We start from the raw sequence: 288,358 nt of genomic DNA, 5'->3' as shown, positions 1-288,358 counted from the left end.
GGTAACCTGCCGGAAGTATCGGGCCACTAGGGGCATCATGAATACAGGACACACTAATACCAGGGTGTGTGTGTGAAGCTAAGATGATGACATTGGGAAATACAACATGACCCTCATATCAAAATCCTCCTTAAGTCCTTACGGCTGTAGGATGCCTAAAGTATAAATCCAGAAGTTCTCTCTGGCAGAGTTTACGGTCGTTTTCTTCCCTTTTATTAATAGGGTTAATAAAATATAATTAATTGAAATTTGTGCTCAGAGCTTCTTTTTGTTTTCACATAGGCCTATGACACGTAATCGATATGTCCCTTTTTATGACGTATTTGTTCTTATTTTTCCAGCAAATGCTGAGCTATGACCCAAACAAGAGGATATCTGCCAAAAATGCCCTCGTCCATCGTTTTTTCCGTGATGTCACCATGCCAATGCCACACCTACGACTGTGACATGCAGACTGACAGGAACAATACATTGCCCAGGGTCTTTCCATGAGAGATCCCTGAGCAGGAGGACTGCCCCAGCTCTTATCCACACCTGAATACTACAGTCCAGGAGATGGGAGAGATCACAGTGAAATATGGATGCCTTTCCAAAAGTCATTCTAGCAGCCAAAAACCAGCATTTGTATAAATTGATGTCCTGTGAGTTTTTTCTCTACAGCTATGAGTGCCTGTTATGTCATAGAGAATGAACTCTAGAGTTGTTTCAGCATTTTATGTGTATTGAAAGGGTTAACTTGGTTTGTGTACATTTTAGTCATTTAGCAGATGCAAGCTCTTTATTTGTTCATTGCATAATTTATGATAAAAAGTTGATTAAATTAGTTTGAGCTTTATTGTGTGAAACTATTTGAATATTACTAATTTGGCTTGTGTTATAACCTCACTGGCAGTAAATATTTAGCAGATTTTTTTATCTAGCCTTGACATAGGAAATCTGAATAATTCTGCATTCATAACCAAGTGGGAATTTACCACATACGACTGGTAAAAATCCACAAGACGAGCCCTCCAACTAGTAATTATGCTGCATTCGTAACCAAGTGGGAGGTGGGAATTTACTAGTTGTAAAGTCGTAAATACCAGTTGGATGCATTCACATGCTTTGAACTCATTGAGAAACATCAATATGGCTAACAAGCTGCCTAAACCATCAACTAAAAGTACAGCTATCATGCGTGTTTAAAAAAAACATTCAGAAATTGGATCTGGGGACCCATGCCAAATCTTTTCAGTCTCCTGAGGGAGAAACGGTGTCATGCCCTCTTCACGACTGTCTTGGTGTGTTTGAACAATGATAGTTTATTGGTGATGTGGACACCAAGGAACTTGAAACTCTCGACCCGCTCCACTACTGACCCATCGATGTTAATGGGGGTGTGTTTGGCCCGCCTTTTCCTGTAGTCCATGATCAGCTCCTTTGTCTTGCTCACATTGAGGCAGAGGTTGTTGTACTGGCACCACACTGCCAGGTCTCATCCTATAGGGAGGAGGTCAGTCTCATCATTGTCGGGGATCAGGCCTACCACTGTTGTGGCGTCAGCAAAGTTAATGATTGTGTTGGAGTCGTGTTTGGCCACACAGTCATGGGTGAACAGAGTACAGGGTGGGAATAAGCACGCACCCTTGAGGGGCCCCAGTGTTGAGGATCAGTGTGGCAGATGTGTTGTTGTCTACCCATATCACCTGGGGGCAGCCCGTCAGGAAGTCCAGGATCCAGTTGCAGAGGGAGGTGTTTAGTTCCAGAATCCTTAGTTTAGTGATGAGCTTTATGGGCACTATGGTGTTGAACGCTAAGCTGTAGTCAATGAACAGCATTCTCAGGATTTTTTTTATAAGCGCCCGGATTAGCGTCCTGTAGCGTAGCATGGTTTAGATGCAGCTACACAACAGCTCTTAAAGGGGAAATGGCTTAACAGGGCAATGACATACTTTGTAATAGAAACAAACATTATGTATTTTATTATTAATAATCAGGATGTTGTGTCCAATGGGGTAAATGCAGATGGACAAACTGCATGCTTCAGCTTAGGTAAATTTTTATTGGCACTATGCTTCATCAGTTGTCCTACAGGTCATAATGCCTATTGCTAAAAGCACATCTGATAATATAGACTATGCACAGGCTATATGCATGGTACAATGTGTTATTCGGCCCATTTCTGGAGGTGGAATTTATGTTTTAGATGCTGTCAACATGTTTATTATCATTCATTTTGAAGTAGAATGTCCTTTTAAAAAGTCTCCAGACCTGAGCTTATCAGTCCTGCATAAAAATGATCTCTGGGAGGATCCCAGACCCCCTAAGCAAGGGGACTTGAGTTGGTCAAATTCGCTGTTTAATACATGTGCAAAATGATCCTCTTACCCTAAAGGCATGATGGTCATGGCTTTTATTAGATGAAAGGGGAGGTCAACTTAGCGATCTGAGATCGACTTAAGTTTCAGTCATGGGATTTTTGTGTTGTAACCCCTGTGATTGCATCCAACTGGTATTTACAACTTCACAACTGACAAATTCCCACTTTCCACTTGGTTATGAGAGGTTATGTGAGAGGATTTGATTGATTTATAAGCAATATGGCTTAACTTCCATGTAGCCTATCAGAAGGCGAGATTATGATTATCATATTGCTTTCATATATTGAATCCACTCAGATCTCCACAAATGCATAGGGTGAGATTGGGCCTAAATTAGGTTTTGGGCTCGATCAAATATGTTCTATTATATTGAGAAGACAGTCGAGTGACGCTCTAACAATGGAAACGCGTGTCCTCAAATATGGAAGGCAGGTGGGAGGAAGCAATATCAGGTGGGACCATAGAGTACCACAGAATGAGTCATTAATACCCATAAAACCTAGCGGTCAAACAGGGAAACTGTTCCAATTGTTTTTACACCTTTTTTTTCTATAGGGAGTTTTAGAATAAATAAATAAATGCATCAACCATAAACAAAGTTTATGGTTTATGGTTGACGCAGCTGGTAGGCCATTAGCTAACCTAACGTAGCAGGTGTAAAAGAAACACCTGAAACATTGTTGTGGGGACTTGCTTCCATTCAGCCACAAGCGCATGAGTGAGGTCGGCACTGATATTGGGCATATTAGGCCAGACTCGCAGTCGGCGTTCCAATTCATCCCAAAGGTGTTCAACGGGGTTGAAGTCAGGGCTCTGTGCAGGCCAGTCAAGTTCTTCCACACTGATCTCAACAAACCATTTCTGTATGGACCTTGCTTTGTGCACAGGGCCATTGTCATGTTGTAAGAGGAAAGGGCCTTCCCCAAACTGTTGCCACAAAGTTGGAAGCACAGAATCGTCTAGAATGTCATTGTATGCTGTAGCGTTAAGATTTCCCTTCACTGGATCCAAGGGGCCTAGCCCGATTCATGAAAAACAGCCCTAGACCATTATTCTTCCTCCACCAAACTTTACAGTTGGCACTGTGCATTGGGGCAGGTAGCGTTCTCCTGCAATCCGCCAAACCCAGATTCGTCCGTCAGACTGCCATATGGTGAAGTATGATTCATCACTCCAGAGAATGCATTTCAACTGCTCCAGTGTCTAATGGCGGAGAACTTTACACTACCCCAGCTGACGCTTGGCATTGCGCATGGTGATCTTAGGCTTGTGTGCGACTGCTCGGCTATGGAAACCCATTTCATGAAGCTCCTGACTAACCGTTATTGTGCTGATGTTGCTTCCAGAGGCAGTTTGGAACTACATAGTGAGTGTTGCAACCGGGGACCACTTCCCGGCTGAGCCATTGTTGCTTCTAGATGTTTCCACTTCACAATAACAGCACATACAGTTGACTGGGGCAGCTCTAGCAGGGCAGAAATTTGATGAACTGACTTGATGGAAAGGTCACATCCTATGACGGTGCCACATTGAAAGCCATTCTACTGCCAATGTTTGTCTATGGAGATTGCATGGCTGTGTGCTCAATTGTATACACCTGTCAGCAACTGGTGTACCTTAAATAGCCAAATCCACTAATTTGAAGGGATGTCCACATACTTTTGTATATATAGTGACCATAATTCTATCTTCCTTATTCCTGCTTACAAGCAAAAACTAAAGCCAGTAGTACCAGTGACTCCCTCAATACAGAAGTGGTCAGATGATGCGGATGCTACGCTACAGGACTGTTTTGCTAGCACATAGTGGATTATGTTCCATTATTCATCCAATGGCATTGAGGAGTATATATACCACCTCAGTCACCGGCTTCATCAATAAGTGCATCAATGACGTCGTCCCCACAGTGACCGTACATACATATCTCAACCAGAAGCCATGGATTACAGGCAACATCTGCAACGAGCTAGAAGCTAGAGCTGCTGCTTTCAAGGAGCTGGACTCTAATCTAGACACATATAAGAAATCCCGCTATGCCCTCAGATGAACCATCAAACAGGTAAAGCATCAATACAGGACTAAGATTGAATCCTACTACACCGGCTCTGACGCTCGTCGGATGTGGCAGGGCTGGCAAACTATTACAAACTACAAAGGGAAACCCAGCCGCGAGCCTACCAGACAGGCTAAATACCTTTTATGCTTGCTTGGAGGCAAGCAACACTGAAACATGCATGAGTGCACCAGCTGTTCCGGAAGACTGTGTGATCACGCTAGCCATAGCTGATGTGAGCAAGACCTTTAAACATGTCAACATTCACAAGGCTGCGGGGCCAGATGGATTACCAGAACATGTACTTCGATTATCCGCGGACCAACTGGCAAGTGTCTTCACTGACGTTGTCAACCTCTCCCTGAGCGAGTCTGTAATACCTACATGTTTCAAGCAGACCAGTCCCTGTGCCCAAGAAAGCGAAGGTAACCTGCCTAAATTATTACCACCCCGTAGCACTCACATTGGTACCCATTAAGTGCGTTGAAAGGCTGGTCATGGCTCACATCAACACCATCATCCCAGAAACCCTATGCCCACTCTAATTCGCATTACTGCCCCAACAGATCCCCAGATTACACAATCTCAATTGCACTCCACACCGCCCTTTCCCACCTAGACAAAAGGAACACCTATGTGAGAATGCTGTGCAGCAAGCAGCTCAGTGTTCGACACCATAGTTCCCACAAAGCTCATCACTAAGCTTAGTGCCCTGGGACTCAGCAACTGGATCCTGGACTTCCTGACGGGCCACTCCCAGGTGGTAAAGGTAGGCAACAACACATCGGACACACTGATCCTCAACATGGGGGCCCCTCAGGGGTGTGTGCTTAGTCCCACCCTGTACTGCCTGTTCACCCAAGACTGTGTGACCAAGCACAACTCCAACACCATCATTAAGTTTGCTGACGACACAATGGTGGTAGGCCTGATCACCGACAACGATGAGACGGCCTATAGGGAGGAAGTCGGAGTCCTGGCAGTGTGGTGCCAGGATAGCAACCTCTCCCTCAATGTGAGCAAGACTAAGTAGATTATCGTGGACTACATGAAAAGGAGGGCCGAACACGCCCCGATTCACATTGAGTGGGTCAAGAGTTACGTTTCTTGGTGTTTACGTCACCAACACACTATCATGGTCCAAACACACCAAGACAGTTGTGAAGATGGCACAACAACATATTTTTCCCCTCGGGACACTGAAAAGATATGTCATGGGTCCCCAGATCCTCAAAAAGTTCTAAAGCTGCACAATTGAGAGCATCTTGACCGGTTGTTAACGGCTCGACATCCGACCGTAAAGCGCTACAGACGGTAGTGCATATGACCCAGGACATCACTGGGGCCAAGATTCCTGCCATTTAGGACCTATATACTAGGCGTGTCAGAGGAAGGCCCTAAAAATTGCCAAAGACTCCAGTCACCCAAGTCATAGACTGTTCTCTCTGCTACCGCACGGCAAGCGGTACCAGAGTTCAAAGTCTTAGTCCAAAAGGCTCCTTGACAGATTCCACCCCCAAGCCATAACACTGCTGAACAATTAATCAAATGGCCAACCGGACTATTTGCATTGACACCCCCCCCCTTTTGTTTTTACACTGCTGCTACTCACTGTTTATTATATATGCATAGTCACTTTACCCCTACCTACATATACAAATGGCCTTGACTAACGTGTACGGGCGGCAGGGTAGCCTAGTGGTTAGAGTGCTGGACCAGTAACCTGAAGGTTCAAACCCCCGAACTGACAAGGTACAAATCTGTCGTTCTGCCCCTGAACAGGCAGTTAACCCACTGTTCCTAGGCCGTCAAATAATAATTTGTTCTTAACTGACTTGCCCAGTTAAATAAAGATAAAATTGACTCAGTACCGTACCCCCTGTATATAGTGTCATTATTGTTGTTTTATTTTTATTCTTAAGAAAATAGTTAACTACATTGTTGGTTAAGAGCTTTAAGTAAGGATTTCAAGGTGTTGCTGTATGTTAGCTGCATGTGACATAAGCTTTGATTTAGTGTAGCTATAAATCACTTAGCTGTGTTTACACAGGGAGCCCAATTCTGATGTTTTGCCCAATTATTGACAAAAGATCTGATCTGTTTGGTGAAAAGACCAATACTTTGGCAAAGGATACGATATGGGCTGCCAGTGTAAATGCAAACGTAGTTGCTGTGGGAATGACGAAAAAAATTAAGTAAAACATCTTCACACAAAGTTTCGGCAGATGGCAGCACCACTGAACCTTGCTACCATTTCACGAGTATAAGCGGCGTATAGCCAATCATCGGTCGTTTTATTACGCATTTCACTAAAACGCATTACCATTGGATAATTTTCTTCCGCGCTTTCCCTATACAAACAAGATGGCTGGGGTTGTTGAACTCCAGAAATTGAAGGTGAGAACTATTTAAAAATGAATAAAATCCAATACATACGTAATTCCTTATAGTCTGGCATCGTGTAAAATGTATGTAATTTACGTATTGTACGGTTTACTATTCCACTCACTAGATAATGTAGTTGTGCGGTAGTAAATACTCCGTGTGATTTGCCTGCAAATGGAAGCTAGCTACCTTACACAGCTGTCTGCTAGTGTTAGCTAGCTAACATGCGCACGTTCGTTACTGTAAAACATGAAATAACCGAGAGCGTCGTTATTTGACCAGCTAGTTGCACGAATTAATTTAGCTAATAAATACATTTTACCTAGCAAAGTTATTGTATTCTTAGCTAGTTCTGGTAGCTACCTAGTTTGATTAATCAGGCTGTAATACACAATTGGTATATACAGCTTTATAGCCGATTTATGCTTGATCTGAAAATGCGAGCGGAAGCTCCGTACAGATGGCGACGCGATTGCGACGCCTCGGGTGGCTTGTGGAGGCCAAATCGAGCTTCACACGGCGATGCTTCCTCTTCCTCTGAGGTTTAACGGCGGTTGGCATCCAATAAAATGTTGGATTTACCGCCACCTACTAGACTGAAATATAGATCCCTTTAATGTTGCTTGGAAAAAAAACGTAAATACCATACCATCTAATACTACACACACACAGAACAAAAACATACTCCACTATTTAAACATATTTATTCCTACTTTAGGCCAACAGTCTGAAAGTATGGAACACCACCACTTAACAGTCTCCTGAGTGGTGAAGCGGTCTAAGACACTGCATCCAGGCGGTATCACATCCGGCTGTGATAGGGAGGCGCACAATTGGCCCAGCGTCGTCCGGGTTAGGATTTGGTTGGGATAGGCCATCATTGTAAATAATATTTTTTTCTAAACTGACTTGCCTGGTTAAATAATAAAATGAACACCTTGTAACTCTGTCAAGTCTCTGCAGCTGCCACCAGAACCTCTTTTCTGCAACTTAAATTCCATCCCTGCAGTACAGTTGATATAAATGCCAAAAATGCAATCTTAGTGAAACATATCACTTGTTAGTTTATCCACCTGTACTGGTACAGAATTACTAGTCACACCACTCCTCAGGATCCCTCCCACTTGACCCATCTTCCTCAACTTTCTTCACTGCCTCAGCATATGACAACTTCTGCATGACTCTAACCCTGGAAAACTCAACCTGCTTCTCTTGCACGGGACATTTCTGATCCCCAGCCCCATGGGCAGCCCTACAATTAACACATACCAGTACTATCCCCAATGCTACACAATCCTTTGTCTCACGCCCTTCTGGACACTTCTCACACCTAGGAACCTTCCTCCTACACACTGCTGCCACATGCCCATAAGGTTGACACCTGTAACAATGTAATGTATTTGGGACAAAAGCTTGTACAGGATAACTTATATATCCTAACATCACTTTGTCGGCCAAAGACTCAACATCAAAACTCAAAAGAACAGACTGACCCTTCTGTTTCACCACTCACACCACCCTGTCTGTGTCTCACCAAACAACGAGCATCACAAACACTGGAATCTTCCCCTCAGTTGGTCAGTTTTCACATTTAGCGCCACCCCAGTAATCATTCCTTTCAATGGCAGCCTTTTCTTGAGAGCAAAACAAATCACATCTCTTGCCTCCATTCGTTTAACATGGAGCGCCTGCTACCTCTGACCAGCAGAAACACAATTATCACAAGACCACTTCTGGTTACCTTTACCGATTCCACAGCACCCAACTCTGATTTCACCCACCCTGAAACCACAAATAGATCAGCCAAATGGCAAGGGTCCATTTTTCCCCAAAACTTCACTCCTACTGTCAAAGACCCTTGGTGCAAGCCTCAGCCTCTGAGAACTTCACCACACCTACCATTTCTCCTCCTGTCTTCAACTCACTCTGCTTACACTTCCTACCATTCTTCTTTAACAAACCATCTCCCCTTTTCTGACATTTTTTACCGACTCAAGTTCACCCTCTTCCTCCCTCTCTCTTGTAGATCTCCTCTGCCTCTTTTTCCCTCCATTCCTCCTCCGTATTCCAAGTATACATCTTATGATAATACTGCACTTCTCCTGACATGCATCTTGTTCTTGCCTTGTCAAGGGATGCCATTTAACCGGCTGCCACCATCTCTTTACAATCAGCACAAAACCCTCTGGATGTAGCATTCAACAGTGCATCCCACTTGTAAAGCAGCTTCTTCGTCTTGATGCTCTTATTTATCAATAGCGACAGAAGCCCATTTCAATTTCAAACAAGCGTGCTCTCTTTCTCCCGGATTCCTTGATTTGCTTGCTCAGACTCCGTGCCACCCGGTCATGCTCCTTCCCGGAAATCCCGTACGGCGATGACTTGTCTCCCACATTTTGTAGCAATGTGGAGGGCTCCGTATAGCTCCACATTGACATGATTGTTTGACGGTAGGTGAGCTCGGGAGGGCCTGAATGAACACAAACTCACTTTCTTGACAACAGCTCTGCCCTGTTACCCAAAGCGCAAGAAGTATGAATTCTCTGGCCAGTGGTGTAAAGTACTTAAGTGTCAATACTTTAAAGTACAACTTAATTCGTTTTTTGGAGTACTTTACTATGTATATTTTTGACAACTTTTACTTCACTACATTCTTAAAGAATATAATGCACTTTTTACTCTATGCATTTTCCCTGACACCCAAAAGTACTCATTACATTTTTAATACTTAGTAGGACATGAAACTTGTCCAATTTACGCAATTATCAAGAGGTCATCCCTGCAGCCTCTGTTTTGGTGGACTCAATAAACACATGCTTCGTTTGTAAATTGTGTATGAGTGTTGAAGTGTGCTCTTGGCCATCTGTAAACAAACAAAAAATGAAATTTGTGCTGTCTGGTATGCTTAATATAATTCATTTGAAACGATTTATACTTTTACTTTTAATACTTAAGTGTATATTAGCAATAACATGTACTTTTGATACTTAAGTATATTTAAACCAAATACTTTTAGACTTTTACTGGGTGACTTACTTGAGTCATAATCTATTACGGTATCTTTACTTTTACTCAAGTATGACAATTGAGTATTTTTTCCACAACTGACCCTATCGCCATAAATGCTGTATGGCCAATGCAGAAAACGGATGAACCGTACAGAGCCTTTAACACCTCATGTCCACCAGATGGACATGCAGCGGAAGCATTCATCGTCAATGGTATAGTCCACAATGATACGTTGGGAATGCCGCACTAGGCTGCAATGTGTTCTGTGTACCGCATACGTTCAATTTTTTCAAATAGTGGTTGCTTTACTGTGCGGTTTTACAAATGAAGGTACACACAGACCTTTAGCTAGTTGAAAAGTGAAGAACGTGTGTCAAGTATGGAAAATGCGGGCTTGACATCCAGCAAAACAAAACTCATATGCACCTGGTGGACATCGTGTGTTAGCTCTTGAAAACTGCCTTCTCCCTTGCCTGGAAACCCAATTGCACAGAAGGTCTGTTGCCAATGGCTGCATTATTGTGCCAAAACTCTTTACTTATGTGGTAGCCATGTTATTATGACAGATTTAGTTAATTTTTTTGTAGTTGACCTTTTTATATAAATGCAATCATTGTCAATTGTATTATATGCATATGCTCTTCACTAAAAGTCTTCTACATTTGTCGACCCTACCTTCTTCAGTTGGCTGAGCTCAAACAGGAGTGTGCTGTGAGGGGATTGGCTGTGAAAGGAAACAAAGGTGACCTTATTGGCCGGTTGCAGGCGTACCTTGAGGAGCATGGTATGATGGACTTGTCTTTCTTCCATTAACACTTACTCTTTTCTTACCAGCACTGATTGTAAAATGTAGCCTAAATTAGTAATTAAAAAAAAGAAGTACGAAGGCATAATGTTCCCCTGCCCTGTGAATGATGTGATAGTTCCCTTCAGTTCCAATTATTAGCATAATGTATTGTCATGTTTGTGGTTTTTTATTTTTGCTCAGTAACAAACACTTTCCCTAATATCGAAATTTTCTCTTGATTTGTTTCTGAACTCAGCTTAACAAAACCACTGCAATATAAACCTTACTCTTTCTTGGATGTTATCATGAAATGTCTTGATTTCTCCAATAACTGAACCTTGGTTGGGTAGATGTATGTAGCATTATTCTCTCCAACAGATGGGGTATACATTCTCTTCTGTACTATGCTCGGTTAAATATTCTTGTTTTTATAGCCAACTTGTCTTGAAAATGTGAGAAACATTTTGTATTTGACCTTTTATGTTCCAAAAGATGAGGTGAACGAAGAGGAGGTTTTGGGAGAGTTGGAGGTAAGCATGTGAAACATATTTAATAAAAATATTATTGTTTAAAGCTGACTTATTTTTTCAGAATATTTTACTCTTATAATATTTCTGAATTTTTTACATTGTGCTGATTACATGCTTGGTGTATATTTACAGGACAATCCTAAAGAGGAGGAAATCAGTGAAACACCTGCAGAAGTGGCAGTAGAAAAGGCAGCTGTACCTGAAAAGTCAGTACTCTATTTGTTACTCAAACCTACCTATGGGATGTTTCATGTCCTAATGACTGATGGTTATTATGTGATTGAAGTGGGCCTAGCCTAATCATTGTTATCGAGATTCTCATGGCAAATTCAGCAGTTTTTCAACATGTTAAGATAAAGTTTGATGTTGGCATCTTCCTTTTTTACTCTTTGAATGTCAGTCATGATCAATTTATGTTGTTATACGGTATGTACAAGATGTCTTTGGGGGATTATTTCACTGGACATGCAGTGGATTGTTTTTAACCAATAGAGGGCAGGCTAGGTTTACAAAGTGTTCCACTAGATACTTTATTCAACTTTACATTTTGTCTTGCTTTAGGGATGCTGAGAAGAAAGTTGTAAAAATCACTGCCCCATCAGTTGCGGATGAGGTATGTAGTACAGTATTCTAATTGTGTGCATGATGCACACAATAACTGCATTAAATAGCTAGATTTAAAATCTTGTTTTCCACAATGTTCTACTCATCAGCTCTGGGTCATTCCATTTAATTTCAATCAGTTTTGACTCAACCCATTTGATCTGACTGAAACTTTCTATATATATTTGCCCATGGTCGAAGTGGTCAGAAAGTGACTTTTTGGAACTGAAAGCCAAAACATTTAGGTGATGGAGGTGCTAAAGTCACCCATTTTGCATACCCCACCCTACCATGAGACATCCATGTCTTCATCAGTGGAAAAGATAAACAGTTGAGTTTTATATCATTTAAAAGCTTACAAACAGGGTTGTCAAAAAATTCAATTTATAGATAAATTTAAAAAACATTGTCATTTTGTTTCTCCTTTTAACATCAATTATCTAAAAACACCTAAAGTCAGATGTTTTTCATTTCCCCATATTTTGTAGATTAGATAGACCCTATTTTATGAAATCTCAGGGGTTGGTGTTGTGCCTGCCTTCGGTTGAGACACAGCATACTCTTGAATACAGGGTGGGTGAAATTTAAATAATAGAAATAGAATTCATAGAATGGACATATCCCTTTAGACTAGATTAATCGCAATGGCCGATTAATTAAGGCCGATTTCAAGTTTTCATAACAATCGGAAATCTGTATTTTTGGGCGCCGATTTATTAAAAAAAACTTTTTCGCATTTTTTTTTTTTATATATACCTTTATTTAACTTGGCAAGTCAGTTAATTAAGAACACATTCTTATTTTCAATGACGGTCTAGGAACGGTGGGTTAACTGCCTCGTTCAGGGGCAGAATGGCAGATGTTCTTTCTCCCCTCTCTCTCCAGATGAAATCTCGCGTCTTGTGACGGCCGGCCGCCCAACAACCTGCCCGCTCGACCCTATCCCCTCCTCTCTTCTCCAGACCATTTCCGGAGACCTTCTCCCTTACCTCACCTCGCTCATCAACTTATCCCTGACCGCTGGCTACGTCCCTTCCGTCTTCAAGAGAGCGAGAGTTGCACCCCTTCTGAAAAAACCTACACTCGATCCCTCCGATGTCAACAACTACAGACCAGTATCCCTTCTTTCTTTTCTCTCCAAAACTCTTGAACGTGCCGTCCTTGGTCAGCTCTCCCGCTATCTCTCTCAGAATGACCTTCTTGATCCAAATCAGTCAGGTTTCAAGACTAGTCATTCAACTGAGACTGCTCTTCTCTGTATCACGGAGGCGCTCCGCACCGCTAAAGCTAACTCTCTCTCCTCTGCTCTCATCCTTCTAGACCTATCGGCTGCCTTCGATACTGTGAACCATCAGATCCTCCTCTCCACCCTCTCCGAGTTGGGCATCTCCGGCGCGGCCCACGCTTGGATTGCGTCCTACCTGACAGGTCGCTCCTACCAGGTGGCGTGGCGAGAATCTGTCTCCTCACCACGCGCTCTCACCACTGGTGTCCCCCAGGGCTCTGTTCTAGGCCCTCTCCTATTCTCGCTATACACCAAGTCACTTGGCTCTGTCATAACCTCACATGGTCTCTCCTATCATTGCTATGCAGACGACACACAATTAATCTTCTCCTTTCCCCCTTCTGATGACCAGGTGGCGAATCGCATCTCTGCATGTCTGGCAGACATATCAGTGTGGATGACGGATCACCACCTCAAGCTGAACTTCGGCAAGACGGAGCTGCTCTTCCTCCCGGGGAAGGACTGCCCGTTCCATGATCTCGCCATCACGGTTGACAACTCCATTGTGTCCTCCTCCCAGAGCGCTAAGAACCTTGGCGTGATCCTGGACAACAAACTGTCGTTCTCAACTAACATCAAGGCGGTGGCCCGTTCCTGTAGGTTCATGCTCTACAACATCCGCAGAGTACGACCCTGCCTCACACAGGAAGCGGCGCAGGTCCTAATCCAGGCACTTGTCATCTCCCGTCTGGATTACTGCAACTCGCTGTTGGCTGGGCTCCCTGCCTGTGCCATTAAACCCCTACAACTCATCCAGAACGCCGCAGCCCGTCTAGTGTTCAACCTTCCCAAGTTCTCTCACGTCACCCCGCTCCTCCGCTCTCTCCACTGGCTTCCAGTTGAAGCTCGCATCCGCTACAAGACCATGGTGCTTGCCTACGGAGCTGTGAGGGGAACGGCACCTCAGTACCTCCAGGCTCTGATCAGGCCCTACACCCAAATAAGGGCACTGCGTTCATCCACCTCTGGCCTGCTCGCCTCCCTACCACTGAGGAAGTACAGTTCCCGCTCAGCTCAGTCAAAACTGTTCGCTGCTCTGGCTCCCCAATGGTGGAACAAACTCCCTCATGACGCCAGGACAGCGGAGTCAATCACCACCTTCCGGAGACACCTGAAACCCCACCTCTTTAAGGAATACCTAGGATAGGATAAAGTAATCCTTCTCACCCCCCCTCCCCCCCTTAAAATATTTAGATGCACTATTGTAAAGTGGTTGTTCCACTGGATGTCATAAGGTGAATGCACCAATTTGTAAGTCGCTCTGGATAAGAGCGTCTGCTAAATGACTTAAATGTAAATGTAAATGTTCACCTTGTCAGCTCGGGGGATCCAATCTTGCAAACTTACAGTTAACTAGTCCAACGCAATAACGACCTGCCTCTCTCTCGTTGCACTCCACAAGGAGACTGCCTGTTACGCGAATGCAGTAAGCCAAGGTAAGTTGCTAGCTAGCATTAAACTTATCTTATAAAAAACAATCAATCATAATCACTAGTTAACTACACATGGTTGAGGATATTACTAGATATTATCTAGCGTGTCCTGTGTTGCATATAATCTGACTGAGCATACAAGTATCTAAGTATCTGACTGAGCGGTGGTAGGCAGAAGCAGGTGCATAAACATGAATTCAAACAGCACTTTCATGCGTTTTGCCAGCAGTTCTTCGTTGTGCGTCAAGTATTGCGCTGTTTATGACTTCAAGCCTATCAACTCCCGAGATGAGGCTGGTGTAACTGAAGTGAAATGGCTAGCTAGTTAGCGTGCGCTAATAGTGTTTCAAACGTCACTCGCTCTGAGCCTTCTAGTAGTTTTTCCACTTGCTCTGCATGGGTAACGCTGCTTCGAGGGTGGCTGTTGTCGTTGTGTTGCTGGTTCGAGCCCAGTAAGGAACGAGGAGAGGGACGGAAGCTATACTGTTACACTGGCAATACTAAAGTGCCTATAAGAACATCCAATAGTCAAAGGTTAATGAAATACAAATGGTATAGAGGGAAATAGTCCTATAATTCCTATAATAACTACAACCTAAAACTTCTTACCTGGGAATATTGAAGACTCATGTTAAAAGGAACCACCAGCTTTCATAGGTTCTCATGTCCTGAGCAAGGAACTAAAACGTTAGCTTTCTTACATGGCACATATTGCACTTTACTTTCTTCTCCAACACTTTGTTTTTGCATTATTTAAACCAAATTGAACATGTTTCATTATTTATTTGAGGCTAAATGGATTTTATTGATGTATTATATTAAGTTAAAATAAGTGTTCATTCAGTATTGTTGTAATTGTCATTATTACAAATACATAAAAAAAAAAAAATTGGCCGATGAATCGGTATTGTCTCCTTTGGTCCTCCAATAATCGGTATCGGCGTTGAAAAATCATAATCGGTCAACCTCTGCTTTCGACTAAGGGCAGTCATGACATTTTCTTCAGCCGGTTATTGTCATTCAAGAGACTGCTGGTCTCATGGTAATTGACAGTTAATGAACAAAAACGCATTTAGTAGCTCTATGCATATAAGCCACTGATATGCACCTTTGGAACCTCTAGATTATTATTATTTTTTTGATGATTTTAATATACACCATCACAAAAAAAACATTATTTTAGACCGGTCTAAAGAAACATTATGATACAAAGAAAATGTATTTCAGAAGTAAATAATGAGTTGGCCTCCTGTGCGTTATCTGGCTATGTGACATTCCATAGGCTGTATGCTTGTTCGTTTAGCAGACAAGATATGCTTATATGTCCCGTGCCATTATTTAGTATTATATGATTTTGTAGTAGGAATAATATCATTTAACTTAGCAGAATAAAATAGAAAATATATTTTTCCCATTCCATAGTGCACATATGAAGTGGCTATGTTGAGCGTAAAAGTGATAATTTGAAACAGGTCCTATATGCTAGATTTAGAGTTATTTGGCCACTTCAGTTGTGAATGATACGAACTTTAGAATGTCTTAGAAATCAGAACATTCCATGATATGGGCTGCATGGCGCAACTATAGGCTATTGATGAAGTCCCCCAAAAAGTTTGCACTTTGTTCTTTGCCTCAAGTTGCATACGCTGTTCTCTCATAAAGTGATCATATACTGAACAAAAATAAGAACGCAACAAGCAAAACAATTATGATTTTGTTGAGTTTCAGTTCCTATAAGGAAATCAGTCAATTGAAATAAATATATTAGGCCATAATCTATGGATTTCACATGACTGGGCAGGGGGCGCAGCCATGAGTGTGCCTGGGAGGGCATAGGCCCACCCACTTGGGAGCTAGGCCCAACCAATCAGAATGAGTTTATCCCCACAAAAGGGATTTATTACAGACAGAATTACTCTTCAGTTTCATATATATATATATATAATATATATATATATAATATATATATATATATAATATATGCCATTTAGCAGACGCTTTTATCCAAAGCGACTTACAGTCATGTGTGCATACATTCTACGTATGGGTGGTCCCGGGGATCGAACCCACTACCCTGGCGTTACAAGCGCCATGCTCTACCAACTGAGCTACAGAAGGACCACTTCATCAGCTGTCCGGGTGGCTGGTCAATCCCGCAGGTGAAGAAGCTGAATATGGAGGAGTTGGGCTGATGTGGTCTATGGTTGTGAGGCCGGTTGGACGTACTGCCAAATTCTCCAAAATGACTTATGATAGAAAATTTAACATGAAATGATCTGGCAACAGCTCTGGTACACATTCCTGCAGTCATTATGCCAATTGTACGCTCCCTCAGAACTTGATACACCTGTGGCATTGTGATGTGTAACAAAACTGCACATTTTAGAGTGACCTTTTATTGTCCCAGGCACAAGGTGCACATGTTTAATGATCATGCTGTTTAATCAGCTTCTTGATATGCCACACCTGTCAGGTGGATAAATTATCTTGGCAAAGGAGAAATGCTCACTAACTGAGATGTAAACAAATATGTGCACAAAATTTGAGCGAGTGCGTATGGAACATTTATGGGATCTTTTATTTCAACTCATGAAACATGGGACCAACACTTTTACATGTTGTTTTATATTTTTGTTCAGTATATTTTCACCCACCAGACTAGTCTCAATTTAATCTTGTCTTTACTAATATGTTAAATTAATTTAGATTTAAAATGGTCAATTATCAAAGGGGCAGAGTAAAAAAAATACATGTCATCAGTATGCACACGAATAGCGAATGGAGACTGCTTAGTTCTTTTCAATTTGGGTAGCGTACTCTGGTTATTTCACTCCATGCATCATCCACTGTTTGAGGATGCAGCCTCTTGCTCAGCAATGTTATATTCCTCCCAAACGCTGAATGCCATGGGTTCTCCAAACCTGTTCCTGCAACTACCCAGTGCTTAATTGGGAAATTGAGTGAAATCTATTCAGGGACATCGATAGTAACATGTTTTCCCAACAAAACATATTTCACCAAACTGTTGACAGCCCCTCTGTGTGCTCGAGAAGGAAATGAAGGCGAGATAAATGGAAATGCACTGTGGTGAGATATTCTGTACCTAAAGGTAATGTCAGCCTATTCATTATATATTCAAAAACAAATTGACTATAATTGTAGGCTAACCCTGTAAGCCGACCTGCAAAATCAATAAACTAACAGCATCGCCTAGTCCTAGGCCTACATGTTCTCTCCCAGACTCATGAATAGAATGTTTGGAGGATAGCATAAGGTAGCCAACCAGTCTATCAAATATGCATAATTATACAGTCCACACTCAAAGAAGATTACTGGAATTTGTTTTATTTTGGAGTATAGGCTAGACCAATTATGTAAAGATATCTTAGATCCGTTTAAAAAAAATATATGCGGTAGGCTATGTATTGTAAAACTTATTTCAGGCTTGAGCTCATGTATAGGCCTATGGGTATACATAAGCTCTAATATGCCTTTTGGGTGTTTTTAATTCATCATCACCTTTAGAATGCACTGCCCATTTCGTTGTGTTATGCTTTGAAACAACATCCACAACGACCATGTTTTCCACTCAGTTGTAACCTATTGATCAATATGAAGAAAAAGTACAATCACACTGAGGTGAGTTTTAAAAGCAAGGAACTGTTTTGATGATGTGTTTGTGATTTATGATTTCATTTACACTGTCAGAGTGGTTAGAGGGACAATAGAGCCCTTAGTACCAGGCCATTAGCGACCTGATGGTCATTAGAGAGTTGGGTACTACAAATGTATGTCATGTGGAATTTTACTGCGGTCATAACTCATGACCGCAGGTGTGACGGTAATATGGTCACCGCAACAGCCCTACTGCAATTTAGTTCGTACATCATTAACATTTTAATTGAGTACACATTTTTACCTCTAATTACTACCACAATGATGGCCACCGGTCCACCCACAGTCGAATGTCAACTTAAATGGTAATGTATAGTCTGTTATCTGTATAGTGTATTCGGAAAGTATTCAGACCTCTTCATTATTTTCTTATGTTACAGCCTTTATTCTAAAATGTTTTTTCCCTCATCAATTTAATCCAATCTACACACACAACCCCATAATGACAAAGCAAAAACGTTTTTTTAGAAATGTTTGCAATCAACTGAAATATAACATTTACATAAGTACTTTGTTGAAGCACCTTCGGCAGAGATTACTCTCAAGCTCTGTCAGGTTGGATGGGGAGCCTTGATGCACAGCTTTTTTCAGGTCTCTCCATAGATGTTTGATCGGGTTCAAGTCCGGCCTCTGGCTGGGCCACTCAAGGACATTCAGAAACTTGTCCCGAAGCCACTCCTGTGTTGTCTTGGCTGTGTGCTTAGGGTTGTTGTCCTGTTGGATGGTGAACCTTTGTGCCTGTCTGAGGTCCTTAGTATTCTGGAGCAGGTTTTCATCAAGGATCTCTCTGTACTTTTGCTCCGTTTATTTGTCCCTGGATCCTGACTAGTCTCCCAGTCCCTGCCGCTGAAAAACATCCCCACAGCATGATTCTGCCACCACCATGCTTCTCCGTGGGGATGGTTCCAGATTTCCTCTAGACATGATGCTTGGCATTCAGGTCGAAGAGTTCAATCTTGGTTTCATCAGACCAGAGAATCTTGAGTCCTTTAGGGATCTTTTAGCAAACTCCAAGCGGGCTATCAAATCCAATTCGATTTTATTTTTAGGTAATGAAAGGCTTTCTTACAAGCTCTTAACCAACAATACTTTAATAAGTTAAGAAAGCAAAGTGTTAAATAGAAAATAAAAGTAACAAATAATTCAACAATCGGAGGTAAAATAGCAAATAAGGCTACATACAGGGGTACCGGTACAGAGTCAATGTTGCGGGGGGCACCGGTTAGTTGAGGTAATTAAGGTAATATGTACATGTAAGTATAGTTAAAGTGACTGTGCATAGATTATAAACAGAGAGTAGCGGCAGCGTAAAAGAGGGGTTTGGGTAGCCCTTTGACTAGCTTTTCAGTAGTCTTATGGCTTGGGGGTAGAAGCTGTTAAGAAGCCTTTTGGACCTAGACTTGGCGCTCCGGTACCGCTTGCTGTGCGGTAGCAGAGGGAACAGTCTATGACTAGGGTGGCTGGAGTCTTTCAATCTGGCCACTCTACCATAAAGGCCTGATTGGTGGAGTGCTGCAGAGATGGTGGTCCTTCTGGAGGGTTCTTCCATCTCGACAGAGGAACTCTGGACCTCTCTGAGTGACTATTCTTGGTCACCTCCCTGACCAAGGCCCTTCTCCTCTGATTGCTCATTTTGGCTGGGCGGCCAATTCTAGGAAGGGTCTTGGTGGTTCTAAACTTATTCCATTTAAGAATGATGGAGGCTAATGTGTTCCTGGGGACCTTCAATGCTGCAGAAATGTTTTGGTACCCTTCTCCAGATCTGTGCCTCGACACAATCCTGTCTGAGCTCTACAATTCCTTCTATCTCATGGCTTGGTTTTTGCTCAGGACCTTTATGTAGACAGGTGTGTGCCATTTCAAATCAATTTAATTCACCACAGGTTTACTCCAATAAAGTTGTAGAAGCCTCTCAAGGATGGTCAATTGAAACAGGATGTACATGAGCTCAATTTCGAGTTTCATAGCAAAGGGGCTGAATACTTATGTAAATAAGGTATTTCTGCTTATTTTTTACGAATTTGCAAAAATGTCAACCTGTTTTTGCTTTGTCATTATGGGGTATTGTGTGTAGAATGATTGGATTGAGGAAATCAAACAATTTTATTAATTTTAGAGTAATAAGGCTGTAACGTAACAAAATGTGGGAAAGTGAAGGGGTCTGAATACTTTCTGAATGCATTGTATTTCTATTTCAATAGTTTTCCTATAGAGGATTGACAGTATCATTTTTAATAAATGATATTCCCATTCAAGTCAACGTTCTCTGATGTGTGGACCTCCAACCGTCTTTGTGCTACCAATTAAAAGTTGACAGCTCAAATTTTTTTTCTCCCATTAACCAAAATGTGACTCCTACCTTGTATTCAAGAGCATGCTGTGTCTCAACCAATGGCATGCACAACACAAAACACCAGATGATGTAAAATAGGGTCTAACCTACAACATATGCGTAAATGAAAACATATGCTTTTTTCCCCCCTAAGATAATTCCAAGTTAAAGGTAAACAAAAAAAAAAAAAACTTTTATTAAACCATTTTTTTTCAAGAAATTATCAAATAGTTTGACAACCCTGTTTTGTAAGCTTTTAAATTATATCAAACTCAACTGTTTATTTTTTCCAGTGATGAAGACATGCACATGCATGTGGTGTGGGGTATGCAAAATGGGTCAACTTTGACCAACTATTTCTGGTAAATGTTTTGGCATTCAGGTCCAAAAACTACTTCTACCATTGGCAAATATGCATAGAATCTTTCATTCAAATCCAAAGGGGTTCGGTCAAAAAAGTTATTGAAATCAAATGGAATGACCCCTCTTGTAATTCACACTGTTGGAATGTGAAACTGATCTATTGTAGGTCAACTGTTCGATTGTTTGGTCGTTAGGTTGTCGGTCGACAATCTTGGTCGACCGACAGCCTAACGACCAAACAATCGACCAGTCGACTAATATATACGTTACAAGTTTGGACACATCTACTCATTACATGTATAACTATTGTAAAGACATCAAAACTATGTAGTAACTTGGAATGCTTTTCCAATAGTCTTGAAGGAGTTCCCACATATGTTAACCGGTTGTTAGCTGCTTTTCCTTCACTCTGCGGTTCAACTCATCCCAAACCATCTCAATTGGGTTAAGGTCGGGTGATTGTGGAGGCCAGGTCATCGGATGCAGCACTCCATCACTCTCCTTATTGGTCAAATAGCCCTTACACAGCCTGGATGTGTGTTGGGTCATTGTCCTGTTGAACAAAAAATCATAGTCCCACTAAGCGCAATCCTGATGGGATGGTGTATCGCTGCAGAATGCTGTGGTAGACATGCTGGTTAAGTGTGTCTTGAATTCTAAATAAATCCCTGGCAGTGTCACCAGCAATGGACCCCCCCCCCCACTATCACACCACCTCCATGCTTCACAGTGGGAACCACACATGCAGAGATTTTCCGTCTTACAAAGATGCGTGGCTGGAACCAAAAATCTCACATTTGGACTCGTCAGACAAAAGAACAGAAGAAAATGTCAATTTCAAAAGAAAATAATAGCATTCTCTGTTGTCCTGAGGTGGCTATGCCAAATGGCTGTGGGCTACTCTAGTTCATTTAGCAGACAAGATTGTCTTATAATTCAGTGGCATTATTTATATTTTATAGTATGAAGAATATAATTGAACAAAGCTGAATAAAATATAATTATTTTCTCAAAGATTTCAGGGAGTGCGCACATGTGACTATTCTGTGTTGAGCGGTTAACAAAGAAATATGTACTCCTATATGCTTAATTTTGAGTTATTAATTTCACTTTAGTTCTTCAAACTTGGGCTATATGTTTTTATTTTAAAACATTGATTGTAAGGCTATATGATGAGAGTAATGATGACTTGAAAAAAGTCACTTGAAAGGTATGAGCACTGATTTTTTTTTTTTTTGCGCAGGCTGTACACACGCCATCTCATTCACAATTTGACAAGCACTTTATAACACTTTGAATTTCACGGCGGCATCCCCTTTGTGGCCTTAATGCACCCTAAAAAAATCTATGCCTATTTACGAAACACTAAAATAACACATCCTAGATCTGAATTAATGAAATATTCATATTAAATACTTTTTTCTTTACATAGTTGAATGTGCTGACAACAAAATCACACAAAAATGATCAATGGAAATCAAATTTATCAACCCATGGAGGTCTGAATTTGGAGTCACACTCAAAATTAAAGTGGAAAACCACACTACAGGCTGATCCAACTTTGATGTAATGACCTTAAAACAAGTCAAAATTAGGCACAGTAGTGTATGTGGCCTCCATGTGCCTGTATGACCTCCCTACAACACCTGGGCATGCTCCTGATGAGGTGGCGGATGGTCTCCTGAGGGGTCTCCTCCCGGACCTGGACTAAAGCATCCGCCAACTCCTGGACAGTCTGGTGGATGGAGCAAGACATGATATCCCAGATGTGCTCAATTGGATTCAGGTCTGGGGAACAATCAATGCCTTCCTCTTGCAGGAACTGCTGACACACTCCAGCCACATGAGGTCTAGCATTGTCTTGCATTAGGAAGAACCCAGGAGGAACCCAGGGCCAACCGCACCAGCATATGGTCTCACAAGGGGTCTGAGGATCTCATCTCTGTACCTAATGGCAGTCAGGCTACCTCTGGCGAGCACATGGAGGGCTGTGCGGCCCCTCCAAAGAAATGCCACCCCACACCATGACTCACCCACCTCCAAACCTGTCATGCTGGAGGATGTTGCAGGCAGCAGAACGTTCTCCACGGCATCTCCAGACTCTGTCACGTCTGTCACGTGCTCAGTGTGAACTTGCTTTCATCTGTGAAGAGCACATGGCGCCAGTGGCGAATTTGCCAATCTTGGTGTTCTCTGGCAAATGCCAAACGTCCTGCACGGTGTTGGGCTGTAAGCACAACCCCCACCTGTGGACGTCGGGCCCTCATACCACCCTCATGGGGTCTGTTTCTGACCGTTTGAGCAGACACATGCACATTTGTGGCCTGCTGTAGGTCATTTTGCAGGGCTCTGGCAGTGCTCCTCCTGCTCCTCCTTGCACAAAGGCGGAGGTAGCGGTCCTGCTGGTTTATTTTCATGCCAGCATGAAATAAATACAGTAGGCGTAGCCTATAGAAAGCTGATGGGATCCTCATAGTTTTATTAGCGGCCATCACTCTGTTTTCTCTAGCAATTACATAGCCTATAGAAATGAGCTCATGGGCTCTCATGAAGTGTTTGATTAGATTTTCAAATACATTAGCATTGATGTCAGAGTGATTAGAGACACAATAGAGTGCTAAGTACCAGGCAGTTGGCAAGTTTGGTAGGTTACTAATAACGAGCAGCATCAGAGCTTGGAAAACACCTAATCACGTGACTAAAAGGTCATGTGGAATTTGACTTCCTTCATGATTCTGCTCTTCCTCCCGGGGAAGGACTGCCCGTTCCATGATCTCGCCATCACGGTTGACAACTCCATTGTGTCCTCCTCCCAGAGCGCCAAGAACCTTGGCGTGATCCTGGACAACACCCTGTCGTTCTCAACCAACATCAAGGCGGTGGCCCGTTCCTGTAGGTTCATGCTCTACAACATCCGCAGAGTACGACCCTGCCTCACACAGGAAGCGGCGCAGGTCCTAATCCAGGCACTTGTCATCTCCCGTCTGGATTACTGCAACTCGCTGTTGGCTGGGCTCCCTGCCTGTGCCATTAAACCCCTTCAACTCATCCAGAACGCCGCAGCCCGTCTGGTGTTCAACCTTCCCAAGTTCTCTCACGTCACCCCGCTCCTCCGTTCTCTCCACTGGCTTCCAGTTGAAGCTCGCATCCGCTACAAGACCATGGTGCTTGCCTACGGAGCTGTGAGGGGAACGGCACCTCAGTACCTCCAGGCTCTGATCAGGCCCTACACCCAAACAAGGGCACTGCGTTCATCCACCTCTGGCCTGCTCGCCTCCCTACCACTGAGGAAGTACAGCTCCCGCTCAGCCCAGTCAAAACTGTTCGCTGCTCTGGCCCCCCAATGGTGGAACAAACTCCCTCACGACGCCAGGACAGCGGAGTCAATCACCACCTTCCGGAGACACCTGAAACCCCACCTCTTTAAGGAATACCTAGGATAGGATAAGTAATCCCTCTCACCCCCCCCCCTTAAGATTTAGATGCACTATTGTAAAGTGACTGTTCCACTGGATGTCATAAGGTGAATGCACCAATTTGTAAGTCGCTCTGGATAAGAGCGTCTGCTAAATGACTTAAATGTAAATGTAAATGTAATGATTCGTGACTCCAGGTGTGGCGGTAATACGGTCACTGCAACAGCCATATTCCTTTTCTGTGGCGGTCCTCATGACAGCCATTTTCATCATAGGGTTTAATGGTTTTTACAACTGCACTTGAAACTTTCAAAGTTCTTGAAATGCTCTGCATTGACTGACCTTCATGTCTTAAAGTAATGATTGACTGTTTCTCTTTGCTTATTTGAGCTGTTCTTTCCATAATATGGACTTGGTCTGTTACCAAATAGGCCCGTCTTCTGTATACCACCCCTACCTTGTCACAACACAACTGATTGGCTCAAACGCATTAAGAAGTAAAGAAATTCCACAATGAACTTTTAACAAGGCACACCTGTTGTAGTTCATTACAGGTGACTACCTCCTGACGCTGGTTGAGAGAATGCCAAGAGTGTGCAAAGCTGTCATCAAGGCAAAGGGTGGCTACTTTGAAGAATCTGAAATATATATATTTTGATCAGTTTAACACTTTTTTTGGTTACTATATGATTCCATTTGTTATTTCATAGTTTTAATGTCTTCACTATTATTCTACAATGTAGACAATAGTAAAAAAAATAAAGAAAAATATTGAATGAGTAGGAGTGTCCAAACTTTTGACTGACTGGTACTGTATATACATATATTTATATTTGCGTTCAACTTGGTGAACTAGTGCATTGAGGAGGCCTAGACTAAATGCCAGTTTATGCTTGATTGGAAAATGTGGTCGGTGGCTTCATATGGAGGGTGTGACGCAATTGCGGAACCTCCAGAGCCATGCAGTTGCCAAAGTGCCTCCCAAATGTTGTAACAATGCAGAGAGCTCTGTATAGCGCCGCATTGACATGATTGGTTGATGGTAGGTGGGGGCGGTACGTCATGTAGGAAACACAAACTCACAACAGCTCTGCAATGCTCCGCGAAGCGCAGGAAGTATGAATGGCCTGACTCCTGCTGAGTCCGTATCACCGTAATTGCTGCATGGCCAGTGCAGACGTCGATTGATCATGCGCCCAGATGCACAATGCGCTTCTCTCTTCAGAATGCGCTCTCTCCTGCCAATTTGTGCACATTCATTGTTTCTTAACTTCATTGTGTGAATTATTTGTGTTTTAATTGTTAGTGTATATCAATTCCTCATTACATATATTACCAGCAATACATTTACCGTTAATTCCTACCATTTCTAATCTACAATGTTTGTTACTTTGGTTACGGTAATTTATGTTATCAATATTATTATTCCTGTCACATTATCACCCCTGTCACATTGTTTGCAGTGTGCACAACCTATGCTGCACTTGTGTTTTGTCAATTTAGTCATTGTTTTTTTGTTTTGAGCGCTCCTGTAAATGTTGAGTAAGGATGCGCACTCATGGAAGTAGGCCTATAGGCTACCTGGCCTGCGCAAATGTAGACATGATGTGTAGGGTCTGATTAGTATTTCTGATTGGCTTAATGCACCACTACTAATAACCTGTGGAGCTTCTCAAAGTAATGTTTTCTTCACAGCAAACAGTCTTATTTTTACATCCATTGAGAATTACAGTAGTTCCTTAATGTATTTAGGAAGATTTTTTATCTCTCTCCCTTTCGATAAGAACTCGTCATAAAATTGTCCTACCTGATTACTTCTTATCAGTGCTTGAGTTGGACTGAAATAGGTTTCCGGTACTCATTTTGGGGGCAGTGACTATTTTAGGTGCAGGAGCTCGACAATATTCTTTGAGGAACAGGTTTGAGGTTCCAGTACTCAGCTTCGGTGAGCTCCTGCCCAAGTCAAGCACTGCTTCTTATCCCTTGCGCAAATAGCCTACAGCTGTGTCTGTGCGTGGGAAACTCGTAGGGCCCAGAATATTTTATACAATGTTACAAGTTCGCTAGTAGCATGAATATTTAACTTGTATCTATTTGTGTCCATCACAGAGGCTGCAGAAGAGGGCAGAGCGTTTCAACCTGCCTGCTACTGCTGATAGTAAGAAAGAGGCCCGCGCTGCCAGGTGAGCCCCTGGACCGAATGACACATTATAATGGATCATATGTTGATTTTGGATAAAACTAGGGTTATACATATTTTGGTTAAAACAAATGGGTTGTACTACAACCCTGGTTTTACGAAGGACAAACAAGTTCTTACTCTGCTATAAGCTGTCTCCAGACAGCACCACTGAATAATAATTTATTAAATTTTTTTGTGTTTTATCTCCCCTTTTCTCACAAATTTCATCATATCAACTTATGATCTTGTCTCATCGCTTCAACTCCACAACGGGCTCAGGAGACCTGAAGGTCGAGTAATGCATCTTCCAAAACATGACCCGCCAAACCGCGCTCAGTAACATCCGCCTGCTTAATGTGGACCAATGTGTCGGTGAAAACACAGTTCAACTGACGGCAGGCGCCCGGCCCGCCACAAGGAGTTGCTAGAGCACGATGAGCCAAGTAAAGCCCCCCCCCCCCGGCCAAACCCTCTCCTGACCCGGACGATGCTGGGCCAATTGTGCGCTGCCCTATGGGACTCCCGGGTTGTTGTTCAGAATGGAATACCAAAGAGGGCTGTGTTGCACTTTGAGATGCGAACAGATCTACGTGTCTCCTCTGAACTGGCACCAAAACGCCTCTATCACCTGTGGGTGGATACGCCACTCTGCAGACTCAGGCTTGCCCCTCGACAATAGGTTCGCACCTGGATTCAATATACCTGGAATGTGCGTTGCTGACAGTGAGTGTAGGTGTGTGTGTGTGTGTGTGTATGCCCACAGCATGTATTCGTGATGCCACCTGGTGCATGGCCATTGAGCGGCCTCCGCCCTGGCGATTGATGTATGAGGTCGAGCCCGAGGCCTGCAGAGCATGATAGCCTTGAAGGCTGCAGATCCTTCCTGTTGCTGCTCAAATTTGTGTGTGATGGTCTCCACGAAAGGACTGAAGAGCCCAGATATTGTGACAGGAGCATTCAGCAGCATGTTCTTTTCTCGTTATTAAATTAAATGAAGCTTTATTTCAGACATAGAATGCAACGCAATGTGCTTTACAGGAAAAAAACGAATAAAAAACAATAAAAATAAAAGCTGCATTACGCTACATATCCAAAAGTGCTCCTCGAACATCTCATTCCAAAATCATGGGCATTAATATGGAGTTGGTCCCCCCTTACTGCTATAATAGCCTCCACTCTTCTGGAAAGACTTTCCACTAGATGTTGGAACATTGCTGCCGGGACTTGTTTCCATTCAGCCACGAGCATTATTGAGGTTGAGCCCTAATTGTTGGGCGATTAGGCCTGGCTGGCAGTCGGCATTCTAATTCATCCCAAAGGTGTTCGATTGGGTTGAGGTCAGGGCTCTGTGCAGGCCAGTCAAGTTCTTCAACACCAATCTCAACAAACCATTTCTGTATGGACCTCGCTTTGTGCACGAGGGCATTGTCATGCTGAAATAGGAAAGGGCCTTCCCCAAACTGTTGCCACAAAGTTGGAGGCACAGAATCGTCTAGAATGTCTAGAACAAAGGGGCCTAGCCGAACCATGAAAAACAGCCCCAGACCATTATTCCTCATCCACCAAACTTTACAGTTGGTGCTATGCATTCGGGCTGGTAGCGTTCTCCTGCCATCCACCAAACCAGATTGGTCTGTCGGACTGCCAGACGTTGAAGGGTGATTCATCACTCCAGAGTACGCGTTTCCACTGCTCCAGAGTCCAATGCCGCAAACTTTGTTTCCAGGGGCAGTTTGAAACTCAGTAGTGAGTGTTGCAACCAAGGACAGGCGATTTTTGCGCGCTGCACTATTCATCACTCGGAGGTACCTATCTGTGAGCTTTTATGGCCTACCACTTCGCGGCTGAGCTGTTGTTGCTCCTAGACGTTGCTATTTCATAATAACAGCACTTACAGTTGACCAGGGCAGACATCTGATGAAATGACTTGTTGGAAAGGTGGCAATAGAAGAATCTTAAAATGTATTCTAAAACCCACAGGCAGCCAGTGCAGAAACCTTAAAATTAGTGTAGTGTGTGTTCTCCGTCTGTTCTTGGTCAGTGCCCGTTCTGCAGCATTCTTTTTTTCTGACATTTGAATGAGGTTGAGCCACAAGTGGCGGTGTGTCCCTACCGAGAATCCCATGATTCTGCCCACATCCTAGGCAGCACACCTCATGTGTAGTGTGCCTTCCTGAGCTCGACGTACACCTCTGGAGTAGCCTGCCCTTCCATGTCCAGGAGGGCCTGGTAGGCCTGGAGGAGGACCATGATGTTCAGCATGGCTGCTGACTGGGCGGCTAGGATAAAAATATTTTTTTAAACAGAAAAACCTGAATGAATCTGTCTGGTACCCACACTCAAAGCTTATGAACACTGTTTGAGCGTGATTGGGAAAGCGATTTATAAAATATTTACCTCAGAATCCTTGGTCTCCTCAAGTGCGACACGTTAGCTAGCTATATAGCTAGATGGACCATTAGCAAAGAGTGGGTAGCAAGCTAGCTGACTCAGGCTGCAAAATGGACCAACGCCGAAGGAATCTAAATCAAATCTAAAATATCTTCGCTGCTCGCTCGAATGTGTTGGCCGTCTGAAATTGAGAAGTTTAGACGGAAAAGATGAATTTACAGGTGATAAATGGTGGCTTTGATAAACAGTGGTGGCTGAATAAAGCACGAGTGGCTGGGCAGTGCACATTGTACCCTCAGGGTATAATGAGTCAAGGCCCGACGGGGCCAATCACTTCCAAGATGGGACTTGGGTGGTTTCAAAGTTGGAAATTATTCAGTGGTGCTGTCAGGAGACAGCTTATAGCATAGTAATAACTCAAGTTCGAAATGAAGTAAAAGCAGTCATGTACTGTTAATCTTGAATGTAGGCAACAGCAATGTTTCACACTTTTATGACCCCTTGATATCCTCAAATGTATGAAATATTGTGGTTGACAATCAAGTTTTGATCATTACTCAGTGAACAGTGTCAGGTAGTTATGTAAAAATAATATTTAATATACATATTTTATGTGGCAATAATCTATTCCAGGGTCAACTCATATTGGGCTGTCGAAAGGATAGTAAAATGGATGTTAAAAAGATGTAGGCTGTGAGAGTGAATATTAATTTAATTGATCTGATGTTTGTCAGGTTTGGTTTACCGGCTCTATCACCGGCTTTCAAACCAGGTGAGTTGGATTTTCATAGGTTTTTCAGCATGACCAGTCAAAATTGTATGTTGTAATTCATGTATATTTTTTCTCTTTGTCTATTAGGTGCATCAGTTGCAAATAGTAAACTAACTGTGAGTATCAATGGGGTTCATATAATATATTTATTTTTCTTATTTTGACAATGCCTGCACATAAAATGGCACTTCACATAATCGGCACATTTACTGTAGGTTGCTGTGACAATGTTGGTGTTTTCCCTGTATTAGTTTGGCAAAATAATATGGAACAGGAAAAAATATAGAAAGGCTTTCCCAAAAACCTTCTCAATTAAAGGACCCCCCAGAGGAAGTTGCCCCTACTATTTTGAAGCAATTTTTTGTCCGAAAGAGGGAATGCACTTTTAGGTTCCACCTCCAAAGAATCACGAAGGCTACACATACATATTCACGAATTGGGTGTGGGAATTTCCATGTGGAGTTGATAAACATCAACAACAAGGCCACTGACAGCTGTCAGAGTATGTAGTTAACATGCTAATCTTATCTAGCTAGCTATCATGCTAATTTTATATAGCTAGCTAATGTTATCTGTTGTTGTTGCTGGGTTTTACTACACCGTATTCAAAAGACTAACCAGCTGGCTCTATTGCTGGTTCTGTAGATGGATTTATCATAATAATTTATTTAGGGAAACTTTGCCACAGATGGAAACCACTGGACTTCGCCATCTATTGTTTTTTCCAAAGTTTGGCATCTTCCATTTTTTATTTCTCCAAATAGGATAGCAGCCTACACCAGAAATAACTAATATTGATAACCATCTAGATGATACATAGCCTACATACAGTCTACTACTCAATGGGGAGGGCATGAACGGCAACACCGGGACACAGTGCCATTCGCTCCCGCTTGACAAGCACTACTGTCCGGCAATGGTGTGGGAAGTAGCTACCTAGTAGCCATTAGCCAATATCAGGTTGACTGTTACAGTAAGCACACGCATACAACGAATGAAGTAACAGTACACCCATCATAAAATACTTTTAATAAAAAATAAACAATCGTCAGTTTTATAACTGAAAATGGACAATTATTTGTGTAAAAGTAATAGTGAAATATGACTGACTCATCCATCCAGTCCACTCTTACGGTATGGTAGCTCAATGTATGGTAGTTACGTAATAAGAAATGGAAGAAGAAAAAATCAGCTCAGTCAAAACCATCTAACCTATAGCAGAGAGCTTTTGACACACCCACTCCATTCCACACGCCCACTACTTTCCTTTCGACACAGCCATTCGTCCATGCTCCGGTCGCCATATTGGGATGCAGCTAGCCCCTTCTCTGTAGTGAAGCGAAACTTTACTGGTCAAACCATTAATCTTGGGGTGATGGGGAGCGAGTTTGCAAATGGCTAATATCACACAATTATAACATTTTATAAAATGGTATATATACACTGCTCAAAAAAATAAAGGGAACACAAAAATAACACATCCTAGATCTGAATGAATGAAATATTCTTATTGAATACTTTTTTCATTACATAGTTGAATGTGCTGACAACAAAATCACACAAAAATTATCAATGGAAATCAAATTTATCAACCCATGGAGGTCTGGATTTGGAGTCACACTCAAAATTAAAGTGGAAAACCACACTACAGGCTGATCCAACTTTGATGTAATGTCCTTAAAACAAGTCAAAATGAGGCTCAGTAGTGTGTGTGGCCTCCACGTGCCTGTATGACCTCCCTACAACGCCTGGGCATGCTCCTGAGGAGGTGGCGGATGGTCTCCTGAGGGATCTCCTCCCAGACTTGAACTAAAGCATCCACCAACTCCTGGACAGTCTGTGGTGCAACGTGCCATTGGTGGATGGAGCGAGACATGATGTCCCAGATGTGCTCAATTGGATTCAGGTCTGGGGAACGGGCGGGCCAGTCCATAGCATCAATGCCTTCCTCTTGCAGGAACTGCTGACACACTCTAGCCACATGAGGTCTAGCATTGTCTTGCATTAGGAGGAACCCAGGGCCAACCGCACCAGCATATGGTCTCACAAGGGGTCTGAGGATCTCATCGCGGTACCTAATGGCCGTCAGGCTACCTCTGGCGAGCACATGGAGGGCTGTGCGGCCCCCCAAAGAAATGCCACCCCACACCATGACTGACCGCCAAACCGGTCATGCTGGAGGATGTTGCAGGCAGCAGAACGTTCTCCACGGCATCTCCGGACTCTGTCATGTCTGTCACGTGCTCATTGTGAACCTGCTTTCATCTGTGAAGAGCACAGGGCACCAGTGGCGAAATTGCCAATCTTGGTGTTCTCTGGCAAATGCCAAACGTCCTGCACGGTGTTGGGCTGTAAGCACAACCCCCACCTGTGGACGTCGTGCCCTCATACCACCCTCATTGAGACCGTTTGAACAGACACGTGCACATTTGTGGCCTGCTGGAGGTCATTTTGCAGGGCTCTGGCAGTGCTCCTCCTTGCACAAAGGCAGAGGTAGCGGTCCTGCTGCTGGGTTGTTTCCCTCCTACGGCCTCCTCCACGTCTCCTGATGTACTGGCCTGTCTCTTGGTAGCGCCTCCATGCTCTGGACACTACGCTGACAGACACAGCAAACCTTCTTGCCACAGCTCGCATTGATGTACCATCCTGAATGAGCTGCACTACCTGATCCACTTGTGTGGGTTGTAGACTCCGTCTCATGCTACCACTCGAGTGAAAGCACCGCCAGCATTCAACAGTGACCAAACATCAGCCAGGAAGCATAGGAACTGAGAAGTGGTATGTGGTCCCCACCTGCAGAACCACTCCTTTATTGGGGGTGTCTTGCTAAATGCCTATAATTTCCGCCTGTTGTCTATTCCATTTGCACAACAGCATGTGAAATTTATTGTCAATCAGTGTTGCATCCTAAGTGGACAGTTTGATTTCACAGGAGTGTGATTGGCTTGGAGTTACATTGTGTTGTTTAAGTGTTCCCTTTATTTTTTTGAGCAGTGTATATAGATATATACTGCTCAAAAAAATAAAGGGATGTGCAAAAACATAAGTTTGCACACCCTATTTTAATTTGATCCATGGCTGTAGTGGCCAAGTGGACACGTGGCTGTTTGACTCAACAATGTCATGCTGGTGGGTAGTAACATTTTAAATCAAACGAAACGTAGGCTGAAAATGTCTATGTCAAATCATAGGAAAATACAAAACAAAGTGGGCAGTTCAAATTTGTCACTTCAAGCCCAAATATATCATACTTTGACTAAATCGTTGTGCAACAAATCAAATTTTATTGGTGACATACACATGATTAGCAGATGTTAATGTGAGTGTAGCGAAATGCTTGTGCTTCTAGTTCCCAAACTCTAACAAGTAATCTAACACATTCACAACAAATACCTTATACACACAAATGTAAAGGGATGAATAGAATATGTACATATAAATACATGGATGAGCGATGGCGTGCGACATAGGCAAGATGCAGTAGATGGTATAGAATACAGTATATGAATATGAGATGAGTAATGTAGGATATGTAAGCATTATTAAAGTGGTGTTATTTAAAGTGACTACTGATACCTTTTTATTAAGTCAATTTATTTAAGTGGCAAGAGATTTTAGTCTGTATGTTGGCAGCAGCCTCTCTATGTTAGCGATGGCTGTTAAACAGTCTGATGGCCTTGAGATAGAAGCTATTTTTCAGTCTCTCAGTTCCAGCTTTGATGAACCCCTTTCCACAGCAGCCCAGCTGTTTCATCCTGCTCCCCCTCCCTCTGCTGTTTCCTGTAGTACACAAACATCTCCTTAGTTTTGTTGAAGTTGAGTGAGAGGTTATTTTCCTGACACCACACTCTTTGAGGGCCCTCACCTCCTCCCTATAGGCCGTCTCGTAATTGGTGGTAATCAGGCCTACCACTGTAGTGTCGTCTGCAAACTTGATGATTGAGTTGGAAGCGGGCATGGCCAGCAGTCATGGGTGAACAGGGAGTACAGGAGAGGGCTGAGGACGCACCCTCGTGGGGACCCATTGTTGAGGATCAGCGGGGTAGATATGTTGTTTCCTACCTGCCCGTCAAAGTCCAGGACCTAGTTGCACAGGGCGGGGTTGAGACCCAGGGTCTCGAGCTTAATGACGAGTTTGGAGGGTACTATGGTGTTAAATGCTGAGCTGTAGTCAATGAACAGCATTCTTACATAGCTATTCCTCTTGTCCAGATGGGATAGGGCAGTGTGGTGGTGATTGCATTGTCAGTGGATCTATTGGGGCGGTAAGCAAATTGGAGTGGGTCTAGGGTGTCCAGTAGGGTGGAGGTGATATGATCCTTGACTAGTCTTTCAAAGCACTTCATGATGACAGAAGTGAGGGCAACGGGGCGATAGTCATTTAGTTCAGTTACCTTAGCTTTCTTGGGAACAGGAACAATGGTGGCCATCTTGAAGCATGTAGGGACAGAAGCGGCTAGGGATGCCCTTTGGGCCGGCAGCACTGCGAGGTTTAACACGTTTAAATGTTTTACTCACGTTGGCCACGGAGCAGGAGACCCCGCAGGCTTTGGTAGCAGGCCGTGTCAGTGGCACTGTATTGTCCTCAAAGCGAGCAAAGCAAACAACATGGTTAAGGTCTGGCCATTATCTTTCAGCTCAGAAAGTGGATTTCTACTGGTGTGGGCGTTTTAAATGTTAACTACCTGTAGCTACAAAGTAGCTTACTTGACAGAATGAGATTGTGATTATTTGCATCAATCCAGTATACGCTACGGAACACTGCTAACCAAAAAAACTGTGCTTGGTGCATGCAAACTTGAATTAAAGGGTAACTACATTAAAAATGTCTAAATGTTTCCCAGACCTCAAAAGTGGTCTGGTGTGGTTTTAGCATTGTTGTGTTCTTAGAACATCCATTTTTTTTTTGTTTTTCTATAAGAAATGTGTGATTGAATGATCTAAACCCTGATGAAAGGGTGAGGGAATCCGAAACCTGAACACTCCCCACCACCCTCCGACCGCCTTGCAGGCATGCAAACTTGTCATTTTTCGGTGATAATCATTGCTTTTATTTTAAAACAGTCATCCACATGAACCGTGTAGAGCTGTAAAAAATTGTGGGGGTTCTGATGAAAAGTGGGCAGACGCAGTGTGTATCTCCCATTGAGCTATATAAAAATGCGCAAAAATATCTTCTCCATGTGTGATCAGAGCCGCCTCATCACACATTCCATGCAAAAACTTTGTTCCTGTCTGGGAAATTTTTAATGCAACTCGAGGTAAGTAACCTGTGTTTGAAATAATGCTGCGATTATCCCTGATGAAAAGCTAATTATAGCTTGTATGTTTCAATAGCACAAATTATTACACACGAAGTTAACATTAGCTAGCTGATGTTAGCCAGCTAGCTACGTTAGCATCTACATTGGCAAGCTAACATTACCACCTGCATGCCTCCATTAACTATGTGTTGCCTCAGCTTACTTCACATGTCTGTCTAATAATCCACGGAACACTTATATGCATTGGAGGAGGCGAGGGAGTAACTTTATAAACTTGGTTACTTTATTACTAAACCTAGCATGGTAGCGCACACACAACGGTGTATACTGGGGTCATAATGTTCCAATACTCTAACAATGATACCAATGAATAAGGACCCGCTGGTGCCGTGTTTGAGTACTGACCTTAGGCAAACCCACATTATCACATTGTGGGTAGTCTAGTTATTATGTAGGAAATTAGAAAATCAAATGTACATATTATTATACTGTGTTCTTGGCATCAAAAGCGTCTGCTAAATGGCATATATTATTATTATTATTATAAATAGTGTAATTTATGCTATGCTTTTGTTTTCAGAATGAGAGTTTTAGGAGAGGGAGTCACTGTCTAAGCTTGAGTCAGGTTTGAGGGTCAAGTGGAGCTGGGCCTGGCTGAAGTTAGATGCAAAGACTGATATCAAGGGATTGCAGCACACCCCTCCCACGTTTAAAAATAAATGTAAAGATAGACAAGCCAGGTCATGCAATTTACAGCCTGTTACTGTTTATTATTTTGAGCATTAAAATAATTTTTGTAAAAATAATGGGGGGTATGAGACGTGTGTGTGTGTGTGTGTGTGACAGGTCAGATTATATTAAAATGAGAGAGTTGTTTTAATGTTGGCTGAAAATAATTTTGTTATTTAGCAGATAGCCTAGGCCTTCACCTTACAGTTCTTCATTAAACCCACTGGAAAATACATGTCCTCAACAAGAAAATATGAAAATCCTAACTCTGTCTGGGGAGACTGAGATGATCATGTCATGATTAACCTTAAACCCAGGCCAAAGAGCCCAACTCCCCAATACCGCACGACACAATTTTCTCTGTCTATTGTGGTTTGGAAAGTTAGGAGTATTGAGATTGTTCAAATAGGTACTTGTTATTCTCTGACAATATGTAAGTAATATGTAAATTGTCACCGTTTTGGACCCTCACCTGTTTGCATCCCAGTTTATTGGAGAAGAACAGGCCTGTGGTTTTCTGTTTGTAAGAGGATGACAGGATCTGGTTTTCCTCACCTTTTCACTGTAATGTTATGAATAGGAGTTTGTGAACACCTGACTTGTCTTTATGGAGCACATAAATAACACCTCTCCTCCCTCTGTGGCATTAGGTCAGCGTTGAGGTCCTGAAGAAGCGGGCAGAGCGCTTTGGCATGAATGTGTCCTCTGTCGCCAAAACGGTGAGCTCATGAATTCACTTCCTAACCAAAAGTATGTGAACACCTGCTCGTCTTCTCTCGATCGTTCTCTTCTCTCTATCACTCCCTCTATCCTGTATCGTGTATGTATTAATACTGACCAGACATGTCACCCATTGAGCATGTTTGGGATGCTCTGGATCGATATGTAGGACAGCGTGTTCCAACTTCGCACAGCCATTGAAGAGGAGTGGGTAAACATTCAACAGGCCGCAAAATCAAGAGCTTGATCAACTCTACGCAAAGGAGATGTATCTCGCTGCATGAGGCAAATGGTGATCACACCAGATACTGACTGGTTTTCTGATCCACGCCCTTACCATTTTTTAAAGGTATCTGTGACCAGCAGAGACATACCTTTATTCCCAGTCATGTGAAACCCATAGATTAGAGCCTAATTTAATTATTTAAATTGATTTGATTGCCTTATATGAACGATCAATATACTTTACTCAAACCAGTGAATATCACTTATTATGAATGAGATTATTAACTGTCAGCTCTTTGAATATCCAGGGCCTATACTGTTCGTATTTTTGTTCTAAAAGAGCAGAGCAAATCCAGAATTTCTTTAATACGTCAAGGGACAGGACATCATAATTCTTCTCGAAACATGGTGTTGTGGAGGCATTGATACTCCGTGTCCCTAAAGCTACAGAGAAGGTTTACTACCATCAATCAAACATAAAAAACATTAAACAGGGTCGGGACTCCGGTGTAATCATAATTTGGCATAAACAGGATTTAGCACTGAATGAAATTAAAAAAGGTACTAACCACATTTGGCTGATACTTAATAAGGTACAATTGATTTTGACAATGATGTATACATACAGTGCTGTGGAAAAGTATTTCTCCCCCTTTCTGATTTTCTCTATTTTTGCATATTAATTAAATAAATGAATATATTTTTAAAAGTAGACCCAGGAAGCTAGGCATATGTCACGCGTCACTACATTTGAACGTAAACTTTATTTTATTTTATCAAAATGCATTTTTTTTGTAGAAATGCCTTCTGGAACATATGAACTTTCATGTGCCTTAATAACAAACTTGTATTTGTATTTACAGACGTCATTCAATTGTTAAATTATGAGCCTAGTTTTTTTATCCATGGAAAAAGTCAGCAACCTTCCCGCTAGCCATGATTGGCTGATATAATGATGGGCTGGACATGCCGAGAGATGAGTTAGGATTGGTCTGCCGTATAGCACACTTCTGTATATAATATGATCTGGTCAGTATGTGTAGGTAATCCTTTCTAAAGCGGCTTTTAAAAAATATTTCACGTAGTAAAACTGCTTAAGTGTTGCTCTCCACTTTCTGGAGGCCCGGGTTTTGAAATCAATGGAATTAAAGTCTGATAGCTAAGGAGATGGAGAAAATTATTGCATTCGTCTTCATATTTGCAATCAGAGTCTAAAAGAGAACCCACAAAATGCTGTTGTATAAAACACCTGTCTCTGGATTACATCTTCAAACTAAGACCAACCATGGCATCCGTGACAGAGAGGGGTGAAGCGTCAATCCATGTATATGGGTAAGAGAGCTAGCTACATTTTCAGATATATAACAAGTTTCTAATTTTGTCAAAGTCGTTTTCATTTCAAGTTAGTGTACTGTTAGCTAGCTAGGTAACGTTAGCTGCCTAGCCCGCTAGCTAACGTTACATGTATGATCTGTGTAATAATATTATTTGTATCTCAGAGCCATTGCTAGTTATAGCTTAATATTAGCTAGCTAACATTGAGCCTGGTTGCTTGGCTACCTGTAGAGTCATGCAGGGTAGTAACGTTATGAGTTGGGATTATGGTTCATTGTTTAGCTAGCTTGCTAGGTGTTTATCCCCCTGAGCTGTATGGAACCAAAAGTCAGGCTTTGAGTAGTACACATACAACCTGGCTGACAGAACCTTCTCTCCCAGAGTTATAGCTACTGCAGTCCCTGTACTGGGTGAAGTAAGCCAAGCACTAAATTCCTAGAATTACTAGTTAGCCCTGTCTCGGACCTACGGGTCCTCAACAGCTATCTGATAAAAGTTAATGTTCCGTATGCTTACGCACAATGTGCTGTCTCGCTCCATTCGTCAAGGCGATTCTTTCACTTCTGTCGATCTGCAGGACGCTTATTTTCACAAACCTTCTGCCAGCACATAGGATGTTTCTAAAGTTTGCCTTTCAGAGCATGGCCTATAAGTATCTCACTGGTCCATTTGGACTATTACTAGCCCCTCAGATTTTCAACAATGTGTGGTGGCGGCATTGAACCCACTGAGGTGCAGGGGTCTCAGAATCTCTGTGTACTCTATATAGACGACTACCTGCTCTGTACCTGCAAACAGGAGCAAGCAGTAAGAGACACGACTATCCTTACAATCTACCTCACAGAGATTGGTCTCAGGATCAATCCGATAAAGAGCTGTTTGTTGCCCACACAGAACAGAATATCAGAATAAATAATATTTATTTCCGGGCCACCCAATCAGAGAGGCGAGTCACGTCATTCCGCCTATGCCTCTTCGTGTTCAGTCTGGGGCATACGGTCACACAGAAAGGCATAATGAATACAGAAGCGGATTTGTTGTCCAGGGGGAATCCCTTGTACGGGTAGTGGGAACCTCACCTCTTTTGTAGTGGCCCAAATATGGGAGAAATACGAACAGGCGTCCGAAAGATATTTTGGCATTGTGCTTAAACGCACACTGCTCACTGTTCTTTACACTGGCAAGCGACGATGCGCCACTATGGGTGGACGTGATGGCACACCCATTACCATGGGTGCGTCTTTACGCCAAGCCCCCCCCCCCCCCCCCCTCTGTCTGATTCTTCCCACACTCTCCAGAGTGAGGGAACGACCAGCCCTGGCAGTTACCGTTATGCAGGGATCTGTTGACCCAAGGAAACAGAGATTTTCCGTCCTCGTCTGTACATGCTGGCTCTTTGTGCCTGGCCTGTGAGAGGGTGAATCTTGAAGGGCAGCTCAGCCATTTTTCAACCTTATATTCAACCTTATATTCAAGTGTTTACATTAATGAACACCGTGTTTATATGATCTGTAGTTAAAAAGACAAGAAAGGTCTTAAGAAAATGCTTCTCTGTGAAATCACAGGTTTGGATTAAAATGGAAAAAAACTTGCATTGAGTTCTAGACCAAGGGAGGGTATTTGCTTTCTCCCCACGTTACCCCGGATCTGTGTTTTGAAAATCACTATTTCCCTTTTTACATTTAAAAAAAATGTTATCAACTTTTTATATATTTTTTTTCTTCTACAAAATGTGACATTTTCACACATGTTGACCTGATATTGTGCTGGAGATAATGAAAATGATGTTAAAAAGTGATGAAGTTGCCCTTTACTGTGACAGGCCTACCGCTCTGTGTTGTGGAGACTATTCAGAGCGTAGGGTCCTTCTACACACTAATTTTATGACAACGAGTGGCGTGTGTTTGAGAGATGATGCGAGCGGAAACAGATTACTCCCTTTCTGTACTCATTTTCAGAGGTACATTGCTTTCTGTGGGACCATCTCTGCCTGCTATATGAACTTAAATTACGGTACAGAGGCGAGACACCCCCTTATCTGACATTTTATGAAGGGTGGCGTCGCTTTCACCCGCTATCCAAGAAGCTAGTCCCATCCTGGGACCTATCTATTGTGCTTTGAGACCATTTCACAGCCGCCGCTGGAAAGCGGGGAAGTGAGACTTATCTCATTTAAAACTGCTTTACTTTTAGCCATTACATCCGCATAGCGAGTGGGAGAGCTGCACGCACTGTCTGTCCACCACTCATGCCTGCACTTTGCCCCTGGGTTGTCCAATGTTACCCGACAACCTAACCCCGCTTTTGTGCCTAAAGTAAGTAGTACTTACAATAGACTCACTTTGGAGCTGTCAGCCTTTCACCCACCGCCTTTTTCCTTTTTGGTGGAATGGCGTCTCCACCGCTTGTGGAGCATCTACATGGACAGGACAAGAGCCCTTAGAAAGAGCGACCAGCTCTTTGTCTCTTCGGCACCTCCCCACGCAGGGAGGCCCATTTCTCACCGGCTCTTATCCCATTGGATAGTGGATGCTATTATAGTGGCCTATAATAGCAATGATTTACCACCTTCAGAGGGCCTGAGAGCTCATTCCACTGGAGGTTTGGCTGCGTCATGAGCATTGTTTAACTGTATCTCTGTTCGAGATCTGTAATGCTCCAGGTTGGGGAACCCCCTCGTTAGAGCATACGGTGCTTAGTGTCGGGACTTCTGGTGGTTGATTCTGTCTAGACAACCTGGCTTCGGAGAGTATATGAGCATTACGGGAGTTGGCTATATCCCCATCGTAAAAGAGATCGAACAAGTATTTTGAAATAAACCTTTGGGTTACTTGACGTAACCCCGTTCTATGAGAATGAGTGACGTCTTTCACCACGTTTACCTTCACGCTTTGCGCAAGGAAGAAAACATATACTTGGAAAGTGAAGCTAGTAGGGGATGACTGAGCCTTATAAAAGATTGGGGGCTTCCAACTTCGCCGTCGCTCGTGTCTGTCTACAACAGATGTGTGATTGGAGCTTCCTTGAATCACTTACCCATAGTGAGAGACCTCACTCACATGATCATAGAACCGGTGTTACGTCAAGCAACCAAATGTTTCTTTCTTTAACCGGTGATCCATAATCAAACAACGGGAGAACATCGCTAACTACACATACAGTGTATTCGTAAAGTATTCAGACCCCTTGACTTTTTTTAACAACAAAAATACTTGACAGCTTTATTCTAAAATGGATTAAATTGATTTTTTAAACCTCATCAATCTACACACAATACACCATAATGACAAAGCAAGAATGTTTTATTTTTGCAAATGTATTAAAAATCAAATTAAATATTACATTGTGTAAGTATTCAGACCCTTTACTCAATACTTTGTTGAAGCACCTTTGGCAGCGATTACAGCCTCGTGTCATCTTGGGTATGACACTATCCGCTTGGTACCCCAAGTTTCTCCGAATCTACTCTGCGGATCCTCTCAAGCTCTGTCACGTTGGATGGTGAGCATCACTGCACAGCTATTTTCAGGTCCCCCCAGAGATGTTAGATTGGGTTCAAGTCCGGCCTCTGGCTTGGCCTCTCAAGGACATTCAGAGACTTGTCCCAAAGTCCAAGTCTGAGGTCCTTAGCATTCTGGAGCAGGTTTTCGTCAAGGATCTCTCTTTGCTCCGTTCCTTTCCCTCAATTCTGACTAGTCTCTCAGTCCCTGCCGCTGAAAAACATCCACACAGCATGATGCTGCCACCACCATACTTCACCGTAGGGATGGTGCCATATTTCTTCCAGATTTGACGCCTGGCATTCAGGCCAAAGAGTTCAGTCTTGGTTTCATCAGACCAGATAATCTTGTTTCTCATGGTCTGACTCCTTTAGATGCCTCTTGGCAAAATCCAAGTGGGCTGTCATGTGCCTTTTACTAAGGAGTGGCTTCCGTCTGGCCACTCTACTGTAAAAGCCTGATTTGGTGGAGTGCTGCAGAGATTGTTGTCCTTTTGGAAGATTCTCCCATCTCAACATAGGAACTCTGGAGCTCTGTCAGAGTGACCATCGGGTTCTTGGTCACCTTCCTGACCAAGGCCCTTCTCCCCCCGATTGCTCAGTTTGGCCAGGTGGCCAGCTCTAGGAAGAGTCTTGGTGGTTCTAAACTTCTTCCATTTGCAAAAATGTCTAAATAACTGTTTTTACTTTGTCATTATGGGGTATTGTGTGTAGATTGCTATATTTTTTTTTTATTCAACCCATTTTAGAATAAGGCATTAAAATGTTCAAAAAGTCAAGGGGTCTGAATACTTTCCGAATGCACTGTACATACAATAAGTGTTTTTCTCATAATAAATAATTTGCTTAATCAACGTCTAGTTATTCATGTCTAGTTATGTCTGGTTATTCAAGGCAAGTCTTTAGATTAAGTGACAGGGCATAGGACAACCGTCACACAGGTAACATATATTTATTAGTTAAAAGATAAGTGAAAAGTTCAAAATGTCGAGTTGAGGCGTTTTCTGTTTTGGTACACAACTTTTTCTGTAATGAACTTTATTCTTAAGTTGCACACATACAGTAGCTTTTATCGGGTGGTCTTTATCGCCTTATGGGAGATGGTGGTATATCTGTCAATTGATCTGTTCAGGGATTGTAACTTACATGTTATGTGTTGTGAAGATATGGCTGTCGTTAGTAGAATGTAGTCATGCTATTGAGAACACTGTCACCGTTGGACAGTCGATCTGTCAATTTGCAAATATTTTTTTACATTTTTTTTTTAACCTTGACTGGAGGTAATCAGTGAACCTGACTTAACCCTTACCTCACCCCTCTGACACATTTGACTCCTTCCTTTGTCTTTTGTGTTGTCGTCCCTCCTGCTATGAGGCTTGCGCTGTGAGGGGAGGGGTGTACATCAGATTTTGGTCAATGCCCCCCCCACTCGAATCCACTATCCTGTTTGATTGTCCTTGAGAGGCTCTCGCTGGTCAGGGATAATGACTAGTGACAGGATGGAGAAAGGCCCTGGCAGCCACGGTGATTGTTACAGAGAAGGGGTCTGTCACTGCGACCGGCCAGCCACCTGGAGAGAAGAGCTTGCTCATCCACCTCAGAGCAGTCCAGGCTGGGAAGAGAAGGCGACAACAGTAACACATGGGAGTAGGCTCTAGGGGCAGCAGAGCACAGCATTGTTCTGTCAGGACTGAGGTTCAGTTAACAGAGCAGGGAGAATGAACTTCTCCCCTTCAGGGCTCTGTGCTCTATTCTACAGGACCTTTTGTGTACTCTTTTGCTTTGTTGAAACAGCTTTGCTCTGTAACGTCAAGGTGATGTGCTCCTATGCTATCCATTCTCATCTGCTCAGATAAGATTTTGATGCAATCACCCTCTTGATGTGATTGACGTTGTTCCCTCAGTCAGTTGAACTCTTTTCTTTTTAAATAATTAAATTATTGCTGCTACAGCCTTACTGTTCTCTCAATGGAATGCTACATTTCTTTCCTTCGAATAAGTGCTTTCTCACTCCAATTGAGCTGGTTAAATGTGAAAGCCAGTGAATGGAGCAACCTCAATAGGCGAAAATAAACAATTGCATTGGTCCAGGAATACAGCGGGGGAGAGCCGGAGGGAGAAAGGCCCCCCTAACAAGCTAAGATTCCCATGGAGACTTACACACTTAGGCCTCTCTCTGTTTAAAGCAGGCTCTCGTAAAGTACTTCAGCAGTAGATGATTTCTTTTAACACACACACACACACACACACACACACACACACACACACACACACACACACACACACACACACACACACACACACACACACACACACACACACACACACACACACACACACACACACACACACACACACACACACACACACACACACACACACACACATAATTTGCTCCTCACTTGTCCAGCACTAGCCCTCAGAAAAGCAGTCCATTGTTTGCAAGTGAAAGGCTCTTGTTTCAGCTGTGTAACTAAATCAAGAGCTCCTTCCACACAGAGGCCTGCACAGCCTCACTCCTCCAGATTGTGTCCATTCGAGTGGCCGGGGTATTAACTGTGTTCCCCCATTGTTAGGAGAGCACCCCCACAACCTTAAACCACTTGCCCCACGCCCAATTTCTCTCGTGGTCCAAGTTTATGGCCTCTCCTTTCCTCAAGGTTTCCATTTCAACCCTTTTAGAAAGACAGCAGTGAAGGAGGTTGGTCAGTGATCCTATTTGAAGTGTGTATTCCATTTAGAAAAGGAGGCCATGTATGGTTCTAATTTTAAATAAATGGATGAAAATGATCAATTCCAATCTTTCTAAATTCGAGTTGTCAAGCTACTACTTACTTGTATGGTCATATTAGAGCCATAGGCTATATATTTTATGTGTCAGTAAGCTTATATCAAGACCTCCCACTGACAAATAATTTATTTGTATTTATAAAAAATAAAACAATTAATGGGATAAGGCCAAGCCTGAACACTGTGAGAAGTGCACATGGGATTTACAAGGTTGGGAGAGAGTACGCATGGTTTCCTAAATTTAGGAACTGACCCTCGGGTCAGGTCATTGGTTCCTCTTCCCAGTGCACCCTCTTTGTATGATGTCATTGTGGCAGGCCTCTGCCAGCTAACCCACTTTGCAGCTACACAAGGACATGAGAGGAGCTTTTTTTAAACAGGGTTTGTTTATTCTTGTTTTAATTGGTTAACCATTTAAAGGCCCAATGCAGCCATTTCTATCTCAATATCGAAATATCAAATCCTTTTATGGGTAACAATTAAGTATGTTACTGTGATTGTTTTCAGACAAAATGTTCAAAAAGAAACCAATCACTTCTTAGGAAGAGCAATTTCTCAAGGAATTTTTCTAGGATTGTCTGGACGTGGTCTGAGTGGGGAGGGGGAAAACTGAACACTAGCTGTTTGGAACTTTCTTATTGGTCTATAAAGTCAGACTCAGTAAGTCTCATTTACGTCATTTACGATTATGAAATATCAAACTGTTGGGGCGACAAAATAAACTCAGGCGAGACATCATAACATGAGTTCTCATAGCGGCCGCTGGGCCAACCACCCTTCGATCAGTCAGTATCAGACACCTGTGTTCTGGTTTGCTTGTAGCCTAAAACGAGCATGTAGGTTACTCTACTGTATAAAAATTACAATTTACATGTGGAGTCAGCTATGAAATGTTACAGCAGTAAAATTGTATTTTAATTTAGTAGACAAGTTCAACGATATAGGCCACCTACTGCAGTGCAACAGTAGCACCATTATCTGCTTGATTTCTTGCAGTGTAAACACTTGCCTGGAAAAGTCCACCCTCAGCAAATATAGGGTTGAATAAATTCACCATCAAAAGGTTACAATAGTAAACTCTACATCCAAGAGGAAAACAATTAGCCAGCTATCAACTCCAGCAAAGTTTGCAAGTGCATGAGTTTATTTGGCTGTTGGCTTAATCACCCACCGGTAGGCCTTGCACATTTGCAAGCAATGCGCGTCGATCGAGCTGTTTCTAGCTAGTTTTCTTCAAATCAAATTTATTTATATAGCCCTTCGTACATCAGCTGATATCTCAAAGTGCTGTACAGAAACCCAGCCTAAAACCCCAAACAGCAAGCAATGCAGGTGTAGAAGCACGGTGGCTAGGAAAAACTCCCTAGAAAGGCCAGAACCTAGGAAGAAACCTAGAGAGGAACCAGGCTATGTGGGGTGGCCAGTCCTCTTCTGGCTGTGCCGGGTGGAGATTATAACAGAACATGGCCAAGATGTTAAAATGTTCATAAATGACCAGCATGGTCGAATAATAATAAGGCAGAACAGTTGAAACTGGAGCAGCAGCACGGCCAGGTGGACTGGGGACAGCAAGGAGTTATCATGTCAGGTAGTCCTGGGGCATGGTCCTAGGGCTCAGGTCCTCCAAGAGAGAGAAAGAAAGAGAGAAGGAGAGAATTAGAGAATGCACACTTGCATACCAGTAGATAGAGCTGGCTTTGTGATTATTATCCATAGTGTCTAGCATGCTGCTGGCACTGGCCATGCTAAGAAGTCGGAAATGTGGTCGAACTAGCAAGTGTTTGACTAGGAAAATATTCTCAATCCCTTGCTGAATGAAAATCACCCACAATTCCAGTTTTCATTTAGAAGCTCAAGCTAGCAACATCAAAGCAACTTTGTAATGACAGACCCACCAATCTGTGCTCCTGCGTATCGTCACCTGTCGCACAGACAGGTAGACAGACTGACAGCCAGGAGCCAATAATATTAAATTTTAACCCCCTTTTCTCCCCAATTTCGTGGTATCCAATTGTTTTAGTAGCTACTATCTTGTCTCATCGCTACAACACCCGTACGGGCTCAGGAGAGACGAAGGTTGAAAGTCATGCGTGCTCCGATACACAACCCAACCAAGCCGCACTGCTTCTTAACACAGCACGCATCCAACCCGGAAGCCAGCCGCACCAATGTGTCGGAGGAAACACCGTGCAACTGGCAACCTTGGTTATCGCGCATTGCGCCTGGCCCGCCACAGGAGTCGCTGGTGCCCGATGAGACAAGGACATCCCTACTGGCCAAGCCCTCCCTAACCCGGACGACGCTAGGCCAATTGTGCGTCGCCCCACAGACCTCCCGGTCGCTTAAGCGTTTTTTAACCATTACGACATGCATTTGAGAAATCAATTTGTAAACAAAGCTGCTGTACTTATAATAAGTAAAACCTTTATTGGTATCACTTTGAAGTAATCCAAATGGCAAATTCATCTTTCATTTATACATTTAGAGATGTATATTAAGCCAGAAAAAAAGTGAAATTGTATTTAGGACTGAGTCTGGCTTTAAAGATGCACTATGCGGAAATCGCAATGCCATTTCCTGGTTGCTAAAAATCAAATAGTTTGCATAAATTCAGTTTGTGACAGAGTAAACAAGTATAGTGTACCCTCTAAACTGCTTTGAAATATATTTTCAAAAGAATTTGTATTTTCAATTGTTTGAAGCTGGTGTACAAAACGGAAAGAGAACAAAAAATCAAAACGGGACAGATAGAAATATCGCACATTGAACAGCTCTCTAGTGTTTCTTAGACGTTCAATAAGTGACAGATCTATAACTCACATTTCTATGCTTTAACTAATTTACTACCTGGTGATGACCAACTCTATCCCACCAAAACAGGCTGAAATTTCCGGTGGTCTTTTATAACAGTTCTTACACTAAAATGGCATTATGAATTTCACAGTATTTTTCTAACCTCATAGTGTGGGAATATGTCAAACACAGGAAAATCATGTTTTTGATTGCACTGGGTCCTTAAGTTTTCTTGTTTGGTAAGACCTTCATACACGATTACTCAATTGTTTGCATGAACATTTAATCTGTTGCTATTGAATCATCTATTAAATTATCTCTGCCAGCACCCTCATTTTCTTTGCTGTCATTTACTGTCATATTACATCACATTCACTAATGTTTTACATTTGTAAAACAACCAATTTGAAAGTTAGTATTGTCTTTTTAAGCGAAGTAAAAGGTTAATGATAGCCTTCTGGTAATTATGTTACTGTGATTTAGTAGTAACTGGTGGTGATGAATTTCCTCATACAGATCTATAATTTCAGTCAGTTTCAGCCTTTATAATCCCTGTTCCTGAATGAATTATCAACCCAAAACTGCCCTTCTTTCCCTCTCCCCTGCTCGCACGCCATGGTACAGCAGGATGTTCTCCAGCATTATGTAATTGTCCAAAGAAGCCATGTCCCTGAGGTATGCGTGGTTAGGGCTAGGAGAGCTTTAGTTACCAGTGATACCTCACCCCCACTGCCTTTTCATTATCCGAATCTCATTTCCTTGCGGACTTGGTTATGACCGAAGCCTCATTACTCCACCTCGGCCCCATGCGGAGCGTTCCAGTTCGACCTGGAAAGGAGGGGTGGTGTCTCTAATGAGGGGTCCCCGGGGATCGGGGGCAGTGACCCGCCTGTGGACCTGGCTGTGTTTGGGGAGGCGTGCATGGACTAACGTGATTGTTTAAACGACTAATTAAGAAAGTATTATTGGTGCTGGCAGCTGGTGTTAGGGAGAGAAGTGAGAAGGTAGAGGTGGTTTAGCTGGAGAGAGAAAGATAACAATTTATAAGGTAAAGAGGCTTGAAGAAACAATCGATTACAGTGGCTTACGTTGAGATTTTGTTTTTGTCATTACCAAGCAACTGGAATTTGAATGATTTTATTTTGCTATCTGACCGTGTGTTCTTTTAATTGGATCTCTGGCCTAAATGTAAATATTCTTTTAATAAAAATATTGGTTCTCCACTCTTGTGTTCAGACCACTCTTGTTGTGACGTGTCTTGTAAGAGCGCTCTAATTTACTTCTGCTAATGCTAATACAGGGCTCCAAGCTAATGATGGCTAGCTCCCAAGTAGTCACTGCTGAGTACACTGCAGGGATTTTTCTGCCATTGAAATCCTTGGGTGGGCTGCCTAAGTGTATTTTTGGGTCACCTAAGTCCAAACAGTGTTAAAAAAAAATGTATGTATGAGAAAAACAACCTGCACTCACTAATTGTATAGTTGAGCAGCAAGATGGTTAAATGCCAAGTTGATTAGTTGGTCAATATTTTCAACTACAGTGCCTTCAGAAAGGCACTGTAGTTTACTTTTTCCACTTGAGTGTTTCCACATTTTGTTGTGTTAGTCTGAATTTAAAATGTATTAAATTTAGATTTTGTGTCACTGATCTACACATATTTTGACTTGACACAATGGGGTATTATGTTTTTACACATTTAATTAAAAATTAAAAGCTGAAATGTCTTGAGTCAATAAGTATTCAACCCTTTTGTTATGGAAAGCCTAAATAAGTTCAGGAGTAAAAATGTGCTTAACCTCTATGGGATATGCTAGTGTACCACCTGGCCAACAGCCAGTGAAAATGCAGAGCGCCAAATTCAAATAAATTACTATAAAAATCCAACTTTCATGAAATCACACTTGTCAGATACCAAATTAAAGCTACACGTGTTGTGAATCCAGCCAACATGTCAGATTTCAAAAAGGCTTTTCGGTGAAAGCAAACGATGCTATTATCTGAGGGTAGCACCTCCGTAAACAAAGAGAGAGAACATATTTCAACCCTGCAGACGCGACACAAAACGCAGAAATGAAAATATAAATCATGCCTTACCTTTGACGAGCTTCTTTTGTTGGCACTCCAATATGTCCCATAAACATCACAAATGGTCCTTTTGTTCGATTAATTCCGTCGATATATATCCAAAATGTAAATTTATTTGGCGCGTTTGATCCAGAAAAACACCGGTTCCAACTTGCGCAACGTGATTACAAAATATCTCAAATGTTACCTGTAAACTTTGCCAAAACATTTCAAACTACTTTTTTAATACAACTTTAAGTGTTTAAAAAAAAGTTAATAATCAATAAAATTGAAGACGGGATGATCTGTGTTCAATACAGGAAGAAAACAAACTGACGTTACCTTTCTGGTCACGCGCCTCTATCTAACAGTACACTTGAAGTGACCCTCGTTTTGAACAGGGCTACTTCTTCAATACACAAAGGAAAAACCTCAACCAATTTCTAAAGATTGGTGACATCCAGTGGAAGCGGTAGGAACTGCAATAAGGTCCCTTAGAAATCTGGATTCCCAATGAAAATCCATTGAAAAGAGAGCGACCACAAAAAAAAAATCTGAATGGTTTTTCCTCTGCGTTTCGCCTGCTACATAAGTTATGTAATACTCACAAACATGATTCAAATAGTTTTAGTAACTTCAGAGTGTTTTCTATCCAAATATACTAATAATATGCATATCTTATCTTCTGGGGATGAGTTGCAGGCAGTTGAATTTGGGCATGCATTTCATCCGGACATGAAAATACTGCCCCGTCACCAAGAAGTTAAGTCACGTAATAAGTTGCATGGACTCACTCTGTCTGCAATAATATTTTTATTTTTAAGTGACTACCGCATCTATGTACACCCCACATACAATTATCTGTAAGGTCCCTCAGTCGGGCAGTGAATATCAAACCAGATTCGACCACAAAGACCAGGGAGGTTTTCCTATGGTTTGCAAAGAAGGAAACCTATAGGTAGATGGGTTTTAAAAAAGCCCTTTGAGCATGGTGTAATTATCCATTTTACATTTTGGATGGTGTATCAATATACCCAGTCACTACAAAGATACAGGCGCCCTTCCTGAATCAATTGCCGAAGAGGAAGGTAACCACTTGGTGATTTCACCATGAGGCCAATGGTGATTTTTAAATGGTTACAAAGTTTAATGGCTGTGATAGGAGAAAACTGAGGATGGATCAACAACATTGTAGTTACTCCACAATACTAACATAAATGGCAGAGTAAAAAGGAAGCCTGTACAGAATAAAAATATTCTAAAGAATGCATCCTGTTTGCACTAACGCATTAAAGTAATAGTGCAAATTAAATGTTTTTCCTGAATACACAGTGTTATGTTTGGGGCAAATGGTGGTGGCTTGCATCATGTTATGGGTATTCTTGTCATCGGCAAGGACTAGGGAGTTTTTTAGGATAAAGATAAACGGAATAGAGCTAAGCACAGGCAAAATCCTAGAGGAAAACCTGGTTCAGTCTGCTTACCAACAGACACTGGGAGACAAATTCACCTTTCAGCAGGACAATAACATAAAACACAAGGCCAAATCTACACTGGAGTTGTTAACCAAGAAGACATAGACCCATTTCTGTGTTTACAAACATTGCCGCACGATGACGATGCGCGCAAGTTGGTGGCAGAACAAGGGGGAGTTCTTATAGAACGGCAGCAAGAGCCTGTTTTTGAATGTTGCTTATGAATTCATTTCACACTACTTTTGGATTGTAATAGGATTTTAAGGCTAAGTTGAGCTTGTAGAGAGGCCTTGCATGTTTTGGGAATGCGGGTGGGATGGCCAGAACACATTTTCACGTCTTCATTTTTTATTGCTCTCCCCCTGAATGATTTGTGGATACTATTTTTTTCTGTGATGTCCAACTTACATAGGCAATATGGGATCATGCTTTTTTATATACAATGTCATTTTTTGTGTTAAACTTACAGCAGTTAGTGCTTCTCACAAAGTTTAGGTTAGTTAGACTGAACTAAATTTCCATGAAATTATATTAGGTTTATAGAACCTGTATATTATGCAGCCTAATCTATCTATTAGTGATCTTACATTGATTGAAGGATAGCAGTATATTGTGAGTAGTGCCAATTATAAAAAATAAAGAGTAAAGAAGCTTAAAATATGTATATTTTCAATTCTAGCTAAATAGCTATTATTATTATTCTGTCTTTTTTTAAAGTCAGGCTTTCCACACCTGTATTGTGCAAAATGTGCCCATTAAATAATGTTAAGCAGTATTACTGCACACAGAGGGAGTCCATGCAGCATATTAATTATGTGATTTGTTAGGCAAATGTTTACTCCTGATTTTATTTAGACTTGCCATAACAAAGGGGGCGAATACTTACTTATTGACTCAAGAAATGTAGTCTTCATTTGTTTGATTAATTTGTAAAAATAAAAAATACAAAAACATTCCACTTTGACATTATTGGGTATTATGTGTAGGCCAGTGACCCCAAAAAATCTATATTTAATACATTTTAAAATCAGGCTGTAACACACCAAATTGTGGAAAAAGTCAAGGGATGTGAACACTTCCTGAAGGATCTGTAAATGGCTCCTGAGTGGCGCAGCAGTCTAAGGCACTGAATCTCATTGAGAAGTCACATCTGTTAATTGAAATGCATTCCAGGTGACTACCTCATGAAACTGGTGGAGAGAATGCCAACAGTGTGCAAAGCTGTCATCAAGGCAAAGGGTGGCTATTTGAAGAATCTGAAATATAAAATAAATGTTGATTTTGTTTAACTTTTTTGGTTACTACATGATTCCATATGTGTTATTTCATGGTTTTGATGTCTTCACTATTATTCTACAATGCAGAAAATAGTTTTTTTAAATAAAGAAAAACCCTTGAATGAGTAGGTGTTCTATAACTTGACCGGTACTATATGTGAAATAGTATGCAATTTTTGTGTACCGTGCGTACTACGGTCCCTACGTACTACCGTGCGTACTACTTTCAGAACTACTGCATAAGAAGTATGCAAAAGTACAGGAGAAACTCTAATAGCCTAGTAAAGGCATGGAATTCAATAGTTCTAACATTTGAACCATGTCCTTTGTGTACAACATTACATTTTTATTTAAGCTACACCCAGACAAGGGCGTCATCGCCAATCAAAGCGGCAGGGGAACCTAGTGGTTAGAGCTAGTAACCAGAAGGTTGCAAGTTCATACCCCCGAGCTGACAAGGTACAAATCTGTCGTTCTGTCCCTAAACAGGCAGTTAACCCACTGTTCCTAGGCCGTCATTGAAAATAAGAATTTGTTCTTAACTGACTTGTCTGGTTAAATAAAGGTAAAATAAATAACTGAGCATGCTACTATGTAGTTAGCGGAGTGGGAAGCAGCTACATAAAAATCTATATTTTTATCCATGGCAAGTCGGGTTTCCAGAAAATCCAAAACCACTACACTACGTATTTTTGTCTTGAACACATGTAACCTTTATTTAACTAGGCAAGTCAGTTAAGAACAAATTCTTATTTACAATGACGGCCTATTGCGCGCCGCCCTATTGGACTCCCAATCACGGCTGGTTGTGATACAGCCTGGATTTGAACCAGGGTGTCTGTAGTAGTGACACCTCTAGCACTGAGATGCAGTGCCTTAGAATGCTGCGCCACCCATCCATCTGTCTAAATCGTTACGACAAAGTGTATATTTTGTTCAAATGTTAATATCCTTTCTTCCTTCAACTACCATTGCGCAAAGCAGTTTTCTCCTCTTGTCTTCAATCTTGCAGGCTCGCAGGGCCCTTGCGCGTTGCCATAACAACTTGGCTCACACAGCTTTGAGCTAGAAACCCAATCTCTACCAGGTTGAACATAGTCAGATAATGCCATATGTTTCAGGAATTTTACAGCTAGCTAAATACTTCACATGCTGATATTGACATTTGTATTATTGTGTGTTACGTTCTCTAGCTAGCTACCTTGCTACCCAGCCAGTCTTTCTAGGGGGGGCATTGCATTGTGGGTTTTGTAGTCAACTTGAGCACCGCAGATTTCCACAATTTTCACATGTTGCTTCCTAACTTATTATAGCGCTGAAATTGCCCAAAAAAGGGGGATTTGTGGTTTTGAGTGGATTATTCCTTTAAGTCATACAAACCATATCTACCCGTATTTAGAAGCAAATATGTTTGACTAACTGTTTACATTATATACGCAATTTAAAAATCTCTGTTCTTTTAACTTAAAATCGTGAGTGAGCATAAAATCACCAGCCTGATTAATCAACAACTCACCAATTAGAATGCATGGTGGGTGGCTGTTATAGAAATTGTTTAAACAAGCCTAGAGTTCAAAACTGTATCCCCCACACCCCCCTTATCCTCTGCTCTCCATTTCTCTTCTGTGTACCCATTTACTGAGGTTGCATATTCTAAGAGTGTGTGCATGCATTGAGTTGAGCTTGTTTTTGCTGATTTCATGGGGCGACAGATGAAAAACAATCCGTTTCCTTTCCATTTGGGACTTATTGTACTGGTCAACACATTTGCATAGAAGAAGCATCTCAAGACCTAATGACGTCATTCCCACAGGCAGTGATGGAGACAGGAGAGACGTATCATTTTTGGCAATGACTATGGTTTTGGTGTATGGTTTTTCAGCTTGACATCAACATATTTTGCATTATAGTTTGCGTAAAATAAGTAATTTATCGCGAACAAAGTACTAGGGTAGTGACTTGATGATAGCTTCAGGTGTAAGCTAGCAACGAAAGTTAGCCTACAAAGCTATCTTCTTGCATTGTAAAGTGTCCTGGCCTGTAATGGGCATTGTTTTGCAAAAAAGTAATTAACAGCTGCATCATTTCTACATGCCGTGTTGCATTATTCAAGTGTGTTCATTTCTGTGCAGTGGGGAGCTAACATGATGCATCCCAGACTCCCAGTGAGTGCAGTTGTTCCCCAGGACAGGCTAGAGCTAGCAATGAGTAAGTGGAGCAAGCACGGTGCACTCACGCTATAAGGGGACATAGACTGCACTGATTTCATAATCTCTCAATCTAGTACTGAACCGTTTTTCATGTTATAGTATTGAAAAAGTACAGAAGTATCAGGATACAGTGGAACACTAGTGCCTATTACACAGCAAAGCCAGCCACTCACTGTCACTTCTATGCTGTCAAAGGCTCCCACCAGCACCTAAATCATTGCTGAAATCTTTTTATATCTGCAACGGTTTGAATTTGAGTGGGGTGACACTGATGACTTCCCCCATATGTGATAGCCGGCAATCACTACGCTGTGCCCCCCTCTTCCTACCCTGCATTCCACAAAAGACAATTGAGGAGCCGTTTTCTGCATTACCACATCATGCATACTTTAATTTGAATTGAAGAAAAGCAATGAGCCAAATTTAATTTATCGGTCCTAAGAATGAATGAGTGAATAACTGAATCCCCAGCTTTGGTCATTTATCATTCTCTACACATAGACCAGGCATTTGTCTACTCATTTGAAGGACCATCATTTACATGTGTGATTTTTAAGGAGGAGGCTTGGCTGGACTTTCAGCTCTATCTGCATTTGAATCTGGAATTATAATAGCAATGGGCCCTTTACCCCCCCACAAAGTGTATGGAACCACACTCAAATGTACGCACACACTTTTGAATAGAAGTATAGAGGGCCATCTGTCCAATCTGGCCATACATATCTGGGAAAATAAAGAAGGCTTCTTGACATGTCACATAATGTAATGTCCCTCAGAATAGGGGCACAGACGTCAGTTCAACATCTAGTTTTGATTTACATTTGGTTGAGTTCAAATCAAAGTTTATTAGCCGCTTACACAGTTTAGCAGATGTTATAGCGGGTGCAGCAAAATGCTTATGTTACTAGCTCCTAATAATGCAGTAAAATGCTTATGTTACTAGCTCCTAATAATGCAGTAAAATGATTGTGTTACTAGCTCCTAATAATGCAGTAAAATGATTATGTTACTAGCTCCTAATAATGCAGTAAAATGATTATGTTACTAGCTCCTAATAATGCAGTAAAATGCTTATGTTACTAGCTCCTAATAATGCAGTAAAATGCTTATGTTACTAGCTCCTAATAATGCAGTAAAATGATTATGTTACTAGCTCCTAATAATGTAGTAAAATGATTATGTTACTAGCTCCTAATAATGCAGTAAAATGATTATGTTACTAGCTCCTAATAATGCAGTAAAATGATTATGTTACTAGCTCCTAATAATGCAGTAAAATGATTATGTTACTAGCTCCTAATAATGCAGTAAAATGCTTATGTTACTAGCTCCTAATAATGCAGCAAAATGCTTATGTTACTAGCTCCTAATAATGCAGTAAAATGATTATGTTACTAGCTCCTAATAATGCAGTAAAATGATTATGTTACTAGCTCCTAATAATGCAGTAAAATGCTTATGTTACTAGCTCCTAATAATGCAGTAAAATGATTATGTTACTAGCTCCTAATAATGCAGTAAAATGCTTATGTTACTAGCTCCTAATAATGCAGTAAAATGCTTATGTTACTAGCTCCTAATACTGCAGTAAAATGTCAAACAGGTGTACAGAAATAATCAACTTAAACTAAGAACAAGAAATAAAGAAATGTCGAAACGAATCCAATTAACAACCCAAATAGCACTGTAACAGTAATCCAAATGCAATCTATATGCATCTACACCAAATTAATTCACACAAGATATACTAGGATTGATATATATGTGTATATATACAGCAGGAAATAATATTAGTAGTGCTATTGTAAACCTCAGTCTTAAGCTGTTGGTGGGAAACTAAGCTAACATATGGAATTGTTTAAGATGGTCATACCATGGATCATTTAGCTTTTTGATTTTTATGACCCCTTAGGTATAAAAAATATATATATATTTGAAACAATATTTAATTTGGCCTTTACTACTATTGCCCATTGAAACGCATTGAATAACACATTCATAAATTGGTGGAAAATACAGTAAAAAATGAACCCAACTGAATAGGTTTTGAAGTGTCCTATATCTAGGAGATATAAGAAAGCTCAGGAAATGTATATATTTTTTGACACATTTAACCCCTTATTTTTGTTGGTGCAAAACTACCTCCATACTTCCATTAGTTTGTATGGGTTACCTTCAGACGAGTCCTCTATCTATAGAGTGATCATATTGGTTTGTAAGCCAAAGCATTTGGACGCTACCGATTTTCAGAAGGCCAACATTGGTTGGATGCGGTTGATTGAGACGCAGCCCATGCAAAAAATACATATCTCAATCTTAAACTGAGGGATTTGAATGGGGATTTGCACTATTGAGAGGGATAGAGAGCAGTTGCTTCGTGAAGGTATCTCTTCCTGAAAATACATGATCTAATTGAACAATAGTTGGCATTCAGCAGTCATAAAAATATGCCTTATTTATTTTAAAGAACTACTAAAATAGTGATTTTGTCAGACAGTATAAGGCAGCAGCTCTATAGAGATGAGGTGATGACTTGGAATTAAATAATAGTAGTCAAATAAAACAAAGATACACAACTGAAATTTGATTAAAGTAATGTGAATAAATGATGGTTAATAAGTGATAAGAGGTAATGGTCACTGCCATCATGGGACCTTTATTCATTGTTGTATTCTGTGTTAAAGCATTCAACTCACATAATGCATAGTGTATTTCATTAAAAAAATTATAATAATCGAAACCGAACCGACCTCAAAAACCACTAATTGCTCAGCAAATATATATTACAGTGAGCTATGTCAAGAATCCAGTATATAAATAAATATGCAGTGTGTATAAACGGTAACTAAAATGCTATGTAGAGTAGTAGAACTATTAGTAATATTAGAGTTTTCAACTATAGTGAATTCAATGTGAAATCAAAAAACATAATTGGATTTTTTTAAATTTTATTTTTAAAAGTAAACTTACTTTTTATTTACTTTTTACAAATCCAAATACATTTTCCACGTTGATTCAACGTCATCACATTGATTTTGGGGGGTTGAAATTATGTGGAAACAACATTGATTCAACCAGTTTTTGCCCAGTGGGTGATGTCAAGGTACAGAGATGTTCAAGAGTTCTTGTCGGTTTCTATTAATCAAAAATAGCAATGTCTGAAAGCTTTCGTATTTGAGTGTTTCTGTGGGCAATTTTGTGATTTGTGGAAAAAGTGACATCATACGAAAAGTGTTAGACTCGTCATCTCAGCTCTGACTGGTTCATTTTCCCCTCGTCTTTGCATTTAGTTAAGAATGATAGATTTATGAATGCACTTAGCTACATGCCATGGTCCACTATTGTAGCCTCTGATTTTTTACTCATTAGTCTGAATAATAACTGTCACTAATTCAAGCTGTTCTAGAATGGCTTTGTGAATAGAGAAAGAAAGAGAGCGAGGAAGAGGGAGAGCAAGAGAGGGAGGATAGAGAGGCCTGAGAGATTAACTCCAGTGAGCTCACTCCGTGAGGCCCAGGAATGGCTGAATATTGTTCTAGGGGTGGGGGGGATGAACTTGATGATCTCGGGTGGTGGAGGGGGGATTGCTGTTCCCTGCTCCTGACAATCAAAATTAGATTGGCCAGCACTGTGTCAACACTGGCCTCTGCTTAAGGCATCACAGGGGCAGGGGGGACAACCGGTTTTTGAGAGTTTGCCATGTGAACTATGGAGAACCCACAGAGCCTTTCACTGACTGTGCCGGCCTTAAAGAAATGCACAACTCTTTTCATAGGCCAACACTGAAACAACCCTTCCCTCAACTCAATCTTTTGTGACAAACATATCCTCTCGGTATATGATTATGTTATTCTGTTCATCAATATCTTGATGTATTGTGTGGAAATAGTATCAAGTAATTGGAAATGAAAAGATTCTCCACCTCTTCTCATTCCTTCTGCACATCTTCACTGTGAAGGGGCCAAAACAATCCATTCCTGTTGAATATAAGGGTGGTTGGTGTAGGCAGAGCCAGGAAGAAGGTACACTACATGACCAAAAGTATGTGGGCACCTGCTTGTCGAACAACTAATTCCAAAATCATGGGCATTAATATGGATTTAGTTCCCCCTTTGCTGCTATAACAGCCTCCTCTCTTCTGGAAAGGCTTTCCACTAGATGTTGGAACATTACTGCAGGGACTTATTTCCATTCAGCCATGAGCATTACTGATGTTGGGTGATTAGGCCTGGCTCGCAGTCGGCGTTCCAATTCATCCCAAAGGTGTTCAATGGGGTTGAGGTCAGGGCTCTTTGCAGGGCAGTCAAGTTCTTCCACACTGTTTAAAAAAAAAACATGTATGTACCTTTCTTTGTGCACGGCGGCATTGTCATGCTGAAACAACAAAGGGCCTTCCCCAAACTGTTGCCATAAAGTTGGAAGCACAGAATCATCTAGAATGTCACTATGCTGTAGCGTTAAGATTTCTCTTCACTGAAACTAAGGGGCCTATCCCAAACCATGAAAAACAGCCCCAGAACATTATTCTTCCTCCACCAAACTTTACAGTTGACACTATGTATTCGGGTAGGTAGCATTCTCCTGGCATCCACCAATCCCAGATTCGTCCGTCTGACTGCCAGATGGTTAAGCGTGATAAACCACTCCAGAGTACGCGTTTCCATTGTTCCAGAGTCAAATGGCGGCACGCTTTACAGCACTTCAGATCTTAGGCTTGTATGCATCTGCTCAGCCATGGCAACCCAATTCATGAAGCTGCTGACAGACAGTTATTGTGCTGAAGTTGCTTCCAGAAGCAGTTTGGAGCTCTGTAGTGAGTGTTGCAACCGAGGACAGACTATTTTTTACGTGCTATGCGCTTCAACACTCGGCGGTTCCGCTCTGTGAGTTTGTGTGGCCTACTACTTCGCTCCTGAGCCGTTGTTGCTCTTAGACATTTCCACTCCACAATAGCAGCTCCAGCAGGGCAGAAATTTGACGACTGATTTTTTTTGAAAGGTGGCATCCTATGACGGTGCCACGTTGAAAGTCACTGAGCTCTTCAGTAAGGCCATTCTACTGCCAATGTTTGTCTACAGAGATTACATGGCTGTGTGCTCGATTTTATACACCTGTCAGCACCTGGTGTGGCTGAAGTAGCTGAATCCACTAATCTGAAGGGGTATATAGTGTAGGTCAGACACTTTAGGCACATGGGGTTTGGCTTTCCATTCTCTGCATTTGAATGTTGTTCAGACTCACAGCTTTGACGTCCCTTCAAAAACAGAAATGACTGTGGATGTCAGCACGAGGATGGAGAAGCTTTCAGTTGACACTGGCCCAATGTGCCAATGGCAAATTTATCTGAATGTCAAGCCCTGCAAGGGAATTCAAATTTAAAAGATGGCTAGTCATTTTTAGCCTGATTCTGTATGGAATGCAGGTACATTATCTTAATTTTCTTCTTAATTCAGCAATTATGGTGTTAGCGCAATCAAAAGCTCATATTTGCCTTTGTTGGTCTTTAAGGTAGTAATGCTGTATGTGGCGTCCCACTCTCAGCCCATCCCGCTCCTCACGTTGGTTCTGGGATGTGGACGGGGATGGAACTGACCTCAAGGGTTGTGTTTTGGAGGTTTGACCAGTGACCTGGAATCTGTCAGTTTGTTCTTGTTGGCAATCTCTTGCCAGAACACAGTGTGTGAGGGAAAAGCTTGCTGTGTCCTCGCATAACCTTAACATTATTTGCCAGGCCACCAGATTTTCAGCCTTTTAATTTACACCCAGAATTTGGGGGTATTTTTCTTCCCCCTTACTCAATGTACTTTGGCATTTCTGTCAGCGGAATGTCATTTATTTATTGCTTTTCCAAAAGACTAAGTCTTCTCATCCATTTCTGATGTTGTGTTGCAGGTTGAAGTCGACGAGAAGCTGAAAAAGAGGAAGGAGAGGTTTGGGATTCTCACTGCTGCTGCTGTAGTTGGGGCCGAAGATAGCGAGGTACAAAAGGTTTTGTTTTCATGTTCTTGTTGTTGCCAAAAGAGAGCTGGTGGGACAGATTTGTAAGTGATCAAACACTGTTGTGAGAAACATTCAAAATAAGCGACTGAAATGTTCACATAGTTGTGTGTTGGGAAGGAGGGTATAAGAATGTTTTGTAAGTTGCTATTAGAATGTTTTAGAACAGAAAAAGAATGAAGAATAGCAAAGTTCTGAAAGAAGAAGAATTGGGCATTGCCTCAATATTTAGGCAAAATCAAACATTTTAGTTGATGTTATGAACCTATTTTGAGTCAATAGATGTGTCAAATCTGTTGGGTAAATATAATGTGAGTCATCTTTAACAAGTGTAAATGATTGCTTAATTTCCACATTCCACAATTCATATTCTTGGTAATTGTTTCCAAAGTTCATAGGGGTATACAGGCATAGAGTCTAACTTTACAGTTCTCAAAGTTTCTACCTTGAGTTTTTTGAAAACGTCTTGAATGATTGATGTTCCCTTGAACATACACAAAGGAATTCCAGATGGTATCGGAGCATGTCGATGACCTATATAGTCATCCAGCAACGACAAGCAGTTAGTCTTTTGTGCATTGCTTAGTTCTGCTGTTACATACAATGTGGTTATTAATGATTTTGCTTAAATAAGTAATCAAATTACTAAAACATATATGTAAGGATGATGCTTGCAGTTTAATGTTGCAGGTATCAGGCCTGCTTGTTTTGATACTAACTTAAAACTCTGATGTGATGTTTCTGCTTCCTCACCACCACCCCGTCATTTAAATGACAATTCAGCAATTCAGCAATTCTAATCTTACTTGATAAGAAAGCTCTATTATTGTTGCACATGCATATTCCACAAATATAAATCCTGAGTCACAATTTACAATTAATTCTGTATATGCTCTTCTGTATACATTTGAAACACATGACATTTATGTAGAATGTTCCTTACATGTTCATCCCCCCCATTTCAGGTAAAGAAGAGGAAACGAGCAGACCGATTTGGAAACAATTGATTCAATTTTATATTTGTACTTTTTTAATGATTTAATTTTGTATTTTTTTAAAACTCGTTACTCTTGTTTTACAGTGGTAAAATACCAACCTGTGCTGTTCAGTAAGAAATAATCTTTACCTTATGTAAAAGTTGGAAATTAAAGATCTTATCCAATTTCCCACAAGTGTCCTAACAACCCTTGAGTAAACTTGTCCTATTGCTGTTGGGAAATAAGTCTGTGTACCCCTTCAGGTGTTAAAGGAACTCCTCCAGGGGAGGGATGGTCCTGCTGTATCTGCTCTGCTCTCGAGGGGAGAAAGGGCTGATGTTCCCTGGCAGGGATTTTAATAACTAAACAACATATAGCTAAACCTGTCAATAGTTTCCTGCAATCCAGGTGTTGTGGTACCACTACACCAGGTTTGTGACATGTCACTCAGTGGACATGCTGTAACAAGTGTGGAGGCACTAAGCTACTTTTCAGTTGGGAATTCATTGTTATATCAGATACGCACTTCAATAGTTTGCCCGTTTGGATTCCTGGCTGCACACTTATGCTAACTTCATAATGATAAATGCATCATCTTACAGTAATTTAATAGTGCTACAAAATACATTTCAGACACTTTGGGATGATTTAGGCATAGCATTTCAAACATGAAGTATTGACTTGGCATTGATTTTTGAACATAAACGCTAGTTGGCATTTGGGGTTGTGAGCCAGGGTAAACAAAAGCATGGATTGTTGTGGTCTCTGCTTTTCCAAAGACTCCTTTCATATTGTTTTAATTACACTGTGATTTTTAATTTGGATGAACTATCCCTATAACACGTTTGCTAAGTGGGTTTGTAAACAGTTAATAATGAATAGATCATTTCTAGATCTGTAATAAAACATGACTGTTATTGGACTTCTGACATTGTTCTTACTACATTTCACAATATCATTTAAATCAAACTCCAGCTAAAAGTCTCCTTAAGCATATGCTATAGCACCAGCAATACCTACTAACACCACCAATACTGTTTTTTTTTCTCTTCATATTTAAACAATTTAACCAAAACACTTGAATTTTCCCTGAGACAGTAATTTGGGATGGAGGCCATTATCACTTGGAAGTTGAAGCGTCCCTGAAATGGGCAGAATTGGACTCTTTCATCCTTCACACAAGTGAACAAGTGTGATTTTTCTTGAACAACCTCCCTCTCTGAACACTGGTCTGTTATTGAGCAGGACACAAAGGTGTTACTGATTACTGTGTTCAGCAATCAATCCTATTGAGTGCTGCCCCCAATTTACCTTCAATGAACTTTTCTTCACTTTATGGCTATTGCTGCAATCATAAACCTCCCAACCCTCTTTCTTGGGAGTTTTGTAAGATTTTAATATTTTTCCTGTTTTCCCCTCAAGTGCATTTAAACAGGTATATTTTATGATTTGTAGCTGTTGTCAGTGGTATAATGTTTTATGTGTTAAAGTATAGTGACAAATTTCGCTGTAATGTTTGTGATAATGTAAATGACTAATGATGATAAGGAGTAGTTGTGGAAGTTGGACAAAGCTAAATAATTGCCACTTTAGCACTTTAACCAGTGCCTGTCACTTCTAGCTTACCTGAGGGGATCTGATTGTCCTTTGGCAGCATGACGTTGAGGTCTCTCCCACCCGCCCTCAAATGATCTGTACGCTACTAGTTTGACTGTTTTTCATTGAAGACGACATTGACTGAGAACAGGTACCCTGTGGCTTTTAGTGGTCCATATAGGCCAGAAATTAGTTGTAAATATCTAGCTATGTGTGCGCATAGGTGAGTTTGATTTTCAGTGTGTGTGATTATGGGCAGATGAGGGTGTGAATGTTTTGTTTGGAAACGTTTTTGTGTGAGCATGTTGTAAGGTTTATGTCATTGCTGGCGTCAATGTTCTCTTCTCTGGGGTGGGTGGTCTGTGTGCATTTGCATCAGTAAAGAGCTCCGTGTTCAGTCTCATTTGTCCCCATTGATTCGCTAAATTAGGTTGATGAGAGGCCGTCCTATCAGGTGACATATTAATTGGGTCATGCTAGATCCCGTACGAAATCTAAACAATGGCCTCCCAACACTAAACCTTTCTCTTCGGCCTGTTTCTCTCCTCCTCTCTCTCTTCTACCAATTAGCCTCAGAATTCATGTCAGAGTTTCCTGTTACCCTCACCCATCCCAAGAGTCAGGATGCCACCAGGCAGTACCTGACCTCTTAAATGCATTTTGTGTGACCCATGACAGGTGTGTTTATAAGTTAGGAGCTGTAAATGCCACAAGTAAGGTGTGGCAGTGGGCTAGGGTAGGGATAGCCGTAGAAACACAGGGAAAGGTCAATCAATCAGCCGTGAATTTCGTAAGCTAAATAAATGATTTATTGTACAAAATAAGACAGAAAACAAATAACAAAAAAACAATGGAACAATTATTAATATGCACAACCATTAAACTACAATGTTGGGGTGAATTTTATCTATACAACATGATGAACAAATGAAAGCAAAAGAAAGTTGGCAAAAACAGAAGCGGAGAACCTGTCCAAAACATAAAATGTCAACATTTGGGTATTTATTTACATAGAGATTTCCTCTCATAGTTTTATATATATGAAAACACTTTCTTACACATACCAGTATACAGACACAAAAATTCAAAATGCAACTTTATCCACAGCATTAACCAGAGTTCAGCCATGGTCCTGGGCACAGCCATTTTCTTCTTCTTTTGTCAGTATACATTACCTTTAGCTATTTGCTTCAGTCACTCTTTTGAACTCAGCTGTCAATTACTCAATCTTGACTTGAGACCAAGGTGACCCTGTGGCTTTAGTCTACTTTTTTGGGTTTACTATCCAGGTTACAAGTTTGCACAGATTAACTCATAACAAAACTTAACTGTCAAATTTATAACAGAATGCTGAAGTGAGGTAGACATACTTTGAAATTCATTGATTTGATCTTAATAAATACAGAGACACTTGACCAGTTGAATTGTTTCCAACCGCTGCCCATACCACGTTTTTTTCTTCCTTTGAAATTGTTTAGCATATATATTCCTGCAGTTACAAAAGTTACAGCACACATATCATCCTCTACTTTGGCTAACGATCCCTGGATACTTTTTCCCATTCTAATATGGGCACTTTCACTCAAAACACGCAAAGGCAAAACATGTCTGTGGTTAGACTGTCAACACAAGTCGCTCAAATTCAAAAGGACAAAAGTCTCTCAGAGTTGATGACAGATTGATTGAAGTTGACGGAGGGGCATTTCCAGTTTAAAGCGTTCTATGTTCATCGGTCCAGACACTTGTAACACACGACTTATCACCCCGGGAGGCCGAGGAGGCCTTTTGGCCGCTGGTCAGTCCAGGTTTCTGAGATGAGTGTAAGAGGAGCGTGAGAATATGGACAGGCCTCCGCTTCAGACGAAAAGGAAGTCAGGAAAGTGTGATGGTAACAAAAGAAGTGAAAGGCTCACTAGTTTATCCACATGGTGTATCGCCAGACGCTTGGACCGTTCTTTTTTCAATTGTAAAAGCTCTTGTGCTCGATAAGGTAAAATACAAACAACACGACTCCTCACGCCATGAACGTCCCATAGTGCAAAATTTATTGTTGGTAAGGTAGTGCCCAGAAAGTATTTTTTGTACCCCTTTTTATTATATACATATATTATTTATATATAATGTCAGAAGGCTCTTCCTTTATCCAACAGCATAGTGCTTTCGTTTTTAACAAAGGGATATCTTCGCTTTGACATCCAGGAGACAAGACAGATTTTCTAATCTACACTCTGTTCAAGCACTTCCAATATTTACTGCATGTTACAGATGCAGTTGAGGTGGGGGGTGGGGGCATTGAGATATTCAATCAAAATATATGTTCTCTCTAAACTAGAAATGGCATTTCAGCTGTATTCTTGTCCGTATCAATGTTCCTTATTTTCTATATGACTCACAATCTAGCTCTTCTTCCCTTTACTTACTAGTATGAAGGCCTATGTCAATCAGGCATTTGATTTTCTTTCCAACACAAGGTTGTGTTATTTGCCACAACCATCTTAACATTCCCACCATAGCAACTTGTCAGAATAAATTTGGTCCTCTGATCATTAGGTTTGTTTGTGTAAATGGGAATGGTAAATGCACAGTGTGCAGAGTGAAAACGACAGAAGTATATAAGGCTGCGTTTACACAGGTAGCCCAAGTCTGATCTTTTTTTCACTAATCTCTCTTCTGATCAATCAGGTCCACTCACTGAAAAAGATCTGTGAGTGGTTAAAAGACCAATTAGTGGGAAAAAGATCAGAATTTGCTTGCCTGTGTAAACACCGCCTAAGTAGGCTATAGTCATGTGGACCAGGTTAGTCAATGTACTTGTGGGGTTCCCTTTCACTGTGAATTTACTCCATACAAAATAATCTGACAATTACAGTAGTGTAAACTGGCACCCTTGCATGATTCCCATATTCTTGATTTAGTTGATATGTAATAGATATCCAAAGATGGGCTATACAAAAATCTAACAAGCCAAATCTTGAATTCTAAAATTGCGTGCCCTAGACCAACCAGAAGGTTTTATGGGTGTAGCTTTGACATGTTTGTCTTAGTTCATCTAAACATTGTGTGCAGGTTGATATTGAGGTCACCTGAGCTGTTATGAGCTTCTGCAGTAAAACAGAATGTGTATTACAACCCTTTCCTGTTCACTTTTAAAGGTCCATTGCAGGTGTTTTTATCTCAATTTCAAATATTTTCTTGGTATCAATTAAGTACCTTACTGTGATTGTTTTCAATTCAAATATTCAAAATAAACAAAAAGGTCTGAGTGAGGAGCCTAATTGGAGGAGGCTAATGGGAAGGACATGTAACCTGAAAGCTTGCTGTTATTGGGCAAGTTCGTTTGGCCTGGCCCGGTGCCCCGGGTGGCTGGAGATTTCACATAAGGACCAATGGAATGGTCTAAAATGTACAAACTCCACCTACACGGGGCACCGGGCCATGCAAAATGAACTTGCCCATTGTCAGAGAGGAGGGCAAACTCTCTGTTATTGGTTTATTAACTCATACCGCCTGGCGACATCACCAGGTGTCGCCAGGCGGCCTTTTCAAACAGCTCTTACACTAAAAGGGTATTATCATAGTTTTCACAATATTATTCCAACCTCAGTGTGGTAATAATATAAAACATAGGGAAATCACGTGTTTGACTGCACTGCCCCTTTAAAGGTAGTGAAATAACTCATTTATTTTCTTATTTTTCTCAAAATAACTGTGAATGGGTTCAAAGGGCACAGTGTTTGGCTTTGGATCTCAACACTTTAAACCTTTAGAACATTAGTTTCATAAAATGTTGGATTAATTTCATAAACTTTTAAGTCTAAAAGTAGACAAGTAAGGGAGATTTGTTTTGTAATGACAAAGATGCTAAAAATGAAGCATTGCACAATAGCACTGGTAATTAGTAGACAAAGTCCCCCTCTATTGGCACTGTCTATAAATGTCTTGGTTGTGAAACAAATCCCATTGATAGGAGTATAATATGTGAATAAAGCATTTTTTACACAGATAAAACAGTTTGGCCCCTCACCTCAGAACTGAATTTGCTTGGAAGTAAAGATGTGGGGAAATTATAATATACTGTAACTGCTTAGGAATGTCTCCCTCCATCAGCCTGGATCCACTATCCAGGACATTTCAACAAAGACACCATCTTTTCAAAAAAACCTGATAGACATTTTCTTTCAAACTTTTTTTTGAAGAAAACCAACCACAAAACGAACAAACACCTAAAACATAGTTTTGTCTTATTTACCATAAGTTTCTCAAGCTGCTCCACAGACACATCCCCTTTATAATATTCAATATATATTTCTACCACTCAGCCTCAGTCCTATCTTCATTTCATATTTCATTTTTACGTTTGACTAAAATGAATAACTAAGAGAATGGAGGTCCCATGGGATTTTTTTTGTGGCGGAGTGAGAAGGGGGATAAAGTCTGGTGCCAGAGGAGCGCTTAGTCAGGGTTTTGGGTGGAAATGATGTGGAGTTAGGCGTGCACGATTATGCATGACTTCCGTTGAGTCTAAGAGCAGCCACACCTGTCCACCACCATGCCAGGGATCTTGCCGTGGATGATCTGCTGCTTGTCGTTAAAGTAGAGCATGTTGATGGGCGACATCTTAGTGGGGGTACAGCAGGGCCCTGCTGAGCCTCTGGGGTTGGCGTGTTGTACCAGGTGGGTGTGTGGATACTTCTGCATGAACATGTATTCGCACTGGCCCGAACAGTAGTTGGCCTTGTAGCGCTTGGGAGCGATGATCCAGTCCCAGCCGAAAGCCTCAAAGTCCACTGTTAGCGGGTAGCGGCAGCAGCGGGATTCAGTGGAGTGCTCGTCGCAGTCCAGTCCCAGGTTACGTCGGGAACGTTTGGTCGTCTCGAGAACCTTAACCTCCAGGAACGGCTGCTGGAGTCAGGGGAGGAGGGGGAGGGGAAAGGAGCGGGGACAGGAGGAGAAAGGAGGTGATTAAGATAGAACTCAACAGTGAGGCGAGTAATGCTTCTAGGAAAAAACCTGGAGTACTGGCACGATTAACATCACTGGAGAAAAAAATCAAACAGATGCACTTCTCTTACTACCTATGGTTTTAACAGGGTTGGAGAGTAACCAATTACATGTCATCAGTTACATGTAATCTGATTACCAAAAAACTGTTACTAATCAGTTACGTTACCAGGAAAAAATATTGTAATCAGATTACAGATACTTTTTGAAAAACTTGGTTACTTATTGGGATTACTTTTAAATTCAGAAAGGATGTTTGTGAAAAAATGCATTTACACCTTTCTGTTTTCTCAATGACATTCAATCAGCATTGAAAATAGGCACAAATGGAAGTTTGTTCCACCAGAGACCATTGTGATGATACATCAAATACATTTGATGGATATTTTTTGCGTTCTTCTAATGCCTCTTAAAGGGGAAAGAAATCCAAAAGTAACCGAGTAATCCCCAAAAAATTGAATCAAATTGTATTGGTCGCATTCACATATTTTGCAGATGTTATCGCGGGTGTAGTGAAATTATTATGTTCCTAGCTCCAACAGTGTAGTAATACCTAACAATACACACAAATTCCAAAAATATGAAGAAAGGAATTAAGAAATATATAAATATTAGAACGAGCAATGTCAGAGTCCGGAATATAAATATACTGATGGTGTGGAGACATTGTGGACAGTATATGAATAGAAAAGGTGTTTACAGCAGTAGTTATATAGGATGAGCCTGGACTAGAATACAGTATATACTGTACATCATGAAGTGGTTAAAACAGTATGTAAACATTATTCAAGTGACCAGTGTTCAATGACTATGTACATAGGGCAGCAAGGTGCAGGGTTGAGTACCAGGTGGTAGCTGACTAGTAACAGTCACTAAAGTTCAGGCAGGGTACAAGTCGGGCCGGCTAGTTGTGACTATTTAACAGGCTGATGGCCCGGAGATAGAAGCTGTTTTTCAGCCTCTCGGTCCCAGCTTTGATGCACCTGTACTGTCTCCGACCTCTAGATGGTAGCGGGATGAACAGGCCTTGGCTCGGGTGGCTGAGGGCCTTGATGATCTTCTTGGCCTTCCTGTGACCCTGGGTGTGCTGTATATGTCCTGGAGGACAGGCAGTGTGCACCCGGTGATGCGCTGGGCAGACCGCACCACCCTCTGGAGAGCCCCGCTGTTGCCAGGCGGTTATACAGCCTAACAGGATGCTCTCAATGCCGCATCTGTAGAAGTTCACTAGGGTCTTTGGGGCCAAGCCAAATTTTTTCAGCCTCCTGAGGTTGAAGAGGCACTGTTGCGCTGCCTTCACCACACTATCTGTGTGGATGGACCATTTCAGGTTGTCAGTGATGTGCATGCAGAGGAACTTGAAGCTTTTCACCCTCTCCACTTTGGTTCCGTCGATATGGATGGAGGCGTTCCCCCTCTGCTGTCTCCTGAAGTTCATGATCAGCTCCTTGGTTTTGTTGTCTTTGAGGGATAGGTTATTTTCCTGGCACCACTCCACCAGGGCCCTCACCTCCTACCTGTAGGCTGTCCCGTCATTATTGGTGATCAGGCATACCACTGTTGTGTCATCTGCAGACTTGATGATTGAGTCGGAGATGTGAGTGGCCACGCAGTCATGGGTGAACAGGGAGTACAGGAGGGCGCTGAGCATGCAACCTTGTGGGGCCCCCATGTTGGGGATCAGCGTAGCAGAGATGTTGTTGCTTACCCTCACCTGAGGTCGGCCCGTCCAGAAGTCCAGGACTCAGTTGCACAGTGCGGGGTTCAGACCCAGGGCCCCGAGCTTAGTGATGATTTTGAAGGGCAATGTGGTGTTGAAGTTTGAGCTGTAGTCGATGAACAGCATTCTTAAATACATATTCCTCTTGTCCAGATGGGATAGGGCAGTGTGCACTGCGATGGCGATTTTCATCCATGAATCTGTTGGGGCGGTATGCAAATTGTAGTGGGTGGCGGGTAAGGTGAAGGTGATATGATGGGGACAGGTAGACAAATCCCTGAGCCAACTAGGTGAAAATCTGTCTATGTGCCCTTGAGCAAAGCACTTAACCCTAATTGCTCCTGTAAGTCGCTCTGGATAAAAGCGTCTGCTAAATGACAAAACATTTTATATAACTAGCCTCTCAAAGCACTTCATGATGACAGAAGTGAGGGCTACGGGGAGATAGTCATTTAGTTCAGTTACAGTCGTCATTGTAAATAAGAATTTGTTCTTAACTGACTTTCCTAGTTAAATAAAGGCTAAATAAAAAATAAAAACAGTGCCTTCAGAAAGTATTCAGACTCGTTGACTTTTACATCATTTTGTTGCATTACAACCTTATTCTAAAATGTATTAAATAGTTTTTGTTCCCTCTTCATTCTACACACAACATCCCATAATGACAAAGCAAAAACAGTTTTTAGAAATGTATCACAAATAAAAAATGGAAATATCACATTTACATAAGTATTCAGACCATTTACTCAGTAATATGTTGAAGCACATTTGGCAGCAATTACAGCATTGATTCTTCTTGGGTATGACGTTACAAGCTTGGCACACCTGTATTTGGGGAGTTTCTCCCATTCTTCTCTGCAGATCTTCTCCAGCTCTGTCAGTGTCACGCCTGCCTCCCCCTCCTTGGCACTCGAAGGTGCCAGGCTTCCATCATTACACACACCTGCCTTCCCCACGTCACGAGTCAGTGATTATTGGACTCACCTGGACTCAATCACCTGTTTATTACCTCCCCTATATTTGTCATTTCCCCATCTCCGGCGTCCCACCTAGGCGTGCCTGACGGGCCTGCCGAGGCACGGGCGCTGGACAAACCGGCTGGGCGTAAACTCCCGACGAACCGACAGGCATGGGAGTCTGGCGAGCCGGCTGAGGCATAGGAGCCCGACGATCCGGCTGGGATGTGAAAGCCTGTCGATCCCGCTGAGGCGTGGGAGCTCGATGATCCGGCGGAGGCGTAGCAGCCTGACAAGCCGGCTGGGTGTAAAAAACAGACGATCCTGCTGAGGCCCGACGTGGGATGGGCGCCTTCTGAGCAACCGGGCAAGAACCTCTCGAGCCAGCTAGGGCGTGACAGCCAGAAGAGCTGGCTTAGGCACCCCAGGTTCCATCAATAGCGGCCCCCGGACCCGACGTCACCACCAACCGGAACGCCAGCTCTCCCCGATGCTTCGTATGATGTGTGCTGCATTCTGTAATGACCGACGCTGGAGTCGAGAAACTTAATTTCGAGTCTCAATGCAAAGGGGCTGAATGCTTATGTAAATAAGGTATTTCAGTTTTTTATTTGTAATAAATTTGCAAACATTTCTAAAACACCTTTTTTACTTTGTCATTATGTGGTATTGTGTGAAGATTGCGGAGGATTTTTGTATTAATTGAATCCATTTTAGAATAAGGCTGTAATGTAACAAAATGTGGAAAAAGTCAAGGGGTCTGAATACTTTCCGAAGGCTCTGTACCTTTGCTTTTTGGGGTACAGGAACAATGGTGGACATCTTGAACCAAGTGGGGACAACAGACTGGGATAGGGAGAGATTAAGTATGTCCGTAAACATTTCACCCAGCTGGTCTGCACATGCTCTGAAGATGCGGGATGTCATCATAAATGTCTTACTCACGTCGGCCACAGAGAACATAATCTGATTACGTTACTGAGTTTGGGTAATCCGAAAGTTAGGTTACTGAGTATGATTTTGGACATGTAACTAGTAAATGTAACGGATTACATTTAAAAAGTGGCCTACCCAACCCTGGGTTTAAAGACACATAATACTGAGGGGAGGATGTCAGTCGTATCAGTTGATGCAAAGCTGACCTCTGTTAACATAAATTGAATGGCCAACATTCTATACGCTTAGCTTGATCTATGATCTCTGGAGTCATCCACAGGTTACCATAACCTTGACCCTCGGGCATGCGAGAGCAGCGAATATTTTACTCCAGCATGTTTATTTTACAAAGCCCTCATATCTCCACAGAAATCCCAATTTAGACTTGAGTAGTTTTTTGTGATGCTTTCCACAGAATAAATAAGCTGAGTCCAGAAGGGTCAACCCACATCAGCTTGCGCTTTAGGGCTTTTGTTGCTATGGGGGAAAGCAAAAAAATATAGGTTCAGAGGGGAGTTTGCCTCTTTCTTTACTTTTTGTGTTTTGTTTTATTTTTGTACACAGGCCTCTGTCTTTCTTCTTCTCCTTAAGAAAAACAGAGCTTGCTGCTGTGCAAGGATTCATTGGCTGAGAGGCCAGAGTCAACCCCTGGGCCATGCTTTGAAGAGCTGAACCAAATTAAATTACTAGTGGGTTACCATTTCGTGATGCTTAATGGGGAAGAAACTTGACTTACTGTATGTAGTAATTTGGGTTTGAGATTGGCTAGCTGGGGCCCAACCAAATCTCGCTTAGGGCCCCCAAAAAGGCTAGAGCCGGCCCTGCCAATGGCTCTCAAGTGATCTTTCGTTGATTCTTCTTCTTCCTATCTCGCTGCCTATTTCTCAAACTTATTGGAGGAGAAGTTCCAAGGTCCCTCCCTTTAGACCTTCTTTTCCAATGCATTTTGAGAAAGAGGCATGAGGAGAGGATGCCAGGGATCGAGGAGAGATTCCTTTACATTGGGTGTTTCTCATTTTTTGGGAAAAAGACCATCCTCTCCTCCGAAACCCGGAAACAAATAAGTGGTCCAGTAGTCGAGGAGTGTCAATTCATTAGTAGGCAAACGGAAGAGTCCTCCCCTCCTCGATAACCACCTTTCATCGATGATACTCATGTGTATCCTACCATGGAAGAGTTTTGAAATCTGCCACACCCCCTTGATAAAGGTTTATAACATCAGCCCTTGTTTTGTCAGAGGAGAAAAACATGCACGTTTAAAAACAATATGCTGCGTATTGTTGTATCTATAAAATGTCTTGCACAACTGAATTTGTTTTTAACACTTTACACATTTATCTGGGGATCCACCCCGAAAAACATAATTAGTCTAATGACGCGTGAGTGGAGAAGGACGTCTCAATTCAAGTAAGCGCATTGACATTCACGTTCACTCTCCTCGCCGACCCACCTCGATTAACTTTGACCTTGTTCAAAAGGAGGCTAGAGAGGATGCAGGAGGTGAGCAAATCTCATTTATAAAAGGCCAAAGTGTCATTGTGTCAGTGGGTAAGGCTGCGACAGGTCTGAGGGTCCTTACCAGCCCTTCCTCCCCGGTCTTAGCGAGGTCACTGCTAGGTCGTTGCCGCTCTCATCGAAGGCGTTGATGTCGATCCCCCAGTTGGTGTGCGGCTGCTTGAACCAGTTCTGCAGCACGTTTTTGAAGTCGATGCTCTGCCAGTGGCCCACGCGGGAGTTGAGCTCGATCTTCAGCGAGCGGATCCGGATGTGGCGGCTGCCCTGCTCCGTGACGGGCTTCAGCCTGAGGATCTGCAGGTAGATGGTGGAGGTCTGCTGTAGCGGCCGTAGGTACACCCACAGCTGAGCCTTCAGAACCTTGGTGAACATGAGCTTGGGGCTGAACTTGAAGAAGCAGCAGCTAGGCTTGCCATCCACCTGCACCAAGGGCTCCGCTGTGGGACAGAGACAGAGAGGGTTTCCACATGAATACAGGTTTAATATCTGTAAATACAAGTAACTGCCAAAATAAGGGGAACACTTGAGTAAATAAGGGATACAAAGTATATTGAAAGCAGGTGCTTCCACACAGGTTTGGTTCCTGAGTTAATTAAGCAATTTACATTCCACCATGCTTAGTTAAATAAAGGTTAAATAAAAAAATTAATAGGGTCATGTATAAAAATGCTGGGTAGGCCATTATTTTGGCTATCATGGCTACAATCCCATAGGATGGCAATGCCCCCATCCACAGGGCACGAGTGGTCACTGAATGGTTTGATGAGCATGGAAACTATGTAAACCATATACCATGGCCTTCTCTGTCACCAGATCTCAACCCAATTGAACACTTATGGGAGATTATGGAGCATCACCCGAGACAGTGTTTTCCACCACCATCAAAAAAACACCAAATGATGGAATTTCTTGTGGAAGAATGGTGTCACATCCCTCCCATAGAGTTTCAGACACTACGGCATCTATGAAGCCGCTCTGGCTTGTGGTGGCCCAACTCCCTATTAATAAGACACTTTTGTTGGTGTTTCCTTTATTTTGGCAGTTACCTGTACATAGATATGCAGTTGAAGTCAAAAATGTACATACACTTAGGCTGGAGTCATTAAAACTAATTTTTCAACCACTCCACAAATTTCTTGTTAACAAACTATAGTTTTGGCAAGTCGGTTAGGACATCTACTTTGTGCATGACACAGGTAATCTTTTCAACAATTGTTTACAGACAGATTGTTTCACTTAGAATTCACTGTATCACAATTCCAGTGGGTCAGAAGTTTACATACACCTAAGTTGACTGTGCCTTTAAACAGCTTGGAAAATTCCCCAAAATGATGTCGTGGCTTTAGAGGCTTCTGATAGGCTAATTGACATAATTTGACTAAATTGGAGGTGTACCTGTGGATGTATTTCAAGGCCTACCTTCAAACACAGTGCCTCTTTGCTTGACACCATGGGAAAATGAAAAGAAATCAGCCAAGACCTCAGAAACAAATTTGTAGACCTCCACAAGTCTAGTTCATCCTTGGGAGCAATTTCCAAACGCCTAAAGATACCACGTTCATCTGTACAAACAATAGTACGCAAGTATAAACACCATGGGACCACGCAGCCTTCATACCGCTCAGGAAGGAGACGCGTTCTGTCTCCTAGAGATGAACGGACTTTGGTGCGAAAAGTGCAAATCAATCCCAACAGCAAAGGACCTTGTGATGATCCTGGAGGAAACAGGTACAAAAGTATCTATATCCACAGTAAAACAAGTCTTATATCGACATAACCTGAAAGGCCGCTCAGCAAGGAAGAAGCCACTGCTCCAAAACAGCCATAAAAAAAGCCAGACTACAGTTTGCAACTGTACATGGAGACAAAGATCGTACTTTTTGGAGAAATGTCCTCTGGTCTGATGAAACAAAAATAGAACTGTTTGGCCATAATGACCATTGTTATGTTTCGAGGAAAAAAGGAGGCGGCTTACAAGCCGAAGAACACCATCCCAACCATGAAGCACAGGGGTGGCAGCATCATGTTGTGGGGGTGCTTTGCTGCAGGAGGGACTGGTGTACTTCACAAAATAGATGGCATCATGAGGGGGAAATTATGTGCATATATTGAAACAACATCTCAAGACATCAGTCAGGAAGTTAAAGCTTGGTCGCAAATGGGACTTCTAAATGGACATTGACCCCAAAGAATACTTCCAAAGTTGAGGAAAAATGGCTTTAAAAAAAACAAGTTATTGGAGTGGCCATCACAATGCCCTGACCTCAATCCTATAGAAAATTTGTGGGCAGAACTGAAAAAAGCGTGTGTGAGCAAGGAGGCCTACAAACCTGACTCAGTTACACCAGCTCTGTCAGGAGGAATGGGCCAAAATTCACCCAACTTATTGTGGGAAGCTTGTGGAAGGCTACCCAAAACATTTGACCCAAGTTAAACAATTTAAAAGCAATGCTACCAAATACTAATTGAGTGTATGTAAGCTTCTGACCCACTGGGAATGTGATGAAATAAATAAAAGCTGAAATAAATAGTTCTCTCTACTATTATTCTGACATTTCACATTCTTAAAATAAAGTGGTGATCATAACTGACCTAAAACAGGGAATTTTTACTTTGATTAAATGTCAGGAATTGTGAAAAACTGAGTTTAAATGTATTTGGCTAAAGTGTATATAAACTTCCGACTTCAAGTGTACATACAAGTTCACAAACAAGGTGTCAGCATATAAATGAAGATCAATGACACTGGACTGGAGCATGGCTTTACAAATATCAGTTTAGCGTTGCATGTTGTCAATATCTTCTTTCATACTTTAAGATGGTTAAAAAGGTATTGTCTTTGAAAAAAATACTTCATAATGAAGATTTCAGATATCATGGTGGAGCACTGGAGCTATTATAATATTGCTTTATACTGGTACAATCCTTTCAGTTCTACACCGTGCCTGGGGGGAAGGGGTTTGGGTCGATTTGGAATTGAGCAACTGACTTATGTCACCCAATGCGAGCTTGCCGCTCTCCAAATCCAAGAGCAGCCATTGGTTTTCACCACTAAATAACTGACACAGCATGGAGATCCCGTCTAATGTGGGGATCAGGGGTCAAAACCAATCTCCACACAGCTGCCACCAAAATCACAGGCAGGAGGAGGGATGGGGAGTTAGATGGGTGTCTGAAGAGCCAGGAAAACAGCTAAGCAAGACTAGTCATCAAATGGTTAATAGATCCCTTGAGCAAGCTCATGATCGAACTGTCAGTTAAACCATCAAAATGATTTGCCGTTTTGGATCCATTTCTAGTCTAGATCCAGTTAACTAACATTAGTGGAGATTTGAATGGGCTCTGTAGAGCTAAACCGTATGTTATAGTCATTTGAGGAGAGTACATATTCTCTGTAACACCCAAATTAAAAGTTATGGTTACTGTTGCAGTCTCTGAAGTAAAAAAAAAAAATGCTGTCAAGATTTATTACCAGATAATCTAAATGACACCATACCAGGTAAAGTATTTTAAATAGAAGCACGCTGTTTTTAAAGGAGGCATGCTTATTTAAAAAATGCATGTATTTGGTTGATGCATTTATTACAATGCATTGAGGGGCCCCTTGCTAAATCCAGTACCAACATTTTATGGAAGAAATTATATACATACAATGCACCAAATATTATAAATGAGTTACATTCAACATTGACAGCAACCTAGTTTGGTCTTGAAGCAGACAGCCGAGAGTGTTAATGATCTAGAGACTCAGCTGAATAAAGGCTTGTGTTCCCTCTCATTGTTCTCTGCTGAGAAGTGTGTTGCTGCCTCATTTTAACATAAAGTGCAGGAACCTGTCAATCATTTCTAAATCTGAGGTTGCTCAGGCAACCTGCCAAGGCTTCCTGGGTCAAAAGGTCACTTTGGCACCTCGGCCTAGTTAAGAAATGGGGTCAGGGGTCAAAACCGTCAGCCTTTTACATCCTCTGGGTGCTGGGGAGTTGCAGTCCTTATAGCCAAATTGAGTTTGAAGGTCAAGGTCGAACCTATGGCGATGGTAATATATTTTTCGTCACAACAGTCCTTTCACCTATTCACACAGAGAGACCATTTAATATTTCAAAGGTATACAACTTATTCATCCACAATTCTTGTTGTGTTTTGGGCGGGGTTTAAGCAGCCAATGGTGAATTGTTTACTAGACTTCGACTGACTAGAAGAGAACACAGAACAATACCTTTTTTTTTTTTTTTACACTGAACAAATGTTGTAATTGATTTAGCAAGCATGCATAGAGGAATATGAATCCAATGTGGTAAAGACAGAATCATATCCATTAGAAGAGTTCAGAGGAACATTGAATAAGTGCCAAGCGAGAGACAGACGTGGTCCTTCAGCCTGTATTACAAGGGCCAGTCATTAGTGAGTGTAAATTATACAGTGTCTCACGGTGGACAAACAATATGTCAATGTTCCTTTTGGTGGGTTGCTTGGGTCGCAGCAATTAACGTGTTGTGTTGTTGTTGTTGTTGTTGTTGTTGTTGTGTTTGCTCATCATCACCAAACCGGGAATGAATGATTCTGCAGTTTTCTCCGGGTTTACTTGAGATTACTATTTGTTGTTGTTATTCTGATGCATAGTGAACGGTGAAACTTTACCTTTCCACACTGTACCTTTATCCAAACGAACAACTAACCAACAGCTGAAAGAAAAGACTCCCTTGAAGCAACCGGTTTGAGTTGCTTTGGCAATTCACTTTCTTCTATATGTCTTCTGCAATAAGCTGAGACAGCTAAAGTAGAGTTTTCTACGTAATCTGAGATGCAGGTTTTTCTTGGTCATGCTACATTTAGTGCCATATAATAGTAAGTTATTAAACACACATGCACAACATATGAGTTACATCATGCTAAACAATGAGAGCATTGATTGGTCAAATCAATTTGTGCCTTTATTGAGCTTGAATGGGAAAAAAATTAGGGAAGCTGCATACCTGCAGCCTAATTATGTCATATACCTTGGCAGAACTTTCCACCCATATTAAATGAGGGAGGCTTGTAAAGATCACTCAAAACCAATGAGATTTTAAGCCCCGGCTTGAAATAGCTTGATCCCTTTTGCCAGGAAATATTACTGATGAATAGAGTTAAGTATTTTTCTGCCAGTGGGGTCTAGTAACATTTATGTGTCTTCATTTCCTGTACCCATTTCTTTATAATGGAAAATCCCTCCCCAATCCCCCAGTCCACTTACCTCTTCATCCAAACCTGGTGCACAAGCTCAGGTTTTGCATACAGCACCACCTACCTGTGCAATGACAACCCCTCTCTCATCAGAGTCCCTGCTGCCTACCTCCTCTAAGAAACATAGCTGCTGGAAGATGTTTGGGAGTAGGGCTGCTGCGATTTGTCGCACTACAGACGGCTTTATCAGTCTGCTAATACAGGACTAGTAAAGGCCCAATGCAATGACAAGCCCTCTACTTTTGTGAATTGATCATTTTATTTTTATATTCAGATTTTTCAGGAGGTGCTGCAGCACCCTCAGCACCCCTATTTCCCGCGGCTATGCTCAGAAACACAATTCAACTGTTGACTGAGATATCAACCTTCACCTACTTCTGGCTTTTCTTACAAAGACAACCAAGAAGGACTCATACATGTGAGCAGTGTTTAAAATCAAATATTATTTGTCACATGCTTCGTAAACAACAGGTGTAGACTAACAGGAAATGCTTACAGGCCCTTCCCTTCAACGCAGAGAGAAAAATATAGAAATAAAAACAATAACAAAAGGAATAAATGCACAATGTGAAAAGATAACTGGGCTAAATACACGAGGTACCAGTACTGAGTCGATGTGCAGGAGTACGAGATAATGTTCAGTACCTTCAGAAGGTATTCATACCCCTTGACTTATTCTACATTTTGTTGTGTTACAGCCTGAATTCAAAATTGATTAAATATGTTTTTTTTCTCACCCATCTACACACAATTCCCCATAATGGCAGAGTGAAAACATGTTTGTAGATTTTTTTAACATTGATTGAAAATGAAATAAAGAAATATCTCATTTCAGAAGTATTCATAAGTAAGTATTCACACCCGAGTCAATACTTTGTAGGAGCACCTTTGGCAGTGATTACAGCTGTGAATATTTCTGGGTAAGTCGAGCTTTCCACACTTGGATTGTCCAACATTTGCACATTGTTCTTTTCAAAATGGGTTGCTGATCATTGCTAGATAACCATTTTCAGGTCATGCCATAGATTTTCAAGTAGATTTAAGTCAAAACTATAACTTGGCCACTCAGGAACATTCACTTTCTTCTTGGTAAGCCACTCCAGTATAGATTTGGTGTTTTAGGTTATTGTCCTGCTGAAAAGTGAATTAATCTCCCGGTGTCTGGTGGAAAGGTTTTCCACTAGGATTTTGCATGTGCTTAGCCTCATGCTGACGTTGAGGGAGAGGTTGTTGTCCTGGCACCACGCTGCCAGGACACTGACCTTCTCTCTATAGGTGGTCTCATCGTCGTCGGTGATACCACCATTGTGTCATCATGAAACTTAATGATGATGTTGGAGTTGTGCACAGCCACGCAGTCGTTGGTGAACAGGGAGTACAGGAGAGGACTAAGCACGCACCCCTGAGGGGCCCCCGTGTTGAGAGTTAATGTGGTGGATGTGTTGTTGTCTACCTTCATCACCTGGGGCGGCCCGTCAGAAAGTCCGGGATCCAGTTGCAGAGGGAGGTGTTCAGTCTCAGGGTCCTGAGCTTAGTGATGAGCTTAGAGGGCACTATGGTGTTGAACACTGAGCTGTAGTCAAGGAACAGCATTCTCACATATGTGGATCTGTTGGTGTAGTATGCGAATTGGAGGGGGTCCAGGGTGTCTGGGATGATGGTGTTGATGTGAGCCATGACCAGCCTTTCAAAGCATTTCATGGCTACAGATGTGAGCACTACGAGGTGATAGTCATTTAGACAGGTTACTTTGTCGTCCTAGGGCACAGGGACTGTGGTGGTCTGCTTGAAACATGTAGGTATTACAGAATGAGTCAGGGAGAGGGTGAAAATGTCAGTGAAGACACCCGCCAGCTGGTCAGCGCATGCTCTGAGTATGCGTCCTGTTAATCTGTTTGGCCCTCCGGTTAACTTGTTTAAAAGGTCCTACTCAAACATTGGCTACGGAGAATGATATCACACAGTTGCCTGAACTGCTGGTGCTCTCATGCATAGTTCAGTGTTGCTTGCCACGAAGCGAACATAGAAGACATTTAGCTTGTCTGGTAGGCTTGCGTCACTTGGCAGGTCGCATCTGGGTTTCCCTCTGTAATCCGTGATAGTTTGCAAGCCTTACCACATCCAACAAGTGTTAGAACTGGTATAGTAGGATTTTATTTTAGTCCTGTATTGACGCTTTGCCTGTTGGATGGCTCATCAGAGGTCGTAGTGGGATTCCTTAAAAGCGGCAGGTCTAGCATTAAGTTCAGTGCAGATGTTGCCTGTAATCCATGGCTTTTGGTTGGGATATGTACTGTACTTATGGTCACTGTGGGGACGATGTCGTCAATACTCTTTAATGAAGCCAGTGACTTATGTGGTAAACTCCTCAGTGTTATCGGATGAATCCCGGAAGACATTCCAGTCTGTGTTAGCGAATCAGTCATGTACCTTAGCATCTGCTTCAATGGACCAGTTCCATATTGAGCACTTCACTGGTACTTCCTTTTTGAGTTTTTCCTTGTAAGCAGGGATCAGGAGGATAGGAAGGAATATGCATTTCTGTGTGTGGAGTAAAGGTGATCTAGCGTTTTGTTGTCTCTAGTTGCACAGTTGACATGCTGGTAAACCAGAAGTGCATTTTGGAAGTGCATTTTCTTGTTTGCTTATGGCCCTATACAGCTCGTTGAGTGCAGTCATAGTGACAGCATCAGTTTGTTGTGGTAAATATATAGCTACGAAAAATATAGACGAAAACTCTCTTAGTAAATAGTATGGTCTGCAGCTTATCATGAGATATTCTAATTCAGGCGAGCAAAAACTTCCCTAACATTAGAGATTGCGCACCAGCTGCTGTTAACAAAGAGACACCCCTCCCTCTCTCAGCTTAGCCAAAACTGCCATTGGTCTTGACGATGCATGGAAAAGCCCGTAAGGTGTATATTATCCATGTTCTTGTTCAGCCACACTCTGAGAAACAGAGTATATTATAGTTCATCAGGTCCCGTTGATAGGATAGTCCTGAACGGAGCTCGTCCAGTATGTTCTCTAGTGATTGTACTTTTGCCAACAAAACAGAGAGCAATGGCGGTCTACATGCTCGCCAATGTAGTCTCATCATGACGCCACCTCGCTTGCCTCTCTTTTCCCACCGCTTCCTCTTTAGAGTCCCAGTGATCAGGGCCAGGTCCAGGGTAAGCATAACATCCAGAGCTTCCGACGAAATCTTCATCCAAATCGAGGTTAGTAACCGCTGTTAAGATGTCCAGAAGCTGTTTTCGGTCATAGGATCAGTGTACAAAATAGCAGATTTGGTCAGGAGCCCACAACACGGCGGCTATCCAATGCAGCGCCGTCATAGGACACATTCCTGTTTTGTTCTTCTCTCCTGTTTCCACTACGGCGGTGTAGAGTGCTGCTCTGCTTCATTACTGTAGCCGCTTATTTCCCTACGGTGTGATGGGAGCATATGTAGCACATGAATTTTAACTGCCAAGGCACAGCAGGTCTGCAGGTGGGACTACTGAACATCTGGCCCTCTCCCTGGGTACCTGTTTTCCAATGCTAGCTCGGGGCACTCTATGTGTTAATGTAAGGGGAGACTTATAAAGTATAAGGGTTTATTCACCAATTTCATCTGTCCATTCAAATACCTCCAAGGCCATTTCAAAGCATGCTATGTTTTAATGGTTGGCAGTAATACTACCAGGTGGTGCTGCATGGACGTGGCAAGAGATGAACGAATGTGAATGTGATGCAAAATACATTTTACACACAGAGAGAAGAGTGTAGGCTACATTACTCACACCATATGCTATGTTGCTATGTTGCACAACACATCAACACATTGCCGCATGAGCTGACCTCAGAGAGTGGCTTATGTCGTTTCCAAATCTCAAATTAAAATGATGGTGTCCCCAAACCAGACACAAAAAACTAGCCTGACATTAGATTGAAAGGTGGCAAACAGACAATCCCATTGCCTCGTTATGCAGACAGTTCACAATGGAGCCTTCTGCTTGGTCTGATAGGAGGCACATAGAGAATGTAGATTAAGTTGATGGAATATTTGATGGAGACACCACATCCAACCTGTCCAGTCCTATTTGTAGGAAGGCAATCTGGGCTGACAGACAGACAGGGTGGTTTGTGTACCCTGCTGTCTGTCAAAAGGCTAATCCTTAGAGGAAACCCTGTATAACTTCACCCAATCAACCCATGCAAACCATTCACTGGTTATAAGGGAAAAGTGCCAATAAGATCGGGTCAGAGACAAGCAAACAATTGTGGTTGCCATGGTTGTACATTCACTGAGAATCGATATGTTTATGATACATCTATTAGTAAACAATATAGTTGTTCCATGTTGCACTAAGACAGCAAGTTCAATTCAGTGCGCTTCCTGTTTCTTGGATTCCTAAAAATGTAATGATCATGGTTTGAACTTGCATTCAAACAACATTGGTGGTTTTGAAGTCCCCACGTGTGTGTGTGTGTGTGTGTGTGTGTGTGTGTGTGTGTGTGTGTGTGTGTGTGTGTGTGTGTGTGTGTGTGTGTGTGTGTGTGTGTGTGTGTGCATCCACACGTGCAGTAAAAAGGGAACATCGTGCCAATCAGGCTCAATAGATAGACTGCCAAAAAAAAAAGAGCGAAAAAATTCAGAAAACGGTAATCTATTGTGAATGTCCAAAACGATAGTGCATAATGGCATAAATCAAGATGGGGATTGCATTTGCATATATATCTGTATTTTCTTTTCTTAATGGGAAATGCAAATGTGCCATTTTGTGGCGAGTGCACATTTGGGAGCCCTGGCGTTAGATAAATGTGACTCTGGGGTATCCCCGCACACCTCGGCAAATTAATCATTGTGACACGTTCACGACCCTTCTAATAAGACAGAGGCCACAGTGCACCCCCTCAACCATCCCACCCCCACTCCCTCTTTGTCTCTCGTGCTGCCCCAAAGGGGAGGAGAAGAGAGTGGGGGAGGCAGGGGTAGAGGTGTGGAAGGGGGGGATGTGAAGTTAGACCCGTCATTCAGACCCCCTCCCCTGGGACAACGGCAGGCACAAGACTCCTATTAGGACTGAGCACAGGAGCCCCCCAGGAGCAACAAAAGACACCTCCTAATACTCCCTGTTCCAACCCAGCGAGCGCACACACATACACACACACATACACAGGGGCCCCAAACAGACTCTCTCCCCAAGACAGGGATAGGGGTCTCTTACAATAATAATAAAACCCTTCCACAGAAAAGAACTGAACCACAGAAATGCATGCAGAACTGTGGGAGAGGGAAATGGAGAAAGGGAGGGAGGGAGAAAGAGAGAGAGCGCAGTGAGCTGAAATAAGCCGGACAGCTGGACAGCAGGAAACGAGAAGGGTTTGGGGTGTGTTGTGCGTGTCCGTGCATGCATGCCTGTGTGTGTGCGTGCATGTGTGTGTTCTGATGGATTCTGACCGAGAAGCGATTCTGGAAAGCAACAGATTCTGCAAAGAATTTAAAGAAAATATTGCCAAATCATATAAACAACACAATGTCCATTCATTTCAACTAAAGTGCCTTCAGAAAGTATTCATAGCCCTTGACTTATTCCACATTTTGTGGCCTGAATTCAAAATGGATTAAATCTATTTTTTTCTCACCCATGTACACATAATACCCCCATATTTTTCCATATTTTTTCAATCCCCTAAATCGTTACATATTAGAATCACCTTTGGTAGCGATTACAGCTGCTAGTCTTTCTGCATAAGTTGCTAAGAGCTTTGCCCACCTGGATTGTACAGTATTTGCACATTATTCTTAAAAACATTATTCAAGCTCTGATTGTTGATCACCGCTAGACAGCCATTTTCAAGGGGGGTGGGGGTTCAACTAAGCTATATGAAATTGTTTTAGGAAGTTCATACAAAGGATCATTTTGCTATTTGATTTAGAATTTTAAGACCCTTTGAAGTATCAAAAGTATCAAAAAAATATTGTCCTTCGTGCTATTAGCCCATACAAACGCATTTAATAACAGATTCACGACATGGAACAACACATAGTACCTCCAAAGAATCTAAAGAAAGTTTGTCCTGAAGTGCCTGTCATATATCTGAGATAAACACTTGTTAAATATATATATATATATATATATTTTTAACATGAATTTAACCCCTTTGTTACTTAACAGTTTCCATATACTGTAAACTTTCATAACTTTTTTCAACTGGTACTGGTGGACCTTCAGGCGAATCCTGTGGGGACCGTGGGCATCCTAGAGTAAACAACCAACATGTACGTGTTCCTGTGAGTCTCACCTCTCCAAACTGTACATGTTCCTGTGAGTCTCACCTCTCCAAACCGTACGTGTTCCTGTGAGTCTCAACTCTCCAAACTGTACGTGTTCCTGTGAGTCTCAACTCTCCAAACCGTACGTGTTCCTGTGAGTCTCAACTCTCCAAACTGTACGTGTTCCTGTGAGTCTCAACTCTCCAAACCGTACGTGTTCCTGTGAGTCTCACCTTTCCAAACCGTACGTGTTCCTGTGAGTCTCACCTCTCCAAACTGTACGTGTTCCTGTGAGTCTCAACTCTCCAAACTGTACGTGTTCCTGTGAGTCTCAACTCTCCAAACTGTACGTATTCCTGTGAGTCTCACCTCTCCAAACTGTACATGTTCCTGTGAGTCTCACCTCTCCAAACTGTACATGTTCCTGTGAGTCTCAACTCTCCAAACTGTACGTGTTCCTGTGAGTCTCACCTCTCCAAACTGTACATGTTCCTGTGAGTCTCAACTCTCCAAACTGTACGTGTTCCTGTGAGTCTCAACTCTCCAAACTGTACGTGTTCCTGTGAGTCTCACCTCTCCAAACTGTATGTGTTCCTGTGAGTCTCACCTCTCCAAACTGTACATGTTCCTGTGAGTCTCACCTCTCCAAACTGTACATGTTCCTGTGAGTCTCACCTCTTTAAACTGTACGTGTTCCTGTGAGTCTCACCTCTCCAAACTGTACGTGTTCCTGTGAGTCTCACCTCTTTAAACTGTACGTGTTCCTGTGAGTCTCACCTCTCCAAACTGTACGTGTTCCTGTGAGTCTCACCTCTTTAAACTGTACGTGTTCCTGTGAGTCTCACCTCTCCAAACTGTACGTGTTCTTGTGAGTCTCACCTCTTTAAACTGTACGTGTTCCTGTGAGTCTCAACTCTCCAAACTGTACGTGTTCCTGTGAGTCTCACCTCTCCAAACTGTACGTGTTCCTGTGAGTCTCACCTCTCCAAACTGTACATGTTCCTGTGAGTCTCACCTCTTTAAACTGTACGTGTTCCTGTGAGTCTCACCTCTCCAAACTGTACGTGTTCTTGTGAGTCTCACCTCTTTAAACTGTACGTGTTCCTGTGAGTCTCACCTCTCCAAACTGTACGTGTTCCTGTGAGTCTCACCTCTTTAAACTGTACGTGTTCCTGTGAGTCTCACCTCTCCAAACTGTACGTGTTCCTGTGAGTCTCACCTCTCCAAACTGTACGTGTTCCTGTGAGTCTCACCTCTCCAAACTGTACGTGTTCCTGTGAGTCTCACCTCTTTAAACTATACGTGTTCCTGTGAGTCTCACCTCTCCAAACCGTACGTGTTCCTGTGAGTCTCACCTCTCCAAACCGTACGTGTTCCTGTGAGTCTCACCTCTCCAAACTGTACGTGTTCCTGTGAGTCTCACCTCTCCAAACTGTACGTGTTCCTGTGAGTCTCACCTCTCCAAACTGTACGTGTTCCTGTGAGTCTCACCTCTCCAAACTGTACGTGTTCCTGTGAGTCTCACCTCTTTAAACTGTACGTGTTCCTGTGAGTCTCACCTCTCCAAACTGTACATGTTCCTGTGGGTCTCACCTCTTTAAACTGTACGTGTTCCTATGAGTCTCACCTCTCCAAACTGTACGTGTTCTTGTGAGTCTCACCTCTTTAAACTGTACGTGTTCCTGTGAGTCTCACCTCTCCAAACTTTACGTGTTCCTGTGAGTCTCACCTCTTTAAACTGTACGTGTTCCTGTGAGTCTCACCTCTCCAAACTGTACGTGTTCCTGTGAGTCTCACCTCTCCAAACTGTACCTGTTCCTGTGAGTCTCACCTCTCCAAACTGTACGTGTTCCTGTGAGTCTCACCTCTTTAAACTGTACGTGTTCCTGTGAGTCTCACCTCTCCAAACTGTACGTGTTCCTGTGAGTCTCACCTCTCCACGAACACGCGTTCCTGTGAGTCTCACCTCTCCAAACTGTACGTGTTCCTGTGAGTCTCACCTCTCCAAACTGTACGTGTTCCTGTGAGTCTCACCTCTCCAAACTGTATGTGTTCCTGTGAGTCTCACCTCTCCAAACTGTATGTGTTCCTGTGAGTCTCACCTCTCCAAACTGTACGCGTTCTTGTGAGTCTCACCTCTCCAAACTGTTCAGACACGACAGACAGAATTTGGCAGATCAGTTGTACCGTCTTCAGATGAGTCCCAAGACACTTGTGGGGTCATAGAGCTAAACAGAGAACATTGTCGTGTTCGTGACAGTCTCATACAGTTGAAGTCGGAAGTTTACATACACTTAGGTTGTCATTAAAACTAGTTTTTCAACCACTCCACAAATTTCTTGTTTAACAAACTATAGTTTTGGCAGGTTGGTTAGGACAATTACTTTGTGCATGACACAAGTAACTTTTCCAAAAATTGTTTACAGACAGATTATTTCACTTAGAATTCACTGTATCACAATTCCAGTGGGTCAGAAGTTTACATATACTAAGTTGACTGTGCCTTTAAACAGCTTGGAAAATTCCCCAAAATTATGTAATGGCTTTAGAAGCTTCTGATAGGCTAATTGACATCATTTGAGTAAATTGGAGGTGTATCTGTGGATGTATTTCAAGGTCTACCTTCAAACTCAGTGCCTCTTTGCTTGACACCATGGGAAAATCAAAAGAAATCAGCCAAGACCTCAGAAGAACAATTGTAGACCTCCACAGGTCTGGTTCATCCTTGGGAGCAATTGCCAAACGCCTGAAGGTACCACGTTCATCTGTACAAACAATAGTAGGCAAGTATAAACACCATGGGAACACGTGGTCATACCGCTCAGGAAGGAGATGCGTTCTGTCTCCTAGAGATGAACGGACTTTGGTGCGAAAAGTGCAAATCAATCCCAGAACAACAGCAAAGGACCTTGTGAAGATGCTGGAGGAAACGGGTACAAAAGTATCTCTATCCACAGTAAAACGAGTCCCATATCGACATAACCTGAAAGGCCGCTCAGCAAGGAAGAAGCCACTGCTCCAAAACCGCCATAAAAAAAGCCAGACTACGGTTTGCAACTGCACATGGAGACAATGATCATACTTTTTGGAGAAATGTCCTCTGGTCTGATGAAACAAAAATAGAACTGTTTGGCCATAATGACCATTGCTATGTTCTGTATACTTCCGGTCCTTCTTTGGACACTGTGTTAACAACCCTCCAGGCAAGCTTCAATGCCATACAACTCTCCTTCCGTGGCCTCCAATTGCTCTTAAATACAAGTAAAACTAAATGCATGCTCTTCAACCGATCGCTACCTGCACCTACCCGCCTGTCCAACATCACTACTCTGGACGGCTCTGACTTAGAATACGTGGACAACTACAAATACTTAGGTGTCTGGTTAGACTGTAAACTCTCCTTCCAGACCCATATCAAACATCTCCAATCCAAAGTTAAATCTAGAATTGGCTTCCTATTTCGCAACAAAGCATCCTTCACTCATGCTGCCAAACATACCCTTGTAAAACTGACCATCCTACCAATCCTCGACTTTGGCGATGTCATTTACAAAATAGTCTCCAATACCCTACTCAACAAATTGGATGCAGTCTATCACAGTGCAATCCGTTTTATCACCAAAGCCCCATATACTACCCACCATTGCGACCTGTACGCTCTCGTTGGCTGGCCCTCGCTTCATACTCGTCGCCAAACCCACTGGCTCCATGTCATCTACAAGAACCTGCTAGGTAAAGTCCCCCCTTATCTCAGCTCGCTGGTCACCATAGCATCTCTCACCTGTAGCACACGCTCCAGCAGGTATACCTCTCTGGTCACCCCCAAAACCAATTCTTTCTTTGGCCGCCTCTCCTTCCAGTTCTCTGCTGCCAGTGACTGGAACGAACTGCAAAAATCTCTGAAACTGGAAACACTTATCTCCCTCACTAGCTTTAAGCACCAACTGTCAGAGCATCTTACAGATTACTGCACCTGTACATAGCCCACCTATAATTTAGCCCAAACAACTACCTCTTTCCCAACTGTATTTAATTTATTTATTTATTTTGCTCCTTTGCACCCCATTATTTTTATTTCTACTTTGCACATTCTTCCATTGCAAAACTACCATTCCAGTGTTTTACTTGCTATATTGTATTTACTTTGCCACCATGGCCTTTTTTGCCTTTACCTCCCTTCTCACCTGATTTGCTCACATTGTATATAGACTTGTTTATACTGTATTATTGACTGTATGCTTGTTTTACTCCATGTGTAACACTGTGTCGTTGTATCTGTCGAACTGCTTTGCTTTATCTTGGCCAGGTCGCAATTGTAAATGAGAACTTGTTCTCAACTTGCTTACCTGGTTAAATAAAGGTGAAATAAAAAATAAAAATGTTTGGAGGAAAAAGGGGGAGGCTTACAAGCCGAAGAACACCATCCCAACCGTGAAGCACGGGGATGGCAGCATCATGTTGTGGGGGTGCTTTGCTGCAGGAGGGACTGGTGCACTTCACAAAATAGATGGCATCATGAGGGGGAATATTATGTGGATATATTGAAGCAACATCTCAAGACATCAGTCAGGAAATTAAAGCTTGGTCGCAAATGGGTCTTCCAAATGGACAATGAACCCAAGGATACTTCCAAAGTTGTGGCAAAATAACTTAAGGACAACAAAGTCAAGGTATTGGAGTGGCCATCACAATGCCTTGACCTCAATCCTATAGAAAATTTGTGGGCCGAACTGATAAAGTGTGTGCGAGCAAGGAGGCCTACAAACCTGACCAAGTTACACCAATTCTGTCAGGAGGAATGGGCCAAAATTCACCCAACTTATTGTGGGAAGCTTGTGGAAACGTTTGACCCAAGTTAAATCATTTAAAGGCAATGCTACCAAATACTAATTGAGTGTATGTAAATGTTTGACCCACTGGGAATCTGATGATAGAAATAAAAACTGAAATAAATATTTCTCTCTACTGTTATTCTGACATTTCACATTCTTACAATAAAGTGGTGATCCTAACTGACATAAGACAGGGATTTTTTTACTGGAATTAAATGTCAGGAATTGTGAAAAACTGAGTTCAAATGTATTTGGCTAAGGTGTATGTAAACTTCTGATTTTAACTGTATTTCCATGGAGGGGTTAGGAGGCCAAACCGTTCAGACGCCACGGACAATTTGTCATGGACGCTATGTCACCATTCACCGCAGATGTGAAAGTGCAACGTACGCGGATGCGGTGAATTGAGATGCATCCAATGCAAGAAAACAGACATCTCTGGCTTAAACAAACACATTTGTATGGTGATTTTTTTATTATGCTAATTATATTTCCGCTGGGTTTGGCCTTGTGTTTTAGGTTATTGTCCTGCTGGAAGGTGATTTTGTCTACCAGTGTTTGTTGGAAAGCAGACTGAACCCGGATTTCCTCTAGGATTTTACCATTGCTAAGCTCTATTCTGTTTCTTTTTATCATAAAAAACTTCACAGTCCTTGCCGATGACAAACATACCCATAACATGATGCATCCACCACCACAAATATGAAGAGTGGTACTCAGTGATGTGTTGTGTTTGAATTGCGGCAAACATAAGACATTGTATTCAGGACATAAAGTTAATTTCTTTGCCACATTTTGCAGAATTACTTTAGTTTCTTATTGCAAACAGGATGCATGTTCTGTACAGGCTTCCTTCTTTTCACTCTGTCATTTAGGTTAGTATTGTGGATTAACTACAATGTTGTTGATCCATCCTTAGTTTTCTCCTATGAGAGCCATTAAACTCTCTAGTTGTTTTAAAGTTACCATTGGCCTCAATTCCCGAGTGGTTTCCTTCCACTCCAACAACTAGTGATGAGCAATTAGTGCTTTTTGAGGTCAGTTCGGTTTTGGTTTGATGATTAAAAAGGAATCACGGTTTTGATTTTAGTTTTGATTATTATTTGGACATTAAATGCACGATGCATTATGTGGGTTGAATGATGTGACAACACTGAATAAAGCAATTAATAAAAGTCCCATGATGGTTGTGCTTGCCATTTCTGCTTATCACTTACAGTGAGGGAAAAAAGCATTTGATCCCCTGCTGGTTTTGTACGTTTTCCCACTGACAAAGAAATGATCAGTCTATAATTGTAATGGTAGGTTTATTTGAACAGTGAGACAGAATAACAACAAAAAAATACAGAAAAACACATGTCAAAAATGTTATAAATTGATTTGCATTTTAATGAGGGAAATAAGTATTTGACCCCCTCTCAATCAGAAAGATTTCTGGCTCCCAGGTGTCTTTTATACAGGTAACGAGCTGAGAATAGGAGCACACACTTAAAGGGAGTGCCCCTAATCTCAGTTTGTTACCTGTATAAAATACACCTGTCCACAGAAGCAATCAGTCAATCAGATTCCAAACTCTCCACCATGGCCAAGACCAAAGAGCTCTCCAAGGATGTCAGGGACAAGACTGTAGACCTACACAAGGCTGGAATGAGCTACAAGACCATCGCCAAGCAGCTTGGTGAGAAGGTGACAACAGTTGAGGTGATTATTCGCAAATGGAAGAAACACAAATTAACTGTCAATCTCCATCGGCCTGGGGCTCCATGCAAGATCTCACCTCATGGAGTTGCAATGATCATGAGAACGGTGAGGAATCAGCCCAGAACTACATGGGAGGTTCTTGTCAATGATCTCAATGCAGCTGGGACCATAGTCACCAAGAAAACAATTGGTAACACACTATGCCGTGAAGGACTGAAATCCTGCAGCGCCCGCAAGGTCCCTCTGCTCAAGAAAGCACATATACATGCCTGTCTAAAGTTTGCCAATGAACATCTGAACGATTACGAAGACAACTGGGTGAAAGTGTTGTGGTCAGATGAGACCAAAATGGAGCTTCTTGGCATCATCTCAACTCGCCGTGTTTGGAGGAGGAGGAATGCTGCCTATGACCCCAAGAACACCATCTCCACCGTCAAGCATGGAGGTGGAAACATTATGCTTTGGGCGTGTTTTTCTGCTAAGGGGACAGGACAACTTCACCGCATCGAAGGGACAATGGACAGGGCCATGTACCATCAAATCTTGGGTGAGAACCTTCCCTCAGCCAGGGCATTGAAAATGGGTCGTGGATGGGTATTCCAGCATGACAGTGACCCAAAACACACGGCCAAGGCAACAAAGGAGTGGCTCAAGAAGAAGCACATTAAGGTCCTGGAGTGGCCTAGCCAGTCTCCAGACCGTAATCCCATAGAAAATCTGTGGAGGGAGCTGAAGGTTCGAGTTGCCAAACGTCAGCCTCAAAACCTTAATGACTTGGAGAAGATCTGCAAAGAGGAGTGGGACAAAATCCCTCCTGAGATGTGTGCAAACCTGGTGGCCAACTACAAGAAACGTCTGACCTCTGTGATTGCCATCAAGGGTTTTGCCACCAAGTACTAAGTCATGTTTTGCAGAGGGGTCAAATACTTATTTCCCTCATTAAATTGCAAATCAATTTATGAAATGTTTGACATGCGTTTTTCTGGATATTTTTGTTGTTATTCTGTCTCTCACTGTTCAAATAAACCTACCATTAAAATTATAGACTGATCATTTCTTTGTCAGTGGGAAAACATACAAAATCAGCAAGGGATCAAATACTTTTTTCCCTCACTGTATTCACCATAATTTATTTACATTATTTTAATAAAATATTTGTTTTATTTTACGACTTTATTATTTAATTCTAAGTCATTATCTCATCTCTATGGGCGGAGACGGCGCAGAGGTCAGAGGTCAGAGGGACCCACAAAGGGAAAGATGTTTTGATAGGCTGTTTTGGTAGGCCGTCATCATTCTTAACTGACTTGTCACTTGTTCTTAACTGACTTGCCTAGTTAAATAAAGGTTCATATATTAAAAATAATAATAATAATTTAAATGATGCACTCCCTCCATTCCCCTGTCTTTGGGTGATGATGTGAGGTTGGGCTCTCTGTTTTCCCTCACTGTGCTATTGAGGCAGCCCTGAAGCACATTCAAAGCCCAAGGCTCAAAGCCCAGGGCTCAAAGCTCAAGGTTCAAAGCCCAAGGATAAAAGTTCAAGGATAAACGTTCAAGGCTCAAAGCCTTGGCCAAGGATTTTCACTGTGGACAAAATCACTGTGACCAGGCCTTGTCAGCCAGAGCGTGTTCCCCATTCTCCTGTCCTTTAGAACTGAGTCCCTGTCCTTTAGAACCGTTTTCTGTCAATACTATTCACTTGACAATGTCCATACAATGTGGAAGTATCTGTTATCCCATTCCGAATCAGTCACAGCTCTTTTTCTTCCACCAGCACTGTACATTAAAATAATCCAACTTGGCTCCGGGCCTAAATAACATTTGGACGTTTGGACAATGTGCTGCTTCCATATAATTAACTTCCGAGGTTGATCTCGGCTCTCGGCATGCTGAATCGGAAATGCATGCAGCCATAGGCGATGGATGAATACAGTAAGGAGCCACTCTCAGGGCCACTTAGAAGGGCTAAAATAAAATGTTCATGCAGATAGTCATCAGCTGTGGCAGTGGCGATCCACTCAATCCGCACCATCCAAACCTCTTTCAGGCACCTCAAAATCCTGGTGTGATCCGGCATTGTATCCATGCTGCATTTCCTCTGATCAGAGATGCCTTCATTTAGGATTAATGGGCTCCGCCATAAACGTCTCCGCAGCACCGCCTCCACAGCCCGACTCACCCGTCAGTAATAATGCCCTCAATGATCTCCATTTTATATTTTCTCTCCTCTCCTCCTCTGCCCTCCTCTCCTTTCTTCCGGTCTGTTCCTCCTCTACACAGTGCTTAATTACTGGTGGGAAGTAATTATTTCCTTTTTTAGTGAGACGTAACATCTGTTTCAGGTCTTTTTAAGTGTACCTATAAAAGCCCCTCTATGATTTTGTCCCTTAAGGATAGGACTGGGCTGCTTGTTGCTCCCTGTGGAACCCCCTCCCCAACACTCCCCCATGCAACCTTCCACCACTCTGCATGCCCACGCACTATGGGCCACATACAGCGCAGCAATCTGGATGCTACAGTAGTGCCCTGAATCCCCTTAACAGGCACTGAGCAGCATACCAGCTTACTAGTGGGTACACACACACACCACAGGAGGAAGTGATGCAGTTACTGGTCTGATGATGGTCATCGTAATGTCTTAATTCTCCCAAGTTTTCCACAGTTTTCCACACCGGGACTGGTTGATGTGGTGGGTACATGGGGAGAGCGTGGGAATACGGAACGAAAGGTGGAAGGTGTGAGATTCCTGAAAACGCTGGTGAAATTTTCGCCCCCAGTATTAATAGGTTTTGGTCCTTGGAAATTCTATTAGCCATAAAATGTACAGTGTGTTCTTCTATTTCAACAATAGAACAGTAATGACCCAGGGTCCAAACAAGTCATCACCAAAGTTGATCTTTCCCTTCAGAGGCTTTCTCAGTGGACGGGAGTGACTGAAAAGGGACAGGAACAGGTGTCACCATTAAACATAGCCTTCCATGGAATGAATAAATATATAAAAACCTCACATAGTCATTGACTTCCCACACACACTGGCCAGTGAGCTGAAGACAGTCCGGCTTCTGCTGGCCTGTCCTTTTAGCGCTCTCCCTCTTAATGTTTATGGTTCCTGCACCTTCAGGAAATGACCCTTTTATAGGGTCAACACTATAAAAGACTTGTGGTTTTTTGGTGGGAGTGGTGTGTGTGTGTGTGTGTGTGTGTGTGTGTGTGTGTGTGTGTGTGTGTGTGTGTGTGTGTGTGTGTGTGTGTGTGTGTGTGTGTGTGTGTGTGTGTGTGTGTGTGTGTGTGTGTGTGTGTGTGTGTGTGTGTGTGTGTGTGTGTGTTTGCGTGTGTGTGCGTGCGTGTGTGCGTGCGTGTATGTGTTTGCGTGCGTGCGTGCGTGCGTGCGTTCGCATGCGTGCATGCTTGTATGGGAGTGGGGGTAATGCTGTGTAAGCTGGTTCTCCTTTGCTGCCGAAGAAAGAGACCCAATGAGGTTAATTGGCTCCTCATCCAATATATCACATAGCTGTGAACTCTGTGACCCTTTTTGTCAACAGGGAGACTTTTGTCCACTGTGTGTGTGTGTGTGTGTGTGTGTGTGTGTGTGTGTGTGTGTGTGTGTGTGTGTGTGTGTGTGTGTGTGTGTGTGTGTGTGTGTGTGTGTGTGTGTGTGTGTGTGTGTGTGTGTGTGTGTGTGTGTGTGTGTGTGTGTGTGTGTGTGTGAGTGTGTGTGTATTTTCTTATGTTTCTCAATTGTTAATTGACAAAAATCGAAAAATAACAAAACTAATATGGTAATCCAAGTGTCAAATCATTGCAATGCTGCAGCTATATTTGCAAAGATTCCCTGTCAATACGCTCTGATGAAACTGTTGTGTCTTGGTACCGAGGATGACTGATAAAGCAAAATAACTCAATTTAGACATTTGATGCACAGATGAGAATGGAAAGAATGAAGATGATACTTCATACACTGACTCCTATGTGCATTTTTATTTCTCGTGTGTATTTTATCTGAATTAGTATTTATTCTGTGCTCTCTTAAAAATCTATTCAGGATTCAACTAAAATCCTCTATCTAGGCTATAGATGGGTTGGTTGTTTAGCAACAAAATCTATGCGTGCACAACTATGGGGCAAAACAGACATGGTTGGCTTAGATTGTTGACAACATGTAAACTATATTTTGTGTCCAAATATTTATTGAAAACAAAAATACATTTGCACAAATACATTGTTACAGTGGTTGGTTAGATAGCTAGCGAATTTGAGCCATATTAGCATAGACATGGCATCAAATCAAATGAAGTTGTATTAGTCACATTCGCTGAATACAACAGGTGTAGTAGACCTTACAGTGAAATGCTTACTTACGAGCCCCTAACCAACAATGCAGTTTTAAAAAATACGGATAAGAATAAGAGATAAAAGTAACAAGTAATTAAAGAGCAGCAGTAAAATAACAATAGCGAGACTATATACAAGGGGGTACCGGTACAGAGTCAATGTGCAGGGGCACTGGTTAGTTGAGGTAATATGTACATGTAGGTAGAGTTAGTAAGGCGACGATGCATAGATGATAACAACAGAGAGTAGCAGCGGTGTAAAAGAGGGGAGGGGGCAATGCAAATAGTCTGGGTAGCCATTTGACGAGATGTTCAGGAGTCTGATGGCTTGGGGGTAGAAGCTGTTTAGACATGGTATCAATTACAAGATACAACGAGCTGAAACGAGCCACCTATGATTCCCCACACGGCAGCTTCTTCACATTGTTGCTATCTGACCGTTCAGAATCATAACACACAGCCTTCTGCCTCATCGTTTCTGTGACCTTGCCAGCCAACCTGTCATTAATGACCATAGAGTAAATACACCTCCCACCTCAGACCTTTAGGATTAGGCTGGGGGGTATAGCGTGGTTAAGTATGGGACAGGCGGAGTGTCATGCACTCCGGGATTAGGAAAGTGATGAAAGTGCAAGATTCTGGGAGGGGGTGATAGGGCTTTCGTCAGGATAGGGGGAGACTTTTTGGGAGAGGGACAATGGAGGACAGTTAGATACATTGTAAATCTGATATAAAGTGTCTAGCAGCTTGATCCTCATGGTATTTTATGTTAGTAATTTTGCAGGCATGAATTATGGTAAGTATACATGGTAAGTATACCTAAAACTTGTATCTCATTATGGTAAGTGGTGAAATAAATATAGCTAGTTATAAATATAAATATAATTATAATCTGTAATAGCAGATAATAAGAAATGATGATAAATCTTTACCTGGCTAAAAGAGATGTAATATTTATTTAACTAGGCAAGTCAGTTAAGAACAAATTCTTATTTACAATGACAGTCTAGAAATAGTGGGTTAACTGCCTTGTTTAGGGGCAGAGCGACAAATGTTTTCCTTGTCAATTTGGGGATTTAATCTAGCAACCTTTCGGTTACTGACCCAACGCTCTAACCACTTGGCTACCTGCCGCCCCAAATATAATGTATTTGTTGACAGGAAACTCACTCTACATCTACTCTACAGATGAAGTTGTGGGGGAAAAGGACTGGGGTGGGGCAAAATGTACTGTCATGTGCAAAGGGGTGATAGTATTATTAGTTAATAATCATTTTGATCAGAGTGTGAAACTATCCAAACAGATCTGCAAGGAAGGTGGATCCTTTCGAATATGCTAGTGGATGATAAACAGATTTGACTTATTCATCTATATGGTCCATCCAAAAATGATGATCCACACTTAGAAAAATATTTCTAACACTCTATTGAACTCACAAGCAACGATCCTATTATTATGGTGGGAGACTACAAGACGGTTTTAAGTACTTAAATGTACTTAAATGGACCGTAAAGGAAATCACACTACAAATGATCACCTTCAAGAACTTAAGGAGATCACGAATATCATGGACACATTAGAACTAGTGGAAACAGTGCCTTCAGAAAGTATTCACACCCCTTTACCTTTTCAAAACGGTGTTATGTTACAAAGTGGGATTAACATTTATTTAATTGTCTTTTTTTCCCCAACGATCTATACAAAAAAAATGGAACATTTGAAAAAAATAAAAACCACTAATATATTACATGACCAAAAGTATGTGGAAACCTGCTCGTCCAACATCTCATTCCAAAATCATGGGAAAACCATTTTCAGGTCTTGCTATATATTTTCAAGCAGATTTATGTCAACACTGTAACACAGCAACTCAAGAACATTAGCATTCAATGTCTACTTGGTAAGCAACTCCAGTGTAGATCTGGCCTTGTGTTTTAGGTTATTGTCCGGCTGAAAGGTGAATTAATCTCCCAGTGTCTGGTGAAAAGCAGACTGAACCAGGTTTTCCTCTAGGATTTGCCTGTGCTTAGCTCTGTTCCGTATCTTTTTTCTTGAAAAACTCCCCAGTTCTTAATGATTACAAGCATACCCATAACATGATGCAGCCACCACAATGCTTGAACATATGGAGGGTGGTAATGTTTTGTATTGGATTTACCCCAAACATAACACTTTGTATTCAGGACAAAAAGTTAATTGCTTTGCCACATTTTTGCAGTATTACTTTAGAGCCTTGTTGAAGAAAACTGCATGTTTTGGATTATATTTATTCTGTACAGGCTTCCTTCTTTTCACTCTGTCAATTAGGTTAGTATTGTGGAGTAACTGTTCTTGATCCATCCTCAGTTTTCTCCTATCACAGCCATTAAACTTTGTAACTGTTTTAAAGTCACCATTTCCCTCATGGTGAAATCCTTGAGCGGTTTCCTTCCTTTCCGGCAACTGAGTTAGGAAGGACGCCTGTATCTTTGTAGTGACTGGGTGTATTGATACATCATCATCATCATCATCATCATCATCAAAGTGTAATTAATAACTCCACCATGCTCAGAGGGATATTCAATGCCTGCTTTTTCTATTTTTACTCATCTACCTATAGAGGCATTTGAAAAACTCCATGGACTTTGTGGTTGAATCTGTGTTTGCAATTCATTACTTGACTGAGGAACCTTACAGATAATTGTATATGTTGGGTACAGAGATGAGGTAGTCATTCAAAAATCACATTAAAGACTATTATTGCACACAGAGTCCATACAACGTACAGTGGGGCAAAAAGGTATTTCGTCAGCCACCAATTGTGCAAGTTCTCCCACTTAAAAAGATGAGAGGCCTGTAATTTTCATCGTAGGTACACTTCAACTATGACAGACAAAATGAGAAAAGAAATCCAGAAAATCACATTGTAGGATTTTTAATGAATTTATTTGAATATTATGGTGGAAAATAACTATTTGGTCACCTACAAACACGCACGATTTCTGGCTTTTACAGACCTGTAACTTCTTCTTTAAGAGGCTCCTCTGTCCTCCACTTGTTACCTGTATTAATGGCACCTGTTTGAACTTGTTATGTAAAAAGACACCTATAGAAAAGACACCTGTCCACAACCTCAAACAGTCACACTCCAAACTCCACTATGGCCAAGACCAAAGAGCTGTCAAAAGACACCAGAAAAAAATTGTAGACCTGCACCAGGCTGGGAAGACTGAATCTGCAATAGGTAAGCAGCTTGGTTTGAAGAAATCAACTGTGGGAGCAATTATTAGGAAATGGAAGACATACAAGACCACTGATAATCTCCCTCGATCTGGGGCTCCACGCAAGATCTCACCCCGTGGGGTCAAAATGATCACAAGAACGGTGAGCAAAAATCCCAGAACCACACGGGGGGACCTAGTGAATGACCTGCAGAGAGCTGGGACCAAAGTAACAAAGCCTACCATCAGTAACACACTACGCCGCCAGGGACTCAAATCCTGCAGTGCCAGAAGTGTCCCCCTGCTTAAGCCAGTACATGTCCAGGCCCGTCTGAAGTTTGCTAGAGAGCATTTGGATGATCCAGAAGAAGATTGGGACAATGTCATATGGTCAGATGAAACCAAAATATAACTTTTTGGTAAAAACTCAACTTGTCGTGTTTGGAGGACAAAGAATGCTGAGTTGCATCCAAAGAACACCATACCTACTGTGAAGCATGTGTAACAGTATAACTTTAGACCGTCCCCTCGCCCATACCCGGGCGCGAACCAGGGACCCTCTGCACACATCAACAACAGTCACCCAAGAAGCATCATTACCCATCGCTCCACAAAAGCCACGGCCCTTGCAGAGCAAGGGGAACCACTACTTCAAGGCCTCAGAGCAAGTGACGTCACCGATTGAAACGCTATTTAGCGCGCACCGCTAACTGAGCATGCCGTTTCACATCCGTTACACATGGGGGTGGAAACATCATGCTTTGGGGATGTTTTTCTGCAAAGGGACCAGGACGATTGATCCGTGTGAAGGAAAGAATGAATGGGGCCATGAAAACCTCCTTCCATCAGCAAGGGCATTGAAGAGATTTTGATGACAATGATCCCAAAACACTGCCCTGGCCTTCCATCAGCAACAGTCTCCAAAACATCACTGCTCATCACTGCTCTAGAGGAGATCTGCATGGAGGAATGGGTCAAAATACCAGCAACAGTGTGTGAAAACCTTGTGAAGACTTACAGAAAATGTTTGACCTCTGTCATTGCCAACAAAGGGTATATAACAAAGCATTGAGATAAACTTTTGTTATTGACCAAATACTTATTTTCCACCATAATTTGCAAATTAATTAATTAAAAATCCTACAATGTGATTTTCTGGAATTTTTTTTCATTTTGTCTGTCATAGTTGATGTGTACCTTATATTATTATTATATTACCGATGATGAAAATTACAGGCCTCTCTCGTCTTTTTAAGTGGGAGAACTTGCACAATTGGTGGCTGACTAAATACTTTGTATTATGTGACTTGTTAAGCACATTCCTACTCCTGAACTGATTTAGGCTCGTCATAACAAAGGGGTTGAATACTTACTGACTCAAGACATATCAATTTAAATTTTAATTCAATTGTCAAAATAAAAAAATAAAAAACATATTTCCACTTTGATGTTATGGGGTATTGTGTGTAGGCCAATGACACAAATCTCTATCTAATCCATTTTAAATGCATGCTGTAAGACAACTACATTTTGAAAAAGTCAAGTGGTGTGAATACTTTCTGAAGCACTATATGAAGGCTAAAAAAACCTGACCTAATGAGGCTTAATCAAGCCATCCGTCTTGACTACTTTCTTGTGTCATCCTTGCTGGAACCAAAAGTATAAAAAGTGTTGATTGGAGACAGAATGCAATCGGACCACCATGGCTATCAGTCCAAACCCATACACTGCTGTAAAGCTTAGCGCCTGAGCTCGGATGTAATTTATAGCATGTTACTGTACAGCCACTGCCTTCCAATTTAGGTGCTTATCAGGGGACAAATCTGCCATTTTCTTTTTTACATATTATTTTACAATGGAAAACAAAGACAAAGATACAAACATTGACATTCCTTGTAGTGTTGAATGGGATGGCAAATTTAGAGGGCAAAACAAAACTTAACTATTTACAAATTTAAGATACAATTCCTATTAGGTGCTACCTATTAGAAGAATACAGCATATAGTCATTAAAAGCAGTGTAGATAAACTAAAAATAAATATTGAGTGGAGTACGGCACAGAGTAGCAGCAGATCATCAACCCAGTTATGAAGGGGGAATAGTGTGAGGACAGATGCTGGGAGACGAGAAGCAAGTACAGGGAGTGAATATTTAATAAGTAACAGACATGAAACAAAACACGGACAGTGTCTGGACAACGGAAACATAACAACATTAATGCTGACACAGGTATCAAACTGAGGAATAGACAGATATAGAAGAGGCAATCAGTAAAGTGATGGAGTCCAGGTGAGTCCAATGAAGCGCTGATGGGCGTAACGACGGTGACAGGTGTGCTTAATGATGGACAGCCTGGTGCCCTCGAGCACCAGGGAGGGGGAGCGGGGGCAGGCGTGACTGTACCCCCCCTTTAGGGGTGCCACCCGGCATCCCACCTGGGCGAGCCTGACGGGCCGATTGAGGCGTGGGAGTCTGACGAGCCATCTGAGGCGTGGGAGCCTGACAAGCCAGCTGAGGCGTGGGAGCCTGACAAGCCAGCTGAGGCGTGGGAGCCTGACGAGCCGGCTGAGGCATGGGAGCTTGACGAGCCAGCTGAGGCGTGGGAGCCTGACAAGCCAGCTGAGGCGTGGGAGCCTGACGAGCCGGCTGAGGCATGGGAGCTTGACGAGCCAGCTGAGGCGTGGGAGCCTGACAAGCCGGCTCAGGCGTGGGAGCCTGACAAGCCATCTGAGGCGTGGGAGCCTGTCGAGCTGGCCGAGGCGTGGGAGCCTGACGAGCCAGCTGAGGCATTGGGAGCCTGACGAACCAGCTGAGGTGTGACGTGGGATGGGAGCCTGTCAAGCCAACCGAGGCAAGAAAACCTCTCAAGCCAGCTAAGGCATGGAAGCCTGACGAGCCAGCTGAGGAATCCCCAGTTCCTTTGGCAGCGGCACCTGGACACGACGTCACCAACCAAAAAACAACAACAACAAAAAAAAAACTCCCTGATGCTTCCAATATTGGTGTCAGGATTCTGTGAGGACAGACGCTGGGAGACGAGAAGCAAGTACAGGGATTGAATATTTAATAAGTAACAGACATGAAACAAAACACGGACAATGTCTGGACAATGGAAACATAACGACATTAATGTTGACACAGGTATCAAACTAAGGAATAGACAGATATAGAAGAGGCAATCAATAAAGTGATGGAGTCCAGGTGAGTCCAATGAAGCGCTGATGGGCGTAAGATGGTGACAGGTTTGGGTAATGATGGGCGCCCTCGAGCGCAAGAGAGGGGGAGCAGAAGCAGGCGTGACAGAATAGACCATTTATCCAGTATTGCCTGCCAAATTTGGTAAAACATTGGACTTCTATAAGCGGTATTGTATTGAATATGTTCTATATGCATTACATTCCCTAAATCCTGTAACCACATTGCAAAGGTAGGTACAGTCTCCAATTTCCAAAATTGCAAAATGAGCCTTTTGGCTAATAGAGTACGAAGAGAGACAGCCTTCCCTTCCTGGTTATTCCCATCAACTGTACCGAACAGAGCAATGAATGGGTCTGTGAAATCTGCCATTTTCAACCTGTATATGGGTACAAGAGACGAAAAATGTATAACTGACTTTCTCCTGCACAATCATAGGTACAGAATACCCCCTTATTGTATAGGACACTTTCAGATGCCACTCAATTTCAGAGGCCATTCAATTCAATACTCATCTTTAAAACAAAAGCAGTTTCAGTCAAAATAGATTAGACAAACAAAGGAACAGTGGTGTCGTAAAAATACTTGAAAGTACTACTTAAGTAGTTTATTTTGGGGCATTTTCTGTACTTTACTTTGCTATTTATATTTTTGACAACTTTTACTTTTACTTCACTACATTCCTAAAGAAAATGATGTACTTTTTACTCCATATTTTTTCTCTGTTGCCCAAAAGTACTCGTTACATTTTAAATGCTTAGCAGGACAGGTAAATGGTCTAATTCACACATTTATCAAGAGAACATCCCTGGTCATCCTTACTGCCTCTGATCTGGCAGACTCACTAAACACATGCTTTGTTTGTAAGTTATGTCTTAGTGTTGTAGCGTGCCCCTGGCTATCCGTAAATTAAGAAAATAAGAAAATGGTGACATTTGGTTTGCTTAATATAAGGAATTTGAAATCATTTATACTTGTACGTTTACTTTTGATGCTTAAGTATCTTTTAGCAATAACATTTACTTTTGATACTTAAGTATATTTAAAACCAAATACTTTTAGAATTTTACTCAAGTAGGATTTTACTGGGTGACTTTCCCTTTTACTTGAGTCATTTTCTATTAAGGTATCTTTACTTTTACTCAAGTACGACAATTGGGTACTTTTTCCACCACTGCAAAGGAAATAGAGGAACTAACAGCACAGGTAGATAGCAATAAAACAATTTACTATAATGGAATAGAATAAGTTAGGGTGAAAACAAAAACAACTGGAGGAACTTATTCAAGAACAATAAAGTGTAGTTTATTACAAAAATAAAGCGAAGTGGAAAATTTAAAAAAAATGCAATACATTTCGCTTGAATCTTCAACATAAAAATGCTACCAAAAAATAATTGACAGAAGCTCGTTAAAAATGACAGTCATCCATGATTCACCAAATTATATTTTAAAAGAGGAAACAAAATATTTTAAGCATGTTTTCTTGTCAGTCTCCTCCATCTCCCCTAAATGGTGTTAACGGTAAGGATTATTTTCCTAATAATGATCAGGTTAAATTAACAAAATGTTAAGAAATATCTGTGTGAAGCCCAACTTACAGAAAAGGAAATTAAATCATTTCAGTCTGGAAAAAACCCAGGGTTTGATGGCATACCAGTAGAGGTATATCAATCTTTTTTGATGTGCTCAAAGATCTATTATTTGCAAGTTTTAACTACTCCTTTAAAATGGTAGACTATCAGGTACTCATCAAGAAGGTCTGATTTCACTATTACTGAAACAGGACTCATGTGGTAAGTATAAAGATTCAGTCAATTCAAACTGGAGGCATCTTACACTTCAAATGTTGTGATGCAAAAATCCTGGCTAAATTAATAGCGCATATAATTAAAAAGGTTTTACCAGATATTGTTCATTCTGATCAGACAAGTTTTTTACATGGAAGGAACACTGGAGATAATATACGACATTTACTTGAAACAATAGAATAATATATAACATTAAAGAAACCAGGACTGGTCTTCATAGCAGATTTTGAAAAGCCTTTTGATAAAGTATGACTACAATTTATATATAAATGTAATTTTGGTGAATCTCTTATACAATGGGTTAAAGTTATCTATAGCAACCCCAGGTGTAAAATAGTCAATAATGGTTACTTCTCAGAAAGTATTGAAGTGTCAAGAGGAGTAAAACAAGGCTGTCCCCTGTCTCCATATCTATTTGTTATGGCAATCGAAATGCTAGCAATTAAAATCTGATCCAAAAAGAACATCAAGTGTTTCGAATTCCAGAGCTTAAAAACCAATATTTTCAATGTATACCGATGACTCAAGTGCAATCTGGATCCCTGCACGGTCTCATTGAAGATCTAGATAACTTATCTAGCCTTTCTGGACTAAAACCCAATTATGATCAGTGTACAATATTGCATATTACATATTGGATTGTTAAAAGACAACTTTTACATTACTCTGTAGTTTACCAATAAAACTGGCTGATGGTGAAGTAGACATACAGTACCAGTCAAAAGTTTGGGCCACCTACTCATTCAAGGGTTTTTCTTTATTTTTACTATTTTCTACATTGTAGAATAATAGCGAAGACATAAACACTATGAAATAACACACATGGAATCATGTAGTAACCAAAAAGTGTTAAACAAATCCAAATATATTTTAGATTTTACATTCTTCAGAGTTGCCACTCTTTGCCTTGATGAGAGCTTTGCACACTCTTGGCATTCTCTCAACCAGCTTCACCTGGAATGCTTTTCCAACAGTCTTGAAGGAGTTCCAACATATGCTGAGCACCTGTGTAAATCAGGTACATCAGGTCTTCGTGGTCGAATTGCCGCAAAGAAAACACTATTAAAGGACACCAGGAAGAAGAAGATACTTGCGTGGGCCAGGAAACACAAGCAATGCACATTAGACCGGTGGAAATTGGTCCTTTTGTCTGGAGTTCCAATTGGAGATTTTGGTTCAAACCGCCATGTCTTTGTGAGATGCGGTGTTGGAGAACAGATGATCTCTGCATGTGTATTTCCCACTGTAAAGCATGGAGGAGGAGGTGATATGGTGTGGGGTTGCTTTTCTGGCGAAACTGTTTGTAATGTATTTAGAATTCAAGGCACACTTAACCAGCATGGCTACCACAGCATTCTGTAGCAATACGCCATCCCTTCTGGTTCGGGCTTAGTGGGACTATTATTTGTTTTTCAACAGGACAATGACCCAACACACATCCAGGCTGTGTAAGGGCTATTTTACCAAGAAGGAGAGTGATGGATTGCTGCATCAGATGACCTGGCCTCCACAATCACCCAACGACAACCAAATTGAGATGGCTTGGGATGAGTCGGACTGCATAGGGAAGGAAAAGCAGCCAACAAGTGCTCAGCATAAGTGGGGACTCCTTCAAGAAAGTTGGAAAAGCATTCCAGGTGAGCTGGTTGAGAGAATGCCAAGAGTGTGCAAAGCTGTCATCAAGGCGAATGGTGGCTATTTGAAGAATCTCAAATATAAAATATATTTTGATTTGTTTAATTACATGATTCCCTATGTGTTATTTCATAGTTTTGATGTCTTTACTATTATTCTACAATGTAGAAAATTTGAAAAAATAAAGATAAACACTAAAATGAGTAGGTGTTCTAAAACGTATGACCGGTAGTGTATTTGTAACTAAAAAGCTGTAAAAGCAAAATTATAAAACAAAGTTACTTTTATAACAAATGATCAACAAACGTTTGACAAACAAACGTTTTCCAAATGTACGCAGTTGTGTGCTGGGAGAGAGAGACAGAGAGAGACAGAGAGAGACAGAGAGAGAGAGAGCCTTGATGGGAGAGGAAGGTCTGGTCTCAAAGCCATGGACAGGTGACAAATGAGGGCCTATTGGGGTCAAAACCTCACCCCTCATTAGCCCAGCATCCACCAGCACACAGACACACACATACAACCTTTTTGTGCAGGGCTCAGCTCAAGTATAAAATCAGACAGCTTTCTGTGTAACTAGCATATACACACACAGTTTCAAATTATTTTATATGTGGTATGTTGTGACACAAATGAACCACATAGGACCAGAGCAGTTCCTATGTGTGGAGCTTCACTCCATGTACATGGGTAGGGCACTGCATCCATATCCTTGCAACACACCGTATGGGGAGGGAATGCTACAGTACGTTACAGTGCCGCACTGTGATATAAATAGCTTTTCCATGAAATGTTATAGTAATTAGCGACCAGGAAGCATGGACCCTCTCAACCCTTACTGCGGCACCCATGTACCTTGAGCGAATACTAAGAAGCAACTCTGGCATACTAAGAAGTGACGCTGGCACCGGTCCAGTTCAGCGTGTACCGTGTGAACCCGCACGGCCCATCAAAGGCAGTGCACACGCCCATGAGAGGGTGAATGGGTTCGAGGTGCGCAGGGAATAGTGTTTGAAGTACTCTCTGGCTCTATCCGAGAGACGGAAAAGGCGCTTTTCATCTTGCGGGATTGCTGAGGTGCCACAGGCGAGAGGAGATTCAGTCCTTCTCTTCTCAACGTGAAACTGTTCCATGAACACCAGAGGAGAGTGATAACGGAGAGAGAGAGAGCTCAGAGGGAGAGGAGCAAAGGGGAGAACAGAGAGAGGGGTAGAGAGATGAGGAGTAAAGGGAGAAGAGAGGAAGAAAGAGAAGTGAGATATGAGAAATGAGAAAGGATCAAACATAGAGTGGGCGGAAGAGGAGAAAACAGAGAAGAAAAAAAGAGAGAGGGAAAGATGCTAATGCAGCCCCATGGCATCCTGCTAACAGAGCAGAGCAGCACAGTACATGTTTCTTGCACCAGTGTCAGTGAGTGCACTCCCATTCATTCAAAACAAAGCAGCAGCTCCCACGCCTGACATTTTAATAGAGATATCTTATGGACCCATCAATAACCAAGGCCCACAACTGTCTAATAAACAAGCCATTAAAGAAACAGAAACATGGGGTTTCCATCCCTCCCATTCAAAGCCCATTCCCCTGCAAAACAAAAGCCTCTCTTCTAAATGCAAGAGTCACTCCTCTTCCAGTTCCATCATATCATATCTGTGCTGCTGATTCAGATGCTGCTTGAGGCCAAACACTTCTCCTCTAATGGACAGGAGCATCTGTGTCATGTCATGTCCGGCCCGAGGAAGAGTGTTGAGACAGGTTTAACACATCCATGGGGCAACAGAGTACAACACTGGACGGGGCCTACTGGAATGGAGGCACCACGTCCATATAACCCTCAAACACAAGATACACTGTCACGCAGGCTCTGTCATCAGAAGAGGGGCAAACTCTTTTGCAGTATGTCCCACTAACAACACGCAGAGGGAGAGGGCGAGAATGAAGGGAGGAGAGGGAGAGAGATGGAGACTGCTATGTTGTCAACTGGTGGAGAACGCTGGACATACTAAGGCCGGAGGATAGCCGACATTGACCATTCTACGGGCAAATTCGTTGACCTCAACAACTTGGACGATGAGAATCACATCAAATAATCACATCAAAGTCATATAAGGTCAGATTGATAAGCACTTGTATCGTACAGCTTTGTGATGCTCCACATGAGTCTCATTCTATGTAAACGGGTTCAAAATGTACAAAAGCTCGACAATTGCTCCTGCTTTCACCACCTCTCCATTCTCTAACAGACCATAGGCAATACTTGTTCAAAAAACGATTCATAGGAATAATTTTCCACAATGGTGAGCGAGCTGTAAGCCTGCAACAGCAGTCAAGATCTCATGCCTGGCAAGAACAATGATGCATCCCTCAGAGGACCAAAGGCTGAACTTGCTTTGAGGGTTGTCAATAGCAACTGACACTGTGATTTTCATTACCATGGGCCACAGTTGTTTTGGTAGCAGATATTCAAGAATAGGTAATTCATCACAAAGTAGGCCTATGTGCAGAACGAGGATCATTCATGAAAGTTCAGCTACAAAGAAGTTTGATGAGTAAAATGGACTATTAAGTAACGGAAGGGACAATCTATTAGCCCTATGGACAATTGAAAGTCATTTCTTGACGTTTTGACAACTCCTTATTTGAAGAACAAACAAATAAACATCATGTGAACGGCACAGGCACTTATTTATCTCTGACAATAATAAGCAACTGTAAAATTAATCTCACATGTGTTTGGCGCTCACAAAATGGCAGTTAAAGTGGTTAAGTTTATTATGCCACAAAAAGAGAGGGCACAATGTGAGGCTGTATGACCATTACATTTCTTTGAAATTTAGGTTTTAAAGTTAATTTCTATACATTTTGCCATCGGACAGAGAGAACATTTAGCAATGTTATAATACATTTCATGCAATTCTAAATTTTTTGCCATGGGGCTGGGAGACATTTTTGCAGTTTTAAGCAAGTCTTTTGCAGTTCTACATGTGTTGCCATGGGGCGCAGAGAGCCATACGCGACCTCTTATGTTGCTTATGCCTGGAGATACCCTGATGATATGTTACCAATTACAATTAGTATGATACAGTTCCTTAAAATGGATTTTACTGTCTTAATTGTCTACAATCTACACAAAATACTCTGTAATGTCAAAGTAGAAGACAAAAATTCTAACATTTGTAAAAAAAAATCATGAAAAATAAAGGAATATGTCAAATCAAACTTTATTTGACACGTGCTGAACATCTGTAGACCTTATCGTGAAATGCTTTACAAGCAAGAAAATATTTACCAAATAAACTAAAGTAAAAAATAAAATAACAATAACGAGGCTGGGCTACTGGGGTGTGTCAATGTAAATAATCCGGTGGCCATGTCTTGATTAAATAAGTATTCAACCCCCTTATTCAATATATGTTAGAATCACCTTTGGCAGCGATTACAGCTGTGAGTCTTCCTGGGTAAGTGGCTCGAACTGAATGAATGGAATCACATCAATTGATACCATTCCACTTATTCTGATCCAGCCAGTACCACGATCCCATCCTTCCCAATTATGGTGCCACCAACCTCCTGTGGAGTCAATACACATTAGAATCACATTTGGCAGCGATTACAGCTGTGAATATTTCTGGGTAAGTCTCTTAAGAGCTTTCCACACCTGAATTGTGCAACATTTGCCCATTATTCTTTTTTTTAAATTCTTCAAGCTCTGCTAATTTGGTTGTTGATTATTGCTTGACAACCATTTTCAGGTCTTGCCATACATTTTCAAGCAGATTTATGTCAAAACTGTAACTCTGCCACTCAGGAACATTCGCTGTCTTCTTGGTAAGCAACTCCATTGTAGATTTGGCCTTGTGTTTTAGGTTATTCTCCTGTTGAAAAGTGAATGAATCTCCCAGTGTCTGGTGAAAAGCAGACTGAACCAGGTTTCCTCTAGGATTTGCCTGTGCTTAGCTCCATTCCGTTTCTTTCTTATCCTGAAAAACTCCCCAGTCCTTAACCTTTTCACTGGCGAGTTCCAAATATCTCTAACGGTCGCCCCAGCATGAGTGGTTTTATGCACGTGATGTCAGAATGCACTCACTGTTCCAAAATGTGATTGTTACGTAACAGGACAGTTAACACGCGCTGCCTGCTAATTATCTATAGGCTATGTTTCAACTTGTCAATTTCAAATGATTTTCTAACTAATTGTATTTTCCAACAACAGTTTGAATTGAAGTGTGTTCCGCCTCCTCATTAATTCACATAGAAATAGCCCATTTCAGTGTTGGGGATTATTTATGTTTGAGGCTTTATTGAGCCGGTCAAACTTTCCTCTTCGAGGAGAGCCCTTCCCCATTTTTTCCGCACTTCAAGTATGCAGACATTTGCACAGTCTTGCTGGCATATTTTCCGGCTAGCGCTCTCATTGCCTCCATTGTTTTCCTTACAAATAATAACTTAGGACATGTGTGCCTTATTTTCTATATATTATGTTGTCGTTTCTACTGAAGCATACAGTATGTATGTATGAATGTATGGAGCATAATGTATTTACAGTTGTATTCACGTTTTCAAGTATTGGTGACAAATATTGCATTCCGATTATTGCATAGATTGTAATGGACACCTATGATGTGTGTAAAATACTTGTTTGGTATTTTATTGTACTGATTATAATGAGTTAATGCTAAGCTATTTGCCAGCTATGTGTGGCGTCCTGTTTGTTGATATTATGCAATGCATTCTGGGTGTCACGTAAATGTCGGTCAGATCAAAGAAGTTATAATGAGGTGATGTAATGGTTCACTTGTCTTTCGAGTAGTGAAACATCCGGAAGTGAATGAATGGAAGTAGACAACACACCCCTTTCAACATGCATACTGCAAACAGACCAAATTCATCTTGTTCTCCTCTTAATATCTTTGGTTGACACAAAAAAAACATGGCGGCGAGCACAAACTACCCATCGTCGGATTACTTTTGATTTCTATAAAGTGTTTTACTCAATTATTTTGATCAATGTTAAGTTCACCCGTGATGTGATGAATTATAAATAGTAATTGCTATTAGCTCATTCATATTGGGGTTTCTGTCAGCAGAGTTCTCATATGACCGCTTGTGTTACGTCAATCTTTCCTCAGTTAGCGCTAGGACTAATGTAGCCTGCATTTTCCAGTTTGGATGATTGTGTATGCTGTCGCTACTTCTGTGAAGGTCTGAATATTGCATCCCAAATAAACTGGTCACATTCAGGACATAACTTTGTAAGGACTGTAAGGTCATTTCACTGTAAGGTTGTATTCGGCGCATGTGGAAAAATAACATTTTATTGGATTTGTTTGTGCAACATGTTTCTGTGAAAAAAACAGTGTGACTAGCTCAAGTGCTGACTGTTGTGTAAAGCGAAACTGGGCGTTCTAAATAAGCACTCTAATCACACCGGTTTGAGCTTACGCTGCAGGGACCAGTGTAAAATGATCCCACCTGTTTGTTGGTACATGTGTAAAGGTTAACGATTAAAAGCATACCCATAACATGATGCAGCCACCACTATGCTTGAAAATATGGAGAGTGGTACTCAGTTATGTGTTTTATTGGATTTTCCCCAAACATAACACTTTGTATTCAGAAAAACATATTTATTGCTTTGCCACAATTTTTGCCGTTTTACTTTAGTGCCTTGTTGCAAACAGGATACATGTTTTGAAATATGTGTATTCTGTACAGGCTTCCTTCTTTTCACTCTGTCAATTAGATAACTACAATGTTGTTGATTCAGCCCCAGTTTTCTCCTATCACAGTTTTCTCCTATCATCAACCCAATCTTCGAGCTACCCAAGAGGAAACGCCAGGGTTACAGAGGAAAGAGAGGGGGGAACCTGGTGAAATTAAGGCGAAAGGAAAACCGGCCATCTCTTCCCTCCATTCTACTGCGAATGTACAGTCACTTGATAATAAGATGGATGACCTCAATTGCGGATTTGCTACCAGCGGTCCTCTCGGAATTGCAATATACTTTGCTTTTCAGAAACATGGCTCTGTGACAAGATACACCCCATGGCTATCCAACTTGATGGATTCTCCATTCACAGGATGGACAGGACAGTGGAGTCGGGGAAATCGAGGGGGGGATGGGGTTTACCTCTTCATCAACTCCAACTGGTGTGCTAATCTAATTCCAGCGTGGTGGAAGTGTTGACCCACTGTTCACCCATCTTGAAATACCTTATTGCCAAATGTCAACCCACCTGGCCTCCCGAGTGGCGCACTACAGCCTGGGGTTTGATCACAGGCTGTGTCATTGCTGGCCGTGACCGGGAGTCCCATAAGGAGGCGCAAAATTGGCCCAGTGTCGTCTGGGTTAGTGGAGGGTTTATCCGGGGGGCTTTACTTGGCTCATCGCCCTCTAGCGACTCCTTGTGGTGGGCCGGGTGCCTGCAGGCTGACTTCTGTTGTCAGTTGAACAGTATTTCCTCCGACACATTGGTGCAGCTTGCTTCCGAGTTCAGCAGGCAAGTGTTAGGGAGCACGATTTGGCGGGTCATGTTTCGGAGGACGCATGACTCGACCTTCGCCTCTCCCAAGCCCGTTGGGGAGTTGCAGCGATGATACAAGATTGTAATTAGATCGCAATTGGATATCACAAAATTGGGGAGAAAAGAAAATACAAAAAAAGAAAAATAATTAAAGGCTGACCCTTCTACCTCTGAAGGGAGTTTACAGCTGTTATCGGTGACTGCTGTATACATTCCACCTCAGGACAAGAAAAATAACAAGCTGGTGCATAATGAACTAGGCTACAAAAAAGAAGGAAACCCTACACCCAGAGGCTGCCTTTCTGGTTGCCTGCTATTTTAATTTGGCTTCACTAAGACATGTGATGCACAACTTCCATCAACACGTCTCCAACACCACTAGGGCCAATAAAGTCCTAGACCACTACAATTCTATCCACAAGCAAACATACAAGGCCCTCACTCGTCTGCCATTCGGCAAATCAGATGATGACTCCGTACTCTTGCTTCCTGTTTACAAGCAGAAGCTGAAACAGGAAGTACCCACAATTAGTTCCGTTGAGAAATGGTCACCAGAATCAGAGGGTATGCTTCAGTACTGCTTTGCTAGCGCTGATCGGAATATGTTTTGAGACTCCACCGATAACCACTTCCGTCACCGGCTTCAATCGAAAATGCATCGGCGACATTGTAGGGTTCACTTTTCCAATCAAATGCCCTGGATTTACACCGAGGTTGGCGCTAAAACTAAAGAGTGGGGCTACTGCACACAGAGCTATCATAAACAACCCTGATGTTACGGCCGAAGACAGGAATAAGTTCAAGAAGGCCCACTATGACCTCCCCAGTATCATCAAACAAAGAAAAGGACAATATAGGAATAATGTGGAATCATATTACACAGGCTCTGACACCTGCCTCATGTGGCAGGGGCTCCAGTCTATTACAGATGACAAAGAAAGACCCAACTGTGATCTATCTGCCCAACGATGCCTCTCTACCAGACGAATTCAAAGCATTTTATGCACGCTTGGACAGCAACAACATTGAGCCGGGTGTGAGGGCCGTCACCGACCCAGAGGACTGGGTGATCTTGCCCTCCGAGGGTGACGTACGAAGGGTCTTTAATCAGGTCAACACCTGCAAGGCCGATATTCCAGGACGCGTTCTCAGAGCATGCGCAGAACAGCTGGCAGGCATATTCACAGTCCTTGTCAACCTCTCCTTGTCGCAGTCTGTATTCCCCACATGTTTTAAGATGACCACAATCATGCCTGTTCCTAAGAAATCTAAGGCTTCATGCCACAATGATTACTGCCCTGTAACACTCACTTCTGTAATCATGAAGTGTTTTGAGAAGCTGGTTATGGCACACATTAACTCCACCATCCCAGCCACCCTGGACCCACTCCAATTTGCCCACCGTCCCAACAAATCCATTGATGACTCAATCTCAATTGCTCTCCACACTGCCCTCGCCCACCTAAATAAGAGGAATACCTATGTGAGAATGCTGTACATTGACTACAGCTCAGCATTCAACACCATTATCCCCTCCAAGCTTGTCACCAAGCTTAGGACTCTGGGTCTGAACACCTCCCTCTGCAACTGGATCCTGGACTTGAGGGGCCAACCCCAGGTAGTGAGTGTGGGCAACATCACCTCCACCACGCTGGCCCTTAACACTGGGATGTGTGCTTAGTCCCCTCCTGTTCACCCACGACTCCAACACCATTATCAAGTTCACTGACGACACAACGGTGGTAGGCCTGATTACCGGAAACTAAGAGTCACCCTACAGGGAGCAACAACCTCTCACTCAACGTCAGCAAGACCAAGGAGCTGATCGTGGACTACAGGAAATGGGGGGGGGGAGCACGCCCCCATCCACATCGATGGGGAGGCAGTGGAACAGTCTGAAAATGGTCCAAACACACACACAATAGTGCCTCTTCCCCCTCAGGAGGTTGAAACAGTTTGGCATGGGCCCTGAAATCCTGAAAAGGTTCTACAGCTGTACCATTGAGAGCATATTAACTAGCTGCATCACTGCTTGGTATGGTAATAGCACCACCTCGATCGCTACAGAGGGTTGTGCGGACAGCCCAGTACATCACTGGGGCCGAGCTCCCTGCCATTCAGGACCCCTATATTTTCTCTGCTGCCGCACGGCAAGAGTTACCTGTGCAAGTCTGACACCAACAGGCTCTTGAACAGCTTCTATCTCCAAGCAATATGACTGATAAACAGCTAACAAAATAGCTACATGGAGCGAGTTTTCCTTGTATCTTTATCAACCTTTTATTTCAGTATTTCAGTCTCTATGCACACGCACAGGGCCCAATACACATGCAAACACTAACTCACATAATTTTCTCACTCACACATAATATGCGCATACATTTATACTGACTCTACACACCCGCACACCCACTCACATGTAACCTGCTGCTACTCTGTTTATCTTATATCCTGTTGCCTAGTCAACTTACCCCTATACATATCTACCTCCATCACTCCAGTATCCCTGCATGTAAATATGGTATTGGAACTGACTTTTTAAATATCTTCCTGTATATAGTATGCTTACTTATTTACTTTATTGTGTATTCCATATTTCTTCAACTTATTTATTGTGTGCTTTTTTTCTAGTAATACATTGTTATTGATTATTGCATTGTTTGGTTTTGAGTGTGCAAGAAGGGCATTTCACTGTACATTTTTGAATTTGAAACATTCTATTGCGCACAGAGTGAGTCCATGCAACTTACGCAACAAGTCACATATTTAGGCTTGCCATAACAAAGGGGTTGAATACTTATCGACTCAAGAAATTTCAGCTTTACATTTTGTATTCATTTGTAAAAATCACAAAAAACATAATTCCGCTTTGACACTATTGGATATTGTGTGTAGGCCAGTGACTAAAAATGTCAATTTAATCAATTTTAATTTCAGGCTGTAACACAACAAAATGTGAAAGAAGTCAAGGGGTCAGAATGCTTTCTGCAGGCACTGTATGCTATGAATTGCAATTCATACAATATGTTATGAATTTGGTAAATGTATGATATGTTACGAATTCCAATTTGTTGTGGCTAACGTTAGCTAAGCTAGGGGTTAGGGTTAAGGTTAAGGTTAGGGTTCGCTTTTTGTGCTAAGCAGTTACAAAGTAGCTCAAAAGTAATAAGTAGTTGCTAATAAGCTAAAGTTGTCCATGATGAGATTTGAACACATTCACATTACTGTTTTATGTAACCATACCAAACCTAACCTATCATAATAATTTGGACATCTCGGATTTACATTTACTATGTTACGTCTAGTCTATGAGACCAGGCTGGTATGACAATCGAAGAAGAAGTTAAGGGAACACAAACCTATCTTTGTTCCCTCTTGGGAAAAAAACGGATTATTTGCATAGCTTTTCGTTTCCTTGTGCGGAATATATTATGTGTGTAAATGTTGTTGAACCACGGCGATTCGCCGCGAAAAGGTCACACACTCCCCTCGACCCCAACTGTTTCTCTGGCTTTGTGTCCTCACAGGGAAAAAACGAGCTGTGCCTATAAACTTCGCATTTAAAAGACAAGTGCGGTCGAGGGGGACTGCTGCATGGGGGAAACAATAGCAGCTTTTCTGGACACACTTTTTCTGACTGCGATGAACAGCAGGGAATCCGGTAGAGCCCTCTTATAAAGAACCACAGAGCACAGCTGCTGGGCTCTATAATTTTAGGGAATGTTGGTGTTTTTTTCTCAGCAATAATACGCAAAAACCTTCCTGTCCACATTTGAACATGTTATTTTATACTTGTTTATAGGCCATATTAGGCCTAAACTGTCCCTCTGCTATTTAAAGCATATCATATTGTAGGCTATATTTTGGGCATACAACTGCAAGATATGCAAAATAATGGATAATGTGCAAAGGTTCGGCGCAATACATCTGCCTGCCAAATGCTACATTATCATTACTGATTTATGCACTCCAAACAGACATTGGCATAGCATTCAAAAGTCTGTCATGCGGCTAATGAAAGTCAAATCACAAAACATGACAGAACAACCGGAAATTGCAAATGATCAGTGACCTAATTTGCCAAAAACCGAAACAACGGGTTCAAAACGGCTATGTATAGGAACATGATACAGAGTTATTTAAAAGTATGTTACATGAAGTCTGTCCCTGAAATGATTTAAAACTAAGAAAATATGCTATAATTTGGGGTAGACTATAGACTTCCCGGGCACAACCCCATAGATGACCTAGGCTAAATCCGCGCACGAGCTGTCAGTACTGGCACTCTAGCCTATAGCACAGCTGTAGGCTAGAAGTCCATCATCCAAAAAATCCATTCTCTTCATGTAGGCCTACATAGAAAGACTGAACAAAATAGTTACATTTATGCGTCATATGAATAATAAAAATAATATGAATAATATTAGCCTAATAATAATCATAATAATATTGGCTTGACCAACTCAAAGTTAATTACTCTGGTGACCTGTCATAGAGTGATGAGGCTCTTTATTGATTTATTGATTTTTCAAGTTCACACTTAATCCATACAGATATTTTGACAGCCGTAGCAAACAGCTGACCCTGCATCATCGGGGCGGCAGGTAGCATGGTGGTTAGAGCGTTTGGCCAGTAACTAAAAGGTTGCTAGATCGAATCCCGGATCTGACCAGGTAAAAATATGTCGTTCTGCCCCTAAGGCGTCATTGTACATACGATGCTCTTAACTGACTTGACTAGTTAAATGAAATAATTTGTCCTATTTAAAAGGTTATTTATTTTACTTGATTAAATAGATGATCACAAAATCATTCGAAGTAGGCCTATTGATGTTCAAATGCCTAGTATCCTCTGTCCAAGCATGCCAATAATAATCACAATCACAACACATTTGACAACGACTTGCTGCTCACCCCTAGCATTGGTTTACAAAGTAATTAATCATTTTCAACAGCTATGGGACAAAGTTGCATTACTCACGCTCGGAGGCCATAGTGATGACGGACTCCGTCGTGGCGTGATATTCGTCCTCCTCCATAAACTCATCCTGAAAGGACGCGTCTCCCTGGAAATCGTGATGGTCCAGAAGCTGCTGGAGTGGGGGTGCCTTGGGGAGCAGCTGGTTCACTACCTCCCTACTAATGTTAGGAGCCTGCTTGAGCCGCAGCTTGCTCAGGATCTGAGACTTGATGGTCTCCAGCCTCAGGACTTTACTTTGCTCTCGCCAAACGCATGCGGAACATCCATGAGCGCCCGCTTCTTCATCGAGGAGCGAAAGCCCGTCGTCCGTGGGAGTCTCGCTCGTTGGTGGCAAAAAAAGATTAGGCTCGTCACTCCCAGACAGTCCCAGACAAATATAAACCATCAAACACAGTAAAAAGTTATACCTCGGCATGATGATGACTTGTCAGGCTATATAACTTTCTGCTCGCGGTATCCCCTTCTCTACCCTCTGAAATGTTGCTTGTCACAACCTGTTTCCTTACCTTGCAAAGGTACCAATGATATGCAACTACTCCAATAGAGTCGCCTCTTAAAACGATTTTATTGTAGGACAGCAATAAACCGAGGAAGGTGCGTCCTAGTGGGTTTTCTCTGTACTTAAGCCTATCTATCGATTTGACGCATAACCCGTTTTCATGCTATAGTTGTTTTGGTTGCCTTATCTGATAACAATTAAGTCCATAGGTGCGAATGTTAAGATGTGTCATTGAAAAGTGTGCAAGTACCTCCTAAAAGGGCTCGTTATATATCTCCGCTCCTCCGTGTCGTAATCCGTCTCCATTGGCTAAGATTCCAACAAAAGGCTTTTAGGTCTGTCACCAAGTCAAGAAAAAGAGGGAGCTAGAGGGAGGGAGCAAGGGAGAATGGATTGGAGAGTAGTTTGTCCAGTTTGCATTTTATTACTGTATTGAGATAAGGTTTCAAGTCATTACATGTCATTAGTGGTATGATTTCTTTTCTTCATGTTAAGAAACTAGTGATGGTAAGCAGTGAATATAAATTTCAACCACGACTTATCCTCCCCCTTCTCTTCTCTCACGTGTAATATGTCCCTGTTATATATATTGAACAAAAATATAAACACATGTTTCATTAGCTGAAATACAATATTCCAGAAATGTTTCTTAATCACAAAATTCTTATTTCTCGGAAATGCGGTGCCGATTTGTGTTTACATCCCTGTTAGTGAGCATTCCTCCTTTGCCAAGATAGTCCATCCACCTGACAGGTGTGGCATATCAACAAGTCGATTAAACTGCATGATTATTGCAGAGGTGCACCTTGTGTTGGGGACAATAAAAGGCCACTCTAAAATGTGCAGTTTTGTCACACAACACAATGCCACATATGTCTCAAGTTTTGAGGGAGCGTGCAATTGGCATGCTGACTGCAGGAATGTCCACCAGAGCTGTTGCAAGAGAATTGAATGTTCATTTCTCTACATAAGCCACCTCCAACTTTGTTTTAGAGAATTTGGCAGTATGTCCAACCGGCCTCACAACCGTAGACCATGTGTAACCATGCCAGCCCAGGACCTCCACATGCGGTTTCTTCACCTGCCCAATCTCCTGAGACCAGCCATCCGGTAAGCTGAGGAAACTGAGGAGTATTTCTGTCTGTAATAAAAGCCCTTTTGTGGGAAAAAAGTTATTGATTGGCTGGACCTGGCTCCCCAATGGGTGGGCCTCCCCAATGGGTGGGCCACACATGGCTGTGCCCCTGCCAAGTCATGTGAAATCCATAGATTAGGTCATTTATTTCAATTGACTGATCTCCTTGTATGAACTGTAACTCAGTAAAATTGTTGAAATTGTTGCATGTTGCGTTTATATTTTTGTTCAGTAATATTATTTGTAAAATGAGTCAAATGTATGCATAAAATGATACGTTGAACCTGGCCTGCCCCCATAGAATTGTGAAACTTTCAAACTTGACTCATGAGTGACAGGTTGTGCTAAATGGCAGTGGGATAGCATCTTTGTAATTTAAGAGGTATTATGTTGACAATAGTGACAATCATTTTGTGTTAGACTACCTCAAGACTTTTAATACAATGATTTTACATCGAGATGTGCAAATGCAGCATACATTCTAATATAGACTGTCAAACATCTAGGCCCTGATGATAAAAACAGGAATTCCATAAAAGAGTGGGATATGCCAACAAAAGAAAACAATGGAGCAAATGCATCCCATGACATTTTCAATTGCACCTAACACTTGATTTAAATATATCTATATATCCATAGCACTCAAGGATTTACATTCCGTGAGGGCAACACAACTTTTTCTAAACATGATTTGAAGCTTTAAATAATCTGTTATCAAAGTATTCTATTACATAAAGGCATAAGGGAGTTATATGCTCTTAGTTTCAATTATGAAGATTTGCTCTCATACCATATTTGTTCAATATGACAGTCTATGATTGTTTCAACCATTATATGCATGGTCAGTGCATTAGTAACAACTGTTAGATTTCAATACAGTAGCTCAATTTGAGTGACAAATGCCTGTTGGTAATGTTTTGTCTTTCTAAACAATATTCCAAACTAGCAATGAAGCCATTAACCAATAAACTAACCACATCGATCAATTAGTCAACCAATCGAACAATCAATCCATATACTCTAGCCATCATTATTTTAAATGAATCCCTTTGATTATTTCTAAAGTCCTCATCTCCTCAATGAACATTAAAGTTATATTGTTACTCAATCCTGGAATACACAATTGATTATTAATACTTTATTGAGGCCTCTACGTATGTAAAGCCAACTACAATGCACTTGTATATGAAGTTCATTACCTCTGCCTGCCATAAATACTTCCAGCTATTACATGCTAAATATTCTGAATCAATGTGATTACTTATTTTGAGATTATCTCTGGCTAATTACTAATGGTAAGTATTGTTCCAATTATAGTATTGACTGTCCATCAGTTGAGTAGCCTACCATGTAGTGTACTGCAGAACTAGCTTACTACTGTCATCTACTGGCTGAATATACAGTTACAATTTCAGTTAAACAAGGTAGATTCAGAAGTTAGTAATATTCCATGTGCACATGTATCCTTGGTAGAGCACATCTACCAGTAGTCTCCATTAGAATTGAGGATTTCTGACACTTTAAAGAAGTCTACACAATAGCTACTTGGTATGTAATGGTGCCTAGTGGAGCTTGCTTTAATGAATCCTAAAGATATCAACACGTAATTGATAGGTTAATACTGTGTAATTACCATTTTACCATGTACCTTCTTAGTAAATACAAGGTCATTTCTTTATCTTGCAGCCCATTTTTTTTCTCAAAATGGTATTTGGTAATGTCAAAATGTGTTTATTGGTTTGCATGTGAAAGTAATAAAGGAGTCTGCGGGCCACTGTAGTATGTACTTTATGTCACACTTTGAAACCACAGACCCTTTCCTTGTTTCTAGATGCCAATTCAGCACGAATGTGCATGTGCCAATTGAATTTAGGGTAGTCCCATTTTAGAGCAACTGAAATTAGGAAACGGTCGATGGCTGTATTTAATGAAAGTTTTATTATAAAGTATGGATTTCAGCAAACAAAGACAGGCCCGACTTTACACAGGACAAACATTGGTACACGGTAAGGGTTTAAGATTTTACAATTTGACAAGTATCGAATGACAGCGAATCGGAGCTCCAGTCCGCCCATATTTTTCGCCACTCAATTCCCTTGTGCTTGTACGTGGAGAGTTGAGTAACTTGGCCACAAGAGGTATGGATGGACCATAACAGTTTAACAGATGCACTCTCCCTGCAACCACAGTAGGCCTAGGCCTAAACCCTGTTTTGTCTGTTCCCCCTTAATAATCACTAGGCTACGCCAGTGTCAATGAGAGATGCAACAGCTGCAATGTGTTTAGCCTTTGCCGAACATGTCCATGGCAGAGCATAGGCAATAAACGAATTACGACTGAATCTTATTTTAGTGCTTTCGAAAGGTGTCGGGACTGTGAGCACATTCATAGAAAATATGAAGCTGTAGGCTTTACTGAGAGTAGGCAGAACTGATGGGATGTAGGATGGAATGACCTATGTCTGTGTGTGTTCCTTTAGTTGTCTTGTGACCCTATGAAGTCTTATGCTATTTGTTTTACACCCTAGCCTCAGCTTTTCTACGCCATCGATCACCAAACATTTATGTCGATATGCCAACGATAAAGGCATAAAGGCTCCGTGTTGCGCTGTTGGCGGTAGGTACACTTGAAGAAACCCTGCGCACTGGGTAGGCAAAGTGTTCCCATTTTGAAACATATAATTTGTCTGGAGAACAAAATTTCCACCTACCTGATGGACCGGGAGATCTGTGGCTAAATTGAGTGTGCCATCTTGCACTACCACGGCCCAGCAAAGTTTAATACTAGCCTACTTGAGATTTCATAATTTAAAAAAAACCATGACCAGAGAGAGGCTGTCAAATAATACAGCAAAGAGCTGCTTTTCTTATGAGTGACTTCATGGCAAAGATTTATTCAGCACTGTCAACACTTTTTATTCAACACTATTACAAAACATAAAATGCGCTTCTCTCTAATTCCACTGGCGCTGTAACGGCAATGCATGAGTAGCCAAGTGTATCAATAGTATTAGCAGCTCGTCGTGTCTATTTTAATTTCGAGGAGTATTTCACTTTTTCTGGTCATAGGAACAACATTAATTTGTGCCCGAGGTAGATGCTGTGCGAGTTTAGCCATCGGGTGGAGACTGTGTCCCCTCTCTCTGGTCAGAGCAAGGACCGTGAGGCGGACCCTCTGCTATTCTTCCTCCCTCTGCTGAGACTAATGCGGTGTTCAAACAACTTGGAAATCGGAAATCTCCGACTACTGATTTCGGTGCGTTCAAGACAACTGCGAACTCTGAAAAAAAACGAGATCCTACTGGGAATAATATTTTTGAACTATACTCGGGAACTCGGACATATTTCCAGAGCCCCGACTTTCCGACCTGAAGTTCACTGACGTCATGATTTGACCCCCTTCCCAGTTGTCTTGAAAGCACCATGACCATCAGTCCAGCATGATGCAAGTACCATCAGTCCAGTAAATTCAACATTTTAAAAAGTTAATTATTTATATTTATGCTCAGCTGTGCCTCACAATTGTTACATCAACTGGTCTATTTTGTTATCTATTTTGTTAAGCTTGAGTATTGACATAGGAACACCTACGTGAGAATGCTTTTCATTGATTACAGCTCAGTGTTCAACACCATAGTGCCCACGAAGCTCATCACTAAACACCTCCCTCTGCAACTGGATCCTGGACTTCCTGTCGGGCTGCCCCCAGGTGGTAAGGGTAGGCTACAACACGTCTGCCACACTGATCCTCAACACTGGGGCCCATCAAGGGTGTGTACTTAGTCCCCTCCTGTACTCTCTGTTCACCCACGACTTCATGGCCAAACACGACTCCAATACCATCATTAAGTTTGCTGACGACACAACAGTGGTAGGCCTGATCACCGACAACGATGAGACAGCCTATAGGGAGGAGGTCAGAGACCTGGCAGTGTGGTGCCAAGACAACAACCTCTCCCTCAATGTGAGCAAGACAAAGGAGCTTGTAGTGGACTACAGGAAAAGGCGGGCCGAACAGGCCCCCATTAACATCGACGGGGCTGTAGTGGAGCGGGTCGAGAGTTTCAAGTTCCTTGGTGTCCACATCATAATACCCCATATGTCTCAAGTTGAGGGACCGTGCAATTGGCATGCTGACTGCAGGAATGTCAACCAGAGCTGTTGCAAGATAATTTAATGTTAATTTCTCTACATAAGCCACCTCCAACTTTGTTTTAGAGAATTTGGCAGTATGTCCAACCGGCCTCACAACCGCAGACCATGTGTAACCACGCCAGCCTAGTACCTCCACATGCAGCTTCTTCACCTGCCCAATCTCCTGAGACCAGCCATCCGGTAAACTGATGAAACTGAGGAGTATTTCTGTCTGTAATAAAGCCCTTTTGTGGGGGAAAAAAAGTTATTCGGATTGGCTGGGTCTGGCTCCCCAATGGGTGGGCCTGGCTCCCAAGCGGGTGGGCCTATGCCCTCCCAGGCCCATACATGGCTGTGCCCCTGCCCAGTCATGTGAAATCCCAGATTATGGCCTAATGAATTTATTTCAATTGACTGATTTACTATTATGTTGAAAATAGTGACACTCATTTTGTGTTATCATGGTCCAAACACACCAAGACAGTTGTTAAGAGGACACAACAACACCTTTTCCCCCTCAGAAGACTGAAAAGACTTGGCATGGGTCCCCAGATCCTCAAAAAGTTCTACAGCTGCACCATCGAGAGCATCCTGAACAGTTGCATCACTGCCTGTACCCTCACACATTGACTCGGGAACCGGTACCCCCTGTATACAGCTTCATTATTGTTATTTGATTGTGTTAGTTTGTATTGTTTTTTACTTTACTTTATAAATATTTTATTAACTCTTTCTTGAACCGCACTGTTGGTTAATGGCTTGTAAGTAAGCATTTCACGGTAAGGTCTACACTTGTTGTATTCGGCGCATGTGACAAATAAAGTTTGATTTTATAAGATGGTCTGAGGAGAAGAATATTGGCAAGCTAGGCATATAGCCAATATGCTGTGATAATGTATTAGGCCTACTGCACAAACCTAATTCCTACAGAACGGTTTTGATTAGGTTACTGTTACATGTTCATGTTTGAGCGGTAGATATCGGCTTGCTTTTTGACTGCGAAAGTTATCTTGACTCAGAAAACGTTCAACCCTAAAGGCAACACAGAGACAAACAGGTTCCGCCCACGTTACAGTTTTGTTAACCTTCGCCCACAATCAGGGAGCCAGTTCATTCTGTCGCGATATCTTCATCCACACCACACAAAACATTACTCGGGTGTGTTGACTGCTCTCATTTAATCTAGTTGTTTTAAGAACAGTATTAATATTTTTTTGCGTATCGTAGGCTACTAGAAAAATGCATTCCGGGGCATTGGAAAGAGCTGGGTCACCGAGGAAAAGGACGCTTTCTCGGGGAGTGAGCGAGGATGAGTCACTTCGCAACATTATCAAGGAGGTGAGCGTCGAGAAATCACGTCGTCTTTGTTTAATACGACATTTACATGAGGCATATAGTCTATTTTCTCAATGATCTATTTTTATTGAGTAATTTGAGATTGTAGCATATCCTACTAGCATTTAAATTTAGCCAATTGAAGCTTAGCCTTGGCAACATTACTAGTGGTTTACAGTCGAGAAGATTCATCCTCTTACAGTAAGCCACTGCCTGTTTATATTTCTAGGCGTTTGTTTACTTTGTGGTTTTTAACCCTACTGTGTACCCTACTGCTCATTTTCATTTCGACTCTCATCCCAGTGTTACTGTAGCATATGGTGTTAAATCGAATACGGCTACGTGCACACGTAATGTGATTATTGTGGATTGTCCGTTACATATAATAGTTCAATTAAAACGTTTATAAACGATAAATATGGTTTGCAAGAATAATAATATTCCTCATAATCCTGTTTAGTCTACATGGACTCATCTGAAATCATGCTACTTTATGGCACATTGATAAATGCAGACTAGGTCGGTGTACCGGGGCTCGAAATGCGGTAGTCCGGCCCTGATTGTAACCAAACTATGGCCATCTGAATAGTCTTATGTTTAGTTTGTTACTTAAACGCCAGAGAAAATGGTTTATTCTCATAATCTCTGTCTAGTGTCTACCCCATTAGGGCACAAGTAAAAAACAAGTATGGCTGCTTTCTTACAGCGTGCCTAGAATAGGGACGACACATTGCATGACTAATGTAGTTAGAATTCAGTCATCAGTAGTTCATCATACGTTTCTTTAATTATTTTCTGATTGGTATACCTGCGGTCCATAAGAACTGGACCTAGAGGTTTGCCTAAAATCCATGTTTCTATCCATATGCTGTATGAATATAAATTATGTGTTGACATGTAGCCTAGGCTATTAAACAGTAGCAATAGCCCACTCATTTGATAGAGCATCATTCATGAATCCATCTGTAAAACAATCCTCCCGCATCATCATCTAGCCTTAACCCTAAATATATGTAACTATGTGATAACATGTAGGCTAATTTTCAATAGCAGGACTCTTATTCGATTGAACATCACTGGAGACCTCATACCTATCTGTAAAATAAGCATCCGGCATCATATAGCCTGCTCTTCACTTTGTTTAAAAGGCTTGGGGATGGTATAGATTTTATTGATGGACCTGCTAAATCATCTTAACATATACCAGCTGACTATTGGATGTAAACAGTTATTCCTACACGCTTTTGTAAACATATACAATCCCGAAATCAGCTGTAACTGTCAATATTGAAACGATTTGAGTGAACCCTGAGAAAGAAACAAATGTATGGTGAAATTGCGTCCAGACTCGGTAGACTCCTCTATAATATCGATTCATATTCCTCAAATATGATTAATTCGTTTGTCTCTAGCTCCTGATATCAGTGCATAAAGTCTCCTAAATTAGCCTAGTGTACTAGGGCGGAGCTCGTTTTCCCTGGCTAAACAAGCTGGCTAGCTGAACTATGCTAGTTTGTCCTTCTTTCCAAACTTCATAAATACTGCAGCCTCAACGTCTAAACAACTTTGCTAGTTATACAATCATGTTACTAAGAAACGTGAAAATTATATATCATGTTATTTTGTTGAATATTTATCATTGGTTCGAGATATTTGGCATATGGCGACGGTGGCGAAGGATATCTGCTAGTTAACGCGGATCGAAGTTCAGTTTTGAGATCAATTAGTGTAAATTACCGGACGTTTCTGACTGGTCTTGGAACAGTGACAACGGGCATCATCTCCCCGCTTGGCTCGATTGGATATCTAGTGATTTTGCCAACACAGCCAGATATGTACAGTTTTGTACCCTTAACCTTTTTAAACTGACTACCGTATTTGGTGATTAATTCAGACATTGTTAGTATAATGAGCAATGCAGGAATGTCACAATTTAACTGTCACGAGAAAATAGCAACTCTACAGAGCGCCAATGGCTACAATGATGGACTATTTTACTTCCTGGCACGAAGGAACGTCGGAGCTTCTCCTCGCCACTCTATTATGGCTCTGCCTGAGATGTATTTTTGTTCCTTTGTCAGACGGAGAGTTCGACCAGGCGTCTGACGCACAGTGACAACAGAGGGGGGACCCTCAAGAGGAGAAGTGGGAGTCAGGTATAATAAGTGTAATGAATGAAGGGCAATTCCATGCTAACAGAATGATGCAGAGACTCAAGTTTTCACATTTAGATGTATGCCAAACAAAAACCATTGATTGCAAAGTTAAACAAACCGTACAAATCTATACACAAGGAGTACACTGAACATAAATATAAACTCAACATGTCAAGTGTTGGATTCATGAGCTGAAATAAAAGATCCCAGAAATATTCCATGTGCACAAAACGCTTATTTCTCAGAAATTGTGTGCACAAATTTGATTTACATCCCTGTTAGTGAGCATTTCTCATTTGCAAAGATAATCCATCCACCAGACAGGTGTGGCATATCAATAAGCTGATTTAACAGCATGATCATTACACATGTGCACCTTGTGCTGGGAACAATAGAAGGCCGCTCTAAAATGTGCAGTTTTGTCACACAACACAATGCCACAGATGTCTCAAGTTTTGAGGGAGCTTGCAATTGGCATACTGACTGAAGTTGTTGATCAACTTTGCTAGATAATTGAATGTTCATTTCTCAACCATAAGCCCCCTCCAACGTTGTTTTAGACATCTTGTCAGTACGTTCAGCCAGCCTCACAACCGCAGACCACGTGTATAGCGTTGTGTGGGTGAGTGGTGTCAATGATGTCAATGTTGAACAGAGTGCCCCATGGTAAAGTTGTGGTTATGGTATAGGCAGGCATAAGCTACCGACAACAAACACAATTGTATTTTATCGATTGTAATTTATTTTTTTAAATTTAAATTTTACCTTTATTTAACCAGGCAAGTCGGTTAAGAACATATTCTTATTTTCAATGACGGCCTGGGAACAGTGGGTTAACTGCCTGTTCAGGGGCAGAATGACAGATTTGTACCTTGTCAGCTCGGGGGTTTGAACTCGCAACCTTCCGGTTACTAGTCCAACGCTCTAACCACTAGGCTACGCTGCCGCCTAATACTGTGACGAGATCCTGAGGTCCATTGTCATGCCATTCATCCCCCATCATTTCATCATGATCATGCACAGCCCCATTTCACTGTATTCCTGTTGTATTCGGAGCACATGACTAAACAACTTTGATTTGATGTCGCAAGGATCTGTACATGTCCCAGTTCTTCCGTGGCCTGCATACTCACCAGACATGTCACCCATTGAGCATGTTTGGGATGCTCTGGATCGACATGTACAATAGCGTGGACCAGTTCCCACAAATATCCGGCAACTTCGCACAGACCTTGAAGAGGAGCGGGACAACATTCCACAGGCCACAATCACCAGCCTGATGAACTCTATGCAAAGGAGATGTGTTGCGCTGCATGAGGCAAATAGTGGTCACACCAGATACTGAGGGGTTTTCTGATCCATGCCCCTACCTTTTAAAGCTATCTGTGACCAATTGATGCATATCTGTATTCTCAGTCATGTGAAATCCATTACATTAGGGTCTAATTTATTTATTTTAAATTGACTGATTTGGCATGGGTTCTCAGCTCCTAAAACAGCTCTACAGCTGCACCATCAAGAGCATCATAACTGGTTGCATCACTGCCTGGTATGGCAACTGCTCGGCCTCAGATCGCATAGGCACTACAGAGGGTAGTGGGTACGGCCCAGTACATCAATGGGGCCAAGCTTCCTGCCATCCAGGACCTCTATACCAGTTAGTGTCAGAGGAATGCCCTAAAAATTGTCAAAGACTCCAGCCACCCTAGTCATAGACTGTTCTCTCTGTTACTGCATGGCAAGTGGTACCGGAGCCAAGTCTAGGTCCAAGAGGCTTCTTAACATTTTCTTCCCCCAAGCCATAAGACTAATTTCAACTACTTCTCAACGTCCATGGGCCGGTGTCGGTCGGTGCTCATTGGGTGAGTTCACTGGTTACAGTAACTGGAAAGAGAGGGGCCTCATGGGTAGGTGTCAGTGAGAGGTGACATTAACAGGAGAGTAGTGGTGCCTGGAGAATTTAATTAACATTTTGTAAATGTAACCTTTTATTTAACTAGGCAAGTCAGTTAAGAACAAATTCTTATTTACAATGGCGGCCTACCCCGGCCAAACCTGGACGATGCTTGGCCAATTGTGCGCCGTCCTATGGGACTCCCAATCACGGCCGGATGTGATACAGCCTGGAACCGAACCAGTGAATGTAGTGACGTCTCTTGCGCCGAGATACAGTGCCTTAGAACACTGGGTAGCTGTCATTTGACACTAAATTTGATGTGCTCCTATGAATTTCACATGTTGGTGCTCATGGATCCTTTTACATGGAAATGGCCTGAAGTTACTGGCATAATTAGGTTTGTGGCCCAAATGCCACCCTATTCCCCATAGGGCTCTAGTCAAAAGTAGTGCACTATATAGGGAATAGGGTGCCATTTCGGACACTGGCCTACTATGGTCTGTCATTTAAACATGATTACTTCTGATTCTATCACTGTTATTAAATGTACGGAGTATACTCAAACTTCTCATATATTACTTGTTGATGAGTCTTGTTTACCTTTGTCTTGGTCATTTCAGCAGTCTGTGGAAGATCAGGAACTGATGGAACTCCCTGAGATGGTGATTATCCACACAAGTTGTTTTAATTATGTTTTGCAGGATAACTTTTTCATATTTTAGCAGTATAACCAGTTCTACTGGATGTCAAATTAGACATTCTCACAGCCTGTGCTGCATATTCAAAGGGTGCACACTCTTTATGAAACTAACACCAAATAGCCCAGAAATATATTAGAAATAACTTTGCTCCAGTTCGATTATGTGTTGTCATGCCAGTAACTCTGTCATATAAAGAAGACAACCCTGGTATGATGCAGATAAGGACGACCATGGGCCAGAAATAGCTATCAGAGCAATGACATCATTATCCAACAGCTGATGAGCAAATCACATGTTAATTAAACCACCGTTGTTGCTAGTGTGATTAGATGAAGCTGCACACTGTCATGCCTAATGTATATTGTTTGTCTGAGATCCAAATGGTACCCTATTCACTTTTGTCAAAAGTAGTACACTGTAAAGGGAATAGGATAATTTTTCTCTTAGCCATATGAAGCTGATATGCCTGTGTATACATCAATCAAGCTGCCCACTGATGACTAATGAATACATCTCTCATGCAGAACGACCTGCAGGCAAGCTACGACGATGTGTTGCAGGAGCTGCGTGGGCTGGAGCTGCAGCGGGAGACTCTGTTGTTCCAGGTGGACGTTCTGCAGGACGCCCTGGAGGGGGCCGAGGAGATGCTGGCTGAGGCCCAGAGAGAGGCCAGCCACGCCACCATGGTACACCTAGTCATACACACTAGATGATCCCCAAATGGCACCCTGTTCCCTACATAGTTTACTACTTTTGACCAGCGCCTATAGTGAGAGTGCACTATATAGTGAATAGGATGCCATTTAGGACGCACTCACTCCTTTCTAGCCATGAATCCGCTAAAGCCACATTCCGAGAGGCTTAAGGGTGGGGTCATCGCTCTAAAAATAGCTGATAGACAAGTTTTTTGAGGAATGTTTTTCCTTGCAGTAACTGTGATATGTGGTTGTCTTACCAACCTTTAGCAGAATGTATTGACTATGTTTCTCTGGATAAATTGCCAAAATGGAATGTACATGTAATATACAGTGCCTTCGGAAAGTATTCAGACCCCTTGTATTTTTCCACATTTTGTTACGTTACAACCTTATTCAAATATTTATCAAATAGTTTTTTTACTTCATCAATTCAATCTACGCACAATACTCCATAATGACAAGGAAAAAGTGTTTGTTTTTTTCAATACATTTTTGCTCATTTTATAAAAAACAAAATTATGAAATCACATTTACGTACACTACCATTCACAAGTTTGGGTTCCCATAGAAATGTCCTTGTTTTTTAAAGAAAAGCTAAAGAGATCTTCAGTTTCCTGGCAATTTGTCGCATGGAATAGACTTAATTACTCAGGACAAGAATAGACTGACGAGTTTCAGAAGAAAGTTCTTTCTTTCTGACCATTTTGACTCTGTAATTGAACCCACAAATGCTGATGCTCCAGATACTCAACTAGTCTAAAGAAGGCCAGTTTTATTGCTTCTTTAATCAGACCAACAGTTTTCAGCTGGTTTTTCTAATGATCAATTAGCCTTTTAAAATGACTTGGATTAGCTAACACAACGTGCCATTGGAACACAGGAGTGATGGTTGCTGATAATGGGCCTCCAAATGTCTATGTAGATATTCTGTTAAAAATCAGCCATTTCCAGCTACAGTGGTAATTTCTAACATTAACAATGTCGACACTGTATTTCTGATGAATTTCTTGTTATTTTAATGAACAAAAAATGTGCTTTTCCTTAAAAAACAAGGTATTTCTAAGTGACCCCAAACTTTTTAACGGTAGTTCAAGTATTCAGGCCCTTTACTCAGTACTTTGTTGAAGCACCATTTTGCGGCCATGATAGGCTAAAGTCTTCTTGGGTATGATGTCACAAGCTTGGCACACCTGTATTTGAGGAGTTTCTCCCATTCTTCTCTGCAGATCCTCATAAGCTCTGCCAGGTTGGATGAGGAGTGTTGCTGCACAGCTATTTTTAGGTCTCTACAAGATGTTCGATCGGGTTCAAGTCCGGGGTCTGGCTGGGCCACTCAAGGACATTCAGAGACTTGTCCCAAAGCCACTCCTGTGTTATCCTGGCTAGGTGCTCAGGGTCGTTGTCCTGTTGGAATGTGAACCTTTGCCCCAGTCTGAGGTCCTGAACCAGGTTTTCATCTAGGATCTCTCTGTACTTTTGCCCCGTTCACCTTTCCCTCGATCCTGACTAGTCTCCCAGTCCCTGCCGCTGAAAAATATCCCCACAGCATGATGCTGCCACCTCCATGCTTCACCGTATGGATGGTGCCAGGTTTCTTCCAGACGTGACGCTTGGCATTCAGGCCATAGAGTTCAATCTTGGTTTCATCAGACCAGAGAATCTTGTTTCTCATTGTCTGAGAGTCTTTAGATGCCTTTGTTAAACTCCAAGCAGGCTGTCATGTGCCTTTTACTGAAGAGTGGCTTCCATCTGGCCACTCTACCATAACCACTGTCAACTGTGGGACCTTATATATAGATAGGTGTGTGCCTTTCCAAATCATGTCCAATCAATTTAATTTACCACAGGTGGACTCCAATCAAGTTGTAGAAACATCTCAAGAATGATCAATGGAAACAGGATGCACCTCGCCTCAATTTCGAGTCTCATAGCAAAGGGTCTGAATACTTATGTAAATAAGGTATTTCTGTTTTTTATTTGTAATTCAATTTAAGAAATTTGAAGAAAAACCTGTTTTTTCTTTGTCATTATGGGGTATTGTGTGTAGATTGCCTAGGGTTTGTGTTTATATAATACATTTTAGAATAAGTCTGTAACAACAAAGTGAGGAAAAAGTCAAGCGGTCTGAATACTTTCCGAAGGCACTGTACATGTAAAAAGGTCCTCGTGGAGCAACTCAATGCTCCAGTAGGAATGTCCAATTTCCTGTGACCCAACTGTGGGTCCCAACCCACCGTTTTAAGAACCACTGCTCTAAAACACTTCACTACCCTCTGCTGAATTGATCTAAAGGGTCATAAATGGACTGACGCTGCTAATGTGTCTCTCTGCACTTGTAGGAGGTGGAGCGAGAAAGAGAGGCGAAGAGGAAGTTGGAGGACATTGTCAGTTCTCTGATGCAGGAGGTGGAGAGGCTAAAAGAGGTAATGGGGGATGAGGAGGATGGGCTTACATAATCATAGAAAGAGAGACACAAGTACAGCAGGCTTCCTGGTTTTGGGCATAAAGAGTGACTAATGGCTTGTTGCTGCATGCCAGCTCTGGTTAGTTGCGTAACTCTTTCGTTTGTCAGGGGAGTGTTCTCTTGTTCTTTCAGCTCAACTGTGCTTTGCTGAACTTGACAGAATGAAGTGTTTCAGCTGCTGGGAAATTCCAGCCTGGGCGACAACCTCCCACCATACCTGTTATTCTCACTCTGTGTGTGTGTGTGTGTGTGTGTGTGTGTGTGTGTGTGTGTGTGTGTGTGTGTGTGTGTGTGTGTGTGTGTGTGTGTGTGTGTGTGTGTGTGTGTGTGTGTGTGTGTGTGTGTGTGTGTGTGTGTGTGTGTGTGTGTGTGTGCATGCACATTATCATTCCTAAAGTAGGGCAATTTTAAATGATTGACAGATATTTGTTCTGGCCCAAAGCCTATAAAATTAGATGTTTGATAAAGTTATACTTGCTACGTGTTGACTAGAGTCCCGTGTAGTACATTTTGTACTCTAATCTAAAGAGAACAGCACAATATAAGATGGACAAATTTCCCTCCGGGTTCAGCCTGCATCCTTATCACAGTCCATTTATCTGCTACTGAGGCTTGAGGCAGATTAGAAGGGAGTTGCCTGTTTGCAATTTAAAGCCCGAAGAAGAGCTCAACAATATATCCTAGCTGCCTCTATATTCTATATCCTCCTCACTTTAAGAAACCTCAGATTTCCAAACAAAAACATTTTTGCATTGACTGAGAGACCTTGGTTGTAATAATTTGGTCATCTGATCATCAGCATGGACTTGTGGTTGGGTAATTCATTTTACATTACATTTAAGTCATTTAGCAGACGCTCTTATCCAGAGCGACTTACAAATTGGTGCATTCACTTTATGACATCCAGTGGAACAGTCACTTTACAATAGTGCATCTAAATCTTAAAGGCGGGGGGGGTGAGAAGGATTACTTATCCTATCCTAGGTATTCCTTAAAGAGGTGGGGTTTCAGGTGTCTCCGGAAGGTGGTGATTGACTCCGCTGTCCTGGCGTCGTGAGGGAGTTTGTTCCACCATTGGGGGGCCAGAGCAGCGAACAGTTTTGACTGGGCTGAGCGGGAACTGTACTTCCTCAGTGGTAGGGAGGCGAGCAGGCCAGAGTGTAATTCCAGTGTGACCGAAGGTTGTGTGTCCCCCATCAAATGGCCTTGTACCCAGTGCTTGCTCTGCTCTGCAGTAGGATGCCCCGTCCCCTGTCCAATTACTGACAGACATGCAGATGCTGCCTGTTTCCTATTGCAATCAGGAAACGGTAACGTGACAATTGGCCTGGCTAATTTCCCAGCCAATGCCTCAAGCCATGTAAATCAAGCTATGAATATATAGATACAGTGTAGCACAAGATGTACCAGAGATGAGGCTATACAATTAATTTGACAGAGATTTGGACTCATATTTGTAATAGTTGCAGCATTATATGACTGTACTTGTTGAATCTGGTTTTCATATCACCCACCTCTAGCCTTGACATTTTATATCTGGTTGTACAGTATGAAAATCAAAATGTAAATGTTCTTCCTGTTTCCCTGCTGTACTTAGGTCTGTACAGGTGTGTGCCCCAAATGGCACCCTATTCCCTATATAGTGCACTACTTTTGACGAGAGCCAGGTCAAAGGTAGTACACCATATATGGAATAGGGTGCCATTTGGGACACAACTCTGATGTGAACATTATTAATATAGCTGTTGTATCATACTGTTCCACAGGAGAGGAACACCATATCAGCAGTCCCAGTGTACACACTTGTCAAGGAGCAGGAGAGGGAAGATGAGATGGCTAGACAACAAACCCCAGAGATGAAAATCGAAAAGGGAGCACAGGAACAAATCAGGGATGCACCAAGGGATGAGGACAGTTCTCGCCAAGATGCACCTCTCTCTATTATCCGACTGGACAGTGAGGGCCCCGGGCCCAACAACGGGCTATCATCTGAGACCAGCACTGGGGGGCTGCTCGCTTCCTTCTTCAAAAAGGGAGGGGGAGCAGCCTTCTGACAGTCTGACCCGGCCCTCTCCTCTCCACGTTGCCCGGCTGGTGTCCTCTGAGGACGTAGCAGATGGGGCACAGGACAGCTTCACCAAGTTCACAAAGATGGTCAACAAGACCTTTGGGCCGTTGGCACTCGGTAGCCAGACCCCCGGGAGCAATCAGGAGGAGAACGGGCGTGACCTCTCCCCCGACAGGAACAATGACACAGACAGCATCAGCGCCTACGAAGATGCCTGCGCTGATATGCCCGAGCTGGAAGAGGGTGACGGGCCAAGGCTGCCCCATGATGAAGGCTCCCCAGTAGATGACGAGGGAGATCTGTGGAATGGCAACGACCCCAAAAGCATCAAAAACCCCAATGAATCTTGCATTCTGTCGTAAGAGCTGCAGAACTGTTGTGCTACGAAGGATCAAATCTTCTCTGAGATCACTGCTCTCGCTCTGTCCGCCTCCTGATAATATATGCCATTTAGCAGACGCTTTTATCCGAAGAGACTTACGTGCATCCATTTTTTAAAATTACGTCTTATGTTCTTGGACCTGTACTCTCCATTTACACATATAGAAGGGTAGAGTCAATCTTGTGAGTTGTCTTAATGCTACCAGGCAGCGTGGAATTCCAGTCATGTCTACAGACTACTCTAAAGCCAATCTCTCTCCCTCCGCATGTTTGGCACGACTTGCAAGGTTGTGTGTTTTTTTTGTTCGCCCCCTGCTGTTCGGCACAAAAGGCAAATGACCTCTCTCTGTTTCTTAGTGACTGATAATCACACAAGACTGTTTGCGTACACTGAACGATCAGATATGTCAGACCTCTTGCATTCTAAACAGGCAAACTATGTGATTCGTAGATTAAGACGATTATAGTCGTTTTTATGCTCTTAAGTTTAGACGCTGGCAAGATTGTAATCACAATAGCAGGCAGCCAAGGAGCTAGCTACTATATATTTGAATAATTCCATTTATGGGTATAAAACCATAATGTTTTCACTGTCTCACTGGCCTTCACAGGGACATTTCATTTGATCTTCAAGAAGGATTTGGTGCCTTTCCTGGCTCACCTTAATGCATTTTATGAATATGGAAGATTAACTTGAAAGATGTAATACATTTACTGAATTTAATCTAGCTTTAGTACAATACTAGCACGATTGAAAAAGTAACGACATTCCATTTAATAGTAAAACTTTAAGGATACCTGATAATGTATATGTACAGTAACAGTACTGCATGCTACTTGTCAGGTCATGTTTGCACAGTCGCAGTGAATCTACTGAATTGGTAGACCTTACATGTTATTTTGTATCTGGCATTGCTGGACAATGTACCCTTTGTTTTTCTTCTCTCTACCCATAACCATTAACATAAAATCTGAGGATAATCTTTTGACTTGGAAAGAGTTACATAAACATTGCTACCTATTAATCTTTTTAGGAGATTTTTGCATAGTCCCAAAGGCACATTATTCCCTTTTTAGTGCATTACTTTTGACCAGGGCAATATAAAGGGAATAGGGTGTAATTTGGGACGCATTCTTTATCAACATTCCTGTCCGTTTGACACTAGCGAGGTCAAATGGAATTGATCTGTTTTCCAATCCTTACCTTGTTGAACATTTTCGACAGATACTGCGTTTTGTAATGAACTTGGGGGCAAATCTTACAATGCCTTCAACACTAGGTTTTGTGTGTTAGACTTTGTATCTCAAGTCAGAATGCAGCTCTTGGTAGTAGGGGTTAAATGGACGTCAAGTTCGAAAGCACACTGAAACACACTGAAATAATTCCTAACTTTGATACTTGTGATGTGTTTTCTATTCTGTTTCTATTGCCTGAATTTCTGTTTTCTGCGGGAGATAGTCTTCAGAAAGTATTCACACACCTTGACCATTTCCACATTTGTTGTTACAAAGTGGAATGGATTTAATTGTCATTTATGTTAACGATCTATACAAAATACTCTGTCAAAGTGGGAAAAAAATCAAATAACATTGTATTACTGGAAAATAAAACACTAAAATATCTAATTTGCATAAGTATTCAACCCCCTGAGTCAATACATGTTAGAATCACCTTTTGGCAGCAATTACAGCTGTGAGTTTCTGGGTAAGCCTCTAAGAGATTTGCACACCTGGATTGTACAATACTTGCACATTATTCTTTTTAAAAATTCTTCAAACTCGGTCAAGTTGGTTATTGATCATTGCTGTACAGCCATTTGAGTCTTGCCATAGACTTTCAAGATGATTTAAGTCAAAACTGTAACAAAGCCACTCAGGAACATTCAATGTTGTTTTGGTAAGCAATTCCCATGTATATTTGGCCTTGTGTTTTAGGTAATTGTCCTGCTGAAAGGTGAATTTGCCTCCCAGTGTCTGTTGGAAAGCAGACTGAACCAAGTTTTCCTGGAGGATTTTGCCTGTGCTTAGCTCTATTCCTAGTTTATTCTGTACAGGCTACCTTCTTTCCACTTTGTCATTTATGTTAGTATTGTGGAGTAACTACAATGTTGTTGATCCATCCTCAGTTATCTCTATTCACAGCCATTAAACTCTGTCACTGTTTTAAAATCACCTTTGGCCTCATGGTGAAATCCCTGAGCAGGTTCCTTACTATCCTTAAAGAAGGGCGACTGTACTTGTAGTGACTGGGTTTGTTGATACACCATCCAAAGTGTAATAACTGCAACATAATCAAAGGGATATTCAATGTCTGCTTTTTTACCCATCTTCCAATAGGTGCCCTTTGCGAACCATTGGAAAACCTCCCTGGTCTTTGTGGTTGAATCTGTGCTTCAAATTAATTACTTGACTGAGCAACCTTACAATTATCTGTGTGTGTGGGGTACAGAAATCAAATCAAAGTTTATTTGTCATGTGCGCTGAATACAACAGGTGTAGACCTTACAGTGAAATGCTTACTTACAGGCTCTAACCAATAGTGCAAAAAAGGTATTAGGTGAACAATAGGTAGGTTAAGAAATAAAACAACAGTAAAAAGACAGACTATATAGAGTAGCGAGGCTACATACAGGCACTGGTTAGTCAGGCTAATTGAGGTAGAATGTACATGTACATATGGTTAAGGTAGCTCTCGGAGATGGGGTAGTCATTTTAAAAATCATGTTGAACACTATTGCAAGTCCATGCAACTTATTATCTGACTTGTTAAGCACATTTTTACTACTGAACCCTATTTAGGCCATAACAAAAGGGTTGAATACTTATTGGCTCGACATTTCAGCTTTTCATTTTCTAATAATTTGTATAAATGTATTAAAACATAACATCAATTTGGAATTATGGGGTATTGTGTGTAGATCTGTGACACAATCTCAATTTAATCCATTTTAAATTCAGGCTGTAACTCAACAAAATGTGGAAAAAAATTTGAGGCGTATGAATACTTTCTGAAGGCACAATATGTACTTTACTCGGGAGGTTTCTAAATGTGCAATACTACCTGTTATGTTGGTGAATGGTTATGTGTCTTATCTAATGCTCCTTGATGTCACAATTTATCTTGAACATTTAGGTATGTTTTTCCTGAAAGCAACTGTTTGATATAAAAGTTGTTTTTCAGCAGAGTCTTGGCACAAAGTGTGTGTTATTTCAGCATGCCTCTGCTAATGTACATTTGCACTAGTTTTGTGATTTGCACTTCCAAACAGGGTTTGCTGCATCATATTATGTTCTAAAATGGCAACAAAAAAATATGGGAAAAACATATTCCTGAGTGGTAATGCTTATGCTTTATCATATTTTCACCAAATAGTTAAAGTATGTATTTTTTGAATGAATTCTATTCTTTTAAAGAATAAATATTTTGTACAGTGCCATGTGTTTTTATTTCAGCTTACATTGTTTTCTGTTATGTTAAATAATGATTTATTATCAAACTGCACATGAACAGAAAATACAAAACAAGTAAAGGATTCAATAAGAAAGTAGCTTAATTCGTAAACATACAAGACATTTGGACTGCAGTACAGGATATTATTTATGGGCCAATGGACATTGTGATAAAAAGCTTGATAAAACAAGACTTGAAATGAAATCCAGTGGGCATATAGTGCTTTTTATAATTGTATATTGGAACACCATTAGACAATTATACAGGCTACTTTGTGTTTATAAAACATAATACACAGAAACAGCGGATTATATGAAACTTTACAACCGTAATATTTGCAGGGAGCCATGTGTCTGTGGTAAAACATGCCTTGTCATGGATGGAAGCATAACAAGCAGTTGGCAAATTGGATAAAGGACGTTGATTTCGTCAAACCACAAGAAATGAGCTTTTCATTGTCTTAGTTCCTCTGTTTTACCACCCCACGATTTTGTTCAACCATCACCCATGAACAGTCTGTAGCCTTGCAGTTAACTGTGCATGGTTCTATACATTCTATTTCTAAATGCAACATAAAACTTTAATTCCCTGTAGTATAGGCCAACTATGAACACCTTAGTATTGCACATTTAGTAAAGGAGATGTGGTCAAAACAATATCCTTGACATGTTATGTCACATCCTCTTAGGGACTACATAATATTGTTGAGAGACTCGGAAACTAAACCAGAGCTGATAAAAGAATACATTTCCCACTAAGATAAAAGAGGCATATAAGCTTAAAGATCTGGTAAAATCTCATTAATAGGCAGCCATAGGAGGGACTGCTGGGAGTTTTGACCAAGTGTTCTCGGAGAAACGATCGGTGTGCTTAGTGCAAACACAAATTTGGCCTCTGCCTCTTTCTCAATCCCTTTGTCCCAGTGTGACCACAACGCTTGAAAGACCGATGTGATGTCACTTCCTTTTTGAGTGTCCTCAGATTGACAGCATTTGCCAAGAACTTCATAACCCCACACTATGACATGTGTTCCATTGGCCTTCTATTTGTAGCCTACTGGGAGAACTGCTGAGTGTAAAAATATTTTTTGAAGGTCCTCATTTGTCTGTCTTTGAGCATGGAGTGGCTGGTCACCCCTTCTTTTCCGACCCGTACAAGGTCACTTCCACCCTTCCCACAGCTGCACGTGTACCCGTTCACTTACTTCACCCCCAACAGTCAAAGCGTTATGACACTGCACCAAACCATTCCCTGGTATAAATAGCTCACACTAGCCAGGTTTCCATCCAACCTTGTTCTGAGAGTAAAAAATGTCATCCAGGCCTCTATATTGATATAATAACCATCATATCGAAGTAAACTTGAAGTCACACAATGATGTGTGTTCCTTCCGCTACGACTAATCGGGAAAGGATGCAATTTATTAGGCTACGAATGAAGTTATGATGAACTTCACAGGGTGGTGAAAGTTCAAGGTGATGAACTTGATGCTCCATTCCAATAAATATCAAGAGTCTTATTCTGATGACATGATCATTGACATATGGCTGCAATTTGACAAAGTTGACAAAAAATCATATTGTTATTTTTCCTGTAATATCATGTAGTCTAGTGTTTCCCAACCAGGGGTACTTGGCCTATCCACAAGGGGGTACATGGGAAGACTCATGAGACCATAGGCCTACTGGTAAAATGCACATAAGAGGTACACTATATATACAAAAGTATGTGGACACCCCTTCAAATTAGTGGATTCTGCTATTTCAGCTACACCCATTGCTGACATGCGTATAAAATCAATTCAAACTCTATAGACAAACATTGGTAGTAGAATGGCCTTAGTGAAGAGCTCAGTGACTTTCAATGTAGTACCGTCATAGGATGCCACCTTTCCAACAAGTTAGTTGTTCAAGTGTTTGCCCTGCTAGAGCTGCTCTGTCAACTGTAAGGGATGTTATTGTGAACTGGAAACGTCTAGTCGCAACAACGACTCAGCCGCAAAGTGGTAGGCCACACAAGCTCATAGAACTGGACCGGCGAGTGCTGAATCGTGTAACAAATCGTCTGTCCTCGGTTGCAACACTCACTACCGGGTTCCAAGCTACCACTGGAAGCAATGTCAGCACAAGAACTGTTCGTTGGGAGCTTCATGAAATAGGTTTCCATGACCGAGCAGCCACACTCAGCGCGAGTGGTGTAAAGCTCGCCGCCAGTGGAAACATGTTCTCTGGAGTGATGAATTACCCTTCACCATCTGGCAGTCCAACTGACGAATCTGGGTTTGGCGGATGCCAGGAGAACGCTACCTTCCCGAATGCATAGTGCCAACTGTAAAGTGTGGTGGAGGAGGAATAATGGTCTGGGACTGTTTTTTATGGTTCAGGCCTCAGGTCCAGTGAAGGGAAATCTTAACGCTACAGCATACAGTGACAATCTAGACAATTCTGTGCTTCCAAGTTTGGGGAAGGCCCTTTCCTGTTTCAGCATGACATTGCCCCCATGCACAAAGCAAGGTCCATACAGAAATGGTTTGTCGAGATCGGTGTGGGATAACTTGGCTGGGCTGCACAGAGCCCTGACCTCAACCCCATCGAACACCTTTGGAACACTGACTGCGAGACAGGCCTATCGCCCAACTTCAGTTTCCGACTAATAATGCCCATTAATTCTTGCTTTCTTTCACTGTAATCTCCTTCCATTCTTACGAAATCTTAAGACTTTCACGAATTATTATCATAATACCAAATAAACCCATGAAAATGTGGAAAGGTTACAGGAGTGTTATAATAATGCGTAAGACTAAAAAGCGTAAGGATCACTTCCAGATCATTAGTGTATTTATCAGTGGCTGTCCAGTAGTGTTGACAAAGTTCATCTTAATCTAGTGTTTGTTTTCCTCCCATAGCTCTATATATTTGTCCCTTATAATTCCTTTAACTCCCTCTTTCATTTGCATGCTGCACTTCTATCACTCTCTCACTCTCCCTTTTTTTCCTGGAAAATCTCTTTAGCCTTCCCTGCTCCCTCAGTTATGAGCTTGCTGTGAAACACTTTCATTTGGTACCCTTGTACACTCCGTTTGCTTCTCCTCTTCTCTCCTCTGTTTCCACAGCACTGGGCTGGAGTTGTCTGGGTAGGCTGCCTGAGATCTACTGGCGGTTCTCCTCGAACCTGAGCACTACCTGCTACTCCACCCAGTGGCTCACTCTTGGGCAGTTTCTTGTCTAGAAAAAAGACATATCAACATAGAGGACCCCATAGAACAATTATAGTATGTGTTGCTTATAGTTGAGATGGCAACGGTATAAACAAGGTGATTGATAGCTGCTCATATTATGTGTACCATGAGGTTTTATCACCCTCTTGTGGATATATAGGGACACCTTAGCAGTGTCATGATGAGGAGTAAAATTATCCATGGCAAAAACAAATACTCTCTCAAAGGAATTATGATTTGTTTTGGTTGATTTGTTTTGATGAGTTTTGTCTCCTAACATTGAGTATTTAACATAGAATATTGAAGTCCTCGAGAAATAAGGCCACAGTATCATCTCCAGCCAATTTCAACCATATGAATTTGAAGAGTGTTGTCAGCAGCTTAGCCCTGAACATCCTCGAAAAACCATGCAGCAATGTAGACCTGCTACACACACATCACTGCACAAGCCTTTGGCCATTATCTCGCTAACTTGGGTGTGAGGTATACACACAGGAGCCTACCGTATACTCCACCACTCTGTTAGCAGACTGATCGGACTTGTTGCCAGTGGTGTAAAGTACTTTAGTAAAAAATACTTTAAAGTACTACGTAAGTCGTTTTTTGGGGTATCTGTACTTTGCTGTTTATATTTTTGACTACTACTTTTACTTCACTACATTCCTTAAGAAAATATTGTACTTTTTACTCCCTACATTTTCCTTGAAACACAAAAGTACTCGTTACATTTTGAATGCTTAGCAGGACAGGAAAATAGTCAAATTCACGCACATATCAACCAAACATCCCTGGTCATCCCTACTGCCTCTGATCTGGCTGACTCACTAAACACACATGCTTTGTTTGTAAATGACGTCTGAGTGTTGGAGTGTCCCTGGCTTTCTGTAAATAAAGAAAACAGAAAAGAAAATGGTGCCATCTGGTTTCTTAATATAAGGATTTTAAAAAATTATTTATACTTTTACTTTTGATACTATATTTTAATGTTTTTTTAACCCCTTTTTCTCCCCAATTTCGTGGTATCCAATTGTTAGTAGCTACTATCTTGTCTCATCGCTACAACTCCCGTACGGGCTCGGGAGAGACGAAGGTTGAAACTCTTGCGTCCTCCGATACACAACCCAACCAAGCCGCACTGCTTCTTAACACAGTCCGCATCCAACCAGGAAGCCAGGCGCACCTGGCAACCTTGGTTAGCGTGCACTGCGCCTGGCCCACCACAGGAGTCGCTGGTGCGCGATGAGACAAGGATATCCCTACCGGCCAAGCCCTCCCTCACCCGGACGATGCTAGGCCAATTGTACGTCGCCCCACGGACCTCCCAGTCATGGCCGGTTACGACAGAGCCTAGGCGCGAACCCAGAGTATCTGGTGGCACAGCTAAGTATATTTTAAACCAAATACTTTTAGACTTTTACTCAAGTAGAATTTTACTGGGTGACTTTTACTTTTACTTAAGTCATTTTCAAGTATGACAGTTGGGTACTTTTTCCACTTTGTTGCACCCACACGTTTCTGGAGCTCGCACAGCCAGGTTCTGGCTCATACTATCCAGAATAGAAAATAAAGACGAGATATGAGCAGAAGGAACAGGGAAGATGTACTGCTAGACAGGTATGAATGTCCTTCTCAAACATCTGTCTCAAACCTCTGCACAGTGGTATAGTGTAAATGCGGGATATATGCAACATTTGTGGTGAAAATTATTAACAGACGCTTAGCATTGTTGGAGAATTACTTGACTACAAATGAGTGGAAAAAGTGAGAGGAAAGGTGGGGAGATTAACAGGGAAAAGATGGGAGTCATTATGCAGGAAGGAGAAGGGCTGGAGAGGAGGATTGTGGGGGAGACAGAGCATTTGAAAGGGAGGGGGAGATGTTATCATCTAAGATGTTCATACTGTGCTGGTGATGTTCTAGACCACTATGGCTGCCTGGGCTCCTCTGTAGCACGTAGGTACTAGGCGCTGTGGTAGAGCTCCTGACCAGCCGTGTCCCAGATCTCAAACTTCCCCATGGCACTGTCCACACTCACCATCTGAGTCAGAAAGGCAGCTGAGGACAGAAGAGAACATGGCAGTTAGTCTAGAAAATAGGAATGAGAGGAGGAGACGGGTACATAGATTGAGAGAAAAGTATACAGATTCAAAAGAAGGATAAATAGAGAAAGTGTGCAACATGTAAACAAGTCTCTGTGAAAAGGGGAATAATGTGGACAGATAGGAGGAAGTCAGATGACCAGATGTACAGTGCCTTGCAAAAGTGTGTTTTTTGCTATTTTGTTGCATTACAACCTGTGATTTAAATGGATTTTTATTTGGATTGAGTGGAATGGACATACACAAAATAGTCCAAATTGGTGAAGTGAAATGAAAAAGATAACTTGTTAAAAATGTATCTTTTACAAAAAAATGAAAAATAGTGCGTGCATACAGTTGAAGTTGGAACTTTATATACACCTTAGCCAACTACATTTAAACTCAGTTTTTCACAATTCCTGACATTTAATCAAAGTAAAAATTCCCTGTTTTAGGTCAGTTACGATCACCACTTTCTTTTAAGAATGTGAAATGTCAGAATAATAGTAGAGAGAATTATTTATTTCAGTTTTTATTTATTTCATCACATTCCCAGTGGGTCAGAAGTTTACATACACTCAATTAGTATTTGGTAGCATTGCCTTAAAATTGTTTAACTTGGGTCAAATGTTTTGGGTAGCCTTCCACAAGCTTCCCACAATAAGTTGGGTGAATTTTGGCCCATTCCTCCTGACAGAGCTGGTGTAACTGAGTCAGGTTTGTAGGCCTCCTTGCTCGCACACGCTTTTTCAGTTCTGCCCACAAATTTTCTATAGGATTGAGGTCAGGGCTTTGTGATGACCACTCCAATACCTTGACTTTGCTGTCCTTAAGCCATTTTGCCACAACTTTGGAAGTATGATTGGGGTCATTGTCCATTTAGAAGACCCATTTGTGACCGAGATTTAACTTCCTGACTAATGTCTTGAGATGTTGCTTCAATATATCCACATAATTTTTCTTCCTCGTGATGCCATCTATTTTGTGAAGGGCACCAGTCCCTCGTGCAGCAAAGCACCCCCACAACATGATGCTGCCACCCCATGCTTCACGATTGCGATTGTGTTCTTCGGCTTGCAAGCATCCCCCTTTTTCCTCCAATGATAACGATGGTCATTATGGCCAAACAGTTCTATTTTTGTTTCATCAGACCAGAGGACATTTCTCCAATCTTTGACCCATGTGCAGTTGCAAACCGTAGTTTTTTTATCGCGGTTTTGGAGCAGTGGCTTCTTCCTTGGTGAGCAACCATTCAGGTTATGTCGATATAGGACTCGTTTTACTGTGGATATAGATACTTTTGTACCTGTTTCCTCCAGCATCTTCAAAAGGGCATTTGCTGTTGTTCTGGGATTGATTTGCACTTTTCGCACCAAAGTACATTCATTTCTAGGACACAGAACGCGTCCTCTTCCTGAGCGATATGACGGCTGCGGGGTCCTGTGGTGTTTATACTTGCGTACTATTGTTGTACAGATGACCGTGGTACCTTCAGACATTTGGAAATTGCTCCCAAGGATGAACCAGACTTGTGGAGGTCTACAATTGTTTTTCTGAGGTCTTGGCTGATTTCTTTTCATTTTCCCATGATGTCACGATAAGAGGCACTGAGTTTGAAGGTAAGCCTTGAAATACATCCACAGGTTCACCTTCAATTGACTCAAATTATGTCAATTATGTCAATTAAAGCCTATTTTCATAAGCTGTTTAAAAAAGCCAGTGTATGTAAACTTAGTGTGTTTCTGTAGAGTTTTGGCGCTTGTAAGCTGTTTGATTAAAAGGCATGACAGTCAACTTAAGTGCATATATTATTATATTATTATAAACTTCTGACCCACTGGAATTGTGATACAGGGAATTATAAGTGAAATAATCTGTCTGTAAACAATTGTTGGAAAAATTACTTGTGTCATGCACAAAGTAGATGCCCTAACCGAATTGCCAAAACTATAGTTTGTTAACAAGAAATTTGTGGAGTGGTTGAAAAACAAATTTTAATGACTCCAGCCTAAGTGTATGTAAACTTCTGACTTCAACTGCAAGTATTCAACCCCTTTGCTATGAAGCCCCTAAATAAGATCTAGTGCAACCAATTATCTTCAGAAGTCACATAATTTGTTAAATAAAGTCCACCTGTGTGCAATCGAAATGTCACATGATCTGTCACATGATCTCAGTATATATACACCTGTTCTGAAAGGCCCCAGAGTCTGCAACAGTGAAGCATGGTGGTGGCAGCATCATGCTGTGGGGATGTTTTTTTATCGGCAGGGACTGGGAAACTGGTCAGGATGATGGATGGCGCTAAATACAGGGAAATTCTTGAAGGACACCTGATTCAGTTTTCCAGAAATTTGAGACTCTAACCGAGGTTGACCTTCCAGCAGGACAATGTCTCTAAGCATATTGCTAAAGCAACTCTCAAGTGGTTTAAGGGAAAACATTTAAATGTCTTGGAATGGCAGTCAAAGCCCAGACCTCAATCCAATTGAGAATCTGTGGTATGACTTAAAGATTGCTGTACACCAGAAACCCATCCAACTTGATGGAGCTGGGGAAAAAATCCCAGTGGCTAGATGTGCAAAGCTTGTGACTTCGAAGGGGTGGGGGGGGTGTGAATAGTTATGCACTCTCAAGTATTCAGTTTTTTTGTCTTGTTTGTTCCACAAGAAAACATATTTTGCATCTTCAAAGTTGTAGGGATGAAGTGTAAATGAAATGACACAACCCCCCCCAAAAATCCATTAATTCCAGATTGTAAGGCAACAAAATAGGAAAAATGCCAAGGTGGGTGAATACTGTATTGTATTGTGTGGTTGGTAGTCTACCCCCAATGGTGCTCTCCCTGAAGTCCCGGTACTGGCCTTTGACAAACTGTAGCAGCAGGCTGGACTTCCCCACTGATGTCTCCCCCAGGAAAACCAATTTAAACTGGCTCAATTTACTGGATTGAGGCTGCCCACTGGGTCTTGTTCTATACCCTGCCATTGGGGCTGTGTGTTCGTGAGGGGGTTTGGAGGTTATTCTGGACATTGAGGGTGGGGAAACTGGGGAAAGGGGGTTCTAGTGACAGCTGGGGAGAGGAGGATGGGGGAGAGGAGGAGGAGGAGAGAGAGGTACCCCTCTCAAGGACAATAGGACCCGTCTGTCAGATGAAAAATGGAAATCTACAAGACAAAAAAATACAGAAAACAACAGATGTAGGCCTATGCCAGAATCTAGACTTTTATCATAATGGCAACCTGTCACACAATCACCCGTGAAACCAATGTGAATCCAAATACATCTCCACGTTTGCATGCTGCTGTGTACAATACATTTTAATATAGATCCAAAGTGAATAGCCACTAGTTAGAAAGCATTACTCGCCTGGGCTGCTTACTGAAACCTGATTTATATAAACAGCTCTTATTTGTTAACCTACAACAAATAAGAGATGAACAACTGAACAATGAGAGAAAATAAAAATAATCAATAACATCAATAATTATGTGGGAAATGTAGAAGAAAATAACTTTCAAAACAGGCTTTCGTTTTCTGATCCTTCTCTGCAACACTGAGTTCATCATTTAGGCCTAGGCTACCCCAGCCTGGCCTCAAAAACTAATTTACGTTTACTGTATATAGTTTGGTTGTTTAGCAACAAAACAACACATTTCGGCAAAACAAGACAGGGTTGGCATAGATTGTTGACAACATGTAAACTATATTTTGTCTCCAATGTTTAAAACATAACTAACTACATTTGCACTTGTTGTTTCTTAAATACATCGTTACAGTTATTAGTTAGCTAGCTAGCAATTTTTTTGCCATACTAGCATTGACATGAAATCAGTCAAAACACCTCAAAACAAAAAATGGTATCAAGAACAAGATGAAACTAGCAGAAACAAGCCACTTGTGATTACCCACATGGCAGTTTCTGGTCATTGTTGTTAACTTGAAGATTTCTGAGTTTCCAGTTGTTTTGAACATAAAATTAGGAGGGAGGGAGAGAGCACAGAGCCTCTTACGGTCCCTGCTTTCTCCTTACTTTTCTCTAGTGAGACTGACCAGAGAGAGGGGACACCGCATAGCCAGGGGAAGTAGGGTTGTTGAGGGTGCAGCAGCATCACCTGAAAAATCTTAAAATATATATACATTATTTTAGGAAACATGTTTTTTTTCTCACAAAAGTAGTGCACTAGGCCTTTATTAGTATTAGCAGACCGATATAGACATCTGTAGGGCAGGCAAAAACCTTTGTTCAGTAGCTCTGCTTTGGCAAAAAAGGTATTTGTATAATTAAGAACAGTATCTTGCCAGATTCAATAGTTGGAATTGTAAGACTTGTTGCCCTGTCCCTTTCTCTGTGATTGTCATTCTAATAGAATCCTGAAAGAACAAAACCCTGTCCGCAAACATGTACATCAAATGGTGGAAAGTTATGGACAAAGACACAAAACATCCAAATCAAATTAAATATTTTTCTTGATCAAATTGCATGGAAAACAACCACTTTTTGTGAATTATTAATTTACCATACTTACAAACCACTTAAATGTACATTACTGTATAGTACATAGGCAGGTCATCTAGGTTTTTACCTATACACTTTCCATCACCATGAAGAAAAACAATGCACAATACAGTAATTGAGGACATTGAGACATCATGTGGTATGTGATGATGTGGCTTAGTTGGTAGAGAATGGCACTTGCAATGCTAGGATTGTGGGTTAGATTCCTACGGGGGGGACCAGTACGTAAATGTATGCACTAACTGCTGTAAGTAAAGGAATGAAAAGACCATTTCAGTGTTCACATAGAAAAAAGTTGCATTTGCAAAGTATTTCAAGAAACTGGGAAGCATACACTACTGTTAAAAAGTTTGGGGTCACTTAGAAATATCCATGTTTTTGAAAGAAAAGCAAAAAAAAAAATCCATTAACATAACATCAAATTGATCAAAAATACAGTGAAAACATTGTTAATGTTGTAAATGACCATTGTAGCTGAAAACGGCAGATCTTTTTATGAAATATCTACATAGGCGTACAGAGGCCCATTATCAGCAACCATCACTCCTATGTTCCAATGACACGTTGTGTTAGCGAATACAAGTTTATCATTTTAAAAGGCTAATTGATCATTAGAAAACCCTTTGCAGTTACGTTAGCACAGCTGAAAACTGTTGTTCTGATTAAAGAAGCAATAAAACTGGCCTTCTTTGGACTAGTTGAGTATCTGGAGCATCAGCATTTGTGGGTTCGATTACATGCTCAAAATGGCCAGAAACAAATAACTTTCTTCTGAAACTCGTCAGTCTATTCTTGTTCTCGTCAGTCTATTCTTGTTCGCATGGAATAGAAATGAAGGCTATTGCATGCGAACAATTGCCAAGAAACTGAAGATCTCGTACAGCGTTGTGTACTACTCCCTTCACAGAACAGAGCAAACTGCCTCTAACCAGAATAGAAAGAGGAGTTAGAGGTGCACAACTGAGCAAAAGTAAAAGTACATTAGAGTGTTTAGTTTGAGAAACAGACGCCTCACAAGTCGTCAACTGTCAGCTTCATTAAATAGTACCTGCAAAACACTAGTCTCAACGTCAACAGTGAAGAGGCGATGCCAGGATGCTGGCCTTCATGGCAGAGTTCGTCTGTCCAGTGTCTGTGTTCTCTTGCCCATCTTAATCTTTTATTTTTAATGTGTCATGCCCTGACCACAGAGAGCCCTTGTTTCTCTATGGCGTAGGAGGTCAGGGTGTGACTAGGGTATTCTAGTTTATAATTTATATGTTGTGTTCTAGTTTATGTTTCCCTATGTTAGTGTTTTTGTATGATATCCAATTAGAGGCAGCTGGTAATCATTGTCTCTAATTGGGGATCACATTTAAGTAGATATTTTTCCCACCTGTGTTTGTGGGATATTGTTTTGTGCATCACGTAGTAACGTTTAGTTGTTCGGTTGTTATAGATTTGGTTTTGTTTAAGTTTCTCTTTGAATTAAATATGTGGAACTCAACATCCGCTGTGCCTTGGTTCTGTTCTTACGACAGCCGTGACATATTGGCCAGTCTGAGATAGGGCTTTTTCTTTGCAACTCTGCCAAGAAGGCCAGCATCAATTTGATGTTATTTTAAAAGACAAAAAATTTGCTTTTCTTTCAAAAACAAGGACGTTTTCAAGTGACCCTGAACTTTTGAACGGTAGTATCAAGCAAGTATTTTTATATTCCACAAGTATTATCAAATTAACTGTTTTGTACAGAAAATAATCACTTACATGCTGGTAAACACTCATACATTTGGTATTTTCAGAAAAGTACTGCTCTGGGCCTTTACCAGTCCTGTTGCAGCTGACTGGATATAGACGTCTTCAGCGCAAGCTGCTAATAACAATAATAAAAACACATTGCTATCAATGCACTTGGCTACTCATTCATTGCAGTGCCAGGGGAAGTATGGAGAAGCACTTTTTATGTTTTCTAATATTGTTGAGTAAAACAGCTTTGACTGTGCTGAATAAGAACATGGACATGAACTCACTCATAAAACATCAGCTTTTTGCTGTATTCGTTCAGTCTCTCTCTCGTCAAGGTTTTAAAAGTCATGAATCTCACATATGCTAGTATTAAACTTTGGGGTGGCGGGGGTTGTGGAAACTGTAGGCAGGGTGATTTGAGCTATTCGATTGGCCAGTACAGTAGGCTCGCTGTATTTAGCCTCAGATCTCCCTCCCAGTCCACCGGGGAGGCGGAGTTTGTCCTCTCAGACAAATGAAATTGTTCAAAATCGGGACATTTTGTATACCCGGCGAGCAGGGCTTCGGAATCAAGTGCACTTACTGCCAACAGCGCAAGCCTTTAGCGTTGGCATTTTCTACAGAAATATTTGGTGATCGACTAGGAATGACAAGACCGGTGACCACTGACATAATGCCTATTTACTATAAATATTTAAAACCATTTAAGACTGCCGGTTGTGATACAGCCTGGACTCGAACCTGGGTCTGTAGTGACGGACTGCTTTGCCACCTGGGTCTGTAGTGACGGACTGCTTTGCCACTGGGGATCCCCTATCTGAGCAGAATAGAAAAGCTATCAACTCTTAATTGCATTATAAACGTTTGTCCTAAAATGCCAACACTTAACATGTAACTAAATTGTTAGAATAGAACATGTCTATATCTGTGTAGAATAGAAGAGCTAAGTAGAATAGAACTGAGCTGAGCAGATAATATAATAGAAAAGGCTGGATCTGAGCAGACTAGAATATCATTCCTTTTTTATTTTTACATCAGTTGAAGCGAAACATTTAAGTCCATTGTTTTTATTATGATGTGGTAAGACAGTTATAATAAATTACTTAATGCCTTAAATCGTTTTCTTCAAACATCTGGGTATATTTCAATAGTTGAAATTACCCATAAGTAACCATACATATAATTAACTATACATATAAATATGATTGATTTCACTTTAAATTATGGGCTTCAAAATTAATTGCTTCATGAATTTGATGGGGTCCTCATCTAATGCAGTTTTTCTTACTTTCATTGTTAACAGACCATGCCTTTAACAAATGAGTAACCATTACTCAACTCAAACCCTATCATCATCACTGGGTGATAAGACCATCTAACCTACATTAAAGGACTAGTTCACCTAGATTAAAAAAATACATCTTGGTTTCCTTACTCTCTAAGCAGTATATGGACAAGGTAAGACAACAACTCATGCTTTGATTTTGTTTAACTGGCCACTGTCTCCAAATGCTAACTTTTTAGCATTTGTGTCCAAAAACCAATGGGACTCCCCAACTCTATTTAACCAGAGTTTCTAAACCCAGAGGTGCCACATCGCTAGACTTCCAGGAACGCTTGCGAAACAGGCCATGCAGACCAGGTTAGGGTTTGGGGTTAGAGAAGTCAATGAGAGAAGAGAAAATTAATCCTTAGTTAATTTTCTCAAACTCCAAAGGCACAACCTACATTCTAGCCAATGTCTTGAACATCTTATTACTCCAACCTCCTGAAAGTGACAAACTGACACATTTTCATTTTCATCAAGAACAACATATCTAAGGAAAGCCTTTGATTTGACATCCTGCATTAAATCAAGCTGACATAATTTACACAATGCAAAAATCAAATAATTTATTATTGAAATAAAATTGGTGTAATTTAAGGCCAAGTGGCAAACAATAATGCAGGCACTCTGGATGGGGGTGTGAGCATGAGGGTCTTTGTGTCTAAGTTATTGTTCATATTTATATGTTTATGTTTGTTTTTGGAGTTACATTTTATTCTAATGGGGGAAAAAATATTATTAAAAAAATTACAAATAAAGACTTGACTGGGTCTTTGATTCAACTGTGGTATTAGTTCATAGGCTGGGGGGTCGATCGGGCTCACATGGGCTGATGTCTCATAGTGATTTTCTTGAAGGTCTATGTGCCTAGAGTTGGAAAATGTGTGATAACAGTTCAGCAATGGCAGCTTTCTCTGTTATCATTATTTCTTTCATCCCTCCATCCCTCCGAAGCCCTTTTCTAATATGGCCGCCAAACTCAATGGGGTCTTATTGGATCAATTTCACATAACTATACCTGTATGAAATAGAATTGTAGTATGCAAAATAATATGTTTATAGTGATGTAGCATACATTGCCAAATGAGCCAGGTGTGTCAGATATATAAAGATGTTACATTATTCTCAGAAATGTGGTAAGAATGTGCCCAAAAAGCTGTCAGAATTGCAGATTTCTGCAAATGTAACCAGGCATGTCAAATAAGAATAAATTATTATTTACATTTACGGCCTAGCAAGAAGCAAAAGGCCTCTTGTGGGGACTGGGACAAAAATTCACATCATGACAAAGAAGACACCACAACACTACATAAAGATAAATCTAAGACAATACAACATGGAAGTGACACAACATGATAACAACACAACATGGTAGCAACACAGCATGACAGCACAACATGGTAGCAACACAGCATGACAGCACAACATGGTAGCAACACAGCATGACAGCACAACATGGTAGCAACACAGCATGACATCACAACATGGTAGCAACACAGCATGACATCACAACATGGTAGCAACACAGCATGACAGCACAACATGGTAGCAACACAGCATGACAGCACAACATGGTAGCAACACAGCATGACAGCACAACATGGTAGCAACACAGCATGACATCACAACATGGTAGCAACACAGCATGACATCACAACATGGTAGCAACACAGCATGACAGCACAACATGGTAGCAACACAGCATGACAGCACAACATGGTAGCAGTACAACATGGTAGCAGGACAACATGGCAGCAGGACAACATGGTAGCAGTACAAACATGGCACAAACAATGTTAAGCACAGACAACTGCACGAAGGACAAAATGGTAGAGCCAAAAACATATCACGTATAGCAGAAACGAGTGTCCATGTCTTTGAATGTGGAGATAGAGAGAACTGTCCAGTTTGAGTGGTTTTTTGTAGCTCGTTCCAGTCATTATCTGCATCAAACTGAAAAGAGGAGCGACCCAGGAATGTGTATATTTGAGGGTCTTTACCAGAATGTGACTGGCAGAATGGATGCTGTATATGGCGGATGAGGGTTGCAGTAGGTATCTCAGTTCGGGTTTAGTGAGGCCTAAGAGGGTTTGATAAATAAGCATCAACCAGTGGGTCTTGCGCCATGTATGATGAGATGGCCAGTTTAGAGAGGAGTACAGATTGCAGTGATGTGTCCTATAAGGAACAAATCTGATGGCGGAATGGTAACAAACATCTTGCCGTCCGAGAGCACCCTTAACTGTTGATCTATAAATTATGTTTCCTTAATCTAGCACGGGTAGGATGATCTGAATCAGGGTTAATTTGTCAGATGGGGTGGGAGGAACGATTACTATGGAGGAAAACAAGTCTAGATTTAACCTTTGCATGCATCTTTGATATGTGCTGAGAGGACAGCGTACTGTCTAGCCATACTACTAGTCATAACTTGTATGAGGTGACTACCTCAAGCTCAAAACCCTTTTAGGGCAAAACATATTGCAATTCCTATGCAATTTTACACATTTCTAGTCCTTTGTTATATGGAAACAGTTAACAGAATGAGTTGGTATATCATGTTAATCAGCTCACATCTGTGACTTTTCACTTTTAGGGTACGTTGTCCTCACAATTCTGTGAATAATTCAAAATCATTCCAATCTGGCACACCTGGCTCATTTGGTTGTGTATTCTACATCACTATGTTTTAAGATATTATTGGGCATACAACAATATATAACATACAGGTATGGTCATGTGAAATTTATCCAAATAGACCCCATTAAGTTGTTTGGCAGCCATATTGGAAAAAGGCTTTTTAATGCATGAATCCTGTGATTGCCCTGTATATACAAATATTTTTAAAACCCTGTTCTAGCTGTGTGTGTGCAATTTGATGGTTCTGTTACAATCCAAAAACATAGCTGCCCCACTACATGGAATTATATAGCTAAGCTAACAACATTCTAATGACAATGAGAAAATATGGGCTAATTTTAACAATAGTTGTAAGTGGTGCTTTCAAAGTTGCTACAGTATATATCATTTGAAAGTTAATCTCATGATCTTTCAGAACCACTTGTCAAACAACGTTTAAAATGTATCAGGGTTTCCTTTTTAAACTAATTTATACAGGTAATTCTGATATGTACCATATAGGTCAAAGGTCAAAGTACTGTTGACCTGAACATTCCCGAAAATGTGTCTGATGGACAGCTGGGAATCTAAACCAATGATATATAATTAAAGGGTATCAGTGTGCAATAACTTGTTGTATACTGACATTGTTCGTCATGGGGTATAAGCCCTATAGAAAAAAAGTATGGGTTGGAGGGATGAAAGAAAGCACGATAACACAGAGAAAGCTGCCATTTCTGGGCTGTTATCACACATTTTCCAACTCTAGGGACATAGACCTTCAAGAAAATCACTATGAGACATCAGCCCATGTGAGCCCGACAGCGAAAGTGCGGTGGTCTGGCCCATGGATTATATTTAACGTCAGATGCCCACCTTGCATATTTTTAAATAAACATATACAATGATGTCAGGACAGTGGAATGCAGTGTAGCAGCACAATACCCCAACTTCCTGAGGTCAGGTATTTTTAGGCCTCAGGGAGGAAGCCAGAATTCCTGTTTACGGATCCATGGGTCTCCCAGTGCTGTGTTCGAGAGGAGACATCTGTCCTACTTATGGAAATCACCATTATAAATATCAACCACTACTCACATTGGACACTGTGAGATCACCACTCTGTCTATCCCAGCCTTACTGTGATGCAAACCTGGATTCAAATATGATTTGAAATAATTTCAAATACTTTAGCTGTGCTTGATTGATCTTGCCTGTTGCAATGGAACCAATAGAAACATCTCAAAAGTGCAAACCCTTCTCACCTGGCACTCCAGGCAGGTTAAAGCAAACGCTCAAAGCATTTGAAAGATCTGAAATAGTATTTGAACTGAGGTCTGCTGTGATGATGGTGTGGCGGAGCCTGTTATTATATCACTTTTATGTCACAGGAGGGCGCCTTCTTCACAAAAACGGCTTAGGTACCCTTTCAATAGAGGACATAATTGCGTCTATACTGGACCTGACGATAACATTGATTATGAAAGATAGAAGAGTATGGGGTGTTGAAGTACTATTGGGGCAGCCAATGTCTGTGTGGTACTCACATCTTATTTTGAAAACGAACGCAAACAAATCTTACTCCATTATTTTATTTGATTGTTTACTTGAGGTTTTTAGAAATGTATGGTGGGTAGTGGTTATTAGTGGTTATGCTGGAGATTATTAAAGGATGCAGGATGGGAAGGAGTATATGAGTGTATGGGAAAATGCTATTTCTGACTAGCCATAATAAAAAACCTTATCCCACCTCGTATATCTCCTCCATTTCCATCTCTCTCAAAGCAGTCAAGGAATTTGAGGAGATAGCAAACTCTAGGTCTATAATGTACACGAAATACAATTATGCATCTACATTAGAAGTTATATACATGCACAGGGTCACCATATTCAATCTACTCACTTATAGTTGTCAAACGTATATAGAGTTAATGTGTCAGAAAGACGGGAATGGGGAAATTACCATGTAAAACACAAAATTACATGTTGGGTAAATTAATCTCGGTTGCACCAGAACTAAAATCTCTCGCGCGTAATTGGTCAGTTGCTCCATTAACGTTTACATAGATCTGTCCACGAGAGATTATGGGGAAATAAATCACTACATGACTGGAGCACAGGACTTTCTGAGCATTTACACCCATTGGATATAATCTAAAAAAAGATTATTTTTTAACGTATATTATAGTATACTTTATTATGGTATGGTATTGTAGCCTACCTATAGTAGCTTGTATGCTGTATAGTAGGCTATAGTATAGTGTATATAGAATAGTAGTCGTTAATTTACTATAACAACATAATAGTACCACGGGATGTCTTGTACTTAATAAAATAATGGAGTAAGATTTGTTTGCGTTCGTTTTCAAAATAAAATGTGAGTACCACACAGACATTGGCTGCCCCAATGAGAGCGGGGAGTCGAGAGCAATTTAAAGCCATGACATCACATTTCATGACGACCGCATCCAAATGCGGAAAGACCTCGGTGCGGCTCTTATTTCAATCTGTCTCTGTTCGAGGAAAATAAGGAATGCAGCTTTTTTTAGACAATACGGAGTATCTCGATGTTTATTTTTAGACGTGCCGTATTTAACGTTGGTGCTGTATGACTGTCCGTTTATCTCCCTATGAAGCACCATTTTTCTAGACTAGGTAAGTGAATGTTATATTCATCACCGTGTACCGAGGTACCGTTTGAAAAGAAAAATGCTTACGAGTAACGTTAGGGTGCTGGGATAAACCTTAGACTGGGTATTTAATGTGATGAAGAACGTTGCAAACAATGTATGAGGATGCCACAGAGATGTGTTTGTAGTAGCCTACTCATACTCCCATGTAGGCCTATTTGGCGGTGCCTGTGGTACGTAAACAATGAATGATTATGTGACGTTCATGTCGCTGTATTAATTTAAACGTGAACAGGAAACCGGTTACTCGGGGAACATTTTTACACCCAGACGGTCATCACGATAATATACCACATTAAAATCTTGCCACGCATTGGACATCGCCTAATATTATTTTTTTCTATAGCAAAATGCTTATTAAATACTATCTGACTAAAAACAACTCTATAGTGAAGAAAGTCTTATTGACATGTAAGTGGGAGTTTTGATGGGCTACAACACTATCATTAGTAAATAGTAGTTTGCTGTTATTGTCTTATTGTGTCATTATGGAACATGATACAAACTTGATACTTTTCTTAGGCTACAGAACAATGAAGGACAACATGGGTCAGATGGGGCGCAACATCTGCTCAAACTATCAGTCTTGATCCTCTGTAGTCTGTACTCTGAGGCATGTCACATTTGTTATCCTGCATTCAATTTATGCCTTTACTTGCACAGCTATGTCGAGAGAATGAATGCATTGTCATCAGCTTCTCAAGTGAATCCGACATGCACACATCTTGAAATCGTTTTACATTATTTTTCAGACTGATTGTTTGGTTTGGAAAGTACAGTAAATCTGGAGTAAATGGCTGCAATATATTCTGGACATTGGCTGCACCTGTTAGCATAGTCAAATATTTTCTTGAGCCTATCTTGGTCCAAATGGGCCAGTAATGTGTGCCAGCATTGCTGACTCCAAATGATTCGGACATCACCGCTCTCACAGTCGTGTCAGTAGGGCCGGCTCCTTGGTAAATTAGTCTAGCCAGCTGTAGGTGCCCAGGGGCCCTGACCTCCAGGGGGCCCTCATTGATTGTGTTAGTCACTCTTACTCATATATCATTAACAGGGCATAAATCATGGCAAAATATGTAGAATTGCAGGGGCCCCCAAAAGGCTAGAGCTGGCCCCGAGAGTCAGTCATCATGATGACTGCTACCTAGGTTGTAAATGTTAAACTAATAGCCTGATATCTTTGGTCAGTGCTAATGTGGTGAGTACATGGCTGTTTCTAAAAGTGTCTCAGTACATGATAGTGTGATTTGCAAAGTATGAATATATGATACCTAGATGTATAGCATCAGTAAGCATACTGCGAGCTGCTGCTTTCATTGGCGGGACACTAATACAGACGCCTATAAGAAATCCCGCTATGCCCTCAGACGAACCATCAAACAGGCAAAGCTTTAATACAGGACTAAGATTGAATCCTACTACACCGGTTCTGACGCTCGTCGGATGTGGCAGGGCTTGAAAACTACTACGGACTATAAAGGGAAACCCAGCTGCGAGCTGCCCAGTGACGCAAGTGTACCAGGTGAGCTAAATGCCTTTTATGCTCGCTTCGAGGCAAGCAACACTAAAGCATGCATGAGAACACTAGCTGTTCCGGATGACTGTGTGATCATCATCTCTGTAGCTGATGTGAACAAGACCTTTCAACAGGTCAACATTCACAAAGCCGCAGGGCCAGACAGATTACCAAGACATGTACTCCGAGTGTGCACTGACCAACTGGCAACTGTCTACTACAGTTCAAGAGTTTGGGGTCACTTAGAAATGTCCATGTTTTTGAAAGAAAATCACTTTTTTTGCCAATATAAAATCAAATTGATCAGAAATACAGTGTACACATTGTTAATGTTGTAAATGACTATTGTAGCTGGAAACTGCAGATTTTTTAATGTAATATCTACATAGGCGTACAGAGGCCCATTATCAGAAACCATCACTCCTGTGTTCCAATGGCACGTTGTGTTAGCCAATCCAGGTTTACAATTTTAAAAGGCTAATTGATCATTAGAAAAACCTTTTGCAATTATGTGTGAAAACTGTGGTGCTGATTTAAAGAAGCAATAAAACTGGCCTTCTTTAGACTAGTTGAGTATCTGGAGCATCAGTATTTGGAGGCCTATTGAGCTGTTGTGGGAGCAGCTTGGCCGTATGGTATGTAAGAAGTGCCAATCCAACTTGTGGGAGGTGCTTCAGGAAGCAGGGAGTGAAATCGCTTCAGATTACCTCCACCAATTGAATGCCAAAGGTCTGCAAGGTTGTAATTGCTGCAAATTGAGGATTCTTTGACGAAGGCAAAGTTTGAAGGACACAATTATTATTTCAATAAAAATATCATTATTTATAATCTTGTCAACGTCTTGACTGTATTTCCTATTCATTTTGCAAATAATTTCATGTATGTTTTCATGGAAAACAAGGACATTTCTAAGTGACCCGAAACTTTTGAACGGTTGTGTATATACTAGGTGGTGTCAGAGGAATGCCCTAAAAATTGTCAGAGACTCCAGTCACCCAAGTCATAGGCTGTTCTCTCTGCTACCGCACAGTAATCGGTACCGGAGTGCCAAGTCTAGGTCCAAAAGGCTCCTTAGCAGCTTCTACCCCCATGCCATAAGACTGCTGAATAATTAATCAAATGGCCACCTGGACAATTTATTGACCCCCCCCCCCTTGTTTTTACACTGCTGCTACTCACTGTTTATTATCTATGCATAGTCACTTTACCCTTACAGACATGTACAAATTACCTCGACTAACCTGTACCCCCTCACATTGACTCGGTACCGCTTGTATATATGCTCGGTATTGTTATTATATTGTGTTACTATTTTATTTAGTAAATATTTTTCTTAACTCTATTTCATAAACTGCATTGTTGGTTAAGGGCTTGTAAGTAAGCATTTCATTGTAAGGTCTACACCTGTTGTATTGGGCGCACGTGACAAATAAAATTGTATTTTATTTTGCCTAGAATTAAGGAGTTGTGACGCTTTAATGCTTCCTCAAAATAAGTAAGCAACCTGCAAATTTGAGTAGAAATGTAGAATATGTAAGGATATGGAGGAGACCAAATCCCTTTCGACATCACCCATCTTCACGTTCAGAACATTGGTCAATAACCATAATTCGATTTGGTTTATTCATCTCTGGTTGATCAAAAGGGGGGGAACAACTCAATTGGTGATCTTGTGCTTGTGTGTTTTGTACCAACACATGATTATACAGTGATCTTTTATAGTAATTGAATTACCAAGTTGTTGACTCGAGCTATAATAATTTCATAAATTGATTTACTTTGATCTCTACTCCTGATATTATTAACTGAGTAAGACTTTGTTCTGAGAGTTGGCGTGCAGGAGAAGGCTCGACCGCACCTCGTCCCCTTCAGAAGGTTGAAAAAGTTATCTTTTCAGTATCTTGATTGGCTGCATCACTGCTTGGTATGGCAACAGCACCTCTTATTTTTATATACAGTGGGGCAAAAAAGTATTTAGTCAGCCACCAATTGTGCAAGTCCTCCCACTTAAAAAGACGAGAGAGGCCTGTAATTTTCATCATAGGTACACTTCAACTATGACAGACAAAATTAGGAAAAAACATCCAGAAAATCACATTGTAGGATTTTTTTATTAATTTATTTGCAAATTATGGTGGAAAATAAGTATTTCATCAATAACAATAGTTTATCTCAATACTTTGTTATATACCCTTTGTTGGCAATGACAGAGGTCAAACGTTTTCTGTAAGTCTTCAGAAGGTTTTCACACACGGTTGCTGGTATTTTGACCCATTCCTCCATGCAGATCTCCTCTAGAGCAGTGATGTTTTGGGGCTGTTGCTGGGCAACACAGACTTTCAACTCCCTCCAAAGATTTTCTATGGGGTTGAGATCTGGAGACTGGCTAGGCCACTCCAGACCTTGAAATGCTTCTTACGAAGCAACTCCTTCGTTGCCCGGGCGGTGTGTTTGGGATCATTGTCATGCTGAAAGACCCAGCCACGTTTCATCTTCAATGCCCTTGCTGATGGAAGGAGGTTTTCACTCAAAATCTCACAATATATGGCCCCATTCATTCTTTCCTTTCCACGGATCATTCGTCCTGGTCCCTTTGCAGAAAAACAGCCCCAAAGCATGATGTTTCCACCCCCATGCTTCACAGTAGGTATGGTGTTCTTTGGATGCAACTCAGCATTCTTTGTCCTCCAAACACGACGAGTTGAGTTTTTACCAAAAAGTTATATTTTGGTTTCATCTGACCATATGACATTCTCCCAATCTTCTTCTGGATCATCCAAATGCTCTCTAGCAAACTTCAGACGGGCCTGGACATGTACTGGCTTAAGCAGGGGGACACGTCTGGCACTGCAGGATTTGAGTCCCTGGCAGCATATGGTAGGCTTTGTTACTTTGGTCCCAGCTCTCTGCAGGTCATTCACTAGGTCCCCCCGTGTGGTTCTGGGATTTTTGCTCACCGTTCTTGTGATCATTTTGACCCCACGGGGTGAGATCTTGCGTGGAGCCCCAGATCGAGGGAGATTATCAGTGATCTTGTATGTCTTCCATTTCCTAGTAATTGCTCCCACAGTTGATTCATTCAAACCAAGCTGCTTACCTATTGCAGATTCAGTCTTCCCAGCCTGGTGCAGGTCTACAATTTTGTTTCTGGTGTCCTTTGACAGCTCTTTGGTCTTGGCCATAGTGGAGTTTGGAGTGTGACTGTTTGATGTTGTGGACAGGTGTCTTTTATATAGGTGTCTTTTTATATAACAAGTTCAAACAGGTGCCATTAATACAGGTAACAAGTGGAGGACAGAGGAGCCTCTTAAAGAAGAAGTTACAGGTCTGTGAGAGCCAGAAATTGTGTGTGTTTGTAGGTGACCAAATAGTTATTTTCCACCATAATTTTCAAATAAATTCATTAAAAATCCTACAATGTGATTTTTTTTTCCATTTTGTCTGTCATAGTTGAAGTGTACCTATGATGAAAATTACAGGCCTCTCATCTTTTTAAGTGGGACAACTTGCACAATTGGTGGCTGACTAAATACTTGTTTGCCCCACTGTGTGTGTGTGTGTGTGTGTGTGTGTGTGTGTGTGTGTGTGTGTGTGTGTGTGTGTGTGTGTGTGTGTGTGTGTGTGTGTGTGTGTGTGTGTGTGTGTGTGTGTGTGTGTGTGTGTGTGAGCCTACACCGGCCAAACACAGACAACGCTGGGCCAATTTTGCGCTACAGCCTGGAATCAAAACAGGGTGTCTGTAGTGAAGCCTCTAGCACTGAGCTGCAGTGCCTTAGACCACTGTGCCACTCTGGAGCCCAATCAGGTGGTGTGAAAGGAAGGTGCAGAAAATTGGTAAAGATTCCAGCCACCCAAGCCATAGACTGTTCTCTTTGCTTCCCCACGGCAAGCAGTACCGGTGCAACAGTTTCTATCCCCAAGCCATATGACTGCTAAATAGCTAACAAAATGGCTACACGGACTATCTGAGTTGACCCTTGTGTTTATACAGTTGAAGTCGGAAGTTTACAAACACTTAGGTTGGAGTCATTAAAACTTGTTTTTCAACCACTCCACAAATTTCTAGTTAACAAACTATAGTTTTGGCAAGTCAGTGCATGACAAGTTTATGCATGACACAAGTAATTTTTCCAACAATTGTTTACAGACAGATTATTTCACTTATAATTCACTGTATCACAATTCCAGTGGGTCAGAAGTTTACATACATCAAGTTGACTGTGCCTTTAACTTATTTTTGGACTGGGGGGCAGTATTGAGTAGCTTGGATAAAAAAAGGTGCCCAGAGGAACTACCTGCTACTCAGTCCCAAAAGCTAGAATATGCATATAATTAGTCGATTTGGATAAAAAACACTGAGGTTTCTAAAACTGTTTGAATGATGTCTGTGAGTATAACAGAACTCATATGGCAGGCAAAAACCTGAGAAAAAATCCATCCAGGAAAGTGGGAAATCTGAGGTTTGTAGTTTTTCAAGTCATTGCCTATCGAATATACAGTGTCTATAGGGTCATATTGCACTTCCACTAGATGTCAACAGTCTTTAGAACCTTGTTAGAGGCTTCTACTGTGAAGGGGGAGAAAGAGAGCTATTTCAACCAGGTGTCTGGCAGAGTACCATGTGCTGATCACGCCTGCGCCCGTGAGAGGTAGCTGCGTTCCATTGCATTTCTAAAGACAAAGGAATTCTCCTGGTTGGAACATTTTTGAAGATTTATGTTAAAAACATCCTAAAGATTGATTCTATACATCGTATGACATGTTTCTACAAACTGTAATATAACTTTTTTGACATTTCGTCTGAACAAGTGATCGCGCATTATGCATTTGGATTACTGGGCTAAACGTGCAAACAAAAAGGAGGTATTTGGACATAAATTATGGACTTTATCGAACAAAACAAACATTTATTGTGGAAATGGGATTCCTGGGAGTGCATTCCGCTCAAGATCATCAAAGGTAAGTGAATATTTATAATGCGATTTCTGACACCTCTCCTTTGGAATATTGCGGGAAGTTTTTCTGTGACTAGCGCTGACCTAACATAACCACAAGGTGTGCTTTAAGGATAAGTCTATCAATATTTCCACGTATAACACTTGTATCTTTTATCAATGTTTATTTAGAGTATTTCTGTCATTTGATGTGGCTCTCTGCACTTTCACTAGATGTTTGTTTGAGACAATGCATTTCTGATTATAACACACCAATTTCAAATGAGGTTTTTGGACATAAAGATTAACTTTATCGAACCAAACACACATCTATTGTGTAACATGATGTCCCGTAAGTGCCATCTGATGAAGATCATCAAACGTTAGTGATTCATTTAATCTCTATTTCTGATTTTTGTGAGCCCTCTCCTTGGCCGGAAAATGGCTGTATGGTTTTCTGTAACTAGGTGCTGACCTAACATAATCGTTTGGTGTGCTTTCGCCGTAACGCCTATTTGAAATCTGACCATGTGGCTGGATTTACAAGAAGTTTATCTTTAAATTGGTGTAAAATAATAGTATGTTTGAGGAATTTTAATGATGAGATTTCTGTTGTGTTGAATTTGGCGCCCTGCAATTCCACTGGCTGTTGGCGAGATGGGACGCTACTGTCCCACGTATCCCAGACAAGTTAAACAACTTGGAAAATTCCAGAAAAGGTTCTCATGGCTTTAGAAGCTTCTGATAGGCTAATTGACATAATTTGAGTCAATTGGGGGTGTACCTGTGGCTGTATTTCAAGGGCTACCTTCAAACTCAGTGCCTATTTGCTTGACATCATGGGAAAATCTAAAATCAGCCAAGACTTCAGAAAAACAATTGTAGACCTCCACAAGTCTGGTTCATCCTTGGGAGCAATTTCCAAATGCCTGAAGGTATCACGGTCATCTGTACAAACAATAGTACGCAAGTATAAACACCATGGGACCATGCAGCCATCATACCGCTCAGGACGGAGATGCGTTCTGTCTCCTAGAGATCAATGAACTTTAGTGCGAAAAGTGCAAATCAATCCCAGAACAACAGCAAAGGACCTTGTGAAGTGCTGGATGAAACAGGTACAAAAGTATCTATATCCACAATAAAACAAGTCCTATATCAACATAACCTGAAAGAACGCTCAGCAAGGAAGAAGCCACTGCTCCAAATCCACCATTAAAAAAAGCCAGACTACGGTTTGCAACTGCACATGGGGACAAAGATCGTACTTTTTGTAGAAGTTTCCTCTGGTCTGATGAAACAAAAATAGAACTGTTTGGCTATAATGACCATCGTTATGGTTGGAGGAAAAAGGGGGGGCTTGCAAGCCGAAGAACACCATCCCAACCGTGAACCACGGGCGTGGCAGCATCATGTTGTGGGGGTGCTTTGCTGCAGGAGGGACTAGTGCACTTCACAAAATAGTGGCGTCATGAGGGGGAAAATTATGTGGATATATTGAAGTAACAAAACATCAGTCAAGAAGTTAAAGCTTGGTTGCAAATATGTCTTCCAAATGGACAATGACCCCAAGCGTACTTCCAAAGTTGTGGCAAAATGGCTTAAGGACAACAAAGTCAAGGTATTGGAGTGTCCATCACAAAGCCCTGACCTCAATCCTGTAGACCATTTGTGGGCAGAACTGAAAAAGCATGTGCGAGCAAGGAGGCCTGCAAACCTGACTCAGTTACACCAGCTCTGTCAGGAGGAATGGGCCAAAATTCACCCAACTTATTGTGGGAAGCTTGTGGAAGGTTACCCAAAACATTTGACCCAAGTTAAACAATTTAAAGGCAATGCTACCAAATACTAATTGAGTATATGCAAACTTCTGACCCACTGGGATTGCGATGAAAGAAATAAAAGCTGAAATAAATCATTCTCTCTACTATTATTCTGACATTTCACATTCTTAAAATAAAATGGTGATCCTAATTGACCTAAACTTAACTTGTTGTGTAGTATGAGTCATGTGATTTAGTTACAGTATGGGATTCACATCTAAATGTTTTCCAGCTAGATATCGTTTAACTATTAAGTTTACTGTCTCAAATGTGCTTAATGTTCCTCAGTTATGCATTTTTGGTTTGCAAATTTAGTAGCAACTTAGCTAAGTGGTTAGCTTCTTCCACAATCAAGCTTTGCTTGGTAACAGCAGAGAATCCCTACCTGGATGAAGAGCCTGGCTGTTTCGTATTTGTTTTGTGTGTTCAGCAAACTGTGTAGCATTTTTTAATTACTTGTATAACATTATGAGCTGGGATGTCTGTCCTGAAAATACTTTAGGTCCGAGACCTGCATAAAAGCTTGCACGCTCGTTGGCGTTCTCTATGGGATCTTACATGTACTTGTTAGCATTGGGTTTGAAAACAGCTGCCCTTCTGTTCAGTGCCAGTATTACCAAATATCCCATTATGGCAAAAGGTCAGTGTGAATGTATTATAATCTGGATACCGCCCAAGCCTAATTTATGTCTTGATTTCATTAGGTCAGCGAGACAGCAGAGCGGAATTACAGAAGCCATCTTCTCTAAAGTCATAGGTAAGCCTTCTAGTCATGAAAATGCAGTATCTCTGACCCTTTTTAAGAGATTCAATCAGGTACTGGCCAAGCCATGGGAAAGTCTGTTGGGCTCAACTACCATCTGTGCCTGATGGAGTGAGACATTTCAGATGCATGTAACACGGCTCAACTTTAAAACTAGACCTGCTTCATACCAGACTTGGTTCCTCTATTCTGAATATGAGCCCTACTAACCAAAAGTAGTGCACTAAATAGGAGATAGGGTTTCTTTTTGGGACACAGACCTTGTGTCCAATAGTAGTCGACACCATTGTTTTCAGATGGAGTGTTACCAGTAGATCCTCAAACACCATTATACTGCCAATGTGACCTTGTTAGAAAGCAACGCGTTTGATATGTAGGGAAAGTGAGTATCTGATCACAGTCCATTGAGCAGGCCAATGCTCAGATACACTCCAACGCATCATTAGCCCCCATTACCCTAACAGACACCTACTCAGGTTTCTGCGTTGCTAAGCATCAACCAATCGCCGGTCCCCTCTTAAACGTTAAAGTGAAATGGAGAGGAAACAATTTAATATGAGCTCCTTTTTAATTTTGTTTCACTTTGATGTAAGCGTGGTTGTCGGGGCTGGTGCTTGCACTGCTTTAAATGGGGAACATCTGGGTCGAGCCCATGAGAGTGCCTCCACCCCCCATCATAACCTATTGCTGTATAAGTTGTCTGTGCAGATCTGAACTAATTGGTTTCATTTTATTTTACAAGCCTATTTTCTCACTGCACTAAAACATCTTAAAGTGCATTAAAAGGGAATACTCGTTATGTTCTGCTAATAGTTTCAGCCCAACCGAATCGCCCCCTCGTCAGTTTTCCTTCACTGTTTGAAGATTGTTTTAGGGGTCTTGGGGAGATTTATTTAAGATGACATCAGATTGTTTGTGTCAACTGTTTTAGTGTGTGATTTATTTGATGTTGAGGATATTAATCTCTCTGATCTGTACTGTCTCCTGTGATGTAGTCTATCACAGTGTCAGTTTGTGCTGCATCTGTCATGCAGGTATTAACAGAAACAGAGTTTATTTTGGAATAACAAAAATCCTCTAGTCTGTAGAGGGGAATAACAGAAGGCCACAGACTCCCACAGGGTGTAGTTGATACCTGTCCCATCTGATGAAGGCAAAAAATCAGGACAGGGCGAAAGCAATCACAGCATGGTGAATACAAAACAAGGAACCGACGGGACAGGAACGGATTTAGGGACTCTAATCAGGGGAAAGGATCGGGAACAGGTGTGGGAAGACTAAATGATGATTAGGGGAATAGGAACAGCTGGGAGCCATAGAGAGAAGAGAGAGCTTAGAAGGAGGGAAAGAACCATTTGCTGGGGAGCACAGGGACAAGACATGATTAAATTGACAGCATCAGTATTTGGCTTTGATTTAATGTTTCAGGCCTCCAGAGAATCAAAATCATGCAGAATTTGCTTGTTCCTCCATTCTTCCATTTGCTTCCATCGTTTTTCCACATTGCTTTGTTCTAATGTTTCAGTCCTCCAGAGAATAAAAATTCAATGTTTTAAGTGGAATAATACTTGATTTTTATGGAATAGTTTATTTGTTATATAGTTTATTTTAAAGTGAAAACATCTTACTCATGTTTAGGGACATTTAAACCCTTTAGAAACTTTTCAATGTGACCTAACCACTGTATATCAAAAGAGATTTGCTGACCAGTATAGATCAGTGTGCTGTCTGCCCATTGTGTGAAGGGTTATCCCATTATTGAATGCAAGGATTGCTCTGATTAACACCAGCATGAATACCCTATCTAGGCCTATGCTCTGAACTTTCACATGCCCATCCCAGATGGTGCTCCTCTGGTTTCTTTATTCTCGCCTCCTGTCTGCCACCCTTTTCTAATCATGCTGAAATCACAAATCCTGCTTAAGGGATCTGCCCCAGCCCTCAACTACAGCAGAAACATTAGCTCTCCCTGCCGCCTGCTCAAAGGCCTGGGGGGGCTGGATGGAGTGAGTGGATTTTCTTGTTCAAGAAGTTTAGTCAAACCAACGGTTGGTTTTCTTCTCCTACTGAAGGCACGCAATCATGTTGACCTGTAGTCTGTGTTTTGAAAGCGCTGTCTTCCAGGGTATAAATATGTATTCCAGAAATTAAAAACGATAATATCCATGTCTCAAACGGAACCCTATTCCCTACATAGTGCACTACTTTTCAACAGCCCTGACCTCATGTAGGGGACAGTGTGCCGTTTGGGACACACAAATGCGTTCTCCCTCGACAAGGTGGTTGCAATAATGAGGTCAGCTGAAATGATCAGAGGTTGTTGAGAGAAATGTTCCTCACGGGCTAGCATCCTATGCATCAGAGTTTGTGTTAACCACAGTGGGCGTTATCATTCAAAAACAACGGTTACAGAATTTTAAGGTAAATTGAGTATTAATACTGAATGAGTTTTGTCAAAAGTTCAAGTGCACTGCATGTGGGGAATTCCACGGTGACGGAATTGCTCTGAGACTCAGATTTTTCACTTCAAATGTATGCCGAACAAAAACCCTTGCTTTCAAAGTTTAACAAACCCTACATGTCTATGCACAAGGACTAATTTTATTCGATTTTTTTTTTTTTACAATTTACACAGATTTTTACTAAAACACATTTACTGGAAGAACTGTGCAAATGCAAAGTTTGGTAACAGAATTCCAGTCAAATCTCCCTCAGTTTGTTTTTAGTTTTCCAAAAACTAATGACATACTATGACATGACACATTAACTTAGAAAAAAATCTATTTTGTTTATTGAACTATAGTAAGTAAAGTGGATTTACACCCGGTAACGGAATGTACTTCACAGAAATGCATAATTATGTATATGAACGTTATTCTCTTCATTGTGATATCACCACCTGCCTGCCGTCCTGTGCCTTGGCCCCACCACTCTGGATTATCAACCCCTGCTTGCCTTGACCTGTCGTTCGCCTGCCCCTGTTGCTGTAATAAACATTGTTACTTCAACACAGTCTGCACTTGGGTCTTACTAGAAACATTATAGATGCATCCTAAATAGTTACACATGTATCAATATGCAATATCCTCCTTTGCATATTTGGGTATTATTCTACACACTGGCTGTTGTAATAAGCTCTGACCCCAAACCAGACCAAATTTAGTTGGACCGCCTATGTTTCACAAGTTTGGACATCAAGGTAGAGTATAGTTCAATACATTATAGTGTACTCAATTCTAGTGTGCTCTACTGTGTACTGTACGGAACTCTGCTCTACAGTACAGCACTGTACTCTACTGTTCTTTACTGTGCTGTCCAAACTTGTGAACCCAACTGTGCTTTGTGACTGCTATGATTTCCCGTTGTAGCCAATTCAATTACAGAAATTTTGCTAGCGGTTTTGTAAAAATATAAATAATTAATTACTTTTTATTACTTATTACTGGGTCTTCCTTTCCTGTGGCGGTCTTCATGAGAGACAGTTTCATCAAAGCGATGGATGGTTTTTGTGACTGCACTTTAAAAAAAATCAAAGTTCTTGAAAATGTTCTGCATTGACTGACCTTCATGTCTTAAAGCAATGATGGCTGTTGTTTCTCTTTGCTTATTTGAGCTGTTCTTGCCATAATATGGACTTGGTCTTTTACCAAATAGGGCTATCTTCTGTATACCACCCCTACCTTGTCACAACACAACTGATGGGCTCAAACGCATTAGGAAGGAAAGAAATTTAACAAGGCACACCTGTTAATTGGAAATGCATTCCATGTGACTACATCATGAAGCTGGTTGAGAGAATGCCAAGAGTGTGATGTCTTCACTATTATTCTGCTATGTAGAAAATAGTAAAAATAAAGAACCCCAATATATTATTTTGGAAATATATTTTCCACTAACCCTACCACCCTCCCCTAATTGGAGAACACTAATGAACTACAACACTTAGGCTTCTACTTCCAGCTTATATATATATGACACAATCTACTTTACAATAGTTATATTTTGTTTGTTTTTAGTTCTGTCCTTCCTCAACCTCACCCATCTATTTCTGATGTCCATCCCATTTTATTTCTATGCCATACATTTTTAACTGTGCTGTTTCACAAAGGTTCTGAACCGATATACATTTTACATTAGTTATCTTGTTGTTTATTAGTCCCACCCTTAACCTCCATTCAACTGCTCCCATCTATCTCTGAACACCATCCATATAGTATTTCTATTTGCCATATATTTTTAAATTGTGCTGTGATGTTTCACAAAAGTTCTGAACATTACTATTCTCATTGTACATTTGTACAATTTTTTTGTTGTTGCTAAAATTATTATAATGATCCATTTTTGACGGACTTTTCAAATCACCTAGGAGTGCTACCTGCAGAGTTAGCTTGAGGTAAATGTTGCAATGTATATGCCTTAATTAAAAAAAAATATACAGACTCTTGGCTTTCATTTGACACCCAATTTGACATGGTCCTATGAACTTCACATGTTGGTGCTCGTGTGTCCTTTTATCTAGAAATGACCATGTCTGTCAGCCAGGGCAATTTGCACACTGAATCATCTCTCTTGTCAGCATTTGTAGTGAATGTGAGAAGCAATTTCGAATTGGGCTTACAGCAGCTTGGTAATGTAACAGACTACACTTAACATTATAGGAATGTACTTTGTTTATCCGTGACTCAATAAATCATCCTCACAATCCAGCTGCCAAGTTGGACGATCCATTTCATGAAACATCAAATGCAACACCAACACATTTGACTGCACATTTTTACTGAGAACGTGTTTGAATGATGTGTTCTCAATGACTCTCGCCTGTTTTTGCATAGATACTGACTATGCATAGATAATAAACCGTGAATAGCAGCAGTGTAAAAATAAGGGGGGGGGGGGTCAATGTAAATAGGGTGGCCATTTGATGAATTGTTCAGCAGTCTAATGGCTTGGGAGTAGAAGCTGTTAAACCGGTTACGGCTAGCAGCACACCTTGACAACATCCGGTGAAATTGCAGAGCACCAATTTCAAACTACAGTATTATAAATATTTAACTTTCATGAAAATATACGTTGTAATACATCAAAATAAAGCTTAACTTTTTAATCCAGCCGCCGTGTCAGATTTCAAATAGGCTTTACGGCAAAAGCTCACCATGCGATTATCTGAGGACAGCGTCCAGCATACAAATGCATGACAAATCATTTTTCAACCAGGCAGTTGCGACACGAAAGTCAGAAATAGCGATATAATATATGCCTTACCTTTGAAGAGCTTCTTCTGTTGGCACTCCAAATGGTCCCAGTTGCATGACAAATGGTCCTTTTTGTTCAATAAAGTCCTTCTTTATATCCATAACTCAGTTTAGCTAGCCCAAAGAGGTTTTTAAGGAGCCTTTTGAACCGCTCAGGTACTGCTTGCAGTGCGGTAGCAGAGAGAACAGTCTATCACTTGGGTGACTGGAGTCTTTGACAATTTTTTGGGCCTTCTTATGACAACGCCTAGTATATAGGTGCTGGATGGCAGGAAGCTCCGCCCCAGTGATGTACTTGGCTGTACGCACTACCCTCTGTAGCGTCTTGCGGTCAGATGCCGAGCAGTTGCCATACCAGGTGGTGATGCTGGTCAGGATGCTCTCGATGGTACAGCTGTATAACGTTTTGAGGATCTGGGCACCAATGCCAAGTCTCCTGAGAGGGAAAAGGCGTTGTCGTGCCCTCTTCACGACTGTCTTGGTGTGTTTGGACCATGATAGTTTGTTGGTGATGTGGACACCAAGGAACTTAACACTTGACCCGCTCCACTACAGCCCCGTCGACGTGAATGGGGCCTGCCTTTTCCTATAGTACACGATCGGCTCCTTTTGTCTTGTTTATATTGAGAACCAGGACTATGGTGGTCTGCTTGAAACATGTATGTAGGACAGACTCAGTCAGGGACATGTTGAAAATGGCAATGGACTTGTGCTCCGCTCTGTTCCTGGATAGATGTTTCCTGGCGGGGGGTGGTGTAATGTGAAAGACCAATGCCTCGGGTTACATCACTGGTTGCCTCAAATGTTACAGTATTTCCTACATGAAGCCCTATCAGCCCCGGTCAAAAGTAGTGCACTATCTAGAGAATAGGTTGCTATTTGGGACGGAATCTCTCTGCCCTGCACCATCACATGCCAGTTTGCACATCATAACTCATGTATATTTCAAAGGCTCTCTGCTCTTCTTTTATTATTAGTGTCTTTCTCACAATGGAGCTGCTGTGCTGTTACGTAAGGCTGTGTGAAACGCAAAAGGACCCGAGTTATTTATAGACAGCGTTTGTTGTTGATGTGCGGAAGCTGCAGTGTGTGTGTGTGTGTGTGTGTGTGTGTGTGTGTGTGTGTGTGTGTGTGTGTGTGTGTGTGTGTGTGTGTGTGTGTGTGTGTGTGTTCAGGGCTAATGGATGCAGCCTTTGATATTCATCACCTTTGATATTCATCATCACTAGATGTGCATGAATTGTGGTCTTAAAGAGCCTTTGATCGGTTTTGTTTCTCTATGCGAGTAGATTGGATGTCTTCCAAATGACACCCTATTCTAGTTTAGGTGACACAACATATAAGGTCTCTTTGCTTCAGATGGTTTGACTTTGAGTGACCTTAAAAAAAAACCCAGTGGTCAATCCCATTACCCTCACTGTATTGCTTTAGGATTTGTCATCTAAACATTATACCATATGTTCCAAATAGCACCCTATTTCCTATGTAGTGCACTACTTTTGACCAGGGCACATATGGTGCCATTTTGGACAACCTTATATATTATGCTTGTCCAAAATGGCAGTGTTTTGATTAATCCTTGCAACAGATTGGTGTGTAAAGCAGTTTGTAATGCTCTTCAGAATGCACGGACAATGGCAGACTGGAGTATTTTAACTAAGCCATCCTGGCACAAGAGACCAACTGGATGTTTTATTTTTTTCTATGTTGGAATGGAGACATCATTTTAAGATTTGATTCCATTGTGTCCATGTCTTCCTTAGTTACGGGCCTGCCCATACTACTTGTCTGCAGTGAAAAATACCCCCTTCTCCGCAGAGCCATCCCTAAAACAGAAGTTAACTCCCAAATTCAATTTTTATCTATTTTGTTTCCACTCTCAAAATCACTTTATTTTTTATTGAAAAACGTAATTGGATGTTCTAAGTCTACAATGATGTTTAAACCACAACAGGAGACTACTTTTTAGGTTAATGCAAAATTTGGCATGGATCCTCAGATCTGGTTGCATCACTGCCTGGTACTGGAGCTAAGCTGCCTGCCATCCAGGACCTCTACACCAGGCAGTGTCAGAGGAAGGCCCTAAAAATTGTCAAGACCTCACCCACCCCAGTCATAGACTATTCTCCTTACTACCGCATGCCAAGCAGTACCGGAGTGCCAAGTCTAGAAAAGGCTTCTCAACAGCTTTTACCCAGAAGCCATAAGACTCCTGAACAGGTAATCAAATGGCTACCTGGACGATTTGCATTGTGTGTCCCAACCCCTCTTTACACTGCTGCTACTCTCTGTTTACCATATATGCATAGTCACTTTAATTCTACATTCATGTACATACTACCTAAATTAGCCCGACTAACCGGTGCCGCCGCACATTGGCTACCCAGACCATCTGCATTGTGTCCCGCCACCCACCACCCGCCAACCCCTCTTTTATGCTACCGCTACTCTCTGTTTATCATATATGCATAGTCACTAACCATACCTACATGTACATACTACCTCAATTAGCCTGACTAACCGGTGCCTGTATATAGCCTCGCTACTGTATATAGCCTCGCTACTGTATATAGCCTCGCTACTGTATATCGCCTCGCTACTGTTATTACTCAATGTCTTTTTACTGTTGTTTTTTATTTCTTATCTGTTGTTCACCTAAAACATTTTTTTTTAGTTCATGTGATTGCAGAGTTTGCAAAACAAATGGCCACGGAATTTATGCAAATAATCATGATATCATTCTGCCAGGTACGCATAGGCTACTTTGTAGTAACAATTTTAATTGAGAAGGTTTTTAGGGAAAGCCATTCTATCTCTACCAGGAAAAAGGTTATCGTTAGTGTCATCGCTAATGGCTACACCAAGTAGCAACGCACACAGACAAGGGCATTCCTGTGCCGTTTCAGGAAATACAAAATCACTAATGTATTTTGTTAATGTCTTATTCACTTGGGCAAACTCATTTATTTTCTAAGAAATTCTATAGATTTAGTTGAGTTCCTATTAACTTCAATACATTTGTGAATATTGTTGAATTCAGTTTTAATGTTTGGATTCTGTGATCCCGTCTGCAATGCAGATTTTATAGGGTCCTAAGAATACAACACTGGCAGAAATTGCTCAGATTAATAAAGTTGGGGACAGTATGAAAATCACGGCCTCTTTGTGCCTATGTTGACTAGGTCCTCAGTATATTACAGCCAGGGGAAAAAAATGAACATTGAGAGGGTCTTACCCGAAATTATGCAAAGCTGTGCCCAGGAGGCTAGGAATTGGCTGAGGAGTCTGGCTGATATTTAAACACATGTGTGAAATATATGTGCATAGTAATGGAGCTATAATGGGGAAGGGGGCGGGAGATGTGTACTGATCAGTTTAGTTGGTTTGATGGGTGTCCCACATATACAGTAGAGGACAGCTTCTAGCCACCATCCATACTTTTCACTAAGAGGTAGGGAAGCGGGGGGGGGGGGGGATGTTTGCTACAACCTAACCCTCCTGATTTGTTCACCGCAGGCAGTATGTAAGGCAAGGCAGACAATGTCACAGCAAAATGTTATTTTTGTGTGTTTTTAAAGAAACTGCACGTGTCGAATTTCACATTCACTTTGACTTTGCTACGGCGGGCTGCAGGGAGGCACGTTTAAATATTTAGCTGCTTGGCTCTAAAAAGCCTCATGTTGTTGCCTATGCTAAATATTGAGGGAGCAAGATTACAGCTTTGTTGCCACTGCATGTCTAGGCTGGAGTATAGAGATGTAGGATCTTAATCCACATCGACGGGCCACAGTGGAGTAGGTCAAGCTTCAAGTTCCTCTACGTGCACATCGCTGAGGACCTGAAATTGTCCCTTTACACCGACAGAGTTGTGAAGAAAGGCTCAACAGGAGGCTGAAGAAATTCAGCTTTGCCCCTAAGACCCCCCACAAACTTCTACAGATGCACCATTGAGAGCATTCTGTCGGGCTGTATCACCCCCTGGCATGGGCTTTCCAGAGGGTGGTGCAGTCAGTCGAATTCATCACCGGGGGCACACTGCCTGCCCTCCAGAACATCTACAGCACCCGGTGTCACAGGAAGGCCAAGAAGATCATCAAGGACCTAAGCCACCCTAGCCAGGGTCTGTTCACCCCGGTACCATCTAGAAGGCTGAGATGGTACAGGGGCATCAAAGCTGGGACAACAGTTCTATCTCCAGGCCATCAGACTGTTAAACAGTCATCACAAGCCATGCTCCGCCTGGTACCCTGCTCTGAACCTTGAGAACTGTCTGCTGCCCTATGAACATAGTCATTAAACACTGGTCACTTTTTAATGTTTGCATACTGTTTTATTCACTTTATATCCTGTATTCTAGTCATTGCTCATCCTATATAACTTCTACTTTACACACCTTTTATATTAATATACTGTCTATACACATTTATTTCTAGCTATATTTGTATTCCAGACTCTGCCATTGCTTGTTCTTTTTTTGAGGGGGGGGGGGTTCTGTGTCTATTGTATTGCTAGCTATTACTGCACTGTTGGAGAAACATAAGCATTTCACTGCACCTGCGATAACATCTGCATATCAATCAAATTTGATTTTAGAATTTGATCCCCCTGTTGCAGGAAAAGCAAACTTGTAGGTTTAAAAAGACTTCTAAAATTTGTAATTTTCACTTTAAAAATTGCCAACTTGATTTGCCGAAAAAACATTTATCAACCCCTAGAAAAATGTTAATTATTAATGTATAATACACATTTCCTGTTGTTGCAGGATTTATTTCCCTGCTGTGAGAAACAAGTCTGATTTTAAGATCCTATATTTGTTTAAAAGGGATTGTAAGACTCCAATCTCTACCATATGTGTCAACTTCTTAGTGGATTGATATCGCTAACATGGCTAGATGGCAGTCAACCGGCATCGCTTTAACTTTTCTGTGGGGAATTAAAATAAAATATGAGTTCTCAACCGGTAACACCTGCAATTGTATAAACAGGGATTTTGTAGGCCCACTGATCAAAGTCCTAAGACAAAAAAATAGGGGACTCAATTTACTGTTGAGAGTTAGAACAGTACAGTCCACAAGGTGCAATTTTGAAATTTGGTTAGTCTAGCGGCCAGCTATCTAAACTTGTAGGAATCATGGTCGAATTACCGACCGGGGGGTCCCAGTGATTTTGTTTGTCACGCTCACTTGGATATCATGTTAACTGCAAACATTTCTTTCTGCCCCATGATAACATTTGTAGAATTGAAGGAAATGTACTCAAACCTGCAGGATGGGGGGCGGGTCCATAATAGTAATAATAATAATAATAAACTTAGGCCCCCCAAAAGACTAGGGCCGACTGCATGTGTTGGTATAAGTGTGGGTATGCAGACCAGTGATAAATTCCCACCCCATGATAAATTCATTTTTTTTTTGTGGCACCCTCCCCCATCTAAGTTTCCTATCCCTGGTATAGAGTGACATGGGGATGCTTGCACTGTTGGTTCATTGTTCTGTATGTTTTTTGTTGTTGTTGTCAGTCCTGGCAGATGTTTACCTACACTACATGACCAAAAAGATGTGGACGAACATCTCATTCCAAAATCATGGGCATTAATATGGAGTTTGTCCCCTCCTTTGCTGCAATAGCAGCCTCCACTCTTCTGGGAGGGCTTTCCACTAGATGTTGGAACATTGCTGCAGGGGCTTGCTTCCATTCCGCCACAAGCATAAGTGAGGTCAGGCACACTTATGTTGGGTGATTGGCCTGGCTCGCAGTCGGCGTTCAAATTAATCACAAAGGTGTTCGATGGGTTTGAGGTCAAGGCTCTGTGCAGACCAGTCAAGTTCTTCCACACCGATCTTGACAAACCATTTCTGAATGGTCCTCGCTTTGTGCACGGGGGCATTGTCATACTGAAACAGGAAAGGGCCTTCCCCAGCACAGAATAGTCTAGAATGTCATTGTATGCTGTATTGTTAAGATTTCCCTTGACTGGAACGAAGGGAATGTGTTTCCACTGCTCCAGAGTCCAATGGCGCCGAGCTTTTCACCACTCCAGCCGACGCTTGGCAATGCTCATGGGGATCTTAGGTTTGTGTGTGTTGCTTCCAGAGGCCGTTTGTAACTCGGTAGTGAGTGTTGCAACCGAGGACAGACTATATTTACGTGCTTCAGCACTCAACAGTCCCATTCTGTGAGCTTGTGTGGCCTACCACTTCGCGGCTGAGGTGTTGTTGCTCCTAGATGTTTCCACTTCACAATAACAGCACTCCCACTTGACCAGGGAAGCTCTAGCAGGGCATAAATTTGATGAATTTACTTGTTGGAAAGGTGGCATCCTATGAGGGTGCAACATTGAAAGTCACTGAGCTCTTCACTAAGGCCATTCTACTGCCAATGCTTGTCAATGGAGATTGCATGACTGTGTGCTAAATGTTACCACCTGTCAATGGGTGTGGCTGAAATAGCCGACTCCTCAATTTTTTTATTCAATTAACCTTTAACTAATCTTAAGAGGTGTCCACATACTTTGTATGTCCCGTGTAAAGATGTCCTATGGAATGAGTGGAAACAGCAGGTTGTCACATTGAGGTGACTCATGAGACGGACACATACACACTGCTAGGCTTAGGCGGTATACCATATATGCATATACATACAGTACCAGTCAAAAGTTTGGACACACCTACTCATTCAAAGGTTTTTCTTTAGTTGTATTATTTTCTACATTGCAGAATAATAGTGAAGACATCAAAACCATGAAATAACACATATGGAATCATGTAGCAACCAAATAAATATATTTTAGATTCATCAAAGTAGTCACCCTTTGCCTTGATGAAAGCTTTGCACACTCATGACATTCTCTCAACCAGCTTCGTCTGTCATGCTTTCCAACAGTCTTGAAGGAGTTCCCATATGCTGAGCACTTGTTGGCTGCTTTTCCTTCACTCTGCGGCCCAACTTATCCCAAACCATCTCAATTGCGTTGAGGTTGGGTGATTGTGGAGGCCAGGTCATCTGATGCAGCCCTCTCCTTCTTGGTCAAATAGCCCTTAAACAGCCTGGAGGTGTTCATTGGAGGTGTTGGAGGTGTTCATTGTCCTGTTGAAAAACAAAACAAGTATAGTCCCACTAAGCGCAAACCAGATGGTATGGCGTATCGCTGCAAAATGCTGTGGTAACCATGCCAGTTAAGTGTGCCTTGAATTCTAAGTAAATCACTGAGTGTCACCAGCAAAGCATCCACACCATCACATCTCCTCCTCCATGCTTCACGGTGGGAACCACACATGCGGAGATCATCCGTTCACCTACTCTGCATCTCACAAAGACTAGGAGGTTGGAAACTCAAATTTGGACTCATCAGACCGAAGGTCAGATTTCCGCCGGTCTAAGGTCTATTGCGTGTTTCTTGGCCCAAACAAGCCTCTTCTTCTTATTGGTGTCCTTTTAGTAGTGGTTTCTTTGCAGCATTCTTACCATGAAGGCCTGATTTCATGCAGTGTACAGTTGATTCTGAGATGTGTCTGTTACTTGAACTCTGAAGTATTTATTTGGACTGCAATCGGAGGTGCAGTTAACTCTAATGAACTTATCCTCTGTAGCAGAGGTAACTCTGAGTCTTCCTTTCCTGTGGTGGTCCTCAGTTTCAGAGCTTGATGGTTTTTGCGACTGCACTTGAAGAAACGTTCTTGAAATGTTCCTTTTTGACTGACCTTCATGTCTTAACGTAATGATGAATTGTCGTTTCTCTTTGCTTATTTGAGCTGGACTTGGTCTTTTAAAAATGATTTTACCCCTTTTTCTCCCCAATTGGTAGTTAGTTAATTTCCATTGCTGCAACTCCCGTACAGACCCGGGAGAGTTAAAGGTCGAGAGCCGTCGTCCTCCGAAACACAACACAACCCATCCAAGCCGCACTGCTTCTTGACACAACACCCGCTTACCCCGGAAGCCAGCCGCTCCAATGTGTTGGAGGAAGAACCGTACACCTGGCAACCATGTCAGCATGCATTGCACCCCGGCCCGTCACAGGAGTCACTAGTGCATGATGGGACAGGAACATCCCTGCCAGCCAAACCCTCCCCTAACCCGGACGATCCTGGGCCAATTGTGCACCACCCCATGCCTCTCCCGGTCGCAGTCGACTCTAGTGGCACAGCTAGCACTGCGATGCAGTGCCTTAGACTGCTGCGCCACTCGGGAGGCCCAGACTTGGTCTTTTACCAAATGTATACCAATCCTACCTTGTCACAACACAACGGATTGGCTCTAACGCATTACGAAGGAAATACATTTCACAAATGAATTTAATATTAGTTTAATTCAAATGTGTTCCAGGTGACTAGCGCATGAAGCTGGTTGAGAGAATGCCAAGGGTGTGCAAAGCTGTCATCAGGGCAAATGGTGGCTACTTTCAAATATAAAATATATTTAGATTTGTTTAACACTTTCTTTTGGTTACTATATGATTGCATATGTGTTATTTAATAGTTTTGATGTCTTCACTATTATTCTACAATGTAGAAAATAGTAAAAATAAAGTGTGTGTGTGTTTGTACCGTATTTGGAAATAGCCACAGGATGGTTTTTCAATATCGTTAACCATTTCTTTACATTTTAATATTTGTTGCTACTTTTGAAGTAAATACCTGCAGTCAACTTGTACAATATGTTAGAAGATAAAGCAGATTGCTTTCTTTATTTCACCTGTCACATTATTTGACATTATGAAGCTTACCGTAGTTCCCCAGAACAGTTGAGCCAAATCAAATCAAATGTATTTATATAGCCCTTCGTACATCAGCTGATATCTCAAAGTGCTGTACAGAAACCCAGCCTAAAACCCCAAACGGCAAGCAATGCAGGTGTTGAAGCACGTTGGCTTGGAGAAACTCCCTAGAAAGGCCAAAACCTAGGACGAAACCTCGAGAGCAACCAGGCTATGAGGGGTGGCCAGTCCTCTTCTGGCTGTGCCGGGTGGAGATTATAACAGAACATGGCCAAGATGTTCAAATGTTCATAAATGACCAGCATGGTCAAATAATAGGTCTGGGACAGGTAGCGCGTCCAGTGAACAGGTCAGGATTCCATAGCTGCAGGCAAAACAGTTGAAACTGGAGCAGCAGCACGGCCAGGTGGACTGGGGACAGCAAGGAATCATCATGCTAGTTAGTCCCGAGGCATGGTCCTAGGACTCAGGTCCTCCAAGAGAGAGAAAGAAAGAGAGAATTAGAGAGAGCATAATTAAATTCACACAGGACACCGGATAAGACAGGAGAAGTACTGCAGATATAACAAACTGACCCTAGCCCCCCAACACATAAACTACTGCAGCATAAATACTGGAGGCTGAGACAGGAGGGGTCAGGAGACACTGTGGCCCCATCCGATGATACCCCCAGACAGGGCCAAACAGGAAGGATATAACCCCACCCACTTTGCCAAAGCACAGACCCCACACCACTAGAGGGATATCTTCAACCACCAACTTACCATCCTGAGTCAAGGCCGAGTATAGCCCACAAAGATCTCCGCCACGGCACAACCCAAGGGGGGGGGCGCCAACCCAGACAGGAAGATCACATCAGTAACTCAACCCACACAAGTGACGCACCCCTCCCTGGGACAGCATGAAAGAGCACCAGTGAGCCAGTGACTCTGCCCCTGTAATAGGGTTAGAGACAGAGAATCCCAGTGGAAATAGGGAAACCGGCCAGGCAGAGACAGCAAGGGCGGTTTGTTGCTCCAGAGCCTTTCCGTTCACCTTCACACTCCTGGGCCAGACTACACTCAATCATATGACCCACTGAAGAGATGAGTCTTCAGTAAAGACTTAAAGGTCGAGACCGAGTTTGCATCTCTAATATGGGTAGGCAGACCATTCCATAAAAATGGAGCTCTATCGGAGAAAGCCCTGCCTCCAGCTGTTTGCTTAGACATTCCAGGGACAATTAGGAGGCCTGCGTCTTGTGACCGTAGCGTACGTGTAGGTATGTATGGCAGGACCAAATCAGAGAGATAGGTAGGAGCAAGCCCATGTAATGCTTTGTAGGTTAGCAGTAAAACCCTGAAATCAGCCCTTGCCTTGACAGTGTAGGGAGGCTAGCACTGGAGTAATATGATCACATTTTTTGGTTCTAGTCAGGATACTAGCAACCGTATTTAACACTTACTGAAGTTTATTTAGTGCTTTATCCGGGTAGCTGGAAAGTAGAGCATTGCAATAGTCTAACCTAGAAGTAACAAAAGCATGGATTAATTTTTCTGCATCATTTTGGACATAAAGTTTCTGATTTTTGCGTAGATGGAAAAAAACTGTCCTTGAAACAGTCTTGATATGTCCGTCAAAAGAGAGATCAGGGTCCAGAGTAACGCCGAGGTCCTTTTCTTGGGACCTAGAACAAGCATCTCTGTTTTGTCCAAGTTTAAGAGTAGAAAGTTTGCAGCCATCCACTTCCTTATGTCTGAAACACAGGCTTCTAGCGAGGGCTTCACCATGTTTCATTGAAATGTATAGCTGTGTGTCATCCGCATAGCAGTGAAAGTCAACATTATGTTTTTGAATGACATCCCCAAGAGGTAAAATATATAGTGAAAACAATAGTGGTCCTAAAACGGAACCTTGAGGAACACCGAAATTTACAGTTGATTTGTCAGAGGACAAACCATTCACAGAGACAAACTGATATCTTTCCGACAGATAAGATCTAAACCAGGCGAGAACTTCTCTGTGTAGATCAATTTGGGTTTCCAATCTCTCCAGACGAATGTGGTGATCGATGGTATCAAAAGCAGCACTAAGGTCTAGGAGCACAAGGACAGATGCAGAGCCTCGGTCTGATGCCATTAAAAGGTAATTGATCACGTTCACAAATGCAGTCAGTGCTATGATGGGGTCTAAAACCAGACTGAAGCATTTCTTATACATTGTTTGTCTTCAGGAAGTCAGTGAGTTGCTGTGCAACAGCCTTTTCTTTTTTTCAATTTAAAGTTTTATTAAGTTTTCTTGTTTTTCAATCAACCAACAAAACACATTCCACATTCACAGATGTGACAGGCTTAAAAAAAATAATTTAAAAAAAGTCCAAAAATATAATAGTACATTTGAAAAAATAAAAATTCCATTAAAATGAAAGATTAAGAAAAATAAGTGTTTATATTTTTATTTGACTTTATCTATTTATTTTCCTTGGTGCATATATATATACGCACACGTACTCAAAAACAAAATGAAAATAAAACACAAAAAAAACATATATAACACTTGCAGCAGCACTATCAAGGTTCTTATCAGCTATTTCTAGCATTCGCTGAGACGACGGGCCAATAATTAGTTTTTAGGTTTTACAGTACCTTACACAGCATGTATCTGCGCATTTCCCTAGTCACCCCGTTCACTCTGTCCAGTTTGAAATATAGTTGAGTAGTGGAGACCAGAGTCTATCAAACTTGGGCTGTCTCTTGTGGAGGTCATAAGTGAGCTTTTCAAGAGGGAGAAAGTCAACAATCTGGTCAATCCACATTTTAAATGTAGGAGGGGTATTAGAGGCCCACAATAGAAGAATACATTTCTTAGCAAAGTATGTAATAGTCATAAGCACATTTTCTCTGTCAGGATCAAGAACAAAGTCCTGCTGGGCATTAAGAAGATAGATACACGGGGTCATATCAAACTGTACCTCTAGTATTTTCTGTGCAGCAGTATGTATAGATTGCCAGAATCTGGCAATCTCTCTACAGCTCCAAAATACATGCATATAGGTTCCACTTTCAGAGGTACATCTTTTACAGTCATTCTATGGAGTCTCAAAGGAGTATAATAAAATTTGTACAAAAATGTGTAATTAGATTCTTTCATTTTTACATTGGTCGAGGAGCAGTATACCCTGTCGCAAACCTCCGCCCATAACTCATCACTGATAGTCAGACCAAGGTCCTTTTCCCAGATTATTTTCAAAGGAGTAAAGGAGGAGCATCCTTTCTCAGAAAGGAGTCTACAGATGTAAGATATTTTGCCTTTAATGGATTGTGCTGTGACAAGAAGGGTTTCAACTTCATTCAACTGAGTTCTAAACCTCTTGGAGGTAAATTAGGAAATTACATGTCTAATTTGAAGATATTTAAACAAATTGGATCTTGGCACATCGAATTCACTGCAGTGCTCTTGGAAGAATTTCAATGTAGTGGTTTTCTGATGAAATAGGTCTGAAAAGGTCCTGATTCCTAGAGTATGCCAAAGATTAAAAGTTGGCATCCCTCAGGGCTTTTGTCAAGTCTGGGTTGCCTACTATAGGCGAGTGAGAACATATTTGGGAGGAAATGCCCAGGTATTTCTTACAGTCCCTCCACGCTAGTAGGGTGCTGTAAATCACAAAGGTTCTGGCTATGTTGCCCACTTCACTAAAGTTATTCATGAATATAATTGAGCTTAAGGGCAATGAACCACAGGATTGGGCTTCTATCTGAATCCACGTTGACTCTTGTCTGTTTGTGATCCATGTTAGCATGTTGCGGATTTGGGCAGACCAGTAGTACAATCGAAGGGAGGGAAGGGCAAGACCACCCTTAGATTCAGGTTTCGATAGAGTGGAAAACTTGATCCTAGGTTTTTTATTGCCCCATATAAATTTGGTGATTCTTTGGTTAGTTGTTTTGAAGAAGGAAACTGGGAGATAGCATGGGAGCATCTGAAATAAGTAGTTCAGTCTAGGGAGGACGTTTATATGGTTGACATTAATTCTTCCTACTAAGCTAATTGGGAGGGAGATCCAGGTTTGGAGATCGTTCTTGATTCGATCCAGGAGTGGAAGATAATTTTCCTTAAAAAGGCTATTCAGACCTGGTGTTATGAAGATCCCGAGGTATTGAAACCCCTGTGTTTTCCATTGGAAAGGACATAGTGTCTTCATAGAGCTGGTGAGTATAATATTGAGAGGGCAGACAGTGGATTTGTTCAAATTGATCTTATAACCTGAAAACTTGCCATACTGAGCAATTGTGTCTAAAATGAGATGGAGGGATTTCTCAGGGTTGGATATGTAGAGCAAGACATCATCCGCGTAAAGCAAAATCTTGTGCTGCAGGCCGCCTGCAGAAACACCCATAATACTTGGATTGCTCCTTGGGGGCGGCAGCGTAGCCTAGTGGTTAGAGCGTTGGACTAGTAACCGGAAGGTTGCTCTGCCAGAGGCTCCGCCCCCAACAAGTAGAGCAGGGGGGACATCAAGCACCCCTGTCTTGTGCCCCGTTCCAGAGGGAATCTGTCAGAGTTCAGTCCATTAGTAGTCACCATAGCATTTGGATGAGAGTATAGTGATTTTATCCATTTAATAAAATGTGGGCCCATATTGAACTTTTCTAAGACTGAAAACAGAAAGCTCCACTCCATCCTGTCAAACTCCTTCTCTCTGTGCGTTTACTTGATCAATAATATCAAAAAGATGGCGAATGTAATCAGAAGAGTATCTGTCTCTAATAAATCCAGTTTGGTCCGCTTTTATTATTTTGGGAAGAAGAGTGTTTAGTCTTTTGGCAAGCAATTTGGTAATTATTTTATAGTCGAAATCCAACAAGCTTAATGGCCGGAAGGACGAGCAGGATAGGGGGTCCTTGTCCTTTTTTAGCAACACTGTAATGCGGGCTGTGTGCATTGAGTCTGGGAGAACTCAGTTTTTGCAAAAATCCTCCAGCATTGGCATGAAGATAGGGCGGAGCTGGGGCCAAAAAGCTTTGTAGAACTCTCTGGGGAATCCATCTGGGCCTGGGGACTTATTAGGTGGCATGGAGGTAATTGCCTCCAGGATCTCCTCAGGAGTGAAGGGGGAGTTGAGATCTTCTTAGTTGGTCTCTGATAGTTTAGGTAGCGAGATTCCCTCTAGGAAAGAGTGGAGTTATGCCTCCGTGTGTTTTCTCTCAGAAGTGTATAGTTTGCAGTAAAAATCATGAAAAGTTCAATTGATATTTTTTGGGTCGTATGTGACCTCGTCCTCTGCTGTTCGGATAGCCATGATTGTACGCTCTGACTGCTCCTTTTTTAATTGGTAAGCAAGCAATCTACTGGGCCTATTGCTATACTCATGGTATTTCTGTTTAGTAAAGAAAACCTTTTTTTATCTCCCGAGTGTAGTCCAAATTCAGTTTGGCTTTGGCTGCTTTAAGATGACTCCAGGAGGTGCTGTCTGGGGATTGTTTATGTATTCTTTCACAGCATTCCAGCTCCCTCTCAAGATCTAGCCTGTGTGCTTCCATTGCTTTTTTCTTAGAGGAAGCATATGCGATTAGATGGCCTCTTAGTGTGGCTTTAGCAGAGTCCCACATTGTGGCCGGTGAAACAGGAGACTCTTTGTTGTCTTGTGTGTAGTTGTCTATCCATGTAGTTACCAGTGTATGGAACGCTTCGTTTGATAGCATGGAGGTGTTGAATTTCCAGCTCTTTGACCTCGATGTTTTTGCAGAGGTCAAAGCGGAGGTGGACAAAGGAGTGATCTGAAAGTGCTATGGGTCCGATTGTAGATGTGGGTCCGATTGTACAAATTCATGGCTGAATTTATGAAACTCTTTGGGATAAAAATGTCATCTATACGGGAGTAGGTGTTATGGACATTAGAGTAGTATGTATAGTCCATAGATGAGCTATTAGTCTCTCTCCAGATATCTATCAGTCCCATCTCTTTAGTAAGAGAGTTCAACATCTTTGCAGATCTAGGATTTGTGGTGGGGACATGAGATTATTTGTCTAGGGTTGGGTTAAGGGTACAATTAAAATCTCCGGCCACCACGCCAAAGGAGACGCAATGCTCATTGAACAGGGTTATCATTTTTGACATGAAGGCAGGAGTATCTGTGTTAGGGGCGTATATGTTTAATATAGTAATTGGTTGACCATATAGTGACCCAGTTATCAAAATAAATCTCCCCTCCGGATCAGATATGTTTTTTTCAATTATGAATGGAACATTTTTATGGATAAGTATGGCTGTGCCTCTACTGTTTGATTTGAAAGATGAGAAATACACCTGTCCCACCCAAGCTCTGCATAGTTTGGCATGTTCAGCATCACAGAGGTGTGTCTCTTGTAATAGCGCAATGTCTGCTTTTTCCTTCTTTAGAGCACATAGTATCTTTTTCCGTTTTATTGCATGCCCTAGACCATGGCAGTTCCATGTCAATAGATTTAAGGTACTAGTCATCGTCATCGAACAGTAATTGAACTTTAGGGCAAGTCATCGCTGGGTAGAAGTGGATAGTAGTTACAGCCCCCCCCCGCTCAGTCTCAATTCCATGTTCCGAATAAAACAAAAACCGGGAACAGTTAGCAACGCACAACGTTTCCCTCTCTCCACCAAAGAAATGCCTCATCCTCTTCACCCCGCATTGAGTAAATGACACAGTTGCCCTCGTCCAGACCACAGTAAAAGAGGGGAGAAAAAATAAAATCAATAGCCCAGCCTACATATACCTCCCCCAAGGGACATAGGGAACTCAAGTAATAATAGCAACAAAAAAACAGGGAAATAAAAGTAGGCTGAAACATTAGTAGGCCTATCGTTAGGCTATACAGCCCATCCCTCTCAGTTAAAGGAAAATAAATATAAATTGGACGGCTATAATGACATTTAGGGGGTGGGTCTCTGGATATCGGCTATATGTTGTCTTACCTCCTTTAGTAATGGCATTAATCGCATTTAGTCATTGGTCTGTTTCTCATTGACCAGGATTGTCTTCCAAAAAACGTTTGGCCTCTTCGGGAGTTTTGAAGTGTCGCAAGGCTCCTTGGTGAAGAATCCTGAGCTCGTTTGGGTATTTGAATCCCCTGAAGATGCCTCAGTCAATTGAGTATTTCTTCACTTCGTCAAACTCTCGGCGCTTTCGGCGTATTCCAGCTGACAGGTCCTGGTGTAAAGCGAGTTTGGCATTTCCCACTGTGATGGTGTTGTTTTTCCCGCCTGTAGGACTCATTCCTTGTCGGTGAATCTCAGGAAACGTATGGTGATTGGGCGCGGTGGTTGTCTGGCTGCTGGTGGGGGCCTCAGTGCTCGGTGAGCTCTCTCGAGTTCTATGGGCCTGTCGGTGGACAGGTGGAGCCAATCGGGAAGTTTGTCTTGCAGGTAGCGGATCAGTGGCATGTTTCCCTCTTCTTTTTCGCCCAGATTGAATAGAACACAATTATTCCTTCGCCCCCTGTTTTCCAGGTCCTCTGTTTTCTCTTCCAGATGCTCAATTTTCTTTTTAGCATATGCTATTGTTTCCATGGCATCTGTCAATAAGTTTTCCATGGATAGGATTCGCCCCTCTAGCTCGTCCAGGCGCCCCACGTTTATGGTTACCTTGTTGTTGATGTCAGGCAAAGCGTTTTACAGGATTGTCACCTTGCCCCCTATCGCACTGAGCTGAGAGTTAATGGCATCTAATTTGGTATTTAGTTCTGTACGTTGGGATCCCAACTCAAGAAGGATGTCTTCGATAAAGTGCGAGGTTGGCATTCATTGTGCCTTGGGGGGGGGGGGGGGGGGTTCTCTTGCTCCTGGCTAATGGCACTAGTTTCTTCTGAAGCTAGCTTCTTCTTGGAGGCTTTTTCCGTCGCTAATACCCGAGTCCGGGTAAAACTGTCACCTGTAGTGTCGCCTTTTGAAGCCGCCATGACTTTTTTTACTAAAGCTAAATGAGTTTGAACTTGGAGTGGAGGTAAGATTAGGAATTGGAAACTACTTGTGCGGAGCTCTTAGTCCATCTCGTTCAAGGGTCACGTGATCCCCCGCAACAGCCTTTTCTAACATTTCTGAGAAGAATGGAGGATTCGATATAGGCCGATTCGTTTTTAAATATTTTCTTTGTCAAGGTTTGGCACATATCCGGTGGATAGAGTGCCGTTTTATTATGTTCAACATAGGAGGGCCAAGCACAGGAAGCAGCTCTTTCAGTAGTTTAGTTGGAATAGGGTCCAGTATGTAGCTTGAAGGTTTAGAGGCCATGATTATTTTCATCATTGTGTCAAGAGATATAGTACTAAAACACTTGAGTGTCTCTCTTGATCCTAGGTCCTGGTAGAGTTGTGCAGACTCAGGACAACTGAGCTCTGAAGGAATGCGCAGATTTAAAGGGGAGTCTGTAATTTGCTTTCTAATAATCATGATCTTTTCCTCAAAGAAGTTCATGAATTTATCACTGCTGAAGTGAAAGTCATCCTCACTTGGAGAATGCTGCTTTTTAGTTAGCTTCGCGACAGTATCAAAAAGAAATTTAGGATTGTTCTTATTTTTCTCAATTAAGTTGGAAAATAGGATGATCAAGCAGCAGTAAGGGCTCTTCGGTACTGTCTTTCCAAGCTAGTTGGAAGACTTCCAGTTTGGTGTGGCCCCATTTCCGTTCCAATTTTCTGGAAGCTTGCTTCAGAGCTCGGGTATTTTCTATATACCAGGGAGCTAATTTCTTATGAGAAGTGTTTTTAGTTTTTAGGGGTGCAACTGCTTCTAGGGTATTGCGCAAGGTTAAATCGAGTTCCTCAGTTAGGTGGTTAACTGATTTTTGTCCTCTGACGTCCTTGGGTAGGCAGAGGGAGTCTGGAAGGGCATCAAGGAATCCCCGTGCCGTCTGTGAATTTATAGCATGACTTTTGATGCTCCTTGGTTGGGGCCTAAACAGATTATTTGTTGCTATTGCAAACATAATAAAATGGTGGTCCGATAGTCCAGGATTATGAGGAAAATCATTAAGATTGCCCAGGAGGCCACAAACAATAGCTATAAAAAGTGATTGGGTAGGCTGCATAGATTTCATGACTAGAAGCTCAAAAGATGAAAACGTCTTTTTTTTGTAAATTGAAATTTGCTATCGTAAATGTTAGCAACACCTCCGCCTTTGCGGGATGCACTGGGGATATGGTCACTAGTGTAACCAGGAGGTGGAGGCCTCATTTAACACGTTAAATTCATCAGGCTTAAGCCATGTTTCAGTCAGGCCAATCACATCAAGATTATGATCAGTGATTAGTTCATTGACTATAATTGCCTTTGAAGTAAGGGATCTAACATTAAGTAGCCCTATTTTGAGATGTGCGGTATCACGATCTCTTTCAATAATGACAGGAATGGAGGAGGTCTTTATCCAAGTGAGATTGCTAGGGCGAACCCCCGCCATGTTTAGTTTTGCCCAACCCAGGTCGAGGCACAGACACGGTCTCAATGGGGATAGCTGAGCTGACTACACTGACTGTGCTAGTGGCAGACTCTACTAAGCTGGCAGGCTGGCTAACAGCCTGCTGCCTGGCCTGCATCCTATTTCATTGTGAAGCTAGAGGAGTTAGAGCCCTGTCTATGTTGGTAGATAAGATGAGAGCACCCCTCCAGCTAGGATGGAGTCTGTCACTCCTCAGCAGGCCAGGCTTGGTCCTGTTTGTGGGTGAGTCCCAATTATTTACAAATTCTATCTTTTTGGAGGGGCAGAACACAGTTTTCAAACAGCGATTGAGTTGTGAGACTGCTGTCATCACTCCCCCTAACTGGGAGGGGGCCAGAGACCATTACTCGATGCCGACACATGTTTCTAGCTGATTTACACGCTGAAGCTATGTTGCACTTGGTGACCTCTGACTGTTTCATCCTAACATCGTAGGTGTCGACGTGGATAACATTATCTCTATATTCTCTACACTCGCCAGTTTTAGCTTTAGCCAGCACCATCTTCAGATTAGCTTTAACGTCGGTAGCACTGCCCCCTGGTAAACAGTGTATGATCGCTGGATGATTCGTTTTAAGTCTAATACTGCGGGTAATGGAGTCGCCAATGACTAGGGTTTTCAATTTGTCAGAGCTAATGGTGGGAAGCTTCGGCGTCTCAGACCACGTAACTGAAGGAGTAGAGACAATTGAATGCTCGGCCTCAGACTCCAACTCGCTGCTTAATGGGGAAAACCGGTTGAACGTTTCTGTCGGCTGAATGAGCGACACTGGTTGAGCATTCCTACAGCATTTCCCTCCAGAAACCATGACAAAGTTGTCCGGCTGCGGGGACCGTGCGAGGGGATTTATACTAACGTTATTATCTGTATTTACTGGTGGTACAGACGCTGTTTCATCCTTTCCTACACTGAAATTACCCTTGCCTAACGATTGCATCTGAAGCTGGGCTTGCAACACAGCTATCTTCGCCGTAAGGCGATCGTTCTCCTGTATATTATGAGTACAGCGACTGCAATTAGAAGACATTATGTTAATGTTACTACTTAGCTTCGGCTGTTGGAGGTCCTGATGAACCACGTTCAGAGTGGAAAGAGTTCTTGGCCGGTCTGCTCCTCCCCAATCTTCTCAGAGCAGAGCAGGCTGGCTTGTTGACCTAGCGCAGTCAGACTCCACACAGACACAGCGTATCTGCTGCTCCAGAGCCCATACTTTTCATTTGAACAATGTCTCTCGTTCACATTCGCTTGTAAATGTCCAAACTCACCAAAAAATGTACCTATATATGTGTATTACTTTATGAGCTGGACTGCCTGCCTTTGTATTTTTTTTCCGCTCATTAGCATATTTAGCTACCATCCTCCATGGAAATGTACTATTACTTGTGCTAATTTTGATAACAGTGTGGTAGACACCCAATGGGCTTTTGGTTCTGTTTTTGGCGCCCCCTTGTGTACTAAGCCGGTAATACCATAAATCACGGGATAAGAGAAGGACAATATGAACATCTGGATACCGCCCAACCCGACACACTGCCACCAATTTGTTTTACCCCACCCCCTGTGCCTCTAGGCTTCCTCTGTCTTATCTTTTCTCTTCCTATCTCATTCTCTCTCCTTTCCCCATTATCTATGTATGGTTGCCTTGGTTCCTCATCAAAGCAGCACAGATTTAGTTTGGTAATTTTTGGGGGGTGGTTTTGTTTTTTTAGAAATATTGGGTAATTACTACCAAGAGCTGGATATAGATGACTGAAATCACTAGAGGGAGAAAACACACACACACACACACACACACACACACACACACACACACACACACACACACACACACACACACACACACACACACACACACACACACACACACACACACACACACACACACACACACACACACACACAAAGGAATGAGTTGCCATATCTTCTTGAGACATCTCGACTAATTCATATACAATGCTGATGTCTACGCCCTTAAGAAATTAAAGCAGTCTGGCACTTACCGTTTTTGACCCATCTTGATTGTGCTTGGCCTTTGTTAATTTCCTGTTCACATTGTGACATTTTCATTGCAACAGTCTTGTAAGTCTTGTCAAACTAAGCATTTATTATTGAACCTTTTCACCCTTTTAATTCCAACCAAACGTAAACCCCTGCTGATCTAATCAAAGTGAAACATAAATATTCTTATGCCAGATCCATATCTCCATATCTGCCAAGTCGTAACACGCCCTTCAGAAATGTTTCCTTCAATCAGATTTCAATGCTTACAGAAATTCTACGTCTTTCTAAATGAATAAAGCAATATCTCTGACCTCTGGTCGGTGTGATGTATATATGGAATGTTCTGTCTATGTCTGCATGCGGCTGTATGAAAAGGGGGTCATCTGAAAGGGCACAGTGGTATGGTAATCAAGGCCAAAGCATTCCCATAAGAAGATTACTAGCCTCTGGTTTCTCCCCCGCCTGCTCCACCATTAATACCCACGTCTCTCTGCAAAAGGGGGTTACTGTGCTTTTTAAAACAACAGGGCTGCTAATCCAGCCCACAAGCATTCACATACTATAGATTATTACTTGCAGATGTGAGAGGGGAGCACTGTTTCTCCCTCCCTCCCTCCCTCCCTCCCTCCCTCCCTCCCTCCCTCCCTCCCTCCCTCCCCTCCCTCCCTCCCCTCCCTCCCTCCCTCCCTCCCTCCCTCCCTCCCTCCCTCCCTCCCTCCCTCCCCCTCCCTCCTGCCTTCTACTCCCTGGTCAACAGTGTACAAGCGAAGGGAATGTTTGTATAGGTGTGTGCCCTGCCCTAAGGGGTGGAGGGACCAGTGGAGTGGGACAGCAGTGCAATATGGGGAGCTATATCAGATAAACACTCCTATCGGGGACAAAATCCCCTCTGATTCTGTATTTGGGGTGACGTACAGACAATGATAAATCAGTGGTAGTTGTAGAAAACCATATTCAGAGCTCTTAGAGGTCACCTCTGATGTCACAGTACAAGTCTTCAACTGACAAAATGCAACTTAAGTTTTAAAAAAACTGTGAAAAAGCAGGTACAGTAAAAGGAAAATGCTTTGGTTTCTCTATCCATGTCCTGTGAATCTTCAAGATTCATAAAAGTATTGAGTGTTGTGCTTTGATTGATACTGGGTTGAGACACAATTGTTATAGAAAGAGATGGTGGGAAATGTAAGCATTTGATAGTAATCTGAAATATAGCGAATCTAGTTGAGTTTTAGGCTATGCGGTTAGAAACAATAGCTGTGTCAGGACGGCAAGCAGTTGTTTTAATGTGCGTCTGACCGTTGAGCTCCACAGTATTTTAGCCCAGATATGGCTGCTTGCTCAGAAACAACCAATTTGATCAAGTTGACTTGGCGTACGTATTCATTGCCGTCTCCAACATACCCCTGAATGCGAGTTGCAGGGTTGTGACTAACCTTCACATGGACACCTTCACATGCTTCAGACTGTAAACACTGCAGAAGCCACATGGCTAACTGGATGTGACAGAATGTGGGTATCAAAAATTGGACAAGGTTGTGAAACCTGTGTGGGTCAGTGTATGTGTTGGTAGGGGCTAGCTCAACCAGATTGAAATGCGCTGAAGCACAGTCAATTCCCGAGTCGCAAAGACTGCCATGCAGTTGTGCCCAGCTGTCTGTCCTTCCAAGGTACTTCTTCTGCACTTTCTTGTGCCCGACTCATTCTCTCTTTCCCCTTTTGGTTTTCCCAGACTATCTATTTTTTTTATAGAATGCATATGTATGTATGTATATGGTAGGCATGTAATAATGTATTACATCTGGTCATAGGGCCTCTGCATTATGACCATAACTTAATGTGGGTGGCAGTCAAAGGTGCCATATGGCATCTCATATTAGCCTAGGGAGAGTGGTAGAAGCTCTCAAAGTATTGATTAATTAAAATGGCAAAGGGTGGGGATCAGTGACAACTTGACACTTGTCTCTGATGTTGCTGCAGGAATATAGGTCAGAAGCGATGCTTGAGTACTTGATCATGCATTCATTGCCTTCAGGGAAGAGAGTTGTGTTGGTGGCAGTAGGATGGAGGAGAGCGACTCACATTGGTTTACCAGATGGAGAGACTGGTACTTGATAGCGAGACATTTCATGTCGTTTGTTTTTTTACAACCATGGGGAAGCAGTCAAAGCAGTAGTTATTATCATTTAGTTTGACCAGTTACACAATCGAAGGGGCGTTTGAAGTGCCACAACTGGTTTGTACACCCATTTCAGACAGTACATTTCAGACAGAAGATGTGGTAAGTTACTAGGGCTGCAGTGGTCATGACATTTTATCAGCCGGTTATTGTCACGCAAAAGCCTGCCAGTCTCACGGTAATTGACCAACTTAATTAACACGTTTAGCATCTCCAGGCCTCCTCGCATGTTCTGAAAGAGCTGCAAAATCTGGATGCCTACAGATCAGCTGGGCTAGACAATCTCGACTCTCTTTCTAAAATGATCCCCCAAAATTGTTGCAACCCCTATTGCTAGCCTGTTCAACCTCTCTTTCGTATTGTCTGAGATCCCCAAAGATTGGAAAGCTGCCGCGGTCATCCCCCTCTTCAAAGGGGGAGAGCCTCTAGACCCAAACTGTTACAGACCTATATCCATTCTGTCCTGCCTTTCTAAAGTCTTTAAAGTTAACAAACAGATCAACGACCATTTTGAATCCCACCGTACCTTCTCCACTATGCAATCTGGTTTCCGAGCTGGTCATGGGTGCACCTCAGCCACGCTCAAGGTCCTAAACAATATCATAACCGCCATAGATAAAAGACAGTACTGTGCAGCCGTTTTCATCAACCTGGCAAAGGCTTTCGACTGTGTCAATCACCGCATTCTTATCAACAGACTCAATTGCCTTGGTTTCTCAAATGACTGCCTCGCCTGGTTCACCAACTATTTCTCAGAGTTCAGTGTGTCAAATTGAAGGCTGGTTGCGGACCTCTGGCAGTCTCTATGGGGATGCCACAGGGTTCAATTCTCAGGGCTACTCTTTTCTCTGTATATATCAATGATATCGCTCTTGCTTCTTGTGATTCTCTGATCCACCTCTACGCAGACGACACCATTCTGTATACATCTGGCCCTTCCTTGGACTCTGTGTTAACAAACCTCCAAATGAGCTTCAATGCCATGCAACTCTCCTTCCGTGGCCTCCAACTGCTCTTAAATGCTAGTAAAACTAAATGCATGCTCTTCAACCGATTGCTGCCCGCCCGCCTAGCATCACAACTCTGGACGGTTCTGACTTAGAATATGTGGACAACTACAAATACCTAGGTGTCTGGTTAGACTGTAAACTCTCCTTCCAGACTCACATTAAGCATCTCCAATCCAAAATTAAATCTAGAATCGGCTTCCTATTTCGCAACAAAGCCTCCTTCACTCATGCTGCCAAATATAACCTCGTAAAACAGACTATCCTACTGATCCTTGACTATGGCGATGTCATTTACAAAATAGCCTCCAACACACTACTCAGACTGCATCCAATTTACTGAGTAGTGCCATCTGTTTTGTCACCAAAGCCCCATATACTACCCACCACTGCGGCTTGTATGCTCTCTTTGGCTGGCCCTCGCTACAAATCCATCGCCAAATCCACTGGCTCCAGGTCATCTATAAGTATTTGCTAGGTAAGGCCCTGCCTTATCTCAGCTCACTGGTCTGAATTGAATCTTGTCTTTGCTAATATGTAAAATGTAGTTTTGATTTAGAATGGCCCATATTCAAATGGGTAGGGGAAAAAAGACATGTCATCTGTATGCACTCAATAGCGAATGGAGGCAGTGTGCTTTCCCTCTAGTCTGTTTTTCAGATGCCTGGTAGGATACTTCGGTTTTATAGCAGAGCTGTGCTTAGTATGAGCAGCTGAGAAATGAATATAGGAACACTTATTGGATCAACCACTGTTTGAGGAGCATGCTCTCGCCGCTCGACAGGTGATATTCCGCCCAAACTCTGTATGCCATGGTCTCTTCAACTCTGTTCCTGCAGCTGCCCAGTGCTTAATTTGGGAAACCAAGTTACATTTGTTGGTGAACATAGATATTAACATGTTTTCGCAAACAAAACATATTTCACTAAACTGTTGACAGTCTGTCTGTCTGCTCGAGAAAGGAATAAAGGAGAGAGAGGAGTTGATGGAAATGCATGGTGGTGAGATATTCTGTATGGCTAAAAGTAACGTGTCACCTAATTCATTATGAAAATATAAAGAATTTCCTATTACTAGGCTATTCAAAATCAAATACAAATTCACTAATTGTAGGCTACCTGTAAGCTGCTCTGAAGAATCGATGAATCAACAGCAGGGCTCACCCAGGGCTCTCTCCCAGAATCATGGATAAAAAATGTGGAGTGTAGCATAAGGTAACCAGTCCATCCAGTATGCATCATAATAATAATACAGTCCACACTTAAAGGTTATTACTCTAATTTGTTTAATTTTGGAGTAGAGGCTAGAGTAGACCAATTATGTACCAAATACATCTTAAATCAATTTTATGTTTTTCTGCCGTGGTTAATATGCGGTAGCACAATCGTAATTTTACTTCAGGGTTTTGCATGAGCTCTAAAATGGGTATTTTGGATTAACCATCACATCATCAAACAACATCCACCACGACAATGTTTTACACTCAGTTTCAACCTGCTGTTGAAGTTCTTTCTTCAACTTGATCATCACTGTGAGATTAGTTTTTTAAAAGCACTATACTGTTTTTGATGTGTTTGTGATTTTCCATTGCATTTGCATTGATGTCAGAGTGGTTAGAGGAACAATAGAGCCCTGAGTACCAGGCCATGAGGGCCTGATGATCATTAGCAAGTTGGGTATTACCAAGGCATGTCCAGAGTGCATAAAAGGAGATTACTGTGACTCAATAGTCACGTGGAATTATACTGTGGTCATGACTCATTACTGCCTGTGTGGCAGTAATACAGTCCCCGCAGCAGACATACAGTATATGTTACCTGTAAAAAGTACAAGGCAATGTTTATTTGACTCTCTTTCAAACAGCCTTTTATCTACCACTTTTTTTGCAGGTATATACATACCTTTTATACATATCAGTGGGTAACTGGTAAATTGAGAGGGGTGGGGATGGTGTTAAACCATGGGGGCTGTTTCCAGTTCAAATTAGGGAACAATGGAAGTATTAATGAATTTACCTTGAAAAAAGCAGACAACCATACACAGACACATATCTGATACCTGTATTTTGGTTACAGAGCCTGTGAAAATGCAGTAATCATGACTAGTGCCTTCAGAAAGCATTCACTCCCCTAGACTTTTTACATATTTTGTTGTTACAAAGTGGGATTTAAATGGATTTCATTGTAATTTTGTGTCAATGATCTACACACAAAAAAATAACATTTGTATAATTTTTTTACATTAAAAAAACACTTTCTGTTTCTTTTTAATCCTGAAAAACTCCCCAGTCCTTAACGATTACGAGCATAACCATAACATTTATTGATTTATTTAACTAGGCAAGTCGGTTAAGAACAAATTCTTATCTACAATGACAGCCTACATGTAAAGCCCCCCGAGCCAAACCCTCCCCTAACCCGGACGACACTGGGCCAATAACTATGATGCAGCCGCCACTATGCTTGAAAATATGGAGAGTGGTACTCGTTAATGTGTTATGTTGTTTGGGGCAAATCCAATACAACACTTTGTATTCAGGACAAAAAGTGAATTGCTTTTCCACATTTTGTGCAGTATTACTTGTTGCCTTGTTGCAAACATGATGCATGTTTTGGATAGTTTTATTCTCTACATTCTTCTTTTCACTCTGTAATATTAGGTTAGTATTGTGGAGTAACTACAATGTTGTTGATCCATCATCCGTTTCTCCTATCACAACCATTAAACTCCTGATTTTAAATGTTTGTTTTTTTGTCATTCTGAACTTTATCCAGAATGTTATATTTCCTTTTGTGCGACTCGAGCCATTTCCCCTCCAGCTGTTCCATTCTCCAAGTAGCCTGCTGCTACAGGTAACTGCCAAAATAAAGGAAACGCCAACAATCTCTTAGTAGTCCGTTGGGCTGCCAGAACCGCTTCATTGCGCCTTGGCATAGATTCTACAAGTGTCTGGAACTTCCTGTGTGGAAGCACCCCATGCTTTCACTATAAGATTTTTTTCTTTAATGAATCTAAGGCAAAATATTTACGTTTCCCAGACCATGCCCAAATACCCTTCATTTGCATGAAGAAGAGACGCCGATACAGGGGCGGCAGATTTGGGTGTTTGGTGAGAATTCGTCGGTGAGTGGATAATCCACTTTTACCATCCATCCTACTGGCAAATGTGCAATCAATGGAGAATAAACTGGATGATCTCTGTTCGAGACTATCCTACCAATGGGACATTAACTGCAATATCTTATGTTTCACGTCCTCGTTCAGTCGTGGCTGAACGGGGACATAGATAATAGACAGTTATCGACAGAACAGCACACCTTTGGTAAGATGACGGGTGGTGGTCTGTCTATTTGTTAATAACAGCTAGTGCGCAATCTCTAATATTAAGGAAGTCTCAAGGTTAAAAGTACCTCATGATAAACTGTAGACCACACTATTTAACAAGAGTTTATGTATATTTTCCGTAGCTGTCTATTTACCACTACAAACCGATGCAGGCACTAAGACCGCACTCGGCGAGCTGTATAAGGCCATAAGCAAACGAGAATGCTCACCCAGAAGCGGCGCTCCTAGTGGCCAGGGACTTTAATACAGTAAAGCTTTAAATTAATTTAACCTCATTTCTACCAACATGTCACATGTGCAACTGGAGGAAAAAACCCTCTAGACCAACTTTACTCCACACACAGAGATGCGTACAAATGGTGAGGTTTTTATGTCGCCTGAGTAGCCTCGTGTCACTGCCTAAAATTAAACCATGTAATGTCAAATAATTAACATCCAATCACATTAACCATTACGGGAATTCCACTAATGGTCCGTATGTAGCCAAATGTAGCTGCTCCTCATGTTGGTATCTGTGCTGATGGTGCAAACGCCATGACAGGGAGATATAGTGGAGTGGTAACGTGCGTGCAAGCAGTTGCTCCCGTCGCCACTTGGGTACATTGCAGCATCCTTGCTGCCAAGGGAATGCCTCACAGCTTGAAAGATGTTTTGGACACTACAGTGAAAATGGTTAACTTTGTTAAAGCAAGGCCCCTAAACTCTCGCTTATTTTCTGCTCTATGCAATGATATGGGCAGCGGCCATGTAACGCTTTTACGACATACAGAAGTGCGCTGGTTATCAAGGGGCAAAATATTGACATGTTTTTAAAAAATTGAGAGACGAGCTTAAAGTTTTCTTTATTGACCATCATTTTCACTTGTCTGATCACTTGCATGATGACGAGTTTCTCACAAGACTGGCCTATCTGGGTGATGTTTTTTCTCACCTGAATGATCTGAATATAGGATTACATGGACTCTCCGCAACTACAGGTGAAGTCTGAAGTTTATATACACCTTAGCCAAATACATTAATCTCAGTTTTTCACAATTCCTGACATTCAATCCTAGTAAAAAATTCCCTGTCTTAGGTCAGTTAGGATCACCACTTTATTTTAAGAATGTGAAATGTCAGAATAATAGTAGAGAGTGATTTATTTAAGCTTTTATTACTTTCATCACATTCCCAGTGGGTCAGAAGTTCACATACACTCAATTAGTATTTCGTAGCATTGCCTTTAAATTGTTTAACTTGGGTCAAACGTTTTTGGGTAGCCTTCCACAAGCTTCCCACAATAAGTTGGGTGAATTTTGGCCCATTCCTCTTGACAGAGCTGGTGTAACTGAGTCAGGTTTGTAGGCCTCCTTGCTCTCACACGCTTTTTCAGTTCTGCCCACAAATTCTCTATAGGATTGAGGTCAGGGCTTTATGATGGCCACTCCAATACTTTGACTTTGTTGTCCTTAAGTCATTTTTCCACAACTTTGGAAGTATGCTTGGGGTCATTGTCCATTTGGAAGACCCATTTGCGACCAGGCTTTAACTTCTTGACTGATGTCTTGAGATGTTGCTTCAATTATATCCACATAATTTTTCTTTCTCATGAAGCCATCTATTTTGTGAAGTGCACCAGTCCCTCCTGCAACAATGCACCCCCACAACATGATGCTGCAACCCCCGTGCTTCACGGTTGGGATAGTGTTCTTCGGCTTGCAAGCGTCCCCCGTTTTCCTCCAAACATAACAACGGTCATTATGGCCAAACAGTTCTATTTTTGTTTCATCAGACCAGAGGACATTTCTCCAAATAGTACCATCTTTGTCCCCACGTGTGTCATGTTTTGTCTTATATTGTCTTGTCATTTTGCTTTTCCTTCTGTTCGTTTTCCCCCTGCTGGTCTTTTTAGGTTTGTTCCCTTTTTTCTCTCTCCCTCCCTCTCTCTCTTCTCTCTATCGTTCCGTTCCTGCTCCCAGCTGTTCCTATTTCCCTAATCAATCATTTAGTCTTTCCACTCCTGTTCCCTATCTTTTCCCCTGATTAGAGTCCCTATTTCTCCCCTTGTTTTCCGTTTCTGTCCTGTCGGATCCTTGTATATTGTTCACCGTGCTGTGTCTTTGTATCGCCCTGTCGTGTCGTGTTTCCCTCAGATGCTGCGTGGTGAGCAGGTGTCTGAGTCTGCTACGGTCAAGTGCCTTCCCGAGGCAACCTACAGTTTATGATCGAGTCTCCAGTCTGTTCTCGTCATTACGAGTGGAATTGTTTGTTATGCTTTATTTACCGCTCCGATTTGTCTAGGAGTATTGCATATTTCCTTTTCTGGATTAAAGACTCTGTTTTCGCCAAGTCGCTTTTGGGTCCTCATTCACCTGCATAACAACGTGCAGTTGCAAACCATAGTCGGGATTTTTTAATGGTGGTTTTGGAGCAGTGGCTTCTTCCTTGCTGAGCGGCCTTTCAGGTTATGTTGGACTCATTTTACTGTGGATATAGATACTTTTGTACCTGTTTCCTCCGGCTTCTTCACAAGGTCCTTTGCTGTTGTTCTGGGATTAATTTGCACTTTTCACACCGAAGTCCGTTCATCTCTAGGAGACAGAACGCGTCTCCTTTCTGAGCGGTACGACTGCTGCGTGGTTCCATGGTGTTTATACTGGCGTACTATTGTTTGAACAGATGAACATGATACCTTCAGGTGTTTGGAAATTGCTCCCAAGGATGAATAACTTGTGGAGGTCTACAATTATTTTCTGAAGTCTTGGCTGATTTCTTTTGATTTTCCCATGATGTCAAGCAAGGAGGCAGTGAGTTTGAAGGTAGGCCTTGAAATACATCCACAGGTACACCTCCAATTGACTCAAATTAGGTCAATTACCTATCAGAAGCTTCTAAAGCCATGACATAATTTTCTTGAATTTTCCAAGCTGTTTAAAGGCACAGTCATCTTGGTGTATGTAAACTTCTGACCCACTGGAATTGTGATACAGTAAATTATAAGTGAAATAATCTGTCTGTAAACAATTGTTGGAAAAATGACTTGTGTCATGCACAAAGTAGATGTCCTAACCAACTTGCCAAAACTATAGTCTGTTAACAAGAAATTTGTGGAGTGGTTGAAAATGAGTTTTAATGACTCCAACCTAAGTGTATGTAAACTTCCAACTTCAATTGTATATTCAATGTGTGGTACAAAATTGAGGCAAAGATTAAGAAGTTGCAGCTCGTCTCTGTCTGCATTAACATGGACAACCCACAGGTCTTTTCATCATTTAATATTTTTTTTGTGTGCAAAAAATGAACTCAAGCTTACGGACAATGTCAAATGTGATATAGCGAAGCACCTGAGTGAGTTGTGTGTGCGATTACGCAGGTACTTTCCCGAAACGGATGACACAAACAACTGGATTCATTATCCCTTTCATGCCCTGCCTCCAATCCACTTAACGATATCTGAACAAGAAAGCCTCATCGAAATTGCATCAAGCGGTTCTGTGAAATTGAATTTAATCAGAAGCCACTGACAGATTTCTGGATGGGGTGCGCTCAGAGTATCCTGCCTTGGCAAGTCATGCTTTTAAGACACTGATGCCCTTTGCAACCACGTACCTGTGTGAGTGGATTCTCTGCACTCACTAGCATGAAAAATAAATACAGGCACAGACTGTGTTTGGAAAATTATTTAAGACTGAGACTCTCCTATACAACCCAACATTGCAGAGTTATGTGCATGCATTCACGCACACCCTTCTCATTAACCTGTGGTGAGTTATTCAGAATTTTGGGAGAACAAATAAGGTTTTATATGTAAGGTGGCTAAATAAAGAGCAAAAGGACTGATTGTTATTATTTGTGCCCTGGTCATATAAGAGCTCTTTGTCACTTCCCACAAGCCAGGGTTGTTGACATTTTTTTTTGCCGGGAGGCGCAAGAGGCATTCAACTTTGACCCTGTTGTTGTGAGCATTGTCATGGTAACCTGAGTGACCACACTGCTTTCATTTCTTCACATTGTTTACTCCATGTGTAACTCTGTGTTGTCTGTTCACACTGCTATGCTTTATCTTGGCCAGGTCGCAGTTGCAAATGAGAACTTGTTCTCAACTAGCCTACCTGGTTAAATAAAGGTGAAATATAAAAAATAAACATTAACAACAGCAATAGCCCAAAACTCAAAGGCAAGCATGATAGTCGTGTGTGTGATTTGTCACATGTGCAACCGGAGGAAAAAACCCTCTAGACCACCTTTACTCTACATACAGAGATACGTACAATGCTCTTCCTCGCCCTAAATTTTGGCAAATCTGACCATAATTATATCTTTTGGATTCCTACTTACAAGCAAAAACTCATCCCACAGTAATTTTAGAATGCATTGTTTGGAATTATAATGACCCAACCGAAGCTGGGCGGGGTTTCCACTTTGCCGCCTCGCTCAATTAGAGCATGTCTCTTTTTGTGTTTTATTGCTGGCACTGTACAGATGTAGAATCTTAAATTGAGCCAGTTTGCTACAGGAAATGTGGATTATAAGTAATGGCCAAACATTTTTCATTTGGGCAAATCAAGTCTGACATTTTAAAGTGGAAACTACAAACTTAGAAGCCTTTTAAAAATATTGAATACACTACAAGTTTGCATTTCCTGCCGCAACAATAGTGATCAAATTAAGATCCCACATCTGGAGTCACACAAGAAAAATGTTGTCATTATTCAACTCACGTCGGCAAGCACTATAGCCTCTTTGCCTGACCATATTGCTTCACTCTGGGAGATGTCACCAGTATCAGAGGCTAGCAAGCACCTAAATACAACACAGTTGCACTGGTCATTTGCAATGGCTTGCCATTACGTTAGCTCATTGGCATGTCACGGTGACATCCAGATGGTGGCTAATACTACAAGTTATTTCTCCCTCACCCATCGAAATTAGCAACTTTATTTTACTAGTTCCATGCTGCTGTTTCCAGCTAGCTAGCATAAACTAGCTTACGGGGAAGGGTTCATCAGGATGACAGAATCCATTAGCTTCCACTCAACTCTCGCTGTGCGACATACTTTGTCAATTTGTGTACCAGTTGTGTCCGTATAGCCTCTCCCTGCTAGTATACAGTCACTGCTCTGCCGGTCCCGTCCTTCCAACTTCCTCACTCTACTTTTTTCACCCGCCTGCTTCTGGTGAGTTGTTTGCTTATACTTGTAAATCATTTGTAAATAATTACCTTGTAATGTCTTAATTGTCCTCTTATGATGAATAAAAAGTTGTCTACAGTTAGACACTTTTGGTCATGTAGTGTATGTGGACACCTGCTCATTGAACATCTCATTACACAATCATGGGCATTAACTTCTTATGGCTGCAGGGGCAGTATTGAGTAGCTTGGATGAAAGGTGCCCAGATTAAACAGCCTGCTCCTCAGTCCCAGTTGCTCATATATGCATATTATTATTAGTATTGGATAGAAAACACTCTGACGTTTCTAAAACTGTTTGAATGATGTCTGTGATTATAACAGAACTCATATGGCAGGCAAAAACCTGAAGATCCAAACAGGAAGTGAGAAATCTGAGGTTGGTCGATTTTCAACTCAGCCCCTATTGAATACACAGTGGGATATTGGTTATGTTGAACTTCTAGGCTTCCACTAGATGTCAACAGTCTTTAGAAACTTGAATGAGGCTTCTACTGTGATGTGGGGCTGGATGAGAGCTCTTTGAGTCAGTGGTCTGGCAGAGAGCCAGGACCTGGTCATGCGCATTACACATGAAAGCGACCTGCGTTCCATGGCTTTTCTACAGACAATGGAATTCTCCGGTTGGAACGTTATTGAAGATTTATGATAAAAACATCCTAAAGATTGATTCTATACTTAGTTTGAAATGTTTCTATGACCTGTAATAGAACTTTTTGAAGTTTTCGTCCGACGTTCGGCTGGACCTGCACGAGCGTTTGGATTTGTGTACCTAAAACTCCCTAACAAAAGTAGCTACTTGGACATAAATAATGGACATTATCGAACAAATCAAACATTTGTGGAACTAGGATTCCTGGGAGTGCATTCTGATGAAGATAATCAAAGTTAAGGGAATATTTATAATGTTATTTCTGGTTTCTGTTGACTCCTCTCTTTGGCTGGAAAAATTGCAGTTTTTTTCTGTGAGTTGGTGGTCACCTAACATAAACGTTTGTGGTCCTTTAGCTGTAAAGCCTATTTGAAATTGGAATGTGGTGGGATTAACAACAAGATTACCTTTAAAATGGTAGAAGATACATACATGTATGTTTGAGGAATTTTAATTATGAGATTTCTGTTGTTTTGAATTTGGCGCCCTGCACTTTCACTGGCCGTTGTCATATCGATCCCGTTAACGGGATTGCAGCCCTAAGAAGTTTTAATATGGAGTTGGTGCCCCCCTTTCTGCCATCACAGCCTCCACTCTTCTGGAAAGGCTCTCCACTAGATGTTGGAACATTGTTGTGAGGACTTGCTTCCATTTAGCCATGAGAATTATTGATGTCTGGCACAGATGTTGGTCGATTAGACCTGGATCGCAGTCAGCATTCCAATTAATCCCAAAAGTGTTCAATGGGGTTGAGGTCAGGGCTCTGTGCATACCAGTTAAGTTCTTCCACACCGATCTCGACAAACCATTTCTGTATGGACCTGGCTGTGTGCACCGGGTCATTGTCATGCTGAAATAGGAAAGGGCCTTCCCCAAACTGTTGCCACAAAGTTGGAACCACAGAAACGTCTAGAATGTCATTGTATGCTGTAGCGTTAAGATTTCGCTTCATTGGAACTAAGGGGCCTAGCCTGAACCATGAAATACAGCCCCACACCATTATTTCTCCTCCATCAAACTTTACAGTTGGTACTATGCAGATAGCGTTCTCCAAACGGACTGCCAGATGTTGAAGCGTGATTCATCACTCCAACAACAGCATGCCAGCAACACATGGCAGCACAACATGGCAGCAGCACAACATGGTACCAGCACATAACATGGTACAAACATTATTAGGCACAGACAACAGCACAAAGGGCAAGAAGGTAGAGACAACAATACATCATGCGACGCAGCCACAACTGTCCGTAAGAGGCCACGTGCTTTACACCATTCAAGCCCACGCTTGGCATTGCGCATGGTGATCTTAGGCTTGTGTGTGGCTGCCCGGCAATGGAAACCCATTTCATGAAGCTCCCAAAGAACAGTTCATGTACTGACGTTGCTTACAGAGGCAGTTTGTAAGTCGGTAGTGAGTGTTGCAACCAAGGACAGACAATTTTTACACGCTACGCGCTTCTGTGAGCTTGTGTAGCCTGCAACTTCGCGACTGAGCCTAGACGTTTCCACTTCACAAGAACAGCCATTAAAGTTTACCAGGGCAGTTCTAGCAGGGCAGACATTTTACAAACTGACTTGTTGCCCATTCTACTGCCAATGTTTGTCAATGGAGATTTATGTCCGTGTGCTCGGTTTTATATACCTGTCAGCAACTGGTGTGGCTGAAATAGCTGAATCCACTTATTTGAAGGGGTGTCCACATACTTTTGTGGATATATATTGTATGTTCTAGTAATTATATGATCTGGCTAGCCAGCTAGATAGCTAACAAGCTAACTTTTAGCACCAAACCAAAACATTGTTGTCTAGAAAGTTGCTTTTAGTTTCCTGGCTTGCTAGATAATCCCCACTGTGACCCTGCTGGTCATCAATGAACATTTGAACATCATGAAGAACTATCTAGCCTTAATGGCCATGTACTCTTATCTCCACCGTCACAGCCAGAAGAGGACTTGCCACCCCTTAGAGCCTGGTTCCTCTCTAGGTTTCTTTTTAGGTTCTTGCCTTTCTAGGGAGTTTTTCCTAGCCACCATGCTTCTACATCTGCATTGCTTGCTCTGTGGGGTTTTAGGCTGGGTTTCTGTATAAACTCTTTGTGACATCTGCTGATGTAAAAAGGGCTTTATGCCAATCAATCAAATCTATTTATATCTTAAATAATTGTTAACTGGTACAGCTCATAATGCATACAAATGCCGCCTCTGCATTATATTAAGCCGTAGGCAGAACTTTACCAAAATTATTACTAGGTCTACTAGGCGGAAATAAACTAAATGACTTTGCTATCAGCAATACGTTTCGGATATAAAGAGAAGACTGAACAAAGTTGGTAAAGTTGTCGGAAATACATGTTAGTATGAAAGGGATATACACTGAATGTACAAAACATCAGGAATACCTGCCTCAATTCGTCGGGGCATGAACTCTACATGGTGTCAAGCTTTTCACAGGGATGCTGGCCCATGTGTCAAGTTGGCTGGATGTCCTTTGGGTGGTGGAACATTGTTGATACATAAGGGAAACTGTTGTGTGAAAAACCCAGCAGAGTTGAAGATCTTGACACACTCAAACTGTTGCGCCTGGAAAATACTACCATACCCCATTCAAAGGCACTTAAATATTTTGCCTTGCCCATTCACCTCAATGGCACACGTACACAATTCATGTCTTAATTGTCTCAAGGCTTAAAAATCCTTATTTTTAAGCAGTCTCCTCCCCCTTCATCTACACTGATTCTGGCCCTTCTTTGAACCTCCAGATGAGCTTCAATGCCACACAACTCTCCATCCGTGGCCTCCAACTGCTCTTAAATGCAAGTTAAACTAAATGCATTCTATTCAACCAATCGCTGTCCGCGCCTTACCGCCCGCCCAGTATCATTACTCTGGCTGGTTCTGACTTAGAATATGTGGACAACTACAAATACCTAGGTGTCTGGTTAGACTGTAAACTCTCCTTCCAGACTCACATTAAGCATCTCTAATCCAAAATTAAATCTAGAATCGGCTTCCTATTTTGCAACAAAGCCTCCTTCACTCATGCTGCCAAACATACCCTTGTAAAACGGACTATCCTACCGATCCTTGACTTCGGCGATGTAATTTACAAAATAGCCTCCAACACTCTACTCAACAAATTGGATGCAGTCTATTACAGTGCCATCCATTTTCTCACCAAAGCCCCATATACTACCCACCACTGCGACCTGTATGCTCTCGTTGGCTGTCCCTCGCTTCATATTCATTTCCAAACCCACTGGCTCCATGTCATCTATGAGTCTTTGCTAGGTAAAGCCCCTCCTTATCTCAGCTCACTGGTCACCATAGAAGCACCCACCTGTAGCACGTGCTCCAGCAGGTATATTTCACTGGTCACCCCCAAAGCCAATTTCTCCTTTGGCCGTCTTTCCTTCCAGTTCTCTGCTGCCAATGACTGGAACTAATTGCAAAAATCACTGAAGTTGGAGTATCATATCTCCCTCACTAACTCTAAGCATAAGCTGTCAGAGCAGCTCACAGATCACTGCACCTGTACATAGCCCATCTGTAAATAGCCCATCCAACTACCTCATCCCCATATTATTATTTTTTCTCTCCTTTGCACCCCAGTATCTCTACTTGCACATTCATCTTCTGCACATCTATCACTCCAGTGATTAATTGCTAAATTGTAATTACTTCGCCACCATGGCCTATTTATTTCCTTACCTCCCTTATCTTACCTCATTTGCACACACTGTATATAGATTTTTTTCCTATTGTGTTATTGACTATGTTTGTCTATTCCATGTGTAACTCTTGTGTTGTTGTTTGTGTTGCTTTGCTTTATCTTGGCCAGGTTGCAGTTGTAAATGAGAACTTGTTCTCAACTGGCCCACTTGGTTAAATAAAGGTGAAATATATATATTTTTTAAAGTGGATTTAACATGCGACACTAATAAGGGATGATAGCTTTCATCTACAGTGCCTTGCGAAAGTATTCGGCCCCCTTGAACTTTGCGACCTTTTGCCACATTTCAGGCTTCAAACATAAAGATATAAAACTGTATTTTTTTGTGAAGAATCAACAACAAGTGGGACACAATCATGAAGTGGAACGACATTTATTGGATATTTCAAACTTTTTTAACAAATCAAAAACTGAAAAATTGTGCGTGCAAAATTATTCAGCCCCCTTAAGTTAATACTTTGTAGTGCCACCTTTTGCTGCGATTACAGCTGTAAGTCGCTTGGGGTATGTCTCTATCAGTTTTCGCAAGGCACTGTATATTCACGTGGCCAGTCTGTCATGTAAAGAGCAGGTGTTCCTAATGTTTGTACACTCAGTGTAAGTCTTTAGGTGGCCTTTGTTTTTCCATGTTTTCTACCCCCTACTCTTTTCAGATATACAAAAAGCTGGTAAAAAAAGGTAAATTAGTGGTATTGTCTTCCGGATGTTTCTCACGGGAAACGTGTGGAGCGAGGCAAAGCAACATTCAGGAGTTTAATAATTTTTTTAGGCCAGATGTAAAACTAGACTTGGAGGGCATAAAGGTTGCTAACTGTGGACCACATTTCTTTTTTTGGGGGGGGGGTTTCCTCTCAGGGTTCAGCTGGACACTGGCTTGATGGGTCAGCCAGAAGGCCACATGCCAGCTAGCTCCTGTGTCTTGTAAGTTGGGTTCCTGGTCAAAGGTCTTGACTTGTCATGACCAGGGTGAACCTTTTTTAGTTTTTAATTACATGCTTCAGATTGGAGACGGATGGTGGTATCACCCTTTAGTTCACTGACGCTGCAGAAGACTGTTGGGCATTAGTTACTGGTAGAGAGATACACAAGCTTCGTGTTCAAATGGTACCCATAGGTTGTTGTTGTGATTTCCTCCCCCCCGCAATGGTCTAAATCCAGAAGGCTCACACTCTTTTGACATGTTCAGGCTGAGGCAAGGTGTGCTGGTCATGTTTCCCAATTAGCTTACAGATGGTATAGGTTATGTAATGTTTTTGTATTGACTTTACTTAAACAGGAAATGTATAGAAGATATTGATCAGCTGTGTGGTGTTAAATTAAATGAGCTGACTGATGCTGCAGGCTATGTCACTTCTTTGCCTAAGAAAGCACAAAGAGGAGGAAATGAAATCTTCAAAGATAAATTCCAAACCACTGTTAAAAGATGGCATTTCCATATCCTTGTGCAATGGCTCCTCGACCTGTCTATCTTGGACGTGATGGAAATGTATCAGCTGTGAAAACATTATAGCCTGAGGTATCAGCAACTTCCGTACCAAGAAGTGATTGTGTCAGCATTGAATATGCTACATTTCTATCAATTCTGATGCCAGCAGGATGCCTACTGCCTCACTTATTGGGGCAAAAATCGTAAATGCGCATTCTTCATGAATTTGCCATCATGACTTATCCATCTCTGTCTTTGTTAACAGGATTCTTACCCTCCATCTTCCCTTATCTCTGGTGATTCAACGTGGTATAATGTGATACAGGAACATCAGTGGCGCCAGTGAGATAAAGCATGGGATTGCCCCCCGGAGACAGGAACCACACTCCTATTCCTGAGGTCGAGGTCCCTGGCCCCAGAGGGCCACATGATAGACGGCTGGAAGCGAGCTCTGAGGTGAGTGGACTCATTATGACTATTTGGTCTGTGTCACTGATATCTGCAGTGCTAGGGAATTGACTGTTAAAAAAGAATACACTTTACAGTTTCTATTACGTTAGATTTCGAATAGTTGTTGAGGTATTACACTGAAGCCCCTGCTGGTGATTGTCACCATCCAATGAGCAGCGCCTCATCAATATTGGTCAATATTGGGGACGTACAGGTAACAGCCAAACGTAGTTTTAGAGATTCTCTGGTACTTTTGTATGCTTTTTAGCCAGTAGTTCTGAAAGTAGCACTCTCGAGCCAAAAGTGATCCCCAAAAATGGAGTACTACGTCACGTGCAGATTTGTGGAACACGTCATTGCACTCTCTCCCATTCTGCTGTGTGTGCATGATGTGCCTCATGCTAGCTGTCACTCAAATGGCGAGGGGCAGAAGCTCATTGGTTGAACTCTAATTGCTATGGGGCTGGCCGACGTGGGGGGAAATGTAGGGGAAATGGCGCAGCACAGCTTCCAGAAAGAAGTCGCTTTCAAACTAGGGATTTTGTGTCTAATTGAGGTAAAACAGTAATTCTGCTCATAGATTATGCACAATGTATGAACTACACATTGACACATCCAGCCCAAAGCGGGAGGTTGAAAAAATATTTTGTAGTTGCCAAAGTTCCAGAGCATGTCTAATAGGGTGATGGGCCAGAACAGCTTCAATGCACCTTGGAATACAGTAGCTATAAATGGGGACATGCAATTTTTACTTCATATGTCATAAAGTGATTTGATCAACTATTTTGCTGTTTGTTGAAATTAAGGTTAAGAAGGATTGCGAGGGAAGCATTTTACAGCTAATATTGAGAAGGAACTTCCCCTAGCTAGCTTATGTTGACCATTAGAATTAGCCAGTCTAACGTCTGCACCATGACCTTGAGTACGTCCAACTAATGACTTTCCATTGGTGTCGGTTACAACAGTGGGTCATGCCCGAGATTTGAGTGTCACAGTGCTACAGGCTTAGCTGGATTAGACCCCCCCCCCCCCAAGCTCCTGTTGAGCTTGGAGATTTAGTGGTCACTGACTGAGCCCCTCCATTGCGTCTCCATTGAGGCTGGCTTGTACAGGAGAAAGTGAATGGAGTCGTCTGTCCACTGTGTCCAGGGTCAGTCCCGCCACCATGGCACAGGGGAAGAGTGGGGGAAAGCAAGGGGCTTCTCTGGAGTGAACCAATGCCAAAAGGAGAGCAAGATTAAGTGAGTGATAGAGCTGGGAAGTGAAGAGAGGGAACGAAAGAGGGGGTAATAGAGAGGCCATCTGTTGATTTTTAATTATTTTCAATCTGAGATTCTCCTTGATGAATTATTCAAGTCTTCATCAAAAGGCAGTTTTTTTCTCTCCTTTCTTCATCTTTGGCTTTATTTGCTCCTTTCTCTTCGTCTTTCTTTAAGGAGTGTATTATTTCTCTGGGCGGTTTACTCTCCCATGTAAATTAATGGACGCTATTGACGTCAAACGGCACTTCTGCTGTGGTTGTAATCTGCTGTGAGATTATTTAAATGCATGAGAGGAGGTTGTCTGGTTGTGGAAACTGTTTTATCAGTGCGGCGGTCTATTTCTGGCACTGTTGTTAAATTACTTTTTAAAATTTCCCTTTGATTTTGTATATATCGCTGTGCAGGAACCTCATCCACTTGACTGTCTATTTGTCTAAGTAGTTCATGAATATGGTTTCAATCCATTCTTGGAATTCATGCCGAGTTCTTGGTTTTCAGTCAACAGAGGTTATACTGTATCACCACATGATTTCAACAATGTTTTTTTCACTGTTTTGGAAAAGAGATAAAACTACTGCAGAGTCCAATACCCGTTTTCCTTATCAGTTGTGACTGGTATAAAGTGATATTTAGACAAATGTATCTTGTCTTAGGGACTCATTTTGGGACCAGGTGCACAAACATCACTGACACTTGCAGACACACATGCTCGCTAACAACTGCTAGCCCCCCAGGATGGCAAACATTCCAATGGAGAGAGGGAATGGGTGGGGGCATACCGGGGATAATGATGACCAATATCCCTCTTCACAAAAAGATGTAGGCTGGGTGACCTAATGGGCTATGAATTCAAAACTCTTTACTTGACTACCACACTGTCAAGTTGGCTTCTGTGGACATTGGTTAGATATAGTTCAGTCTGTTGGTAGTCTAATATAAGTTCTCTAAACCTAGGCAAAAAAATATTACCACGAAAGACTAAGAAAGGAACAGTCTTGCTAGTTATCAGACCTTCAGGACATTATTACTTTCACAACCAGATCTCATTAGAAGTGTCTACTCTATGTGAAACTGTGCTCTGATTCTCCATAATGGCTGTCCCTGTGGGACACACTGTGAGCCCCTGGAGGGTCCCTGTAGCACATATGCTACTCTTACTGTGTGGGTGTTCATAAAGATTAACGACATATGACAACTGATCTCACATTCCACAAATCTCTGGGGACAAGTGTGTATAGTGTGTAAGCATGGGTTTCTGAGTTTATGCACTATGAGGGGGGAGTTGAGGTGTGTGTGCCTATATCACTTTGGGCGACCCGATCAGATTCACATAGAAATGTGAGTTATAGCTCTGTCATTCTCATTGAAAGCTGATGGCACCATACTGGATGGCTGTCGTTTTGTTAGCTCCGACCCAACTTATTATTTTGTTGTTTATTTTAATTTTATTTTCACAATGTATGCTATTATTTCTTACAACCGACAATACCTTTTGAACATCCGATCTGCAGTTACTTACCCCAATTCCGGCTTCTACTTCAACTCATCTGCCCTGGGCTCTCTCTGTAATTCCGACCCAATTTTTGGGCTACCCAAGAGGAAACGCTGGCGTTACAGAGGCAGGGAGGGGGGGATCCTGGTGATATGGAAGCGAAGGGAAAACCAGTCACGTCTTCCCTCATTCTACTGACCAGTCACTCCATAATAAGATGGATAAATCCGAATGCGGATTTGCTACCAACGGGAGTCTCAATTGCGATATTATTTGCTTTTCTGAAACATGGCTCTTGGACAGCACCCCCCATGGCTATCCAACTCAATCGATTTTCCAGTCTGGGAAATCGAGTGGGGAGGGGTTTGCCTCTACATCAACACCAACTGGTGTGTGTCGACCCACTGTTCACCCGACTTGGAATACCTGATGGTCAAATACCGACCTTTCTACCTCCCGAGGGAATTTTCAGCTGTTATCTTGACTGCTGTATACATTACACCTCAGTACAATAAAAATAACAAGCTGTCACTTAACGAACCTACATCCAGAGGCTGCCTGTCTGGTTGGCCTGGAGATTTTAATTCCGCATCACTAAAATGCGTGTTGGCCAACTTCCATCAACACGTCTCCAACGCCACTGTTGTTCTACCCCCAAGAAAGCATACAAGGCCCTCCCTCATCCGCCATTCCGCAAACCAGATCATGACTCCGTACTCCTGCTGCCTGTTAACAAGCATAAACCCAAACAGGAAGTACCCTTGACTCGCTCTTTTGAGAAATGGTCACCAGAATCTGAGATTATGCTACAGGACTGCTTTGCTAGCGTTGAATAGAATATGTTTCGAGACTCCACCGATAACATTGATGAGCTATAATCTAAATTTGATCACATTCACATTTTCTCCTGACACACAAATGGACTATAAATGCATAACGTTACCAATTAGTTAACCCTGACCAGATGGACAGGGCGCATTGGCTGTATGCAGTTGCTCTTATTAGTAGCCTACAGTTAATAGTATAAAAATAGTATAGTTTTTATCCCATACATTACATTACATTTAAGTCATTTAGCAGACGCTCTTATCCAGAGCGACTTACAAATTGGTGCATTCACCTTATGACATCCAGTGGGACAGTCACTTAACAATAGTGCATCTAAAACTTAGGGGGGGGGTGAGAGGGATTACTTATCCTATCCTAGGTATTCCTTAAAGAGGTGGGGTTTCAGGTGTCTCCGGAAGGTGGTGATTGACTCCGCTGTCCTGGCGTCGTGAGGGAGTTTGTTCCACCATACCTTTATGTCAGATTTCTAATGTTTAGGTGTAGCCTAGGCTGCTACAACATTTATGTCATGAGTTTTTGCTTGTGTCTGTCCGGAGTGATTATGTGTTATCATCTTTGCTAAATAAATTCCAGAGGAAAGTGCAAAGCCTACTTGAGTGCCCCTCGGAAACATGTGCTGCGTCAACCTCTCTAATCTAACTTTTAATGGGTGATGCGATGGAAGCTATCAAATCATTCAGAATTGTTTTTGACATCCCAGAAAAGATGTTCAACATGTAAAGCATCGTAAAATGCAATTATAAAGGCAGCTTGATGAAAGGCTCCGTGTTAACCAGCTATACATTTGATATCAGTTGGTATTGAATGCTCTTACCTTTTCATCCTTATTCATGAAACTGATCTCAGGCAGAGGTCGACCCTCGCTTATAACTTCTCTACACCCTTCTCTACACTATATATTGCTTGTTTTGTCACAAACTGACATTAGGCAAACTATTAGAATTTTAGGAAATGGGGGTGCGATTTCTGCATATTGCACCTTTTTAAAAGAAAGATTCACCCATTCTGAATGTTATATTGTTTTTTTCACCTCTGAGTGATGTTCTATCGATTTCCCATTGTAATTTCATGGGAATCTGAGTTAATGCCATTCAAACAGGCATGCTTTCACATTGTCTGCTAGAATTCTGTATGTGTGTGTGTCCATTATACCTGAGAACTCCCTGGACACTAGCCCTCTGACATTTACACATTCACACATCATTGTTCCACTGCTTCCTTACAATAACTCACAAGGACGTTTGATTAGGTTTCACTTCACACAGATGAGGTAGTTTGTTATTCTAAATCAAGCTCACTGTTGTTGTTCAGATGTGCCATCGTTCACCATCCATCCAATCTCGTTTTGTTCTCACTTTTGCTGATAGGGAGTTAAGTCTCTGTTCTAAGGCACATGGCTATCTGTATGGGTACTTACTTTCTGTGACCTTTGCGGATGAAGTGGAGAAGAGAAGGTTTAATGTAGAGTAATCCTTTTGCCCTGGTGTCAGACACTCTACCCTCTATGCAGTAGAGTAAAACTTACCGTATGCTTCACAGTCAACAGTTTGTGAATATACTATGACACATTTTTATTTGTTTTGATGTTCAGCAGGATTTTTTTCAGCTTTCGAGCACTTTTTTTTTTGGTGATTGGTCAACAGTAGGAATTCTTCAATTAAGTGCTTGTCATTCAACAACAGCCAACAAGTTTTCTCATGCACATTTTTTTCACTTGAGAAATACTGCACATTTTAAATTCCAGCGCTTCACTTGACTTTACTTCAAAATCCCAAGCGTGTTAGCCGTCTACGGCCATCTTAGATGTAAAATTGCGTGACCTATGAACTCTTCTGCCAAAACGTCTCAATTAATTACATATTTATTTTATCTTAGATTAATAAAGACTATATTTTGAAGAAGTGTACTGGCTACAGTGCATCAAGAGGGACAAACGCTAATACTGCAGCTTTTTTCTTGTTTTTCAAGTGAAGGTATTTTAAGGGAGGATGCGAGCACAGACATTAATTTTGCCTAGCCGAGTTCGGCTAGGAGCAAACCAAACCTATGTATGCGGATGCCTTAAGCCCCCTCACCCACACCCTAAACAAATCCCACCTTGGTGTGGTCCAGCTGGTTGTCAGGCAGTGTCAGGCAGTGTGTGTACAGACACATGCATACACACAGTGCGTACAGTGTTCCCCTCCTAGCTTCCCCCTTCCCTTTTGATGTGTGCTGTGTGGATGCAGCCCCTCTTATTTTTATATATTTATTCATTCTTACCCTCTCCCTAGGCAGGGAGTCCCACTTGGCTTGCCTTCTCTTTCTCTCTCCTCACCTCCCTCTCTTTCTCAAAATAAGCAAACTGGAATCCAACTGACTGAATTGGTCACAATTAAACAGTAGGATTCTGTATCAGCAGGGTGCAGGCTCGTTTGGGGACCTAATACCACAAAAGCAAGATATTCTTTTATAAAGCACATCTTCATAACAGGCAGCGTGAAGGACACTGAAAATGACCCTCTCTGGGGGTAGTCTACAAAATGTACTGTAGTGCGTTGTGTTTGGCGATCTAAGTTAGAAGAAAAAAAATCTGGATGGTTGGTTCTGGGTAAAAACATATGCTAAATGAATAAATGTATGATGAATAGCTACACAGCAGACAACGGGGTAGTCCTATATACTTGTCATGACCGAGACACAGGCCTCTGTACCAGATAAACACTCAGAAGAACAGCTGATACTACACATGCGTGTCTTCTCTAACCTTATTACAAGATATGAAAATACATTTGGAGAGCTTATATCTATACACACTATCGGTCAAAGGTTTTAGAACACCTACTCATTCAAGGGTTTTTCTTTTCTTTTTATTATTTTCTACATTGTAGAATAATAGTGAAGACATCAAAACGATGAAATAACACACATGGAATCATGTAGTAACCAAAAAAGTGTTAAACAAATGAAAATATATTTTATATTTGAGATTCTTCAAAGTAGCCACCCTTTGCCTTGATGATAGCTTTGCACACTCTTGGCATTCTCTCAAGCAGCTTCACTTGGAATGCTTTTCCAACAGTCTTGAAGGAGTTCCCACATATGCTGAGCACTTGTTGGCTGCTTTTCCTTCACTCTGAGGTCCGACCCATCCAAAACCATCTCAATTTGGTTGACGTCAGGGGATTGTGGAGGCCAGGTCAGTTCTAAATAAATCAAACAGTGTCACCGGCAAAGCACCCCCACACCATAACACCTCCTTTTCCATGCATTATGGTGGGAAATACACATGCGGAGATCATCCGTTCACCCAAACTGTGTCTCACAAAGACACGTCGGTTGGAACCAAAAATCTCAAATTTGGACTCCAGACCAAAGGACAAATTTCCATCGGTTTAATGTCCATTGCTCGTGTTTCTTGGCCCAAGCAAGTCTCTTCTTCTTATTGGTGTCCTTTAACCTCTCTAGGGTATGTGGGATGCTAGTGTCCCAGCTGGCCAACATCCAGTGAGATTGCAGAGTGCCAAATCCAAATACAGAAATGCTCATTATAGAAACTCAGAAAACAAAACATATTTTACATAGGTTTAAAGATTCACTTCTTGTTAATCCAACCACGGTGTCAGATTTATAAAATGCTTTTCAGCGAAAGCATACCTAGCCCAGAACATACCTAGCCCAGAACATAGCCCAGTTGATAAATTATTACAAACAGTAACCAACCAAGCAAAAGCGTTACAAAACTCAGAAATAGAGATACAATTAATCCCTTACCTTTGTTGATCTTCATATGTTGCCACTCAGAAGACATTCATTTACTCAATAAATGTTCCTTTTGTTCAATAGTCTCTTTATATCCAAAAACCTCTGTTTGTTTGCGCTTTTTCTTCAGTAATCCACAGGCTCAAACGCAGTCAAAACAGGCAGACAAAAAAAATCTAAATTGTATCCGTAAATGTCATAGAAACATGTCAAATGATGTTTATATTCAATCCTCAGGTTGTTTTTAGCCTAAATGATCTATAATATTTCAACCGGACAATAACGTCGTCAATATAAAAGGTAAACAAGAAATGCACTCTCTTGGGATTGCGCATGAAAAAGCTATGTGACACGGCAGGGTCCACTCATTCAGACTGGTCTTACTCCCTCATTTATAAGAATACAAGCCTGAAACAATTTCTAAAAGACTGTTGACATCTTGTGGAAGGCATAGAAACTGCAAATTGAGTCCTATGTCAATGGATACTGCAATGGCATTGAATAGAAAACTACAACCCCCAAAAAAAAGATTTTTCTCAGGTTTCCGCCTGCCAAATCAGTTCTGTTATACTCACAGACACAATTTCAACAGTTTTGGAAACTTTAGAGTGTTTTCTATCCACATCTACCAATTATATGCATATCATATCTTCTGGGCACGAGTAGCAGGCAGTTTAATTTGGGCATGCTTTTCATCCAAAATTCCGAATGCTGCCCTCTACCCTAGAGAGGTTCAGGCCTTATTCACACAGTCTCCTCTGAACGGTTGATGTGTCTTACTTGAACTCTGTGAAGAATTTACAGTTGAAGTCGGATGTTTACATATACCTCAGCCAAATACATTTAAACTCAGTTTTTCACAATTCCTGAAATGTAATCCTAATAAAGATTCCATGTTTTAGGTCAGTTAGGATCACCACTTTATTTTAAGAATGTGAAATGTCAGAGTAATAGTAGAGACTGATTTATTTAAGCTTTTATTTCTTTCATCACATTCCCTGTGGGTCAGAAGTTTACATACACTAAATTAGTATTTGGTAGAATTGTCTTTAAATTATTTAACTTGGGTCAAACATTTTGGGTAGCCTTTCACAAGCTTCCCACAATAAGTTGGGTGAATTTTGGCCCATTCCTTCTGACAGAGCTGGTGTAACTGAGTCAAGTTGTATGCCTCCTTGCTTGCACACACTTTTTTAGTTCTGCCCACAAATGTTCTATCGGATTGAGGTCAGGGCTTTGTGATGGCCACTCCAATACCTTCACTTTGTTGTCCTTAAGCCATTTTGCCACAACTTTGGAAGTATGCTTGGGGTCATTGTCCATTTGGAAGACCCATTTGCGACCAAGCTTTAACTTCTTGACTGATGTTGCTAACTTAACTTCTTGAGATGTTGCTTCAATATGTCTACATAATTTTTCATTTTCATGAGGCCATCTATTTCGAAGTGCAACAGTCCCTCCTGCAGCAAAGCATCCCCACAACATGATACTGTTTCACGGTTGGGATGGTGTTCTTCGGCTTGCAGGCCTCCCCATTTTTCCTCCAAACATAATGATGGTCATTATGGCCAAACAGTTCTATTTTTGTTTCATCAGACCAGAGGACATTTCTTCAAACAGTACAATCATTGTCCCCATGTGCAGTTGCAAACCGTAGTCTGGCTTTTTTTATGGCGGTTTTGGAGCAGTGGCTTTTTCCTTGCTGAGCGGCCTTTCAGGTTATGTCGATATAGGACTCGTTTTACTGTGGATATAGATAGTTTTGTACCTGTTTCCTCCGGAATCTTCACAAGGTCCTTTGCTGTTGTTTTGGGATTGATTTGCACTTTTTGCACCAAAGTACGTTCACCTCTAGGAGACAGAATGCGTCTCCTTCCTGAGCAGTATGACCGCTGCGTGGTGTTTATACTTGCGTACTATTGTTTGTACAGATGAACGTGGTACCTTCAGGCGTTTAGAAGTTGCTCCCAAGGATGAACCAGACTTGTGGAGGTCTGCAAATGTTTTCTGAGGTCTTGGCTGATTTCTTTTGATTTTCCCATGATGTCAAGCAAGGAGACACTGAGTTTGAAGGTAGGCCTTGAAATACATCCACAGGTACACCTCCAATTGACTCAAATTATGTCAATTAGCCTATCAGAAGCTTCTAAAGCCATGACATTTTCTGGAATTTTCTGGAAGGCACAGTCAACTTGGTGTATGTAAACTTCTGACCTAGTGGAATTGTGATACAGTGAATTATAAGTGAAATGATCTGTCTGTAAACAATTGTTGGAAAAATTACTTGTGTCATGCACAAAGTATATGTCCTAACCGACTTGCCGAAACTACAGTTTGTTAACAAGAAATTGTGGATCGGTTGAAAAACGAGTTTTAATGACTTCAACCTAACTTCCATTTTCAAATGTATTTGGGCTGCAATCTGAGGTACAGTTAACTCTAACTTGTCATCTGCAGCAGAGGTAACTCTGGGTCTTCCTTTCCTGTAGCGGTCCTTATAAAAGCCCGTTTCTTCGTAGCGCTTGATTGTTTTTGCAACTGCACAAAGTTCTTCACTTTTTCATTGTTGACTGACCTTTATGTCTTAAAGTAATGATGGACTGTAATTTCTCTATGCTTATTTGAGCTGTTCTTGCCATAATATGGACTCATAACACAACTAATTGGCTCAAACGCATTAAGAAGGAAAACAATCCACAAATGTACTTTTAACAAGGCACACCTGTTAATTAAAAATGGATTCCAGGTGACTACCTCTTGAAGCTGGTTGAGAGAATGCCAAGAGTGTGCAAAGCTGTCATCAAGGCAAATGGTGGCTTCTTTGAAGAACATAAAATATATTTTGATTTCTTTAACACTTTTTTGGTTAGAAATAGAAATAGTTTTCACATGCAAACTTTGTGTCCGAACTCAAAATCAAATGTGTTTCACATGAATAATATGGTTGCTGTGGTGGTTTTATTTTGATTTGGTGACTTTCTGCATGTATCAAAGTCCCAATAGATAGCATGATATCAGATGGCTCCATTTAAACATAATTATTAGGGAGATTCTTCTCCTTGCAAAGCACGTAAATGTTTAAATCAAACTATATTAATCGGACTATTGATGATAATCGTATTATTTTTTGTGTTTAAGCGTACTCATTTAAACGCCCTGTACGGTTCCTCTGTGAGATGCAGGGAGGGGGCTGACTTATAATTCAGACAGTAGATCTCTTTATCGTAATTGAGAGGGGAGCTGTACACCCTCATTGATTTGGTCACCAGTGTCTGTGTCCTTGTTGGTAACTGGAGTGGCTTCATTACACCAGGATATATATCTAATATTCTTTGATGAGCTCTGACTCACTTTCTGTAGGCTACTTCGACATCTACCCTACACTCGTTTCCTATTAATCTCACTATCTCACTCTCTCTTAATTAACCACTTTGGGTGGGGACTCAGTGTGTCTCGTCTTGTTAATCAGATGACTTGGCTTGATTACCCCCCAGGGATGATGTGATACAGGGGAATCCCACCCCTCAACTGGGAGACAGAGACCCCCCCCCCCCCCCCAAGCAAAGACAAACTGTTCTGGGGTCAAACGTAGTAGTGGGGGGATGCAGAAAAGAGCCAGCCATACTGTAGAATGAGGGAAGTGTGACGATTACATTTTTCACACAGTTTTATCACTCAAACACACACACGCACATGTTTAGTGTGTGCTAGCACTATACAAACATTATGATGAAACCAAATTTGCTGACGGGTGTGTTTTTGTTGGTATGAAGCCGTTGTGAAAGGGAAGTGAGCTTGTCGTTTTTGGCTTTGTGTTGTTAGGGCTTTTGTTTGTCTGAGTCGGTCCACCTGAGGAACAGTGTTTTGCAAAGGTCTTATTATTGCAGTTCTTCCTACTGTAATGCACAACCCATAGGTGCTGATTGATTGCTGATCATGGAGCGTCAGAACTATCATCCTATTACACTAAAAAGGATCTCTATCCATAACAGTTGTGTGTTATTGTATCTGATGTTCATTCTCAAACTGATGATTCACCTGTTCTGGGGGACATTTGCTGATCTAAACTAGGTTTCCATCCAACTTTTTTTATGCAAGTAAATTGCGTGGGATTAAATGTCACGACCGGCCTGATGGAAACAGCACATTTTGTCAGTAAACTTTCCAAATGTCGACAAACGATATACGCTAGACAAGGTGGTATCTTTTGGTAGCTGTAAAATTAATTATGCGAGAATTTTTTTTTATACACAAATATTGATATAATAACGTTTCGAAGTGAACTTGGAATCACGCTATGATATGGTGTGTGTGATCCTCCCACTACGACATGGAAAAGCATGCGGTTTATTAGGCTACAGTTTAATTTATGGTAAGTTTATGATGAACTTCACATGGTTGTGAAAGTGCAAGGTGATGAGCTTGATGCTCCTTTCCAATAGACATTGAGGGTCTTATTCTGGTGACATGATAATTGATGCTTGGCTACCGTTTGACAAATAAACATGTTCTAGTTCCCATACATAATAATCTCATCATGTAGTAAGTAGCCTAACCACACTGTATCTGCTAGCTGTTGGCTAGAGCACACGTGCTAAGACCAGAATGTGCACATTCGCTATATAAAGCAACATTTGCTGTGACAAAATCATCAGTAGAGTTGAAAATGCAATGAAAACCCATTTAACTTGTACTTATTCAGTGCATGGGAATTTAACCACAAGTTATTTTATGTGCACCTCATCATCATGCACAGCCTTTTTTTATCTGCAACAAGTCAATTAGATGGAAACACATCTCACGTATTGTTTTTATGCAGATTTTTGAATATTCGCATGAAAATCTGTCACCAATTGGACGGAAACCTAGAAATATTTTATTGGCCATACCTAATTGTCGATGTAGCCTAGATTTACATGATGGATGGCTCATACCCATGGTGAGCTCTGGGATTCCAGTAGATGGCAGCTGACTTAAAGCTTATCTTGAGGCATGTGGCTGAATGCTTCAGTAATGATTCAGTGGGGGTGTGTCGGAAACAAGTGTATGGGTAATGGAGCTTATTGAGCCAGCTACAGTGACTAGCGTCAGAACCAGAGCCACACTGTGAATGTGGCCCAAATAGCACACAATTCCATATAGTGTACTACTTTTGACCAAACCGCTATGGGCCCATGCCAAAAGTAGTGTACTAGAAAGAGAATAGGGTGCTATTTGGGATGTACAATATATGTCTGAGCCACGTAGTTTAATTAGCCGCCCAGGCTAGGAACCCTTTAGCTTGGCGAAATGTGTATTTTCCAATAAGAGGCTATTCACTGCCTCCCTTGGGGCCATGAAGACAGCCAGCCATGTCGGGGTGCCATGTTGATGACGCACGCTATTTGACTGAGTAGTGTAGGGGGTTTTCAAGTCTTGTTTTTAATGCAAGAGCTTTGTTTACCCTAACAGACAGTTGGGTATTAAAACAGGCTCTGTTTGCCCTTTGAGTAGTGAGAGACGAACCACAATACACAGTCAACAGTGTGTAATGAAGAGGACCTTTCTGAGGACAATACTAGTCACACGCTAACCGTATAGGGGAGACAAAACCAGCATTTTTTTAAACTCTTCAAGAACAGACAATGTTTGAGTTTATAAACATCTACTGGGCTTCTTCTTTTAACTAACGTAAACTCACCCCATTCTGTACAAATGTGCACAACCGCGACATTCAAACGAGGCTGCAAACGAATGGGACTGTAGCGACTGTTTTGACTTCAAAATCGGGGGTGTGTGAACTACGTTTCTATTCAAGCATTGATCGACATGGTAATGGCTCCATAGTATTGGAGAAAAGTTTAAACAACTGACCCTCCATTACATCATGACGTGTCATGCTGTAATGTACAGCACGCATAAAGCAACTTTTCTGTCTTACAATCTCTCTCCACCAGGTGTAGCACTTCTCTCATCCTTTAAAAACAAGAAAGGGACAGTGGAGAACGCTTTAGCACCGCACTAAAAACCCGATACAAATTCGACACAAACCTTCAAATAGGTATCTAATGACACTTTATATAAACTCTTTAAAGTGTTTTATTTACATTTTAGAGGCGATAAGGTGATAAGTTGGACAGATCGAGTGAAAAAATGTTTTCCCACACGTTATCTGTCCTTCTCACTATCACGCATTAGTTTTGCTTCCCCACCCGCCATTTTTGAAAAGACCCGACAGAGCTCATTGCCTTGTTGAATTATGCAGAAACGGGCAGCGTGGAGCTCATGTCATTGATTTTGTTGGAAAGGGGAGAAATTGTGCTTTACAAAGGTATTGACATTAAGTATTACGTTTTTGGGGCGCTAAAATAAGATCAATTGTATGAACCAAGGCGATGTACAAAAGTGAGTGAGTTTACGTTACAAATCCTCAAAGTAAAACAAAGTAAAACATTCCCCATCTGACCCCACTTTTCACTTTTCACCAGAGGGAAAGAAATGGATCGAGGGTGATCTAAGAATGGTCCGGCTCTAAGGGCTCGAACACACCAATTGCGAACCGATTTTATATGTAGAATCACTGAAAATGTCGGCAGTCAGAAGTCAACAGCGCACTGAACGGTCGGAAGACAAATGGGAGATCCACATTTGGTGAGATCTGTACGACCCTTAAGACATCTTACTTTCTCTCCTTGTTCTTTCATCTCAACGTACACTACCATTCAAAAGTTTGGGGTCACTTAGAAATGTCCTTGTATTAAAGAAAAGTTTCTTTTTTTTCTCCAATAAAATAACATCAAATTAATCTGAAATAGTGTAGATATTGTTAATGTTGTAAATAACTATTGTAGCTGGAAATGGCTGTTTAAAAAAAAATAGAAAAGGAACATCTACATAGGCGTACAGAGGCCCATTATCAGCAACCATCACTCCTGTGTTCCAATGGCACGTTGTTTGCTAATCCAAGTTTAGAATTTTAAAAGGCTAATTGATCATTAGAAAATCCTTTTGTAATTATATTAGCACACCTGAAAACTGTGGTGCTGATTGAAGAAGCAATAAAACTGGCCTTCTTTAGACTAGCTGTGTATCTGAAGCATCAGCATTTGTGGGTTCAATTACAGGCCCAAAATGGCCAGAAACAAAGACCTTTCTTCTGAAACTTGTCAGTCTATACTTGTTCTCAGAAATGAAGGCTATTTCCGGGCGAAAAATTGCCAACAAACTGAAGGTCTCGTACAACCCTGTGCACTACTCCCTTCACAGAACAGTGCAAACTGGCTCTAACCAGAATAGAAAGAGTGGGAGGTCCCGGTGCACAACTGAGCAAGAGGAACAAGTACATTAGTGTCTAGTTTGAGAAACAGATGCCTCAACATTAGCATTGTCTACACTGTACTTCTGATCAATTTGATGTTATTTTAATGGAGAAAAAAAATGTGCTTTTCTTTCAAACAAGGACATTTCTAAGTGACCCCCAACCTTTGAACGGTAGTGTACCTCATGGACTGTAAATCAATGCCAAGATTCCAACCCACTATGCTGTCTGACAACAGGACCAAAAGAGGGTCACAGTAGAATAAATTGTCTTTACAGGAAATGTAATCTCTATAGGAGAGTGTATGTAAGTGTGGTATGTCAGTTTAAGTGAAAGGTAGATTCTAAACATTGTGAATACTATAGTATAGATGTCAATTCTCTATTTTACATAGTATGTCGTTGTTCCTTGGGAGGAGAAAGGGCAGTCTTGTGGTGGGTGGATGGGTGGTGTGACAGCAGCAGGGTGGGCCCAGGAGTCAGGACCACAGAGTACTAATGAATACCCAGCATTCCAGAGCTGTAATTAGGTCATAGTGTCAGTCGGACACACACACACACACACACACACACACACACACACACACACACACACACACACACACACACACACACACACACACACACACACACACACACACACACACACACACACACACACACACACACACACACAGTTATTAGGGTAAAGATGGTGGCAGGTTGTAGCCACCTGTCTTGGTGTGACGACACATCTCTACATCAGTCTAATTCCATCTCTGCACCCTCCACGTATGGTGCATGGAAAAACACTCTGCGGCCGGCAGCTCTCAAAAAACACAATCACCTTTCACCCCTTTAGTTATTAATCTATAAGGTCATTGATAGCATTAGATTCTGTAACCATATTTCATATTTTAATAGATATCAAATAAAAAATTATCTGAATAAAAAATTATCTAAAATATTATCTCATCTCAATAGATGAGACGTAGTTTAATCTACAATCGTAGTGTAGGAAACCTCCACGCCCCTCCCCTTCAGTTTTATAATTCCTCTTATTCCTGACAGAATAAAACGAAACATTTGACATTATCGATTATAAGTTAGGAGTGCTCTACTTCCCTATTAATTTCATTGTGTGACTTTTTTGACTGCAGACTCGTTTTCAGGGGCTGGAAATCCTCTTAGCTGACAGCTCCCTGCCCCCATCCCCACTCCCCACCCCCACCCTCCTGTCCCCCTCCCATACAGCTCAAATGTCTGTGGAGCTGAGCGGATGCACTGTATGCTCCCCTCCCCAGGCTTTGTCTATAGGCTAACACTGTTCCCTTTTGGAAACAATATCCCCTTTTTGTCTTTCTATGACATCCCCTCCATCCCTCGCTCCTCTGCTCCATCTCAGCCAGCTTGCAACTACAGAGTTAATTCTGGGCACAAGGAGAGGAGGAGGTGGAGCGCACGTGGGCTCGTCCACAGCTGTTGTAGTGTAGTAGCCTGGGTTTGTCTGAGTGGAGGAGGGCTTAACTCTCTTTCACTCGCTCTACCCCTTCCTCTGTCTATTACAGTATATGCTCTTATGTGCTTTAGCTCTGGCTTGTGTGCTCACTCTCTCTCTCTCTCTCTCTCTCTCTCTCTCTCTCTCTCACTCTCACTCACTCTCACTCTCTCTCTCTCTCTCTATCTCTCTCTCTCTCTTTGCTCGGCCTCTGGAACAATGACAGTCGCTACTGCAGACACACACAATATGCCAGCGTTGCTGCTGCTACCACTGCTATTGCTGCACTAGGATGGCCCTGACGTCTCAGCACTGAGCCTCAGATAGAGAGAGTTCTAGAGACGACACACATCCTTTACCTTCTCCTCTGCCTCTCCTCTTGGAGGGGAGAGAGGCTGGAACTGCAGCACGAGGCTGGCCCAGCTGACACTGGGACTAGGAGCAGTGACTGGCTGGCAGAGGCGCTATGTGCATGGAACATTTTTCTCATTACCGTATGTTCATAGGGTTTATTCCATATTGATCCCAGACATGCCCCACACAGGAGCTCTGGAACGTCTAGGATGCTGTGACAGGGTGCTTTCACTATGAGGTGATGATCAGGGAAGAGTGGAGATGAACTGGAAGAAAGGAGGGATGCTATTTTTTGCCAGAGATCTGTAAATGCGGAGCTCTGTCGACGTGGGCTGGTGTGCTTTGTTTATCGTGTGAGTATTTATTTTGTGTATTTTCAGAAGATGGTGGCCTACTTATTTCGTGCATAATGTGTACTTCTTTGTGCACATTTGTGTATGTGGACTGTATGCATGTGGATGTGTTTATTAGATCATGTGTGTGTTGTAGCTAATTTTTGCATGCAGAATGTGTGTGCCAGTGTACACGTTTGCATGTGTACGCAATAGCATTTAGGTTAATATTTGTATATGCTTTCTCTCTGTGTCTGTGTGTGTATGGTTGTTTTTTCTCTCTGTGTCTAATTTTGTCAGCGGGCTGCTAATCCCCTGGCTGGCAGGCTTTTGCCTGGGTTTTGTTGTGGCGGGCGGTGATCAGAAGCTCTCTACATGATGACGGGGGAGGGGGAGCAGGATGAAACAGCTGGGCTGCTGTGGAAATGGGTGCGTGACCGGGAGTCACCCGTTGGCATGGATCAGCTACTAGCCCCAAATACTCAACTTGGCGTAGTCATAACCAGTTGCCCGCAGGGGGAGTAACCAATATTTGGGGCATTGGGAAGGGGGCACTGCAGGCTTCATTTGATGTTTCTGTTCTACTTAGTCAGCAGAATTATATTATAATGTGCGTAAGATGTTTCAACAAAGCTTAAAACAACTGTTTATAGAGTAGAATTGGCTTTGGTATTCTTATCCTACACTACACACATTACAATTATTGCCAGTTGCAGCTCTGACGTGACTGTACTTAGAGGAATATGGGCAAAACAGCGAAAAGAGGCTCCTATACCAATATCACCCCCACGCCATGACCCTATACCAATATCACCCCCGTGCCATGACCCTATACCAATATCACCCCCGTGCCATGACCCTTTTCCAATACCACCCCGCGCCATGACCCTATACCAATACCACCCCGCGCCATGACCCTATACCAATACCACCCCCGTGCCATGACCCTATACCAATATCACCCCCGTGCCATGACCCTATACCAATATCACCCCCACGCCATGACCCTATACCAATATCACCCCTGTGCCATGACCCTATACCAATATCACCCCACGCCATGACCCTATACCAATATCACCCCTGTGCCATGACCCTATACCAATATCACCCCCGCGCCATGACCCTTTTCCAATACCACCCCGCGCCATGACCCTATACCAATACCACCCCGCGCCATGACCCTATACCAATATCACCCCGCGCCAGGACCCTATACCAATATCACCCCCGCGCCATAACCCTATACCAATATCACCCCGCGCCATGACCCTATACCAATATCACCCCAGCGCCAGGACCCTATACCAATATCACCCCGCGCCATAACCCTATACCAATATCACCCCAGCGCCATGACCCTATACCAATATCACCCCCGCGCCATGACCCTATACCAATATCATCCCCGCGCCATGACCCTATACCAATATCACCTCCGCGCCATGACCCTATACCAATATCACCTCCGCGCCATGACCCTATACCAATATCACCGCCGCGCCATGACCCTATACCAATATCACCGCCGCGCCATGACCCTATACCAATATCACCGCCGCGCCATGACCCTATACCAATACCACCCCGCGCCATGACCCTATACCAATATCACCCCCGCGCCATGACCCTATACCAATATCACCCCCGCGCCATGACCCTATACCAATATCACCCCCGCGCCATGACCCTATACCAATATCACCCCGCGCCATGACACTATACCAATATCACCCCGCGCCATGACCCTATACCAATATCACCCCGCGCCATGACCCTATACCAATATCACCCCGCGCCATGACCCTATACCAATATCACCCCGCGCCATGACCCTATACCAATATCACCCCGCGCCATGACCCTATACCAATATCACCCCGCGCCATGACCCTATACCAATATCACCCCGCGCCATGACCCTATACCAATATCACCCCGCGCCATGACCCTATACCAATATCACCCCGCGCCATGACCCTATACCAATATCACCCCGCGCCATGACCCTATACCAATATCACCCCGCGCCATGACCCTATACCAATATCACCCCCGCGCCATGACCCTATACCAATATCACCCCGCGCCATGACCCTATACCAATATCACCCCGCGCCATGACCCTATACCAATATCACCCCCGCCATGACCCTATACCAATATCACCCCGCGCCATGACCCTATACCAATATCACCCCGCGCCATGACCCTATACCAATATCACCCCCGCGCCATGACCCTATACCAATATCACCCCCGCGTCATGACCCTATACCAATATCACCCCCGCGCCATGACCCTATACCAAGCTCTATCATGATCTTCCCGTATGTGTATTTCTCTTTGTTAAAATCACTGGATTGTTTGTTTAACCAGTGTTGTGTTGTGGGGGCGCCTTCATACTGCTAAACTGTAATAAGCCCTGGGGAAGTGATACACTGGTGTGTTGACATAAGGCATGGCAATGAGGGTGGTGTTTGAGTGCATGTGTGTTTGTGTGTGCCTCAACTCCTCCAGACTGAAGGGTTTTGAACACATAACTTCTCAATTCTCACTAGGTATTGAGTGCTAAATTGTTTTAATAACTGGACTAGTTAGTGCTTGCTGTTTTTTTACAAAGAACAAAGGCCAAGTGTGCATCCCAAATGGCACTATGGGCTCTGGTCAAAAGTAGTGCACTGTAAAAGGGAATACTAGGGTGCCATTTGGGACATACACTATATTGATTTGTTGTTCTGGTCTGGTCTCCTCAAATGTGTGACCCAGTCCACAGTATTTTATCCCTTTTCAAGAGTCCTCTAAGCACGCGGTATTCATGCCAGATGGCTGGCCAGTGTTGGGTATGTATGCCATGCAGTTGGGGATATTCAAAGAGCTAGACATCTCACCGTGACCGTGACTTTGAGGACATGTCTGTAACTCATCTTGTCAGCAGAGTTTGATACAGCTAACGTTGTCATGTGCCTCAAAGAACAGCCAACCAACCTTCACAGAGACAGAAGGGCTCAAAAGAGCCTAAAAACCTTGAATGAGTGGTGAATTTTACAACACTCTCACGAAGCCTCTAAAACATCTCTTGGTGAAGTCAGGACACAGTGGGTCCTCCACTAAAGTACAGACAGATGCTGTTTCTGTTGATAAGCTAGTCTGAGGTATTTGAGGTTATGTCTCATTAATGACCGACGGGGTCTGGTTTTTATAGCTCCTCAGCTGCCCCAGCCTATGTTTTGTTCTGCTCCGCTACGCTCGGTTGGGTGAATTTGCTGACTACTGCAATGTCACAGCACTGACTCAGTCTGACAGAGGCTGTAACTCTCAGGAGCTCAGACTCTAAGGAGTTGTTGAGGTAAAGTTGATCAAGATGGGGGAGCTTTAGACACGGGCCCTGTGATGTATTTCAATATGGTTGAAATAGGCCTATAGCCTACTGTTTATATTTGAATGCAGTCACCTCTGTTTTCATACGTCACTTGTTTGCATCAATTGCAAAGACGTTGGCAACTTTGTATTTGTAGTCAACTTTTTTCTGAAGTTACCGGCGGTCACAGAGAGATGAATAAACCATGTGATTCTATGTTTAGCTGAGATCTGTGTATAAAGTGACGCGGGAGGGCAAATCAACAGAGAAACATGGATGTGGGGGTTGTCTGTCCTTGTGCCCATCAGAGTTGGCAAAGATGAAAGAGAGGGGGGTGTTGATGAGTGATGTCTGAGGGGTCTTTGATAAGATTGTAATTCTTTGTTAATGTTGGCCTCTGTTTTTAGTTTAAAGATGGGAAGGATTTAGTGTTTTCCAGACTTTGCAGTTCACCCTGTGACTTACAGCAAACAGACACAGCTCTTTTATTGCAGTTGTAATGGATAGGGTTTTCTTAAAACGCTTGGATAACTTTTTTCCCTGTAGCTGTACAGTTCGGACTCAGTTCTTCTATGCCCTTTCCAGGAGTTTCTCCCGCTGTCATGACAAATTCATTTCAACAGATGGCTTGGCTTATTTTGGAGAACGTGCAGAATTCTTACCCTGCCATGTTCAAAGGGCCCTTGGATCAAATGTGTTATTGTTTGACTGATTGATTGTTTAATCTGCTCTATTTTTAACCCCTATAAGCACCTGATTTTAATCTGTAAACCACAGCTCCGATCACTCCCTCTCCCTTTCCACCCACCCGAAACACGATTAATTAACGATGGCATATATTTGAGTTGTTTTGATGAGCTAATTATAGTGGAATGGGACTTATCATGCATGGTAGTGTGGATTAATATTCTAGTTTCTGTGATCGTACCCTATCCCAGTCTTTTAGGGAAAGGAGAGCTCCCAAGGCGGGTTGATGTGGGGTGGGGGGTGGGTGGGTGGGGGCTCTTGGCAGGAGCTTAGAAATGCCCCCGAGGGTAGAATTCTTTTTGATTTGCGTTCAGACGGGGTAGTCAAATCCACCTCCCCACCCCCACAATATACACCTCTGTCTGCATCTCTATATTGGTATATATCTCTTTCTTCTTACTCCCGTTTTCTTTTCTCCTGTTATACCACTTTCTCTCCTCCAATTCTGTTATGACACCTTTTTCTCCCCGTCGTCATTTCTGTGTATATTGGGTGCATTCGGAAAGTATTCAGACCCCTTTTTCCACATTTTGTTACGTTACAGCCGTATTCTAAAATGGATTAAATAAATGCAAATCGTCATCAATCTACACACAATACCCCATAATGACAAAGCAAAAACGTGTTTAGACATTCAGACCCCTTGATACGAGACTCGATATTGAGCTCAGGTGCATCCTGTTTCCATTGATCATCCTTCAGATGTTTCTACAACTTGATTGCAGTCCACCTGTGGTCAATTCAATTCTTTGGACATGATTTGGAATGGCACACACCTGTCTATAGCGCCAAGACAAGATTGTCTTGAACCCGATTGTAGTTTGCCAAAAGGCACCTAAAGACTCTAGGACCATGAGAAACAAGATTATCTGGTCTGATGAAACCAAGATTGAACTCTTTGTCCTCAGTGCCAAACGTCACATCTTGAGGAAACCTGGCAGCATCATGCTGTAGGGATGTTTTTCAGCAGCAGGGCCTGGGAGACTAGTCAGGATCGAGGGAAAGATGAAGACCTGCTCCATAGTGCTCAGACTGGGGGTGAAGGTTCACCTTCCAACAGGACAATGACCCTAAGCACACAGCCAATACAACACAGGAGTGGCTTTGGGACAAGTCTCTGAATGTTCTTGAGTGGCCCAGCCAGAGCCCAAACTCAATCGAACATCTCTGGTGAGACCTGAAAATAGCTGTGCAGCGACACTTCCCGTCCAGCCTGACAGAGCTTGAGAGTATTTGCAGAGAAGAATGGGAGAAACTCCCTAAATACAGCTGAGCCAAGTTTGTAGCAATTTTTTTCAACTTGTTTTAAGGGTATTGTGTGTAGATTGATGAGGGGAAAAAACTATTTCAACAATTTTAAAATTAGGCTGTAACTTAACAATGTGGAAAAAGTCAAGGGGTCTGAATAATTTTCAAATGCACTGTATAATGAAGAAAATGCAATGTAAAATGTTGGTCCCCTGTTTTATGAGCTGAAATAAAAGATCCCAGAAAATGTTAATATGCACATTAAAAAGCGTATTTTGTACACAAATTTGTTTACATCCTGTTAGTGAGCATTTATCCTTTGCCGAGATAATCCATCCACCTGACAGGTGTGGCATATCAAGAAGCTGATAAAACAGCATTATCATTACACAGGTGAACTTTGTGCTGGGGACAATAAAAGGCAACTCTCACTCTCATGTTGTCACGCCTTGGTCATCGTGTTTTGTGTTTCGTATTGGGGTTTTTGTAGGCATTGGGATTGCGGCTGAGTAGGGGTGTAGCTTAGGTTGGCTGCCTGAGTCGGTTCTCAATCAGAGTCAGGTGATTCTCGTTGTCTCTGATTGGGAACCATATTTAGGTAGCCGGGGTTTCACTGTGTATTTCGTGGGTGATTGTTCCTGTCTCTGTGTAGTGTTCACCAGATAGGCTGTAATTAGGTTTCACGTTCCGTTTGTTGTTTTTGTATTTATTAAGTTATTTCATGTATCGTCATTTGTTTCATTAAAGACATGAGTAACTACCACGCTGCATTTCGGTCCGACTGTCTTTCGACAAACGAAAAACGCCGTTACACATGTGCAGTTTTGTCACACAACACACTGCCACAGATGTCTCAAGTTTTGCTGACTGCAGGAATGTATACCAGCTGTTGCTAGATAATTTAATATGAATTTCTCTACCATAATACAGCTCTGACGTTGTTTTAGAGAATTTGACAATTTGACAGTACGTCCAACTGGCTTCACAACCGCAGACCACATGTAACCACGTCAGCCCAGGACTTCCACATCGGGCTTCTTCACCTGCGGGATCGTCTGAAGGGGTGCTGGGTGCTGAGGAGTATTTCTGTCTCTAATAAAGTACTTTTGTGGGGAAAAACTGATTCTGATTGGCTGGGCCTTCCTCACAAGTGGGTGTGCATCTGCCCTCCCATGTCCACCCATGGCTGCGCCCCTGCCCAGTCATGTGAAATCCATAGTTTAGGGCCGAATTTATTTAAATATATTGATTTCCTTATGAACTGTAACTCCGTAAAATCATTGACATTGTTGTGTGTTGCGTTTTTATATTTTTGTTCAGTATATCTTTCTTTATGCCTCCTTTCTTTTTGTGTGTTGACTCCACATACCCACTCTCTGAAAAACCAACCTGCGAACCCACTGAGCCTCCATCTCTGATGCCCACTCCTGGCAGACAATTGTGGAATTACCCTCCCTGATACTCACGCTGAAATAACGTCCTGCCGCCTGCCTACCCCCCTTCCACAGCCTCCAGGTGCACAGTGACACAGAGTGGTTTAAGTCTCTCTAGCCCCAACGCTGTGGCGGCTGCTGGTGAAGTCAGGCCTCATAAGTCTGGTCCTCATTCTGATGCTTTGTCTGCTGACTCCTCAGGGCATTTTATCATTGGAGTGATTCACAGGATCCCAGCATTGGGTTCAGCCCATATATTGTCTTGTTCACCATCGAAACCTGGCACGTGAGGCTATAGCCTAACCCTAGCAATTAGTGTCTGTAGTCATAAGACGAGTCCCCATTCACTGTAGAGTTTACCTTGTAGATCAGAGATTAGATAGGTTATACGTACGGCCCACTGTAGTGAGAGCGCTGTTATTAGGTTATCTACTGAAAGATGTAGCCTCACATTCTGCTGCATAGATAGATCAGTATTATTCAATTATGTTATAAGCATCTTTGCTGTGTCTATTTTTTTATGTGTGGTGGATTATCTTTGTTAGGTTTGAAGGGAGACAGCCGGGGATGATAAAACAACACCATGTCCATCGCAATCTTTTTTTACCTTCTCTTTCCCTCTGCCCCGAACAGAAGGCATTCCCCTAACATGGTGGGGGTTAACAGTAATGTCTGGGAGGCAGCAGCTGATGTCAAGACTGAGACAGGTTTTAAGGGGCTCTTCTGAAGCACCTGTTTGGTGGTGTGAAAACACATCCCACCTGGCAGCGCCAGCCCTGCCTGTCTGTGCTTTCCAGAGAGGGGAACTCGGGGAGGATAGGGCAGATGCTCTCAAATGCTTATCTAACTGTAAACGTTGGCACCTGAAGGGGTCCAAGGGAGTCCAGGGGAGGATGAGATGGGGAACTACCTGTCAGAAGTGACATGGGACGGACGGTGAGAGGAACAGGGTGTGGAGAGGGGGAGAGGACGAAAATGCCTGCCAAGAATCTTTCACTGCAGAGTTTTTTTTTAAATTTTTTTTTTTTTTAAGTCTTCCTTCGTTTCACTCTGGTGATGAATCAACTTTTCGCTCTCGGTAGGTAATATAAGCTTCCATATTGGGCTATGTATTTATGTCAACAAATTCCTCTAAGGCTGTGCATTCCATCAGGCCGACGCCTAAACATCCGATCCGCTCCCAATCAGATCTCAAACCGCAACCAACTCTAAACTTACCCCACATAACCATTAGTAGACTAACCACTGGGAATTTAGCTCTGCTGGTTTATCGCAAACCCTGAGCTTTGAATTAGGTGCAGGGTCTGAGCTAATGAGAAACAATGCATTGTAGTGTCCTGGTTTACCATCTGAGGTACTATCAGTTCATGACCCTATCTGTTAACTCATATGTACTCGTTACAAATCCCATAGTGGGGAATGGGCATGAGCTTTATTGCTAGAAGATTTTTATTTTAAAAGGTGGACAAAATGGTTAAAGATGTAGCACGTTATATCAGGGCTAGCATAAACGGGAGGGTCAGTTTAAGTGAACCTAATGTCACGTAGTGTCTTGTCTTTGTAGTTTGGGTGCAGTTGTTTATCTGTAGGGTTGGATAGAGAATGTTTTGCAGGTTTATTTGGAAAGGGTGCTGGAAATGTCAATGAAGTGGACTGGCTGGTATAGACTGTTTTTGGTTTGTCTTGTGTCACATCTAAGTGCCACATGCTATGGCAAATGCTTATAGAGGATGGCTGCAAAAATAGTGAATGAATGTTTAGCATTACATTTTGGGAGATTACAATGTTGTTTTTTGGTGTGTTTTTTTCCCATGGAAGATGTATGTTAAACTAAATAGTTAACTCGGGGGAGACCGTGAGACTAAAGTTTTGTCCTTTTTTTATGTGTTTCTCAGGTAAATTGTGGAGCGGGCCTGAAGGGCATCCTAACTAAACTTGTCCTTTCTGCACATTGTAGATCCAGCCTGACAGGTGGGTACCCCCTCCTACACTCACTCACTCACTCACTCACTCACTCACTCACTCACTCACTCACTCATCACCATGAGTCTATTTTAGTCATTTCTGAACCATTATTTGAATTCTTAGCTTAATCAAAACCCAACCCCTAAGCTCTGTCACGTCAACAGACAGACGTCATCACGAAATAGAAGAGAAAAGCACTGATCTGCAGACCGATAGGAAAAGGTGAAGGAACACTCAAAATGTCAATGTTGTTCCCTTTTACCTTTCATGTGACTTTGTGAAAATTAGCCCCTAACTACGCAAGTCTGCTTATACAACTGCCCTGTTTATTTTGGATTCTCAGAAAGAGGGATACATGGGAGAGGAGAGGCTGCAGCGGCGGCAGTGTAGTGATCTAAGCCGGCATGTGGCACCCATCACATGTTCCTGAGAGTGCTCTCTGTCTGGCCTAGACTCTTTGGCCTCTCTGGGTGTATCCCAAATGACACCCTACTCCCTATATTAGGGGTTGGCAAACTATGGTCCACAGGTTTGACCATATCAAAACCTGTATTTGAGGGGGGGATTATTATTTGGGGTTTTAAAAAAACACTCCAGGGCACACTTGAAAATCTAAAGTAGTTACAAAATTTGGAGAAATTAAAATGGACCTCCTATATTTTCAAAATCCCTTTTTCTGGCCAGAATTTCTTTTTGACAAAAAAAAATCTGTGCGGCCCTCCATAGAATTTTGAAATCCCGATGTGGCCCTCGAGGCAAAATTCTGGCCCACCCCTGCCCTATATAGTGCAGCATCAGACTCTGGCACACAGCCTCCTGTTCACTTTGATCCCTCCATAAATGAATCCCCTGGTGAAAGACAGTTACCTCAGCTCTGATCAGCTGTATTGAACCATAAACTGACAATTACTGCAGACTGTCGCAACACTGGCAGTTATGTAAAGGATGAACTTTTTCCCTTAACTGACCAAAATAGTCTCTCTGAAGGGTGCTTCAAAGCGGTACCTCATGTATTCCTCACCTGAGAGAGTTTGTCTTTACTTCTCTGTCACCCCATACTTGTTTTATGTCTGCCGTGTCCTCCATCATTATTAATCTTTTTATTCCTTTTTATAACGTATTATAGATGTAAATCAGCCATTTAAAACTCTGTGGAATCCCATATAGGCCGAGAAGACTGCAGTTTGCCCCACGTAGTCCACGCTTCAGATACCTCTGGCCGTCTTGAAAGGGGTCAATAGGTTGTTTTGGATGGGCAGAGAAAGGGGTTAGAATAGGGGCGACTGTGCTTTAATTTACTGGCCCTGTCTACGGCCCATCCTCTGGATACAAAGACTGGTTGGTTGGTTTATGGCCTGAGCTGGCAGCCCTTCCCAATAAAGCACAAAACTGGGGAGCTGGGGAGAAGAGTAAGGACACAACTGTTCCATTTTTAAACCTCAAAGTAGGGCCTAAATGTAGTGGTATTGTGTATTTCAGACTAAAACTCTAATGTTCTTTGTACTGAATAACTCTATTATTTTCCTAATAAATCACGAGACCTCATCTTCACATGATCGTGATTGATAGTTTGATAAAGGACTCTGAAACCTTGGATGGAAAGTAAGTCTGGCAAGTTTTTATAAACCACAGAGCTTCTGTTTCGCCTCTTCTGGCCCAGCCATGGTGACCTAGTGATCAAATGAAACTATATCTAGAGAATCATCCCCTGCTTCATTAATGTGATTGTCATTGCACGTATGATCAGGGGTGTTAAGAATTCATATGTACAGCTTTTTATTCGGGTACAGCATTCATTTAAATCTCAATTAATCCCGTTTTCATTGTCACTATCACTACTGAAAACAGTCTCCGTAACCAAAATCAGTGTGTGGAAAGGTGAAATGTAGGTGAAAATATAAAAGCTTATTTTAATTATCACCCTGGAAAGAGTGTGAAACCATGACAAATCCCCATGAAATGTTGATGTTGTTATTGTGTGCAGTGACATTATTACCCAACTTCTGTATTACTATGGTAACCGTGTCCCCAACCTCTCTCTAAGCTTCGGGGTGAAATTTCCCCTAGGTTCAGAAACCCTCTCCCAATCCTGACCTTAATTCTTAGCCGGACACAAAACTGACCCAAGATCAGCTTCTAGGGGCAACTTAACCCTGCACCGTTACTAACCGTGTCCCTGACCGTCCTTTCTGCACTGCAGGTAGTAATGGAGTCTGAGGAGACAGAGCTGAGAGATTGTGATGAGGCCTTTGAGTCAGAAGAGGGCGATGTGGAGCCATACCTGGAGGAGCCGGCGAGCAGCAGGGAGCTCCTAGAGAGGCTCAGGGAGCTGGAGGTGAGAAACACGAGAGAAAGAGGGCAGGGCTGGGGAACACAAGACTGTGGGCTGTATGCCAATTTGTCTTTCTTTGATTCCTCACATCTGATCTCCTCACCTGCTCAACTCTATTGGATGAGAAAACCCAAGGTTCCCTCCCCTTGGATCTTCTTCTTCAATTGGTTTTGAGAAGGAGACAAAGAGGAATTGAGAAAGGGCTTTAGCCTTGACCCCTGGAGGTGGGGACTATCTGGGTACACCTGGAGACTGAGAGCTGCATCAGTCAAAGCATTCAATGGAAACGAATAACAGTTTGCAACATTTAATTAATGCAGTTGCTTGCTTTGACCGAGAATTGCAGCTGTCGAAACGATCACATGCTTCAGTCTTTGATTCATCCTAGAGCAGCAGTGATATTTACTTTTAATACCATCACTAGCACTGTGTCATTATTAATGCTAGTAGAATTTGTATTTCATATTTATTTTCAAGATGATGCCAATTTGATAGATGTGCACATGGTGGCGTATATATCAAGTGTCTCGGGGTAGGAGTGCTGGGGGAACCAGGGCCCGTTTACACATAGTGTCTCAGAGTAGAAAATTGCTGCGAATAGAGGCATTTTACTCCTACTGTTGTGGGCAAAAGTAAAAGCTATGCATGAACCGTCTTTAGTCATAAGAGTCACACAGATATTTAGGAGACCTCATGAGCTGTCCTAACCATTTAAGAGGTATCTTGTGACTTGATAATAGAACAATGCAGCGAGTCAGTGATTCCTGCGCCACGTGCACATTTGAATTGGAGTTAAAATAAGGTTTTTATATATTTAATATTTTTATATGATTAATCAATAAATAATCTAGACCTACATGCAACAGTATCTCTAGCGCTTTTTACAAAGATTTCACTAAATACTTATAACCACTAAGCTAATAAAAAATGGATTTTGTTTAAGTTGTTATTTCAAGTTACCCATTTGGAGGGCAACATCATGTTGTTACAAAATATGTCTAGTCAGGATAACGTGATGCCACGGAATGGCATGCTAGTTTCTTTTGCATTCCAGATGTTGAAATTCAGCAAAATATAGCCTCTTTAACACCCTCAAACGCCCACTTCTATTTTGTAAACTGCGCTTTGTACACAGTTTGATGATGAATGACTGGTAGAGTAGTCCAACAGCAGACTGGGCAAACATCAAAGAAACAATATACAGATTGGTGTCATACTGAACAATTTATGACCGAGGAGGAGGCGTCATGCTGGGCACGGCACCTGACTGAGGAGGTCACCAAACTTAAGGTATCATTCTAGCAGAGGTTTGATAGACTCAATGAGTCTAAAGAACTTAAAAAGACACCAAGGCTGTGCTGAACAGAGTAAGCAAGGAAGAGACTCTGTTGACGGAGAAGATCTAAAACAACTTAAAGACCGGGACCACCTGAATACTAAGGTGATCGACCTGGAATCGCATGGAAGGAGGAATAACCTGGTTCAGGTGGGCCTGGTGGATGAGATGAGATGGATGAGATATTCCGGTACATTCTGGACATGAAAGAGAATGAACCAGTACCAGAGATGGAGAGACATCAGACGCTTCCGATCCCGCTCAAACCCACCCAAACCACCGCGTCCATACTACATACGCCTGCTACAGTGGGTTGACCGACAAAACATCATGAGAGCTGCAGGCAAGAAGGAGAAGCTGATCTGGGGAGGGAGACCGTTCCATGTGTACCATGATTTCCCAGTGGAGCTCCAGCTACAATGCGTGGAGTATGCCAACATCAAGAAGAAACTTCAGGACACAGACTACCCCTACAGACCACCCCTACTGTATGCAGCCAGGCACATCGTCACCATAGATGGGAAGAAACATACAGTATCTACAGTAGCGCAGAAGATGTGGTCAAGGACTTGAATTTACGGCTCCCTAACATTTTTTTTGTAACTCGGGCAAGTTATTGAGGCGATGAAGGACTTCACTAGTCTCTAATGTTTTTGTTGAGATTGTTACTTTTATCCCCTTATATTGACCGAGTGTTGGTAAAATATATACAGAAAAAGGGCTATAAATGCCTTTAATGGCACTCTAAAATATGGCTATAGCCAGCTTACCAGGCCAATACATTATGCAATAACGGAGACAAATTTGTGCAAATAGTGTTTTGGTGTAGACTTGAAATTGGTGGTTACGTTTTGACTCTCGTTTGCGCACGGTTGCAGGTGCAGTCTCGAACAATGCACTGGTCTGGAGAGCACAGTGAGGGTGAAACAAATCCATTTAATAAGAGGTCTGGCTATGGTGGATAGCAGCGCATACACCTGTTCTTTCACGAATAAGAGCTGGATAGGGCATCTATCTAACTTTTGCCTCATGATATCCTTTAATGTTTGTTTGTCTTGTGTGTTCCCTCCACATTCCCTCCCTACTGGTACAGAATACAAACAATAGTACATTGATGCCGAGTCCTTTCTCTCCTTACTAAGGCTGATATTATACACATTGTCACAAATGGAATCTAATACTATATAAATCTGATTTCATTGAAAGTGAATAGGATTTTGAATAATGTCCAATAATTTCTCATTTGAAATCCCTAGCCTGTGATGTGACCATGTTACAAGAAACACAACTTTTTAATGACAATTAATCTTTAAAGTATTTTCAGCACCAGTTAATGGAGCAGCCAGGCGTGTCAGTATCTTAGTAACTCAAATCATCTCTAATCTTGTATTGTCAGGCTTTTTACAAAATGAAACATGTACTCTTGTAAATATTTATACTCCTAATTCAGCACCAAGCTATGTTCAGATCACCCCTTGCTGGGGACCCCATTCTATTGGGAGGAGACTTTAACCTGGTCAATGATCTTAGAATAGACCACTCTAGTCGCCCCCTTCCAGCAAATAAATGTTACAAAGTAAAACATGTTTTAATAGTGGAATTTTATTTTATTAAATAACGACAATGAATTGTTTGCCTAGATCCTTGCTATGCCCATAGAGAAGGCTATCCCCTCTTTAATACACCTGGATTAGGTGGGGTTTGTACCAAGTTGTTTATCCTCCCAACAACATGAGACCTTTCTCATGTAATGTCAAGGGCTAGCTCTCGCCGGAATCCAGCACTAACAGTATCGCTGGATGCAGAGAAAGCTTTTGATAGAGTGGTGGTCTTACCTGTTATATGCACACTCTCGATTTGGTTTGGGGTCTGTTATCGTGCAATAGATTAGGGAACTCTATCATTAACATATTACTTCAGTTAAAACTAATGGTATGATATCTGACCCCTTTCAGCTCTTCTGTTCTACAAGTTGCCCCGCATCCCCAGTCTATTAATTTTGGCACTAGAGCCCCTCACCTGCACCATAGAGCTAAGAAGGTTATACAGTACATTTGGAAAGTATTCAGACCCCTTGACTTTAAAAAAATGTTGTTACGTTACAGCCTTATTTTTAAATGTATGAAATAAAATAGGTTTTTAGAAATAATTTGCACATTTTCTAAGAATAAATAACTGAAATAAGTATTCAACCCTTTGCTATTAGACGTGAAATTGCGCTCAGGTGCATCCTGTTTCCATTGATCATCCTTGATGTTTCTACAACTTGATTGGAGTCCACCTGTGGTAAATTCAATTGATTGGACATGATTTGGAAAGGCACACACCTGTCAGTGCAAAAACCAAGCCATATTAGAGCAAAAACCAAGCCATGAGGTCAAAGGAATTGTCCGTCGAGCTCTGAGACAGGATTGTGTTGAGGCACGGATCTGGGGAAGGGCACCAGCACATTTCTGCAGCATTGAAGGTCCCCAAGAACACAGTGGCCTCATCATTCTGAAATGGAATAAGTTTGGAATCACCAAGACTCTTCCTAGAGCTGGCCGCTCAGCCAAAGTGAGCAATCGGGGTAGAAGCGGTCAGGAAGGTTCTCTGGTCTGATGAAACCAAGGATGAACTTTTTGGCCTGAATGCAAAGTGTCACATCTGGATGAAACTTGGTACTATCCTTACTGAAGCATTGAAGTTGCAGCATCATGCTGTGGGGATGTTTTTCAGCAGAGGGACTGGGAGTAGGGCTATTGCGGTGACCGTATTACCGTGGTCATGATCCATGGAGGCAGTCAAATTCCATGTGACCGCTTAGTCACGGTAATTAGGCTTCTCCAAGCTCTGATGCTGCTGATGGTCATTAGTAGCCTACCAAACTTGCTAACTGCCTGGTACTCAGCACTCTATTGTCCCTCCAATCACTCTGACATTAATGCAAATGTATTAAAAAATCTAATCAAACACTTCATGAGAGCCCATGAGCTGATGTTGTGCAACATTTCAATAGGCTATGGAATTGCGCTAGAAAACAGCATGATGGCCTCTACTGAAAAGAGGAGGATGAGCTTTCTATAGGCTAGGCCTACTATATTAATTTTTCAACTTTCCTAATATTAAGCACATTGCTTATATTTACAACAGGAGTATAGCATACCTGGCTGGCATGAAAATAAACCACAAGGAAAAGCGTCTTCCATTCACTATTTAAGTGCATGGATGATATTGATTTTTCATTGCAGGTGCTTGAAAATGGTCCATTCTAAATCAAAACAAATGTCACACATATTATTTAGTATATGTAACGACAATATTAGATCAATAATAGTCCAATGGGTGACAATATTAGCCTATCCGTTGTGAATTATATATCACTTGTGGATGATGCCCAGCATTAGAAACAATGCCTTTTTTTGGGCTACTTCTTCGAATCATAGTCGCACACATCATGTAGCCTAGCCCATAGGCCTATATGTTTTAATAAGGTTTGTATCAAAAGTGGCTAAATAACTTCTTAAAATGAAGCACATGAATCTGCTTTACAAGAGGTGTAGAGCCTAACTGGCATACATAAACAGCGCATGAGTTTCAAGTTTGGGGAAGATGATTTTCACCTTTTTAATAAAAGCATTACATGCATAATAGCATTTGTGGTTGGTTTTGCGCATAAGACCAGAGGGAAGGGGGAGAGGGAGAGGACAAAACATGACAATTTGTGGTTGGTTTTGAGAATGGTGTTTTCCTGCTAATGGAACATTCGCACTTGAAGCCTACTGCCGTGTGCCTATTGCTGCACTTATAATGTGAAGAATAGCCTAATAGTTTATCAACATTTTATTAACATCTGTTGCATCAGCCTCATTGCGTAAAAACAACTGCCCCAGACTCTTTGGAATATGTATTTATCGCACAGAATAGAATGGGTCAACTTTTGTTCTATGGGGGATAGTAGATTGACATAGGCTAGTGCTTCTGCTGTTCATTAGGCCTACTCATCTGGTTGCCTGACGAAAAGTAGATGTGGACAGTTCTTCCAATATCTTTAATATGCACTTCGGAATTGGATAAGGACGCGCGCAGTTCCATCCCGGATGTGTCAGTCTTCACTTGTAGTCTGTGAGAAAGACCCGATCATGTGATGGAGAGCGGTGTGAGATGAGAGATGCCTCTGAGCAAGTAGCATTTAGTGAGAAGGGCTGCAAAAGCTTGGATTGTTTTGCCACACAAAGGGGATGCTGCGGGGAAATTCAAGGTATTATTAAGCGACTGACGAAGTGTGTACAGCCTGCGCAAAAAGCAGAGTTCATGCCAGAGCTCACTCAGAGCTCACTTTTTTCAAATCATCATTACAGTTGCATCATGCAGCCTTACAATGTATTAAAAATCAAAACATGTTTGTAGAACAACTAAAGTTACATTAATAACTCTAAATTAAGCATATAGGAGTACCTATTTCTTTGTTAACCGCTCAACACAGAATAGTCGCGTGTGCGCACTCGCTCAAATCGTTTGGAGAAAATATCCTTTCTATTTTATTTAGCTTTGTTCAATTGTATTCTTCATACTATAAAATAATGCCACAGAATTCTAAGCAAATCTTGTCTGTTAAATGAACTGGTGTAGCCCACAGCCATTTGGCATAGGCACATCAGGACCTAACATAAGGAAACTCAGAGTGTGCTATTGTCACGTTTTATCAAGGTGGGTGGAATCAGGCGCAGAGAGCAGGTTTCAGTGATTCTACAGTTTATTCTCCGGCGCACAAAAAACACGGTCAACCCAACACACAGGGTGAATAATCCAACACAGGATCAAAAATAGACCGAAGAATAAAACACAAGTACTACACCAAATGACATGAATACAAAAAACAATCCCGCACAAAACAAGGGCGGGACAACCTACTACATATAAGGACGTTAATTAAACTAAAATACACACAGGTGAAACTAATAAGACAAAACCAACAGACAAACGAAAAAGGGATCGGTAGTGGCTAGTAGGACGGCGACGACGACCGCCGAGCCCCGCCCGAACAGGCAGGAGAGCCAACTTCGGCGGAAGTCGTGACAGCTATTCTGTTCTTCTGAAATAAACTACATTTTCATTATATCATGCTTCTTTAGACCTGTCTAAAATAAATCATGGATTTATTGTTAAGGTGTAGGCTATATTACATGGATTTATTAGACTAAAATGTAGATGTTTCAAATGTCAGCATCAGTGGGTTGTAGGCTGTGTGGAAGCCAGGAGATGCTAAATGTGTTTATGTTAATTAACGGTCAATTACCATGAGGTCGACAGTTATTTGCTTGACAATCACCGGCTGATGTAATTTCGTGACCGCCACAGACCTAACTGGGAGACTAGTCAGGATCGAGGGAAAGATGAACTGAGCAAAGTACAGAGAGATCCTTGATAAAAACCTGCTCCATAGTGCTCAGGACCTCAGACTGGGGGTGAAGGTTCACCTTCCAACAGGACAATGACCCTAAGCACACAGCCAAGACAACACAGGAGTGGCTTCGGGACAAGTCTCTGAATGTCCTTTTGTGGCCCAGCCAGAGCCCGGGCTCCCCATCCAACCTGAAAGAATTTGAGAGGATCTGCAGAGACGAATGGGAGAAACTCCCCAAATACAGGTGTCCCAAGGTTGTAGCGCCATACCCAAGAAGACTCGAGGTTGTAATTTCTGCCAAAGGTGCTTCAACAAAGTAAAGGGTCTGAATACTTATCTAAACGTGATATGTCTTTTTTTACATTTTGTATAAATTTGCAAAAACGTCAAACCTGTTTTTGCTGTGCCATTATGCGGTATTGTATGTAGATTGGTGAGGAGAATAAGAATTATTAGAATAAGGCTGTAATAAAATGTGGACAAAGTCAAGGGGTCTGATCGATCTGTATCAATCTGAGTGGTCATAACTTCAGTCAACCTACATGCTGATGATATCTTAATCCCAGCAGTTCGATACTGGGTGTGCAACATATGAGCATTTGGCTAATTTTCTGGAAATAAGGTATAATCAGAGTAAGAGTGAGGCTATTCTTCTGATCCACCACACATTTCCAGCTCACAAGGGAAATGCTCCATTTGCATGAAATACCTTGGGAGAAATATCAAGTTACCAGTTAATAAGATATTTCATCTAAATGGTCCAGGTCTCCTTAAAACCATTCGGGACGACATTATAACATTATATTCTACCTTTATCACTATGGGGTAGCGCAGAGGTGATAAAGATGAGCATACTCCCGAGACTATCTTTCCTTATGTCAGCTATACCACTTCAGTTCCCTCAGCACTGGTTTAAAGAGATAAACAGTTTCTTTTCAAGCTTCTTGTGGAAAGAAAAGAAACTTAGAATCAACCACAAAAAAACTGTCCGTGCCAACAAGTAAGGGTGGATTAGGTGTTCCTAATGTGTATTTGTACTACTTGTCATATAATGCAAGATACCCACTGGCATGTGGCTATACAAATGGGGGAGTAGCAGGCACCTGGGATTGGTTAGAGGAAGAAATTGTGAGGGAACACAAGTCGAACTCTTTATCACTATGGTATTACCCCAAGTTCCACTGCAAGATAGATAACCCACTACAGGAGTACTCTTGTGAAGTGGCAAAGATACTTAATTAAAGGTTATCTATCAATGGAGAATCCTTCCCTTCATGTCCAATATGGTTCACCCCTTGTTTACTGAAGGGGAAAGACATTGGCTAATATCACCTGGCAACGCCAGAACATCAGTCAGGTGTGGTAGGTTGTAAGGGGCGGAGAAAATATACCATTCCAAGAGCTGATGTCAGCGTTTGGCCTGAATAATATAGCATTTCTACCCTATTTACAGCTCAAATGAATTATAAAGTGTATTTCCTCAAAGTTCTATTGATGTGGGATCTAAAAGTACTTTAGACAACAAACTGGGGAATGTTGCTAATGGTAAAGGAACGGTTTCTGCCCTATACAAGCTGGTTGGTCTCTCCTCCCGAAATAGTAACACCTCTACTCCGTTATGTTGGGAGCAGGACATGGGTGTATCTATTACCACAGCACAATGTGATGCAATATGGAAAATGCAACATCAATATCCAATTGTGTAAGGTATAAGATTATTCAAATAAAGATATTACACAGGGCATGCATCACATGACACAAGTTGAAAAAGATGGATCAAAGCCTGGAATTGTCCAGTTGTCAAAAGATTCTAGACTGAGGTAGTTGATATGCTGTCTGAAATCTTGAATGTACAGTGATGGAGTGCTGCATCAGCTGACTAGGCCTCCACAATCACCCGACCTCAACCCAATTGAGATGGTTTGGGATGAGTTGGACTGCAAAATGAAGAAAAAGCAGCCAAGGGCTCAGCATATGTGGGAACTCCTTCAAAACTGTTTGAAAAGCATTACTCCTGAAGCTGGTTGAGAGAATGCCAAGAGTGTGCAAAGCTGTCATCAAGGCAAAGAGTGGCTACTTTGAATAATCTCAAATATAAAATATATATAGATTTATTTAACACTTTTTTTGGTTACTACATGATTCCATATGTTTTATTTCATAGTTATTCTACAATGTAGAAAATAGTTTAAAAAATAAAGAAAAACCCTGGAATCAGTAGGTGTGTCCAAACTTTAGACTGGTACTGTTTGTCTCCAACTGTGTCCTGTAGTGTACCTTCTTGGGAGCATTGTGGGTAATATTCAACCTAGAACCATGCACGCATCATTGCTCTGGCCCAACTATCAGTGAAACAGACAATTCTTATAAAAAGGACTTCTTGGACATATTGACTATGGAACGAGCAGGATCGGCCCTCCAAGACTATGACAATGGACACTATCAGAACACATGTAAACCATAGAACAACCTCAATTTATCAATTCATAACCTAAACTATCGTTTGTTCAAAAATGTTCCACACTGTAGACGGCATGTGTGCTTATCCTGGTGATTGTGGGTGCGCTCGCTTCCATGCCTGCCTGGGCATCCGGAAAGGCTTGATGCTTCCCGTCCTTGGAAAATCCTTTTGGGGCAGGGGCGTTGCCCTGATGGCTTCTCTGAGCGGCTTTTAGGCTGGGTTTCTGTATAAGCACTTTGTGACATCGGCTGATGTAAAAAGGGCTTTATAAATCAATTTGATTGATTGAGTAAAATATGTACATATAACTAGGATTAAAGTGACTAGGAAACAGGATAGATAATAAACAGTATCAGCAGCGTATGTGATGAGTAAAAAAAGTTAGTGCAAAAAGGGCCAATGCAGATAGTCCATTAAATATTTGATGGCTTGGGGGTAGAAGCAGTTCAGGGTCCTGTTGGTTCCAGACTTGGTGCATCAGTACACCTTGTCAATGCGCTAGAGTCTATGACTTAGGTGGCTGGAGTCTTTGACAAATTTTAGGGCCTTCCTCTGACACCGCCTGGTATAGAGGTCCTGAATAGCAGGAAGCCTTCTACAGTGATGTACTGTTTTGATCATGCAGACTGGAATATCAGGAAGCCTTCTACAGGGATGTACTGTTTTGATCATGCAGACTGGAATATGTTCTGGTCAGCCATGGAGAACAACATCAACCTATACGCTAACTCGGTGAGAGCGTTTATAAAGAAGTGCATTGGAGATTTTCTACCCACTGTGACTATTAAAACCTATCCTAACCAGAAACTGTGGATGGATGGCGGCATTCGCGCAAAACTGAAAGCGTGATCCACCGCATTTAACCACGCCATGGAAAGAGGTCCCCCCCCCCTTCTCCGTGGCTGACGTGAGTATAACATTCTAAACGTGTTGACCCTCGCAAGGCTGCTGGCCCAGACGGCATACCTAGCCGCGTCCTCAAAGCATTGCCCAGACCAGCTGGCTGGTGTGTTTACGGACATATTCAATTGCTCCCTATCCCAGTCTGCTGTCCCCACATGCTTCAAGATGGCCACCATTGTTCCTGTACCCAAGAAGGCAAAGATAACTGAACTAAATGACTACTGAACTAAATGTAGCACTCAGTTGCGTCATCATGAAGTGCTTTGAGAGACTAGTCAAGGATCATATCACCTCCACCTTACCGGCCACCCTAGATTCACTTCAGTTTGCATACCGCCCCAACAGGTCCACAGACGATGCAATCGCCATCACACTGCACACTGCCCTATCCCAACTGGACAAAATTAATACCTATGTAAGAATGCTGTTCATTGACTACAGCTCAGCATTCAGCACCATAGTACCCTCCAAGCTCATCATCAAGCTGGAGGCCCTTGGTCTCAACCCCGCCCTGTGGAATTGGGTCCTGGACTTTCTGATGGGCCGCCCCCAGGTGGTGAAGGTAGGAAACAATATCTCCACTTCGCTGACCAACACAGGGGCCCCACAAGGGTGCGTGCTCAGCCCCCTCCTGTACTCCCTGTTCACCCACGACTGCGTGGCCATGAACACCTCCAACTCAATCATCAAGTTTGCAGACGACAGTAATGGGCTTGATTACCAACAACAATGAGACAGTCTACAAGGAGGAGGTGAGATCACTCGGAGTGTGGTGTCAGGAAAACAAACTCTCACTCAACGTCAACAAAACAAAGGAGATGATTGTGGACTTCAGGAAACAGCAGAGGGAGCACATCGAAGGGACAGCAGTGGAGAAGGTGGAAAGTTGTTTAAGTTCCTCGGCGTACATATTTACATTTACATGTAAGTCATTTAGCAGACGCTCTTATCCAGAGCGACTTACAAATTGGTGCATTCACCTTATGACATCCAGTGGAACAACCACTTTACAATAGTGCATCTAAATATTTTAAGGGGGGGGGGGGTGAGAAGGATTACTTTATCCTATCCTAGGTATTCCTTAAAGAGGTGGGGTTTCAGGTGTCTCCGGAAGGTGGTGATTGACTCCGCTGTCCTGGCGTCGTGAGGGAGTTTGTTCCACCATTGGGGAGCCAGAGCAGCGAACAGTTTTGACTGGGCTGAGCGGGAACTGTACTTCCTCAGTGGTAGGGAGGCGAGCAGGCCAGAGGTGGATGAACGCAGTGCCCTTATTTGGGTGTAGGGCCTGATCAGAGCCTGGAGGTACTGAGGTGCCGTTCCCCTCACAGCTCCGTAGGCAAGCACCATGATCTTGTAGCGGATGCGAGCTTCAACTGGAAGCCAGTGGAGAGAGCGGAGGAGCGGGGTGACGTGAGAGAACTTGGGAAGGTTGAACACTAGACGGGCTGCGGCGTTCTGGATGAGTTGTAGGGTTTAATGGCACAGGCAGGGAGCCCAGCCAACAGCGAGTTGCAGTAATCCAGACGGGAGATGACAAGTGCCTGGATTAGGACCTGCGCCGCTTCCTGTGTGAGGCAGGGTCGTACTCTGCGGATGTTGTAGAGCATGAACCTACAGGAACGGGCCACCGCCTTGATGTTAGTTGAGAACGACAGGGTGTTGTCCAGGATCACGCCAAGGTTCTTAGCGCTCTGGGAGGAGGACACAATGGAGTTGTCAACCGTGATGGCGAGATCATGGAACGGGCAGTCCTTCCCCGGGAGGAAGAGCAGCTCCGTCTTGCCGAAGTTCAGCTTGAGGTGGTGATCCGTCATCCACACTGATATGTCTGCCAGACATGCAGAGATGCAATTCGCCACCTGGTCATCAGAAGTGGGAAAGGAGAAGATTAATTGTGTGTCGTCTGCATAGCAATGATAGGAGAGACCATGTGAGGTTATGACAGAGCCAAGTGACTTGGTGTATAGCGAGAATAGGAGAGGGCCTAGAACAGAGCCCTGGGGGACACCAGTGGTGAGAGCGCGTGGTGAGGAGACAGATTCTCGCCACGCCACCTGGTAGGAGCGACCTGTCAGGTAGGACGCAATCCAAGCGTGGGCCGCGCCGGAGATGCCCAACTCGGAGAGGGTGGAGAGGAGGATCTGATGGTTCACAGTATCGAAGGCAGCCGATAGGTCTAGAAGGATGAGAGCAGAGGAGAGAGAGTTAGCTTTAGCGGTGCGGAGCGCCTCCGTGATACAGAGAAGAGCAGTCTCAGTTGAATGACTAGTCTTGAAACCTGACTGATTTGGATCAAGAAGGTCATTCTGAGAGAGATAGCGGGAGAGCTGACCAAGGACGGCACGTTCAAGAGTTTTGGAGAGAAAAGAAAGAAGGGATACTGGTCTGTAGTTGTTGACATCGGAGGGATCGAGTGTAGGTTTTTTCAGAAGGGGTGCAACTCTCGCTCTCTTGAAGACGGAAGGGACGTAGCCAGCGGTCAGGGATAAGTTGATGAGCGAGGTGAGGTAAGGGAGAAGGTCTCCGGAAATGGTCTGGAGAAGAGAGGAGGGGATAGGGTCGAGCGGGCAGGTTGTTGGGCGGCCGGCCGTCACAAGACGCGAGATTTCATCTGGAGAGAGAGGGGAGAAAGAGGTCAGAGCACAGGGTAGGGCAGTGTGAGCAGAACCAGCGGTGTCGTTAGACTTAGCAAACGAGGATCGGATGTCGTCGACCTTCTTTTCAAAATGGTTGACGAAGTCATCTGCAGAGAGGGAGGAGGTGGGGGAGGGGGAGGAGGATTCAGGAGGGAGGAGAAGGTGGCAAAGAGCTTCCTAGGGTTAGAGGCAGATGCTTGGAATTTAGAGTGGTAGAAAGTGGCTTTAGCAGCAGAGACAGAGGAGGAAAACGTAGAGAGGAGGGAGTGAAAGGATGCCAGGTCCGCAGGGAGGCGAGTTTTCCTCCATTTCCGCTCGGCTGCCCGGAGCCCTGTTCTGTGAGCTCGCAATGAGTCGTCAAGCCACGGAGCGGGAGGGGAGGACCGAGCCGGCCTGGAAGATAGGGGACATAGAGAGTCAAAGGATGCAGAAAGGGAGGAGAGGAGGGTTGAGGAGGCAGAATCAGGAGATAGGTTGGAGAAGGTTTGAGCAGAGGGAAGAGATGATAGGATGGAAGAGGAGAGAGTAGCGGGGGAGAGAGAGCGAAGGTTGGGACGGCGCGATACCATCCGAGTAGGGGCAGTGTGGGAAGTGTTGGATGAGAGCGAGAGGGAAAAGGATACAAGGTAGTGGTCGGAGACTTGGAGGGGAGTTGCAATGAGGTTAGTGGAAGAACAGCATCTAGTAAAGATGAGGTCGAGCGTATTGCCTGCCTTGTGAGTAGGGGGGGAAGGTGAGAGGGTGAGGTCAAAAGAGGAGAGGAGTGGAAAGAAGGAGGCAGAGAGGAATGAGTCAAAGGTAGACGTGGGGAGGTTAAAGTCGCCCAGAACTGTGAGAGGTGAGCCGTCCTCAGGAAAGGAGCTTATCAAGACATCAAGCTCATTGATGAACTCTCCGAGGGGACCTGGAGGGCGATAAATGATAAGGATGTTAAGCTTGAAAGGGCTGGTAACTGTGACAGCATGAAATTCAAAGGAGGCGATAGACAGATGGGTAAGGGGTAACATATCACAGACAAATTGAAATGGTCCTCTCACACAGACAGTGTGATGAAGAAGGAAGGATAAAATACAAGTTAAATAGTTAATAATTAAGAGTAGGCAAAGTGATTGTCAGGTGAAAAGTATATTGAACGTTTTACCATTGCACCATTTGATGTACAGTAACGTTCACTGTGGTTGTCTGAAGTGTGCTATGGAGTTTGCAGTTGGCGAAGCCTCATTGCTATTGGTTATTTCCCATAATTTGCAGCAATGCCAATGAGTGTCATCACTATCTTTGCTGTACCTCAAGTTGGTGTGATTACAGAGCTGAGAAACTTTTAGAAGTTGATTTCACTCCTGGCTCACAGTTTGTCTGGGCAGTGTCTTAACATCCTCCTTAAACCTACTCTGAGCTAAGAGTTGTTTTGTTTTTGTCTTAAAACAAGTTTTAGCAGGATTCCCAGAACCTTTTCTGAGATGCTTTGTAGATCAGCAGGCCTACTCTTAGACTCTTGATAGCCCTGATTTCAGGGATATGCATTTAATTGTATCATATTCCACCAGGTGTCTCCCTCCTCCCGCGAAATAAGCTGTTTTAACACAGTCTGATCTCTGAATGAATAGGATGCTTATGTATGTATGGGTGGGGAGGCCATAGAAGTCAGCTGAGAGCCTGGCATGGCAAGTGAATATACCATTTATATGCTCAATAATAGTATTGATTTTGAATGGTTTTGTGGGTCAAAGATCCCTCCCCGCATTTGACACAATTTTTATCTCTTTTGGCGATGAGGGTATTTTGGAAGGGATGTTCGGGGAGCCAGGGGCCACTTTGCATGACATACCCCCACTCTCCTCTCAGCTTAGTACAAGATGATGGATATCACACGACTGAGTAACCTGCAGCTACTTTCAGGGCTTTGCTTTATCGACAAATCTAAAAGGCTCTGCCATTAGAGCCTTAAGTGCCTGTGTTAAATCTCTTAACTCGGCACTATAGACCGCTGCAGCACTTTAAAAGTTGTTATAACACCTTGAAGTCTCCCAGCTCTTCTGACCCTATCTCCTGAGCCCTAGTGGCAGAATGAGAGGTGGGAAAGAAAGTGCTTTAAAAACACCTTCTCAGAGCCTCTTTTTTTTAACAACATTTTTGTGTTTTATAATCGTGCCACTGTGATGGAGAGGGCTCTTACTGTTACTGTGGTTATATACCCTCGACTGAGGCCCTGCAGTACTTATGAAATGTTGCAGAATCAGGTGATGGTCCTCTGCCTTCTGTATGTCAGCCAACCCACACTTTGTGTAGAGGACACCATTGAAGCTTATTACACATATTGCTCTCAGGTTGGGTACTTGAGCGACCCATTGAGTTTCAGACGTGACAGGATCACACACACACACACACACACACACACACACACACACACACACACACACACACACACACACACACACACACACACACACACACGCATATATATATATATATATATATATATACTCACACACACACAGAAAATATCCCTACCTACACACTACAAAGATGACACTTTCACAAACGTCTCTCCCTGTCCCAATTTGTATACACGTGCACACACCTTCACCCTTAGCACAGCGGTGTATTGATGTGTGAATCAGGCTGTAATTGCTGCTGCGTCTCTTCCCTGTTCTGCAGGGAATTATATTGATTGTGATCATCTTGTACTGCTCACTGAGGGATCCACCAAGCCCTACTTTAAAGGTGATTAACGCTCAAATCAGAGGCCGAACCAAATCTCCATAAGATTATACATTGACCAATGTTTATATGTTTATCTATCTAAGAAATGATCTCGCCCTTTATCTGGCTTGAACTGAACTGGCTTGCCCACACATTCTCTGTCACTCACTCACTCACTCACTCACTCACTCACTCACTCACTCACTCACTCACTCACTCACTCACTCACACACACACACACACACACACACACACACACACACACACACACACACACACACACACACACACACACACACACACACACACACACACACACACACACACACACACACACACACACACACACACTTGATAATGCAATACATTTTGACCAAGCAAGTCTCTGATTCCTGTTCCCCTTCGAAACGTCATAAACAAACAGATAGAAAACTCTGTTTTCTCTGCTCAGTTGAGATGTGAAATGATTTGGTCTCTCGTCTTCCTTTTTCCCTCACCGTTCACCTGATCATTGAGCACGTGGGCCCGTCACAGCTTCTGTGACCCACTGTAGAGGGAGCATTAAATGTGTGAGGGCTGTTTTGATGTGCAGACACTGGTGGTTTTAGTGCCTGTTTTCTATTTTTTTTCTTCTTTCTCACTCCCTTTTTTATTCCAATCAGCCTGTTTGTTCTTTTTTCTTTCCCATTATTTCCTCCACTACTTAATGACACTTAGAAGATTAGTCCAAATGAGTACTAAAAGAGACCCTAATCATTTCAAATAAATCAAACTACTAACCCTCCTTATCTTGTCTCTGTTTCCCTCTTTCTTTCAATCTTTCAGAATGCTTCCCTCTCTTTCCACTTCCCTCTCTTTCTACTTTGTTCCTTCTTTCCCCCATCACTCAGTCTGTCCCCTATCAGCCCTTCGATTTCGTCTTCGCCGCAGTGACATATTCATGCTTTTGATCATGGCGAATGAGCCGGTGGCCGGATTCTCTTTGACTCCATCTGCACCTATCAGAGCAAGGAGAAGGAGAAGGAGAAGAGAAAAAGTCCTACCTCATAATTTCCTCTTTCTTCCATTCTTTAACACTGTTAAATTCTCCATGAAATGAAACAGAACATATTGTTGTGAAAGATTGTGAAATCAAGGTATTTTTTAATTCTAGGTGTAGACATTTGAAACGGATCATATGAAACAGAGGTGGGGATGTATCTCCTGAGGTTGATCTTTGTTGTCAAATGAATGCTTTTGATAGACACCGATTACATACGTCTATCTCTTTTCTCTCCTCTCTCTCCTTTGTAGGCTGATAATTCAGTCCTGGCCCTTGCGAATGAGAGCCAGCGAGAGGCGTATGAAAGGTGTCTGGATGAGGTGAGTTTTCATATAGAGCTGCAGTATACATTAGGAGAATGTCATCCTGACACTGTCACACTGTATTCTGTCTATCTCTGTACCCATTACTTAAAATGTCTCAGCTTTTATACTCTGCAATGATTACTGTCCACTCTTAAGACTCCAAAATCATTCTCAATTTCTGGCCACAGACCAAAGCAAAGATTAAACTTGTATTATATTTCACTCAGGTTGCCAACCACGTGGTACAGGCCCTTCTGAGTCAAAAGGTAAGATATGGTGCATCAAGACAAATCAATGATGTTCAGACTGAAGTCTAACAAGTCAAGGAACAGTTCATTACACAACAAGGTGTGTGTGTGTGTGTCAGTTGTTTTTTTATTTGTGTTGTGTGTTGTGTCCTAGGACCTGCGGGAGGAGTGTATTAAGTTGAAGATGCGTGTGTTTGACCTGGAGAGACAGAACAGAACTCTGACTGAGCTCTTTGCCCAGAAACTACACCCCCAGGATAGCTCTCTGCAACAGGTACAGAACGTGTGTGTGTGTGACAGTTTTCTCTCTCAGCAGTAAGTTGCTTTTCATTTTATTTTCAGTCTTTTTTTTCTAAACTAGATTGTATGCGACAGGAGACATTAATTAGAATTAGTCATGAGTACTGACAGACAGTTGTTGAAAGTGTGACCAAAGAAGGTGTGTGTGTGTGTGTTGGACGCAATGCATACAGATGTACTATCTTAATTTGACCATTTTCTTAGAGCAGGAAAATTATCCCGAAGCAACAAGAAATGTGGATTATAATTCATGGACATTTATGATAAATATGATAATGTTTTACCCGTCTACGTGCAATACCCCATAATGACAAAGTGGAAATATGTTTTTAGAAATGTTTGCTAATTTATTTCAAATGAAATACAGAAATATCTAATTTACACAAGTGTTCACATCCCTGAGTCAGTACATGTTAGAATCACCTTTGGCAGTGATACAGCTGTGAGTCTTTCTGGGTAAGTTTCTAAGAGCTTTGCACACCTGGATTGTACAATATTTGCACATTATTCTTTAAAAAAATATTCAAGCTCTGTGAAGCTGTCTGTTGATCATTGCTAGACGATTTAAGTGAAAACTATAACTAGGACACTCAGGAACATTCAATGTCATCTAGTTAAGTAACTCCAGTGTTTTGGCTGAGTGTTTTAGGCTATTGTCATGCTAAAATGAATTTTTCTCCCAGTGTATGTAGGAAGGCAGAATGACCAGGTTTTCCTCCAGGATTTGCCTGTGCTTAGCTCTATTCTTAGCTCTTTTTTTATCCTGAAAAACTCCCTAGTGTTTGCCGTTGACAAGCATAGCCAAGACATGATGCGGCCAACACCATGCTTGAAAATGTGATGAGTTGTGTTGGATTTGCCGCAAACATAACGTTTTGTATTCAGGACATAAAGTACATTTCTTTGCCACATTTTTTGCAGTTTTACTTTAGTGCCTTTTTGCAAACAGGATGCATGTTTTGGAATATTTTTATTCTGTACAGGCTTCCTTCTTTTCACTCTGTCATTTAGGTTAGTATTGTGGAGTAACTGCAATTTTGTTGAACCATCCTCAGTTTTCTCCTATCACAGCCATTTTATCCCTCTCCATGTGTAATTAATAACTTCATCATGCTCAAAGGGATATTCTGTTTTTTTTTACCCATCTACCAATAGGTGCCTTTCTTTGCGAGGCATTGGAAAACCTCCCTGATCTTTGTGGGTCAATCTGTGTTTGAAATGCACTGCTCGACTGAGGGACCTTACAGATAATTGTATGTGTGGGATACAGAGATGAGATAGTCATTCAAAAATCATTATTGCACACCAAGCGAGTCCATGCAACTTTATTATGGAACATGTTAATAGAGCAGATTTGTATTACTGAACCTATTTAGGCTTGCCATAACAAAGGAGTTGAACACTTATTGACTCAAGACATTTCAGCTTTTCATTTTTAATTCATTTGTAAACGTTTCGAAAAACATAATTCCACTTTGACATTATGAGCTATTGTGTGTAGGCCAGTGACACATCTCAATTTATTTGAAATGTAACAACAAAATGTTGAAAAAGTGAAGGGGTGTGAATACTTTCTGAAGACACTGTAAAAGCCTTTTTAAACCTCAAATACACTACAAGTTTGCATTTCAAGTGTGCAGGAAAATTCTCTGTGACAGAGTGATCAAATTAAGATCGTACATCTGTATCTAAACCACTGCCTTGCTTGTGTCTCCTGTTCATTATGATTATATCGCTGTTTTATCAAAGTTTTATATAACAGTTAATAGGACCCATGTGTCATGCTGTTTCTGTTTCCTACCTAATAAGCACAGTGTTTCTGATTTGAATCTGTTTTCATTTGGGAGGGAGATGACAAGTTCTCCCTCATCTCTGTCACACTGATCTCATCACTGTTGTTGCTTAGGTGACTGTTGTCAAGCTGAAATGAAGGAAAGGTTATTTGTAGTTCTATTGAAGTGCAGCTAGGGATGTATTATGCATTGAGGTCCGATAGCTGTTTAGATATCTCTTATTTTGGATTTATTTGATCCTAACTGATATATAATATTAATTGTAGCTTGGAGCCCAAAAGCTCTTTGGAGCTTTTACTCTATCCATTTTGGCCTTGTTGAAAGAAACCAAGGACAAAGGTGCTGCTGTCATAGTATAGTTTTAGAATCCTCTTCTCAGGTGTTTATACAGCAACTCTTAAGTTTCTGAGAATTTGGCTTCAAAAGAACAGAGGCAGAGATTGTCTTTGATGTTCAGTGACCTTGGTCATATTTTTCATGTCTTTGTGTGTGACACAGGGCACCTCTTTCTCCCTCTCTATCTGTCACGCCCTGGCCATAGAGAGGCTTTTATTCTCTATTTTGGTTAGGCCAGGGTATGACATGGGTGGGCGTTCTAGTTTCTTTATTTCTATGTTTTCTGTTTCTATGTTTTGGCCGGGTATGGTTCTCAATCAGGGACAGCTGTCTATCGTTGTCTCTGATTGGGACTCATACTTAGGTAGCCTGTTTTTCCACCTTAGTTGTGGGTAGTTGTCTTTGTTAGTGGCCTGTATAGCCCTAGTAAGCGTTCCGTTTGTTGGCGACATTTTAAATAAAGAGAAAATGTACGTTACCACGCTGCACCTTGGTCTGGTCATTTCCCTGATAACGTTCATGACACTATCTCCCTCCTTCCCTCTCTCTTTCTTCAGCTCTGTTTATTAACCCCAACTCCTTCGCTCTCTCTCTCTCTCTCTCTCTTTCTTATCAACTGTATTAGTATTCAAACGTGGAGCGGATAGGAGAAAGAAGCAATCTGCTGCAGAAATCTCAAAACAGTATTTAATCTGAATAAATGTGCCCTGTAATTGCCAGGGCAGCAAAATGGCACATTCTCTATTACTGTAAATGAACATTTTAACTGTCCCCAACTCCCCCCAAATCTAACACCTTCTCCCTACCTCTCTTCTCCCCCCACGCCTCCATTTTTCTGTATTCTTCAGTCATCTCTTTGCGTCTCTTACCTGTGGGGAAAGAATAAACATCTTTCCTCGCATACAGAGTGAGAGTCTCTGCCCCCGCCATCGCCTTTCTTTGTGATGAATATAATAATCATAAGGAAAACTGATGCCATCTCACTGCCGAAGCAATTTAATTACTCAGGGCTGAGATGGGAATGAAAAGAGGCTGGCCCGCTCCTTTAATGCCATTTTTATCTGTGTATTAGGAGGCAGGTTAAAGGAAATCAGGAGAGGGTGCAGAGAATGACAATAGTCAATATGGTGCCCTTACTGTCATTCCTCTCTCCCTGTTCTCTCCCGTTCCAGTTGCAATTGGTGTCTGTCCCAGAGCACAGCACATGGCCCCTGACCATGGACAGTGACAAGCTGCTGGTGTCCCAGAGCCAAAGCGAACTCAAGGTGAGCAACTGACCCACACACAAACCCTGGCCCCTGACTAAAACTTCACTTTGACCATAGAATTACGAACACATATACTGGAGAAAAATATAAACGTAACATGCAACAATTTCAAAGATTTGACTAAGTTACAGTTCATATAAGGAAATCAGTCAATAGGCCCATCCACTGGGGAGCCAGACCCAGCCAATCAATGACATTGCTTCTCACAAAAGGGCTTTATTACAGACAAAATACTCCTCAGTTTCATCAGCTGTCCAGGTGGCTGGTCTCAGACGATCCCTTAGCTGAAGAAGCCGGATTTTGAGGTCCTGGGCTGGCGTGGTTACACGTGGTCTGCGGTTGGGAGGCAGGTTGGATGCACTGCCAAATTCTCTAAAACGATGTTGGAGATGGCATATGTTAGCGAAATGAATATTAATTTCTCTGGCAACAGCTAATTTCTCTGCAGTCAGCATGCTAATTGCATGCTCCCTCAACTTGAGACATCTATAGCAATTGTGTTGTGTGACAAAACTGCACATTTTAGTGTCTTTTATTGGCCCCAGCATAAGCTGCACCTGTATAATGATCATGTGGTTTAATCAGCTTCTTGATATGCCACAGGTCAGGTGGATGGATTATCTTGGCAAAGGAGAAATGCTCACTTAAAGGGATGTAAACGAATTGTGCAAAATGAAGTCAGTCAAATTCCACATGACCGTTTAGTCATGGTAATTAGGCATCTCCAAGCTCTGATGCTGCTGTTGGTTATTAGTAGCCCATCAAACTTGCTAACTGCCTGGTACTCAGCACTCTATTGGCCTCTGACATCAATGCAAAGGTATTCGAAAAAATCAAATCAAACACTTCATGAGAGCCCATGAGCTCATGTAGTGCAACATTTCAATAGGCTATGCAATTGCGTGAGAAAACGGAGTGATGGCGGAGGATCCCATCAGCTTTCTAGACCTACTATATTTATTTCTCAACTTTCCTAATATTAAGCACATTGCTTCCCTCTACAACAGGAGTACAGCATACCTGGCTGGGATGAAAATAAACCACGGGGAAAAGCGTCCTCCAGTCGCTTTAAGTGCATAGATGACATGTATTTTTTCCAGCCGCCCCTGTTTCAATACAGGTGCATGATAATGGTCCATTCTAAATCAAAACAAATGTCACACATATGTTATTTAGTATATGTAAAGACAATATTAAATCAAGAATAGTCTGATGGGTGACAATATTAGCCTATCAGTTGTGAATGTTCGAATCATAGTCTCACACCTCATGTAGCCCCATAGGCTTATATGTTTTAATAAGGTTTGTATCATAACTAAAGTGGTTAAATAACTTCTTAAAATTAAGCACATGAAAACCACTTTACAAGGGTTGTGGAGCCTAACTGGCATAAAAGCAGCTTTCAGGTTTGGGAAAGATAATGTTTACTATAACAATGCACCTTTATAATAAAAGCACTACATGCATTATTACATTTGCGGTCACTTATGATAATGGTGTTTTCCCGCTGCTCTTATGATGTGAAGAAATAGCCTAGTAGTTTATCAACATTTTAAGCTAAACGTTCTGATCAGCCACATTGCATAAAAAAGGTTTTTGATACTAGAGGTTGATTTAATTTGGGATCTATCGCATCCCACATCTGTCCCAGTGCTTATCAAATTGTGAATGAGAGACTATTGGAGTGCGGTGCAGCCTGCGCCAAAAAAAACTGAGCAGAGCTCATGCCTTTCAAGCAACTTTTTTCAAATCATCATTGGTCGCATCATGCAGCCTTACAATGTATTAAAAATCTAAACATACAGCCCAACGTTTGTAGAACTAAAGTTACATTAATAACTCTAAATTAAGCATGTAGGAATACCTATTTCTTTGTTAACCACTCATCATGTGCGCACCTCAAATCGTTTGGAGAAAATATTTATATTTTATTCAGCTTTGTTCAATTCTATTCTTCAATCGGCAGCGTAGCCTAGTGGTTAGAGCGTTGGACTAGTAACCGGAAGGTTGCGAGTTCAAACCCCCGAGCTTGACAAGGTACAAATCTGTCGTTCTGCCCCTGAACAGGCAGTTAACCCACTGTTCCCAGGCCGTCATTGAAAATAAGAATCTGTTCTTAACTGACTTGCCTGGTTAAATAAAGGTAAATAAAAAAAAATATTTAAAAAAATCTATAAAATAATATAACCTAATGCCACGGAGTTCTAAATGAACTAGTGTAGCCCACAGCCATTTGGCATAGCCACATCAGGACCTAACATAAGGACACTCAGAATGTGCTATTCTGTTCTTCTGAAATAAACTACATTTTCTTCATATCATGTTTCTTTAGACCTGTCTAAAATAAATCATGGATTTATTGTGAAGGTGTAATAAGCTATATTACATGGATGTATTATTCTTTTTAAAAAGACTTGTGTGGAAGCCAGGAGATAGTAAATGTGTATGTTAATTAACTGTCAGTTACCTTGAGACCGACAGTTATTTGCTTGACAATCACCGGCTGATGAAGTTTCGTGACCACCACAGCCCTAGCCAGATTGTGTTAAGGATTGTGTTAAGAACTGCAGCTGGGTTTTTCACGCTCAACAGTTTCTTGTGTGTATCAAGAATGGTCCACCATCCAAAGGACATCCAGCCAACTTGACACAACTGTGGGAAGCGTTGGAGTGGAACGCTTTCAACACCTTGTAGAGTCCATGCCCTGAAGAATTGAGGCTGTTCTGAGGGCAAAGGGAGGGACCCTTAATCAGCTCAGCAAACTCATATTTTGTTAACCTCTGCATCACCATCACTGGACACATTCTGTTAGTTATCATGGTTTATTTTCATACTCATACACTACAGTACATGATCAAAAGTATGTGGATACCTGCTCATCGAACATCTCATTCTGAAATCATGGGCATTAATATGGAGTTGGTCCCCCCTTGCCTGCTATAACAGCCTCTACCCTCCTGGGAAGGCTTTCCGCTAGATGTTAGAACATTGCTGCGGGGACTTCCTTTCAGCCACAAGCATTAGTGAGGTCGGTCAATGATGTTGGGCAATGACACCTGGCTCACTGTCGGCGTTCCAATTCATCCCAAAGGTGTTCGAGGGGGTTGAGGTCAGTGCTCTGTGCAGGCCAGTCAAGTTCTTTCCCACCGATCTTGACAAACCATTTCTGTATGGTCCTCGCTTTGTGCATGGGGGCAATGTCATGCTGAAATAGGAAAGGGCCTTCCTCAAACTGTTGCCACAAAGTTGGAAGCACAGAATCATCTAGAATGTCATTGTATGCTGTAGCGTTAACATGGACTAACCCAAACCATGAAATACAGCCCCAGGCCATTATTCCTTCTCCACCAAACTTTACAGTTGGCAGTATGCATTCAGGCAGGTAGCGTTCTCCTGGCATTCGCCAAACCAGATGGTGAAGTGTGATTAATCACTCCAGAGAACGCACTTACACTGTTCCAGAGTCCAATGGCGGTGCGCTTTACACCACTCCAGCTGACGGTTCACATTGAGCATGGTGATCTTAGGCCAAAGAACAGTTCTTGTGCTGATGTTGCTTACAGAGGCAGTTTGGAACACAGTAGTAAGTGCTGCAACTGAGGACAGACTGTTTCAACGCTTCAGCACTCGGCGGTCTCGCTCTGTGAAAATGTGTGGCCTAACACTTTGCGGCTGAGCTGTTGTTGCTCCTAGACGTTTCCACTTCACAATCACAGCACTTACAGATGACGGGGGCAGCTCGAGCAGGGCAGAAATTTGATGAACTGACTTGTTGGAAAGGTGGCATCCTAAGACGGTTCCACGTTGAAAGTCACTGAGCTCTTCAGTAAGGCCATTCTACCGACAATGTTTGTCTATGGAGATTGCATGGCTGTGTGCTCGATTTTATACATCTGTCAACAACGGGTGTGGCTGAATTAGCCGAATCCACTAATTTGATGTGTTCCAAGGAGGTTCCTCAGTGAACAAAGTCCATTCTCATTCCCATGATGAATTCACCCACAAATTAATATAATTTAAAGGGGCTCGGCTCGCTCAATGTTCTAGCGCCACCATAACATTTTCTGCTTTGAAGGTTCCTCCTGTTTTGCCCCACCACTCACCGAAGTACCCCCAACGGCGCTCACCGTGTCCCTCTGTAATGTTCTCTCTTAAAATAGGCCAGTGTTATTGCTGCCCCAAGGAGCAGCACTAGACTCCTGCTGACAAATGACTGAGAAGCAAGTGGAAGACAGGAACGAGAGAGACCCAGTCATTTCAACCCCGAGGGCAACTGATTGGTTTCTTGTTATCAGGCAGAGAGAGAGGTGTCAAATTGAATATAGATTTTTGTTTCCCTCTGAACAAACACTCTCCCTATGCATTCCTCTCGTTCTCTCCCTCCGTCTCCACTCCTCCGTAATTCTGTGAGGTTGAGGCTTTATTTCCATCAGATCTCCTTGGCCAATGGTTTCTCTCTGGCCCCAAGTCTCAAAGCATTTAATATACCATCCGTATGGCTCTGGGATTTTAACCAAGAATATAGTGGGATGGAGGTTTTGGATCAATGCGGCACCCCTTAAGAGAGCCCATACCACTAAACCCATCACACACATTGATGGAGCCCACTGTTGAAGGGCTACTTTACAACATAGATCCTCTCTCATGGATGCTGAGGCGGCAACTCAATATTAGGAAGGTGTTCCTAATGTTTGGTATAATCAATGTATATTCATGTTTTTGACTCCACTGGGCTTTTAATGGACCATGAGTAGAGAAATGTATTGACTGACTGACCGAATCCCATACAGTTCAGTTCTCCAACCCCATATCCTCAGCTAAGCTCTGCATCACTCCCAGCTCCCCTGATCCAAGTGCATCACCCGTCCAGATTGTGTATATATATACATACTGCATATATATGGGCTTATCAGAGCTCCCAGGTGTAGACTGAGAATTTATTAGGTAGACGTAAATCATTGAATCAGAATAGGCACTTCTGCAGCGATGGCAGAGGGGTTTTCAAAGTCACCTCATTCGACTGGGTTTGTCAAATTTGCACGCAATGGCTCTTTGGGTTCACTTGGGAGAGATGGAGGGAGACTGAAAAGGGAAAACAATGCACAGTGTATGCTGAGGTAATCAAGTGGGCCCTAACCTGTAGAAACCAGGCCTGTTGCTTGGATTCATCAAATTTACATGCCATGGCTTTGGAGAATGCCAGTGGAGTAGTAGTGGACATAATGACAGGGGAAGAGAATGAATGGTCTGTGTATGCTAAGCAAGTGGCTCTGTCTCACGCCCCTCTGTCTTAATTGGATAATCCCAGAGGTCCCCACTGGCGGTGACTATTTTAGTTAACAGATTGGCTCCTCTCCAAGAAGACGGGATGAGGAGGAGGGTGGAGGAGAAGTTTTCTCACTGATTACAGAATTAATTGCTTCTTTAATTAAAGATAAAGACTGCTTCCTAAGGTTGGCTGGCCATGTGTAACCAAAGTGACTTCAGTTGCCTCTCCACTCTTCTCTCCTTCATTCATTTATTCCTCCCCCTGTCAGGACAGGGGTGCTCAGCATTCTCAGGATGTCCTCTTTTGCTGTGACAGAGTCATTGGGGACTTGGGCGGTTAGTTCATTACAGTATGTTCACTTGAAACATGAGATGCAGGTCCCCTCAAAAAGTCCTGAAGTATCGAAGCAAATGTTGTTTTGTTCTCATCAAAGTAAAAAGGAACCTCCACAATCGATTGTCAACATGAAATCAATACATATGAGTCCTGCTGCACTATGCACGCAATGTGTTAGATGTTGGAGGCTATGTGAACTTTTCTTTAGATTTTAGCCATGCTGTACTTAACTTTTTTAGTTTGTATTGTCTGATGAAGATGTAGTGGAGTTACAACCTGATGTCCTTGTTTATGCAGAGCAATGGGGACCACACACAGAACGGAACAGCCGGCTTGGCCCCGGCCCCTGCCACCTCCATAGAGGCCCTGTCTCCGTTCTTCAAAAAGAAAGCACACATCCTGGAAGTATTGCGCAAGCTGGAGGAGTCGGACCCCCTCAAGTTCCACCCCTCCTCCTGCCTGTCCCCACACCACGACCTGGGTCAGGCGCTGGTTTCCATGGAAAGAGACCAGATGTCCCTGATGTCCTCTGTGGGGTTACCCTCTTCTCAGCACCTGGTAGCACATCCCTCGTCACGCTGCCACTTCTCCAGCTCAGACTCGGACAACCATGATTATACCAACAGAGAAGGGGCTCTCCAGGAGGACCATGCCCTGCACAAACAGCACCAGCACAGGGACTGCCAGTCCTGCCACATGCTCTCCCAGAAGAGTAGCCTGGACAGCCTGCTGAAGTGTGCCCAGGTCCATGGCGCCGCACACCCGGGCAGAGTGGAGAGCCTCAACGGGCAGGCCTGGGCAGAGGACCAGGGGGTGTTGGCACAGAGCACAGTCCTTCCCGAGGCAGCAGCTCTCCCCCACCTCCTCTCTACTGGCAGCACAAGCCAGTGCTACATGCACAAAACAGCAGTGGACTCTCTAGAGCAGCCTCCAGAACTTCTGGTTTCTTCTGATCCAATCTCCTCGCTAATCCAAGCCAACCTCAACGGGATGCTACGGAAAGAGACCAGGAACTTTCAAAGACACAAAGACAGGCATCCGTTTGGCAAACCGCTGCCTCGGGCTGAAGTGCAACCCTCTCACAGTGAGGATGTGAAGCACACGTCGCTGACCCAAAACAGGGACAGTCCGGAGGAGTGCTGCTACCTGGAAGAAGAGGCTGCATCAGTGGCACACAATGTGAACAACAGCCTGCACACCCCTACCTCACATACAGACCCTGTTGCCACGGAGACGGACCCAGGGTATCAAGAGGAGCAGGAAGTGAGCGAGCAGGTCTGCAACGGGCTCTACTTCTCCTCCAATGAGACGTCTGTCTGCAAGAAGGTGGCGGTGGAGTTGTACTCTCCAGCCCCGGTTCCCGAGAGGACCAGCTCAGCTCAGGCCCTGCCTCCCTCTGGCAAGAGCAAGCTTGCACTCAGCCCCACCTTTTCCACAGGCCTAGGTGAAGTCAAGCCCTCCCCCATTTCCTCCCCGTCCCGGCTGCTCAAGTTCCTGAAGATCCCGACGGGGATGAACCAGGCACAACCAGGCAACCCCCCTCCGTCTAAGTCCCCAGCTCACCCGCAGCTCCAAGATCCCCTGCAGGAACAACAACAACTATGAGGTGTACCACTCACCTGTCCTGACCCGCAAAGCCACCACCACGGAGAGGGAGAAGCAGCTGTCCTCATCCCCCTACTCTGCCCCCACCTCGCCACCCAAGCCAGAGGACAGTGCGGGCCCCCCCTCCCACAGTCAAGGAGATAGCTTTCAGCAGCCACTTTGCGCCCAAACCCAGCCACAGTACAAAGGCAGCCCCCTCCTCTTCTCACACACAAAGGGGCTCTCAGAAGGTGGCTCACTACGAGAAAGTCTGCACGTCAGATGGGACTCCCCAGTACCTCCCTTACACCCAACCTGAGGGGCTTGTAGACAAGCAGCAGCAGGAGGAGAACCTACTCAGCCACCCATCTTCGCAGCACCCTGACTCATCCCCAGAACCAGATGACCAGGACACTGACCAGGACACTGACCAGGACACTGACCAGGGCACTGACTCAGAAAGCCCTGTCTGGCACAAACCCCACCAACACTTCAGCCTACCCTCCTCGTCCTCCGCCGCTTCTAGTAAAGCTCACAGTAGTCGCCCAAGCTACTCCAGCATGAGGGACAGGCACCAGGAGCACCGTGCAACTCTGGAGCCCAGTCAGCCAATCTGTGAACCCCCCCAGCCAACCCAGTCTGCAGCCAGGCAAGGTGACCGGTCGCCTGGGTCTTCCACCCCCAAGAGGCTGGTGCAGGGAAAACCCCAGAGTGAGTCCAGTCACCACCCATTCAAAGAGCGCCTGGCTGCTCTGGGGAAACTGAAGAGCACAGAGAACCTGCCAGTAGGTGCACAGCCCATGGACAAGAAGGATGTACAAAGTAACGTGGGTAAACCCCCCACCAACAATATTGAGAAAAGCAAGACTGCTGAAAGGCAAGGCGAGAGAACTGGGACAGAGCAGCACAGACATCAGAAATACACTGATTCCCTGGAAGGGAAGCAATACCCCAAAACCAGCCTCTGCAGTCACCCCAGGGTGCCAGGTCCAATACATGAATCAGGCACCAAATCATCAGCTACCCCATCATCCATACCCAAGGCTGAGCAGGAGTCATCATTCTCTCCCCGGATATATGTAGCGAAAGCAGATGGTCCAAAGATCAAGATGGGTACATTATCCTCCAATACAGAGACCTCTTCGGTGGTTAGGAGCTATGGGAAGTGCCCCATCACCCGGAGCCACCACAGTAAAACTACCCCTAGCCCTCAAAACAGCCCCACTAAAGTTTCCTCAAAGTCCCCTTCAAAGGTCGGCCAGGCTTCCTCTTACCCCCGAGGGGTCAGGCCTGCTCACGAGGACCGCGCCCTGGCTCAGAGACACCTGCCCAGGCTGGAGGACAAAAGCAAACTCCTGGCCAGCAAGAAGAAGACCTTCGTCCATGCAGAGAGCTTCCCGCCTCCTCCTCCTCTGCCACCGCGGTCGTCTACTGAAGCCATCATGAAAAACGACAAGAAGCAGTACTTGTCCGGCCCACCAGTGCCCCAGTCGGCCATCGAGCAGAAAGTAATGCGTGGCATCGAGGAGAACATGCTTAAGCTGCAGGAGCAGGACCGGGGCCAGTTGGTTGAGCCCAAGCAAAAGGCTTCCAACGGCATCGCCAGCTGGTTTGGCCTGAGGAAGAGCAAGCTCCCCGCCCTCAGCCGTAAACCAGAAGTGTCCAAGCTCAAGAACAATATGTCATCATCTCCTTCGTCGTCCTCTGCCTCCGGCGGAGGGGCTAAGGACTTTAAGTCAGGTGGGCCCCGGAAGGTGGTGGAGAGCCTGAACATCTCCATGCTGATGGAGAAGGCAGAGGACCTGCGGAAGGCATTGGAGGAGGAGCGGGCATATGTGAACGGGGTCGGGATGGACCGCTCTGGCAGGGGCCACTCCTGTGAGGTGGTGATGGACCAGGCCCAGGGCCAACTGTCACTCATGTACAGAGGAGTGACCGCAGACAACTTCATGCAGCAGCTCCTCAACAGGTAAGAATGATATGTAATCTTAAATTATGTTGCTAAGATTTCATTAAATACATCAGAAGTCTTGCACAAATGTATAATATTGCAGCCATGAGTGTACTGAATGATGATTACAAAATACAGTGCATTCGGGAAGTATTCAGACCCATAGACTTTTTCCACATTTTGTAAAAAATAATTATTATCCTCATCAATCTACACACAATAACCCAAAAATGACAAAGCAAACAGGTTTTTTAGAAAATGTATGCAAATGTGATTAAAAAAAACAGATACCTTATTTACATACAGTACCAATCAAAAGTTTGGACAACTACGCATTCCAGCCTCCGAAGTTGCAGCCCAAATAAATGCTTCAGAGTTCACGTAACAGACACATCTCAACATCAACTGTTCAGAGTAGACTGCGTGAATCAGGCGTTCATGGTCGAATTGCTGCAAAGAAACCACTACTAAAGGACACCAATAATAAGAAGAGACTTGCTTGGGCCAAGAAACACGAGCAATATACATTAGACCAGTTGAAATCTGTTCTTTGGTCTGACCAGTCCAAATTTGATGATCTTCGTGGTTCCCATCTTGAAGCATGGAGGAGGACGTGTGATGGTGTTGAGTGCTTTGTTGGTGACACTGTCAGTGATTTATTTAGAATTCAAGGCACACTTAACCAGCATGGCTGTAACGGCATTCTGCAGCGATACTCCATCCCATCAGGATTGCGCTTAGTCGGACTATCATTTGTTTTTCAACAGGACAATGACCCAACACACCTCCAGGCTGTGTAAGGGCTATTTGACCAAGAACGAGAGTGCTGCATCAGATGACCTGGGCTCCACAATCACCTGACCTTAACCCAATTGAGATGGTTTAGGATGAGTTGGACGGCAGAGTGAAGGAAAAGCAGCCAACAAGTGCTCAGCATGTGTGGGAACTCCTTCAAAACTGTTGGAAAAGCATTCCAGGTGATGCTGGTTGAGAGAATGCCAAGAGTGTGCAAAGCTGTCATCAAGGCAAATTGTGTTTTTTTTAATACATGATTCCATATGTGTAATTTTATAGTGTTGATGTCTTCACTATTATTCTACAATGTAGAAAACCCCTTGAAAGAGTAGGTGTATCCAAACGTTTGATTGGTACTGTAAGTTTTCAAACCCTCGAAATTGAGCTCAGGTGCATTCTGTTTCCATTGATTGTCCTTGACATGTTTCTACAACTTGATTGGAGTCCACCTGTGGTAAATTCAATTGATTGGACATGATTTGGAAAGGCACATTCCTGTCTATATAAGGTCCCACAGTTGACCGTGCATGTCAGAGCAAGCCATAAGGCTTGAAGGAATTGTCAGTAGAGCACCGAGACATGACTGTGTTGAGGCACAGATCTGGGGAATGGTACCTTAATTGAAGGTCCTCAAGAACACAGTGGCCTCCATCATTCTTAAATAGAAGAAGTTTGGAACCACCAAGACTGTTCCAAGAGCTGGCCGCCAGGCCAAACAAGAATTGCCTTGGTCAGAAAGTTTGCGAAGAACCCGATGGTCACTCTCACAGAGCTCCGCAGTTCCTCTGTGGAGATGGGAGAACCTTTCAGAAGGACAACCATCTCTTTGTCACTCCACCAATCAGGTAAAGTGGCCAGACGGAAGCCGCTCTTCAGTAAAAGGCACACGTCAGCCCGCTTGAAGTTTGCTAAAAGGCACCTAAAGAACTCTCAGACCATGGGAAACAAGATTCTCTGGAGTATACCTGGCCATGCTGCTGCTCCAGTTTCAACTTTTCTGCCTTACTATTATTCGACCATGCTGGTCATTTATGAACATTTGAACATCTTGGCCATGTTCTGTTATAATCTCCACCCGGCACAGCCAGAAGAGGACTGGCCACCCCACATAGCCTGCTTCCTCTCTAGGTTTCTTCCTAGGTTTTGGCCTTTCTATGGAGTTTTTCCTAGCCACCGTGCTTCTACACCTGCATTGCTTGCTGTTTGGGGTTTTAGGCTGGGTTTCTGTACAGCACTTTGACATATCAGCTGATGTACGAAGGGCTATATAAATACATTTGATTTGATGAAACCAAGATTGAACTCTTTGGCCTGAATGCCAAGCGTCACGTCTCGAGGAAGTATGGTATGGTGAAGTATGGTGGTGGCAGCAGCATCATGCTTTGGGGATGTTTTTCAGCGGCTGGGACTGGAAACTAGTCTGGATCAAGGGAAAGATCAACAGAGCAAAGTGCCGAGAGATCCTTGATGAAAACCTGCTCAAGAGTGCTCAGGACCTCAGACTGGGTCGAAGGTTCACCTTCCAATAGGACAACTACTCCAAGCACACAGCCAAGACAATGCGGGAGTGGCTTTGGGACAAGTCTTTTCTTGTGTGGCCCAGCCGGAGCCCGGACTTGAACCCGATCGAACATCTCTGGAGAGACCTGAAAATAGCTGTGCAGTGACGCTCCCCATCCAACTTCACAGAGCTAGTGATTATCTGCAGAGAAAAATTTGAGAAACTCCCCAAATACAGACAAGCTTGTAGCGTCACACCCAAGAAGACTCGAGGCTGTAATCGCTGCCAAAGGTGATTCAAAGTACTGAATAAAGGGTCTGAATACTTATGTAAATGTGAAATTTCAGTTTTTTATAAATTCGCAAAAATTCCGTTATGGGGTATTGTGCATAGATTGATGAGGGGGGAAACGATTTAATCCATTTTAGAATAAGGCTGTAACGTAACAAAATGTGGATTAAGTCTGAATACTTTCCTGGATGCACTGTAATTACAAAACTTGCCACAGGGTTAAACTCTTTCTCGTATGATCAAATCGGATCTAATTTGATTAGTATATGTCGAAAACTAGTTCCCCTATGAGTTTGTAACTTCTTCTTTCTTAAGTCCCTCGACGTCTTGTTCTGGAAACAGGGTGGACGAGAGGGGAGCTATACCTACTACCTTTGGAATGGCACACAGACGCCTCTCCTTTGACTCGAAGAGGTCGCGGCCCATCTTCGGTCACCAGAGGGATGGGATCAGCCACACAAAGAGCAGGGACGAGATGGACCAGGTAAACTCTCTTCTCTTTCTCCTCTTATACACTATAGACAAATGAATAAATGACACATCAGGAATATGATTCAATCTTACGTGGAGTGTAACCCTTGTTGTTTCAGGCTTCTGAAATGATTGGCAAGGATGAGGTCACATCAGACGAGAGCTTGGCAGAGTCCATTAGTTCCCAGCACATTACAGGTGAGAGTCATAATAATGTCTGTCATCCATTTCCCTTGACTAACATTCCCCGTCTCCCCCTGACTCTAGTCTCACTTCATTGTTCTTTCCTCAATGTTTAGGTTCTGGTGCATCCATGCGTACCCTCGACAGTGGCATCGGCACGTTCCCTATGCCAGACTATGCCAGTAATGCAGCAGGGAAGAGCATCACTAAGGGGAAGTCACAGGGAGAGCAAGGGTTTTCAGGCTCCCAGGGGAAACATGGGGCCAAGATGAAAGTTTCGCGGAAAGCCCATACGCTGGAGAGAGAGCTGTCATCTCTGGATGAAGTCAACCCATCTATCCTGTATGGCTCAGGACTGGAGGGAAAAGGTCCCAACATGCACCTGTCCAGCACCATCCATGAGGGTCAGCTTGGAATCTTGGACTTTGTATTCCCATAGGACTTGTTGTGTTCCCATATAGACCATTTCAATGCTGACATTTGACATTAGTGGTTTACATTTACATTTACATTTAAGTCATTTAGCAGACGCTCTTAGATATGGTTGCGTAAGTTTGATCAGTTCTGCAAAACCAACATTTTGTGTGTTATTGAAACTGAGGACTAACTATTCACACAAGCTTAAATCTTGAAACAAAACAGTTAAGAGTTAAGAGTTAAGCTCTGTTTTTACATCTTGAATTACATTTGTTCTTATGTAGACATTGATGCCTACGGGGCTCATATGCAAAATCCCCCAACCAAGGACTGGACCTTTCCCAACCTGAAAGGCTCTGCAGGAGTCAGTGATGTTTACCTGGATGTGCAGGGAGACCCAGGCAGCCAGAGGACACCCTCCAGAAGGGTGAGTGAGTCAGCGAGCTGAGTTAATCTCCATCGTAACAAGAAATGTAGTACTCTGTGCTGACATGTGCCAACTTTCTCATCTACAGTGAAAAATGAAATGACGAAAGCTCCTCTCTTTATTAATATTTTAAGAGATGAGGCTGATAGAAAGACAGCTGGGGCCTTGATCACTTGTCTGTCAGTTGTCATCCCTTGTCAGCACTTTATACCATAGTCCCATTAGCTGACATTATTATCCTCAGATTCTGCCCTCCAACAAGAGAGAGAGAGGGAAGGAGGGATGAAGCTGAGTGCAATGTTAGTTATCTGCATTTAGATTGAAAGACGCCTAACTCCTCATGCCACTTCTCAGGGATGGGGATGGGGGAGGTGGGGGTTGCTGTGGAAACTAAATGGAGAAGGGGTTTTGACGAGTGATAGGAAGTTCAGCTTACTGACTGATCTTTTCAACTCGTTCAGCCACTCCCCGTCTCCCCCTGACTCGTTTCGTTCTCGTTCATTCAATTCAGTAATGCCCAGAGCACTCAGGACCCCCTACAGGCGAATGATGAACTGAAAACTCGAAAGGGTCATGATTCTGCAAGCCCCTCTTTCACCATAAGGGGCTTATTGGAGCAGTTATTTGTGACAGAGACTTGTAAAAGTGTGTTTTAAACAATGTACATATGTGATAGCTAGGCATAAAATAACATTATTTCTTGATTCCTTTGAAACGAGGTCTAGTTGTGGCCGCAACCAGACTAGATTGTGAAAGATTTTTGGTGGAATGCTTGACTGCCGAGAGGGTGTTAAGCACAGTATCGTAATCAATTAATTGTATTCATTCTTGCACCATGAGGTCGATTATCAGTTCTAAACTTGCATTTTTCTTCTCTATGCTGCCTGTGCGCACATATGATAGACAGTAGTTGGTCGGAGCATTCTGGAGCCGGTGAGCTGGAGGAGCATGTATCAGTCCTGCTGTAGGCATGGGTGTAGGCACTGGGGAGCCATGCCCACCTAATCAGATTGAGCAAAAAATATTGTGTGTGTGTATGCACAGTACCAGTCAATAGTTTTGACACACCTACTTTATTTATTTTTACTATTTTCTACAGTAGCCACCCTTTGCCTTGATGACAGCTTTGCACACTCTTGGCATTCTCTCAACCAGCTTCATGAGGTAGTCAACTGGAATGCATTTCAATTAACAGGTGTGCCTTGTTAAAAGTTCATTTGTGGAATTTCTTTCCTTAATGTCTTAGAGCCAATCAGTTATGTTGTGACAAGGTAGGGGTGACATACAGCCCTATTTGGTAAAAGACCAAGTCCATCATTACTTTAAGACATGAAGGTCCGTCAATCCTCTCGGCAGTCAAGAATTCCGCCAAAAATGTTTCACAATCTAGTCCGATTGCGGCCGCAACTAGACCTTGTTTCAAAGGAATCAAGAAATAATCTTATTTTATGCCTAGTTATCACAAATGTACATTGTTTAAAACACACTTTTACAAGTCTCAGTCATAATGAACGAGGCACAATCATGTCTCTCAAGTCAAAAAGAGTTTTGACTAACTTGTTTTTGACTCTCTCCATTTAAATGGGCAGCCTGGACTGAAATGCACAGCAAGTTCCCTCCAGACACTCATTTGCTTTTCTTAAGAAGTTACAACAAGAAAGTTCATGGGGGGGGGGCAATGACCCATTCAAACTCCAACCCACCATTCAGAGTATGTTTTTTTTCTCCCATTTTTGGAAAGATTTTCCAGCAATAAATTATTCTAACAGTTGCACAAAGAAATATGTGCATTTTCTCAGCAACAGTGTGTTTCAAACAAACGGTCTTTTTGCAAATAAAGAGCTGTGCATAACGACCTAGCTAGTGCATATAAGAATCACTTCGTCGTATAACTTTTCATGTACCGATTTTAATGGTTTTGTCTCAAAGACCTGCGAAATATGGCAAGTTTGCCCACTCATCTTGGCACGTGCTCACAGATACAGTGGAGAGGGTACATGTTGAGGTAATGAAATAAAAGCTAGATCATTTTTATTTGTCAATTGGCAGTTAAGCAGGGATCATCACGTCACCACCATACAAGTTAAGACCCTCGATATTTATTGGAAAGGAGCATCAATCTTATGACAGTGCACATTCACCACCATGTGAAGTTCATATAGCTTATTTGATCGGTAGCCTAATAAACTGTGCATGCTTTTCCAAGTCGTATTGGCAGGACCACACAACATAGCATTACGTGACTGCAAATTTATCAACAATTGCAATGTCAACAATATTCAATGCAAAAAAAAGAAATATTCACTGCCTTTTGTCGCATGATCTATTTCACCAACAAAAAAATGATCTACTCATGTGAAATATATTTTTGATGTCATTTAGGAAATTTACTGACATTAGGCCTGTTGTGAGTTTTTAAAAAATCCAATAGGTAGTTTACTACCATAAAAATGGTTGGCTGGAAACATGGTTACTGACAAAAGCATTTATTGAAGTGGCAGTTATAAATGCATGTTTCCCTTCAACCTGGTAAATTTCACATCAAAAGTAAAATAATTAACTATAGCATCCTTCTGATCCCTGTCTATCCCTACCATCCATATCCTCCCCTTTTCCCCCATCCACCCTCCCCCTTCTTCATGTGCCCACCTTTCCTCTCCTCCAAGAGTTTGAAACAGTGTGTCCCCCAGGGCCCCCTGGCTGCTGACCCATGCAGCCTCCCCTTGCCACCCCAGACGGGGCTCAGCACACGGGGTAAGGGGAGGATGCCCAGTGCCCCAGAGGTGGGGAAGGACGGAGGGCTGGAGCTGGTGAAGGAGAGACCAGAAGATATCATGTCCCCGAGAGAGACGCCCGAATCCCTCAGTGACTCCCTCTACGACAGCCTGTCCTCCTGTGGCAGCCAGGGTTGACAGGCCCAAGGGCCCATGGACAAAGAGGGGAGCAGAGAGAGAGGCGGACCGACCGACACCCTTTAAACCCCTGCTATGAGGCACACCCATCCCTTCTTGTAGTGGTGGGGCCAGCCCCTGAGGCAGACGGAGTTGAAGTACCTCCTCCCTCTTCCACATACACCTCTTTCTGCCGACCCTCTCTGTGTTACTGAGATCTGGTTAATACTGCTGGAAAACTCACCCTCAGGTTGACTGATGTTCACATACATCATTTGAGGAACTAGGCTGAGAATTGGACACCGTTGTCCTCCAAGCAACAAGCATCATAGGACAGACCAGCGCAACTCAAATGTACACACAGACACATATACAGTTGAAGTCGGAAGTTTACATACACCTTAGCCAAATACATTTCAACTCCGTTTTTCACAATTCCTGACATTTAATCCTAGTAACAATTCCCTATCTTAGGTCAGTTAGAATCACCACTTTATTTTAAGAATGTGAAATGTCAGAATAATAGAGAGAATGATTTATTACAGATTTTGTTTCTTTCATCACATTCCCAGTGGGTCAGAAGTTTACATACACTCAGTTAGTATTTGGTAGCATTGCCTTTAAATTGTTTAACTTGGATCAAACGTTGAAGGGAGCCTTCCTCAAGCTTCCCACAATAAATGGGTTCATTTTGGCCCATTCCTCCTGACAGAGCTGGTGTAACTGAGTCAGGTTTGTAGGCTTCCTTGCTCACACAAGCTTTTTCAGTTCTGCCCACAAAATTTCTATAGAATTGAGGTCAGGGCTTTGTGATGGCCACTCAAATACCCTGACTTTGTTGTCCTTAAGACATTTTGCCACAGCTTTGGAAGTATGCTTGGGGTCATTGTCCATTTGGAAGACCCATTTGCGACCAAGCTTTAACTTCTTGACTGATGTCTTGAGATGTTGCTTCAATATATCTACATAATTTTTCTTCGTGATATATTTTGTGAAGTGCACCAGTCCCTCTTGCAGCAAAGCACCCCCACAACATGATGCTGCCACTGCTACCCTTGTGCTTCACGGTTGAGATGGTGTTCTTCGGCTTGCAAGCATCCCCCTTTTTCCTCCAAACATAACGATGGTCATTATGGCCAAACGGTTACATTTTTCTTTAATCAGACCAGAGAACATTTCTCCAAAAAGTACGATCTTTGTCCCCATGTGCAGTTGCAAACCGTAGTCTGGCTTTTTTAATGGCGGTTTTGGAGCAGTGGCTTCTTCCTTGCTGTGCGGCCTTTCAGGTTATGTTGATATAGGACTCGTTTTACTGTGGATATAGATACTTTTGTACCTGTTTTCTCCAGCATCTTCACAAGGTCCTTTGCACTTTTCACACCAAAGTACGTACACCTCAAGGAGACAGAACGCATCTCCTTCCGATGCGGTCTGCGTGGTCCCATGGTGTTTATACTGGCATACTATTGTTTATACAGATGAACTTGTGGTACCTTCAGGTGTTTGGAAATTGCTCCCAAGGATGAACCAGACTTGAGGTCTACAAAACTACAAAAAAAAATTCTGAGGTCTTGGCTGATTTCTTTTGATTTTCTCATGATGTCAAGCAGAGGTACTGAGTTTGAAGGTAGGCCTTGAAATACATCCACAGGTACACCTCCATTTGACTTAAATGATGTCAATTAGCCTATCAGAAGCTTCTAAAGCCATGACATAATTTTCTGGAATTTTCCAAGCTGTTTAAAGGCACAATCAAATTAGTGTATGTGAACTTCTGACCCACTGGAATTGTGATTCAGTGAATTATAAGTGAAATAATCTGTCTGTAAACAATTGTTGGAAAAATTACTTGTCATGCACAAATTAGATATCCTAACCCACTTGCCAAAACGATGGTTTGTTAACAAGAAATTTGTGGAGTGGTTGAAAATCAAGTTTTAATGACTCCAACTTAAATGTATGTAAACTTCCGACTTCAACTGTACACACACACAGTAGGGTTGGGCGGTATCCAGATTGTCATACCGGGATATTTGGTAATATTGGCACTGGACACAAGGGGCACTATTTTCAAACCCCACTAAGCCTAATTTGAAGGTTAGCAATGCTAACAAGTACATGTCAAGTCCCATAGAGAATGCTAACTAAATGCTAATGAGCACTTTGCGAACATTTTATACAGTCTCTGACCTAAACTATTTTCAGGACAGTTATCCCAGCTCATAAAGTTATATGCTTCTCACAATTTGCTACATGCACAAAACAAACATTATAAAGCAAGGCTCTTGATCCAGGATGGGATTCTCTACTGTTACTGGCAAGTTACTGGCAAATCGTTATAAGATATCTAGCTGGCAAACATTTAGTTGTGAATTTAATACTTTAACTAGATGGCGTGTGCTGCACAATAGTGAGTGACTCACAAGGCTTCGGTCATTGTGTGCTTGTAAACAAACACCACGTGTCTGGGTACTACCACTAAGCTTCATAATGAATAATTATGTAACAGGTGAAATGAAGAATTTCGACTGTATTGAAAAACCATCCCGTGGCTATTTCCAAATACCCCGGTATACGGTATACTGCCCAAGCCTAACACACACCAATGAGATGCATGGAAAAAACATCACCTAGTTCGAGACAGCCACACGCTCACTATGGCCTGGATCTGAAGAATCGTTGTTAAATCATGTAACTGGGATCATTGGTCCCCAAGAAGTGGCTGGTATCAGGGGTTTATCTTGTCTGCCCTGGATGTAGACATGTTTCGTTCACATAGAACTGGGTTGCCTTTAACGCCAGAAAAAATAACATGTTACCGTCCATTAAATGTGATGCAATGTGGTGATCGATCATAAATATGTCATAGACTTCCATGGTTTCAGTCGTAATGTTTTTTTTTTTAAGCTGTTGTGCTTTGTCATATGTTATATATCATGTTACTTTAACCCTTTACACTCATACACGTATACGGGTTGAAAATAGCAGAGTTGGGCACTGATAAACGCCTCAATTGGAATGCAGTGGCTGTAAAGTAACATGCTAGACATAACGTCAGAGCTCTGGCTCTGTGCTTGACAGTGCTGTATGGGTTTTGACTGACAGCCATTCTGAACTTGAGCACCACCCTCGACAAGAAGTTGCCCCCATCCCTCGTGCTAATTGGGCAACCTTTGCACATTTTTGTTGTCTGAGTGAGGGAAATTCTGTAAATGAAGAGGACTCGATGTATTTTGAAAGATGGATTATAATAAATACAGCTTTGATGTCATACAAGCAAGCCAAACACCCATGAATCCAAATGTGCACTTCACATTTCCATAGGATAAAACTCATGTCATATACAGTGTTAACGTTTAGGATCAAGATGTTTGATGTACAGTTACAAGATGTTCTGAACAGAATAAACCTATGTTTTGTCTATTGTGTAGAAAATGTCACAGCACACGAACTCATGACTCCTTTCGATGCGCACCAAAATGACCATCTGTTTCCCTGAATTTCATTGTAAAACCCTAACACTGTAATGTTGTATTTTATAACTTTTCTAGTCATGTTGGTAATAGAATAAGCTTTCAAATGATGCCCACCTGACCCAGATTGCAATTTATAATGAACTGTTTTTGGATTGCATTAACAACAACCGTAATTGTGTGAGGGAGGGGATGCGGGGTTGCGTTCCAACCTAAACAACTACAAATGTGCTTGCTTTAGTTCCTGAACGGCACAGCTAGGAGAGCTCACATAGCACCTTTATAGTTGAAGACTCTTATTTGAGTAATAAAAGTGCATTGAAATGACTTAGGAACTGTGCACACTCTGGAGAGGTGTGTAGCCACTCAAACCATTGTCATTGTTTTGTCTTATGTTGCACCCAGCCCACAATTTCCAGGAATATTCTTATCATGTTACTGAATGTATCCAGAGTGTTTTCAGATTTCGTTCTCAACGAATGCAGCTAAAAGTAAAATGCTCATATAATCGAGTGTAATGTTTGGTTTCGGTCTTGTGTCAGATGAACTGTTGTCCTCACCTTGGGCCAACTAATTTCCCATAATCTTCAAACTGTTCCCTTTCACTTGCTACCATTTTGCTATGCATTTCATATTTCTTCTGTAAGAAATATTTAAATTAGGCCAATTCCCATGAGTGTAAAGGGTTAAGTTTTGTGTGTGTGTGGGGATGTATGAGTGTATGTGAGTGAGACTTAATGCAGTGTCTCCATGATAGCTTTGACCAGTTTCCCTGAAGCTGCCATATACTGTACTGTATCACAACTTACTGTAACACTGACAAAGAAATCGACCTAACATCTGAACTAACAGAAAGTGGCGGATCAAGACAACAGCCATTATATTAGCCTTATGACCAGATATTACCTAGTAGTGTATGTGTTATGGACAATGACATTCTAAGAATCTCAACCAAGAGTCAAATGTTTTACATGTGTTTGATCCATTGTCAGACTGTTTTACGTAGTGAAACAGTTATGTCAGGAATAATGCCATTATAACAGCATTATAAAGGCAGCCGGTGACTGCCACCATTAAAAATGTAGTTCTCAACTGAGCTGCCATTTAATACTCAAAATGAGAGTTTTGACATGCTGAAAGTAACAGGACTCATCCACCTTTTATACTGACTATAAACTGAGTTTGCATACATGGGCCAGGATTCAATCCAAGGCGTGTTCAAGAACAGCGTAACTTTTAAAGATAATGCATGCTTTATCTGACATGTACAGTGTTAACCATGAATGCGATCTCTGTGAACATCGGGGAAATGCCTTTAAAAGGTGCATTGTCGACTGCTTAGTCCACAGCTCTGAAACTCACCTTGGATTGAATCCCTGCTATAGTCTTCTGACATTTCGTTTGGCACAGGGTCCATCTTTATTCTGCCAGAAAAACGATAACCCTACTTTGGGTCCACAAAATGCTCCTCTAAAGCAAAAAGATATATGTAGGCCTTCCTTGTGAAGGATTAACATAGAGTAGTTACTTACTTCTGCAATATGGGCCAATGTTTGCCTAAACAGACACACATTCAATCAATTTACAGTTGGCCAATTAAGACAACATATGTGCTATTCAATCACTAGTGCTGTACTGCAGATGATACACTAAAGTGTTTAGGTAGGCTTACAGATGTTTGTTGCAGAAGGAAGAGTATTGTGTTTCTACACACATTTAGCATTTGTTAGAATCTGAGGTTATGCTAATGGAGAAGTGCTGTATGTAAATGTGTTTTAAATTCCCTCTGGCTGCCAAAAACATGTTTTTTTTATGTTCAACTGTGGGTCGTTTCAGGTTGTGGCAACCCTGTCTGTGGCTAAACACCTATCGCTTTTTTTTGATACAGTTTCATTCTTCTTTTTGCGAACAGAATATAAACTGATAGGAGATCCTAGCCCATTAGGGAACTTTACTGCTTCTCAAATGGCACCCTATTCCCTAAATATAGTGCACTACTTTTGTCAAAAGAAGTGCACTATAGGGAATGGGGATCCATTTGGGACACACACCTTGTTTAAACGCCCAGTTCAGAACAGCACCGAGACACTAAGAAGGACATGGACTCCTCCCTCCCTTCCTGCCTATGTACTTGATTATGTCCTCATAAGTACACTGAACAAAAATATAAATGCAACATGTGGGTTGTTTTCATGAGCTGAAATAAAAGATCCCCGAAATGTGCCATACGCACAAACGCATACGCATATTCCTCAAATATGTTTACATCCTGTTAGTGAGCATTTCTCCTATGCCAAGATAATCCATCCACCTGACAATTGTGGCATATCAAGAAGATTATTAAACAGCATGATCATTACACAGGTGCACCTCGTACTGGAGACAATAAAAATACACTCCTAAATGTGCAGTTTTGTAACACAACACAATGCCACAGATGTCTTAAGTTTTGAGGGAGCGTACTATTGGCATGCTGACTGCAGGAATGTCCACCAGAGCTGTTGGCAGATAATTTAATGTTAATTTCTCTACCATAGGCAATGTTGTTTTAGAGAATCTGTCAGTACGTCCAACCGGACTCACAACCGCAGACCACGTGTAGTATGGTGTCACGTGGGTGAGCGGTTTGCTGATGTCAACAGAGTGCCCCATGGTGGGATTATGATATGGGCAGGCATAAGCTACGGACAAAAAACACAATTGCATTTTATCAATGACAATTTGAATGCACAGAGATAATGTGACAAGATCCTGAGGCCCATTGTCATCGCCTCATGATGATAATGCACAGCCCCATGTCACAAGGATCTGTACATGTAAATAGTTCCTGAAAGCGTCCCAGTTCTTCCATTGCCTGCATACTCATCAGACATGTCACCCAATGAGCATGTTTGGGATGCTCTGGATCAACATGTACAACATTGTATTCTAGTTCCTGCCTATATCCAGCAACTTTGCACAGCCATTTTTTCTAACTGTTATTTAACTAGGCAAGTCAGTTAAGAACAAATTCTTATTTTCATTGACAGCCTAGGAACATTTAACTGTTCAGGGGCAGAACAGCATATTTTTACCTTGTCAGCTCTGGGATTCGATCTTGCAACCTTTTGGTTACTAGTCCAACACTCTAACCACTAGGCTATCTGCCATCCCATTGAAGATGAGTGGAACAACATTCCACAGGCTACAATCAACGGCCTGATCAACTCTCTGTGAAGGAGATGTGTCATGCTACATGAGGCAAATGGTGGTCACACCAGATATAGACTGATTTTCTGATCCATGTCCCTACCTTTCTTTAAAGGTGACCAACAGATGCATATCTGTTTACACAGTAATGTGAAATCCATAGATTAGGGCCTAATTAATTATTTTCAATTTACTGATTTCCTTATATGAACTGGATGTCATAAGGTGAATGCACCAATTTGTAAGTCGCTCTGGATAAGAGCGTCTGCTAAATGACTTAAATGTAATGTAAATGTAATTCAGTAAAATATTTGAAATGGTTGCTTGTTGCATTTTATATATTTGTTCAGTATAGGTCCATCCACTTCAACTTCATAACTCCCCAGAAACTCCTTCAGGGATAAGACATCCGTGTGCTTCCAAACTCTGAGCTTTCAGAAGCAAGTGATCTTTCAAAACGGACATGAATTTGACCTTTTTCTCGTTGAAAATTATTCATAATCCCACTTTGAACCTTGCCTTTCCACTAGCTCCCTCCTCTCCCCTTTCTGAGTTAAAAAAAACTACTCTGTTATACTATGAAAATGGAGATCTGACTGTTACTGTATAGACAGTCCTCTGTGAGAACAGATATATTTCAGTTGAAGAGGTAGTCTTCCAGAATATCTGCTACCGTCCCACCCTTTCAAGACCTTCTGGTTTATGTCAAAATGAAAACAAGGGTTTGACATGAAGGCCATTCGCTTTACAATCATCTCATAAAACATCCTGTGTTCTACGTTGCGGACAAACCCCCCAAAACATGGGTCATGCCCCGGTCAGGAGTCTTAGCAACACCACGTACAATAACCATGCCAATGCTGACTAGTATGGAGTGGCGTGGCGATGTCGTGGAATCTTTACTTAGTACGTTTGCTTTATGGACTCGCTATTTATCTCTATCTGTTGTATTTATGTACTTGTTTATTTTTTAGGTCAAATCATACTGAAATGAAATTTTTGTTTCTGTTGAGTCATTGACGTTATTGCTGTTTTTATTCTGATAGCCGTTATTTTTGTACTATACTCTTATTTTATTCTATTGAGTGAAAGGTTGTTACTTTCATCAGAGGCCTGTCTTTTGTTCTGTTGTCTGGGGTATTCTCATTTTATTACTCATGTATTTGTAAATAGTATTTCAAGGTGTTATGTACATAGAATTTCCACCAGATCTCAAATGAAGCCATAAACCGTAATGTATTTTATCAAGGCAGTAAAAACACAATGATGATGATTATGTTCATTTTGTCTCTAAAAACAAATGCAAGAACCCAACAAATAAAAATCTCTCTGAGCTCGCTTGACATTCTTCATTTATTCATTGAAGACTATTGATTGAAAAGCTAACCTGCTATGTATATAATATCCACAAAGCATCAGAGCCTGCTATTTTGACACAAACAAAACGTTCTTGCTGTTTCAATACTCTGCATATGCAATACTCTGGATTAGGGTTGAGTCGGGGTTAAACATAAGGCTAGGGTTAGTGTTATGTCAAGTTATGGTTGTGGTTGAGGCTAGAGTTAACGTTGAACCGGGTTGTGGCCATGAAGCTGATGTTAGGGTTGTGGTTGAGGCTAGGGTTAGAGTTGAACCGGGATGTTGACATGAAGCTAGTGTTAGGATTGTGGTTAGAGCTAGGTTTCAGGTTGCAAAGGAAAGGTATATTCCCTTGAAGTTTACCAGTAAACTACCAGAATATTGGTATTTTTCAGCAACAAAAATGATTTTATCAGATGACATCTAGTGATCTTTTTGGGTACTTCCGATTATTACATTTGACATTTTAACCATTTAACAGACAATTTGGGGATTCGAACCAGCGACCTTGCAGTTATTGGCACAACGTTCCTAACAGTGAGACACCTGTGATAATGATCACAAAAATACAACGGCAAAGCTGTAAAACACTAAACTAAATATAAACCATCAACTTAGTGAATACCATCGTTTTTTAATATGAGGGTTTCAGCATGAAATATTGTATCTTCTTTTTTTTTACACACTTAATTATTTTACTATGTTCATATCTTTGTTGTAAATGTTTTGTTACCAAACTGGTGGCACTTGTGAAAAGTCAATAGTCTGCATAGTTAATTGAAAATAATGGCAGTATTTCATTAAAATTACTTATGGTAAATTACCTGTATCTTTGCAACCCTGATTGGGGTTAAACCAGGATGTGGACATGAAGCTAGGATTGTCACGAATCCAAGGCAATACAATATTACAGAGAGCAAGTTAATTCTCACATCTCGGAAAATATTTGTAATGTACTTCTTGTTGACAAAATTTGTGCTGATGTTGGGGGTTTTGAGCTAGAGCCCAATAGACTCCCATTCACTCCTTGAAGGAGAGTGCTCCTTGTCCCAGAATCGCCCAGAATGCACCATGCGGTCCATTGACGTAGCATGGGCAACAATTCCCATTTTCTCAAAAGTATATCTGCCATTGAGAATGTTAGACCCCACTCTGTGGGGCAAATCGATCTGCAGGTTGTACATTGTGAGATTGTGGACCCCTATATTTAGGTGATTTTACTGCTAACTAGCTACTTCACATGATGATATTGTATTTGGTATTATTGTGTGGCTATGTTTGCTAGCTAGCTACCTAGCCCGCCCATAGCGAGAGCATTGCATTGTTGATTTTGGAATTGACTTGAGCTGCAACAGATTTCCACAACGATCTTCCATGTTACTATCAGTGGCGTCCCGTCATTCAGGGCAGAGCTCACCTGTTTTGAGCCCCACCTGTTTAGCTAAAATAAAATATAAATGTTGTGCCTGTTTTGCCTGTTATTTTGGCATCAATACGTGTTACATATCAGTTTGCAAACAATGTACAAAAACTAATAATTTAGTTAATAAAGCCGCATACAAACACCGTCTTTTTTTGTTGCTTTCTTGAGTAAGGCAGGTATTTCAGCCTAGCTCAGTGCTGTCTGTGGTGGTGGGGCAGCCAGCTAAAACAAAACTGAGCGTAGGGGTTGGTAATGTTCTCTAGTTACGCCGTGATTGACTCAGTGTTCTGTCACTCATGGGGACACTACATCATTGCAAAATCTACGGGTAGAGCTCAAAAATTCAAGCCCCTTGGGGTGCTGCAATAAAGTTACATTAGAAGTGCCAATCCAGCAAAGCGCAAAGTCATTGGCCACAGATAGGGTTGGGGAGTAACGGATTACATACATTTTACATTTACATTACATTTAAGTCATTTAGCAGACGCTCTTATCCAGAGCGACTTACAAATTGGTGCATTCACCTTATGACATCCAGTGGAACAACCACTTTACAATAGTGCATCTAAATATTTTAAGGGGGGTGAGAAGGATTACTTTATCCTATCCTAGGTATTCCTTAAAGAGGTGGGGTTTCAGGTGTCTCCGGAAGGTGGTGATTGACTCCGCTGTCCTGGCGTCGTGAGGGAGTTTGTTCCACCATTGGGGAGCCAGAGCAGCGAACAGTTTTGACTGAGCTGAGCGGGAACTGTACTTCCTCAGTGGTAGGGAGGCGAGCAGGCCAGAGGTGGATGAACGCAGTGCCCTTATTTGGGTGTAGGGCCTGATCAGAGCCTGGAGGTACTGAGGTGCCGTTCCCCTCACAGCTCCGTAGGCAAGCACCATGGTCTTGTAGCGGATGCGAGCTTCAACTGGAAGCCAGTGGAGAGAGCGGAGGAGCGGGGTGACGTGAGAGAACTTGGGAAGGTTGAACACTAGACGGGCTGCGGCGTTCTGGATGAGTTGTAGGGGTTTAATGGCACAGGCAGGGAGCCCAGCCAACAGCGAGTTGCAGTAATCCAGACGGGAGATGACAAGTGCCTGGATTAGGACCTGCGCCGCTTCCTGTGTGAGGCAGGGTCGTACTCTGCGGATGTTGTAGAGCATGAACCTACAGGAACGGGCCACCGCCTTGATGTTAGTTGAGAACGACAGTTTGTTGTCCAGGATCACGCCAAGGTTCTTAGCGCTCTGGGAGGAGGACACAATGGAGTTGTCAACCGTGATGGCGAGATCATGGAACGGGCAGTCCTTCCCCGGGAGGAAGAGCAGCTCCGTCTTACATGTAAAGGATTACAAAAAACGGTAACTGTAAACCATTAAGTTACCAGATAAAATATTGTAATCAGATTACAGATACATGTCACACCCTGATCAGTTTCACCTGTTCTCGTTATTGTCTCCACCCCCTCCAGGTGTTGCTTGTTTTCCCCAGTGTATTTATCGCTGTGTTTCCTGTCTCTCTGTGCCAATTCGTCTTGTATGTTTCCAAGTCAACCAGCGGTTTTCCCGTTCTCCTGCTTTTTTGCATTCTCCTTTTATAATCCTCTCGGTTTTGACCCTTGCCTGTTTCTGGACTTTGTACCCGCCTGCCTGACCATTCTGCCTGCCTTGACCACGAGCCTGTCTGCCACTCTGTACCTTCTGGACTCTGATCTGGTTTTGACCTTTTTGCCTGTCCACGACCCTTCTCTTGCCTACTGTTTTGGATTAATAAACATTGTAAGACTCCAACCATCTGCCTCCTGTGTCTGCATTTGGGTCTCGCCTTGTGCCTTGATAATACTTTTGAAAAACTAGTGGATTACTTTGAGGATTACTTTTTTTATTAAGAAAGGATGTTTGTGGAAAAACATCTGACACTTCTCTAACATTCAAATCAGCATTGAAAAAGTGCACAAGTATAAGTTTGTTCCACCTGAGTGAGTCTGACCAAAATTCAGAGACCACTATGATGACACCAAATTTGTTTGGTGGGAAAAGAGCAGGAATAGACTTTTTTAGGCTACAGTCCAAGCTGTCTTCCAATGGTGCGACTGCTGTCGGCATCCAAAAGATTATCCAACTTGAATAAACTCTTGGAGGTAAGGACGACAGCAGTGGTGTAGTCTACGTAAATACGGATATCACTTATTATGGATATATACATAGCGCATTGATGTGAATCACACTGCTGCTCTCTCATTTTGCTATTTGCACCTTAAGGATAAATGTGTATTTGAACCCAATGGTTGAATTAAGCTGCCTATCAATCATTGTTTTTGAAAACAGCGGACAGCCAGTGAAAAATGTGCATAGTGTGGATCCAAGCCTATGGAATAAAAGTGGGGCTTTTATTGCTTAATGTTGTACAAGAAGCTTGGGCCCAACTAGTCAAGCAGTATGTTAAGTGGAGGAGTATCATAGATTTGAAGTACAGTCCTGCTATCTCTGTAGTCAAACAATTTTAGTATACATCGGAAATTACCTAGGTTGAATTTGGTTATTTGATTGACCTTTTTCACCTGCTTTTTAAAAGAGAGGTTGGAATCAACTATGATGCCAAGGTACTTAAAATCAGATGCCACCTGGAACTTCTCCCCTGACCCATAGACATCTGGTTCAGTAGCATCTGTTGCCCTCTTTGTGAAGAACATGCAGACAGTTTTTTTTCCACATTGAGATGCAAACACGAGTCACTGAGCCACTTTGTGACCTGGTCCATTACAGTAGTGAGTTCTTGTGCAGCTTGTTGTTTGCTCTCTGCATGCACATATTACTGTATCATCTGCATACATTTGAACTTCAGACCCAGTACAGACAGAAGGCAGATCATTAATGTACAGGCTGAACAGGAGGTGCCCCAGTATTGACCCTTGGGGCACGCCCACATCATAGCTAAGAGTGGGCGACAGCTCTTTGCTCAGTCTAACACACTGAGTTCTGCTCTCAACGTATGATTTCATCCATCTCAAGGTATTGGGAGAAAAGTTTATCTTGGACAATTTTGTGATGAGAACCTCATGGTTAAGAGTATCAAAGCCTTCCTTAGGTCCGGAAACACAGCCCTAACAATGCCCCCTTTGTCCATCTTGGCCTTCACATTTTCCAGAAGAAAGCAGTTGGCCGTTTCTGTGGAGTGTTTTGCTCTGAAGCCAAACTTCATGGATGGTAATGTGAAGGGGCTGTTGAGGTGGGGAATCAGTTGCTCTGCTACACACTTTTTAACAACCTTCGACACCACAGGTAGTATACTAATGGGCCTGTAGTTACTCACATCAGCAGGGTCACCAGATTTAAAGATGGCCATTATTATGGCCAGTACAGTCACCGGATCTCAACCCTATTGAGCTGTTGTGGGAGCAGCTTGACCGTATGGTACGTAAGAAGTGTCAATCCAACTTGTGGGATGTGCTTCAGGAAGCATGGGGGGGGGAATTCAGATTGACAACAAGTATGCCAAAGGTCTGCAAGGCTGTAATTGCTGCAAATAGAGGATTATTTGACAAAAGCAAAGTTTGAAGGACAAAATTATTCTTTCAATAGAAAATCCTTATTTATAACCTTGTCAACATCTTGAGTATATTTCCTATTCATTTTGCAACTCATTTCATGTATGTTTTCATGGAAAACAAGGACATTTCTAGGTGACCCCAAACCTTTGAACGGTAGTGTATATATATAATTTATAGGTTCAAAAATGGGTGTAGCAACTACATATTAAGTCTATCAAAAGTGTGCGAGTCTGAGCATGTGTCCATTAGGCCCATGGATTTTATCAGCATGAATTAGATTAACCTGTTTAGGACTGGGGACTCCATTCCGCTAACGGACCCCTCGCCAACAGCAAATTAAGTATTTTACATCATTTTAAAGTTAAAATTCTCGTTAATCCAGCCACAGTGTCTGATATCAAAAGTACTTTACAGCAAAAGCTCCACAAACGATTATGTTAGGTCACCACCACGCCACAGAAAAACCCAGCCATTTTTCCCGCCAAAGAGAGGAGTCAGAAAAAGCACAAATGGAGATAAAATTAATCACTGACCTTTGATGATCTTCATCAGATGACACTCATAGGACTTCATGTTACACAATACATGTATGTTTTGTTCGATAAAGTGCATATGTATATCAAAAAATCTAATTTTACATTGGCGTGTTACGTTCAGTAGTTCTAAAACATGTGGTGATTGTGCAGAGAGCCACATGAATTCACAGAAATGCCCATTATAAATGTTGATGAAAATTCAAGTGTTATGCATGAAACTTTAGATACACTTCTCCTTAATGCAACTGCTGTGTCAGATTTTTTTTTACTTTACGGAAAAAGCATAATCTGAGTATGGCGCTCAGAGCCCAAACCAGCCAAAAGAAATATCCACCATGTTGCGCAGTCAACATTAGTCAAAAATAGCATTATAAATATTCACTTACCTTTGATGATCTTCATCCGAATACACTCCCAGGTATCACAGTTCCACAATAAATGTTTGTTTTGTTCGATAATGTCCATTTATGTCCAAATAGCATATTTTGTTAGTGCGTTTGGTAAACAAATCCAAACGCGCGTTCAGGTCTAGTCGGACGAAAAGTTCAAATGGTTATATTACAGGTCGAAGAAACTTGTCAAACTATGTATAGAATCAATCTTTAGGATGTTTTTATCATAAATGTTCTATAATGTTCCAACTGGAGAATTCCATTGTCTGTAGAAAAGCAATGGAACAAGAGCTACCTCTCGTGAAATGCGCGTGACTGAGAACGAGGCTGCTGCCAGACCCCTTAGTCAAGCAGCTCTCATCCGGCCCCCCTTCACTGTAGAAGCCTGAAACAACGTTCTAAAGACACTTGATATCTAGTGGAAGCCTTAGGAAGTGCATACTAACCCATATCCCACTGTGAATTCGATAGGGGCTGAGTTCAAAAACTACAAACCTCAGATTTCCCACTTCCTGTTTGGATTTTTTCTCGGGTATTTGCCTGCCATATGAGTTCTGTCTCAAAGACATTCAAACAGTTTTAGAAACTTCAGAGTGTTTTCTATCCACCGTGTCAGATTTCAAAAAGGCTTTACGGCGAAAGCAAACCATGCTATTATCTGAGGACAGCACTCCATCAAACAAACACATGACAATCATATTTCAACCCACCAGGCGCGACACAAAACTCAGAAATAACTATATAATTCATGCCTTACCTTTGAAGATCTTATGTTAGCACTCCAATATGTCCCAGAAACATCATAAATGGTCCTTTTGTTCGATAATGTCTATCGTTATATCTCCAAAATGTCCATTTATTTGGCGAGTTTGATTCAGAAAATCACAGGTTCCAACTCGCGCAACATGACTACAAAATATCTAATAAATTAATTATTAAGTGGAGCGAGCTTTCAGGTCGCGCGCCCCAACCACAACAGTACACTTGGCTATCCACCCAGATAGGAAATGGCTACTTCTTAATTTCTCAAAGGAAAAACATCAACCAATGTCTAAAGACTGTTGACATTTAGTGGAAGCAATAGGAACTGCAAGCAAGTGCCTTAGATATCTAGATCCACATAGAAATCCCATTGAAAACACTGTCACCTCAACAAACAAGAAAATCCTGGATGGTTTGTCCTCTGGGTTTCGCCTGCCAAATAAGTTCTGTTATACTCACAGACATCATTTTAAAGTTTATAAAAAAGTTTATTCTATCCATATCTACCAATTATATGCCTATCCTAGCTTCTGGGCATGAGTAGCAGGCCATTTACTTTGGGCACGCTTTTCATCCGGAAGTGAAAATACCGCCCACTAGCCCGAAGAGGTTTTAAAACCCATTCAGTCTGTCTACAAGCAGGCTCTCAAAGTGCTTGATAGGAAACCCAAATAGCCATAATCACTGTTACATCCACAGAAAGCATGAGCTCCTGTGTTGGAAGAATCTGTTGCAATACACCAACGCATGTCTTGTATTCAAGATCCTAAATGGCCTGGCTCCCCCTCCACTCAGTACTTTTGTTAAACAGAAAACCCAAACATAAGGCAGCAGATCCACAAGGTCTGCCATGAGAAGTGACTGTATAGTTCCCTTTAGGGAAAGCACTTTTAGTCAATCTGCTTCTCTGTGAGAGCTTCCCATGTTTGGAATACACTGCCATCAGACACACAAAACTGCATCACCTATCACACTTACACAAAAAACATGAAGACATGGCTATAGGCCAATCAGATTTGTGAACATAATCCCTAGTTGTGTATTGCCGCTTTCCATGTTGTTTGTAGTGTGGAAACATTTTGTCTTTTTGTGCTATGTTTCTCTGTCTGTGTGCTATGT

General features: G+C 42.2%; 6 protein-coding genes and 1 pseudogene across 16 annotated transcripts in view; 5 read left to right on the top strand and 2 right to left on the bottom strand.

Moving 5' to 3' along the window:
• Positions 1-835, top strand: part of LOC124003072 (cyclin-dependent kinase 2-like) — a 14,210-nt gene extending 13,375 nt beyond the window's left edge. For all 3 annotated transcript variants that reach the window (XR_006833188.1, XM_046311104.1, XM_046311105.1), the window contains one exon: positions 342-835. Coding sequence is in view for 2 of the 3 variants with exons in the window: in XM_046311104.1 (XP_046167060.1) it covers positions 342-446 (105 nt within the window). In the remaining variant the exon portion in view is untranslated. The remainder of the gene's footprint in view (positions 1-341) is intronic.
• A 5,861-nt stretch (positions 836-6,696) lies between these two features.
• Positions 6,697-61,853, top strand: LOC124003110 (SAP domain-containing ribonucleoprotein-like). 2 transcript variants are annotated; one of them, XM_046311172.1, is made up of 11 exons: positions 6,697-6,810; positions 10,492-10,591; positions 11,087-11,124; positions 11,257-11,330; positions 11,686-11,737; positions 26,341-26,414; positions 29,539-29,576; positions 29,664-29,692; positions 36,220-36,288; positions 59,850-59,936; positions 60,920-61,853. In XM_046311172.1, exons 1-11 carry the CDS (start codon positions 6,778-6,780, stop codon positions 60,959-60,961), a joined length of 636 nt encoding a protein of 211 aa, XP_046167128.1. In that variant the 5' UTR covers positions 6,697-6,777; the 3' UTR covers positions 60,962-61,853. The 2 variants fall into 2 exon arrangements, with proteins under 2 accessions (XP_046167128.1, XP_046167129.1); XM_046311173.1 differs by lacking the exon at positions 36,220-36,288.
• Positions 61,854-63,318: 1,465 nt separating this feature from the next.
• Positions 63,319-117,072, bottom strand: LOC124003696 (growth/differentiation factor 11-like). The gene is given in 4 exon segments (XM_046312227.1): positions 63,319-67,429; positions 72,720-72,742; positions 72,745-73,092; positions 116,348-117,072. Coding segments are annotated over 4 exon segments (1,167 nt in total). The 5' UTR covers positions 116,763-117,072; the 3' UTR covers positions 63,319-67,048.
• A 6,124-nt stretch (positions 117,073-123,196) lies between these two features.
• Positions 123,197-133,509, top strand: si:ch1073-456m8.1 (leucine-rich repeat flightless-interacting protein 2). 3 transcript variants are annotated; one of them, XM_046311098.1, is made up of 6 exons: positions 123,197-123,452; positions 125,531-125,605; positions 128,126-128,164; positions 128,728-128,889; positions 131,241-131,324; positions 133,132-133,509. In XM_046311098.1, exons 1-6 carry the CDS (start codon positions 123,354-123,356, stop codon positions 133,417-133,419), a joined length of 747 nt encoding a protein of 248 aa, XP_046167054.1. In that variant the 5' UTR covers positions 123,197-123,353; the 3' UTR covers positions 133,420-133,509. The 3 variants fall into 3 exon arrangements, with proteins under 3 accessions (XP_046167054.1, XP_046167056.1, XP_046167053.1); XM_046311097.1 differs by having other exon boundaries at positions 123,198-123,452; positions 128,123-128,164; XM_046311100.1 differs by lacking the exon at positions 125,531-125,605 and having other exon boundaries at positions 128,123-128,164.
• Positions 133,510-140,241: 6,732 nt separating this feature from the next.
• LOC124004160 lies at positions 140,242-145,548 on the bottom strand (annotated as a pseudogene).
• Positions 145,549-155,226: 9,678 nt separating this feature from the next.
• LOC124002435 lies at positions 155,227-263,682 on the top strand. 5 transcript variants are annotated; one of them, XM_046309802.1, is made up of 10 exons: positions 155,227-155,402; positions 164,418-164,470; positions 207,666-207,856; positions 233,338-233,413; positions 235,608-235,742; positions 252,458-252,526; positions 252,739-252,777; positions 252,914-253,033; positions 256,361-256,453; positions 262,359-263,682. In XM_046309802.1, exons 5-10 carry the CDS (start codon positions 235,614-235,616, stop codon positions 263,664-263,666), a joined length of 1,758 nt encoding a protein of 585 aa, XP_046165758.1. In that variant the 5' UTR covers positions 155,227-155,402; positions 164,418-164,470; positions 207,666-207,856; positions 233,338-233,413; positions 235,608-235,613; the 3' UTR covers positions 263,667-263,682. The 5 variants fall into 5 exon arrangements, with proteins under 5 accessions (XP_046165758.1, XP_046165757.1, XP_046165760.1 ...); XM_046309801.1 differs by lacking the exon at positions 164,418-164,470; XM_046309804.1 differs by lacking the exons at positions 155,227-155,402; positions 164,418-164,470; positions 207,666-207,856 and adding an exon at positions 208,969-209,091.
• Positions 263,683-264,198: 516 nt separating this feature from the next.
• Positions 264,199-273,041, top strand: LOC124002434 (nck-associated protein 5-like). 2 transcript variants are annotated; one of them, XM_046309800.1, is made up of 6 exons: positions 264,199-265,614; positions 268,526-268,667; positions 268,774-268,852; positions 268,954-269,241; positions 269,539-269,681; positions 272,348-273,041. In XM_046309800.1, the coding sequence occupies exons 1-6, from the start codon at positions 264,206-264,208 to the stop codon at positions 272,591-272,593; spliced, it is 2,307 nt and encodes a 768-aa protein (XP_046165756.1). In that variant the 5' UTR covers positions 264,199-264,205; the 3' UTR covers positions 272,594-273,041. The 2 variants fall into 2 exon arrangements, with proteins under 2 accessions (XP_046165756.1, XP_046165755.1); XM_046309799.1 differs by having other exon boundaries at positions 268,499-268,667.
• Positions 273,042-288,358: the final 15,317 nt, after the last annotated feature.

Source organism: Oncorhynchus gorbuscha, linkage group LG18 (assembly GCF_021184085.1).
Source record: "Oncorhynchus gorbuscha isolate QuinsamMale2020 ecotype Even-year linkage group LG18, OgorEven_v1.0, whole genome shotgun sequence".
In the NCBI taxonomy this organism is placed as follows: Eukaryota; Metazoa; Chordata; class Actinopteri; order Salmoniformes; family Salmonidae; genus Oncorhynchus; species Oncorhynchus gorbuscha.
Note: the sequence above shows the minus strand (reverse complement) of the source record. Positions and strands in the feature narration are given on the sequence as shown.

Bases quoted from the DNA above. Each gene is read 5' to 3' on its own strand.
- LOC124003110 (XM_046311172.1), top strand. From the start codon at position 6,778: ATGGCTGGGGTTGTTGAACTCCAGAAATTGAAG. The intron at 6,811-10,491 runs GTGAGAACTATT...TACCTTCTTCAG, and splicing joins TTGAACTCCAGAAATTGAAG to TTGGCTGAGCTCAAACAGGA. The intron at 36,289-59,849 runs GTGAGCTCATGA...GTTGTGTTGCAG, and splicing joins TGTCCTCTGTCGCCAAAACG to GTTGAAGTCGACGAGAAGCT.
- si:ch1073-456m8.1 (XM_046311097.1), top strand. From the start codon at position 123,354: ATGCATTCCGGGGCATTGGAAAGAGCTGGGTCACCGAGGAAAAGGACG. The intron at 128,165-128,727 runs GTGATTATCCAC...TCTCTCATGCAG, and splicing joins TGATGGAACTCCCTGAGATG to AACGACCTGCAGGCAAGCTA. The intron at 128,890-131,240 runs GTACACCTAGTC...CTGCACTTGTAG, and splicing joins AGGCCAGCCACGCCACCATG to GAGGTGGAGCGAGAAAGAGA.
- LOC124002435 (XM_046309801.1), top strand. From the start codon at position 235,614: ATGGAGTCTGAGGAGACAGAGCTGAGAGATTGTGATGAGGCCTTTGAG. The intron at 235,743-252,457 runs GTGAGAAACACG...TCTCCTTTGTAG, and splicing joins AGAGGCTCAGGGAGCTGGAG to GCTGATAATTCAGTCCTGGC. The intron at 253,034-256,360 runs GTACAGAACGTG...CTCCCGTTCCAG, and splicing joins AGGATAGCTCTCTGCAACAG to TTGCAATTGGTGTCTGTCCC.
- LOC124002434 (XM_046309799.1), top strand. From the start codon at position 264,206: ATGAGGGACAGGCACCAGGAGCACCGTGCAACTCTGGAGCCCAGTCAG. The intron at 265,615-268,498 runs GTAAGAATGATA...TTCTTTCTTAAG, and splicing joins ATGCAGCAGCTCCTCAACAG to TCCCTCGACGTCTTGTTCTG. The intron at 268,668-268,773 runs GTAAACTCTCTT...TTGTTGTTTCAG, and splicing joins GCAGGGACGAGATGGACCAG to GCTTCTGAAATGATTGGCAA.